Source organism: Desmodus rotundus, chromosome 9 (genome assembly GCF_022682495.2).
Source record: "Desmodus rotundus isolate HL8 chromosome 9, HLdesRot8A.1, whole genome shotgun sequence".
Taxonomy (NCBI): domain Eukaryota; kingdom Metazoa; phylum Chordata; class Mammalia; order Chiroptera; family Phyllostomidae; genus Desmodus; species Desmodus rotundus.
In genome coordinates this window covers 105,701,253-105,958,494 of record NC_071395.1, presented here as the reverse complement: position 1 = coordinate 105,958,494, position 257,242 = coordinate 105,701,253, and the positions used below count along the sequence as shown (strand labels likewise).

Below are 257,242 nucleotides of genomic sequence, written 5' to 3'. Positions count from 1 at the left end.
GGATAAAAAAAAGTCAAAGTAATTTTTGAAAATCTTATGGGACCACATTCCCTCAAAGAAGACTGACCATATTTTACCAGGAATAATGATTCCCGGCCTGACCTGTGGTTGGCACAGTAGGTACTTATCCTGAGTGGGGTCGTGGCACATCTGTGTACACACACGTTTGCACTCTCCAACCCAACTCATCCCTGTGATAGCCGTGAAGGTGGGCAGGCCCAGAATCGTCCCCTCGATAGGTTCAGGATAGACACCTGTCCTCAGCTGTCTGGCCCGTAGGTGCACCACTGGCTCCAGGATCCACGTTGCCTGGCCCTGCGGGCGGGGTTCTCAGTACACCCTTTCTTGACTTCCCCCAACCCCAGCACCTGTCCGCAGAGTGAAGACGTCTCCTTCAACTGGGCTAGCCCATGGTGGCTCGGTGTTGCTTCGTGTGGCACGTCCACCTCCAGGTCCATCCGGGCCCCTTCTCTGTGGGATGAGGCAGTGTGACCTGTGTGTTGGTTTGCATTTGGGAAGGAAGGGAAGAATTTGCCCAAGTCCCATTTCTGCCCTGCCCTTGGAGACCAGCAGACAAGGCCCCGCTGATGCCACTACCCAGGGAAGAGCAGCTGGGGGGCACCTTGACCCAACCTTCCCTGGGGAGGGCAGAGGGACATGGCACAGAGATGCCTTTGTCTCCTCTGCTGCCAGTCCCTTCTTCAAGGTGAGTTCCTGTTGTGTAGGAGCCAGAGGGGACGCGGGGTGGAGGTGAAGAGCCTTCCCAAGAAAGCTGGAGGCATTCCAGGAAGGATCTCTGTGTCCAGCAGAGAGAGGAGAGCTGAAGCCCTTGGGCTCCGAAACGTCCTGTTTCACCCCCGCCCCCAGCCTTGCCTCTGCTGGCACTGTCCACCTCTACACCAGCTCCCACCCCCAAGGAGACTGGACCGGGCCTCGGCCCTATCCCCAGCATCTACCGCATCCCCAAGGCCAATGTCCCTGCCTCTCCCTGAGTCTCCTCACCCTTGTGCCTCCCGGTCGGGAGAAATGCTGCCACCATTCCTGTTCGTTGAGACAGGGCCGGACCAGGGCTGGTGTGTGTGACTGCACACGGTGAGGAGTTCTGTGTGAATTTGGGACAGGGGAAGGAGCTGCTGGGTCCTGGGTGAGGCCTGTTCCCCCTTCCTGCCTCTGTCCCCTTTCCTCTGCCACTCTTCAGGGAAGTCAGTTTACAGTGAAGTCACCAAGAGAACACAAGGCCATCCCGCCTGAGGCATAGCAACTGTCCTCTGTTTCTGGGAATAGAGAGGAGGGGTGTGGGGCTGACCGGTGGGTGGGAGGGGAAGTCCTGCCTTCCTTTGCCAGGTGGGCCTGACCACCTGCGTCGGGAGAGGTGCTGGCAGGACCTGGGGTGAGGTGAGGGCCGTGTGCAGCATCTGGACTGAGCACTGAGCTCCTGGCCAGTAGGAGCTCAGGGGGGAACCTTGCTGTCCTGAGGAGGCCTGGGTCTGATCTTGCTCCTGTCCTCAACCACAATGACTACCTGGCCCCTCTTCTGGCTGAGCTAGTTTCTCCTCTAACAGGAAAGCGTTTGTGGCTCCGCCAGCCCAGTATCCAACTTCAAGCCCTCTGGGGGTTGTGTGGGAGAGGGCTGTGCATCTCCTTCCCTGCTGTCCCCCACCACTCTGCCACTTTCCTTTGTCATGACGGGGGGGGGGGGGGGGTCCTTTCTCCTGGCCTCTGTTTCTCATTGTCCCCTGGTTTCTTACTGCATAAACCCACCCGTGTCCTCCCTGCCCTCTCCCCCACTCCAAAACTCAAAAATAGGCTCCCCAGCCCCAGAAGCAAGTGGAGAATATGAAGCCAAAATGAAGAATGGGCCAATGACCGGTCCCCTCCCCACTGGCTACCGGCCTAGTCTTCATTGGCTGCTGCCATCCCCCACAAAGCCTGCTCCTTCCAGGCACTGCAGACTTCAGCCACACAGCTCCCCCAGTGCACTGGCTTCTTTCAACTCCAAGCCTTTGCCCCCTCCATTCCACCTACTTGGAATGCCATCCTTCCCTTAGCCACCTGGAGACATCCTCCTTGTCTTTGATAGTGTCAGTGTGGCACAGAGAAACACACAAAGGCTCTGAAGACCTTAGGACCCGGTGAAAACCCTGGCTGTGCTGGGTGACCCTGGGCACTTAAGTCTGCCTCTCTGAGCTGAGCAAGCCCCTTTACAAAGGGAGGAGAGCGAGGCCAATCCAGTCCCAGGATAGCTGTGAAGACTCACTCCAGTACCTAGTGCATGGTGGGTGCTCAGAGCCCTTGGCCAGGAGAGCCAGGCGTTTTCTTTACAGCGCTCCTGTAGCCTCTCCGTTCCACTTGTACTGCGGGCCTCTTTATGTGGCTCTAACCAGTAGCCTACAGGGATATGTCTCAATGCCTGGTTCAGCTTAGGAGCTTCAGAGATATTTGGTGGGCTAGTGAAGATCTCTCAAACAGCGCAGGGCTGCCACAATCTGACAGTTCAGAGTCCCTTGCACTCTGCAGACCTCTGTCTCCCTCTCATGCCTCCTGACCCACAGCACCCAGAAGGCTCTTTCCTCTGTGGCCGTGGCCTCTGCCCGCTCTAGTCCTACTGACCTGCTTTTCTGCTCAGGGCAACAGCAGCGGTGGCCTCATCTTTGCCTAGTGCTGGGCTGACTTTTGAGTTCTGAAACCACTAAGCAAGCCAGCAAGATAGTGGCTGGGGTGATACCCGGCTGCCTCCTCTGGGTCAGCCCCGCCCTCTCTGGATATCGCCCCAGGACTCTGGGAGACGAGGGCACAGTGACCCTGTCCCAGAAGGTGGGGAGTGGGGGGAGGCTGGGGCTTTCCAGGGAGCCACCCCCTTGGCTCTGGCTGGAAGGGAGCCCAGACAGGTAAGGCATACAGGGATCAGCGGGAGAGCAGCGTGTGAGAATCTCCAGGTGGCAGCGTCCTACAGGAGCCTGCATATCCGCCACTCAAATCCGGTCCCCCATCCTGGCCCAGCAAACTGCTTGGGGGCTGGGCTGAGGTTAAAAAGAGAAAAAAATGTTCGTTTATCAAGTACCTTCTGCAAACCACGCACGATGCTTAGTCACTTTCATAATCACTCTCTCTCCCTTTTCCTTTTAAAACATGTTCAATTTTCCTGATGTTTTAATAGGTAGTACAGCACCATTCAAAAGAGTCGAAAGGGCAGCTGGTAAAAAGTTAGTCTCTCTCCTCTCCTGTCCCCCAGGTTCCCTCTGCAGGGGCAACCACAGTTACCAAAGTCTTGTGCGTTCTCCCAGAGAGATTCTAGGCATTGGCACTCATATCCAAGACTTTAGCTCCTATGACTCACCCCGAGGGAAACTGAGGCCCTCCGAGGTGTGGAGTATTTTGACTAGGGTAACACACCTGGTAAGTTGGCAGAGCTGGGATTTGGAACCAGACCTAACTGTAAAATTCAGCTGTCTTCACCGCCGCCGCCCCCCCACCCCCACCCCCGGCCCCGGCAGAAACAAACCCTGGCACCGATGGAGCGCCTTCGGAACCACCAGTGGTAACACACCTCTAGTCTGAGGCCCTGGGGACCTGGGTCTCTGCTTTCTCGTCTGCTAAGTATCCATTGCCTCCCCCTTGTGGCTCCAGGGGCCTGTGCCAACTTAATAGGGAAGAATCATACCCCTATGGAAGAAGGGAAGTTCCTAGGTGTCCTTCCTTGGCTACTGTGTGTCCAGTGGCCCTCCAGGGCCCCCCTGAGTCCTGGGGTCCAGAGAGGTCTGGAGAGGGAAGCTAGATGAGTGTAGGTCTCTGGTTAGAGAGGATTGTGGTTGTGGTTTCAATTACATTTCCAGAAAATGGCTTCATGACCTCCCTGTGACTGGGCAGGGCTGGGGAGAATGCGAAGAGGGGGACCTGTTCTCTGTGGCAGCCACATGCTTGTCCATGAGAGCAAGGGAGGGAGGCTGGAGTCAAACCCTGGTTGGGAATAAGTCAGAGTTCCGGGCGAGGCTGCCCACCCGACGTACAGGCTGTCCCTGAAGCCTCTCTCGCTTCTGGGTCAGGCTAGCGCGGGCTAGGAGATGACGTCAACTCTGTCCCGTAGACATCTCTTCCACTGCAGGTATGCCTCTGGGAACTTTAAAAAAATGTTTTTTAACTTATATTTTTTAAAAAGATGTTATTTATTTTTTAGAGAGAGGGGAAGGGAGGGAGAAAGAGAGGGAGAGAAACATCAATCAGTTGCCTCTCATGTGCACCCCAACCAGGGACCCCCAAACCCACAACCCAGGAGTGTGTCCTGACCAGGAATCGAACTGGTGACCTTTTGCTTTGCCAGACAACACTCAACCAATTGAGCCACACCGATCAGAGTGCCCCTGGGACCTTTCTGCGAGGGCTCGCCGCAGGATCTTTCTGGATTCTAGCTTCCTGTTCAGTGTCTTTCTTTCTAGGACTCCTTAGGTGTCATGTCTCAGCCTGGTGTCCCCTCCACTCAGGGGATTGTATCCCTGAGGCCCAGGAGAAGAGACTTGTACCTCGTCTGAGCTGGCAGGTAGGTAGAGATAGATGTTGCACCTTCTTTCCTGTCTCAGGTTGACAATATCCTTGTTTTGCTGAGGCAGTGACCCAGAACATTCTGTTCCTGTCTGTGCACACAGCCAGCCAGCTCTGTCTGGTACCTAGTGGTCAGTCAGATATGTGCTAGGAGGTGAAGGACAGAGTCTTCCCTGCCCCACCCTCCAGAGCACTCAAACTAGCAGCCTGCGGCACAGCAGCTGCGGCAACTGGACGGAGTCCTAACCCTGACCAGTCCTAGGAAGGGGGGTACAAATCTTAGCGGTCACTGAAAACAGTTATGATAGTTAACAGCTCCATAGTGCTTTATAGCAGTGGAAGCATTTCATGTGCATTAACTCCCCAGAAGGAGATGAGGTAGGTCCTATTACCATAACTGTATTACAGTGAGGAAATCGAGGCAGGAAACCTGCTCCAGGTCACACAGCTCAGGGAGTTCACAGTGAGCCTGGTTTTGGAGTCTGTGCTCTTAGCTACTACACAGTCCTCCTGGTTTCCATTTCTATTCCTAGAGCACAGAGTTTGTTCCTCAAATATTCACTGGGTGTCTGCTCTGGGCTGGGCACGGGGTGGGAGTTTTAGCGGGGGCGGGGGAATGGGATCTTATGTCTGCTGTTGGGGGTAGAGAAACATGTAAACAAATTGCCTTTCAACATGAGAGGTGCCAGAATAGAGGCATGAATGTGTGGTGGGGAACAGGAAGGGCGAGGCTCTTACTGCCTGGAAGAAGTGTCACCAAGGGGCAGACATCAAGAGCGCACGCAGGAGGACATTCCAGGCAGAGGGAACAGCATGTGTGTGGGTTTGAAAGCTTTCAAGAAAGAGAAATGTGGTGTGCCCTGGTGTCGAAACCTCATGGGCAGTGACTGTCACAGGTGTTGCCAGGCAGCTCAGGGCTGGAGCTTCCGTCCAGCTTCCTGCTCAGGCCTGTCCTGCTCCAGCCTCCAAGCTCCCCGCACCTCTTCTGTGCAAAGCACTGTGCCAGGTGTTGGCCCAGAGTGTGGGATAGAATCGGGAGCCTGGGTCAGGGAGAAGGACTTTGTGATCAGCTACAGACACAAGGATCTTTGTGGCTGGTGTTATTCTGGAGGTGAAGGGGAGGCTGTTGGGAAGAGCTGCCAAAGGAGGATTATGGGAGAACTTGGGGACTTGCTGATCCGAGTCATCCCTGAACAAGAAGATTTTCAGACTGTGGAGAAGGGACCTCTGTGTGTATGTGTGGGGTCCTTCTCCTCCTTCTGCCTCTGCAGCTGGGGCTCTGGAGATCTGACATGCCTTGCTATGGTACTGGCCCTTGGAGGGTTGCCAGGGAAACCGTTGGCCAGCTCCAGAGATGTACCCAGAGGAGAGGAGAGGAGAGGAGAGTGGGTGATTCAGGCTGTCTTCTCAGACACTGCACCCCTCCCCATTGCATGGAAAAGGGTCTCAAAGACCTCTTTTCCCTGGATCCTACAGCAGTGATCCAGCTTATGCTCCCTTTTTTGGATAGAGTAGTCAGCCCCTCCCGCAGCGCTGACTGGTGGGAGCTAGCAAGATTCCCCAGGGAGCGAAATGGTCTCAGACGCCCTTGTCCCCCACAGATTCACTCTGGAACAGTGGACGGATCCAGTTGGCCTCAGTGAATGTAAAGTGCTGTGTCCATCCAGGCTTTCCGCCGTCTGGGTGGTAAGCAGCAGACGCCGTGGCTGAAACTCCCCCCTGGGAGCAAACCCGGGATAATTATTGATGGGACAGCGGCGGACTTCTGACCTCGGCCTGGGAGGGACAGGACCCAGGACGCGGGCCTCAGCCAGGGGGAAGAGAGGTGGGCGGGCAGCTGAGGGGGGCCAATCCACGCGACACACAGTGACCGCAACAGTGCGGCCAGAGCCCTGCTAGTGGTGGTCGACACTAAGCAAAGCGGCATGTGCTCGTGGCCGGTGGGACCTGGCTGGGGAGCCAAATGGGGAAGCCACTCTCGCTCCACCACGAGGGGCTGCGCGCGGCGCAGGCCCCCCGGAGCGTGCAGCCACCTCGGGTGCGCGGAGCGGGATCCCGATCCCTCCAGGGCGGCCGCGGAGGGGGTGCTAGAGACCGCGGAGCTCGCGAGCGCGCTCCAGGCGGAACCAGGAAGCGGCGCGCGCCGGCGCGGGGCGCGCTCGGGGTGGCCGGCGGCGCGCGCGGCCGGTGTCGGCGCGCGAGCGGCGCGCGCGCCCCCGTGGGCCCCGGCGCTGGGAGAGTCGGCGCCCCGAGCCGTCACCCGGGCGAGGATCCTGCGCAGGCGACTCCGTGCGGCGGCCCGGCCGAGAGAGGGAGCGAGCGAGAGGCGGGCGGGAGGCTGCCGCTGGCGCCCGAGGGACCGAGCGAGGTAGGAGCTGCGGGACCAGTCCTGGGCTCGGGGCCCGGGGGAGAGACCGGGGAGTCCTCCCGGGCGGGGCCCCGCGCCCCGGCCGCCGAGACGCCCGGCAGGGCCGCGCGCCGCCATCGCTCCCGGGCAGGGAGGCGGCCGCGGTGGCTCGGCGCCGGGCGCGGGGCGGTGGGGGCGGTGGGGGCGCGGGGCCGGGGCGCGCGAGGGGCGGCGTGTGGAGGCCGCGGCGGGCGGAAGGTGTACAGCAGGGGCGGTGCGTGCGCGCGTGTCTGGGGAGGGGGTGTGAGGCACCCCGGCGCACACCCCTGAGATCCCGGGGGACTGCTGCCTGCCGCTCGCACTTCGGCGGTGCAGTTCCGCCGACGACTTCTTGCTTTTGCTCCTTTCAAAAGAGGTAACTGCGACTCCCGGGGGTGGGGTGAGCCCGGGGGTGCCCGGTGGGGTGGGGGTTATTCGCAAAGCTTCAGGGAACAGTGCCTTATAAGGAGTCAAGGCAACAAATACGAGCAGTTCGATAAGGCTCTGGGTGCGGGACCCCACGGCAGGACCCGCCAGGCCTGGGCTCGTGCGTGTGGCAGTGGGATGCAGCGTGTTCTTTTTTCCTAGCTCAGGATAAAGAGCGAAAAAGTGCTCCTAGTGCCGGGGTAGTTCTAGAGAGTCGGAGGAAGGGGAGTCGTGTGTCACAATAGCTGGTCTGAGGCTAAAGGAATCTGGCAGGACGGTAAGGCGGATCACAGAGGAAAGAACTTGTGAGGAGCGAGAGGCGACTGCAAACACTTGTAGCCAGCCAGCAGTGATGGAAAATGCAAAGAAGAAAAACAAGCACCAGCTTTCAGGAAGATGAGCTTAATGAAAACCACAAGAATTTTACAGACAAAAAGAGATCGCAGTCCTCTCTTTCCCAAAGAGCCATGCCCAGGTTTTTTGGGGTGTTTTTTTTTTTTTCCTTCTTCGTGTCCCCTGTGACCCTGTCATAGCTTTGTATCAAATAAACAGTGCTAAAAGCAGGTCACAGAAGGGTAGATCCGGGAAGGACCCCGGCGATTGTGCTGCATTCTTGGCTGGTACGAAGGAGGAAACTGAGGCCCAGGGAGGTGGAGTAAGGGCCTGCTCAGGTCACATAGCTCAGGACCTGAAATGTCCTGCGAGGATTCTCAGACAAGCGTTCTTCCCAAAGCACAGTGAAGTAGAAGATCTTTGCCTACGTACAATTTCATGAGTTGGCTCTGGAATGTTTGGGGGGAATGCCCTTTGAAAGGCTAGTGTGTCACCGAAGTATTAAACTGATCTTATGTCTTTTTTTTTTTTTTTAAGTCTTCGAATGGTGTTTATCGCCTGCTTGTATCTTAGGTTTCCAAAGTGGTTGGGTAGCCGCCTAGGTCATAATAAGCTTTCAGCTGTTGGGTATATTATCTCAAATAATTTTATCATTCAATGAAGGTAATAGGACTTTGCCTCTTTTCGCAAGGTTCTCCTATTCCTGTACATTTGTTTATATTGGTTATAGTCATTTGCTGTAGTTTTAAGAAGAGAATATATTTCACTTAGTGTGCCTTTCATTTTTTTAAATTTTATTTTGTTATACTGCGAACATCGGAGTGGCTCTGATCATTTCAAATGGATTCCACCATTTGAAGGTTGATTTTCAAGGCTCCGATGTTTTCGTTTGTTTTGGTACCAATTTCCAGCTGACGGAAGATCACACCTGTAAGAATTGAGAGGGTAGATGGGAAAGGGGGCTGCTGGTTTTCAGAAAAATGTACTGTGTGACAATTTGTGATGTCTGTCGTGTTTGATTCAAAGAGCACCGCACCTTTGGTCAGGTAAGTGTTATCCAGTAGATTACTTGTTTTTTGTTGCCCTTGGAAGATGAAAATTTCAAGCACCTGGTTGAGACGTAAAGGAAAGAATGAAGAGACCTTTCTTTAAAAACATCAGGAAAAAAAAAAAAAGAGTTGATTTCTATCACCAGCAGTTTGGTTATTGCATAACTTGGTGCAAAAGTCTGCATTCACATCTTTGCCGTACGTCCCGCTAAGGAACTTATCCCACTTCCTCACTACTTCTTCTTGGCTTTTTGGGGATTCACATTTTCGCCAACGGGATATGCCTATGGATTGTGCTGAGAAACGTTTGGCGGACGTGTTTCTCGAATGGGCCTTCGGGATCTATGTGGTGGAGGAGAAAACAGTGCTGTCATTGTTTGCAGCGTTACAACATAAATGTTTTGGTCAGCACTTCCTATGGTGCACCCACTTCTCATTTCATCTTCACTTTCTTGCTCTCCATTGACTTTTTAAAATAGTAATTATATTGGCAAAAAAGCCACATCCAGACTAGGAGGAGGTGTCATTTATTGCTCTTTTGGTACTTGCGTCCGTCTTTTAAAAGTTATATTCGAATGATTTCAAGTTATATTCAAAATACTTGTGACTTGTGGTAGGTGTATGTTTACAAAGGTTTCTGTGGAGGTTTATCTGGCTTATATTTGTGTAGGGAGGTAGTACAGGTAGTCTTATGAGAGGATGAAGTTGTAAGTAGATAAATTATATGTTCGACATTCGATGGCAGGTTGAAGATAGAATTAAAAAAAAAAAAGGTTACGTATTCTAGTGCCCTACAAACATGTATGTATTCATAAGATACTTGTAGGTTTCTGGACCTCATAATTACCGATGACACATTTTTCCTTTCTATAGAGTACAGATTACCACATTATGCCTAAAAAAGGAAGCAAAAACCTCCCATTTTTATTAATCTGTTTTGAGCCTTTGAAACTTATTCTTTTAAAAAGTTGTCTGATAATCCCAGGGGACTGAGCTCTTCAGAAAAATATCCCTTTACTACATGATAAAGTGTCAAAATAGTTAGACTCTGGAACTTAATAAAAATAATGTGATGTTAACTCTAACGTGTCACTGTCCCCAGTTTTGTGTGGTGTTCAAAGGAAAAAACTTTTCTTTGACTCTGAGCCTTGTTAATAGAACTGTTCTAAAATCAGAAGTATTTTTTCCCCTGCAATATTGGAAACACAAGTTTTGTGCTTATTTGTGGGAATAGAAAGTCAGATTGACCAACCTAGTTTCCATTGATCAGACCGGTTTTTTGTACATTTCAATTGTGAGCATCACAGTACTAAAAAGGTGTTTTTAAAAAAATTGTATTTACTCTTCAGTAGCATGTCCTTATTTTAAGTAGAGTATTGAGGTTGGAATTTTTAAAAAATTAGTGATGATTCTTTACTGAAAAACCTAAGCCGGTTTGGAGAAGATTTTGTACATCTAAGTCTGTGTTGTTTTCACTGGTCACAGGAAGGAATAATGTACAGCTGCTAGGTTTGTAGTTGACTGAACGAGACCCTCGCTTTCGGTGGTTTCAGAGTTTTAGACGGCGCTTTATTACTGTTGTTAGTTTTGGTCGCACCCATGACTTCCTTGGAAGGTATCTTTGAGGTTTGGTTTCCTTTTTTTTTTTTTAAAAATGGTAATATTGGGGTGGGGGTGCTTCCTGTTTGTATTTTCAAAATTAGGTCCACATCATTAACCTTCTCGGAGCGTCACATTTTAATTTCAAACAAAGACAAGCATCAGATGCCATGTGGTTCGTCTTTTACCTGTCGGCTCCAAGACACTGTTACTAAGCTCAGCCGGAACACCCGGTTGGGAAGACGAGGCATTTCTCAGTCCTTCCCCAGTTCTCTTCAAGGTTGAGCAGCCTGGGAGGAAATCTTAGTGACAACAAGAACGTAATTAACCAAAAAAAAAAAAAAAGGCCGGGGGGGGGGGGGGGGCTGCTGCCATCTGTTTCCTCCCAGGCACCCAGAAAATGCACAACGCCAAGGTAGCGTTGAACCCAGCATCGGTGCCCTGGATGCCAGCCTTTAAAGGTGGGTTGCCCCAGCGTTCTATAATCCAGAACCCCAGGGATCAAGCAGAGACAATAGCAGTTCTTCTGACTCCACCTGGAAGCCACGCAGAATATCATGGAGGAGCTAAATAGGAGAGCAAAGAGAAATGTAGGGGATGGTGGAACAACTTTGGAGAAATCACCCTGAGCCATAGCACTTGTCCTTCACCTTCCTGAGTAATTTTCACGTGGTAGGTCACAGTGTACATACACGTTGGAGGATGAGTTGAGGAGAAGTACTTTCGTGGAAGGGGTGTGTAATAATATTGTTCCAGGTGTTGAAGCAGGTGGTCTTTTCTGGGCCGTTTAGGGGCTGCTTAGCTCCCCTAAATTTTCTTTTGGATCACATTACTAAGAGCAGTACTGCTTTAGGCGTGTGCATTATGCAGTTTGCAAATAAGTTTAATACAGCGAGTATCTTAACCCCCAGTACCAGGAAAGGGGAGGTTATAGTTTGTCATATACTGGATATTAACTTCTTTGGGTTTATTCATAACAATGATATCCATTCCCACGTAGTACAATACTGCTAAGGTGAAAAAATACATGTACTGATTAATAAAGAACATTTATTTATCTTTTGGAAGCCGGCTTGCGAAATCTACTCCAACGCTCCCTGTCCATCTGTTCTTACCTTGCCTTTGGCGCTCTGAGTAACCCTTTCTATCTTCCCAGGTTTCTACTGTGAAGAGAAATATTTCCATATTCTGTGCACTGCTAGGGTTTTGAAGTGCTTGTGCTGACTCATTTTTTTAATTGTACTAAGATACAGAGTATGGTTTGAGAGCAGTAATGAGATTCTCAGAAAATATGAAAACTTTCCTTTCTGACTCGTTAGAGAAAGGTTGGGGAAGACAAGGGGAAATACATCAACGAGCCGATCAATTATTGTTATTTGTTGGGATTAATTTGGTGACTAATATTTTCGGTGCCCGTCAGGCTAGTAAAAGTGAATTTGGCTTCACTCTTCAATGATAACAGGACCAACCCAAGAGCTTCTCCTATGCTTGCTTTGCCCCGTAGGAGGTCTTTTGTTTGTTCTGGGGTGGGGGGCAGATGGGAAATGGGGCCGAAGTTAACAGTAATAACCACTTCATGACTTGTATAAAAGCAGTGATTTACCACTCTAGGTAGGCTACTGCTCCTCTGAGAAGATAATGCTGATTCTCTGTATAGTCATTATTATGCCATCTGTCAAAAAGCGATCAGAAAACTCATTAAAAAGTAGTGCAGATAATGTCCAAAGCCTAAAACATACAAAGATAATAAAAATAGTACCTAACACTGTCCATTTACCGAGCCAAGCAGACACTGTCGTAAGCTCTTGCCTCAAGCTCTTGCCTCGTTTTAACTCATGATCCTCCCGGGGAGGGCGGGGGGTATTATCCTCAGCTGAAAGATGAAGAAATGACCACAGAGAAGTTAAGTAAGTTGCCCAAGGTCACATTGCTGGCCGTGACAGGGCTGGATTCAGCTCCAGGCCAGCTGATTGGAGGCTGCATTCCTGACCCTGCCCTGCACCTTTGCAAGAAGACAGTGGCTTCTTTAAGGCTTATGTTTCTTTATTTGTCTTCCAAAATGGACTCTTCGGTTTTTTTTTTTTTAATGAAAAATTTTTATGTACACGTAGAATTCTTTAAAGGTATGCAGATGATAAGTATTGAAACAGAGAGAGTCTTAATTTTCACCGTGAGCGGTGCTGTGCCGCTTTCCACTAGCCTCGCCATACACGCATCGTAGGAGAGGAGCTATATGCTGTCTTCCTGGCCTCTGTTGACAAACAGAAGGAACTCTGGTGCCACTGTAGCATGTGACATAGTGTTTGTTGGCTGAGGACACAAGTGTATCCATTTTATGTACTTACTTTGCTTTGAAAGGATTTATGGTCCTGATGTTGTTTCATTGAAGCTTTTGAGAGCCACTGATTGTGATTTCTGAGAGAGAAGGGCTTAAGAATTTCAGTTTGGGCGAGGGGGAAAGGCAACTGAATGAATTACTGTGTCGAGAGCTATACAAAAGGTCAGTAGAAACTAGTCTCAGACATGTGTTCCTTTTCATATCTGGTGCTTACTTTCTCTCAGCGCTTTGCCTTGGAGGTGAATTGTGAAGTTAAATCTTGGAAATATAATTCACAGCCCCTAAAGTCTAGTGATTTGAATCTGAGAGATCAAGTCAGGGACAACAAAAACTTCAGGTCCCTGAGCAGAGAGTATGAACCAGTTCAGATAAACAGAGGATGTTAGCTTCCAGGATTGTCAAACTGTCACCTTTGCCCAGGGTTGAATTTTCTTTGAATGTTGACAAAAGTTACAGTGTCAGTGGAAAAAGCTTAATGTGAAGTATCTATAACTCAGAATTTCCTCATGTTTGTGTCAGTGAGATCCTACAATTAAAGCTTTTTTTTTTTTTTTAATGTCTGTTGAGTTTTAAGAGCCTTCAGTGGGGTTTTCCAGTCTTTAGGTGAGAGTAAATTAAAAAGTTTGTGAAAAACTATTTTGTGTAGTCTAACATTCAGAGCCCGTAGTTGGTGACAAATCATTATGTTTTTTTGTAAAGAATGGGATTTAGAAATCCACCCTGGGGGGAAACAGTGTAACTGAGCCACATTCACAAAGGCCATTGTGGTGTTTATAAAAAGAAGCTGTTGAGCAGCTTCTGTTGAAGTACTAAAAAACTGGAATTTATCAGCTTTATTATAGAGCATTCTTCAAGAGAGTATCCATAGTTTAGGTAAAATGATCTCTCAGAAATAATGCTACTTGCATTGTTTTGTTTTGTTTCACGTCCTAAAGATCTCTTGCTCATCTTTTAGGCTTGAGAAAAGTGGAGACCTACAGAAATATACAGCTCTTTACAAAATGTAACGGTTGGTTTTCCCTGTGGGCTTAGGTGTGTAGGATTTGTGGTCTGTTTCTGGTAGAAAGTGAGGGAGAAGTATGGGGGGAATCGGCCATCGTAGAGCCTCCCTCCAAAGGTATGGAAAGCCTAATGTATAGAGATTGAGTGCACATGTCCCTTCTTTTCATGTTGTTGTTACTGTCTCAGTTATGTAACGGTAAGTGGGAACCCTGAAGCTTATCCTAAGCATATTTTTTGGATGAGTTTATCTCGCAATAAGTTTAAATATCAGGTAACAATACTGACTTCATTGTAATGTGAATTCACGGATTGGCCTTCCTCTTTAACTGTGGAAGGTACCAAAACAAAATGGAAAACATTTGGCTTCCTCAATGACATGACCACAGTTAACATGCGGAGCTGGTGATGAAGTCTGAGCCCTTGATTTTGCAACACCAGAGCAGAGCACGTAAGTGTAAAGGAATGGGTCCTTAAGTAAGACAGCTTCTCACCTGAAGCACACATTTAAATTTGTGCCCTAGAAATGGGACATTGTCAAAATTGATGGGTTTGAATTTTTATTACCCAAGTGTGAACAGTCTAGCTTGGGCAGAACTTAGCATTGTGTTCCTGTTGTATTTATAGGTAAATTTGAACAGGACACACTTAAAACAGTGGCTTTATGGAATAACTCATAAAAGAATGTATTGAGGTACACACACACAAATATAAACTTCTTTATGCTCAAAATGTCAGAAACCAAAGGTAAGTGACAACGTGAGAAGACTTTTTAATATACAGGACAAAGTGTTATGAGTTAATATTCTTAATATACAAAGAATATATGTAAATAAGAAAAAGGTGGTTCTCCCAATGGGAAAATGAACAAAAGAAGAAATACAAATGGTCCATAATTATACAAAATTATGTTCAGCTGCACTAGAAATCAAGAAATGCAAATAAAAACAATGACATAATTTTTCCAGTTAGCAGAGTTACAAAAAACGAACAATACTGAAAAAAGAAAAACAGTGTTGCTTAGGGATGTGAAGGAAACTGACACCTTCGTTACTCATTGGTTGAAATGTACATTGGTACTTTTTTGAACTTTGATACATGCATTGAGAGCCTTAAAAATGTGCCTTCCCTTTGACCTAACAGTTCCATTTAGATGACGTAATCTGAACTACGTTCAGAGATGTATGTGGTGCAGGGAGAGCCCTTGCAGTGGTGATTCAAATAGCAAGGAATCAGCGGCTTCGTGTTCAGCGTTGGAGGGTTAATGACTACATTGACAGTTTGCCGTACGATGGATTATTATTCAGCCATTTCAAATCATGTTATAAACAGTATTTAATGACTTAGATAAGGTTTATAACATATTACTGAACGAAAAAAACAAATTACAAGAAAATCACAGACGGCCGTGCTTAGAGGAAAAGAACAGGCTCTGAGAAGAGATTTCTGCTGGGCTGTGAGAGTCTGGAGGTGCATGCACACTTCCCAGTATTTCCTGCTCATTGTTACCTGTTCAATGAACAGGAAATACTTCTGATCAAGAAAACAGTTATTTTCAGTGAATGAATAAAGAAAACGTCGTACGTATCTTCCTTCTTTATATCGTATCTATGATGGAATATTACTCAGCCATAAAAAAGAAGGAAGTCCTGCCATTTGTGACATCGATGAACCTTGAGGGCATTATGCTGAGCGAGATAAGTCAGACAGAGATGAATATGGTACCATCTCCCTGAAATGTAAACCTAAAAAAACCCGAACTGTTCACAAACAGAGCAGATTGGTGGTTGCCATGGGCCGGGGGTGGGGGAATGGGGGAAAGTGGTCAGAGGGCATGAACTTCTGGGGTAAGTTCTGGGGGTGTAGTTAACAGGCCTGTATTGTGCATTTATTTTAAAGTTGCTAAGAGAGTAGATCTTCAAAGTTCTCACCTCCCCGCCAGCCCACACACAAATAGTAACTACGTGATGGGTGTACTAACTAACCTTATTGTGGTAACCATCTTGCAGTGTATACATGTATCAGATCACATTGCATATCTTAAACTCTCACAATGTTACATATCAGTTACTCCTCCATAAAGCTGGGGCAGGGAGTGTAACTTTTAAAGTAACATTTGTGTGTTGATGTAGAGTAAGAAACCTGTTATGTTTGTTTGTTTGTTTGTTTCCAGTTTGAGATTCCTTTTTAGGAGCAGAAAAATGAGTAGTTTATGATGTTTGTGTTAAATATTTGGCATGATGTACTTATTTGGTATGGTTATATGACATATTTTGTTGAAGAGCTACATTAAAATCATTGTCATTTTATTCAACATTTGCAGAGTTAAAATAATTTGAACTTGAGCACTGAGTTATTTCCTACATTGGGTGGAAAGCTCCATAAGTTGATGGAGAATTATATTGTTTTCTAAATACAATAAAGAAATTACATCATTTTACTCGGGTATGTGCTCTGCTAGGCTACCATTCTTTTCATGTTGAAGGTGTGTGTTTTTTTTCAACTTTTGAAAAAATGTTGGCTTAGTTTATTTTAACTTCATACTATCCTGAACATTATATTATTTCAAAATATTTTCTGTATTTACTTTTGTACTGCTTTCTCTTTCACGGTGATGCCTATGAAGGTGGCCGGGTTTCTTTTTCTTGTAATTCTGTTAGTCATGCGTAATGACGTCTCTAGTGTTTGTTATGGTATTCATCTGGGAATATCTGGTAAAGGAGATCTCTAGTGAATATACTTTCTCTTGGGTATATGCCATTGTTAATACCAAAGACTTGTCTTCTGATTTAATTACACTTCCGTTAAGTAATTTCTTTGTAACCAGATTTAGTGTTTAAAAGCATTTGAACATTTTAAGGAGTTTAAAGAAGAAAAACGAAAATAAATTATAAGTTGATATTCTGGACGAATCCTGGAACACAGCTATAATATGTAGGTCTTATCACTTTACAGCAAATAAAATTATAGTTTTAAAAAATATGTATTTTTGAGCCCAGCAGAAGACCTACTTATTTTATGTAAAATTCATCTTTGTAAAATCTACCTTAACTTAGATTATGCCTTGTAAATTATTGTAATACAATTTGCTGTAACAGAATTTTAAGTCAGTTTTGAGACTCCTAGAACATGAAAGAAGTCATATAGTACCTTTTAATGCTTTTTAAACCTGAGTCCATAAGTAGTTAATTCAAATTCATGAAGGTAAATATTTTCACATGTTAAAAATAAAACCATATACACATATTGCTCGATATGCCTTCATTAATAAATCTGATTGATTTTATGGTTCTTTTGCTTATCACTTCTTACCTCTGCCTCCTGAAAATGTGATAATCTTATTTAATCCAAAAATGTGTTTAACTTTGGTTCCAGCTTATTCGTTGCTGATTTTCCCTGTAATCTGTTTTATCACTGCGATGTTGTTGTGGCCAGTTAGACCAGTTTCTTCTGTCGTGTATCATCTGGGTCATTTTCACCAAACCATGCGACATTATATAAATCATGTAAATTCGGGGCCTCACATTAGCATCATATGTTTTACAATAATGGCATCAGTCAATTATTTAAGATATTTTGAAGTTAATATATAAAGTGATGTATTGCTTTTCTCATTAGAACTGGTACTTGTTTGTGTTACTGGTCTTTATCCGATTTTGAGAACTTGGCTGTCCTCTCAGAGATAAGTCTTTCCAGCCCACAAACCTGAGGCCATCTCTTTAAAGAGTTCAAATGTATGTAAGAGTCGAAAGATGAAAACACAATTTTGCTTGAAACTCTTTAACCTCCTTTTTGTCTCTTAGCCTGGAAAATTTTTTGAAGTTTTGTGTGAGGAAGGGGGTGGGGGCGGTGTTTAAAATACTTCCAAAGTGAATAAAGAAATGTGTTCCAAAATTTTATGGTAATTTGGCTACCAATTAAGATAAGACTTAATAAGTACTGAGTAAATATTTGTTGACTAGTGAATGAATGGGCTGTACAGTCACATTTGCTTTTTTTTTTTTTTACTAAGAGTGAGTGAACTTTTTTCTATTTTTTTATTGTTATTCAATTACAGTTGTCTGCATTTTCTCCCCATCCCTCCACCCCACCCCAGCCAACATTTGCTTTTTAAGGCAATGTTAGACAACACCTTGACCCATTAAACTGGATCTGCCAGTGGTTCTTAACTCTTTGGGGATTAGGCGCCATTTAGAGGTTCCAGTGAAACCACGAACCCTCTTCCCAGTGAAATGCACGTGCGCGTAAACTTCTGCTTACACTTCAAGAGGTCCACGGACTCCGGGTGCAAGCACCTAACACTGCCAGCTCCCCATTGCCACAGGCAATGAATGGGCTTAGAAACTATGGGGAAGAGAGAAATCATCTAAATGTATGATTCAAGCAAACCTCTAGTCTGATCTTTTCATTCAGGGACTCAGGAGGGACTTGTTTCCTCAGAAACTTAGTAAATAGCAGTCAACTTTAACATCGAAGGCGCTCCGCTGTGTAACCCTGCCACGGCTTAGTCCGTCTGTGAGTGGGTATTTAGGCTGCTTCCAGGTTTTCACGTTCATTGACGACACCGTGGTGCGTATGCTTGGACTGAGTGCATTTTTTCTATACTTATCAGACCATCTCCTGCGCGTAAGTTCTAGAAGTGGAGCGGCCGAGTCATCTGCGTAGATAGTGCCGGCTGCCCTCCAGAAAGGCTGCCCCGGCTGATGTGCCCACCAACAGCTAGTGCCTGAACCAGAATTATAAAGGGTAACTAGGTTTCATAAGACTGTCGCTCAGCTGAGGTTCGGGTGTTTTCCTAGTGACTTTTCGTCTCTTCATAACTTTGTTTCTCTGAGAAAATACTCTCTGTTCCAAACGACAAGCATGCACATGGATTTTGGAGTGTAATTTTATCTGTAAGGTGGTCAGAAAGAGGGTGCAGGGAAGAGGGTGGACGCTGCTCGTTGTTTTATTGCAGAAGGTTGTAAGGGCCTGAGTACTGAACTGGGATGTGTCAGCCTAAATCGTCCCTTGTCACCTATATGACCTTGCTTACTTACAACTCTTAAGACTAAAGCAGCCCATTCTGTTTTAGATATGACTCAACTATCAAATTACCTTTAGACAGTTTCTATTTTGTCTTGCTTTGGGGGGTGTTTGAAACAGAGTTTGCCGAGAAAATAATCGTGTTTTGTTGGTCCTAGCTACTATTCATTTTTATGGTGTACTTAAAGTTGAAGCTTGGAATTTGGGATCTTTTAGTTACAGATGAAATTTCTCCTTTCAAAGGTGATTTTTGTCCTTCCTAATGTTAGCCTAGTCTTAGGAGGTACCTAAGGGAGGGGAGTAATTTTTAATTCTCTGCGCATGAGGTGATGATAACTCAGCATTCAAGACTGAACAAACAGGGCTTTAGAGTCCCGTCTTGGTAAAGAGGTTCTGGAATCCCCGGTGGTGCTTAAGCCCCAATGCCCTTGGCTCTTCAGGCCTTCCTGATGGTCCTGTTAGAGATCCGATTCTAGAAGGAACCTTTGAAGAAATGAATGGAACTTCTGTGTTGCTTTGAATATTGGCTGATATCTAAGCCAAACTCGTTGGCTTTTTAATGTCAAATAAAACATCCAATATCTTTTAGTAAGGAGGGCTTTAGGAACCCCTTTATTTTAGTGTGGTGCCAAAAGTAGGGTAGTTGTAACACTTAAAACATTCTGATATAGCCCTGGCTGGGATGGCTCAGTGGACTGAGTGCCAGTCTGCGAACCAAACGGTCGCCGGTTCGATTCCCAGTCAGGGCACATGCCTGGATTGTGGGCCAATTCCCTGGTGGGGGGCATGTGAAAGGCAACCACACATCGATGTTTCTCTCCCTCTCTTCCTCCCTTCCTTCCCCTCTCTCTAAAAGTAAATAAATAAAGTCTTTTAAAAAACATTCTGTTATACTTTACTGAATGTCATTCATTTCTCAGTAAAATTGAGGATGATTTCCATAGAGGAAAAATATTTTTCCCACTATAATATGGCAACTTATTTTAGAATATTTAAAATATATTCTTAGATGAAAATTTAAGAGCCTATACAAAAGTTATTATACTCCAAGGAGTGTGATTCTTTTGTTTTAAAATTTGTTATATGTTCATTATATTGAATAAAAGATCATTGTGTTGACCTGAGAAGCAGGTGGCATATTTTCAAGTATTTCAAAATATTTTTGCTACATGTAGGTTTTCAGTGTGTCGGCATCCGTTGTTTTAGTAGGATCTGACCTACATTTTATTCCATGGGAAAAAGAGGAAATTAAGTGTTTGCTAGCCGCCTGCCACCTTGCGCTTCTGTGCGCTGGTGGGCGAAACTTGAGTCCCATAGTGAATTTTTAACTCCATGCTCTCCATGTTTAGTACCTTGTAGACACTGAATCTGCAAATCATCTTTGAGAGATACGTGATTTGACTGTGGCGAGGACGAAAGTTATCCTCTAAGTAAAACTGTGTGTGCGGGGGGAAAAGCTGGGCTAATGCCACATTGAAATGGTCTTACCCGTGGAATCCCTGGTGAGACCCGGTTTGCTTTGCACGCACTACAGCTCCGTAAACGTGACCACCTTTCAGCGGGGCTGAACAGCTGTCCTGGTGGCATTGGGAATTGCTTTCACGTTGTCGAGCCTTTAACAAAAGCTAGTCATCACCCTCGTTACTCGGATTTTGTTGAGATCCTTTGAAAACCTTTTTCCAGTCATTGGTTCGAATGCACAGACTTCGTGGTTTACTTGTAAGGTTCTGCAGTAGTCGAGTGGTATCCTATTCCCCCGCAACAGAAATAAAAAGAACATTGAAAACAAAAATGAGAAAGTATAGTATAGACTGTATTGTTTTAAACTCTCAGGTACTTAATAGTAGATGCTAGAGTGTAAGTTCCATAAAAGACACCTCTGTGTTGGTCCCCGCCAGGTCGTCAGTACCTGGAGCAGAGCCTGCCGTGTAACAGGTGCTCAGTTAGGTCTTGGTCAAACAAATCCTTGCTGCTCGGCGAGAGGGCCCGCCACACCCGTTTGTTTGTGGTCGGCAGAGGCGCGTCTCTGATTGGAAGCTCTGGCTGGTGTTGGAGATACCTTCATTCCGTTTGCTCCCCTCTACTCTCAAGAGAGGGTGTACTCAGCGACCACCTCACCCACAGAAGGGCTGAAAGCTCGCCCTTTACTGGAGAAAAGAGAAAAGAGAAGGGAGAGCCAATTCTGTTTCCTTTGGAACTGACTTTTTTCCCCATGACATTTTTTTTTTACCATTTTACCCATTTGTAGGTGGCACTAAGTATATTCTGCGGCATTGAGTGTATTTATATTGTCATGCGACCATCACCCGCATCCAGCTCCAGAAGTTTCTCATCATCCCCGCCTGGAGCTGTACCCACTGAACACTGACTCCGGTTCCCTTCCGCCCGTCCTTGCGAGCGAACGCGCTCTGTGCGTAAATTTGACTGCTCCGGGTACCTCATTTACGTGGGATCGTGTAATACGTGTCCCTTTGTGTCTGGCTTTTTTTTTTTTTTTTAATGTGCGTCTTTTGCTTGGAGACTTGACAGTTTTTCTTCCCCCGGATTTCTAGTTTTTGCTTTGTACCCAGACCTAGCCAGTGATGCGTACACAATGCGGACCCCAAAACAAGTCGGTTCAACAGCTTGTCGCCCACCACTAGGGAGAGAGTAAAGCTTTGGAAATGTGATTCCCAGTCTGTGGGCCCACCTCCTCCAAGTCTTGCTGATAAACCCGCACTGACAGTAATATCACAGACTAGTCTCTCTCCCCGTTTCATAAAGCAAATTGTTTTCCTTGTTATAGCCAGATTCGGAACTGGGAAATTACCGGCACGTCGTCGTAATTGTTTATATAGTCATCAAGACAAACTACATAAAGGGCAGCAGCTACTAAAGAGGTTTTGGTTGCAGCTTCTTTAAGAAATTATATGCTAGTACTGATTTTTTTTCTCCATTTTTCTATCTTCTTTGTATTTTTCTTCCTCCCTTCCTTCCTCCCTCCCCTCCTTCCTCCTCACCTCTCTCCCTCTTTCCCTTCCCTTTCTGTCTGTCTCTCCCAGTCTGTCCCTCCCTGCCTGCCTGCCTTCCCTTCTTCCTTTTTTCTTTCTTTTTCATTCTCATTTTTTGAGTAGTGGCTGCAGAGACAACCTGACCCTATTATCCAAATATAAATAACATAGTAGTGGCTGGCTGTCAGTCTGACTGGAGGGAAGAGGGGAAAGAGTAAGAGAACTAAAACTAAGGAGGAAATACCCTTAAAAAAAAAAAAGATAGAAACTAACTTATTGAGGAGAAAGAAATATACTGGGGGATCTGATTGGTAAAGAAACAGAGAGAGTGAGGGAGAGCCTTGGAGGATGATTTGAAAAGCAGCCTGTGCGCTATGATTTCAAGCAGGATCTTATCAACTGTGGGCGATTGTAGAGCCTCTTACACTGAATTGAACACAGGGCTAGAAAAGTGATTTTTCTGCCACTGTATCCACTGCTCGTTTGCCCTGGGCAGATCACTTCTGCTTTCCTGGACTTCATGTTCTCAACCTGTACAGTGGCGGGTCAGTAACTAGATTCAACCATAAGAGTTTAGGCCGAAGCCATGGGAATATGAAAGGCATTTTTTTAAATTCAGGTTTTGGTGATGTCTACAACCACAGGTGTTACTGTGCCAGAGACAGAAGTACCGACTATGAGAAGCTGCCCCTCACCAAAGTTGTGCCCGTCAGAGAAGGGGAGGTGGTCCTGACGGAATTCGGTCAGCTCTGTGTCCTGGGATTGCTGTGACTTTCGGGATGCTAGGAGACTCTTCCGACCTTCCTGCTCAAATATGAATGGACGTCTATTGCCATTATTGCCCCGCCCCCAGGTCTCCCACATTTAGATCGCCAGCATTTTGAAAGTTTACTAGTCACAAATAGATTCTTGCATTTTCCATTCCTTGCCACAGGGCCAGTTCCGTACGCTTTCCTTGGCACCGGGCTTGGTTTTCTTTATAGCAGCAGCTGCTAATTAGTGACAGCTTTTGAGCAAGCAGCTTGTCATTTTTGGCAGGGGTAGGGGACATCCATAGCAATTCAAGACTGTATTTTCATTTGCAGAGTTTACTTTGCTCCATGGAAATACGTCTCGATTAAAACACAGTCTGCAGGCAAACATGGCCGCACTTCCTGAAATAGCTGCATGAGTTGGCTTTCGGTCCCGTAGCTGAAGAACCCGGAGGAGATAAATAACAGGCTCAGGGTCTGTCAGACCGATGCCATTAGCCCTGAGTCATCCTTCCAACGTTGATTAATCTACATTCTGGATGCAGCGCTTTATCTTCTTGTTTTGGCACAATAATAAGCCATTCTGGATTGCATTCGGTAGTGTACATGGCGACCGAAGAAGGAATTGTCGCCAAACATTGTGCTTTTCATTTATACTCAGCTTCTTTTTTTGAGACATAATTAGGAGAAACAGTTTAGTTTGCATGAAGAAAAAGCTTTCTTTGGAATTTCTGCTCACATTAGCATCATCCTATTTCATGTAATTCTCTCTGTTGAAATTGCCGCAATGAGGTGTTAGCTCTGTTTTACAAACTTGTCACGATAGTTATGGAATGGTACTGCTGGCAATTATATTTACCTTGATTAGCACCAACGATGAGTCAAAACCTCCGTCACAGTTTCTATAAAGTGTGATTCAGTCCCATTATTCCTGTAATAAGGACCCAAGTTAATGAGCTCCACAGCGTTAAAAATAACATCTTGAAGGAAATAACTGACCTACCAGCCATTTCCCCCAATTTTGGTTCTTTTTATGACTCGAAGGTCTACCAAAATTGGACTTAACACGCGGTGTTTGAACATCTGCGGTGCACTGAGTGCTGTGTTGAAGGAATCACAATCAGTGAGCAGTGGTTCCTAGCCTGGGGTAACGCGCAGGGTAGTTAAGCAACAGGTGAGTCAAAATTGCTTTCGTTCTTATGCCCAGAGGGGAAGGCACATTCTCATTGTCGAGAGGGAAACCATTTCAGCTTTTAAACCTGGAATGATCAAAATGATCAAAGGCATAGGATGCAAGCATTGTGTTGATTCTTTTTAAAGGTAAAGGTGTTAAAGATCCCGCACGTACAGAGATTAGACTATAGATGTTCAGGTTCCTTGTCTCTCATTTGCCCTTGACGTGTCACCCAGCACTTAAATTCAGACGTCTTCCACGGGAGAGTAACTGCTGCTCAGTGGCGTGAACCCAGGCGATCTTCTAACGTTCAGCCAGTTATTTAGTGTGGACTGTGCATAGTAACGCGGTTATTTCCACCTTTGCCATAGTGGCGTCCATTGTTTATGTCGGGGCTGTGCCTTCATACCCACATCAGCATTAAGCCGACGTTTAATTATTGGTAGGATGCGGCCAGTTACCCAGATGACAGCTGACTTCAGTGTCTTCTACTGTCCTGTCTCACCCACCAGGACACCCCGCCAGCTGTTTGCTCGTTTGTATGAGTGATTGCTGTCGCTTTAACGAGAAAACCAGAGGTCAGGATATCCCCTGGTAACTGTTGGGAATGGATAATAACGTACTTAACGGAAAACCAGTGAGGAATTTGGGGACGAATACAACAAGTATGACCAACCACTCTGCTTCTTACAGGAAATGCCAGAGTGTTCATTCTGCCCACAGGTGGTCAAGATCGAGGTTTTGGCCTCTTTGGAAAGTCACCCACCGTCAGACCTGTTCTCGCTCTTCTCCTCCCACTCCCTTTACGTTCTAATGCCTTTCGCTGGCTTCTGGTTGATTTGGAGGAGCGCAGGTGAACCACCCAACCCCTAACGTGGCTCCCTCTGGTTGTCTGAAGATACCTCCTCTCGATGTGCTCTCGCCTTTAGGAAAGGGAATCCCATACACAGCGTTTTGGGAGTGTCAGATGATTTTTTGTGTCTGTCTGTGAGTGGCGCATGTGTTAGTTTGCTCTGTAGCTTTTATCATAAAGTAGCCCCAGACCACAGGTGTCGTTGTCAGGAAGAACTCATTTGGATGGGCAGGGGCCTTGGGTAAGTGACATGCAGGTGGACGGCCCAGGTGCCAATCCCAGCTCCTTCGCGCTCTTGCTGCAGAACTCTGGGCAGGTTTCTCAACTCCGAAGCCTGTTTTCTCATCGGTAGAATGAGAAGAACAATCGTGCTGCCTTACAGCGTTTTCCCGAGGGTTAAGTCAGCGTGCGTGTAAAGGGCATGGAGCGGTGCCTGAGCTCACGACATAGGAAAAGCCCCTTGAATGTTTCTCACTAGAACGGTTACTGTTACTACTGTTACTTCTTGTGCTCCCTTTGGTGTATTTCCAGTTTGGTGATTAAGTATAGGAAAGGCTTGGGAATGTAATTGTTTTGTTTTCAACACGAAAAAGTTTATAGTGTTTATAGCAGTAGTTAACTTAGCATGTCCAACAAACTATCAAGTTTTTCCTTGAGCCCCACACTCTGTTCCTTTCGAAGGCGGTAGTCTCAGAATGGGTTACCTACGCCCCACCATCAAAGCCTAAAATCTTTAGAACACAAGCAGGTCTCGCAAAAAGTCTGGTGTCTGTGTTGCCACCACGACCTGAAACCAGTGAGTTTGACACCACACAGAGCCCTGCAACGCGCTGCAGGGGGCCTTCCGAGGGCCTCGCCGCATTTTCTCGTAAGTCGTATGTAGATGGCTGAGCCAGGAGCCAGTATGGTTGAGAAAACTTAAAAAGTCATTTTTCCTTCCTCCTCCACCTTTTTTGGAGAGAAGGGAAGGAAAGGAGAAAGGGAGAGAGACATCCATGTGTGGTTGCCTCTCACGTGCCCCCAACTGGGGACCTGGCCTGCAACCCAGGCATGTGCCCTGACTAGGAATCAAACCAGTGACCCTTTGGTTCGCAGGTCGGCACTCAATCCACTGAACCACACCAGCCAGGGCTCCCTTCACCTTTATACTCAAAAGGATCTAATTTGTTGCCTCTAAGAAGATTGAATACATAGATGCTGTCTTAATTTTAAAAAGCCTATGCAAGAATGTGTTGTTTGTTTGGGGGTGGGTGGGTTTTTAATATTATTTCATAACTATTCGGGGTTACTACCTAAAGAAGATTTAAAATCATCTTTTCTGTCCTCTTCCCCTTGTGTCGGTAATTGTGCAGTCTTTCCCCCGTGTCTAGTCTAAGAAACTGTGTAGTCCTTGTGTACCTGCTTCTACTGACTGTCAGCATGGAACGCGGCCAGGGCCTCCGTGTGTTGGATGACAGTCTGGCTTTAGTTTGAGAAGAGGAGAGCTAAAGATTTATTTTTATATCAATCAGCTAGGGACCTAGCATGTTGTCACATTTACTGTAGCCCGAATACCATTTTATTTTTAGGTAGTGGCTTCTGGAGCGTTAGTGTAAACTCCAGGAGGGTTCCAGCCCGTCCTTCTCAGGGTTCAGTCCGCTGTTAACTCTGGTGGTTGCTCACAGCCCCACTGCTGTTTACCAGTGCTGCTCCCTGTGGTCCTGGCGTCTTTAATGTCATCCAGTGAGACACTGCAAGGTTGCGGGTCTCGCATTTGCTTTGTTTTTCTTTGGAGCTTTACGGGAAACCAAACGCTATTGCGTACAAGCTGCAGAAGCAGGAGGGGAAGTTGGCGAGAATTAACTGCTCTCTGTTTGGTCTGTCTGAGGCAGCTGACCTTTTGGAAGGAAATCGCTGCTCTTTGCTTCTTCCTGTAACAGTGCAGCCCGAGAAAGAACATAGACACAGAAGCCGTTATCCTGGCTGATGGCTTGGTGCAAAAGCTGTTAGTTAAGAGGTGGGAGTTTTTTGGTGCACCTGCTGTGTGTTGCAGGAACACTCACTCAAGTTCACGGTGCAGAGATATCGCAGTAGACACATAGTGAGAGAGAGTGAATCTGTTTCCAGAAAAACTCCTTTGTTTTAGCAAAAGTAATTGTATTTTACTGCAGAGTGCCAGTGTTAATGCTGTGGGAAAGGTAACTTTGTGCACAGTTTTAATTCATCTTCCTGTCGAATGTTCTGATATTATTATTACTTCTTGTACTGGATAACTTTTCTCACCGAGAAGCCAAACAGTTAGACTTTCTTAAGACATGGGGAACCCTTATTTAAATGTCATTTCATCTCAGCATTAGAAGTAGCTTCTTAACACCTGCTGCCAGTTGTGGGACCCACCTTTTCCGCAGGTGTTGCACCCCGCATGTTGGTGTCGCCTCAGAAAGCTGCAGTTGGTCGGGCTTCACAAATGGAGCATCATCCCCTGAGCAGACAAAGGAATTAGCTGATGAGGCATTTCTCTGTGAAAAGACAAGGTTTTAGTTTTCCATTTATTTTAACCAAAACATACTTAGGTTCATTTTCCATTTTGTTTTTTTAAGGATTTACATTCAAGTAGCTGTTAGCAACAATGAAGTAGATTGTGATTATGGTAAATGCAGAGAAAACAGCCACCTGAGAAGAGGTGGGAGATGCGGGAAACTGTCGTCCTCTGCATGTCGTTCGGGTTTGGTGGCCAGGTGTGCTGTCCCGTTGTAGTGCCGTCTCTTCCCAAGTGTGCTGTTGGTAGTCGAGACTGTTGGGTGAGTGCTGGTGTAGAGGTACGTGCAAGTGTGCAGTGCAGCTTAGGGAGAACTGTCTCAGGGCTTCCTTAGCAAGACTGCCCTTCAGTACTGCCTTTCTGTTCTCGGAGAGCGGCCGGAGCTGTTCCACCCGACTGAGTGAGGTAGGGAGGAATCCAAGAGGAAGCACACACCTTGGTGTGGTTATAAATGTAGGTTTTGGGTGCAGAATAAGTTGCAGTCAACAGAAAAGGAAGATTGCCCCCCAGTTCTGTTGGCCTTTGGATAGGGGCAGGTTTAGGGACCGATGGCTACGGCTTTCTGGGGTCTGATATTATAACTGTAGCCTTCTAGAGGCCTTGAATGTTGCCCTTGAACTGTCAAGGGCCTTCTCGTAGGCCAGTTGTGTTCAGGTGTGTCCCTAGGAGCAAGGGGAACGTCATTTTGAAAAAGGTGTTTTTTCACTGCCGTGAGTGGTTTTCTCTGTACTTCATTCGATTAACAATTAGTACAAGTTTGCAGAGATAGTTGCTTAGTCATATCAAAGGTGAAAAAAGAGCCAAAGATGAATCTAAGAATATATTACTTCTTGCCTTGAAATACGACCTTCCCAAATATTCTTTGTTTTCCTTTCTTATTTTCCACATTTCTTTCAGAAATCACAATTAGACCCACTAAGTTCAAACTCCATTACCTCGGAGACCGCTCATCTCATCTCCAGTCTGGTCTCGCGTCCCACCCACCTCTCCTCCCCTTTCGGTACCCCGGACGTGGGTACCAACAGTTCCAAACACGCGCGGAGTAAGGGAGAGTGCACGTGACGCCTTTCTGTAGCGTCATCGCTCCAGTTCAACGTGACCCAAGTTACCAAACTTTGGTTTATCTTTTTTATCGACTGTGTGTATACATGCTTTTTTGTTTCTTCGAGACTTCAAAAAATATTTCAAAATGTATTTTGTGTCATTTACTTCTACACTATTTCTAGAAGACGATGTTTATTAAGCAAAAGAATAAAGGCTTTAAATAAAATGTTACATAGATGCCGGAGTTACAAGGTAATCTTAGCTATTAACGATCTTGAACCACTACTTGGAAACATGGTAAATTGCTATATATTTGAAAATGATAGGCTCGCATTTCTTTTTTAAACATTTTTATAATTCTGAATTTTTACTATTTCATGCCCTACTTAAATCAAGATAACCTGATTTGCAAGACAGGGCCATAACCTGGATACTACCGTGTCGGGAGATGTTTTTTCCTGTGTCTTTTGCACGTCCCTTTGTCCTTGGTTCCTGTGGGACAGTGAGTTGTACCAATTGCCCAAGATTATTAAATTTACATTTCAAGTTTTACATTCGAACCAAAATTTAATACATACTTTACAAAATTGGACCAAAACTCCTTCACCTAAATGTAGTAAGTCACCTAAACATAACAATTGTTTAGTTCTTGTTGACCTTCCTCTGATATTTATCCTCCAGCATATATACTGTGTACATTTAACATTCTTTTAGTTGTACTTTAAAGAATGTGTCTCTCTGGCCTTATATTTCAACATAGCCTTTCTATTTCATTTCATTTTTATTTTTTATTGTGTTTTTCCACTACCGCTTATCCCCCTTGTCTCCTTTCCCTCCCCCCATCCCGACACTGGTTGGTCCACGTCCACGAGCCCTTTTTCTTAGTGTCGTGTGACATGTTATCAGACTAAAGTGTTACCGTTTAACTGTTCTCCTACTTTGGCCACTTAGGTTATTTGTAGTTTCTCACTGTTGTGTATTATACTAATAACTGAGGCTGTCCCTGGGAGTTGACCTAGTGCGAGGTGCTCTCCAAAGCAAACTTTGCTAGGTGAAAACTTCATACTGTAATTCTCAACGGTAATAAGAGGGAAGGGGTTCTCTCTCATGGCCCAGAAGCCCAGTGTGTTGTAGAGGCTGAGGGGTTTTTACTCCCTGAACTAAGGGACGCATGCTGTGCAGGAGACACGGTCTAAGGTGAGCTGGTCGTAATGATGGGCAGTGTAAAGTGGGTAGAGGTACAGGTCTCCACTAGAAATTCTGCGGCTGACCAAGGGCTGCTCAGCAGCCTGAAATCATTTCTTTCTTTTCCATAATGCAGATGGCCGTTACCCGTGGGATACAGCCAATGTTTTTAGTGATCTGGGAGATGGTAGTGATGTAGCTTCTTCCCAGATGGGTTGTTCACGTTGCTAAATGGATTTCAACGTAGAGAGAATGAAAACGCATGCGCATTCAAGCTGCAGGCCGCTGTGGCGGGAGGGGACCTGGCTCGTTCGGCGGCATCCTACCAGCTTCAGCAGCGTCTCAGCCCTGGTTTTTATGTGCTGCCAGAGACAGTTCCCAGATGAGAGTCGATTCCCTGTTCTCATTGCCTTTTTAAATAGATTTTTACCCCTGTGATTTTGAAAAAAATTTAAATTACTGTAAAATTGAAAGAATTAGAACAAAGAACACTCACATATACTCTGCCTAGACTGACCAACTGTTAACAGTTGTCACATTTAGGTGACACCTCCTTCTCCCTTTCTCCTTTGAAAGTAAGCCACAGACCTCACAACTTTACCCGTAACTATTTGAGTATGTTCTTGACACATATTTGGATAGGTTCTTGATACATATTTGAATATCGATACATACTTGAGTACTTACCAAGTATGTATCAAGAACAAGGTCATTCCATTTAACCTCAATGCCATCGTCATTCTCAAAAACTGTAACACTGATAGAGTGATATCCAATATATAGGCCATTTTAAAATTTGATTTAAATTTTTTAATTTTTAATTGTCCCAGTAACATCCTTTAGAGCTGTGGGTTTTCTTTTTTAAATTATGCTCTCAGTAGTTGTCATGTACTTTGAGTCTCCTTCACCCTAGAACAGTCCCACACTCTTCTGTATTTTCCCGCAGAGTCTCACGGTTTGTATCTGCTGATTGTTCCTTCATCAGCAGAGTCAGACATTTAGTTCACGTGGTCTTCGCAGTGCATCACGTCTGGAGGCACAAGATGTCGCTTTGTCCCATGATTGGGGATGTCCGATGACTTGGTTAAGGTGTCGTCTGCCAGCTTTTTCCACTGAAAATACGCCTTTCCCCCTTTGTGAATAACTGGTACTCGAGGCAGAACCCCGACAGTGTGTGGACACCCCGCACTCCGACAGATACAGCCTCTGATGGCCCTGACCGGGTCTGTTCTCTGCATTTCTGAGGTTGTGTGTTGGGCCAGGATATATTTGGGTGAGCATTTTAAATAGATGATAACCCACTGATTAAGACTTGATCGTTATATTTAGCTGCCCTTCCTCTTCCCTCATGCCCTCCCCCAACCCCCTCCCCCCACACTTTTTCTCCTCGTCCCAAATTAATATGTAATGATTTGGCTGTGACGTAAAGATTTATGACTGATTGTCTTCCCAGAATTATATCATCTCTGTGTTGCCTGGGCAAATTTTTCCTTGTTTATTTCTTTGTGAGCCAAATACTTTTATTCTTTCTGTTCTTGTCCCATCTGTTTAATAATCTGATTTTGTCAGAGAATTATCTTCCTGATTGCTTATAAAGTAGTGTTTAGAATTTTTTTTTTTTTAAGAGCAGATGGCTCTGATATTGACCTACTTCTGCATGGGAAAGTTTTACTCTAACCTTCTTACTTGATGTTAGGCCAATTTTAATATGAACAAAAGTCTTAATCCGTTATTACTATTCAGTATTTTTCTGTCCATCCAAGTTCCTACTACTGGGTAACCACCACTGAATACATGTAACCATATTCATATTGACACAAACGGGGAACTTGCTGTTTTTAGTTTCTCCAAAGTCCTCTAGTCTTTAAGTGGAGCTAATGTGGTTCATAGTTTTGAATCCTGATTCCTTGCCTTATACTTTTCAGCTTGGAAGCAATGTTTATGCACCTTCTGTTTCATCTGCCAGCTAGCCCAAGCCTTTGCCCAAATCAGAGCCTCGCAATATTAGGTTTCTTATTCTAATCTCTTACTCTTTTTAATTATGAAATACAGCAAACATACCGAAAAGCACAAAACATAATATGACCAGGCCCCACACGTCCTCAAGAAAAGGGAGCACGGAGCGGGGTAGAAGTACAGGCTCTGGGGCCAGACTGCCCGCTTCTAGCCCCCGGGGTGCCCTGCAGTCGTGTGGGGCGTGGAGCAAATATTCCATCTGCAGAAGAAACCCGTACCCATTACACGTCAGCCCCTGTTACCCCAGCCCTTGGCGACCACTGGTCTACTTCGTCCCTGTGGGTTTGCCTGTCCTGGACGTTCATGTAAGTGGAATTTATACTGTGTGGCCTTTCTGTTGGGCTTCTTTCGCTGTAGCATGTTTTCAAGGTTCATCCATGTTATAGCGTGTACCAGCACCTTATTCCTTTTTGTATCTGAATAACATTCCGCTTCATCCATTTTAGGGTTCCATTTACATCCGTAGCATTCATGCACCGATGGACATTTGGGTCACTTCTCCTCTTTGGCTGTTTGAGTAATGCTGCCGCGAGCATTTGTGTACACGGCTTTGGGGACACGTGTGTCCAGTCCTCTTGGGCACACCTCTGGGAGTGGAACTGCTGGGCCGCATGGAAATTCCACGCTTAACCTTCTGAAGAATTGCCAGACTGCTTTCCAAAGATGTCACACCATTTCACGATCCCGGTTAATGTGCCGAGTCTCGAGTCTGTCCTCTATATAATAGGGATAATGAGCGTGCCTACCTCCTAGGGTTTTGTGAGGATTAAATGGCAGATTCATAGAAGCACTTACAGTAATAAATAACACAGTAAGTGTTCAGTGTATGAGAGTAAATGGTAGATCTGATGGATAAAACACTAATGAATGTTATTTTAATTCATTTTTCAGTCTTATTTCTGAAATTATTTATTAGATGAATCAAAATGTTTGTTGCTAATAATTCATGCTTTAACCAGTTGGTTGGGCTTCATCCTGCAAACCGAAAGTTTGGCGGTTCAATTCCTGGTCAGGGCGTATGCCTGGGTTGCAGGTTCAGTCCCCAGTCCAGGCACATGCAGACAGCAGCCAATCAGTGTTTCTCTCTCACATTGATGTTTCTCTCCCGCTCTTTCTCCCTCCCTTCCTTTCTCTAAAATCAAAAATATTTTTTAAAAAATTTAAGAGGTTTAAATCCTTTGCAGAACTCTATTTGGGTGAGTTTCGCATCATCTCCAGAACTTTAACCATATTTTAGAGACTGGGATGGAGGATAGAATTGATAAAATGCTTTAAATTGGACACATGAACCCAGCAAACCGCACCCCTGCATGCATTGCAAAGCCCACCCCCACCAGAAGCTAGAATCCACTCGCTTAGTCGTCCCGTCTGCATCGGGGCCCCTCTGTTATCAGGCGCTCAGTACCTCTTCCCCCACAGGTGGGCTGCGGCATGCCTTTGGAGCCTTTACAGAAAGTGGTATGTTTCTTTACAAAGGTTTATATTTTACTTTAAAAGGGAAAGCATCTCATAAAAAGGTATTTACTGTTGAAACAAGATTATCCCTAAATCCCAGCCACTCATGATTTATTCGTTAGTGGACATTTATTTTTATGGTGTTTAATAAGCCTGTAACGTTATGAGCTATTAGACTTTGAAACCTTTTTAACCCAGTGCCCGAGGGTCCACTTTATTTGGGACTCCTAGGATACATCCAGATATGGAGCGTCCATGTAGATACCTTGTACTTTCAGAAAGCACAGTGTTCTGCATCCAGAGCTGTTTTGGGTTGTTTGAACGCTTCTGAGCACTAAGGGCAACTAAGTAGCACTCAAATAGTTCCCATCGTTGGCTAAAAATAAGGTGGTGAATCCATTTCCCAGTCTTTAGAGAAGCCCCTGTGACGATTTACCGAAGATGCAAACCACTTCCCTTGTCAGAACGTCACGTACTGAAGAGGGAGCTGCCCCTAAGCCAGCAGAAGGGAGCGTGTGTTGAGGACCCGGTTGCAGTGGCTGCAGAGGTGGAGTAGCGGTCCCGGGCAGGAGAGGGACTGGTGAGAAAGGGACGGGACTCCGCTAACACCAGGTGTGGGTGCAGCCTGGCAATGGGCGTGAAGAGTTCTGGCAGGTATGAGGGAAAGCACTGCTTAGAGTCCAGGTTTTACAGACACAATGGGAGAACGGGTGGTTTTTTTCCCCTAAACCACATGTTTTAAATTGTTACATGATGATCTCAGTATGTCACCTCATATTCCATGTGTATGAGTATATAATTTTTAGTACAAATGGCCCTGGCTGGTGTGGCTCAGTGGGTTGAGCACCGGCCTGTGAACCGAAGGTCATTGGTTCGATTCCTGGTCAGGGCACATGCCTACATTGTGGGTCAGGTCCCCAGCTGGGGACACACAAGAGGCAACTGATCAGTGTTTCTCTCCCTCTCTTTCTCCCTCCCTTCTCCTTTCTCTAAAAATAAATAAATAAGATCTTTTTAAAAAAGTAAAAGTGGTTCTTTATTACTTATTATACTTTTATTTTACATTTTTGACTACTTGTATGCAAAACCTACTTTCCAGCTCTATCAAAGCATTTTTATGTAGTAGAATTAAAGTATATTGTAGTTATCAAAATAAGGTGGTTACCACCTTATATTTACCAGCTATTATTCTTCAAATGTCATTTTAGGCCCTGGCTGGTGTAGCTCAGTGGATTGAGTGTGGGCCTATGAACCAAAAGGTCACAGGTTCAATTCCCAGTCAGGGCACATGCCTGGGTTGCAGGCCAGATCCCCACTGGGGGACATGTGAGTGGCAATCACACATTGATATTTCTCTCCCTCTCTTTCTCCTTCCGTTCCCCTCTCTCTAAAAATAAATAAATAAAATCTTTAAAAAAAAAAAAAAAAAAAAAAAAAACAAATGTCATTTTAGAAAATAACTATTATGACACGTTAATCTTTAGAGCCATAAAAACTACTCTGACAAATGCTAAGAGCTCAGCATTCCACTCTCTGATAAAAACGAAGAACTAATAGAAAGCACAAGACAGAATAAGTGGTGTGACATTGGTATAGTGCCCCTGTATACATGGCATATTACCATAGTCATACCCTGGGATATGCTCAGCCAGCAGGACATGTGGAATAGTTACCAAACATTTGGTGTGTATTTTATCACTCAGCAGCATTACTGACTACTCAGCGTGGCGAGCCACTGCGCTAGGCGCTGGGGACGTAGGAGTGAGTAAAGGTGTTCTCTCCACCTACCGTTCTTAAGAGTTCAGTGGGGAAGATGGGCAAAAACAGATTAATTAAAGCTAAAAGGGAAAATTACAAATTGTGGTATATGTTACTAAGGAACAAATAGACCATCGCAGGTATAGACTTACCAAATTATAAGATTCCAGTTTCAGTTTCTTGCCTCGGTATTTCATACTTTTATTTTGTTCCATAATGACTTAGGAAAGAGCTTATGGATTTGATCAAATTGTGTGCATACATTTATTTATGCAACAAAAAAAGTGCTGATTGCTTGTATGCCGGGCACTGTTCTGGGCCCAAGAAAAGGGGCAGCGAACACAGCAAAGTCCTTGTGTTTGTGGTGACTTCGCCCGCGTGGGAAGACAGTAAACAGACATGTGCTAAATGTCAGGACGTGATCAATGACATGCAGAAAGACAAAGGAGATGGAGGATAGTGACCAGAACGCTATTTTACCTGGGTGGATTGAGAAGGAGTCTGTAAGGAGAGAAAAGTTTTCCTGCAATTTTCCTTCTTTTGTCTCTTGGGTCCATTCAGTTAAGGAATGCAGAATGCGAGATAATTTTTCTGTCTGTTGGTATCGTTCACGTTCGTGAAGAGAGCTCTGAGGAGGTCTTCCTTCTTTCCAGTTCCTACGTCTACACGAGATTAATGCCTGCTTTCTTTTCCTCATTCCATTTCCATCCACCCGTATGTGTACACGCCTAAGCGCCTTCACCCACCCACCATCCATCCCTTTTACTTTTTATCCAAAAAAACATGCTTTGGTATCTGTTCCAAGTTTCCAAAATCTTGGGATATGATTTATCTGATTAAAAATCATATGGTGCAATTAAATGTCTTCCAGATGTTTTATTATAATGTGGCAAAAGCTCTTCTATCCAAATTTTTCTCCTAGCAAACTCTCGGCCATTGACATCTGATGCCTTGGGTGATCTTAGTGATCCCAGCCTCCCTGCCCCAAAGCCCGGAATCAAATTAAACACCGCTCGAGGGTTCTGTAGCATGGCACAAGTCTAAAATAGGTAACTGGCGCCCACCCCGCACCGCGCTGGTGGCTGACGGATGGGTCCCATAAATAGCTCAGTGCTACGCGATCGGACAACGACTAACAGAGATGGGATTTCTGTTTCCTAACACATACGTGTAGTTTCTGGTATTCAACAGAATCAGGGTCTAGTCCACTGGACCCCACCTGTGGCATAGCTCTTGGGAGGATTGTGCAAATGAGTAGGCAAATTGTTTTGGATGGAATTCAAGGTAGCCCGGTCTTACACCGAATTCTACACCGCGGATCAGAGTGTCAGAGCAAGGTTCGCTTTTGGTCCCTCCCGTGTACGTGTGTAGGATTGCCGCTGCAGTCGGTGACGTCCAGGAGTTCCTGCCAAGTGGATTAAAAATGCTCAGGCAGGCCCGAGAAGACACCTTGGTAGTTTTATAAAACCATTTATCTGGAATCAAGAGTGTGTTTTAAAAACCTTCCCACTGTTGGAATATAACAGTTCTTATTTCTGACTCTTCGCTGGAATGTATTGTTTTTATGTCAGATTTTTAAAGCCTGTAAGTTAACAGAGCATTACTTCCTAAACCCCTTAGCAGTAACTCAGAAGGTGCACCTCGGGGTATTTATCCAGAGGAGTCCGCACCCTTCTTTGTGCAAAGCGTTGTTGGGTAGGTGTCTAGTGATGACGCGTAGGGCTCAGTGCACGCTTTAGCTGTTTTCGCTTTTACTGGGTCTTTTCCTGAGTGGCGGTGCATTTATTGTATTTCCTGGAAGTCAAAATACCAAATCTGAAATAAGCGAATTTTAAAAATTCCCTGTGCTGATTATTGACCGTTGCTGTTCCAAATGCTGCGTCAGGTTTGGGACAAAAGTACAGGAAGCGTCTCTGGTGTCCCAGCTACAGGCAGCCCTTCCCCTAATGCTAGTTTCGCGCTTTTGCTTACAGGACTTCAGCTCAGGCTGTAGTAGGAGCTTCACAGACCCAGGTACATAGCTTTCCATGGCACACTGAGGATCTGCATCGATAAGACATTGTAAAGCCAAAATTCCGTTCAAGAGCCCTGATCTTCAGTCTACCAGAGAGGGATGAAAAAAGCATTTATCTGTAGCTTTTACAACTGTGTGCGTATTTGTGCTGGGGGACTTAAAAGGGGAAGGAAAAAAACCCACCCAAACCACTGGTTGTTTGTTTAGCAGATTGCAAACATGGCTGTGTGGATCCAGGCGCAGCAGCTGCAAGGAGACGCCCTCCGTCAGATGCAAGCCCTGTACGGCCAGCATTTCCCCATTGAGGTGCGCCATTACTTATCCCAGTGGATTGAAAGCCAGGCGTGGTGAGTGAACAAAGTCTCCTCCATCATCTTCCGTGAAGCGCAAGCATGGAAGTTTGGAAAGATAGCATTATGGACACTCCAAAACTTGTACGTTAAAAAAAAAAAGTCATGAGCCACAAAAAGGCGTTTGACCTCCCCTGGGATTTTAGGAAGACGGAATAACTCTTGGGACTTTTAAAATAGGATATCTTCCCTTTAATAGTAAATTCTGGCTAAAAACATTTGAGCACCAAAGCTAATAAAAGAAACAATTAACAAATATGTTTTGAGTGCCCATAGGGTGTCTGGCAGAGTCGTAGGTAGTAGAGTTCCTGTGAAAAAAGTTAAAACCTTTGTCCACATGGAATTTAGTGCCGAATGGAGAGATCAGGTATGTCACATAATTTAATAAAATGTATTCTTAACAAATTTAACAGTGGAGACATTGGCGTTTTTAAATTTATGAGTAATTTATATGTACACATTAAAGACTGAAAGACAATACATCAGAACGTTAGCTATAATTATATCTTGGTGGCAGATTTAATGAGCATGTTTATTTTTCTTATTTTCCAAATTACCTTTATATATTCAGGGGGGAAATTGTTTTAAAACACTTTCAGAGTTAGTACCATGCAGCAAACTGATAACAAAGCTGTTTGATGGACAACATTGCACCCCAGGCAGCTGGCTGTCCCCTGCTCCGCTCAGGGCCTGGCGCCTGTCGTCTGGTTGCCAGCCCGTTAGTCTGACACGTTCATCCTGTACTTCAGTCCGCCACCTCTGCGGGTGGCGGGTCCCCTTTGACCACCTGGGCAGAGACACCCTTTGCGCTGCTGTTTGCGGAGGGCTGGACACCCGGCAGAAACGCTGTCTCGGAACAATTGCAACTGTGTGTTAGTGGCAGAGTGCGCTCCAGAAACTAGAGAGCACCAGGAAGGCAGTTTTCTAGGCAATTAAAAGAAATCTCAGCCTCATGTAATTCCGTGAGAAAAAAGAGAGCTAACTGTGAGCACGTCGACGGCACCTTGCTCGGTGCTTTTCCATTTCCTTCTCTGTTGTAACAGTTCGGAGAGCTCAGAAACACCTTAATAGAAAGTGTCTGTTGATTTAAAATTTCACTTAGTAGATTTCCCATGTCGTCTTCTCTTCTTTTCTTATTATTTAAAGATTTTATTTATTTATTTTTAGAACGAGAGGAAGGAAGGGAGAAAGAGAGGGAGAGAAACATCGATCGGTGGCTCCTCCAAACCAGTGACCTTCCATTTGAGGGACGGCGCCCAACCGACTGAGCCACCCCGGTCAGGGCCCACGTTTCTTACTGAACGAATGTTACACGACTGGTGTTGACATTAAGGGAAATCTGAGTTTTAGTTCATTAAAATATTTTTTAATTACAGTGACATACAATATTATATCAGTTTCAGGTGTACAATATAGTGATTAGACATTTACTTAACTTATGGAATGACCACCCCAATAAGGCTAGAATTTTCCTTAGTTTTGGTTTCCTTAAGAATATAAAGATTTTAAATATTTATTTGTTTGAGAGAGAGGGGATGGGAGGGAGAAAGAGAGGGAGAGGGGTGTCGATGTGAGAGAGAAACATCCATCGGTTGCCTCTCGCACACACCCGACCAGGGACCAAACCGAAACCAGGACCATGCCCTGCCTGAGAATCAAACCGGTGACATTTTGCTTTGCAGGATGATGCCCAACTACCCGAGCAACATCAGTCCGGGCACAAATGTAAAGATTTTAATAAAATTCTTCAGTTCTTCACGTTTATGCTAAGAAGAAGAATTTTTTGGCTGAGGATTAAGTACAAGAATCAGCACTTGGTTTCCATGAGTTTTGCTCTGGGACAGGATCTTTTCGAGAGTAGCTTCCTCAGACGAGGAGCACGATTGCCAGTCGCCACGGGCACGCAGGGCTGTCGCGCGTCCCAGCCAGGCTTTTCTTTAACATTTATTTCATGTAGCCCGTAGGGCACGCACATTCAGAATTTGCCGTTCTCTACTGCCCCCCAAATGCAGATGTGAGCGTATTGTTTGATGAAGTCCCATCGGTGTGCGGGTACGCTTGTTTGTGCCTCTGTTTGAAATTAGTTGCTGTGCCCATAGGGTTAGAGATAACAGCACTTTTTAAAAAAAAATCATCACCCAAGGATATATTTATTGACTTTAGAGAGAGAAAGAGAGGCAGAGAAGAAGAGAGAGAAACAGATACAGAAACATGGATGTCAGAGAGAAACATCAATTGTTGCCTCCCACACATGCCCTGACTAGGAATCGAACTTGCAGCCTAGCTTTGCGCCCTGACTGGGGATTGAACCCACAACCCTTTGGTGCATGGGACGGCGCTCCAACCAACTGAGCCACCCACCAGGGCGAGATGATGGCACTTCTTAGCCACCACCAGATCCTCTTGTTGGCCTCCGACCTGGGCAGCAGGAACTGAATGTTACTTCAGTCTGGTAACTGTTCTGACTAATTTAGTCCCACCAAAGAGCCAATTGTTGCCTAAGTTGTTTAAAAAAGAAAACAAAGAGTTGTTGAGGGGATTGAGAATGGGGGAGAGTAGGAGGGAGGAAGGAAGGAAGGAAGGACCCACCATCCTAACTCTGTCACCAGTTAAATGGCTCTGAATTAACACAAAGCCCACAGAATGGTTTCTCTGATGCCTGCAGGTCCCAAATCTGTGTCTGATGTAAAGACTAACGAGAATATTCTGTCTTAATATCTCTTTTCCAAGGCTTCTTAGAAGTAGCAATAAATGTTCCACCTGTCTTAAGAAGCACTCTGTGTGAAGTTAGCAACATTGCCGAGGGTGGAAAAGCAATGTAAAACGTTCCTAACCTTGTGGCCCGGGCACCCTCGAAGGGGCAGCTATAAACAGCGATTGTCAGAGGCCTTATTTCCTTCGGTGTCCACACAGCCCTTTCCCTCTCCCTTCTTTCCTAACGGATAGTGTAAGCGCCAGAGCACGTCGGTAGGAGGAAGGACAAAGGACAGTACATTGTAAAGAAGAAAATAAACTACTGTGCCATCCACGGAGGTAGTTAGTGGATTCGGAATGGGTGAATGTAGGCATCTAGTCAATTTAAATCAAACTCTCCTAAAATTTGCAGAGTGTATTCTGTAGAAATCACTTTAGCCAAAGAAAGGTATGATGTGTTGAGGATGCATTTACATAGGCCATGTGCATGTATGTATACATATGTATGTAATTTCTTTCCCCTAGGGACTCAATAGATATTGATAATCCACAGGAGAACATTAAGGCCACCCAGCTCCTGGAGGGCCTGGTGCAGGAGCTGCAGAAGAAGGCCGAGCACCAAGTGGGGGAAGATGGGTTCTTACTGAAGATCAAGCTGGGGCACTACGCCACGCAGCTCCAGGTGGGTGTGAAGGCTGGGTCACCTGCAGGCAAGCAGTGGCCGCCTTCTCTTTCCAGCATCAGCGCCCCTGGGCTTTTCCTGGCCTGGCCTCTGACTCACCCCGGGAACCTGAGCTTATCGGCAACTTTTTGGTGCTTCGATTTCCCCCACCCCCTCTTTCTAAATCAGATGTGTTGGATTCCTCTAGCATATGACAAAGCAAAAGGGCAGAGTGGGTCTGTTCCCGAGAGAAGGGAGTGGCTGAAATGGCACTCTGGGCTGGTTGAGCAGAAGGGATGGAGGCAGACTGAGAGATTCTAGAAGTGAGGGAATGAGGCGCCCAGACATCCCTCTTGGGGCTCTTTGCAGGGTGGGAGAGCTCTTGAAGGGGGGCAGGAGAGGGCAGGGTTCACCTGGAGGCAGGACTGGATAAAAGAGCCTTGAATTGGGGTTTAGATGTCAGATGTAGCTTCTTCTTCCCAAGGGGGTGGAGGGAGGGGTGGAGGGGGGAGAGGGAGTTTTTGTGAAGCAGGAAAGGGGTGTGGGTGGTAATCATAGTGAAGCATTTATTAGACCTCATGAGTATTTCTCCAAGAACCATTATTCTTGAATATGAGCAGCAGGTGCCAGGAAAACGAAAAGCCCATCCCCAAAGAGGGAGGAAGCAGGAGAAACCTGGGGTGAAGAGGGGAGCAGAACAGGAACCCAGAGCTGGAGGATGGTGGGAAGTACCTTGACCTTGGCATTGGGTGCTCAGAGTGTTGAGTCATCTGCTCACTCGTTTGTCTCTGGACACGTACTTAACCTCTCTGAGCATCAGTTTTGTCCCCTTTGAAATGGGGACAGTCATTTCTGCTGTGTCATAGGGTTGCTACGTCACAGGAGATGGTCAATTGGAAGTGCTTTGTAAACGGGGGGCTTCTGAGGCGCTGCAAATGAAATGAAGATGTGGGGGGTGGGGGAATCGAGTCCAGGAGAGAGAGAGGTGTCTGGCGAGAGTTCCTGAGGCTTCTGGGGAAGCTGAGGCCAGGGCTGGGGGAGAGGAAGGCGTGGACGTAGCCCTGCAATAGGCGTGGTGGGCACGGAGGATGGCCCCTGGTAGCTGCTCTTGGGCCCTTTCAGAACACGTACGACCGCTGCCCCATGGACCTGGTCCGCTGCATCCGGCACATTCTGTACAACGAACAGAGGCTGGTCCGAGAAGCCAACAACGTGAGTGTCCCGTGGGCCTGGGGAGTGGAGTCGGGAAGTCCCCGTGTGCAGACTCACCTGCGATTTATAAATACTGGTGTGCGAGGGCGCCAAAGAGGTCAGGGCATGGGCAGGTGTGAGGGGCAGTTTGATTTGCAGGCTCAGAGTGAGCCCCAGCCTCGGGCCCTGGCCCTGCCACTTACTCGCCATGAAACTTGAGCAGGTGACTGCGCTTCTCTGAGCCTGAGCGTCTTCAGTTAGAAGTAGGGACAGTAGAAGCACCTCCCCTGCAGGGTGTTGTGAAGGTTAAGTGAGATACTGTGTGGGCCAGGGATAGACCAGCAGACCAATGACACAGAAGAGGAAGCCCTGAACACACCCCCCACACTCACACACGCCTGGCAACTCCGTCCAAGTGAGCGGTGGCGTACAGATGACCAGGGAAAGGCTCTGTCACTCAATAAACGGGGTTGGGGCCAATGAGAAATACCGGGTGGTGCGGTCTGTGTCAGAGAAACAAAGACGGGCACGCCGAGAGCAGTGAGGCCCCGGGAGGTGGGCCAGGGACTCGTCCCCCAGGTTCTGGAGTGGCAGAGGCGTGAACTGTGCTAGGAGGCCGGTGCAGACCTCACACTATCCGAGTAAAACAAGAGGGACCTCACTGAGGGACGCCAGGCAGGTGAAGGCCACAGAGCGCTGCCTGGAGCACAGGCCCTCCTTCTACCCCTAGTCGTCGTGAACACGGATGTCGGGGATTCGGCCGTTCGCTCAGTAAGCATGTCTAGAGGTCCTGTGGTGTGTGTGGCCCTGGGCTACGCCTGGAGAAGCACAGAGAGACCTGGTCCCCTGAAGGGAATTCAAGCGGTCATGGGTCCTTCTGGGTGCACAGGACAGGCGCGGTCCCACACTGACAAGGCTCACATGCCAGTGCCCGCAGCAGACAAGAGGGGAACACAAGAACTAGACGCTCTCGGATGAGGGCGGTGCTGTTTCACTTGGGCCCGCAGGGAGGGCCACTCTGAAAAGGTGCCAGTGGGAGTCCCGCATCAGGAGGGTGGGTGGGGCCGGAGGGTTCCAGAGAGATGGACCCACCACTGCAGAGGCCCTGAGGCTGGAACGAGATGTGTGTTGAAGGAATGGACAGTAACTGGCGTGCTGGGCGGCAGTGGGCTGGGGGCGGAGGGGGGCTGCCATGGGCTGCAGAGGGGTTTGGAATGTCCCCCGAGAACAGTTCGTTGGAAAGGCCTGAAGACTCAGTTGGGGAAAAGCTCAGACCAGGTCACTTAAGTGTGTGGATCCCCAAAGCCCTTGCTGATGCCTCCCCTTGGCACTTATGACTTCTCCTCGGGGTCTTCAGACACCCCCTGTGAGAGGTTGACCTCATTCCCTCTTCCCTCAGCCACAGTGGGCCTGGAGAGAGGCAGAGATGGTGTGAGTTTACCTGGCCTCGTCCTCCACTCTGTCCCCCACGCCCAGCACAGCCCCCGGCACTGGGGGGGGGGTGCAAGAGTGTGGGCCGAGGGCTGTTGTCATCATCAGCAGGAGAACCCAGGAGCTCTTGGGGCGTGTTCAGTTGTCGTGTCTTCTGAGAGAATTTAGGTGGACCGTGCTGGGGGTACTCTGGCGGAGGCCAGAACTGCAGCAGAAGTGTCTGCCATGCCTTGTGAAGATGCCACAGTCTGCCAGCTCACACGCCCCTCCTCCTCCTTTGGCCCCTGCACCCCAGTTGTGACAGATGACTGTCCTTCGACTCAGATTGCCCTCCCTTCTTACTCCAGATTTGGAGTCTGGGGCCTGTCGTATTGGGGTCCCCCAGGCCTGAGGTTTCTCCCACCCTTACTGCCCAGCTCACTGCTGCCGCCCCTCTGACATGTCTCCAGGGTGCCTCTCCTGCTGGGACCCTGGTGGACGCCATGTCCCAGAAACACCTCCAGATCAACCAGACGTTTGAGGAGCTGAGACTGGTCACGCAGGACACCGAGAATGAGCTGAAGAAGCTGCAGCAGGCCCAGGAGTTTTTCATCATCCAGTACCAGGAGAGCCTGAGGATCCAGGGTGAGGCTGCCGTGCCGCGGGCGCCGTGTGTGGGGGACGGGAGTGAGGGCCACTTCGTGAGCTCCTGCGGGGTTGGGGCTGGGTCCACGTCTGTTTCCGGGGAGCCTTCCCCAGAGCCTGGGCGGAGTAATGGCTGCAGGTGACGGCCCCCTGCTGGGCCATCCATCCCGCTTTGCATGTGTGATTCGATCGAACCCTACACCAGATGCAGGGTGTAGACAGTGGTATTATCCCCACTTTGCACATGGTAACACTGAGGTTCACAGAGAACAGGTGACTTGGCCTGTGTTGCTTGAAAGTGGCAGAGATGTGTCATAAAATCCCTGTGCTTCATTAACTAATGTTCTCTCTCTAGTGTAGGTAGTGAAGTGAATATCTCAGTGGATGAATAAATGAATGAGTGAGTGAGTGAGTGAATGAATATGGGCAAAGTGTTCCCCAATGAGAGGGAGAATTTAGGCTGAGAGTCCCGAGGCTGAGCCAGGCGGGGAGCGGTGGAACTCGGGAATGCACTTCCTGTAGCCTCCCTTTGAGGAGACAGAGCTGGCAGGAGGAGGTGACAGTGGAAAGTTCTCCTGTCCCCTAGGTCTGTCCCCGTGACTGCCACGATGAGGGTGTGGGGACAGAAAAATCAGCCCTGGGGAGTGAGCCCTGGGCACAGTCTGAGCAGCGTGAAACGGGGCCGTTCCCTCCCCGCAGACTGACCGGGGCTGCACCTGCCTGGTCCAGTGAGAGCAGGGCGTGCCTGCGGCCTCTCCCTCTGCTCCTCTCTTTCTTGTCTCTTCAGGGGGAATCTTAGGTCCCTGATTTTCAGACCTTTCTTCTTCTGTGACTTCTTCTTCTTCTCAGAGCCATGAATTTCCCACTAAGCAAATTTCAGCCGCATCTCATGGTTTTGCATGTGCTGTGTATCCCTGTCATTCAGTTTGAGGTGTTTTCTAAGTTCTGGTACTTTTTCCCGTGCACTTAGAAGGATATCGTTAGTTTTCAAGTTTTTGTTCTTTTCTAGATGTGCTGTCATCTTTGATTTTATTTTCATTTCGTTATTGAATTCCATTGTTGTCAGAGAACATGCTATGTATAGTCTCAGTTCTTTTTTTTTTTTTTGAAAAAAATTTTTAAAGATTTTATTTATTTATTTTCAAGAGAGGGGAAGGAGGGAGAAAGAGTAGGAGAGAAACCTGTGTGGTTGCCTCTGGCTTGCCCCCTCCTGGAGACCTGGCCCGCAAGCCAGGCACGTGCCCTGACTGGGAATGGAACCCACGCCCCTTTCCTTCGGAGTCCGGCGTTCAGTCCACTGAGCCAGGCCATCCAGGGCTGATCTCAGTTCTTTTAAATGTGTTGAGACTTGTTCTCTGGCCCGGCCTGTGTTCCGTCTTGGTGAATGTATCTGGTGGGCTTGGAAAGGATGTATTTTCTACAATGTTTCTTTAAAAAGCAGCACTAATAAATTCAATAATGTTAACAAATACAGCAGTAATATTTATTTTTAAATCTATATTTAAGTATAGGGCTAATATATTTACATGTATGTTTTGGTCTCGATATTTATAGAATATCATATTATGCATGAGGTGTATAATATAACCATAATCATGTGTACTATACTATATACGATATAAAACACATTATAAATATTTATGTATATTTACTATGTTAACATAATAAAGTTTCACCAAAAAAAGTAAAAACAGAAGAGTAACAACACCTGTATTTCCCCAAACAACGTTTGGTGAGCACAGTGGCCCCGCCCTCCGTTCCTACCAGTCTCTGGAAGCACAGGGCGAATCAGGGAGCGGCCCTTCCTGTCCATTGCTGCAGTGTCCCGTGTCCTGCAGCCTCGAGAAAAGCCCAGGGTGTAATTACGAGATTAACAAAGGAAAGGGCAGAAGGACCTTTGAAGACAGTTTTGGCTCTGTGGGCCTCCCGCAGGGTCTTAGGTACCCCCCGGAATCCCTGCAGCAGTCAGAGACCCTCAGGTCTCTGTCTGTCTGAGTTTATTTATTTACGTTTAGCCTAATGGTTCCATTAGAGGCACCCAAGTCTCCTGTTGTTCTGTGGGACTGTGCACTTCTCCAGTTGTTTCTGTAGATATTTCCGTTCTGTATTTTGAAGCTTTGTGAGTAGATTCATGTATGTTTATGATCATTCTCTTTCTGACGGATGCTTTAATAATCATGAAATATCTTTCTTGAGCTCTGGTTGTGCTCTTTGTCTTCAAGTCTGCTTCGCGAGTGGTCGATAGACCTTCTCCACCTTCCTGTTCCGCGTGGGCTCAGCATGTCTGCATCCACCTTTCCTCATCTAAAGTGCAGGCAGCAGACAGTGGTCTTGCTTCTGTTTGTGTCCGACCATCTCTGCTTGTGATTAAGGTGTTCAGTCCATGAACGTTTACTGTCATGTAACACACTGGTACTGAGGTCTCTACTCCACTGTCTACTCCCAGTTGTGCCCCGTCTCAGCTTTGTTTCTCTCTCTGCTTTTTTGTTACTTAATGTTTTTAGGGTTCTCCTTTCCTTTGCCTCTTCGAGCCTCCCCCTCAGCGGCCGGTCAGTGTTTCCTGTGCCCAAGGCCAGCGCGAGCCCCGGACCGCCACAGGCGTCGAGTCAACAGTGGTGGGATGGTTCCAGCATGTCTGCCTCCCATCGGAGTCCATCCAGACTGGCCCAGAGAGGCTGCCCCCTTCCTAGCTTAGGGAACAGGAGAGGCAGGCTCACTTCCGCCCAGGCCCTGGACTGGTGGGCAGCCCTTACGACCCTGTTCCTGGGTTTCTGCCTCCTCCGCCTGGGTTTGAGCTGGGCTCTGGCTGGGTCGGTGCCCACTGTGCCAGTCAGTTCAGTCCGAGCTGCCACCTCCCGTCAGAAATGCAGACCATGTATCCGTGTGTGCAAGGGGGGTCTCGGTTCCCTGCAGTGGGGCGGACAGGCGCCCCACGTGCCCTGGCGTCCATCCCAGAAAGTTCTGCAACTTGCCGGGAGACGCCTAACTGGGTCACTTGCATAGGGAGGCTGGGCACAGATGCCGGTGGTGATGCCACCACCCTGTGGGTAGTGGGCCAGACCCCTCTGCTGTGTTCTCAGCTGGACACCCCTCCTCCCGCTCAGGCCCTGCACTGAGATGGAGCCGCATTTCCGAATTCTGCTCTCATTCCGGCTCTTCCTGGCCATTTGGAGTTCTTCGGCCTGTCACAGCTTGTGCGGCCGTGGGGCCTAGGTCAGTGAGGCATGGCCCACCAAGGCCTGCCAGGAACTTGACCGCGACATGCTGATGCTCACATCTTCTTGACTCTGCCCGAGTCAGAACACCAGGGTGTTCCCAAAGGCTATTGGCAGGGCGCAGTCACCCCGGTTTGTAGGAGAGCAGTTCCCTCGGTGGCGGGAGGGATGGGCTTGCAGGCTAGAGGGTGTGGCCAGGTGGCGCTCACTGTGGAAATGTTTCATTTCTTAAGCTGGGTTATGGATTCACAGGTGTTTTCTGTATCATTCTTTCTATCTTCCTAATGTCTTAAGCAATTCATAACTTTTTTTTTTAAGTTTTATTTATTTATTTTTAGAGAGAGGGCAAGGGAGGGGGAGAATCAGCGATGAGGGAGAGAAACATCCATCAGTTGCCTCTAACAGGCCCCCAACCCAGGACCTCGCCTGCCACCCAAGCGTGTGCTGTGACAGGCATTGAACTGGTGACCCCACCTACTGAACCACACCAGTCAGGCTCATGGCTTCTGTTTTAAATAAGGGTGATCAGGCCTCACTGAGTCCCTATTCCTACCATTGAGACGAGCTCCCTAAAGCTGGTAGGAGGAGGGCTGCCTCCTTTTCCCGAGGGCATCTTGCTGCCTTTGTGTGGGCCCTGGATTCCCATTCTCTCTCTCCCTCTCTCCCTCTCTCTCTCTGTCGGATTCTCTCCCTCTCTCCTTTCTTCTCTGTCTTCTCTCTTTTCTCTTCCTGCTGGTCAGCTGAGCTCACAGTGACCTGACCTGGTCAGACTTGTGAGGCCCCTTCAGCACAGGCAGACACTCCTTCCTCCCTGAGGGCAGGCTCCTGTGCCCCCGGCTGTGGCCCAAGGCCGTGCGGCAGGCCTCCCTGACCAGGCTCTGTAGGTGAGGGTGGGGCCGAGACCTGCTGGTGTCCGTCACCCTCTCACCCTGTCCTGTAAGCCAGTAACCAACAAGGACCCACTCTCACCGAGAGCTTCCATGGGCCAGGCATCTTCTCGAGCATTTGCTGTATCGTCCTTTTGTAATCCCCGTGGCAACCCACTGAGGCCAGAAACAGGACTCTCCCGTTTCTCCGATGGGGAGACTGAGCCCCAGGGGACAGAAGTGATTTGCCGGAGTCCACTGAGGCAGTAACCGGCCAGGGCCGACTTCAAACTGGGCAGTGTGGCACTGAGCTGGACCCCTGTGGGTGTGAGGAAGGTGGGCAGCCAGCCGTGTGGGCCAGGATGGTGGGATCCTCCTCAGCGGGACACACAAGCTTCTGTGTCCCCATCTCTAGAGGGGAGCTCAGAGTTGGGGGACCAGGGAGTGGGGCCGGCTCAACATGGGTGCCCTTGGCTTCCAGAGCCCTGACTTACCATTGGTAGGATGTGTCACCTTGAGGGTCTTGTGGGCTGGAAGCTGGGAGATGATGGTCGTAGCCATCCCGTCCCCTCCTCTAGCTCAGTTTGCCCAGCTGGCCCAGCTGAACCCCCAGGAGCGTCTGAGCCGGGAGACGGCACTCCAGCAGAAGCAGGTGTCCCTGGAGGCCTGGCTGCAGCGAGAAGCCCAGACTCTGCAGCAGTACCGTGGGGTGAGTGCGGCCCTCGTCCCTCTCCTCCAGGCGCACGGTGGACATCCTGAGTGTCGGGGCACCTGAGAGAGGGGTAGAGCCAGCAAGACAGCAGGGCCCAGGGGAGCAGGAGGCCTGTGGGGTCTGGGAGGCAGAGCAGGTCGGGGAGAGGGGTGGCCCTGCCTCCCGCGTGAGGCCCTGCAGGGTGGTTGTCCTGGAGCCCAGAAGGGCCTGCTGTCCCCTGTCTCAGGAGCTGGCCGAGAAGCACCAGAAGACCCTGCAGCTGCTGAGGAAGCAGCAGACCATCATTCTGGATGACGAGCTGATCCAGTGGAAGCGGCGGCAGCAGCTGGCCGGGAACGGAGGGCCCCCTGAGGGCAGCCTGGACGTGCTGCAGTCCTGGTAATGGTATGGGGACGCGGGCAGGGCGCAGGCAGGCAGGCAGGGGTGTGCAGGGGCCCGGGATGGAGCTTCCAGCTGCTCACTCTGCTCCTGTGTTTCCATGGGCGGATGGCTTGCCCGGTCCTGTGGCCGGGCTTATTTCCCCGTGGTTTTGGCTCCCGACACAGACTTGGTGCCCCCAGCCCTGCCTCCTCCCTGGGACGGGAGTCACTGTTTTGGGGAGTGGAGCAGGGCCAGGGTGCAGAGTGAGGCTTGGGCTGGTGGGGTCGTTCAGGGTCACGCCTCTTGTGTGTGTCTGTGTTTCTGGAAGGCAGGGCGCCTCTGCTCTGCTCAGAGCACAGGAGGGGTGGCTGGGGTGTGACGCCTTCTTGGGTGGGGGCGGGGCCCGGTCTTGGGGGTCTGGCCCCAGGCTGGGAGCCTTTCCACCTGTGTCCTGGGGGATGGGGTGAAACTGTTGTCCTTCCCTTTGGCCTCGGCTCTGGGGCAGGTGTGAGAAGTTAGCTGAGATCATCTGGCAGAACAGGCAGCAGATCCGCAGAGCTGAGCACCTCTGCCAGCAGCTGCCCATCCCAGGCCCAGTGGAGGAGATGCTGGCTGAGGTCAATGCCACCATCACAGACATCATCTCAGCCCTGGTGACTAGGTGACTGCTGCCCCTCAGCCCGGCCCAGCCCTGCATGTGGTTGGCAAGGGGGGCGGTCGGAGGCTGGGGTGGGCTGCAGGGGTGCTTTGCTGATAGGGAGCTCTTGCTTGAATCTGTGTCTCCTCAGTAGCCATGACTGCTTGGTGTTGACCTTTCCCAGTTCCTCTTGGGTATGCCGCAGGGGCTGCCCTGGTTTCCTGCATCCCGAGCCCACTGCCAAGTTCATTTCACTGCCTTCCCCCCGATTCTCAGTGGCCTCCCTGGAACAGGGTCTCTGTCTGCCACGTGCTCTTCCTTTGCCTGCTGAGCCCTGTGCAAGGCCCCCCCCCCCACAGGGAGGGGCCAGAGCCCCGTCCCTGAGGCCGCACCTCTCTGTGTCCCTGCAGCACATTCATCATCGAGAAGCAGCCCCCGCAGGTCCTGAAGACCCAGACCAAGTTTGCGGCCACGGTACGGCTGCTGGTGGGTGGGAAGCTGAACGTGCACATGAACCCCCCCCAGGTGAAGGCCACCATCATCAGTGAGCAGCAGGCCAAGTCGCTGCTCAAGAACGAGAACACCCGCAAGTACGCATGTCCTTCACATGTGCCCCTCCCCTTAGTCCTCAAAATAGGTACAGTTCATCCCCTTAAGGAAGCTTCTGGGATCAGCTGGTCTCTGCCGGAATCCTGTTCACCCCTCTGGCCTGTTCTGGCTGTCAGAGAAAGAATATAGGGGCGAAGTTCTGCAAAGATAGTGTGATTTTGTTTCCCTTTTCGGAATATGTTCAAGAAAATTTTTTTAATATTTTATGTATATCTATTTTTTGTATGTCTCCTAGAGGTGATGTTTCCTCTAAATGACAGAAGGGTTTAAATGCCTTGTGAATTTCCTCCTCCCCCAAGCGTGTTTGTGCCCCAATGGGCTGAGGCCCGTGTGGGTTTCGAGCCGCGTCTCTCTGATCCGCAGCGACTACAGCGGCGAGATCCTGAACAACTGCTGTGTGATGGAGTACCACCAGGCCACCGGCACGCTCAGCGCCCACTTCCGCAACATGGTAGGGTGGAGGGGAGGAGGGATGGAGTGTCCCCAGTGCCCGAGGTCTTTGTCACATTAATTTTCTCCTTTTCAGTCCCTGAAAAGGATTAAGAGGTCTGATCGTCGCGGAGCAGAGTCGGTGACAGAAGAAAAATTTACAATCCTGTTTGAATCACAGTTCAGTGTTGGTGGAAACGAGCTGGTTTTTCAAGTCAAGGTAAAGCCCTCAGCTGCGTGCGTGTGTGTGCGTGTGTGTGCGTGTGTGTGCGTGCGAGGACTTTACATCGCAGAAGAATCGTTCTGGTCCCAGTTAGTGTCCTCTCTCCGGTTGTTGACGAACAGAAAGTGAGACGGCCTCATCCTTAGAACTGTGTCTTTTAGCTTCTCTTACGAAGGAGCAAACAATAATGAGCTGAAATAGCTGGAAATGTAGGTAGAAAATGAATGAGGAGAAACGTCACTCAGGAGGAATCTGCGTAACAGTTGTAGTAAGTTTTAGACATTTGTTACTTGTTGGTTTTTTCCCTCTTGGAAATGTCTCCCTGCTCCCTTTCCTCTGTCTCGTGCTCCATGTAATTTAGAGAACTTACCCCATCCTTCAGAGATATTTAGTAAAGTCTCTCTTACTATACCCAAAATGCCTGAGATTGTGCCGATGTGGAAAAGTCGTAGTGGTCCTGGAGCCGTCCTCACTCTGGGCCCCAGGGTGACATGCACGGAAACTGGAAGAGCGAACACGCTGTGATGGGAACAGAGAAGAGCAGGGGAAGAACATGCCGCCACGGGTGCTCAGCCCGTGTCCTGTGTCTTTGTAGACCCTGTCCCTCCCGGTGGTGGTCATCGTCCACGGCAGCCAGGACAACAACGCAACGGCCACTGTTCTGTGGGACAACGCTTTTGCAGAGCCTGTGAGTGATCCCTTGGGCCTGTGGGCTCGAGATCTCAATGCTGATGTCATGGATCGCTTTCCTGCGTTATCCCCCACGAGAGCACAGGAAAACCCGTATCTCTGGGTGGGAGGCAGAGCAGAGCGCGTGCAGAAAGTGAGAAGGGGACGGGCTTGAGGGCAGGCCAGTACTCCAACTCCCGCTCCAGCATTTCCTCCTCTGTGGCTTTGGGACATTCACTCTGCCTCTCTGAGCTTAAGGGTCCCCTAAGCGTCTGCAGCGCGGGGATGACATGCTCCGTGGTTGTTAGGAAGGTCACAGTAGATAACAAACAAAGTGCCAGTCACATACTCAGTACTCAGCAAGTGTTGTTTTGAATCCCTGGGTGAAACCATAAATAGAAATTGGGACCCTCGCGTTCCTCAGCAGGGGTCCCCACCCTCTCTGCTCCCTGTCCATGGACGTTGCTCTAATTACTGCTCTAGCTCCGCCTCCTGTCTCTCCCCTCCCACACCCCGTCTGTGGAAAAATTGGCTTCCACAAAACCCATCTCTGGTGCCAAAAATGTTGGGGACCGCTGTTCTAGGGGTTAGACCTCTCAAGAGGTTACTTCAGCTTAGAAGTTGCTTCCTGGCATCTTCCTTCTAATAAACGAGGGTGTCTGTTCCAAATTTTGGATTCTGTGATTCATGCCAGCTCTCTCCTGAAGAATGAGATGCTTTGGCTAAGGGCGAACACTGGATTTTCTGGGTTTATGCGCACAGATGCTGTCTGCATACCGCTGGGGGCTGCTTGATGAGTGTTTTCTGACGTCACGGCAGCGTGGTTGTGCGTGGCGCACATTCCCAGTAGGGACCAGTCCGTAAAGGTGTGATGTAGGGGTTGTGCTTGTTACGTGGAACGCAGACGTATGTTCTTCCCTAACATGAACAGTCTGACATTCTCAACAGTTTTTTTGGAGAATGTTTTTGCTGCAGAGGCAGGATTTTTATCAGAAATTCTACTACGCTTAGGCTACAAACCCTTGGTTTGGGGCTCCTTTTAAAAACTGCCTGCCTGCAGCATGTCCTGATGAGCCTCCTGGATAGGGTTGCCCCATCGCCCCCTCCCGCCCTGCCTGTCCGCAGCTCTCTCGGCTCCGGCAGCCTTGCATCTCCTGCAGCATGCGTTGCTCAAGTGTCTTGTCTAAATAAGCATAAGTGTTTCTGACATTTTCGGTATGTCAGTAACTAGTGTACATCTTACGCTGTTTTAAAATAAATACACACTCGTAGGAATCTACAGGTGTGTTTGTACATATGTCACGGTATAACGCAGTGCAGCACTGCTTAGCTAAGAGCGAAGGCCGACACATAGATGTCCATCTGTGGGGGTCTGGCTAAATGTAAAGGGAAAAGTCACGTACATTTGCTGGCCGGCATAGAATACTTATGGAGGTATAAACAAGAAGCTAGGTCACACACCTTTGGGGAGAGGAACTGGGTTGCTAAGGGACAGGAATAGGAAAGTCACCTCTCACTGTGTTACCTGTGCGTTTATTTTTTAAAAATTTTTAAAGAATTTATTTACTAATTTTTAGAGAGGGGGAAGGGAGGGAGAAAGAGAGGGAGAGAAACATCAGTGTGAAAAACATCCATCGGTTGCCTCTTGCACACGCCCCAACCAGGGTCTGAACCCCCAGCCCAGACACACACCCGACCAGGGTCTGAACCCCCAGCCCAGACACACGCCCCGACCAGGGTCTGAACCCCCAGCCCAGACACACGCCCTAACCAGGGGCGGAACCAGCGGCCTCTCACCGTGACACCCACCCAACCAAGCCACACTGGTCAGAGCAGACCTTCCGTACTTTTAAATTTTTGTATCATGTGCAAGATTTCGTATTCAAAAGTATTTTTTAAAAATAGTTTTATAATAATAAGTACGACGGCTGAATGGGTGAAAAGCAGTTGATTAAAAATACATAGTCTAACCTGTTTTTAGGAAAGCTGTCGAACTCACAGTGACTCTTCTTCCTTAAGTTGTTGCATTTTGAGCCAGAGTTCTGTCTCGGCAGAAGGTGTCAAAGGCGAGAGTTACACTTGTGCGCACACCTGCATGAACACACCCACTCGCACACACACACCCCTCTCTCTGTACCTAGAGAACCAGTGTTTCGGATTGCTGTTCCCACTGAGTTCCCAGTGTGAGGGGCGCACCACGGTCATGTTTGGCTTTTTGTGGCTGTGAGAACATAGGCTTGGACCAGTCGCTCACCAGCTCATTGCAGAAGCCCGTAGACAGCATGAAGTTACGCTCTGCATTGGGTGCAAAGAAGGTAAAACGAACCTTCTGAGTTTCCCGGAGCTGCACGTCCCAGGAAGGTTTGAATTTTATCCTCAGGCTCAGTTAAGACAAACGTTTGTAACTGTGTCCAGCCATCAATTTTTTTTTTTTTTTTTGGCGGGTTAAGGGAATAAATCATGCAACTGTTTTCTTATAAGGCTCTGGCTTCTGTCCCGCTCAGGGCAGGGTGCCATTCGCTGTGCCTGACAAAGTGCTGTGGCCGCAGCTGTGCGAGGCACTCAACATGAAATTCAAGGCCGAAGTGCAGAGCAACCGGGGCCTCACCAAGGAGAACCTCGTGTTCCTGGCGCAGAAGCTGTTCAACAGCAGCAGCAACCACCTGGAGGACTACAGCAGCATGTCCGTGTCCTGGTCCCAGTTCAACAGGGTGAGGGACTGCCCTGGGACCAGTCCCTCCCAGCCCGACGCCTTCGGGAGTCACCCCTCCCCAGCCCCTGTGCTTTCTGTCTCCAATAAAACGCACCCAAAGTAACGGGAAGCTGCTGAGTAGATAGACGACCACGTGTCTTTATGTAGAAAGCTACATCTTTGAATACTTCAGGAAATGAGGCTTTATGTGCAGCTAGTGTATTTCATAAAGGAAAAGGCACACAAAGCAAACGTCCACTTAGCTCACGAGAAGTGGAGCTTTGGTGGCAACCGGAGCGTTGGGCGCTGTCCCACGGACTCGGTGCTCCCCGATGTGCGATGCAAAGCCAGCCTCCTGTGGGCCCCTCGGCCCACCTGAGGGGGTGCTGATAAAGGAAACTTTTCCTTGAGCATCTGCTAACTCAGATGCCACCTGTCACATCTTTGATTTTAAATTTAACTTTTGTTTCTCTTCTTATACCACCCCCGCAGCCAGTGTTTTTAAAGCCCTAACTCAGAGATCTCATCGTCCCTGAGGGTAACCCTTGTAAATGGTTGTGTGTCGACCAGTTGGCCGACTTGTTTGCTGGCAGCCGGAGGCGTTTTGATAGGGGCGCAGGAATTCCACCAGAATCAGATAACTGCGTTTTTCTGATGATGATTGGTAACCGCTCTGTGTTGGGGCAGTCTCTGTGGCCTGCCAGTGGGTTCTAATCCAGGTCACATTTACAACCCCCTGGGCGTCTTGTTAAGATGCAGGCTCTGATTAAGTAGATCTGAGATGAGGCCTGAAAATTTGCATTTCTCAGGAGCTCTTGGGTGATGCTGCCCCCGCTGGTCTCTGGTCACAGACCCCACACCCCGAGACAGCAAAGGCCAGGGGGAAGGTGCGCAGAGCAGGGTCCGTGGGGGTTGGTGATGGCTCTGGGCTGCATTCCTCTGCTTGCTTCTTTTCCTGTCTGTTTTTCGGTTGCAGGACCATTCATTTGGGGAAACTGAGACGCGTCTTTATATTTGTGTGATTCTGGCAGTGTAGATGTTTGTTTCCTACTCGACTTTTTTCGGTTAAAGTATATGTAGGTTGCTTCCGAGTGTTGCTTTCGCCTTACTCGTGTTTGCTGTTGTATCTCCAACCAGGAAAATTTACCGGGACGGAATTACACTTTCTGGCAGTGGTTTGATGGGGTGATGGAAGTGTTAAAAAAACATCTCAAGCCCCATTGGAATGATGGGTAAGAACTGTCATTTCTTAAGCCAGCAATCGAGTAGGAAGGTCGTCTTTCTGGTGTTTAAAAAAAATCACACTCTGCTTCTGCTCTTTGACCTTTGTGACCCAGGGCTATTTTGGGTTTCGTGAATAAGCAACAAGCCCACGACCTGCTCATCAACAAGCCCGACGGGACCTTCCTGCTGAGATTCAGCGACTCTGAAATTGGCGGTATCACCATCGCTTGGAAGTTTGATTCCCGTGAGTGCTCCTCCCTTTTCAAGAGTAAAGCCGAGATGGCCCCAGTTCACTGCTTTTGTTGCAAAATTGCTTTAACGTACAATTTATTGAGTACTTATTATTCGCGGGGCCCCATGCTAATTATGGAACACAGACGCAGAACCACGACAAAGCTGCAGATAACGTGGGGGCCTATGTAAAACCTGATTGTGGGGAACACAAGTCCTAATTTTGAGAAACACAAATGTATAGCCCTGATGTAGCGACCTGGGGTACAGTGTCCTGTCCCGAATCTCAGCTGCTTCGCTGTTGAAATGTTCACCTTCATGTTGCTCGACCTTGAGCTTATCTCGGTGAGGAATTACGTTGATAAATTGGAGTCGTTAGCCTAGAAATAACATGCTATTTTACTTACTCGCTGTACTAACTAACACAAGGATACCGTCCTTGACGGTTTTCATGCAGGAGTGTTAGTTCTTTCCTCTGACCCTCACAGGAAGATGAGTAGCTTTTGAGTTTCGTAGTGTTTTGTTGTTGTGACTTACAGGCTTAGTACCGTTTCGTAGTGCTCACGGGTCCTCTGGCTGTGGACATGCTTTCTCTCTCACAGACGTTTGTACAGGAATCAGGGAGTCAATGGGACGTGTCCTCTAGAAAGAGGCAGAACACCATTTGAACTTGAAGCGCCCTAAGGGAGATCACTGGGTCTCCCGGGAAGCGGTGTGTGCATTACCAGCCATCTGCCCGTGACTTTTATAACACTCCTTGATCTCTAGCCTGTGGTTATTTTAAAATGGAGATTTTTATTGGTGCAACTTTAATGGAGATCTTTAACTTGTAGTGTATTTGGGTATTAAGATTTCCTGTTCAGAAATCCCATTTAGAATATAACTGTTGTATTTATTGATCTAGAGGAAAGAATGTTTTGGAACCTGATGCCTTTTACCACTAGAGACTTCTCCATCCGGTCCCTGGCCGACCGCCTGGGGGACCTGAATTACCTCATCTACGTGTTTCCCGACCGGCCGAAGGACGAGGTGTACTCCAAATACTACACGCCGGTTCAGTGCGAGCCTGCCACTGGTAACAGTGTTCGCATTCTGCTTTGGTTTTGTTGGGTTTTGGTTACGTTTTAGCTTTTTGTGTCTGTCTGTCTGTCTGTCTTGCATGAAAATCTACGCGGTTGGCACATAGCTACTGCTGTGTGACCATTGTCCAGGGCAGGTGTAAATCCCGGGCTGTGTCCTTCAGCCACACCGAAAACACACCTGCCGCTAGCCCCAAATAGCGAATTGAAGGGAACGAGTGGCTTTTAACACAAGCGTAGATCACACAAAATGAGGAAGGTAAAATTTTGTTTTTCAAAACATAGATGGTTTTGTTTTCTGAGTGTTAGAAGTATTATGAGTTTATTGTAAAGTTTCCAGAAAAGTATAGAAAACTATATATCACCCAACACCTCTCAAGTAGATTAACCACTGTAAATAATTTGGTGAGTATTTTTCCAGTCCGTGTAGATACATATTCTTCATTCAGTCAGTCAGTCACCAGGTGCCTATGAAGCACTTCCTGTGTGGAGGTTAAAACCTTCCAGCGGAAGGAAGACAATAACGAAGCAAAGAAGTCAGTCCATGTGCGCAGTGACAGATGCCGGGAAGACACATAAGCACGGGCAGAGGAATAGAGGAGGGACGGAAGGGAGCTGGGGGGCATCTCACTGCTGCTCCGCCTCAGCCTCCACCTTGTTTCCCTGCTCACCCAGCTCTGGACCCCTGGGCCCTGCCGGGGGTTCCCAAAGGCACCAGCCATGTTTCCATCTCAGGGATGGTCAGGGGGGTTCCCCTGAGGGGCGGCATCAGAACCGACCTGAAGGAAGTGAGGAAGATGTTTGTGAAGATCTAGAGAGAGAACGTTCTAGGCTGGGAGAACAAGTGCAGGAACTCTGAGAGGGAAATGAGGTTGCCATGTTTGAAAACCCTCCAGAGGGTCGGGAGGCCAGAGCGGGCTCAGCAGGGCGAGTGGCCAGAGCGCGGGGCATCATACCATTCCGCAGCTGCTGGGATCCGGTTTTTCCCCAACAAGCATTTGTTAGTTAGGCCATGATTCCGGACCCTAGGGTGGGAGGTACCCAGGCCCCCTTTCACCTCCCTGGAAGGAGGACGGAAGACAGAGGACAGGTGGGGGCAGCCAGTTCAGATCTTCCCAGGAAACGTGCCTTCTGGCCAGCGGTCATCCCAGGCCGACACCCCGGATGAGGGGCAAGGGGACCGTTTGCACGTGGAGACACCCCCCCCCAGCAGTCACTGCCGTCTCACAGCGGGGAGGGTTACCAGACAGCTCCCGGTCTGGTTCCGGCTGGGGGAGCGGCTGTCGAAAGGGGCAGTCTCGTGGCTCTTGATTTTGGCCGTGATGTCTTCTGCCATGTTGCTGCCTGCTACAGACGCCCCTGAAGCCGCTCGCAGCTCAGTGTGACCCTCAGCCAACACCCTATTTTTTTTATTATTATTATTTTTTTACTTAAAAGTGTATCATAGGCAGAATTACAGGTCAGTGCATACAGTCTTACAGCATCATTTTAATGACTGCATGGAGTTCCATTGTATGGCGATTCCACGTGACAAAGTCCATTGTTTATTTGAAGTACTTACAATTTAAGTTGCAGCTACTCGTTATGATTAATGTTGAGATAACCTTGTACGTGCCTCTTGTTCAACTTCCTTAGGATAAATTCCTAAAGTACAGTTTGTGTCAAAGGGCACACACTTTTTAAACACGTAGACACGCCTTGGCAGAGCTCCCCTCCAGAAAGCGGCATCCATTTGCGCCCCACAGAGGCCTGCTGGAGTCCGCTCCCCCTTCCTCCTGCCAACAGACTCTGGTCGTCCGTTCCAGCCTTGGCGTCTGATTGGCACAAAATGATATCTCAGTTCTTGTTTTCATTTCCTTGATTCTAGGTGAGGCCAAAACACCTTTTCACCTAACGCCGATAGTGGTGATGATAAATAGGATAATAAGAGCAGCTGACACCGTTGAGTGCCCACTATGTGCCAGGTCCTTTCCTGAGCATATTTTTATGTAGTATCTCATGTGCTCCTCAAAACAGGTCTGTGAAATAGGTGCTATTAATGTCCCCCTTTTACATAGGACGAACCGAGGCACAGAGAAGTGAGTAATTTGCCAAAGGTCACACAGCTAGGAAGAGGCCAAGCCAGGATTTGAGCTCAGAGGGTCCAGCACCAGACCTGTATTTTTTTAACCTCTACGTTATGGGCCATGTGTATTTTTTCCTGCGAAGTGCGTTCATGTTCCTGTGTCCTCCTTTTGCAGTTTCTTTTCTTCTTACTGATGTGTAGATAGTTTTTATAGTAAATAAACCCTTTCTTATACGTAGCAAGTATTTTTCTCAGTGTGTTAGTGTTCCTTTAACATGTAAATTTTATGTTGCTGAAGGTTTATTTTGTGAAGACTTGCAATTGGGCCGCATGGCCCAGTCTGCCCCCCTGTTTCCTGTGTACCATGCCTTCCCACCCGAATGGGGCGGTTAGATTTCTAGGTGGGAAAATAAGCCAAAATGTTTTTAGATTTATATGCTGTTTTGGATTATATCTGTCACTGCTTCTTCTTGTTAGCACAGCTCATCTAGATTTTTAAATCCTATTTTTCTACAGCATTTCTTTGGTTTTTATCTTTTCTGCCAATCTGCAAAATGCTCTGTAGACCGTAAAGCACAAAAAGCATGCGATATCATGAAAAGGTAGCCGCTGACGTTCGAAGCCAAAGAGAAGCAGGTCAGGATACCACGCAGTCCGTGAAGCACGCAGCATTTCACAATCTCGGGCTGTTCCACCCTGTTGACCGTGACGTGGTCTTCACAAGTCTCACAGGGTCGGGACTAACCTCACTCCCATACCCACAGTCCCAGGAAACAAGACTTCACTCGCTGGCCTCACACGATCACATTCCTGCCGCTCCCTTAACTGGATTTCCATAGTCAGCCCTTTAAAAAGCTGTACCTATGGCTGACCAGGTCACCGTCGGGTTCCTCCCCTGGCCTGCCACGCCGCAGCGGGATGCTGCGGTGCGTGGAAGGGAGACCCATGCCAGCTTTTTAACCAGCCACAAGGCACAGGCCATACTCACTGGAATCAGGTTACCCCAGATGCAGAGACTGCAGGGACCTAAGCGAGCTTGTGGGGACCTGAGTGGCAGTCCCTCTCCTAAGAGTAGACACTCAGAGTAACTTCTGGGATCGGCAAGTCCAATTACTTCCTCTCTAATGCTCAGATTTTTCTGGGCAATCCCTGACAAGTGTTTGTACACCTTCCACTTAAAAACCTCCAGCGATGAGGAACCAGTTCTTCCCAAGACAGCCCGTTTCTTTTGGGGGATGTTCTGTCACGGCAGCTTTCTCCCTTGTGTGACTGGGAATTTGTCCTCTTCTCACCCCTCCTGTTGCTCCTCATCTTGTCCCATGGGACACAGAGCAGGTACTGCCCTCCTCCTGCATCTGTGACTTCGAGCTTTTTAAAGATCTTTTTTCTTTTCACAGTTCGTATGCAGTTAGTGCTTGGTTTCTGTTTGTATTGAAGTACGTATTTTCCATGGTTTGAAGAATTCGTAAGCACATCCAAGCCAGTGGGAATTCTCTCTTCGCCTGCAGTTTTAGTATTGAGACTTTTCTCTGCCAGGTCGTCCTGACAGGTTGGAAGTGAAGTGCTTGCATCAGATCCTAAGATAAAATTAGGTGGTTGCGTCCTATCCTAAGGAAAGATGTGATTCATAAGGGAGATTTCATTTTTATTTCATCTGAGAGCTTTGGTTCTCATCACTGCTCCCCCTTCGGCAGCTAAAGCAGTGGACGGGTACGTGAAGCCACAGATCAAGCAAGTGGTCCCTGAGTAAGTGTCTGGGGTCCAGCCCAGGTCTCTTGCCGCCTCTCTCCTCCCCTGGCTATCCTCGCCCCTAACCACCACCCCCTCCCATTCAAGGGCCCAGCGTTCCCTTCCCCCTAAAACCTGGCTCAGCCCCGGGGATGGAACTGGGCTTGGTCACCAGGAGGCCAGTCCCCAGGACCCCACTCCTGCAGCAGGAGCCCCAGGCCCCGTGGGTGCTTGGTCCTCCCACACCTGAAAAAGACACACAGATGCCCCCGGGGCCCCTCCCCAACTCGGCTGCTGCCCCCAGGCTGCTGAGGCTCTGCTCTGCTTCCTCCTACAGGTTCGTGACATCTGCAGACTCTGCTGGGGGCAGTGCCACCTACATGGACCAGGCTCCCTCCCCCGCTGTGTGCCCCCAGGCTCATTATAACATGTACCCACAGAAGTAGGTCATGTTCTTACCAGGCTTCAGAGGGTGGAGGAGGGGGGAAGGAACTGGGCAGTTGGCCTTAGGCTGGACCCCAGGAGGGCTGGTGGGCCAGGGAATGCAGAGCCCCTCTAGGTCTGAGACCACCCAGCCCAGGCCGGGCTCTGGCATGTGCCCAGGTGGGAGGGAGAGATTTGATCAGAAGATGTTTGTTAGTTGGGGTGGGGGGGAGAGTTACATTCAATACTATTTTGTATTAGTTTCAGGTGTGCAAGATAGTGGTTAGTGGAGGGTGGGTATTTCAGTCTGAGTCTCTGTCCAGCCAGTGAAGGACTCTACTCCCAAGTGTTGAGATCAGAAGTGGTTCTTTTCCCACGAAGCCTAGGCCGAGAGTGCAGGCAGTCTTGGGCTGCTCACCTGGCAGGGCATAGGGCTTGCGCTGGTCTCTGCTCCTCATCATTGGCCTCTGACAACTGTTCCCTTTCCCTTCATCTCCTCTTTTTTCTTTTTTGAAGATTTTATTTATTTTTAAAGAGAGGGGAATGGAGGGAGAAAGAGAGGGAAAGAAGCCTCAATGTGTGGTTGCCTCTCCTGCGCCCCCTACTGGAGACCTGGCCTGCAACCCTTTGGTTCTCAGGTCAGTGCTCAGTCCACTGAGCCACACCAGCCAGGGCCCTTCATCTCTTTTCTTTCCCTCCCAAGCCCTGACCCTGTCCTTGACACCGATGGAGACTTCGATCTGGACGACACAATGGACGTGGCGCGCCGCGTGGAGGAACTCTTAGGCCGACCCATGGACACTCAGTGGATCCCTCATGCCCAATCGTGACCTTGCATCTCTGCCTTCAGCCTCTCCATCCTTGCCAGAGGAGTTACTCTTGTGGATGTTTTAATTCCATGAATCACTTCTCTTTGGAAACAATACTCATAATGTGAAGTGTTAATACTAGTTGTGACTTTAGTGTTTCTGTGCATGGTGACACCAGTGAAGGGAGTGTTCGTGTTTGTGCGTTTGTGCGTGTGCGTTTGTACATTGTGGTGTCCCTCCCCCTTGCTGTCCGGGCTCAGCTGCAGCATCGGGGCCACAGACGAAGGCTGTGGTTGTTTTAACCTTGTACGAAAAGGCAGTTAGTTCCACGAACCCTGGGACCTGGCCATGTGTCCTGAGGGTGGCTGAACTTTGAGATGTGGCTGTTCAAGTCAGAGAAGGACAAAGGGAGGAGAAAGCGCCTCCTCTCTAGTGAGTCTTTGTCACTGTGTCTGCCAAGCAGTTGTTACATAACCATGATTGTCTCTGCTTTTCTGCTGAAATGTAGAAACTGCCTTTTGACAAGGAAAGTCAGTCCTCCCTGCCCCTTCCCGCCGACCCCGCTTTCCTGGGTAGGGATGGGAAAGGGGGCAGCCTGGGAGGATTGTTGGGGCAAGGAGAATCAGGGGTCTTCGGATGGGTAGTGGCTTTTTCAATAACACTTAGCCCGTCTTAATGTTCTCTCCGCCCCTCCTTCCCTCCCGTGCTGCCCCCCCCCCCGCCCCCGCTCAGCTCCTCTGTGCGCACACATGTGCGGGCACGTTTGGTGAACTAGAGGAAAGAAGAGAGGGTCACGTGACCGAAGCTTACGGTGCTGAAGTCCTTTGTGTTGCGGCCGGAGTGGAATGCCCAGCCCTGACTTGCAGCCACTGAGAATGTTCCCCGGTCACCCAGGGAAGCTGCCGTCCTGTCTGCCCAGCCTTCCTCTGCGTTGGAAGGCTTACTGATAACAGCTTTTTGCAAATGTTGACTGGTGTTTTGTTTCTAAATTGAGACTTCTTGTTTTCCCCTTCCCACCCTAATTGGACATCCAAATTCTTTCTTCCTGTGTCAGGTCCTGTGCCACTCATACCCAGGTCACCTCGTGTCCCTTCACTGCTCACCCACGCGGTCTCGGGGTGTGGGCGGCAGGGGTGTGGTCTGAACCCAGGGCAGGCGGGTGAGCGGGCAGGGTCGGCAGGTGTCGTCGCCCACCTGGTGCAGGGTGCTGGGTATCAGGCATCGGTGGTTGGGGGATGCAGTCGGCAGGTTTGCTGGAAGTGTGGTAAGCTGCAAAAAGACAACTAAAAGCCTCAGCATAATTGTGTCCACAGTTTCTTCTGTAGCTTCATACCAGAAGGAAGGAATGGGCTGTGGCAAGCAGGTGGGAAAAAAGGGGAACAGGTGTAGCTTTGGGTTAGGCCTACAAGGTCATCCCTAGCCCCCCTTTCCAAAGGAGGGCATGACCACACCCAGGAGAGAATGGCCCTAAAAACCTTATTTTTATACATGTGAGTAAATAAACATATTTTTTTTACAAAAATAACTTCTGAACTTATCAGTGTTTTGATGTTAAAGGAGAATATTCTTCTGTAGTAAATTATTTATTGGAAGATAACTTTTTAAAAGCTGCTGTTTGCCCTGGCTTGGTTTCATACACTGATTTATTTTTCTATGCCAGGCAGTAGACTCTCTCTGCCTCTGAGGAGCCGGCTGATCCTTCATGGACACCAGCGTTGATGCAGGATGCTGCTAAGCCCCTTACGTGCCCCTCAATGTTAGATTAAAGCACCACCTGCGAGGATAGGCATGCGGGGGAAAGGAGGCCTAGCTGTGCTCGGACCCAGGCCAAAGGAACCCTCACCTGCCCGCTCACTCAGGCTTCCCAACACCTGCCTCTGAGCGGTGCCCTGGTTGGCCCAGCGGGGGGGCCGGGGGGGGCGAGCCTAGCGCATGCTGAGGTTGGGGCTCTGCCTGGACCGTTGGCTGTGGGGCGGGGGGAACAGGTGCTGCATGTGTGGTTCCCGTGTTTGTACAGTTGCTGATTTGTCCTCAGTTTTCCTGAGGCTGTGCCTACCAATGGGAGAGATCTCAGACCGAAACGTGTGCTCGCTGTCTGCATTCTACTTTCTCGCTTCTCCCTGTTCGTGCGAACCAGGAGAGGCCATGGGAAGCCGCCGCCGCCCCACCTCTCACCTGCCCCCAGACACACACACAAGTCATCCGAGTGTCCCACTCCTCGTGTGCTCTGTGCAGGGTTTCGTGGGAGGCCGGGGCGGGGGGACAAAGTGGAAGTATACTTTTATAATTTTTCTTCTTAAAACTTTGTGAAATTATTTCAGATACATATTTTAGTGTCAAGGCAGATTAGTCTATAGCTACCAGAAAAGTATTGTGTACAGTTTTACTTGGGGAAATCATGAAATAGTGTATTTTATGTTACAATAAAGGTTTCCTCTGAAGGAAACAACCTTGAGTCCTGTTGCATTTTTTATTTTTTCCCACAGGTGGCGAGAGAGGGTGGCTGGGTCAGGGAAGTTGGAAGTCACCAGTGCGAGTCTGAAAGGGGAGCTGGGTGGGGGTTGGCTGCTCCCGGCGCGGTCGCCAGCTTTGATGGCGGGCGGCGGCACTGCTTACCTTCCTGCTCATCTGATGCTCTGAGAATCAGAACGATAGTCTTCATCTCCTAGTCTCCCAGCTGCACTCTCTTCCTGTGAGGAAGCTCACCTTTGAAACTCAGCGCATCTGGAGTGCCTGGCCTGCAGCTGCCTGTGGGACAAGACACGTGGTTCCCGCCCGCAGGAGCACTGCAGTCTGGAAGAGGCGGCGGACACCACCAGCTACAATGAGACACTGGGTCTCGCTGCGGTGAATAAAGGCATCCCAAGGCCGCTGTCAAGTACAAAAAGACACGGAGGAAGGGCACTGAACAGCTTGAGCTGGCTCTAAAGGATCAAGTAGGAGGTGAGAAAGGAGAAGGCATTCATTCATCTTCGGAAATGGGCACACCGCCCAGAAGTGTACGTCTCCGGCCCCAACACCAGGGCCGGAGCCAGGGCTCCGAGTTTTGGCCCCAGAGGGGAGCGAAAGGCCACAGACCACAGAACTTTGGAAATCTCACAGGAACTGGCTTCATTTGCAAGGGAAGTTCAAGCATAAGGGTGCTGAGACAGTAGAGGTTGTGGTGAGAGACAGTTGGCAGGGGAACGATGGCTTCGTTAGAAATACAGACTGAACTGGGGTAGTTTTCTAGAGAGAAATGGGGGAAGAGACAGCTAGGAGGAGCTCTCTTGGGGTCAGAAGGAAACTATCCCTTCAAAGAAGCCTGAGTTTGATGGGATCAGTTTGTGGAGCAATTTATTCCCCAGGACATTGTTGAACTATAAATATAAATATAAATATAAATACATATAAGCAGCCAATAATTAGTGTGGTTTGAGAGTTGGGTGTGGCCAGAGAAGACACCTGTGAAAGTCACTGTCACACTAGGGTCCCTATAGGCACACTCAAATCTGCAGCCCCCTGAAGAACGGTAACAGACTTCACACTGTGTGGGGCTGGTGCTGGGGAATAGATAAACTCACTTAGATGATCCAGCCGCTCACTAAACAAACAATGCCATGCCCTGGAAAATTTACAAATATGTGGAAATAATATGCTCGTAAGTAACAGGTCATAGAAGAGATCACAAGGGAAATTAGAAAATACTTGGAGATGAATGAAAATGAATATACAACAAAACTTACGGGATGCAGCTAAAGCAGTGCTTAGAAAAAAATCACAGCTGAAAAGACACTAAAAAGGAAGGGATGGGGGTATAAGGGGACTGAATGGTAATGGAAAAAATACAATAAAGATTAAAAAATAAGGAAAAATGTCAAGTCAACCTTTTACCTTAAGACACTGAAAAAATAAAAACACAAGCTAAATCTAGAGCAAGTGGAAGGAAAGAAATAACAGAGCAGAAAGTAATGAAACAGGGAATAGAAAACAATAGAGAAAATCAGGGAAACCAAAAACTAGTTAGTTCTTTGACAAGATCAACAACATTGACAACCTTTCACTAAATTGCCCGAGAAAAAGAATCAGAAACGAAAGTGGAGACAGTACTACAGATCCTACGGAAGTAAAAGAGTTACTATGAACAAATATATGCCTACGTATTGGATAATTTAGAGTAAATGGACAAATTTCTAGAAAGACAAACCACTGAAACTGACTCGAGAAATAGATCATCCGAATAGACTTATAACGAAGTGATTTTTTTTGTAGGTACTATTAAAAACTACCTACAAAGAAAAACCCAGGCCCAGATGGCTTCACCACTGAATTGCACCAAGCAGTTAAAGGATACCAATTATTTATTCTTCTATAAAAAAAAAAAACAAAAAAAACCCTTTTATTTTTCCACATCAGAGGTAGAGGACACACCTGTCCTTAAGAGTTTAGCATTTTCACAGAGAAAATTGCACCTGTGTCACCTGAAAGGAATGTTCTTACATAGATAAGCAGGCTCATCAAGCTGTTTCGGTGACTTGAAACATACAGCTCACAGCAAGCAGGTACTGCTTGGCTACTAGCCACCTGTATTCCTGAAAGCTATATATTTCAAGCTCCCATCCTCTTTCAGATACGGAGCTCCATCATCTGGCTGCTGTCCGAGACTGCTTCTGTCAGTAAGTTCTCTTAATAAAGTCTCTGTGTAGTTCTTTGTCAGCCTCTTTCTTTGGTCTCTCAGCCTTATCCGCCTTTGAAGGTCAGTTTCAGTACACAAAGGGCCCTATCAAGATAACGAAACAATAACCCACAGAGGGGGAGGGAATATTTGCAAATCATAGGGGACTTGTTTGTAAAATATATAAAGAACTCTTACAACCTAATAAAAAGATATGTAAAGCATCTGAAAAGATGTTTCTCCAAAGAAGACATACAAATGGCCACTAGACACATAAAAAGATGCTTAACCTCATTAGTCATCAGGGAAATTAAAATAGACTCAAGTCACTTCACGCCCCACTAGGATGGCTAAATCAAAAGTTCAGATAATAACAAGTGTTACCAAGGATGTAGAGAAATCAGAACCCTCGTATACTGCTATTGGGGATATAGAATGATGCAGCTACTTTGGAAGCCAGATTAGTCATTCCTTAAAGAGTTAAAAAAAAAAAAAAAGTTGCTATACAACCCAGCTAGTTCATGCACTCCTGGGTCTCTATACAAGAAAAATTAAAATATATGTAAAACAGAAAAATGTGTACATAAATGTTCACAACAGCATTGTACATAATAGGCAAAGAGCAGAAATGAGCCCATCAGTGGATGAATGGGTAAACACATGTGGCGGGGGCGTGTTTTACACAAGGGTTTGGATGGCGTTACCTCCGATGGAATACCATTCGGTAATAAAACGGACTGAACTGTTGATCCGTGGCACACTACCACATAGAAGAACCTGAAAACATTGTGCTAAGTGGAAGAAGCCAAACACACAGACCGTGTGTTCTGTGATTCCGTTTATGTGAAATGTCCAGAACAGGCAAATCTGTAGAGACAGAAAGCAGATTTGTGGTTGCTTAGGGCTGGGGTGGGGAAAGATGGGAAGGGACTGGGGGATAGAGCTAAAGGGTTTGGGGTCACTTTTGAGGCGATGAAGATGTTATAAACTGATTTTGGGGGTTGCACGTAACTGAATGAGATCTGTCCAGAAAGTAGTCAGCTGTGTATTATGTAAAACAGAGACATTTACTGAAGAAGATACAAGATACAAGAAACATTGTACATAGGACAATGACACCTCAGTCCCCTTCAAAGTAGGCACCTTGGGACCTCACACAGTCCCAATCGCCATGAGCTGCACTGTGGTATTTTTGCTGAATCTCATCAATGGTCTGAAATCTCTTCCCTTTCAAAGATGACTTTGGCCATCGTGTCATGTATGTTGAGAGCACACATGTGCTATCAGCTTGGCTATAAATGGGAGTGAGATTCTTTTATTGTCTTTGCCATCTCCCAGCAGATTGCCTAGGGTGCACCTCACATTCTGGCGTAATGTTTGTTCAATAATAAAAGTGTATTCTTTCTCTCCCACCTTGGTGGAGAGGATTTCTGGATTGAGAGAAAATGTTGGTTTTTAACAGTTCTCCAGCTTGAGTCTGCTCCAGGATGGGGTGTGCCCCGCCCCAGCTGAAGCTGCTTAGCTGCTTCCTGGCGCTCTTTTCCACAGTCAGCTTTCTCTCCCTCCATCTGCACAAGTGTGAGGACCACGCTATTCCAGCCCTAGCTCCCCACTTCTGCCAGCTGCGGCCAGCGCCCAGCTTGTCTTCCTTCGGCAACCTGCTCCTTTAAGAGCACCCCCCACCTCAGCTCCGCCCTCAGGCCCAGTGGCCGGATTTCCCTGTGGTGAGGCCCAGCCCTTTAAAGCCACGGCTTCATCTTTCTGGCCGGCCTGTATATTGAGATCTAAGTGCTGAGGGGGGCCTGGATGCTGGGAGTAGCCATCAGTGGGCTGTGACAGGTGCATGTGGGACATGAACCACCGCCCAGGGCTCAGGAGGGACACAGGGCAGGACAGGGCGGACCCTAGGACGAAGCAGAGCCACTAGGAAGTGGGCAAGATCTCGTTCGATAAGCAGCCTCTGTGTGCCAGGCACCGTGCCAAGCCCTTTCTGCGCCTTCTGAGGGGTATTATATTCCCATTTGACAGATAGGGGGACGGAGCTCAGAGCAGCCACTCGAATTACATACAGACAGCAAGTGGCAGAGCCAGGATCCGAACTCAGGTCAGTGTGACGCTAAAGCCTGATGTTCTCTCTCTGCCTCACCTGCCTGACAGGGGTCCTGGCTTCTCCCCAAACTTCCTGTGTCCTTGGTTTTCCTGCACCGGTAGAATGGGGGGCGGCTGTAAGAAATGAGTTATCCCCTGGGCCCCCAAAACCAGCACTCTTGTCCCTGCCTCCGCCCAGGGGCTGCCTGGAGATGCTGCTGCTGTTCCTGCTGCTGCTGCTGCTGTTCCTGCTGCTGCTGCCACTGGCCAGGCTCCGGCAGCAGCAGTCCCTGGGGCCCCGGCCATCCTGGCTTGCCTGCCTCCAGCACCGTGTGGCATGGGGCACCCTGTGGTGGGCAGCCGCCTGGCAGCAGTGGAGACTGGAGCAGAGCACGCTGCATGCGGGCCGGAGCCAGCAGCAGGCCCTGATGTGGTGTCTGAAGGGAGCCCCCGGCCCCCGCTGTCCCCTCAGGGGGAGCACAGGTGTGTTTTCCAGGGTCTGGGGAGGTGGTCCAGAGAGAAGGAAACCACATGGGACAGTCAGATTCCAGAACCTGAAGACCCCCCCTTCCCACCCTCTGCTGCCAACACAGAGAGGCCTGCCCCAGAGACCCTCCCCAGGCTCAGGGTGGGTTTTCCCATCCTGGACCCTGGTAGCCCCTCCCCCCAGGCCTATTCCCTGTCACTCCTCGTCCCTTCCTCAACAGTCTCACCAATCTTGCCTGAAGCTCCTGGGAAACTCTGTGGCTTCCTGACCAGTTTATGGTGTCTTTGGGGCTCCAGATATGAGCGCCTTCCGGAATCATCTCCCTCTGACCAAGGCCAGCCAGGCCCAGGAGGAAGAAAGTGGGGAGCAGCTCCTGCCCCCTACCTCAAAGCAGCACCTCGGGAAGGCCTCTCTGCAGGTAAACAGCCCTCCCATGGACCCCAGCTTGCGGCCACACCCTTCCCTCAGGGTGGGCAAAGAACCCCCGGACTGGGGGCTGGGGGCCGGCTCAGGCTGGGGGCCAACACCCTGTCCCGTCTCCCTCCAGGCCACCTTGCTGGGTCTGGCAGCACTGAATAAGGCCTACCCAGAGGTGCTGGCCCCGGGAGGCACAGCCTGTTTGACTCCTACATCCCCCTGGCCCAGCCCCCTCCCCTGGCCTTGGCGTGTCCCCAGCCAGCGGAGCCCCCCTGGAGCCAAGGACCCTGGGGCCCTGCTGCTAGAAGCACTGAGGTCCCCGGGGCTGCGGGCACTGGAAGCTGGGACGGCAGTCGAACTCCTGGACATCTTCTTGGGCCTGGGGGCCAATGGCAAAGAGCTGGCTGAGGCACTAGCTGCTGGGGGCCCAGGAGCGCCTCTCCCCTGGCGGGCAACTGAGCTGCAGGAAGCCCTGGAACAGGGACCCCGAGGACTGGCCCTACGGCTCTGGCCAAAGCTGCAGGTGGTGGTGACTCTGGACGCAGGAGGCCAGGCCGAAGCTCTGGCTGCCCTGGGGGCCTTGTGGTGCCAAGGGCTCGCCTTCTTCTCGCCTGCTTATGCTGCCTCTGGAGGTCAGCAGGACTCGAGGGTGGCGAGCTGGGGGCCGGGGGCAGAGGGCACCCCGCTGGTTGCCACATAGTGAGCCCTTCATTATCTCATCTAATCCTCCCCAACACCCTGTATATCCTCCCCAATGCCGGCAGCTCCATTTCACAGAGGAAGAAACCGAGGCTCATAGAGGTTGCACAAGTTGACAGAGCACCAGCCTTTACCCCCAGGCGTGCCACATCCAGAAGCGCTGCCTCTTCCCAGTTAGAGCCCTAGAGGCCGTGTGCTGAGCCTGGGGGAGCCAGGAAGGAGCGGGTGGAAGGGCAGTGGTGGGATCAGGTGCCCAGAGGATTAAGGCGCGGGGTGTGGAGTAAGGGCCTTGCGAAAGCCCCAGCACCGCCAGATGAAGAGGCTGCTTGCTCCCCGCAGGGGTGGTGGGCCTGAACCTGTGGCCAGAGCGGGCTGGTGGGCTCTACCTCCTGCCCCCTGGCGCTCCCTTGATTGAGCTGCTCCCAGTCCAAGAAGGAGGCCAGGAAGAGGCTGCCGCCACCATCCTGCTGGCTGAGGCCCAGAGGGGCAAGGAGTATGAGCTGGTGCTGACTGACCACGCCAGCCTTACCAGGTGATGACTGGCCTACCCCGCAGCCGCCACAGGCCCTCCAGGACCCTATTTAGGGCCAGGGGTGTGAGCTAATGGGTCCCTGGAGCTGACTCACCCCTCCTGCCATCCTGTCAGGTGCCGTCTGGGTGATGTGGTGCGGGTGGTTGGCGCCTACAATCAGTGCCCAGCCGTCAGGTTCATCCGCAGGTAGGTGACTCCCCGGGAATCTGAGGGGCTGTCCTTGTGCCCTGGGCCCCTCTGCCTCCCCCTCCCTTCTCTCCAGGCGGAGCCAGACCCTGAGTGTGCGAGGAGAAGACATTGGCGAGGATGTGTTTTCTGAGGCCCTGGGCCAGGCGGTGGGACAGTGGCCAGGGGCCAAGCTGTTGGACTATGGCTGTGTGGAGAGCAGCATTCTGGGTAAGCTTCTCCATCAGCTCCTGCTCCGCATTCCTGGGTTGGCTGCCCCTCAACCCATACCCATCCTGCTGAGAGACCTCTAGGAAGAAGGGAAGACCCAGCCTCCTTTGCTGCTCCTATCTAAAGTCCTTCCCCAGGTCTAACTCCCATCCCTCCTGCTGCAGTCTCTCCCCATTTCCTTTCCTGTCCTGTTTCATACTCAGAACTAGGCCTGGGTTCCTCTCCATTTCCCCGCCTCCACTCCAAGAAACCCTTATTTTCCCAGGAACCTCAGAGTGGGGAAGCACAGGGTGCGGGGTGGGGGTGGGGGGGAGGTAGTGGGTGTGGCTTTGGAAGCCACCTCATTCACAGGAGCGCATGTGTACTGGGGTTTGTCTGCAGATTCCTCTGGGGGCTCCGCTCCCCACTACGAAGTGTTTGTGGCCCTGAGGGGGCTGAGAAACCTGTCCGAGGAAAATCGAGACAAGGTAAATGAGATGGGGACAGGATCTGACTGCATGTCCCCTTCACTCTGCATGCCCCCAGGTGCAGTGGACACAGCAGAGAGATGGGGAGGTGGGGCAAGGAGGAGAACTTTCCTGAGGGTCGGGAAAGGGAGGGGTGAATCCCACAGACACACATGTGTACACGTGAAACTCCTAATCACACGTACACTAGGCCCAGTCGTGCACGCCTCATCCACATGCCACACAGCTGCATACCAGCCTCACTCTGCCGTTCTGTTCTCAGCTTGACCACTGCCTCCAGGAAGCCTCTCCCTGCTACAAGTCCCTGCGCTTCCGGGGCAGCGTGGGCCCGGCCAGAGTCCACCTGGTGGGGCCCGAGGCCTTCCGAGCACTCCGGGCGGCCCTGGCTGCCTCTCCCTCTTCTCCCTTCCCTCCTGAGATGCCCCGGGTCCTCAGGCACTGGCACCTGGCCCAGCTCCTGCAAAGGAGAGTGTTGTCCTGAGCCAAAGCCCGCCCACTGTCCCCCAACCCCCAGAAGCTGCCTCTCTCTTTCCTCTGGGGCTTCTCTAGATGGGGGGCCCTCGGCCAGGATCTCTGACTCTGTGCCACCTGTCAGCGGCTCGTCAGAGCTGCTGGGCCTTAGGGAGGTCCAACCTAGTCAGCCAGGTCTGAAGAGGTGACTTCGGGGTCTGCCTGGAGCCTCCTTCGCCCACTCTGGAGGAAACTGCTGGAGAGTTCCCACACACGCCGGGGGCTCCTGTGCCTCTCAGCCCAGTGCTCTGGGCAAGCTGCCAGTGTCAGGAGTTAATGTTCCCAGGAGCGACCCTCAGTCAGCAAGGAACAGGAGTTGCGAATACCGACCTCAGCTTCATTGTCCTGCAGTGTGACGATTCTGAAGTGTAGCCTGAACCGTTACCAGGGGTAACAGTTAACACGGTTCTTACAGCTTTCCTCCCGTCCTTCCCATCCCCACTGCCTTATGTGTTTTCTGGGATCACCTCCCAAATAAACCTCTTGCACCCAGATTCTTGACTCAGGGTCTACTTTTGGGGAAACTGTAGCTGTCCCTTTTGCTCTGCTCCTGCTGCAGCCTATCACCTCCCTTCAGCTCTGATCCCCAAGCTTTCCCCCTCTCTCCACTGGGGCAGGCCCTGCGTGTGTGCCCCCAGGAGCTGCCATGGCGTAGAGCAACCTAGAAGTCACAGACCCCCCTCCTCCTACCTCTGCCCATCCCAACCTTAAATGTGAGGGGCCTTGCTTGCCTGTCCAGCCACCTCTCTTCTCTGAGGGAAGCCACAGCCATGAGGACCACACCTCACTACCCCACATGGGTTAAGCACTGTCACCTCTAGGTTTTTGCTCAAGGTGTCCCTTCAGCAGCATGCCTCCTCCCCTGCACTTACTGGGTAGAAATCTTTTCATAGAAGGCCTTTCCAGAGTCCTTTCTCCCACTGAGCTACCATACAGGCCAGGTCACACCCCCACCTGGACTTTGGACCTTGAAAACTGAGCAGGTCCCATGCACACCATGGCTCCATAGCCCAGTGCAGGCCTGACGCAGAGCAGGGGCTCGGTAGACAGTGCCCTGAATAAGAGAGACTGCAGCATGGTGGCCCCCTCCCTGCTGACAGTGGGATGGACCCCACCTGTCCCCTCCGGCAAGAAAGCTAGTGAGGTCCAAGGATAACTACACCAGGCACTTGTCACCCCACTGCCCAGGATGGGTTGTCAAGGTTTTCCATCTTGGAGGTTAGTGGAAGGAAGGGGCTGAGGGAAGGGAAGGCCAGCTGAGAAGCCTTTTTCCATAGAGGAAGGCGGCCCTGGAGCCTGACAGACCCCAGGGGCAGAGACGAGGAGCGGAGGGAAGGAGGCCCGCTGCCTGGGTGCCCTCCCTGCCCCTGCACACCCTGTGGATAGGTTCATGACTGCCTCCTCTCCTGGCCCTCATTAGCAGCCGACCCTCCCCACATTGTCCCCAGCCAGCACCCCAGTCAAGGCCTCTTTTGTGCTCCCAGATTCCTGGGTGCAAGGTGGCCTCATTAGTGCTCGGAAACCGCCCCATCTCCAAGGAGCAGGCAGACAGACAAGGGGGGCACCAGAGGCACAGCGATCCAGCTCCAGCCTCTGGGTGCCTTGGCGGCCATTCCTTGGGCCCAGCCTGGAGACGGCCCCCGGCGTGAGGCTAATCTTAGACTTGCCTTTGTCTGGCCCCAGAGTGGATGCGAGTGCCTGTCTCTCCCCCGCCACCTCAGAGCACTATAAACCCCAGGCCTCCAGGAGCAGGTAACAGTTGACAGCCTCAGAGTTCCTAGCTATCCGGACCACTGCAGACGACACCATTCCCTGCTACTCCATTCTGAGCTCCAGACACCATGAGCTCTCCCTCCACAAAGGTAAAGGCCTCCTCCAGGGGTGGAGGGGACGCATCATACCAGGGGGCAATGAGAGTGCTTGCTCAGGGGCTGGGAGAGAGGCTGGAGGTGTCTCCTGTCTTGGTCTTCTCCTGTGTAGGCTCTGAGGTAAGGAGGGGACTGGGTGGACCCTTGGCGGAGAACCTGCCTTGGTTAACATTTGATTGTACCCTGTTCTGCTAAGAGCTCCTGTTTATTGAGCACTTACTATTCACCAGGTGCTGTGTTTGCACCTGTCATCTCTTTTTATCCTCCCAGCAGCTCTGCACAGCAGGAATTGGTTAACACCCAATTCACAAGTGAGGAGGCTGTACCTCTGAGGGTAGGGAACTGGCCCAAAGCCCAGTTCGGTGTCCCCTGCAAAGGAGCAGGCACACAGGCAGCTTGGGTCCTGCTAGTCCTTGATTTGCACGGGTTTGCCACTGTGGGTAGGAGGAGAGGGACTAAATAGGGCCTGTTTCCCTGAGCGTCCGAACTTCCGGTGCAGACAGACTCAGACACACCTGTTTTTATGTGGAGTGGTAAGCGCTCTAAAGGGGGTACAGCGAATTAAGGACACGCAGAGGAAACAGGGATTCCTTCTGCTCAGGGGGTCTCGAAAGGCCTCCTGGAGGAGATGTTGTGCTGAGACTTGAAGGATGAGCAGGTAAAAGGCCAGCTGAGATCCTCTCCAACCCTCACACACATTGCCAAGAAGCAGGAAAAACGGAGGGACAGCGAGGGAGGGGCGCAGGCCAGGAGGGGGCGCGCAACCATCAGGGCAGGGCCTGGGTGGAATGACTGGAAGCGGGCGCGGCAGGAAGACCCACAGCGTCGGGTCTCCACCTCCCTAGGTCTCCTGGGTCGCCGTGACGCTGCTGCTGCTGCTACTGTTACCGCCCGCGCTGCTGTCGCCGGGGGCAGCGGCGCAGCCCCTGCCCGACTGCTGCCGCCAGAAGACGTGCTCCTGCCGCCTCTATGAGCTGCTGCACGGCGCGGGCAATCACGCGGCCGGCATCCTCACGCTGGGCAAGCGGCGGCCTGGTGCCCCAGGCCTACAGGGCCGGCTGCAGCGCCTCCTGCAAGCCAACGGCAACCACGCAGCCGGCATCCTGACCATGGGCCGCCGCGCCGGCGCAGAGCCAGCGCCGCGCCCCTGCCCCGGGCACCGCTGTCCCGCGGCGGCCGTCTCCTCTGTTGCTCCTGGGGGACGGTCTGGGGTCTGAGCCCGTGCCTAGGCTATGACCTGGCCCTGCCCTCTCCCCTCCGCTCTCCCGGTGTCAACCCCCAGAAAAAAAGCCTAATAAAGACGAGTTTCCGTTAATGTGGCTGGTCTCTCTGAGGTTCCTGTGTTGTGGAGTCCCGCCCTCCAGGGGGCGTAAGAGTCTTGCGAACTATAAAGAGCCCGAGAGCCTAGAAGCCCGGCTCTGGGACACCTCAGCTTGGGCGTCGTTGAATACGGAACACTCCTGCATGGGGAGCCCCGAGAGCAAGGATACATGCAAGGTCTTGGGGTGCGGAAAAAATCGCAGGTGTGCATGCTTGGATGGGAGGATGCGGGACACGTCTCTCGCTCGATGCTCTGCTGTAGCCGGCCTTTACGGTCAGACAGGAGAGGGAGGGGAGTGAGAAAGGCTGCCCAGAGGAGTCCCCGTGGGAAGGGTTGGGGGTAGAGCCTGTGGAGAAGGTAGGGAATATGAGGTTCAACATGAATCATCCAGAGTGGCTGCAGCGTGGGGTAGAGAGTGTGGGGAGAGGTGAGGCACGGGAGGGGAGGCGGTTAGGTCGTGCAGCCCGGATTGTGAACACCTTTACAAGTCATCAGACTTTGCACTTTATTCTGTAGGTAGCTGGAAGTCACGGAGTTCTTATGCAGAGATGGGGCAAGGTTTTCCTGCAACTTTAGTGGAACACGCCAGTTACGGGTTGAATTGTGCCCCCTCCCCAAATTCATATGTTGATGTTCTAATCCCCGGCACTTCTGAATGTGACCTTATGTGGAGGGTCATTGCAGCTATAATTAGTTAAGATGAGGTCACATTGGAGTGGAGGCAGAGTTCTTATACAAGGGGGGAATTTAGTCACAGAAATGCACATAGGGAGAATCCATGTGAACATAAAGGCAGAGGTGGGTGATGCGTCTACAAGCCAAAGATTGCAGCAACCCACCAGGAGCTGGAACAGAGGGATGGAACAGGTTCTCCCTCACAGCTTTCAAAAGGAACCAACCCTGCCATTACCTTGAGCTTGCTAGCCTCCGGAACTGTGAGACAATACATTTTTGTTGTTTAAGTACCCAGTCTGCGGCACTCTGTTACAGGAGCCCTAGAAGCTAATATAGCACCCCAAAGTAGAGCCACAGAAAGATGTGACACTTTAAAGCAATCTAACATCCCAGATATGCTGGGTTCAAACTCTCTTGCCCGTGCCCTCTCCGAGACCATCTTTCCGCTCTCACTGGCTTTCACTGTTTTGTTCCCAGAAGCAGTCACCTAAGCCTCCAGGCTCAGCTGCCCCAGTAATTTTCTGCTTCTGTGGTGAAAAAGTCCTTTGTCTGTTCTCACCTGGGTCCTTCTTACTGATGTACTGGTTAAGTCTCAGAGAAGATGGAATTCAAAGTCCACCAGCGCACGGGAGATTTGCAAACTGATTCTGTCCACCTTGAAACTATCTTTCTCTGCCCCAGAGTTGCTGCCAGCCTCTCCTCCACCTGCATGGCAGCAGAGAGAAGGAGGGTTAAATCAAGACAGTAGGAAGAGTGAGAATAGAGAGAAAATTGCTCTCCAACACACTTATTTTGTGCCAATGACATGCATTATGATATTAAATTCTCACAACCACATGAGGTAAAAATTATTCGCTCCATTTTACAGATGAGAAAAGTGAGGCTTGGAGAGGCCAATCCACACATTTTGTAAATGGCAGAGCTAGGATTCTACCCGGTGGACTCCAAAGCTCTTTTCATCCACCCTGCTAGATTCACAGACAGAATTTGCCAGTGTGCCCACCGCAAGCTGAAGTATAGGTGTTACCTATGAGGGTTAAGCAGTGTATTCTAGAAGTTGAGTTCCCAGCCTCGTCTATCCCCAACCAGCAAAACCAGCCTCTTTAACCCTTACTGTCTTACAATGGAACGCAGGGTTCTGAGGATGCTGCAAAACGGTCCAACTCCAGAGGGCAGGCAGCACTGTGAACCAGATACCATTCCCAGCGTGGGCGGAGAGTAGGGAAGCCCGTGGGGCGGAGCCACAAAAGGAGCCAAGGAACCACGCTTGGGGGCGTGGCCACCCGGGAAGAGGCGTACCTGGCACTCAAGCCCCGCCCCACCTCTTCGAACCTCTTCTCCCGGTAGGCGTGTCCCGAATTCTCTCCGCCAGAGACTCGCGTGGGCCGCTCCCCTTCCCAAGGAGGACCGCAGAGAGAGGTGCGGGTGTCGCTGGTGGCCCCTCCCCGTGTGGGGCCACGTGGCGGGCGCGGGCCGACCCCGGGGGAAAGAATCTGGCCCGTGGGGAAAAGAACCACCGAGGCGGCGCCGAGCCCAGGCGAAAGCTGCGGGGTTCGGAGCAGAGAGGCGGCGGCGGTTAGAGAGAGGGTAGGAGGCAGGCGGGCGCATGGGGCGCCCCGGCCCCGCCGGCAGCGCGCCCCCTTGGGCCCCGCCGAGCTGAACGCCCCCCACCGCCGAGCCTCGAACTCGCGCCCCGAGGCCATGCCGGTCATGAAGGGGTTGCTGGCCCCACAAAACACCTTCCTGGACACGATCGCCACCCGCTTCGACGGCACGCGTGAGTGGGGCCGAGGCTGGGGCCGGGGGTTCGAGCTGGGCGCCAAGAACGGGCCAGCTTGGGTCTTCCGGATGTGGTGAGACCGGAGGCGAGAAGGAGAGTGGAGCTGAGGGTCTAGGAACTTCCGAAGCCGCGGTAAAGGAACAGCGCTGGCAGCGCTCTGCGAGGCGAGGCGGGGAGAGAGCCCAGAGTGCCGGGGGCCTAGATAACAGGTGTGACTGGAGGCGTGGAAGTCTCTTTGTGCGGCAAAACGGAACGAGAGGCCTCGGGAGCGTCCCACTCCGGGGCAGAGCTCGGCCAGGGGCGTGTGGGGCGGTATCCGAGACGCCGAGGTCGGACGTTGCAGTCCCACGCTCCGGAGTCCACGCCCAGACGGCTCCAGCATCCCCTTCCCCCAGGAAAAGATAGAGGGAGGGAGGCAGAGAAGATCGACTTCGGCAGGACCTGGTTTAGATTCAGGTCATGCACCCCAAGATCGTGGCGCGGCTGTGTCTGAGGGAGATGAGGCAGGAGAGGAGGGGTGGTCTGCGTGAGGAAGGGAACTCCCTGCTCGCCCACCCCAGCTTGGGTTCCAGGTTCAGCACCTTGGACAGCCACACTCCTCCCTCCCCGCCTCTTCTCCCTCCCATCCCTTTTCCTACTTTGCAGCCTAGAGATCGCTGCCTGCCCCTCTCGGGCACCCTCTCTGTGAGGGGCGTGGGGGGGGGGGTGCCACCCTGCGCGGGGGCGGGGGAAGCGGTACCCGAGGGCGGAAACTGAGCTGCGGGGGGGACCTACCCTCCTCCCCACCCTTCCTCCACACCCGCCTCCCTTGTTTCCATAGCGCCCATCACCGGGGCAACGGGCTCTGGGACTGAAGAAGGAAGCTGCTGCTGCCCAGGACCCAGCACCTCCCAGGCACCCTCCGTGTCCCCATCAGCCACCCCATCCTCATACAGTCACCCTTCCTAGCGTCCCGGGCCTGGTTCTGTCTCGGGCCCCTTCCCTCAGCTGAGACTGTCCCTGGGTGTCCCATAGAGTCCCCCTGTGGCCTCCCACCCATTGGAACTGGAGGGAGCTAACTTGGGTCTTGCTGCTAGGGTTGCTGGAGCCACAACTTCACTGCCTGGTCCTGCCAGACTTTGAGCACTGGGGACAGGCTACCTGAAATTAGCTAAAGAGATGCTAAAAAGACCTTTCTTGGAAGTCAGGGAATGAGGACACTACTCATTACTCTATCCCTCCTCCCACAAAGGAGATTAATGAGTTTGGGTCATCTCTGTCTTTTAGCTTCCTATCAGCAAAATGGGTGTGATATCAACAGAATCTCTGCCCTGTCCACTCTCGAATAGGATGACAGGGCAGGGGCTATGCTTTGAAAACTGTGCCGGTGTGGGGGTCTCATTTCACCTTCTCAGTGCAGCACTGACTGTGTTACCAGATGTTCTCCCCAGGTAACTCCTCTAGCCCTCAAAACCACTGTGTGAGGAAGATATATTACCCCCCACTTTGCAGCTGAGGAAGCTGAGCCACAGAGGAGTTCGTTACCTGCCCAAGGTCACACCGTCAGTAAGCAGCAGAGGTGGGGTGCTGAGTCCATGCCCTAACTCCCTGTGCTATGCTGCCTCCCACAGCAAGGGCTCACTAGCTTGAAGGCAGGTGAATCAACCACATGAATTCTTAGGGTTCCTTCTCCGATCCCCTAGTAGTCCCTTGTCCCAGTTCCAGGCCACCCTTAGGTCCTTTTCCTTTGCTCTATCTCTTCTTAACTCTGAGAATATTCCAAAAGGAGATCCAGGAATCACATGGAAGCCTGAGAAGCTTCTGACTCTGTCGCCTCTCACCACAGCTTGGGGGAGGTACAACTCTCCTAGAAGCTGAGACCCCTCCTGGCCTTGACCTGATCTTGACCTCTTCTTCCCACAGACAGCAACTTCCTGCTGGCCAATGCACAGGGCCCAAGGGGCTTTCCCATCGTCTACTGCTCGGACGGCTTCTGCGAGCTCACAGGTTACGGCCGCACCGAGGTCATGCAGAAAACGTGCAGCTGCCGTTTCCTCTATGGTCCAGAGACCAGTGAGCCAGCCCTGCAGAGGCTTCACAAGGCCCTGGAGGGCCAGCAGGAGCACAGGGCTGAAATCTGCTTCTACCGGAAGGATGGTGAGGGGCCTGGCCTGCCTGCAGCCCTGCCCAGACCCCAGGCTTTACCCAGAGTCCACTTGGCACAGTGGAAGCCTGGGTGCTGGTCCTCACACTGCCACAAGCTGACTGTGTGACACTGAGTGCATCCCTGACCCTCTCTGGGCCTTGGTTCTCCCATCTGGAAGGTGAAGGAGTTGGCTGACATATCTGGAGTTCTTTCCAGCTCTGAACTTTTGCCAAACCCTTAAACGATGCCCAGGAACCAGAGGGGTTAGGGATGCCATGGGCTGCTCACCCTCCCCCTCCATCTCTCCATACCTACAGGCTCGGCCTTTTGGTGCCTCCTGGACATGATGCCCATCAAGAATGAGATGGGGGAAGTTGTGCTTTTCCTCTTTTCCTTCAAGGACATCACTCAGAGTGGAGGCCCAGGTCTTGGCCCCTCAGGAAGCCATGGGGACAGTAATCATGGTAACTGCAAGTCTGGGGAGAAGACGAGAATGGTCAGAGGCCCTAGCCCAAGGTCACACAAGACCTCTCCCTACCCAGCCTTATAGGTTGTGCTCCCACTTATCTCCATACCTTCTTCCCAATAGAAAACTCCCTTGGCAGGAGGGGAGCCAGATCAAGACTTCGATTCGCCAAGAGACAGAGCCGTACTGCCCTACACAGACTGACCGGCCACTTTGGCCGCCGGGGCCAGGGAAGCCTGAAAACCAATAATGTGAGTCCTGTCTCCACCCCAGCATCTCCCAGCTGTGATGCTGAGGCACCCTGCTACTGTCCCCCTGTTTCCCTGTCTGTCTGGTCTCCCTCCAGTGACTCGTTTGCCCATTTCTCACGTCCAGTTTGGCTCTGTCCCAGGTCCCCCCACGTCTCCTTCCATCCCCATCTCCCTTGCATCCCTGTGATTCACATTACTCTGCTCAGGAGTTATCACAGGCTGGGGCTCTAGCAGCAACTATAGCATCTACCTCTGGCTGATAAGGTTACCCTGTTGGAAGGGGGATGAAATCACAAGCTGTTTCCTAGGGAGAAAGCCCCCACGGGGGGCCTCACACCTCACCCTGTGCACTACTCCTAGGACCCTGATAAAGCTACAGGATTGAGTTCCAACCCTCTGTGCAGTCCCCTAGGGCTATAGGGAAAGGGGTGTTGTGCCAGCCTCCCCTCACTCCTAGACACACTGATCCTCCACTGGGCCCCCAGAACCCAAGAGGAACTTGAGGGAGAAGTTAGTGACCCCTCAAGCCAGGGCATGTGCCTGATTTGTCATCATATCCTCAGGCAGGGTGAAGGTCATGCCTTAAAACACCCCCCAGAAAACAGGACTGATTCGAAAGGAGCCCTGAGCAGTAGGTTGGCAGAGGAAGGGTCAGGTGCCAGACCTCGGAACCCTCTCCTGCACTTTCTGCTCTCCTCGTGGCTGTGTTTGCAGTGCCCACTCTCCCTTTCCCCCATTCCCTGCCTCTCCCTCCCCCAGCCTTGGCTCTGCTTGCCTCCAAGTGTCCCCAGCCACCACCTCTCTCCCCCTTAGAACGTGTTTGAGCCAAAGCCATCGGTGCCCGAGTACAAGGTGGCCTCCGTGGAGGGGTCCCGCTGCCTCCTCCTCCACTACAGCGTCCCCAAGGCCGTCTGGGATGGCCTCATCCTCCTCGCCACCTTCTACGTTGCAGTCACCGTCCCCTACAACGTCTGCTTCTCGGGCGATGACGACACCCCCATCACTTCCCGGCACACCCTTGTCAGCGACATCACCGTGGAGATGCTCTTCATCCTGGGTTAGAGCCTCTGCCCCACATACCCTGGTGCGGGGGCTGAAGGGACCCACTCAGTCCAGCCTCGCCCTATTCTGGGCTGCAGGACCCAGTCACTCAGAGCCCATTGATTTCTGGGTTTTTAAGTCATAACGGTCCATGTGCCCTGATTCATGATCCCTGCAGCCTTCTGCCTCTAGGCCTCGCCTCCTTAAGGGCCAGCCAAAAGCCCAATTGGTCCTCCCCATTCCTGCCTCTACGTCCATCCGGGTTTCTAAGGCTTGCTCCCAGCTTACCCAGTTCCTTGGCCCCGTGGCCTGAGTTTCTAGGCCAAGACACCCTAGTAACAGCCTCCTGCATCCCCAGACATCATCCTGAACTTCCGCACGACCTACGTGTCCCAGTCAGGCCAAGTGGTCTCTGCCCCTCGTTCCATCGGCCTCCACTACCTGGCCACCTGGTTCTTCGTCGACCTTATCGCTGCTCTGCCTTTTGACTTGCTTTACGTCTTCAACATCACCGTGGTGAGTGACCCCCGTCCCACCAGGCAGCCTAACCTCCCAGCTTCAGCAGAGCTTCTCCTATTAAGGGAGTGACTCCAGACTCACACTCAGTCCTTCCTATCCCTTCATCGCGAATACTTGTCAGAAATCTGCTATGGGTAGAGCCCTGCGTTAGGAGCTGAGAAGGTTCTGAGAGGGTCCATGCTCTTGGGGAGCTGAGCTCGCAGACTCTGAGGGAAGCCGAGACAAATGAAAAGCTAAGTAGGGCTACCGAGGCGGCGTTGGCCTGATGCCGAGTGAGTGGTACTTTGTATTTTTATTCAACAAATAACGGATGAGCATTGTGCTGTCTGCGAAGCACTGTGTAGGGCATGGTCAGTGCGGGGGAAAGGAACAAGGATGCAGCCTCCAAGCAGCCGAGCTGCTGAGAGTCAGGACCGCTGACGGGGACAATAGGCACAGAAGAGGCGACTGAAATGGAAGACTGGGCCCAGTTATTGTGTGTGGGGGCCGCGCACGGGGCTAGCTGACCTTGGAGTTCCAGGCTGGAACATGGGCATGCATAGAAATGATCACAAATCTAGCCAGTGCCGGGGAGGCCAGAGCACCCCTGTTGGGCAGAGGCGAGGGTGGCCTGGGAAGGGTTCATGAGAGGTGAGAGTAGAGCTAGACTGTAGAGAAAGAGTAGGATTTGGCTGGCAGGAGAGAGAGCATTTGTGGGGGGGAGCGTGCAAACCCAGACCAGGAGGGAGAGGATGTCGGGTGGGTTTGGAGGTAGGGCGGTAAGACCTGTGTCCTCGCAGATCCCTAGGGACTGCATAGAAGTGCCCTTGAGTGGTCAGCTCTGCACCCGGCCAGTAGATAGTAGGTCTTCTTGGGTCCAGGGGGAGGGAATCCCACCCTTGGTCCCCAGACCCCCTTGGTTTTGGTTGGGGAAGTGGAGAGCAGTTTCCTCGTGCGCGCCTCTCTCTGCCACACTTAGCTATAGCAGGAAACCACCTACACGCAGCCAGATTTAACTAGCCGCCAACGAGCTGTGGGCCTCTTCTCCTGGCTGTGTACAAGTGTGTGCATGCTCCCACACACATGCGTGTGTGTGTCTGCCCCGAGGCCCTGGCCCTTCCAGGCATAGCTCCCAACCCTTCCCCATCCCCTGTGCCCACCAGGCTGTGTCCGCTGGGCAGACCGCTGTCCCTGGGGAGAGGGAGAACTGCAGAGAGCCCCTTCTCCCCGCTCCCAGGCAGTGCCCCCTCCTCTGGTCCCTTCAGGAGCACCTTACAGTTTACTAAGTTTTTACACACATTGTCACTCAGGAACCTTGCAATAACCCTTCAGGGCAGATTCTCTGGTCCCTCTTTTTCAGAGGTGGATACTGAGGTTCAGAGATGTTAAGTGGCTTGCCAAAGGTCACACAGCTAGCAGTGTCATGCAGAAGACTGGGACGAGGTCTCCAGTCTCCTAGTCTAGTATTCTTTCCAACACAGTACCCCGCTTCCCAGGAAACCAGGGCACCTGAGTGGATGGTCTGGTATATGGGGAGGCGAGGGGCAGTGCTGGGGCTGGAAGGAAGTGGGGCCAGGAGGCAGGGCCAGGAGGCACCGGCAGAGCTGTGGGATTGAAGGAGCTGGGCCTGGGGCAATCTGGTCAGAGGAGAGGAGGGCCCCAAAGGAATAGAGCCCAGGGACAGGTGACTGAGGGAAGCCCTGAAGGACTAGGAAGGTCAGGAACTCTGGGAACTGGAGGCAGGCATTAAGCCCTGGAGAAGGTCCATATGGGGGACTCAGGGCCATCTCCTTCACCTAAAATGAGATAAAATGGCAAGAGGTGGCTCAGGAGCTGTGTAGGGCCAGGGATATCAAGGATGCTCTTGGAGACCCCAGGAAGGACAGTGAAGGGCCTTCATACCAGGTTATCCACACTGCCCCAGAGCGCCCAGCCCCGGTAGTGAGAAGGTAAACCCTCACCTGCTCCTCCTCCCCGAGCCCGGAAGAGCTAACCCAAGCTTTAATAACCACAATGAAAACAGTTGTGGTGGCAATGACAGCTAACGTTTACAGGACCCTTACTAGGCGCCACACTAGCTCCATCAGCCCCCATGCACCCCACGAGTGCTGAGATCTCGAAGCCCCCTTAGTCCCTGCTGTCCCTCCTTAACATGTCGGCATGACCCTCTCGTCTGCAGCTGGCCCACAAAGGAAAAGGTCCCTAAGCCTTCCCTAGTCCTTGCCTGTCCCCACTCTACCATGTGTCTCTCCATTGTGAGGGTGACTCCCACCACAATTGCCGTTGTCACTAATGACCAACTCTTGTCCACAGTTGATTGTGCCTAGGACACTAGGGACCTCGTGCATGGGCCAGAGGTCGTTCTGTCTATTCCCCTGCTTTCAGCCAGGACTTACTCTTTCACAGCCCACGGTGCTAAAAGGCCGCATGCCACCAAACGGACTTTGGGTGTCAGCCTACTTGGGCTGACTTTGGTGTCAGCTCTATGGTTTCCTTGGTCTGTGTCCTTGAGCAAGCCACTAATCTCTTTTAGTTTACTCATCTGTAAATTGGGAGCAATGATGATAATTGGGCTGAAGGCATAATTGTTTTATGAGGATTACAACTACCTAGCCCAGTCCCAACACATAGGAAGTACTTACTGTTAGCCATTATTAGTTTTAGTTGTATTCTCCCTCCCCACCTGCCCCCTGCATTTCCTGGCCACTTTCTGAGGACAACGGAGATGTTCTTCCTGCTGTAGCTCCCCCTGGCTCCAGGATGTGGGATGGCAAGGTGCTGGGGAGGGACATGGAAGGGGCTCGGAGGCTCTGGGGCGCTGTGCCTCTGACAGCCTCCCCCGCCACACTGCTGCAGACATCGCTGGTGCAGCTGCTGAAGACAGTGCGGCTGCTGCGGCTGCTGCGGCTGCTGCAGAAGCTGGAGCGGTACTCGCAGTGCAGCGCCGTGGTGCTCACACTGCTCATGTCCGTCTTCGCGCTCCTCGCCCACTGGATGGCCTGTGTCTGGTATGTCATCGGGCGCCGGGAGATGGAGGCCAAGGACCCGCTGCTATGGGACATCGGTGAGCCACTGACCCCAGGCTTTCACTGACCACCCACCCACCTGCCCTGCCACTCAGGCACCCAAGCCGATGCCTCCGCCAGCACCCACACCCCCACCCACATTCCTCTATTAATCCAATCAACATGCATTGAGCTCCTTCCAGATCAATCACCAGAATACTGATTTGAAGACAAGGACTTTGCCTTGGGGGAACCTCAAAGCCTAGTAGAGGAGCAAGACTGGTGATAGAAAATCAAAATACAGTGTGAGACACACTCTAGTGGTAGGGAGGGTGTTTGGGGCAAAGGGACCAGTACCCCTCCCTGGCCCCTTCTGGTGGCTCCTACTGCCGTCAAAATAGAGTCCACACTCAGTGCACACCCTGTGTACGGCGGCAGCCCGCTCTATCGCCTGCCAGCTTCTCTGCATCCCATGCCCCCTGTGCTGCAGCCGCGCTGGCCTCCCTCCAGCTCCCAAGTTGTACTACTTTCTCACTGTGGGCCTTGAACATGCCTTCCCTCTGGAGTCCTTTCCCTTTTGTCTTCCCTCCCTTCATCTAGTGACTTGTCTATTCCTTGCAGGCTCAGCTAAAACACTCTGTCCTAAGAGAGTCTTTCAGGAGCCATATTCCTCTCTCCCATCCCGTTGTGTTGGGCCTCCCTAACCCAGTGTGACTCCTAAGATACCCTCTAGTTCCCTGTTAACAGCCTACCTCCCACCTGTAATGATTTATTTCATGTCTCTTTTTGCCTCCAGACTGTAATTTCCACCAGGGCTGGGTCAAGTTCCAGCACCCCATACACAGGAGGTACTCAACAAACTATGAGAGAGTGCCAGAGACCCCTAAACAGGCAGCAGTGTAGGGCGTTGGTAGCCTTGGACTGCAGCTATAACCGATTCACAGGAGGGAGGCCCAGGCCAAAGCTGCCCCTCACATTTCCTGTGCCAGCCCATGCAAACTTCCCCTTACCTCTATAAATACTTGACCAAAGTCAAGCACAAGCAGGTCAGGGAAACCCAGTTCTCCACCACTGGTGCAGCTAGGGCTCCTTGCATCCCTTCCCCCTCCCCCCAGGCTGGTTGCATGAGCTGGGCAAGCGGCTGGAGATGCCCTATGTCAACGGCTCCACGGGCGGTCCGTCGCGGCGCAGTGCCTACATTGCGGCGCTTTACTTCACGCTAAGCAGCCTCACCAGCGTGGGCTTTGGCAACGTGTGCGCCAACACGGACGCCGAGAAGATCTTCTCCATCTGCACGATGCTCATAGGCGGTGAGACCAGGCCTACCAAGCCCCGGGGTGGCCCTGCTAAGCCCAGCGTGCAGATAGGGAAATCAGGGCCCAGAGAAGGCCATCCAGACAGCCAGCCCTGCATTCATTCATAGAGCTGTCCTCTGCACCTACTACGTGCTGGCCCCCTGGGATGCCACTGACAGGCGTGCCTCTCGCTAAGGGCATGGGAAACGCCCATTCATGACCTATTTGGGGAGAGGGGCATGAGAAAAGCATCAGGTCTGACCCCTCTCAGGGGACCACTTTCTATTCCTCTCCCCAAGCCAGCACGTGGCAGTCCATTGGCTCTCCTGCCCTTCCCCAGGAACCCAGAACCCCGTCCAGGGCTGGGTGGGTTTGGGAGCTGGTGCCCACCCTAACCTGCTGCCCGCCGCCCACGCTGCAGCACTGATGCACGCGGTGGTGTTCGGCAACGTGACGGCCATCATCCAGCGCATGTACTCGCGCCGCTCGCTCTACCACAGCCGCATGAAGGACCTCAAGGACTTCATCCGCGTGCATCGCCTGCCGCGGCCGCTCAAGCAGCGCATGCTGGAGTACTTCCAGACCACGTGGGCCGTCAACGGCGGCATCGACGCCAACGAGGTAGGGTGCTGGGGTTCCTGGTCTGCACCCCGTGGCGGTGCAATGAGGCAGGGGGCCCAGGCTCTCTGGGTTTGCAATGGAGGCACAGGGGGTCCTAGGCGGTGAGGTGGTGTTCGTAAGGGCACACACCCATCCAAATCCACATCCCTGTCCTGTGCGCTAGAATTTGGGAGCCAAAAGGGAGCTCAGGCCTTAGCTAATGCCACACTCCCTTAAGGCAACTTTTCCCCCAGCACCTGCTGTGGACCAGCCTCTGTGCTGGACACAGGGAGCTCCGAAGTGATCCCACTCAGCTCTTTTCCCCCAGGGAGATGCCAGTCTGGCAAATAAACCACACAGTGAACAGGACTCTGCTGTAGGGGCGCATGTGCCACTTGGCATCCTCACTGTGTCTGGGCCTAGAGGGGTCAGGGAAAGTGGCATAGGAGACGGGTCACCGTGAAAGACAATCAGGAAATTGGCCTTCTATCAGAAGGCCCGTCCTGACAGAAAGAGCAATACGAACTCAGGCCTGACAATGCTGACGCAAAAGAACAGGGTGACTTCAGGGAACCAAAAGGGTTCCAGGAGCCTTCAGGACCTGAGGTGGAAGCACTGGGGGCGGGGGGCTGGGGGTGGAGAGGGAGAGAGTGCAAGAGGCTGGGGGGCTGGCCCAGCTCATAGATGGCCTTGACTTTAGACTTTATACTCCAAAATGTTCAGGCTGGGGAGTGGCCTGGGGATCTGGGAGGTATTCCTGAGAGCAGGCACCATGGGACTCGGAGGTCCTGGGTGCAGGAGAGGGGCTGAGTGACCCCCAGGGCTCCAGCCTGGGGGAGGGGGTGTGGTTGGGACAGGACAGGAGGAAGGCTGTACTTCAGGGTGAAAATGAGGGTCCAAAGTGGGGCCGTGATGAGGGCATGGTGCCCATGGGAGGTCCAGGCACAGTGTGCCCCACAGTTAGTTGAAAATATGGGTCTGGACCCTGGGGTGCAGCTCCGGGCCCACAGGGAGTGTGGAAGTCATGGAGCTGGGTGCCGTGACGCAGGGAGAGCGTGGCAAGTTAGAAGAGAGCCAAGAGGTAGGCTGAGGATGAGGAGGCTGGGGAGGCAATGGGGACAAGAGAGAGGTCAGCAAGCCACAGTGGCCAAAGGGCTCCATAACATGAGGATGGAACAGTGCATAGTAAGTTTGGCTCCTAGGGGGTTGCTGGTAATATTCAAGGTCTAGTGTGACCCTGCCACGTACAGACAGCCCAGGGAGAGGAAGTGGTTTGCTCAAGGTCCACAGGGATTTAGGAGCAGAGCTGACTTCCAGTTTTAGGCTGACCCACGAGGGATGGTCCTTGCATTTGCGGGGTTGAGTGACCAGGACGTGTGTGAGTGACCAGTGTGTGTAACCACGGTCCGTGGGCAGACAGGACAAAATCTAGTCTCCACCCCAGCAGTAGGGGCCACACACAAGTAAAATGGAGGTTAGACAAAAGAAGTCTTCTGGAAAGTCAGGAATGGGTAACTTCAAAGCAAAGGGCAAGTTCCAGCTATCTCCTTGGTCACAGCTCAGCACATTTGCAGAAATCAAGTAGCAGCTGCAGCGGGGGTGGCCAGAATGACCTATGGCCCTTGTGCAGTTGCTGCGTGACTTCCCCGATGAGCTGCGAGCCGACATCGCTATGCACCTGAACCGGGAGATCCTGCAGCTGCCGCTGTTTGGAGCAGCGAGCAGGGGCTGCCTGCGGGCCCTCTCCCTGCACATCAAGACCTCATTCTGCGCTCCGGGCGAGTACCTGCTGCGCCGCGGGGACGCCCTGCAGGCCCACTACTATGTCTGCTCAGGCTCACTTGAGGTGCTGCGTGACAACATGGTGCTGGCCATCCTGGGTGAGGATCGCACCGCCACCGACCACTTACGATGGACCCTTCCCCCAGAGGCCCTGGGAGCAGCAAGAATCTAGGGACTGGGACACTCCCCATGTTTAGCTGGAATTCCTGCTGAGGAGCACTCTTTCTTGGTCCCTTCTCCCTACTACTGCCCCCTTTTGACTTTCCCCTCAAGCTCGCCCCTAATCCCTTGGCCATCCCTTAACCCATCGACCCTTCCTCAGTTGGCTCTTCACCGTTGACCTTCAACTCCATCAACCTTTACCCTTTCACTGACCCCTCGGGCCATTCTTTATTGATCGTTCCTCCAACCTACTGACATCCCTCATTGACCGTCTCCCAACTTCACCAGTCATTCGGCACTGACCTTTTCCCAATTCCACTGATCGCGTCCATCAGTTCCATTGATTGGACGCCTCTGGCCATCCTTCGAACAAACACACTGACCACCCCTCAAATCCATTGACTAGGTATATCCTCTTGGTCCCTCAGCCCCAGCTGGCTGGCCCCAGCTCACTGTCCCCTCCCTTACCCACAGGGAAGGGAGACTTGATCGGGGCAGATACCACTGAGCCAGGGCAGGAGCCTGGGTCAGGAGCGGGCCCAACCTGCGTGCTGAAGACCAGCGCTGACGTGAAGGCACTGACCTACTGCGGCCTGCAGCGGCTGAGCAGCCGAGGGCTGGCTGAGGTCCTGAAGCTCTATCCTGAGTACGGGGCTGCCTTCCGCGCTGGCCTGCCCCGGGACCTGACCTTCAACCTGCGCCAGGGCTCCGACACTAATGTATGTAAACACCCTCTGGCCTCCGTCTCCTCTGAGGTTCCTTCCTTTAAAGCAGACCTCCCCCAGCCCCAGAGAGACCCTCAGGCATTGCCTTACACCCTGAAAACATCCTCTCTCAACCCCAGGCAACCCCATGCATTGCCCCTTCCATCTTAGCACCTTCCTACCCCACTGGCCCTCCTCCTCTGGCCGTCACCCCACCCATGGACCGTCTCTCACCGCCTTTACTGCTGACTCTGCTGACCCATCATCTCCTGTTGGCCATCCCTCTCCTTCACTTCAGACTCCCCAAAGTGCCTGCACTTTGGAAACAATCCCCCTCACATCCAGTCCCTCTCTGGCCTGGGTGCCATCCCCCGGGGCTTCCTCACTCACCAAAGGTTTCCTGAGCCTGTTTTGGTTTAAGTCTATAGGTTACACCTTAGGCCTTTGTCTTTTGCTTACTTCCCCTCAGGATTTCTCTGAGTCGGAGTTAGAAGTACCTCTGACTCAAATCCACAAAAAGACCCCATATTCTCAAACCCCAAAGCAGTGATGGGTGGGACTAGGAGGTGTTGTACTAATGGAGTGGGAAGGGGTGAGTAAGCTGAACCCCCTCTGTCCCCAGCAGGGCCTCAGCCGCTTTTCACGATCCCCTCGGCTCTCTCAGGTAACAGTCCCTTCCTGGGTGGAGTTGAGGTTGCATGGCAGAGAAGTTGGGGGGGGGGGCACCTTTCCTTTGCTCCTCTGCTGCAGGAAGAAGGGAGAGGGAATGGGGAGCATCATCTGCCAGTAAAGACTGTTGCTTAGTGATGAGGCCTGTTGTTCACCGTCCTGCCACATCAGCTGCCCCTCTGCCCACAGCCCCACTCGGAAAGCCTCGGCTCCTCCTCAGACAAGACCCTGCCATCCGTCACAGAGGCCGACGCCGGGGCTGAGCCTGGAGGTGGTCCCAGGCCCCGCAGGCCCCTCCTGCTGCCCAACCTTAGCCCAGCCCGGCCCCGCGGCTCCCTGGTCAGCCTTTTGGGTGACGAGCTGCCCCCATTCTCCTCGGCCCTTATCTCTTCCCCTTCCCTGTCCCCATCTCCATCTCCTGCCCTGGCTGGCCGGGGCCACAGCCCGTCCTCTCATGGCCCCACCAGGGGCTCTGCTGCCAGGAAGCACCCCCAGCTTCTTATCCCCCCACTGGGAACATGTGGACCTTCGGACCTCAGTCCCCGGTGAGACACCAGCCGCCCCTGCCTTCCCCACACCACTGCTGGCTTCCAGAACCTTCTCTGGGCTCTCTCTCCCCAGTGCTCCTCTCCGTCTCTGCCCCATGTGCCCACCGTGCCCTTCCTGATCCACCACAGCTTGCAACCCCATGCCGCCCCCGACTGTTGCTCCTCCCCAGCTCCCTGGCACTGCTGCCCATTCACCCTCTGCTTGCTGTGCTCTGGCCCTTACCCTGTCCCCGTGGGATTGATGGCCACTGCCCCTGTCCCAGGATAGTGGATGGCATTGAGGACTCTGGCAGCTCAGCTGAGGTCCCGACATTCCAGTTCAGCAGGAGGCCTGAGCATCCTACACCCTGCTCTCAGGCCCCTCCTACAGGTAAGGGCCAGCAATGGACTCAACTCATAGTCAGCCATTCATCTGCCATTCACTCATTCATTCAGCCACGTATGCATCCCACGTGTAGTAAGCGCCTGTCACGTGCCGGGTGCTGTGCTCAGAATGCACAGATAGACCAGAGCCGGCCCACATTCCTAGTGATCTCCCAGTCTAAAGGGGGGGACACCTGTGTACTCAGATAAACGATTCCGGAACAGCGTGCTGAGTACCACAACTGAGACCAGAACAGGGCTCTGAGGTAGGAAAGGAGAGCTCCCCTAGCTGTCCCCTCCTAGAGGAGGGGACTCTTGAGTTGGGTCTTAAAACCCAGGGAGGAGTTTGAGGGGTGGAGTAAGACAGGCGTTGAAATGCAAAAAGGCACGACAAGAGCGTGTTACGTTCCGATATCAAAAAGAAGATCCATGCCTAGAAGCCAGAGGGATGGGCGGCCTACGGAAACCATAGGGCCTCAAAACCAGCCTGAGAGTTTGGTTTCCCCATCATGCTGACCCCAGAGCTTCCTCTCCTCTTGTCCTCTGCCTCCCCAGCGACAGGAAGGGGCTCAGCGCAAGCTCTAGACTTATGCCGCCTGCGCTCACTGCATCCCTTCACCCCACTCTGTCTGCAGGGACCAGGCGCAGCCAGGAACTGGCCACAGGGGCTGAGGAAGTGAAGGAAAAGGTCTGCAGGCTGAACCAGGAGGTGGGTTGGGGCTGGCTCCTCCTCTCCCACCTTGGAGAGTGTCATTTTGGGATCAGAGGCATGCCTTATACAAAAGCATTTCAGGATTTGAAAGCCAGAGTCCTGAATTTAAATATTCACACCAGCTAGTTGAGCTTAGGCAAGTCCCACAACCTGTCTGAGCTTCAATTCCTTCATCAAAAAAGGGGGGAAATGATCTATCTTCCAGAGTCCTTGTGAGGATGCTGTGATAGTGCGTGCATGCCCGGGCTGGGCCCTGCACACATGAAGTGCTCAGCGATCACTGCTTCCTCTCTTTCCCAGCTGGCCTAGGCTGTGCAGCCTGGAAAGGGGGCCTCCTCCCTGCCCCACTGTGGGATGCTCTCCTGCACCCAATGCCCCCAACCAAGTCACAGTGCTCCAGGCCTTTCCCTTACTTCAGCCCTGGGAAGTGAGTGCTAAGCAAATGTGGGGGCAGAGGACAGAGAGGCCGAGAGGCCTTGAGCCTTGGGCCCCCATGTCTGAATCCTGGTCAGGAAGAGCCCAGATGCTGTATGCGGAGACTCTGCCTCTGCCTCTGCCTCCTCCCAAGGGATCTCAGAGCTGTCACCACTGCGAAGCAGGGCCCAGCCCTTGGGATCAGCCTTCCCTCCAGATAAACATCAAGCTTCCCAAGGGAGCACCTAGGGGGAGGGGCAAGGCCTGGGGCTGGGGGCGGGGCCCTGCCCAAGTTCTGCAGGATTGAGGGCCAGTCCTGCCTCTGCTCACAGTTCTAGGCCAGCGGCTCCACGCCTGAGTGTCTACCGGCATCTGGAAAGGCTGGTAAAATGTAGCCTCCTGGGTCTCTCTCAATTTGGAGTGTCTGGAGTCCAGAAATCTGCATTTTTATAAGCTTCTCAGTTGCTTCTGTACTCCCTGAAATTTGAACACTTGACCTTGTGTGATGGGATCACCCGGCAGTGAGGCTACATCTGTTGTTTCAAAGCCACGCAACCTCCTTAAGCACATTTTTGTGCATCTTGTAAAAGTGGGGTGTCGGGGAGGATGGCAATGGCTGTGGTCACTAACCTTTTTTTGGAAAGGTCTGGGGTATTTACATGTAGACCAAATAGCCCCTTCCTTGCTTTCCTCTCAGGGTGGCCACGAGCAGAGAGTGGTTATGAAAGGACTTCGTAAGCTGCGGGGGCTGGAGGGGAGGGGTGCACCCAGGAGGGTAGTAGTGACACCTGGGAAACAACTCCCTGTGTTTCCAACAGATCTCCCGCCTCAACCAGGAAGTGTCTCAGCTCAGCCAGGAGCTCCGGCACATGATGGGCCTGCTGCAGGCCAGGCTGGGTCCTCCAGGCCACCCATCAGCCTCGGCATGGCCCTCGGATCCTCCGTGCCTCCAGCCGAGGCCTCCATGCATCTCTCCTCATCTATGGGGACCACCGCCTCGCCTCCAGGATACTACTCTCGCTGAGGTCCACTGCCCAGCCACCACGGGGAAAGCACAGATGAGGGCTGCCCCCCACAACCTGAGACCCTGCGTGTTGTCCCCCTACCCCTCAGAGCCTGACCCTCTGGGACCCTCCCCAATGCCAGAGGCCGCACTCCAGACCCCAAGTCTCATGAGACAAAGCTTCCGGTCCAGGTCAGACACATTCCACTGACCCTGGCCCCGGGCCCAGGCCTGTCTGGGGTGGGCATTGCCACCTGCCATCAGGGAAAGGCTGGGCCCGTGGCCTCCCGCCTCGGGTCAGCAGCCACCAGCTGGTCTGGTTGGCTCTGGATTCTAAGAACTTTTTCACAAAGCCTGGTCACTTCTGACCCTCTTTCCTTTTCCAAACCTCCTATCCTCTCTGGGAGGGGAGCCACCTGAGGCCATGGAACCCGACAGGCATGACAGTGAACGCAGTGCCCACTGGGCTGGGCAAATGAGACGTCCTGCCTTCTCCCCAGGACCTGGAGGCAGGTAGAGATGGGGAAGCAGGAGGGGCGGGCGGTGGCCGGAGGTGGGGGGGAGGACCCCAGATGCAGCCCGGGAAGAGTGAGGCAACAGCAGGCAGGATCTTGGTGTCTAGAGCCGGAGGGATATACAGCAGGTTCCAGGGCAGAGATAGCGTAGTGATATTGTGAGGTCTTCTGTCCCAGCCCCTGCAGCTCTGCTGGAAACCTTGAGAGTAATGTTGCTCATTACTCTGTAGAGTAACCTATTCTCCAAATCTAGAGGGCTAGATTTGAGATCCTGGCTGGCATTTGAGCAACCCAAGACTCCTTAGGCCTCCTATGAGCCCAAGCTGGAGGGGCTCTCAGCATCCCACAGCCCACACAGGAAATAAACTGATAACCCCCAGATAGGTATTCCTGGGCTCTCAGCATTTCTTTAAAATAGAAATGAGTTGCCAACATCAAAAATCAGGGGAGGACACATAAAAACCCAGATATCCCAGGCTCTCTAAAAACTTGTGGGAGATCTGGTGATCCTGAGCCAATATTCCACCTGGCGATAATCAGCTGGTGTTGGGTGCCCCGTCCTCTTTAGATGGGACTGAACTCTCCCCTCTTCACAGCCCCAGTGTTTCTTGACCATCTCCTGATAGCCCGCTGCCTTCCCTCATTTGAGTTGTTTGGTCTGTGTGGGGTTTTGAGTTTGCACTCCTTGCCTTAGAGTGTGCTCCCAGGCTCCTATGTCCCAGGGGGAGCTTTGGGGGCCGGCAATGTCTATTTCTATGGGCCTGTCAACATCTTTATCTCTCTCTGCAGGCCGCCACCGAAGGTGGTCTCTTCTGTTGTCAGCAACTTGAAACAGTTCCAGCAGCACTCCCCGTCCCTCCCCTGCCTCCAGACATCAGCCAAGCCTGTTCTGCCCTTTTCCAACACGGTCTTACTCAGGGCCCTGCCTTCTCACAAACTCACCCCAGTCTCCAGCTCTCCTTTACCACTCAACACCCTGGGCTCACTTTTGGATAGGAAATAAACTATTTATTTTTGTAGTTGTTGTCTCTGGCTGTTTCTAGAGGTTGGCTGGAGAGCCCCAGGGCTTTGGAGGAGCCCGCACTGCAGCCACTCCCCCACCATACCCCAGGGCCCTGTTGCTGTCTCTAGAAAGGGGAGAAGCGCCAGCCAATTCACTTGGCACCACATTCACGCCAGCAGAGGCCCCAAGGATGAGGCAGAAACCTTAATGAGTCACTATGGGCCATTATACCCCCTCCTCTCTCTGCCCCAGTCACAACCATAGATTCAGACCCAGTATGTGGGGGGAAGGGGGATAGAGTCCTGGCTCAGTCTCACCTCCAGGCCTGGAAAGGTAGCTCATGGGACTCCCCACTGATCCTGTACCTGCTGCAGGCCAGGTACAGCAGGATCTGGGGGAAGAGCTTGTCACCAGCCAAGAACCTGGTAGGAATCTCACTCTTTGCTCTCCTAAGCCCTGCTTTCCCTCTTAGCTTTCGCTTCTCTGATGACCATTGCAGGGATGGATGGGGTGAATGTTATGGCTGCTGTTAGAAAGAGGCCCCCCTGGAAACCAGCAGGAAGTAAGTGTGAGCAGTTTTGTGGCAGGTCTTCCCAGAGAGTGCAATTCTCCAGTTCAGGCCCCAGAGTACGAGTGGTGTTGGCTGGTGTCACAGGAGCCATGCCTACAGCTGTCTCTGGGGCGAGGTTTGAGTCCCTACAGGTTTTGAGTAGTGTCCCTGGAGGTGAGATGCAGAAGCAGAAGTATGGTCTCTGTGAGCGCGTAGGGGGTGGGCAGACGCATAAGTGGTCCTAATCCTTATTAAGGGGAGCAGAAAAAATAGAAACAGCCCTGATCCTTATGGAGGGCAAGGTGGAAGCAAGCAGACGTGGTTCTACTCTGCATTTATGGGTGGGGAGAGACAAGGCAGAAGTGGTCAGGCTCTGCAGTTGGCATCAGAGACGAGAGCTAGCTCTGGCTGGGCGTGGGGCAGGCAGAGGCAGCGGCAGAGGCAGTCCTGGTGTATTCTGGAGTCCAGCCAAAGGAGGAGGACCCTGGTTGACCGCCGAGCAGTGGCAGGGGCTCTCCCTTTGATCTCACCCGGTAACCTCCAGAGAACCCTTCCTTCAGCGCTTCCAACACCTTCTCCAAAACCGAACGTCCCCAACAATCGGGCTGCCAAGGGCTGACCTGACCCGAAAGGGCCGCCAGGGGCTTCTCCGGGTTAGCGACAGCTCAGGACTGCTCTCCACGGCCTCACGTGCCTGTTCATTCACATCATGGTTTTCCTTTCCCAATTCTGCACACACCGCCTTCCGCCCTCTTCCAACGCTCCACCACCCGCTTCTCCTCGGGGCACCCGGACCCGCGGGGACGCGGGTGGCAGGCCGGACCTTTAAAAAGTTCACGGCCAGGCTCCGCCTCGCCGGGAGTGGGCTCCACCCTGCGCTGGAGTCCCAGGCAGCCACCGGCTCCTCCCAGCCCTGCGAACTACAAGACCAGCCGGCCTCCGCGCGCGCTCTCCCGCCTCTCCCGCGCCCTCCCCGGGCGACGCCCGCGAGCCGGCCCCGGGGGTTCAAGAGTGCCTCTCATTGGTCTCTTCGTCCTGTCAGTCACCTGGGAGGATTGGGGGCGGGGCGGACGTGCAGATCCGGATCCGGAGCGGCTGAAAGGCGGAAGTGGAGGCCGGAGACACCGCCGGGGGGGAGAGGAGCGGAGCCTGTCGAGCCCCGATCCCAAGTAACGCCGCCGCCCCGGAGCCGCCGTGAGTGCCCCTGTCCCGGGACCCAGTGTCTCGCTCGCGTGGAGGTGTCTTCGGGGTAGTCTTTCCTTCCGCCCATCCCGGCTTAGAGAGAGACTGACCCCTCCTCCGATCCGTAGCCCCCTTTTAAGGAGTTCCCCAGGCGTCGGGCCAGGAGGGGAGCCCTTCTCGCCTTCCCTTCCCTGCCTTTCGTGATCCTTGGGAGACTCTCGCGGCCCCTCTCTGGCCTGTCCAGTCCAGCTGTGGGAGGGAGAGACCTTAAGTTCCGCTCCCTCTGCTCCCAGATTTGGAGGGATCTTTGCAAGGTGTGAAGGAAGGAGCCTGTCCCCCTTCTGTTTTAGACATGGTGAGGAGTGCTCTCGGTCATGGTTTCCCTGCCCTTGTCCCACAAAAACAGTTGTCTCTCCAACCGTAGAGGGATTTAATGTCGATTTCCTGGAAGGAGGGGGCGGGGGTCCTGGGGGAGACCATTCCACACGCACACGCTCCCACAACTCCTTTACTTCCTCTCTTTCCTGAAGCCAGAGAGCCAGCCGGGATCTCGGCAGAGTTTAAGTAGGAATGGGCTGTCTTCTCCTTGTCTTGTCCCCTCCGCCCCCCAGCCCTGCTCTCTAGTTATGTTGTTCTCTAGTTGTGCATCTCCCTTCCTGCCTCTAAAAATTTTAGCTGAGGTTTGCCCAATTCCAGCTGCAGATCGGGGTGGATCTGCCCATTCATTATCTTCTCACTCCTCCCCCCCACCCCCCTTGCTCCAGGCTCAGGGATGTCCTCCCAGAGCAGGGGAGTGGTTTCCAAGCTGCCTCAGAGGGACTGCTCCTCCTGAGACCGCTGTCTGCTGGTCTCTAGGGAGGAGAAAAAGGACCCAAAATGAGGAGCTTGGAATTGAAAGGTCCTGGGCTATCTCTTTCACACTCCCAAACACGCGCGTGCCCAAGCACACACACCACACACCCCCTCCCTTATCAACAGGTAGACACCACTTCTAGTTCCAGCGTCTATCTCTGGTCCCTTCCGGGCTTGAACAAATCGTAGATTACAGAAGAATACTTCGAGGTCACAGTGGCACCTCTGGGCCCTCTGGGTTCTTACTGTGCTCATTTTTGTAGCCCAGAGAATTCTCATACGTGCCAGAAAGCACCGATTCCCCCAGCCTTTCCGAGAGACGGCCTGTGCTGACATCTGATCCTTGTCTGTTGCTTGGGACTTAGTTGTGTGAAATGGCTGCTCTCACAGATCAAGCTGGGAGGTTGTTTGTTAGGGGGCCAAAGTACAGGACAGGGACTGTACCTTAATGAGAGCAGGCTGACTCCCTGAGGCCTTGGCTGACCCCAGCTATCTACAGCAGAGGAAGGGAAGGAAGGCCCTGCGATCTTTGGGAGTTTCTGCAGCTCGTCAGTGTGCTGGGCCGCCTTCGCTGCCCTCGGATGCCCTTACAAGCGCCAGTCTTTTTGCCTTGAGATCTTTGTAGTCACTTCTGGACCGTCACAGCGCCTGGCTCCTCCAACTTCTGAGCTAGACCTGGGGTGCACTTATTTCATTTTTCATTGGACAGACGAAAACACCTTTCTTACTAGAATCGATAGGCAGATCATGGGCTCTCTGTGTGTGGGCTTCTCCAGAGGGTCCCTGGAGACTTGACGGGGGACCTCGTTTCTCTCAGCTGGTTCCCTGTGCCTCTGAGGGGCAGAGCCAGAGAGGCCTGACTGCCCACCGAACTTACCTCCTCAGTAGTAGGCGGTGGTTTCCAGAACGCTTCTGAAGTCCCAGGACGAGGCTGGCCAGTCTTCCAAGGGGACCTTCTCTACGTGGACGTGCTCTCCCAGCTCTGCTTCTGAAATCGGCTTTTGAAGGAGAAGCTCTCCCTTCCAGAGAGACAAGGAAAGCACCAGCGCTCTGCGTGTTCGGGCAGCCACTCCTGGCATCCAGAAATCTCGAGATCTGACACTGCTTGGCCGAGAGAGAGGGTTCTGCGGGGGATAGAAGCCCCTTTCTGATGTCCTTCCTCTCCTCTCTTTCCTCTTAGAACTAGCAGGCCTTTCTCTGTCTTTATGCTATAGAGTAGTGGTAACCATTAATTTTCAGAAATCATTTTCAAGTTGCAAAGCTCTTTTCACTCATGTCCCTCACAAGAGTCCAGGGAGACTGTGGGACTGGTACGTCCACTTTAGAGATGATGCTGAAGGAATTTGTGTGGTTTGCCTTAGAGCATACAGTTAGAAAGTGGTAGGGCTGGGGTCTGGGATTAAATGTGCCCTCTTCTTCCCTAATTGTGGGCCCTCCCTTGGTCTGTTTAGTAAAGGAATGGACGTGCAAGGTGAGCAGGCAGCGGCCCAAGTACAGACCCCCTAGCATTCCTCATTGCTGCTGCTCCTCTGCTGTTTTTCTTCCCCACACCTACCTCACCCTCCTAACCTCCTTCTTGACCACCTTTTCCTCCACCTGTGGAGGCCATGGCAGTTAGGAGTCCCAAGTCAGTAATCTTCAGGGACCAAGAGTTTGCTGACATCTGCATGCCATTAATTTCTTAGGAACCTAAAAGTCACGATGGCTAGAAATTGAAAGTAAAAGCGAGTGGACTCAGGGGTCTCTCTGGGCAGGGTTAAGGGCATGGGGAACCAGCAAAGCTGGCCTCTGCTTGGGCCCCTTATTCCGATTTGGGGCTGCCTCCTGCTTGCACGTGGGAAGAAGGTGGCTGTCCACCGAGAGCTCTTTTTCACTAGCATTTACATGGAAACAGAACAAGGTCATAAATTTAAATTCAGCCCCACCAAGCAAGTACTTCTTAGACAGAACTTTCTTCGTCTAACCCTTGCCCTGTAAACAGAGAGGCGGTGTGATGTGGTGGAAGGCAGGAGAGCTTCAGAGCAGCCAGACCCGGTTGTCATCTGGATGCCGCCATCCACCGGTTGCATGGTCTTGGGCTTTTACTTGACCTTGCTGAGCCTTTGTTTCTTCCGGTGTCGTGGGGATACAAAATATCGTGTGGAGTAAGTAACAAGGGGGAAGGGAGCTAGTTTCCTGGCTACAGAATAGAGACTCAACAAAATAACAATTTTGTGGGTCCATGGGGTTTCGAAGGTGCATCATAATTCATCCCTGTGATTCTGATCCAGCATTTGTGCCAGGTGTTGCGGTGACGCCCGGTGCCTTGCTGGATGGTGTCGCCTATTTTCTTGTTTCGTAGATATTAAACAGAGTTGACGTGGGTTGTGATCCCATTTTACAGAACAGAATGCTAACTAAGGCCATGATTGTGCCCCTCCCACTGGGGCTCCCAGACCCTGCAGGGCCTTGCACTGTGGCCACTCAGAGCCACAGACCAGATGAGGTCTTTGCATCTTCTAAGCACTTCAGTCTTACTTGGTTTTAAACGTTTTCATGTTAAAACAGTCCTGGATCTCTTATAAATTGGAATGCAAAGTTTGCATGGATTTAAGCTAAAGCAGGAAAGTTTAGGACAATATCTTGGTTGCAGCAGACTGCTTTGGATTCAGTTTCTGGGTTTTGGGGGTTTTTCATTCCCCACCCCCCACCTTGAGCCAGGGTTACTTTTGTGTGAGGCTATTTGAGAAATACTGCTTCAGGTAGGATTTGTCAACTAGGATGTCCCCAAGTCCAGGTGAGAGTGCCTTGGGGATTCTTGGCAGAGGAGAATTAGAGTATTTCGTAGGGTACCTCTGCATTCATAGTCTGGGACACCAAAAGATGAGTTTTCAAAGTAAGGGCCCTCGTCTCCTGCACATGGAAACAATACTTCAGGTAAAAGCCGCACTTTCTGAGCTTTGTCTCATGTGTGCCAGGTACCCCAGAGTGTCCTGTGCCTGAGTCCTGCAGAAGCACCGGTCACGGCCGGTTTTGACCACGTGTCTGGTCCCACCGTGGCGCCCGGCGTGGTGGTCCCCACTGTGGCCGTTCAGGGGCAGCCATTCACTCCTCTTGCAGCAAGGGTCTGCCCATTTCCTTTAACACGCTTCCTCAGCTCCTGCTTCTTGGATGTGGTGACCTGGGATTCACACTCACACCCATCCCATCCTAAAGCCGGTGCATTTCTGCAGTCCGTCCACCAGAAGGTTGCTCACGGATAGGAGAGCAGACAGGTAAATAGGATGACTGTTAAGGGTCGACGACAGAGGAGGCGGGGACAGATCACGCACTAAATTCCAGAGGGTGGAGCTCTCCGAGCCTCCGTTTGCAGGGAAGGGATCCCCAGGAAAAGGCTGGCTTGGCTTTGCCGTCCACAGTCGTGTGGGTGAACTTCTAGGCGCGTGTGGATCTGGTCGCTGTGCTTCTGCGGCTGTGTGTGGGAGGCAGCGGGGACCCCGCACCAGGACTTAGCAGGGGTCAGTGGAAGTGAGTTTAACTCTAGTTGGAGGGTGCTACTCTCACACCCACACCGGCTCGTTCTGGAGAGGGTGGGCTCCAGGAAGTGGCACCAGCAGGTGTTTGGGTGGGCGGTGGTGACAGCGGCCCTCCTTGTGTCACCCGCAGGCGTGGCCTTTAAACTCCTCGGCCCTCTGCCTGCAGGATTGGGGTATTTTCCTCTGCTCACCTCAAGACTTTTTACTTCCCCAAAATATATTTTTTAAGGTTTTATTTATTTATTTTTAGAGAGAAAGGAAGGGAGGGAGAGAGAGGGAGAGGAGCGTCAATGTGAGAGAGAAGCATCAGTCAGTTGCCTTTTGTACACGCCCCGACTGGGAATCGAACCTGCAACCCAGGCCTGTGCCCCAACAGTGGACTGAACCCGTGACCTTCCATCTTGCAGGACGACGCCAACCACCTGAGCCACACGGGTCAGGGCGACCTCAGGGCTGTCGATAGGGCTCCCACCATGCCCCTTCCCACTCACCCCTTGGCCCAGCTCCCTGTAAAGTCCCCTCGTCTTTGCGAACATGAGTTTATGGTGACCGGAGTCTCTGGGTCTCTTTCTGTCACAAGATGAACTGCTGCCTTTTTTAAAAAAAAAATACACTTATTTTAGAATAGTTTTAGAAAAATTGTGAAGGTCATACAGATAGTCTCACAAACCCCTGCACCCGGCTTCCACTGTTACTAACATCTTACGTCAGTATTGTGCATTTGTCACAATTAACGCACCGATGTCGATCGTTATTAAGTAAATCCCAGCTTTATTCCCATCTTCTTAGTTTTTACCTACTGCCTTTTTCTATTCCAGGACCTGTAACATTAGCTGCCGTGTCTCCTTAGGCTCCTCTTGGCTGAGAGAGCTTCTTAGACTTCCATGGCTTTTCACGACCTTGACAGTTGTGAGGAGGACTGGTCGGGTGTTTTATAGTGTCTTTCATTTGGGGTTTGTCTGGCGTTTTCCTTGGGATCACACTGGGGTCACGAGTGTGAGTTTCGGGGAGGAAGACCAGGTGGAGTGCCGTTCTCATCACGTCACATCAAGGGCAAAGCTGTCAGTGTGCCTTGTCACCGTGGGTTGGGTGTCAGCCATGGTCCCCTGGCGAAGGTGGTGGCTGGCACGTCTCTGCTCTGTAAAGTTGTTGCGTCTCCTCCCCCACTTCCTGTCCTCCTTGGATGGAGATCACCCTGTGTGGCCCACAGTTGAGGAGTGGGGGGTTATGCTCTTCTCCCTGAAGGCAGAGAGTATCTGTGAGTTACTGGGAATTCTTACACGCCGGAAGTTTGTCCAGTTTCCCCCTTCACTCGGTTATTTAGATCAGTGTGGACTCACGAATGTTTATTTTATGCTTTAGTTTGTAATCCAATGCTCCTTTGTTTTATTTTTTAAATTGTCCCAGCTTTAGTCATTGGGAGGTCTTTTGGCTCCCTTGGACTGACCCCATCATTGTGGTGTTTTTGGTTTTCGTTTTTTCAGCACTTCACTTTTTGGGGGACTGTGAGATGCTCCAGACTCACCTTGTGTGTTTCTGGTCCAGGGCTAGAGTCAGCTGTCTCTCCAAGGCCACTGCCTTTTTAGCAAACATTTCCTCCAGGTCTGTTACTGTGGAGTTACGTGCATGGACTCAAGTTGCTGCTTCTCCCGATGGTGAGTCTCAGTGACTGAGACTCCGGAGTTGGGCAGGGTGGGGGTGCGCCTGGGAAACCCAGCCTGTGAGGATCCTGGAAATTGAGCCCAGTAGCAGTGTGGTGCTTCTCTGCTCGCCCGTTGGAACTGCTCATGCCCCTGCATGCTGCTTTGGCTGGTCCAAGAGTGGTCACAGCCCGTGTTTACTTTCAAGCCCACTCTCCAGTTGGGAAAATGAAGTAATAGTTGATCTCTGTTTCAGGTGCCAAGTTGTCCAGCCAAACCCTTGAGGACTCTGGGTCTCGTAAGAGAGTCCACCTGGTCTGGGCCAGCGTGTTTTTGCTGCCATTCAAAAACGGACCACCCCGGGGGGTGGGGGGGCAGGCTTGCGGCTCTAGGCAGCTCAGGGCAGGCTGTCACTCTGGGCTGTAATCCTGACTCACTGACCAGCGCAAACCCTTCGCTGGCTCTGTCATCCCACTGTCATCCCTCTGGAGGTGGGCGTGTAACTTGACCCCTGCTGGAAACACTAACAGGATATTGACAGGAGTTGGTTTATAAGCCGCTTGCCTTCCCTTCATGACTCTGCCTGTCCCCTTCAGGTGGCTCTGTCAGGAGCATCCCAGGCATGGGGGAGGGCGTGGGTGGCCTCCCTAACCCTGGCCGATTTCCTAGTCATCAGATCGCTCTTTGAGCTGCTCGGAGGCTGTGGTGATTAATGATGCGATTTCCAAACCTCTAGTATTTTCAGCCTGGTTTTTAAAAGGAACTCTGGTTTCTTTGTCAGCTGTCCTAGTCTTGTCCCCTCCCCCTCTCCACAACTGAACTACTTCTTCCCTTTCCTGAAAGAGGCTTTGAGATGGAAGGGAGGCCTTTGGGCTTTAAGATGGTTTGTGTTGCCGGGCTATTTTTTTTAAAGGGGCTATAGTTTGCCTGGTTGGGGGTTTCGGCTCAATGCTGATTTGTTTTTTTGGATGGTGGTAGCCTCTCCCTCCATTTCTGTGGCTGTGGAAGCCGGTCTTCAGAGCATACAAGGTTAGGGTTGTTGGTAGGACACCTCAGCTGCAAGCTGCCCCTTGCCCTAGGACACTGTGAAAGCTGTTTCAGACGGCTCAGGCCGACATCCCACAGACCGGGTGCCGTACAAACAAGGAAATTTGTTTCTCACAGTTCTGGAGGCTGGAAGTCCAGGACCAGGGTGCCGGCGTGGTCAGATTCTGATGAAAGCCCTCCTCTGGCTTGCAGGAGCTCCCCAGAGCCCCTTCTAAAAGGCGCCGACCCTAATCGGGAGGGCTCTGCCCTCACAGCCTAATCATCAACCACAGGCACCACCTCCCGATTCCAGCCCGTGGGATTAGGATGTCGACGTGGGTTTTGGGTGGGCACGGCCACTCAGACTGGAGCGCTTGTCCGATTCAGCATTCTCCCCAAATGGGGGGCAGTGAAGAATGGAGCTCGGGGAAGCGTGAATAGTACTGAAGTTTCGATCGAGGAATCCACTTCCTTCATAGGGGCTTCAAGGGGCAGCGGCTGCCCTGGCCTGTGGACATTCACTGAGTCTGCTCTGAACCAGGCCCTTTGCTAAGAGTCCCGCCTGCATCCTCTTCCCCACGGCCCTGGGAGATGGGCACGCTTCTCTCCAGTTCACACGTGAGGAAGTGAGTTCGGCGGCACCACGCAAGGCCACCCTAGTAAGAGGTGGCTCCAGGACTTGAACTGAAGTTTGCCCGACTCCAGCTCTGGTTCCCTTCGCCCCCGTGCAGAAGGACCTGTCTGGGGTGAGGGGTCTTCTCTGCTGGGCCGGGGCTCCGAGCCGTCTGGTGTGAATTTAAGCCTTCGACTGCCCCATTGACTCGCCTGACTTAGCCAGGCCTGTATTTCAGGCTTGCTTCGCCACATGTATGAGCACCTACTGTGTGTCAGACTTGATGTTATGTGCTGTTAAAACAGAGGAAACCCACATAGTCCAGCCTCCAAGAATTCCTTTTGCGAGCCCTTCATCTGCAACAATGCCCTTAGTTCCTCTCACCTTCTCACTCCCAATCCTTGAGCCCCCGAGTTCTCCAGCCCCTCCACCCACAGCAGACTTTGGAGAAATTGGGGCCATGTAAGTAGAGTGTGATTCATTCGTGAAATGTGTTCAGACCCATTCATGGCCTGATGTCTTCACCTGGCACCATTGTACATTTTGTTCAACAAAAAATTAAGGAAGAAAAAGTCGACCTAAAATGTTGTCCTTTGGCGCCCAGGCTCCCGCGAGCAGCCATAGTCCCTCAGATTTCGTTTGTTGTTGGTTGGGTGTCCTCTGACCCCCCGTGTGTGTGGCAGCTGAGCAAGAGGAGTTTGGTTTGCTGGTATCTGATGCCCAATTCTCTTTTCCCTGCTCTCCTCTCAAACGTGACCTGTGTCCTCTGCTGTCTGCTTAGGAGCTGAGGGCAACACAAAGAGGGTAGCGAAGTAAATCGGCTTTCTTGTGATTTTTGGTTTTTGTAAAGATGGGAAAGGTCTACGAGAGGTGTCTGTTGCAGTTGCTGGCGTGAATGAACCAGTGCTGCTGGTGACCCTGACCTTCGGCAGAGATTCTTGGAATCTCTCTGGGCCTGGGGCAGCAGCAGAAGTAGCAGCTGTGCTGGCCAGTACTTCTGGCCCCTACAGAGATCTCCCAAAACAGAGGGGACGGTGGGCCCTGCATGGATGAGATTCCAGTTAGAAGTGTCCTAATGAAGTAGGACCTGCATGAGTAGAGCAAATACAGGGTTGTTGTGAGGCCTGTGGATCAGGCCTCCTACGTCCACCCAGCTGGCTTTCACATAACTCTGCTCCATCGTGGGGCCGAGGCAGGTGCAGGCTGGGCCAGGGAACAGTCTGCGCCTTGGCGGGCTCTCTTCACATCCCACCTGGCACTGGCAGGGAAGAGTTGGGTGGGGTGTGAGCATCACACGGCTTCACTCCCACCCCTCCATGCCCTGTAGCTGGACGTGTGTGTGTATTTGTGCTGCAGAAAGTGCCAGGCTTCAGACTGAGCTTTTGCTTGACGTGTCTTACAGAGCTGCCCCAGATGGGACCAGAAAATCTGCCACAGCCTTGCTGACTGAGCCGTGCTGAGTTGGAGGCCAGGCCCTGTGAGGGAGAACAATCTCTTGGGAATGTCATTGTTAGGACCTAGGGCCCCTGGTGCTTCTTTGAATCACTAGGCAGGACAAGCCTTGCTGGTAGAACTGCAAGCTGTCCCCTCTCCAGGTGACCTTCCTCCCTAACCTGTCACCCAAATGCGTGGCTCCTCTTCTGGCCACCGGATTAGTGAGTGGGAATCCTAGAGCTGCCCGTGAACCCTGGGGCCCTTGTGTGGACAGGATGGGCAGATCACCCTGCCCAAGCTGTGTTAGTAGCTACATGGAGATGCCCCCCACCCCCAGCAGCCTTCCTCCCTGTGGGTGCAGGAAGAGAGGGAGCAGGGGCTGGAGGTTTCCATCCTTGCCCTGAAGTTAGTGCTGACTCCGCTCCTCTCAGCCTCCCTGGGGAACCCATCTGTTGTCGAGAGCTGAGAAAGCATCCTGGAGCTCCAGGAAGGATTTCTTGGTGTTCTTGCTACGGCAGGGCTCTGGGAAGCTGGCGGTCAGGCCCTTGGGGCCTCCACCTAACCCAGCCTAGCACCTGTCCAGAGTGACACATCAGGACTTCCCGCACAAGGGAAAGGGCTGCAGAGGCAGCTGCACTCTGTCCGGCTGACTCCCGGCAGAGCTCCAGCTTCAGCCTGCACAGTGTGGGGGAGGACCCCCTGGCCATGGGTACGCAGGCTTTGAGCTCCTTGATGTGCCTGCACACTGGCCGCTTTTGCAGGAGTTGGTGGCCTCAGCTAGAGCCCTTGGGGACACTCCATCGTGCCTGTGCTGTGTTGCGCAGGTCCAGGCACTCAGTCCCAGAAGAGCCTTATCAGTGGACGGGGAGTGAGGTGAGACTGATCTCGGTTAATACAGTTGGGACAGGGTGGCCCGTCCCAGTGGTGTGGGATGCAGCTCACCCCTAGTCCCCCAAAAGGGAGTCACCTGGCCGTGGCTGCGTGAGGGCAGCACCCTCTTCCTCTCCCGCTGACATTTCCCCTAAGCCTACTTACTGGTGGTGGGACGAGGAGCCCAGACCTGGCCTGACACCCCCCCTCAGAGTGCTTTCTAAGTGTCACCCTGGCTTCCAGGCCCAGGCTTCCTCTGTTACCCTCTCCAGGGGAGGCATGGGCCTATGGAAAAACCCTCACTTTTCCATAATTAAAACGGTGTTTTATCAAAGCACACGTGGAAGGTGGCAGCCCCCATCATTCTTAGTTGATGTAATGGTATTGGTAATATTCTTGGGTTTTCTATCTCTTATGGGGGAGCCTTGCTGGAGTTAAGAGTCCCCTGCTCAGGCTCTGCCACCATCTGCCTGTGACCCCGGGTAGGTCACCTTGCCTGGCCTTCATCTCCTCTGTCATTGGGAAGAGGAGGATCAGGTCTACAAGGACCTTTTGAGCCCTGACTGTTGCGGTTCATTGGATTGGACATCGTCCTGGAAACCGAAAGGTCAATGGTTTGATTCCCAGTGAGGGCACATGCCTGCCTTGGAGGCAGGTCCCAGTTGGGGGCACGCAAGAGGCAGCCAATGGATGTTTCTCTCGCACATCAATGTTTCTCCTTCTCTTTCTCCCCCCTTTCCCTCTCTCTAAAAATGAATAAATAAAATCTTTTTAAAAAAGATCTTTTGAGCTTTGACAACCAATGAGTCAAAACTAGTTAGCCTCTTCATATAATAAACTGGCCACTTATTGGAACCTTACCTTCAGCCTAACACTGTGCTGATGTGCCATGCATTGTTTCATTTAAACTTTCCAACAACCCTATGCGATTAGTATTAAATAAAACCATTTTATAGGTAAGAGACTCAAGCCGGCAGTGGTTGCTCATCTGATTTGGCCAAGGTCACTCGGCTAATAAACAGTAGAGCCAGGCTTTAACCAAACCTGGTTCAGTCTCCCAGGTCCTAACCTACTAGTTGTGCTGAAATGGCGAGTGGGCGCCTCCTGTGGCTCGTGTTGCTTCAGAGTCTCTGCCCTCTGGGTCTGCAACCAGCCAGAGGCCCAGGTAGTCCTGCTGCGAGTCTGCCCTCCGGTCCTGTGTGCAGTAGTGGTGATTTTCTTCTTTGAGGGAGAGCTGTGTTCTTGAGTGTATGGGTAAACCATCCCTGAGCTAATCTGAGATTTTTGTTTTATTTTTTAAAGATTTATTTATTTATTATTTTTAGAGAGGGGGGGGAGAGAGAGAAACATCAATGTGTGGTTGCCTCTTGAGTGCCCCTCACCGGGGACCTGGCCTACAACCCAGGCATGTGCCCTGACTGGGAATCGAACCAGCGACCCTTTGGTTTGCAGGCTGGCACTCAATCCACTGAGCCACACCAGCCAGGGCTGATCTGAGATTTTGGGTGTCTTCCACCGTAGCCTTTGAACCTAATTCCCTCTCCTCCTGTGCCCCACGTTTCCTTCTCTTTAAACTAACAGGTTGCTTCTGCTGTTGTCTTCTGTAGCTCAACTCTTGTGATGTTAAATATTCAGGAATGCTTATTCTCCAGAGTACAGTGTAGCTAAAGAGTCGCTGGCCAGAGCCACCTCCAGGGGGAACTGGGCAAGGTCACTTGGTTCTCACCACCGCTGTGCCCCCCCCTCCCCCTTTCTGGCTAACCTTGACTGAGCCTTGAGTGAGTGAGTCTCCAGCCCAGTCTCTGGTCAACAGACTGTGATTGGTTTCCCTAATCAGCTCACTATCCAAGCTGTGCTGGGACAGTCAGCTAGAGGAAGTCACTGAAGCAAACAGGAAGCGTGAGAGACACCCATCAGCTGGAATTGTTCACCCTTTTACCAGGAAGGACACAAAGCATGAAGTGGGTGACTTCATGGATTAGAGAAGAGACTCTGCTTCTAGAGATTCTAACTCAGTTGACCAGGGTTATTTTCTGAATGCCTAGGGTGATTCTGATGAAAAAAACTTTGAGACCCACTGCAGCATCCAGAGCAGAGGAGCCCAAAGCAAGGAAGAGCAGTGTTCTGCTTTTTCTTTCTCTTTCTCTCCCGCCCTTGGCCCCAGAGCTGGCTGGGCACATGCCCATTATGCCAGTTCACAGGGCCGAGTGTTCAGGAACTTGGATCCCTTCTGCCCATTCGTCTGCGTTGTGGTGAAGGGCGGGGCGTGCCCCCCAGTGCTTGCATTCGTTTCCTCGCCTGGCTGCACCCCGATGATTCTCGCAACTGGCTCAGGAGGAAGGATTCCCACAGTAAGATTCCCTCCCCTAGGCGGCAGTCCAGCTCTGTGCGAGAGTCACCTTTACCACCTGCCGGGGAGGGGAGGGCAGAGGGAAAGCTTCCCAGGGCCTGGGTGTGGCCCCCTCCTGTCTTAGACACCGCCCCCCCCCCCCCCCACATCTGGGTGTGCCCTTCTTGGCACAATCAGCTTCCTCTGTACTTGCTTGTCCGGGAAGGTTCTCCAGCTCTGTTCACGTGATCACCGTGTGGAACTGGGAAAATCACAAGTCAGCAGGCTGCAAAGAGTGCTGGGTGTGCCTGCTCAGGTGTCTCTGGCAGGCGGGACCAGCAGCCAGGTAGAATGTGTCATCAGCCGGTATGTGCCAGGTGGAGGACCCACAGTACTTTAAAAAAAAATGCAGATACTGGGCACTCCTCCAGAGCTGCATCGGCACCTCCGGGACCGGCTGCACACGCAATTCCGATGTGCTGACAGAGTCGGGAACCACTGCGTGAGAGTGACTTGTCTCTCCTTCGGACTTGTTAAAAAGTCAGATTCTGTGTGGGCAGGTTTGGAAACCTCTGGTTTGATAGGGACAAGACTCAGATATTACCTCTGTTTTTCTTGTAGGTGCTGGTAGCCACAGTCCCAGCTGCTTTCTTTATTTTTCAGTTGGGAACTTCACCATCTGTTCCCTTCTCCCCACTCGCTCATGCCTCCTCTAGTGCCCCGGCCACGCTCTGTTGCTCGGTCAAGATTCTGTGTCGTGTGGATTTGTGCTCATAACCAGCCTGTGACTCCACTGTGGTTTCCCCTGTCGCTATGGTCCTGCCTGGCGCTGGGCAGCTCCCCACACCGGCAGGAGCAGGCAGGCACAGCAGGGGTCACAGTGACTGTCGGTTGTAGGCTGGAGCCAGACCTCACTGGGCCAGCATAGCTGCTGCCACAAGAGTCTCATTCACCCAGCAACCCAAAACCGAACACGGGGTGGCCGTTGTCTCTACCCTTCTTCCACAGCAGGGAGAATGGCGGGGAGACACCCGAGCGTGCGGACTGCCCAAGTTTGTGGACCAGGCTCTGTCACCCGTGTACTGGGTGGCCCGGAGCAGGGCATTAGTACCTGGATGTCAGGCTTTGTCTGAAAGGTTGAAGGAGTAACGACTGTGCGATGGTGCGGCGAATGCTAGCCGTCCCTGAGAGTCATCTCGTTCAGTAAGCTCTCTTTGGATTCCCGTGTGTACGTGCGCACGGTGGGGAGGCATCCGGAAAAAGCCAGAAGCACAACAGACCTTGTCTCAAGGGCCACAGGGTCTTGTAAAACCACTGATGGGGATGAAAAGAGAGGGCATCTTAAACGATAAACTGTTTCAAAGCTGGCATTTCTTTTCACTAATCGAGATTCCCGCCCCCCCCATTCTTCCTTCCTTGTACTCGTGGGGAAGAGGCGGCCCTGTTTCAACGCTCTTCCCTTTAGCGCCGCCCAGAAGGAAACTCTTGTTCCTGGTTCGCGAGCCATTCTTACTGAAGCCGGACTTTCTGAACACATTGCGGGGAGAACATGGGTGTGAAAGCCGATTTGAGGTTGCACACCCAGAGCCCTGTGCCGTCAGCCCCTCTCTCAGTGCAGGTCGTTGCTCCCTACAGACCGCCCCCTTTTCACTTACACCCCGGGCTGTCCTGACTGCAGGGGGTGCGTCCCCGGCCGGGGGGCAGGTCAGGGCTGTCCTTGGGGCCCTGCTCCAGAGCCCCGTCCTGCCGAGACTCCATTCTGCAGAGGGCAGTCCGACCCGAGTCTCCCCTCTCCACCTTGAGCTCAGACTCTGCAGTGTTCACATGGTTCCTCCTCACGGTACTCGTTCGTAAAACACTCCGTGTATGTCCGGACGCCTTTTAACGTGTCTTCTAGAGGCTTCTGAAGGTGGGCTACTCATCTTTGCAGTTCCAAAACTTAAAAAAAAAAAAAAAAGAAAATTGGCACCCAAAAGCTATCACTAGCTGAGGGACTAAGATGTCAGTGCTGGACGCCCAGCTGCGGGGGTGCAGGTCTTGGTGCCCCATGTTTGTCCCCTCCTCCCCACCCCCCGCTTGTCCCTCCTCCGGGTCACCCTCTGCCTCTGCCAGTAGAGAATGGAACTGAAGTCTCCATTGAAGAGGGAAACTTGGCAGCCTCTGGTGCGTGTTTGGTTTTGTGTGTGTGTTTTGCTTTTCAATGCGTGTGAGACTTCTGGCCCATAAAAATGAGAGAACGCGGGGGAAGTGGCCCCGGGTGCGGCTTTGATCCTGGTGCCCAGTCCAGCCTCAGACTGAGAAAATCGGTCAGTCCTTCTGGAGACGGAGGACAAAATGGCAGTCCTGACAACCCCTGGCGCTGGCCCCACGTGCCCGCGAGGTTGGCCGGGCACCTTGTCGAAGAGCTTTCTCCCGGGACTCCCGTGCTTCATGCCGAGGTGGGCTGGAGCGCAGCTGCCGGGCTGCAAGTTCACTGCCTGCTGACCTAGATCCTGCTGTCTTCCTGGGCGGCTGTTCGGTGCCCCAAGGAGCCTGCGGACTCCACTGTCACCAGGCTGGCACATGCCCTCTCCTGTCCTGTGCGTGTTTATCTGTGTGTGCATGCACACATCTGGGTTTGCTCAGAGCCAGAGCCTGAAGTTGGGAGACCACTTTTCTCTTTGCCTCACTTCCTTGGGGGGGAGGGCAGGGCGTTGGGGTGAGGGGAGGCTGTCAGCCAGGTCGTCAGGGAGGGCAGAGGGGGGAGACCTGTGATTTAAGAAGGACTCGCTGCGCAGCAGTCTCTGGATTAACCCAGTACTTCTGGTTTCTCACTTGCAGTTGGAGGCCCCCTCCCCACTAAGTGCCTCTTTGCCTAGCGCCGGCCCCTGCCCTCGCGCTCACTGGTAGCACTGCAGCGGGACAGGCCATGGCGGGTCGGGGAGGTACAGCGCGACCCAATGGACCAGCTGCCGGGAACAAGATCTGCCAATTTAAACTGGTCCTGCTAGGGGAGTCTGCGGTAGGCAAATCCAGCCTCGTCCTCCGCTTTGTCAAGGGACAGTTCCACGAGTACCAGGAGAGCACAATCGGAGGTGAGTGGGCACAAGGGAGCAGGGGCGGCCTCGGGAAGGCCAGAGGCATGCCTTGGCATTGAGTAGAAGGGAGCTGCCTGCCCGGAGAGACTGAACCCACCCAGAGCAGCAGCCCCTCTCCTCATCTGGTCCCTGGAATCAGATCCCACAGCTGCTCTCCATGCCAGAGTCCCAAGGAGCTTCTAGTGAGAACCAGCGGGGAGTCAGAGCGGGCTTCCCCTCCCGGTTCTGCCTCTTCATTATTTGTGCAATCTCGGTGAAGAACCTTCCACTGACCCAGCCTCTGGGAAGGGAGAGCTGGCTCGGGACTCCTGCGGGTCCTTCTTACAGTGTCAAGCCACACGTCTGCCCTGCCCTCTCCCACTTCCCAAAATGGGGAAATGGCTGGTGAGTGAGCTGGCACTTCTGAAGCTGACCTTTACCCTTTCTTGAGCTCAGAGCCTGTCATTGATTTCCCAGGGGTCAGCATTTAGGATGGAAAGGTCTGGACTCAGCCTCCCACCTTCGTAGCCAGTACGAACCTTGAGGGGCCAGGGCCGACCTTGGGTTTGAGTCATCTTTTCTCTGCCCTCTTGGTTGGTGGGAGGTTTCCAGGCAGCTGGAACCAGAACGGGCACGTCAGCAATCTGCTGCTGCCTCCTCAGCACCCGGGTCGGGAGCGAGGGAGGGGAAGTAGGCAGTGCCCCGTGTCCTCAGGCTTTCACAAACGGAGCTCTCCGCGACCCTCTGCTGGGTCCTGGGGCAAAGGGGACCCCCAGCCCCCCCTGCCCAGCTCTGGGCCCCGTCCGTGCAGCACACACACAGGCGCTGCCTGTTCCCTCGCCTCCTCGGGCCAAAGATAGGGTTACTGCGTTTCCTGAAGGTCAGGCCACAGGGTGGCCAATCAGAAATGGGCCGATTGTGGCTGGCCGGTGTGCCTGGAGGTGGCGGGGCGGTTGGGAAGCTGGCCACCCAGCCTCCGCCTGGCAGTGGAACAGGGTGTACTTCTGGCGTCCCCGCATAGCTAAGTATGTGAGAGTGTCCTCAGGAAACAGAAGGCCAGCAACACCCCTGCGCTGGAGCTAACTGGGGGACCGGGGAGGCTTCCAGCTGGACTGTTCTTCCTGAGGGGAGGGAGGAGGAGGAAGAGGGCAGGTGGGCCCACCCTTCTGAGCTCAGAGTCAGGGTTCCCTGGGCTCTTCTTCTCCGGCCCCTCGTTGTATTCCTCTTCAGAGAGGGCACCTGAGATGGCTCAGGCGCAAGCAGGCATCCCTTCCCGACCCTTGCGGAGCATGGGCCTGCAAAGCGTGTGCACTCCGCAGCCCCCTGGACACACACACACTAAAATACGGACTTCGCCTGTCCTGCTTGGGCCTGCTTTGCTTGCCATGTTGGGGCTTCCCTGTGCCCGTCTCAGGAGAAGGCTTCTGAGTGCCAGAGCCCAGATACAGCAGTGGAGATACGTGGGGGCAGCTTCTTGAGCCCCTCCTTGCCTGGTAACACCACCTTCCCCCTTACAGCGGCCTTCCTCACACAGACCGTCTGCTTGGACGACACGACAGTCAAGTTTGAGATCTGGGACACGGCTGGCCAGGAGCGGTATCACAGCCTGGCCCCCATGTACTACCGGGGGGCGCAGGCTGCCATCGTGGTCTATGACATCACCAACACAGTAAAGATTTTCCCTTACTTCTCGACCCTTGTCCCTGGATGGGGTGTGGGCACATTTTCTCTGTTGTGTGGGGGTGTCTCACCAGAATACTCCGGCTGGTGACACCTTAGACACCTTGGCCCTGCCGGCTGGAGCTTCTCTAGTGAGCAGCCTTGGGCAGGATGCCTCCTCTGTCCCTTTGACATTCCGGCCCTGTCTCCCCAGGACACGTTTGCACGGGCCAAGAACTGGGTGAAGGAGTTACAGAGGCAGGCCAGCCCCAACATTGTCATCGCGCTTGCGGGTAACAAGGCAGACCTGGCCAGCAAGAGAGTCGTGGAGTTCCAGGTGTGGGGAATGGATAGGATGGGGAGAGGACTAGGCCGGCCGCCCTAGGCCTCCTTCAGGCTGCTCGGGGACTTCAGGAAGGGCCGCCTGGGGAGGCAGCAGGGGCGCTTGTATCTTCTGTCCTCTCCTGACCTGAGCCTGGGCTGGAAGGAATTGCCTCTCCGTGTCTCGTGGCAGGAGGGGGTGCGTGCACACAGATGGCTGAAGTTTCTGCTTATTGTTTCTGTAAACCTTTTAATGAGACTTACTGAAAAAGAGATACTTCTTTTCACGTAATACATACACACAGTGAAATTTAAATGGTACGAGGAGGTTATAGAATTAAGTCTCTAACCCTAGAAAGTCAATCTCTCTTCCCCCAAGTTCCTTAGCTTCTCATCTTTCTGGAAATATATGCCTGTGAATCCCTTTCTTTGAATAGAAGGGAGTGTGTTTTACATACCATATATTTAATTTTTTTTCCCATCCCTAACTGATGGACTTTAAGGTGGCTTGTAATAGCAAAAGACTGGAAACAGTGTTGCAGTTATAAGCACACACTTTTGTGCTTTTGTTCAACGTGCAGCTGTATTCGTAGGCTGGCTTTCTAGAAATAACTCCTAGCTTAGTGATTTTGGAGAGCAAGAAGGCAGAATGAACATAGGGGCACCTGCTTAAAACCTCTGCCAATGTCCATGAGCTGAGAGGGGCTGCACCTGAAGTGGGGAGCAGGGCGCATAGGTGTCTCGGAGGAACCCCAAGGGGAGAGCTGTAGGCCTGGAAACCCCTGAATTGTCTCTGCTGTGAATAAGGCACTGTTATCAGGGGAGATTTTGTTATTCTGGGCCCCAGCCCCTGCCAACTGCCAACATTTCCCTCCCACCCACTTTCTCACCTCCATCCCGATCAGGAAGCACAAGCCTATGCAGACGACAACAGTTTGCTGTTCATGGAGACTTCAGCAAAGACTGCGATGAACGTGAATGAAATTTTCATGGCAATAGGTGAGCCGCCTCTCCTCCCCTTCCCCCGGCAGGGCCTGGCTCTTGCCTGCCGCTCTGTGGTATGTCTGTGGGGTCCCTTCACGAACAGATCTTTCAGCCTTTTCAATATTCTGACAAAATCGCTCTCTTCTTTATCTGACTCCCAGATGTAGATAGTTCGCCCCGGAAGTTCTAAAGCCTGGGTCAAAGTCTCAACGTTCCACTTCCTGACCTCCACCTGACTTAGCTTGCCATCCACCTAAAACCTGACATCACCATCCTACCCGTTTCTTAGGACTTTTTAGCCCATTTGGTTCTGAAGCCGTCCTGCCTTATTAACGCTGATCTTGAGTAGGTCATTCAACCTCTTTGCCTCAGTTTCCCGGAACACTCAGAATGCACCTGGCACATAGACGTGAAGCCCTCGGTATTACTGATTGGGTGGTAAAGGCCAGATTCTCTTCACGTGGACTTGGGAGACAGTACTGGAGTATCCCCACAAACACATCTTTCCCTCCTCTCCCAAACAGCTAAGAAGCTCCCCAAGAATGAGCCCCAGAATGCAGCTGGCGCTCCGGGCCGGAACCGAGGCGTGGACCTCCAGGAGAGCAACCCAGCCAGCAGGGGCCAGTGCTGCAGCAACTGAGCCCCCCGCCTGCCCACTGCCCCCACCTCCTCCGCCTGAACAACCTGACTGGAGTCCACTCTAACCAATCGCACTTAACTACTCGGCTGCCACTGGGGGGAGGGGGGCAGGGGGAGGGGTCCACCGTGATTTCTCCATCTAATTTTGTTCATAGGCCGGAGCGAGTTATTCCACCTGCACCTTTCTGTACAAATACTAATGCAATTTTAAGTCTTAAGTCACTTTTTTAATATATATGATCATCTCTTCCCACTTCCTGCCCTTTCTACTGCTCTCCTACTCTCCCTTTGCTGGTTGTAGCCACGTGCCCCTGTTGCCCCCACCCTTGTAACCGGGGAGGCAGGGGTCGGAGCAGTTACCCTCTTTTCCTCTTGCTGATGAGCAGACTCAGCAAGAGCATCCATATCCTTACCGTGTTTGAAGTGTGCTTGGTTCTGGGCCATGGGGCAGGCCCTAGGGACTAGGGAAGGGAGAGACAGCTCTTCCCTTGGCCGGCTGGCTGGCTGGCACCAGGCTGCAGTCCCCCCTCACCCCCAACTCTCAGCGTGGAGAGCGACCACAGCATTATTGTGACAGCCACGAACCCATTGCCCACAGTCCACCCCACGCCCCTCATCCTTGGTCACCCTGACCTCTGGCTCTGAGCCCTGTTCTGACCAAATCACGATGATGAGTATTTGGGGGTGGGTGGGTGAGGGGGGGAGTGGGAGGGAATGGAACCAACTTTTTCTGTATTTTGTATTGTATGTTTTCTTCAACATGTAACCAATCAGTATCTTGTCAATATAGTCAGCCAATGGATCGACCTCCTGCTTGTCTGTCTTGTCTTTCTCTGGCAGACTGTATCCTCTCTAGCTTAAAGTTAATTCAGAGCCGGCCATTCAATCTTGTTAGACAGAAGCTGCCCACCCCCTGGGGGGAGGGGATGCTGGTGGTCATGGTAACGAGGGAGAGGGAGAGGCCCTTACCCCTGCAGGGCTGATGGCACAGGGTTTGGGCGTTAGAACTGACTCTCACCAATTTTGAAGTTGGGGGTCCTGCTCCCCACCACCTCTAGGTCATATTGGGGTGATGTGCAGTCTGGATTTGAAAATAGCTGGTCTCAAAATCAAAACACGAAAGGAAAGGTTGGTCTCTGAAACACCAGAAACACGCTCTTTGGGGCTTTCGGCTAATCTGTATCAGGACTGTGAGGGGCTGGATCCTCTCACCCTCTTCCCTGAAGAGGAAGAAGCACCAATGAGCAGCCTCACACCAGGACCAAGCCATCCGATCTCGGGCCCTTCCGGCTCTCTGCTGCACCCTGCTGGCGCCGCTGCTCTCAGCTGCCAGGGCTGGCACTGTGGGGCCCAGCGGAGCCGAGCTGAGTAGCGCCGCGCTGCTATTTCTCTAACCCCCCACCCCCCGGCCCCAGCTTCTCCCAAGACCACAGAGGCCTGGTTTTTAGTTGACCCCAACCTTGGCATGCCTTTCCAGCTCTGATCCCAATTCTGAGAAAAGACCACAGACCCTAAGGCTTGTGCTCACTACGGTGGTTTATTGGGTCAGGCTGGGTTGGAACCCTTCTTAGAGCCACGACTCCTGAGTCTGGAGGACTGTCCTGTTGGGGCTTCAGGGGGAGGCAGCGGCCGGCACTGGCCCCGGACACACAGATGGCCCGAGGGGGTCAGGCAGCAGGTCATGGCGGCGGGATCCAGGTCCGGCGGGAGGAGCATTTGGCGGTGCACCTTATGTGCCAAACGGTAGGAACCTCCATCCGGGCTGTAGCTCTCCGTTTGCCGCTGGCCGGTCACCTTCAGGCATTGGCCGTCCACTTGCACCACCAACTCCTCGGGGCTGAAGCCGTGGGCATTCACCTTCATCTGGAAACCACTCTCCGCGTGGACATTGTCCCGCACAGCTGCCACATCATCTCTGAGCAGCCGCACCGGCAGCGTGGCCACCTGGTTCTGTTCTGCGAGGGCTGCGCTGGGACACCGGGACGCCACCTGGCTCCCGTTGGAGAGACCGCTACCGACCCGCTGCATCCAAGTGAGCAACTGCTGTCCTAGAGCACGAGGCTCTTAGTATAGCGTTCAGCGCTCGCGCCCAGGGGCGGGACACGAGAAAGGAGGGTCCTCCTGTGCCCCGCCCGGCCCCGCTCCTGCTCAGCAGCTCTGCCCAGTTCAGCGAGGCTCCCTTTGCTTTGGCAGAATCAGAGTTCACGGTCAGCTACGCACGTCCTACCCCCATGGATCAGGTTGTCATTTGCCCTGGCTCGCCCGTGACTGCCTTCACCCTGGGTCCTGCCCCTTTGTTGGGCCCCTCCCCGACTCCACCAGAAGGCCCGCTGGATATGCTAAAGGCCAGAGGTTAACCGGCGCAGCGTGGAAATGACACTGAGCCGTCCCTGCTCTTCCCCTTCCGAGAATCGGGCCTGGGGGCAAGAAGGATTGTACCCTGGACAGAGACGTTGGAGTCTGAACACAGGATCACCCATGTTCAGAACGTCCTTTTCTCTGAGAGGGCACAAGCCTGTGACCCATTGGGGACCAGAAGGTGGACACATCTTCCTGGCCTCACTCACCCTTCCTGGGCTTACTGTGCTGCAGGCGCAGGCTGAGCTCAGGGACCACGAAGAATACGACGCCGGCCCAGCCCTCCAGGTGCCCGTGGTGTTGAGGGGAGAGTCGTTCGCACACACAGGCAAAGGCTTCCGCCCTCCTCTGCCTCTACTTCGTCCCCCCTTCGGTAGCCTTGTTCGTGACCACGGTCCAGCCTCTAGTGCTCAGCACTCTTATAATAAACTCTTTTTGTGGAGGTATAAGCGGACATACAGAAAAGTGCACAAGAAGGGTACGATTGAATTATCCGAAAGAAAACACCTGTGTAACCACTTCACCGGTCAAGAACTAGAACTGTTGCTGCTTAATCTCTGTAGCTGTAATTCTGTATCCCGAGACGTGTAGGACAGGGACAGGGTGAGGGTGGGAGCGAGATGTGCCAGGAAGCCAGCTCTGCCCCAGGCCTATACTTCCACGCTCGAGGTTTGGCAGGATGGCACAGCCCTCGAGTCCCACAATCAGACGCCTGTTATCTAGGATGCTTCTCCTTATCCCCAAGAGGACAGGAATCTCGACTATCCTGGGAACCTTCAAGTGAGAGTAAAAGTGAGGAGGAATCAATCCGAGGTGTTGGCTCGGGCCCTGTTCACATGTCGGGGACCAAGAGCCAGTATAGAAAAGTCTGGAAGGCATAGGCAAAGGGAGCAGCGTTGGAAGACTACAACTCCCATCACGCTCCAGGGCAGTGACGCCTGCGCAATGAGCGCCCGTTGCCCATGCGGCCCTAGGGCAGGGAGCGCTGCGCCGCGCTCCGCTGCGGGGGAGGCCATGGCGGAGCCTTCCCAGGCCTCGACCCCAGCCACGGCCGCGCAACTCCGTCCCCTTCAGTCCCCAGCCCCTGCCCCAACTCCGACTCCTACCCCTAGCCCGGCCTCGGTGCCGACCCCGGCTCCCACTCCGGCACCAGCCCCCGCCCAAGCTGCAGCCCCAGCCGGGAGCACCGGGACGGGGGGACCCGGGGTAGGAAGTGGGGGCACCGGGAGCGGGGGGGATCCGGCTCGACCTGGCCTGAGCCAGCAGCAGCGCGCCAGCCAGAGGAAGGCGCAAGTCCGGGGACTGCCGCGCGCCAAGAAGCTTGAGAAGCTAGGGGTCTTCTCGGCTTGCAAGGTGGGGGCGGGGCCTGGGGTGAGAGGGGGCGGGGCTTGGGACATCCTAGGGCTCGGGTGGCAATGGGAGCAAAGCTCCAGCTGGGGAACATCGCTCCCCGTCCCTGGGGTAGGTACAGGGTTTTTGACTGATCCTTCTGCCTCCAGGCTAATGAAACCTGCAAGTGCAATGGCTGGAAAAACCCCAAGCCCCCCACTGCCCCTCGCATGGACCTGCAGCAGCCAGCTGCCAACCTCAGTGAGCTGTGCCGCAGCTGTGAGCACCCCTTGGGTAAGGCAGGTCACTAGTGCCCTTGGAGCTGGGGGCAGGGGAGAAGCAGGTGCTGGCTCCTCCTTGGACAGGATGACTTTAAGGGCCGCAGAGCTGCTTAAAAACCAAAGATGCCTTCTCTGTTTGGAGGGTACCCCAATCCCTCCTTAGAAGGCTGCCTACAAGATGTGCCCCAAGGGAGGAGAAAGGAAGTCTGCTGATACAGAAGATACAAGGGGCCACCCAAGGGCTGACAAAGGAGCAGTCAGCCTTGTTGCTGGTCACAGTGGCTGGAGGGGCTGAGGGTGGGTCATGGCTGGTGATGAAGAGGGGCAGGAAGTCTTGTTGACCTCTTCTGTCCATTCTTCCCAACTCTACCACCTGGTCTTTGTGCAGCTGACCACGTGTCCCACCTGGAGAATGTGTCAGAGGATGAAATTAACCGGCTCTTGGGGATGGTGGTGGATGTGGAGAATCTGTTCATGTCTGTTCACAAGGAGGAGGACACGGACACTAAGCAGGTCTATTTCTACCTCTTCAAGGTGAGCTTCCTGGGAGTAAAAGTGAGTGAGCAAAGAAGTTGAGACTGGTGGCGGCAGCTCTGTTCTCTGCTGACCTGTACCCCTCCCTGTCCCTGTCCCTCTCCCTCTCCCTCTCCCTCCAGCTCCTTCGGAAATGCATCCTGCAGATGACCCGGCCCGTGGTAGAGGGGTCTCTTGGCAGCCCTCCATTTGAGAAGCCTAATATTGAGCAGGTGGGATGAAGAAGGGGACAGGGGAACTGGGAGTATCTTGGAGGAATGAGGAGCTCGTCTTCTCCATCCTCCTCAAGCTGGAACAGGGGAGAGGTTCCAGAAGGGAGGGTGTTTTGTGCTAACCTCCAGGTGTGCACAGAGTTAGAGAGTGGGCATAGTTTGTCTTCACAGAGAGCCTCAGAATGAGAGGAGAGCCTTGCCCCTGCCTTCAGGAAGCCCCTAGTTTTGGGTAAGAAGCCCATGCTGTCTGCCCATACTTCCTTCCTGGTTTTGTCCCCCACCCACCCCTTCGCAGGGCGTGCTAAACTTTGTGCAATACAAGTTCAGTCATCTGGCTCCCCGGGAGCGGCAGACAATGTTTGAGCTCTCAAAGATGTTCTTGCTCTGCCTTAACTACTGGAAGCTTGAAACACCTGCCCAATTTCGGCAGAGGTCTCAGGCTGAGGACGTGGCTACCTACAAGGTCAATTACACCAGGTAGGCCCAGCCAGGGACAGCATGGGGAGAAGCTTGTGGGCTCAGCCTGGGCTCAGTGGTTTCCACTCTCACCACCTCCTCGCTCTCCACAGATGGCTCTGTTACTGCCATGTGCCCCAGAGCTGCGATAGCCTCCCCCGCTACGAGACCACTCACGTCTTTGGGCGAAGCCTTCTCCGCTCCATCTTTACTGTCACCCGGCGGCAGCTGCTAGAGAAGTTCCGGGTGGAGAAGGATAAGCTGGTGCCCGAAAAGAGGACCCTCATCCTCACCCACTTCCCCAAGTAAGGCTCCTTCTGGCCTATTGGGATTTTGCCCCAAGTTCACATCATCCGTGTTATTTCCCTTTTGCCAGGAAGGCTTCCTGGGTTGGTCCCGCCCCTCCCTCCATGAGCCTTCTGGGATCTGAGCATCTACCTGGCAGACTTGCCCATAGCCCAGATGCAACTTGCTTGCATTTGCTTTTTGTAGTAGTCAGAGGAAGGCAGGTGCAAGGCCCCAGCACTAGCACTGCCACTGCCCACAGCCTCGGTAAACATTACCCATGTGTTTCCACGGGGCCTGGACACAACCTCAGGACCCTTCCGACCACAGCATTCCAAAAGAAACCAGAGCTTACACTTGAGATGAAACCAGTTTCTGCTCCTCTTGTAGTTCTTTCTGAGAGATGTTCCTCTCTCCTGCCTCACCCTCCTCTGTAAACCCGCTCACAGCTGTCCATTCCAGGAAGCCTTTACTGACTAATCCAGGCCCTCCAGGGCCCCTTCTGCCACCATCTGGGAATCAGGCGGCAGGAGGGGGTTGAATTCTGAGCCCCATTTGGATACTGAGGCCCAGGGTGACTTGGCGCCCTGCCTGGCCACACAGGACAGCGCGACATCAGTTCGGACCGTGCCTCCCCGTTCTGTACACTACGGCAAACTGGGCCCCTGGCTATGTCCTGTCCTCCTACCTTCAGCTGGGGTCTCCCAGGAGGTGGAGGGCTGTACCTCCCCCTAGTCTGAAGAGACGGGTGGTCTCTGTTTTAGGCTCCTGGTTCCCTGAGAGGAGGAGGCTCTGTCTCTTTGGCCTACCCCAGCCCCCTGGTGTCTGGCCCAGGCTGCTCCCTTGGTTGGGCAGAGCTGTGGACAGACTGTACCCTCCCACAGGTTCCTATCCATGCTGGAGGAGGAGATCTACGGGGCAAACTCTCCAATCTGGGAGTCAGGCTTCACCATGCCACCCGCAGAGGGGACCCAGCTGGTGCCCCGGCCAGGTATGTGCCGCAGCAGGTTCTGCAGGATCTCTGCTCGGCCTTCCCAGCAGAGCTCCGGCCCCCCGCCCCGTGGAAGAGGGGCTGCGAGTGGCTGCAGTGGACAAATGCCTGAGGGCTCAGCTGGGGCTTAGAGGGTCTGGGTCCCTTTTTGGGACCCACCAACACCTTTGACCCCTGCCACCCTGGTCCCGATCCTTCTGTCTCTCTCAGCTACAGTCAGCGCAGCCGTTGTTCCCAGCGCCCCCATCTTTAGCCCCACCGTGGGTGGGGCCAGCAGCAACTCCTTGAGTCTGGATTCCGGAGGTGCTGAGCCCATGCCAGGTGGGTACTTGACCCCTGACCCTCACTCACCCCTCCCCCAACCTCTCTGACTGCCCCTGGAAGAAGACCTTTGCCCACTTCCCCAGCAGGCGAGAAGAGGAAGCTCCCAGAGAACCTGACCCTGGAGGATGCCAAGCGGCTCCGTGTGATGGGCGACATCCCCATGGAGCTAGTCAATGAGGTCATGCTCACCATCACCGACCCTGCTGCCATGCTGGGGCCTGAGGTAGGCAGCCTGGCCTGCTGGCCTGCAGGAGTAGGGCGCCCTCGTGGGCCTGCCACCCTGGCTCACCACCCCTTCTCTGGTGCGCAGACCAGCCTGCTGTCGGCCAACGCAGCTCGGGACGAGACAGCCCGCCTGGAGGAGCGCCGCGGCATCATCGAGTTCCACGTCATCGGCAACTCTCTGACCCCCAAGGCCAACCGGCGGGTGTTGCTCTGGCTCGTGGGGCTGCAGAATGTCTTCTCCCATCAGCTACCGCGCATGCCCAAGGAGTATATTGCCCGCCTCGTCTTTGACCCGTGCGTCCCGGGAGAACCCCCAGCCCCAAGGCACCACATCTGGTGCCTGTCCTCCTCAGCCTCCACACCCCTCCCTAGGTTTTTTCCTTCAACCTCTGGGAATTCTTTCTCCTCAGTTCCCAGCCCTGAATGCAACTTAGGCCTCCAGGGCTGTGGGGACCTGGAGAGCACTTGGGGGACAGGTAGGGACTGTGACCTGTCCCCTCTCCCCTCAGGAAGCACAAGACTCTGGCCTTGATCAAGGACGGGCGGGTCATTGGTGGGATCTGCTTCCGCATGTTCCCCACCCAGGGCTTCACAGAGATTGTCTTCTGTGCTGTCACCTCAAACGAGCAGGTCAAGGTGAGCACATGCCCCAGCCCCTGCCCCATTCCACCTCCCCCTACGGCTCAGAGCAGAAGTCCTGCTGATGCCGCACCTCCCAGCTCCTTTCAGTGGCCAGGCAGTTCCTCACTCCCCCACAAGGTGGCACTGGTATTCTGATAGCAGTGGATTAAGGAAACACCTGTTGACAAATGGACTCCGAGAATCAGTAACACATTTAAATGAAACTGAATTTCTTTCATCACAAGAACCTTCGCATACATTGGGGCATCAGTAGTTTTTACGGTAGCCCCGCGCTAGGCGATAGTCGTGGTTTCCATCCTTGTGTTGTCACAGCAGACCCACCAGTAGGCCCCTGGTTCTCCTTTTCTGGACCCCGGTTCTCCGTGGTGCCTCCTTGGTCCTGACGGTGGGGAGTGTCTCTTCAGGGCTCAAACGCTGCCACAGGCCGGGCCCTTGGCATTCCCCTTCCCAGTTCTGAGGCCCGAGGCCCAAGGCCCAGGAACTAGTGGCCTGTGGACAGCTGCTTCCTGGTTGGGTTTGGATCCTAGCCCTGCCATGACTGACCCCCTGACCTGGGACACGTTTCCTCGCGTAGCTGAGTTTTGGTTTTACCTTCTGCAAGTTGGCAGCAGTACCTGCCTCAGGACTTGACCTAAGACTCGGTCTGTAAAGTGTCAAGCACCGCACCTGACTCAGAGCAAGTGCTTAGAAATCCAGGGTCCTTCAGTTTCCTCCTTGTGAACCCTGCTCCCCGCTCCTCTCTATGTGCTGCCTCCTCCCGGGGCTCCTGAGACCCGCCCAGCGCCAAGCCTGCCCCTCCCCTGCAGGGCTATGGGACTCACCTGATGAACCACTTGAAGGAGTATCACATCAAACACAACATCCTCTACTTCCTCACCTACGCTGACGAGTACGCTATTGGCTACTTCAAAAAGCAGGTGACCGTCGCCTCACCCCACCCCACCCTGCACGTGCCTGCTGCTTGAGGAGGAGTCATTCTGTCTAGCGCCCTGGTGTGGATGGACTGGGAGTCCCTTCTGGTCCCTTGTTCCATTCAATGTCTGCAGGGGCATCCTGTCTCCCTGTCTTTCTCCCTCTTTCTGCTGCCCCAGTAAATAGGGTCCTGCGGGGCAAAAGGCAGCCAGCAGAATCGGGGGACTCTTAGGGGTGAGTCAGAGGGGCAGCTGGCCTAGGATCTTCGCAGGGACATACACAGCCTTCAAAGTGCAGAGCAGCATGCTGGGCACTGCCGGAGGGGTCCAGGACCCGGGGAGAGGACAGACGCCACACAAGCCCCTCAGGCGCTCCTGGGGAGGAGCTGTTACAGTGGGAAGAGTCTCACTGATGGAATGGCTCATGACTCCCACTCCCTAGGGCTTCTCCAAGGACATCAAGGTGCCCAAGAGTCGCTACCTGGGCTACATCAAGGACTACGAGGGGGCAACGCTGATGGAGTGCGAGCTGAACCCCCGCATCCCCTACACGGAGCTCTCCCACATCATCAAGAAGCAGAAGGAGGTTGTGTGTGTGCACTCTTCCACGGGGCTTTCTGTGCAGTGTGCATGTGGGGTATGCGCGTGTGTGCGGAGGAGCACGTGTGTGGATGTGTGCTGTGTGTCCATGCGTGTGCGTATGGGAGGTAGGGCCAGGGCCTTGGTTCTTGCTCTGCCTTGTGGGAATGTTAGGAGGAGCAGCACCTGGATTCAGGGGCAGGGGCTCTAACTGCGCTTCTGGGAGGGCAGTTTTGGGGGCTGGGGTTGGCCCCTCACACCCTTCCTTCCTCAGATCATCAAGAAGCTGATCGAGCGCAAACAGGCCCAGATCCGAAAGGTCTATCCTGGGCTCAGCTGCTTCAAGGAGGGTGTCAGGCAGATCCCTGTGGAGAGTGTCCCAGGCATTCGTGAGCAGGGGTCTTGGGGGGCAGGGAGGGGGGCGGCACGCTGCTTGGAGTGTGGACAGGCATTCTTAGGGATGGTTTTTGCACTCCCGTTTCGCAGGAGAGACGGGCTGGAAACCACTGGGGAAAGAGAAGGGGTGAGTGTTGTTAGGCGGGAGAGGGTGTGGGGGGGAGCAGAGGGACAGGGAGCCTCAGACTTGGCATCTGTCGCCCCAGGAAGGAGCTGAAGGACCCTGACCAGCTCTACACAACCCTCAAAAACCTGCTGGCCCAGATCAAGGTGGGGAGACCAGGCTCCCTTCTGGGGGTCCCTGTGCCAGTGGCTGTGGCTTTACGACCCGGTTTGGGGTGGGTGGCCATCACAAGCTGGGCGTGGGGCACAGCGGGCCTGGCCTCAGCTCGTCTCTTCCCTCCAGTCACACCCCAGTGCCTGGCCCTTCATGGAGCCTGTGAAGAAGTCAGAGGCCCCGGACTACTATGAGGTCATCCGCTTCCCCATCGGTGAGGATGCCCATTGCGACCCTTCCTTCCACTTTCGCCCACATGTCTACTCCTGCTTCTGCCTCACTGGGCCACACGGCCCCGTGACCCACTCTCCTCGGGCTCCCAAAGACATGCCCTGTGTCCCGCTGCCCCAGACCTGAAGACCATGACAGAGCGGCTGCGGAGCCGTTACTACGTGACTCGAAAGCTCTTTGTGGCTGACCTGCAGCGGGTCATCGCCAACTGCCGCGAGTACAACCCCCCGGACAGCGAGTACTGCCGCTGTGCCAGCGCCCTGGAGAAGTTCTTCTACTTCAAGCTCAAGGAGGGAGGGCTCATCGACAAGTAGTCCCCAGTCTGGGGCCTCAGCCTCAGCCTCGAACGCCTCCACCTCAGGTTCTGCTCTGATTCCAGGGGAGACCCTGGTGCCCAGGCCCCTCTCAGCTTGAGACACTCCAGCCCCTGATCCTGCAGCCCTTTCTGGGCCCTTGGGTGCCCCGAGCCTACAGCCCTGCCCCACCCTTCACTGCATCTGACCCGGGACGTGGGGTGCTCCTGGGGCTGCTGTTCAGCCCCTCCACCGGGACTGGTGGCCGGAGGATAGACCTTACCTGCTCTGGTGGCTCTCAGCCCTGGTCCCTGCAGAGCTGTGGTGTCTCAGAGTCCTGGGCCTGGCCCAGGTCACTGTTTCCTCAAGGACGGGACCACCAATTTTAGTTTGAGTGCAGGGGCTCCAGGGGTTGGAAGTTCAACGAACTGGAGGGGCCATGCCTTGCCCTGCACTGTTCTGTCTGTCCCCCAGGGGTGGGGGACATGGGGACCATTCGTTTCTTGGCATTAATCCCTTGGAGGGATCAATAAAGCTCTTTTTTTTTTTCTCTGTGTGGTTGTTTCTTCAGTGGCGTCCCAGGCCTCAGCAGGCTGACCCTGTTCCTACCAGTACCTCCTACAAGTTGGAGACTGTTAAGCTGAGGTTGTGCTGAGCAGCCCTCCCCTTGGCCCTGGGACTAGGACCTTTCTGGCTGTTCAGGTCCAGGTACCTGGACGGCAGGTGTTCGAATCCCCTGGCTGCCTTTGCTAGGTGACATGGTTACAGCTGACTCCAAAAGGAGTGGGGGTAGCGTAGGCAGGGTGGGGTGGGGTGGTGGAGACTGCTCTTGGGGACGGGTAGCTGGCAGGACCCAGAAGTTATGCAAAGGTGCTTTCCAGTCAGCGTTTCTGTCCTCTTGAGGCCGATGGGTGGCAGCAAGAGGGATTCTTGGGGCTGAGCTCCAGCTCAGCTGGGCTGGCTCCTCCCCTCAGTTTCAGTTTCCATTTACAATCTTAGCAGAGCTCAGTAGCCGGCTTCCCGGCTAAGCCCAGCCAAACAGGGCTGCCCTTAGCAGGTGGTACAGGTGAGGCTGGGCAGGGGTCCAGTCTGCCTTACTCCTTCCTGTCTCCCCTCGGCCCCAATCAGGTTCCTGGTGGGTGCCCTGTTCCACCTCCCTCAAGCAGGGTGGAGTCTTGGGCGAAGGGAGTTCTCTGCACCAGACTAGGCTGGCTGGCGGGGAGCAGGAAGAGGGCAGAGCTGAGGGGGGCCGGGTCTAGGAGTGCGACAGGAGGATCAGGGGTCCGAGTTCCCTGCTATTCTCAGAATGGAGCTGCGACCCTACCAGTGGGAGGTGATCATGCCTGCCCTGGAGGGCAAGAATATCATCATTTGGCTGCCCACGGGTGCTGGGAAGACCCGGGCGGCTGCTTACGTAGCCAAAAGGCATCTTGAGACTGTGGAAGGAGCCAAGGTGGTCGTATTGGTCAACAGGGTAAGTGGCCTCCCCTCAGCGGACTCTCAGACCCTCGGGTGCTTCTCAGGGCCCTCCAGAACGCCAGAGCTGCTGGGATCATCTCTGAGCTCACCTTTCACCCACCCCAGTCACTGCCTGGCCCCCGAGCCCTGCACCCAGCTCCAGCTTCCTCTCCCCTTCTCATCCGCCCTCCCAGGTCCACCTGGTGTCCCAGCACTGTGAGGAGTTCAGACGCATGCTGGATGGGCGCTGGGCCATTACAACCCTGAGTGGGGACATGGGGCCCCGACCCGGCTTTGGCCATGTGGCCCGGAGGAATGACCTGCTCATCTGCACAGCTGAGCTGCTGCAGATGGCACTGACCAGCTCTGAGGAGGAGGAGCATGTAGAGCTCAATGGTGAGGGCTGTGGGCACCCTGCCTGCCATCCTCAGGGCCCCTCCTCTAGTAAAGACGTGGAGGGATGTTGTGGGAGTGAGGGTGCCCCCATTCGCCAAACCCCAGCCTCCACCCCAGTGGAGAAAGACCTGGCTACCGTGTAGGGTCTTGGGCAAGTCCCTTCCCCTGCTTGAGACTCAGTTTATTAATCCGTTAAATGGTAAGTCATCCCTGACTGGCTGTCCTCTGGGGTCTGGCTGCAAGTTGTGAAGGGAGGAAGGAAGTCTCAGATGAGTTGTAAGGACCACGCCAAACAAAGCTTATGGGGGGAATGGCTTTGCAACATGGGCTCACAGCCTTGCCCCTGTGCCCCCAGCCTTCTCCCTCCTCGTGGTGGACGAGTGCCACCACACGCACAAAGGCACCGTCTACAACAGTATCCTGAGCCGGTACCTGGAGCATAAATTCTGGAGGACACGGCCCCTGCCCCAGGTGCTGGGCCTCACAGCCTCCCCAGGCACTGGCAGGGCCACCAAACTCGATGGAGCCATTGACCACATCCTGCAGGTCAGCTTGGCCCCTGTGACCCTCCCACCACCTGACCCCCCGGGGACCTCCCTGGCCTGCCCTACCCTATGCCCACCCAGGTGGGGTCCAGATCCCTCCCTTACCTAAGTGCCAGCCTCCAAGGCTTCTTCATGCCCTAGAGTCGACACCCACTCTCTACTCCAGCTCACAAAGTTCCCCGTGACCTGGCCCCTGCTCAGGTCTCCCACCTCATTTCCTCTGCCTGCCAGGACTCCTGCCCCACTGGCCTTCTCTCCGTATCTTGAACATGTCGGGCTCGTTCCCATCTCAGGACTCTTGGGCTTGCCATTCCTTCCGCCCTGAATGCCCTTCCCCCTGCACTTGACCTGCCTGGCTCCTTCTGATCATTCTGGGAACCGCTTCAACATCACCCCCCAAAGCCTTCCCGGTCACCCCCGCTGTGCTCCATCACGTCATCCGATTTCACTCTCTGAAGCTCTCTCACTCTCTTGTTCTTTACCAGTTCAGCACCCGTCTTCCCAACTCCGACGTAAGATGCTCTGTGTCACCAGTGCCCAGAACGGCACCTGGCACAGAGGGCAAGCAATACAATCAATATGTACTGAATAAGGGAATCCCTGCCACGATGGCCCTGCCTCAGCTGGGGCCCATCCCACCCCAAAGCTCTGCCCGTTGTCCCCAAGGACCCCCTTCCCTTCCAGTGAACCCCTCTCTGTTGCCCCAGCTCTGTGCCAACCTGGACACATGGCGCATCATGTCACCGCAGACCTACCTCCCCCAGCTGCAGGAGCACACCCGCCAGCCCTGCAAACAGTACGACCTCTGCCACCGGCGCAGCCAGGTGTGTGGAGGGAGGGACATGGGGCGGGGCTGGGGCTGGGGTGAAATTCGGGTCCCTGGGGTTGAGTCTTGACTTCATCCTCATGAGCTCTGTGACTTCCGCTTCTTTGCTTATGTATCTGAGCCCCTGTTTCCTCTTTCTGTGAAATGGGGCAGATCCTCCTGTTTAGTGTCGCTCAGATGCCACCGTGGACATCTGTCAAATCCCTGGACACACAGCAGAGTGCCTTTCAAGCCATAAAGCTGGGGCACTTTGTGCTGAGTCTGTGCCAAGCTCTCTCCTGTGGTGTGGATACTGCCTGGTGTCTGCTATGACAGGCTGGACAAGGGTTGACATCACTGGGCACAGGGCAGAGGTCAAGGGCACATGTCGGATAGAGACAGAATAGGAGTCAGGTGCAGGAACCCGACCCCTGCCTCCAGCCACACCAGAGCCGTGTAAGAATTTCCTCATTCCTTCACTCTTCTGGTCTAGGACCCGTTTGGGGATATGCTGAAGGAGCTCATGGAACAAGTACATGACCACCTGGAGATGCCTGAGTTGAACCAGAACTTCGGGACGCAAACATATGAGCAGCAGGTGGTGGAGCTGAGCCAGGCTGGTGAGAGAGGCATCCTGACGGAGGGAGGGCGTGGGGCAGTGCAGCACCTGGTTGCCTGGGCCGAGCCTCTAGGGGGTGGGGCTCAGCCTCTAGGGACAGGGCCTAGGCAGCAACGGATCCTGGGGGCGTGGCCGCTCTGACCCTCTGCTCCGTGCGGGTCCACAGCCGCTGAGGCCGGGCTTCAGGAGCGGCGGGTGTACGCGCTTCACCTGCGACGCTACAACGACGCACTGCTCATCCATGACACGGTCCGCGCTGTGGACGCCATGGCTGCGCTGCGGGATTTCTATGACAGGGAGCGTGCCACCAAGACCCAATTCCTGCATGCTGAGCGCTGGCTGCTGACACTGTTCGATGGTGAGGCTCCCCCGGAGAGAGGGGGGGCTCAGAGGCGACTAGAGGTCAGAGGCCAGGCCTACCCGCAGATGCAAGTTGGGAAGATGCCAGCAAGAGTCGTGGGGCCCTATTTTTCTAACCCAAAGTTAAGGCCGTGGATATGACAAAGGATGTATACCCTCATTTGGGAAGGTTTGCGTAGATCTAAAACCTAATTTACGTTGTTAACGAAGATTTTTTGAAAACCATTTAATTGGGACCGTCCCGGAGAATCTAGGATATGTGGTGCCTTTAAACTGGGCGAGTGACGTGGTCGGAGGGTGAAATTTAAGGCTAGAGCCTTAGCACAGGCTGAAGGGGCAAGGATCTTTCTGCACAGACCTGAGGTTGAATCAGTCCTGGGTTGCAGAGGTCAGCATGAAGAGGTCAAAGGTCGTCCTGGTAGCAGGGTTGAGGAGGGCTACTGGGTAAGGCATGTGACAACGAGTTCTAGACTGTAGTTCCCTGGTATAAGGCTGGCTGGCCTGGAGGCTGCTCAGGCAGAGGGTGTCCCTGCACCTGTTCTTGGTGCTGCTGTGCAGGGGAAATAAGCAGGAGCAGCCCTCCTCAGGCCCCCTCTGGACAGGAGTCTTGTCCCTGTGAGCCACCCCCCCCCTCACATCCTGCCCACCTCCAGGCCTGAGTCCTGTGCTTCTGTTTTTGGGCTTTGCTGGCAGACCACAAGAACAAGCTGGCCCTCCTGGCCACTCATGGCCCAGAGAACCCGAAACTGGAGATGCTGGAGCAGATCCTGCAGGAGCAGTTTAGCAGCCCTGGCAGCCCCCGGGGCATCATCTTCACCTGCACCCGCCAGAGTGCTCACTCCCTCCTGCTCTGGCTCCAGCAGCAGCCCGGTCTGCAGACAGTGGACATCAGGGCTGAGCTGCTGATCGGGGCTGGGCACAGCAGCCAGGGCATCCATATGACCCAGGTGAGGGCTCTGGGGAGAGGAGCTGAGGCTAGGGAGTTCCCTGGAGGAGAAGTGTAGGGGAGAGAGTATTAAGCACAGAGATTGGGGGGGCGGATGCTGGTTATCCCCAGGCAGAGGACAGAGTTGGGGAGAGAGATGGGTGCTGAGATCCCCAGGGCTGAAGATTCCTCAGTCTTAGGGTCTCTGGGGGCAGACACTTGGGGATCTGCAGGGAAAGAGGTGACGGATGTCCTCAGGACAGAGGATCAGGGGTCTATGGTGCTGTGTGGAAGAACGGTACCCCGGAGCTCCTAGAGTACAGGGGCAGGGACCCTTAGGAGTTAGGTGTTCACTGGGGGTACCTGGAGATAGAGAAGGAGACTTAAGTTCCCTCAGAAAAGGAGCCAAGATTTTGAGTAAAAGGGATGAACCAGGAGAAACTGGGCTGGCGGGAGGGCTGGCAGGGGGAAGTCACCCCATGTACCGTCCTGTTTCTCTTCCCCCACCCCTAGAGGGAACAGCAAGATGTGATTCGCAAGTTCCGGGATGGCACCCTGAACCTCCTGGTGGCCACAAGTGTGGCGGAAGAGGGACTGGACATCCCCCAGTGCAATGTGATCGTGCGCTATGGGCTCCTGACTAATGAGATCTCCATGGTCCAGGTGCCCAAACCACCCCCTCAGCCATCCTCGGAGGATCTGTGTGGGAACCCAGCCCCACTCAGGCCCCTCCGTATCTCCCTCCCCAGGCAAGGGGTCGAGCTCGGGCGGATAAGAGTGTCTACTCATTCGTGGCAATCCAGGGCAGTCGGGAAGTGCAGCGGGAACAGACCAATGAGGCACTAGAGACTCTGATGGAACGCGCTGTGGCTGCTGTGCAGGAGATGGACCCGGCTGCGTACCAGGCCAAGGTCTGTGGGCAGCCTGTGCACCCACAGACTGGGGAGGAGGGCTGTGGACGTTCTGCCTGGAAGGGCTCTGATATGGACACACACACACCCCTTCCTCTGGGGGCTAACCCGGCCCACGTAGTGATGGTGTGAATCTAGGGCAAGGGACAGGCCAGGGATGGGGTTGCCAGAAAGACGGTGGCTGTTTCTCCAAAATGCCTTGGGAACAGGCCTTGGCCAGGGCTTTTAATTTATCCTCATCACCAAATACTCCATGTATCTGTGAGAGCCTCCTTCCAGCCCTTCTGGAAGCAAGCAGAGGGGAAGCAAACAAAGGCACAAAATAAGCCCAGAACCAGGACTGAAATCAGTCCCCTGAGGCAGAGTCTCCATTGCGGAGCCTCATGCAAGGTGGTCCCTATGTACTCTATGTACTCCTGTTGTCCCAGCGTAATTATTAATGGTGCCCCATGTTATATTCAAAGAAGCAACGTGGCCTCCACAGTGGGGGCAAAGGTTCGGTGAGGAAGCTTGCCTTGCCCTTGTTTTTCCTGCCAACCCAGTATTAGTTTTCTCCATTGAGCCGCTTCCGAAAGCTCCAGGGAGGGCTGAGGAAAGTCCCTCTGGGGACTCAGGGACGTAAGTCTTTGGGAGCCCTTTGTTCCCCTGGGAGGGTGTCTTTGGTCAGGTCTCGTGCCTGGTGTCTCCTCCCACCCCAGATCCGGGACCTACAGAGGGAAGCGCTGGTCACGCGGGCGGCCCGGGCGGCCCGGCAGGACACTCGGCGGCAGCAGTTCCTGGCCGAGCACGTGAAGATCCTCTGTATCAACTGCACGGTGGCCGTGGGCTACGGAAGTGACCTGCGGAAGGTGGAGGGTGCCCACCACGTCAATGTGAACCCCAACTTCTCGTGAGACCTGTGGAAGGGGATGTTCAGATGAGAGGAAAGGCGGGGTGCACTAAGAGGTTAAAGAGCATTTGAACGAGCACCAAGGTGACAATAATCTGGTGGGAGAGGTGAGGAAGTGGAGGCTCAGAGAGGCTCAGCAACTTGCCCGGCCTCCCACAGCCACTATGTGGTGGAGCAGGGTTTGGAATTCAGGATGCCAAATGCTGAGGGGCCAGAAACTGGCCCCCTCGTCCTGCATATGTACACTCCAAAGACATCTAGAGGGGTTGGTTGTCTCTGAGCCATCCCCTTACATACCCTCTGCCCACCTCAGGGTAGCCTTTCCCTGTCCTCTGTTCACTTATTCATTAAGTATTCATCAGGTACCTACTGTGTGCCAGGCCACTGTGCCAAGGGTCTTCACACCTTTTCTCTCATTTGAGGAAGTAGCAGCCAGGTCTTGAAGGAAAGGCTGGGTTTGACTGGGTTTGACCATGAGTGCAGATGGGGATGTGGCGGGAGGAAGGCTGGTTGACTTGATTGGAAGCGATGGTGAAGGGTGAGGTTCTAAAGGAAGACAGACTAGCCTGTGGAGGAATTTGAAGTCAGACCTGAAAGTTTAGCCTTTATTCTGTAGGCAGGGGGGAGTCTTGGTGGGTTTGGAGTGAGGGAATGTCAGGGTCAGCTTTACCTCTTTGGAAGATCACTCTGGCAGTTGGTGGAAGGGTAGTGTACGGGCAGGAGTAAGGATGGAATGTTGTGGGAGGGTGGGGCAAGGAGATCCACTGGGAGACGGTGAGATCGTCCAGGTGGACAGTACTGAGGCCTGAACTTGGGCAGAAGGGAGCGGAGTGGAGGCAGCACAGGCCGATTTTATTGAAGTCTCTTGAGAGGTAGGGAGTTCCAAGGCCCAGGGGAAGGCTCAGCAAGTAGGATGGCACATGGTCTGGGGCTGGGGGTCCATGAGGGCTGTGGTCACTCCCCTTTCCTTCCAGGATCTACTACAATGTCTCCACCAAGCCGGTGGCCATAGACAGAGTCTTCAAGGACTGGATGCCTGGGGGTGCCATCAGCTGCAAGAATTGTGGGCAAGTAAGTGCCGGTGCCCTGGCCCTCAGCTCCAGCCTTTACAAGTCCTCACTCTGAAGAGGAGGTCCAGACTCTGCCACCAGGGGGAGCTCACTGGGGTGGAGGAGACAGGCCTGCCCCGGGAGTCCCCAGTCTGAGTCCCTGATTTAGGGAGCCCACAGTGGGAGGAGGGAGATAGCTCTGCCCGAGGTACACACATAGCCCCACATTCAGAGGCCCTAACTTGAGGAGAGAAGCCCCGCCTGAGGGTAGACACCCAGACCCACGGTCTCTGTCCCACCCCCCAGCCCTGGGGTCTACAGATGATCTACAAGTCAGTGAAGCTGCCGGCGCTCAAAGTGTGCAGCGTCCTGCTGGAAACGCCGCGAGGGCGGGTCCAGGCCAAGAAGTGGTCTCGCGTGCCCTTCCCGGTGCCTGACTTCAACTACATTCAGCACCTGTCGGAACTCTCTCTGGACTGACCATCTTGTCACTGCAGTATCCAGCTCAGGCTGTAGGGGGCGCGAGAATCCGCAGCAGCCACCAGCCTGCCCGGAGCAAAGTCTAAGTCACCAGCTCGGGGCTTCTTGCTGACCAGCCACAAAGGAACCCCAGGTGCCCAGGCTGGCTTAGCCTCCCACACTGAGGAAGCAGCTGAAGGGCCACAGCCCAGCCCCTGACCCCGCTTACACCCACCCAGGCGCTTTCCTACACACTGGAGGGAGTGTGGTTGGGCGCGGGGCTGGGGGGTGTAGAACTGAGTCAGAAGATGGCCACACTGTACAGTAGACCCCCCCCCTTATCCGTGGTCTCACTTTTGCAGTTTCTTACAATTAACTGTGGTCCAAAAAATATTAAGTGGAAAATTCCAGAAATAAACAATTTATAAGTTTTAAATTGCACACCATTTCGAGTAGCATGATGAGACCTCGCGCCATCCCGCTCCGGCTCTGTCCCACCTGGAGCACGAGTCATCCCTCTGTCCAGAACGTCTACGCTGAGTGTGCTGTCCGCCGGGCAGGCACTTAGCGGCTATCTGGGTATCAGAGCGCCTGTGCAGGCTTCGCAGGGCTGTGTTCAAGGAACCCTCAGAGTAGCCTCACATTGCGTCGTGATTCCTACGTCACCTCCCTTCACCTCCCCTCATCTCGCGTGGGCACTGGATCAGCTCACGTCACCAGAGGTCGAGTACAGGACAATAAGATATTTTCAGAGAGGCCACATTTACAAAACTTTTATTACAGTATATTTTATAATTGTTCTATTTTTTTAAAGATTTTATTTATTTATTTTTAGAGAGGGGAAAGGAGGGAGAAAGAGAGGGAGAGAAACATCAATGTGCGTTTGCCTCTCACGCACCCGCTACTGGGGACCTGGCCCACAACCCAGGCATGTGCCCTGACTGGGAATCAAACTGGCTACCCTTTGGTTTGCAGGCCAACACTCAATCCACTGAGCCACACCAGCTAGGGCTCTTTTTTTTTTTTTTAAGACAATTGTTTAATTTTTTTAGTTGTTAATTTCTTACTGTGCCTAATTTATACATTAAACTTTATCCAGTATGTATGTATAGGAAAAAACAGTATATGAAAGGTTTGCCTGTGGTTCCAGGCATCCCCTGGGGGTCCTGGAACATACCCCCAGGGATAAGGGGACTACTGGGCTAGGAATCACTGCGGTTGCCCTTGGCCCTTTGACACTCCTTCCCTGCGAAGCCAGGTTTATTTTCTGAGGCTCCCCATAAATTAAAAGTAAAGAAATGGGAAAATGGTGTAGAAAGTGTGTAGTATTTTAAAAACAGATTTGCTGAGGCGTAACTGACGAAATAAACTACATATTTATAGTGTTTAATTTGATAGGTTGTGACGTATGTATGCACCTCCACAATCAAGATAACGAGCACAGATAGCCACCACCCTCAAAACTCTCCTTGCACCCTTAATAATCCCCTTCCTTCCCTCCCCATCCATGGATCTGCTCTGTCGTGTATTTGAGGGTTAAAAGTTTTGTTTTTTAACACCCCTCTTTTTTGGCTATCATGTAACCTTATTTGGAGAGACCATCAGAAGTCTACATTTGAGAGCCATTAAGATCCATCATACCTGTCCCCTCCCCCTCATAACAGGCTCCACCCCCAATGACCCCCCCCCACACCTTCCCCTAACCCCCAGGTCATTTCCCCTGGACTTGGGAGAGGCTGAGGGGATCTGAGGGGTAGGCATGGAGGCGGGGGAGGTTATAAAGGCCTAAATTTTCTGTTCTCATTTTAACAAGAAAGAAAGAAAGAAAAAGAAAGGCAAGATCTAGGTTGATTCTTCAGGGAAAGGTCTATTTCTGTAGTAGGAGGCCCAGCAGGCAGGAGTCACCTTCAGGAGGAAGGGAGGGGGCTAGGGCAGCGATTCGAGAGCAGGATGGCAGTCCTTCCCGCCGTCTAACCTCATCTCCCGCTCGTCCTTGGGCCTGTTTCAGGGTGGAAGAGAAAAAACACGCTCTCCCCTGCCCAGTACCTTCTTTCTTCAATCTGCCTCTTCCCTGATTGAGAGCTAAAATTCCAGTTCTAGGCTTTTGGGTTTGCATCCCGCCGAAAGAGTGTACCCTTCTTTGCCAAAGGCTCCTCTTCCAACTAATCACCTCTTTTTTCCCTTCTGTCCCATCGTCACCTCTTGGGGTCCCTTCTGCATCCGCTCCCACTTCAACTTCAGTTGTTATCACCTCTGCCAGCAACGTGCCTCTTACAGGTCAATAAAATTAGCGACAGGGGGCAGAGGGAGGGGCGGGGGCCCAGGGGTGCTAAGCCCAATGGCCTTGAATGCGGCTGGACGCACGGAGTCCAGAAGCCTGTCATTCCAGGGCTAAACTGTGACAGCTGAGGGACCTGAGCGGCGTCGGGGGCCGAGGGGGGTTGTGCTGCAGGGAGAGAGATGCACCGAGGAAAAAGACGACCAGGGCACCTAATGCTCCCCTCAGTGGTCTGAGCACCTGGGTGGTGGACCCTGACTTTAGAGGGGGTGTCCTATCGTGCACCCACCTAACCAAGCTGGGAGAGTTTTCTTGAGTTCAGATGGGAAGGGGAACTCAGGCAAAGAGGGGTTCCCACGCTTTCTTCCTCGTGTGAGGGGTCTTCACATGGAGCCACAGCCTCCAGGGCAAGGTTGCCTGAAGGAGGGGGTTTCATGAGGTCCTCAGGACCCAAGCATCCTAACTTCCCAGCCCTCAGAAAAGCCAGAGCCCCAGACCTGCCTAGTGGCTCCCCCCTTCCTCCCCACCTGAATCATCCGGTCCACCCACCCGAGGGAGACTCAGGGTGGGGCTAGGCCGCAGCTCCCCTTCCCAGGCCCCGCCCCCGGCCCGCCCCGCCCCTACCCTGGCCAGCCCAAAGCTGCCGTGCTCCGGAGCGCAGCGAGAGCAGGTGGCCACGGCGGGCTCGGTCTCTGCCCCGCAGGTAAGTCAGCGACGCGGTCTGGTCCACGCGGAGGACCTCGAGGGCAGGATGGGAGAACAAGGCAGCCCCTTATACCTGTCCTGTGCCCTCGTCTCGAAACTGGGGGACTCTAAGGAACTGTGAGGATATCTCTCAGCTCTGAGTGCCGACGCCCAGCATCCAGCGGGTGGGACTAAACTCTGGGCAAGTTCCGAGGATCCTGGCTGGTTATCCCTGATGCCAGGTCGGCTCCGATGGATGGGAAAGGGCAGAAAGCACAGCTTTCTGCAGGAGAGCCGGTTGGGCTTGGTGGCTGCAGGGCTCGGCGGCGTAAGGATCCTCACTGACTAGCGTGCCCCAGGCCTCACCCAAGGGCAGCACCCTACCCGCCCCCTCGTAGAGAGTGGTGGGGTGGTCCCAACAGCTTCTGTTCTGTGTGCACAGGAGGTGAGGGCCAGTGTCCAGCTGAGCTGGGGCCTGGGCTTTCTGATGAGCTGCGGGGCACCTGCAGCACTTATTTACACCTGGGTACAGGTGTGCAAGGGTGAGGGGATGAGGGAGAGAGGTTGTCCAGATGGCCTGGGGGACCTAGAGGCCCGGGAAACAATTAGATTTTTTCTGTGTCCGAGTCTCAGAGTCAGATGGGGGAGGAGATCACAGAGGTAGCCATGGGGTGGACTTGTACCTTCTGTGTTGGTATTTGGGCTGCAGAAGAGGGGTCCTGCTTCCCAGAACTTCAAGGAAGTCTTCCTGGAAAAGGAGGTCCTGCTTAGAGCTCTGAGTCACAAAGGAGAGTCAGATGTCAGGCCTCCGTGCAGGGCTGGGGTGGAGCAGAGGACCCACTGGACTGCAGAACAGAGGAAAGTCAGCATACTGCCACGGATCCAGCCAGGACGCCCTTGACCTTCTAGGTCATCGCAAACCTACAGACAGACCATGTCCAAGCTCAGGTGGGAGGGCTTCCTGGCGTCTAATTTCCCTGTCCCATTGTTTCTTCCCAGCACACACTGTCATTGTCAGGAAGTTCTTTCTTATACTTGACCTTCATCCCTTCTGCTTCCGTGCCAGCTTCTTGCTTCTGGGAGGCAATGTGCTATAGTGGAAACAGTGGGGGCTTGGGAGTCAGTTTGACTTCAGTTCCATCACCTCCACCCACTGTGTGACCTTGGACGAGTTACTTAACCTCTTTGAGTTCACTTCCCCACCTGTAAAATGGGGATAATAATAGAACCCAGCTCATAGGGTGGCTTCAAGGATTAAGTGAGAACGCGCCTGTAGAGCACTGAGCACAGTGCCTGGCGCCTGGTGAGGGCTCAACAAGTATAAGTGTCCCCTCGTGTGTGGGACAGCAAAGCCGAACTGCAGGGGGTGGAGGGTGGAAGTTTTTTTTAACTTGGCCGGAGAGAGCCATGCTGTTCACCCCCACCATTCCCTCAGCGCCCACCCTCTGCCAGTCCCGGATCTCTGCTGGGCCTGTCTGGGTTGCCTAGGGCCCCTCACCACCTCCTCTCTTCATCACCGTTTTTGTCTCCAGGGTGAGGAGAGGGGCCCCAGCAGGGCAGGGGCCAGTGGAAGCGGGAGCCCACTTGGGACTGTGCCGCGGAGGAGCACACTGGCTCAGACACCCCTCTGAAAAGATGTTCCCTTGTCATCGCCTCCCTGCCCTCCCCACCGCCAGAAAGCCACAAGGTGGGGTCAAGCCACACTTTTTCCAGGAAGATAAATAACATAAGAGACTGAAAGTCCCGTTTGGGGACCGTCCAAGCAGCCCTCTGACAGAAAGGCAGCCCCAGTCCCTCGCCTGCGGTCTGCAGGCTGCTGGGGAAGGCGAGGCCCCGGTAAACCTGGGCAGGGGAGGGTGCCTGTGCTCTGCCGGGGTGCTGCTCTGGCCACCGCCCTCCCTGTGGGGTGCACAGTCAGCAGGGCCAAGGGGGAGACCCTCCTCATCCCCTTCCAGACCACATTCTCCATGCCTGTGGCTCTGGAGGCCCCTGCCCAGATGGCCACCAGCTTGTTCCCAGATCGCGCAAGCCTGTCCCTTGGGCCTGTCCTTCCCCGGGCGGGTTATGCACGAGGTGTGCACCAGAGGGGCAACTGGAGACCGCTAAGGGCAGCTGTTTGCAGGGCATGCAGATGCAACTAGGATGTGAGGCTGGGCGTCCACATGCGTGCAAGCGAGTCCCTTGTCATGCAGAAAGAAGCGGGCAGTAGGAAGGGGCGGGATGGCAGGGGTCAGGGTGGAAGTGGGGCCGTTTCTCCCTCCATAGCATTGTCCTCCCGCAACACTCCCCAGAGTCAGAGATGTCTAGGTTGGAACCTGGGCTTCCAGGTCGTTAGGAAAGTATATTTTAATTAACGGTTGGTTTGTTCCATTTATAACTTTTAAATATTGAGATATGTGTATGTGGGCCCCCATTTGTCCTCTTGTCCCAGGCGCTACAAATGTCAGGGTGGGCCTGGCAGCGCCTGGGACCACCCCCGCTATTTGGCGAACCCCCTTCCTGCCAGCCACCCCCAGTATGGCAGTGCTCCTGTAACCCAGGGCGTAGGACACCTCCCTGGGACCAGGAAGGAGTGTCAAGGTGAAATGAAGACTGTCAGCTGTCACCAACGAGCAGTCCCCCCTTGGGCCTCCTGACCTCATTCTCCACCCAAAATTGGGACAATTTTTAAAAATGTCCTGTGATGCTTAAGAGGGAAAGGATGAGCAGGAGAGAGGTTGCTTATCCCCTCAGCGTGCGGAGGGTATGGGCAGTCACTGGACCCCAGGAGCAGGGAGGGAGCTGAGTGGGGCTACGGCAGCAGGAAAGATGGAAGTTAGACTGGGGGAAGGACTGGGGGCCAGGCCGCACTGCCCCTCCAGTTGCCCTTCTCAAAGAGCCGTGTGCCCGTGGCCAGGACGGAAGCCACGTGTCTGCAGTGTGGGTCCTCCTGAAAGTTTGCGTTTGGGCTTTGGATGGGGACGGTGAGGGCAAGCCGGCCAGGCGGTGGGAGTCATCCCCCGTGGGAATGAACGGCATGTCGCTCTTGACTATAATTGGATGCCCTGTGGCCCCTGGACACTCTGTCTGTCCAGAAGAGAGGGCTGTGTGGCCTTTCCGTGGCCATCTCTGACTCACTCCGGTCCACCTGGGCTGTTCGAGGATCCTACCTGCCACCTGGGCCTCCTCAGTGCTGCGAGGTGCTTGATGGAACTTGACACACACACACACACACAGTCACACTTGGACACTCACACACCCAGGCATGCATGCCCCGTACACTGACACACAGATGCTGCTGCACACAGCTGCACACCCCTAAAACTGCTTCAAGCGCAATCGTGGGAACAGACCCCCCAGACCCTCCCTGCACATGACTTGCATACCCCCGAGCCTTCACCAAGGTCTCAGTCTCACTCTCCCCCATCGCTGACTTTTCATTCACCTTGGGTGACCCGGCAGCTCCGTGGCCAGGGGCCAGATGCCTGCAGTGGTTCAGTGTGGGGGACAGAAGGCAGCAGCGCCAACCTGCTGGGACTCCTCGCGAACCCCACCAGGCTTGATGTCTGGCACCTCTGCTGCCCCAGGTCTCACAGGGGCTGTCTCCAGGTCCTGAGTCCCTCTTAGTGCCTCTGTCCCTGTGTTGTTTTGGGAGCCTCTTTCGCCTCAGCCCGTAAGTGTGTCCGCCCCGCACCTCCTGCGTGCTCTCTGCCCGGCCCGGCCCCTGCTCCTGTGTCTGTCCAGTTCTGTGGGTCTCTCCTCTCTCCCTGTCTCTGACGCTTTTTTATTCCGGGGGTCTTCCTGTCTTCGTGTAACCCAGACTCTGTATGTGTGTCTCTGTCTGTCTGTCTCTCTGGTTTTCTCTGTGTGTTTCTGCCCTTCTAGCTGTCTGTCTGTCTCTCTCTCTCTCTCACACACACACATCCCCACTCTCTCCTGTCTCACAGCGCTGTCTCTGATAGTGAGGCATCTCGCAAGTCTGCCTTTCTGTGTCTATATTCCCGTCTTTTCCTCTCTCCATTGCTGCCTTTGAGTCTGGGCGTGTGTCTCTTCGTTCTCTCCCTGTCTTATTCTCGCGAGGTGTCCCAGGGGAACAGGACAGCCAGATGTCTCAGAGTGTAGAAGAAGGTGGCAAAGCCTCCGGGGTAGGGGGCCGCCATCATTTCTGGGCCCCTGCAGTGCCAGGCAGAGAGTCAGCGGGGATATCAGGCTCCAGAGAGGACAGAGCTCGGCCCGTCTCCCCCAGCTCCTCTGCTGAGAACTTAAGACCTTGGGGTCTTTGGCTCCAGACTCTGGAAGGTTGATCATCAGCGACAAGGCCTGGGAGCAGGGCTGGGGGTTCAGGGTGATGAAGGAGAGAGCCCCTGTCTTTCTGGTTGATCTGATTGACTGAGCTGAGGGAAGGGTGAAAAGGACTTGGAGTCCCCCTCAGAAGAGGCGTAGACCTGAGTGGGGCTGAATTGACACTTTTCTTTTTCCTTGAAGCAGTCAAGCCCAGCGCACCCACCCCAGCCCCAGCTTCCTGCTCCAAACCACCACCGCACTCCCCACCCTGTTCCAGAAATTTCCGCCAACTGCCCCTGGGCCCTGGGGCCTGTTCAAACAGCCTCCCTGCCTCACTCCCAAGCCCCCCCACCCCCACAGGACTCTCCTTGCTGCCACGGCTTCTCGCACAGCAGCGGCTGTGTTGGCTGTTTGTTTGACTAAGGTTTCCTCGGGTGGGGTGAAGACCAGCTCCACAGATGCTTCTCTCCACCTCGGATGCCCCCCCGGCAGGAAGCCAGGCCCCCCCTCCCACGCTCCCTGTGCCTGCGCTGCCCTCCCAGGGCCCCCACAGGCCTCTCCCACATCCCCAGGCCCCAGACTCCTCTGCGCTCCTGACCCCAGGTCTGTCCATCCCTACATCCGACGCCAGACACCCCCCTTTCACTGGACAGGCAGGGTAGGGAGGTCCAAGACACCCCCACCTCACCCCTGGTGGAGGGGAGGGAACATGCCCAGGGAAGGCACTGGGACCTGGCACACTTAGGTTCTCTGCGGGATCCCAAAAGGGAACACGCGGGGTGTGGTCTTCGGAATGTGGGAGAGGTCTGCCCACCTCTCATTTGACAGGCTTGACCCAGCGAGAGGGAGACTTCAGCAGAGGGACAATTCCGTAATGAGTGTGGTGCCCCTCCCAGGACCCCTCCCAGGATCCATCCCAGAAGACCTCCCTGGATCCCAAGGGCCTTTTCATCCCTGGGTTTTCTGTGGTGCCGTACTGTATACAGAGCTGTCCCATCCCGCCCTGTGAGCACCCAGAAAGGTAACAGATCCCCGTTCAGACGGAGTCTGACTCTAGCCCAGGTCTCCTCGCTCCCCACAGCTGGGCCTCCTCCCCACACCAAGCTAGCTGCCCTTGGGCAAAAAGAACCCCGGGGTGTAGCCATGTCTTGTCTCTCCCTGCATCTCCCCCTCGCCCATGTCTCCTCCGTCTCCATCGGCCTGCAAAGGAGGTTCCCGTCCCCACCTGTGTTTCTGGCTGGGAAAGGAGTGTAGGAACAGGTAGCATTCTGTGACCTCGTTCTGAGATCTGTTGTCCTAGTTAGCAGCTTCCTGAGGGGAGAGGGACACGAGAAGCTTTTAGAGATGGTTTCAACCATTCGGGTGCTAACTGGGAATGAGACTGTCCCCAGGTTGAGTCTGGGGACAGCTATTCCCAGGCTGCAGGATGAGATGTGGGGGCAGAGAGGCCAGAGAGGGGATCAGGAAGTTTCCCCAAATAGCCTGGCCAGCAGCCAGCCCGGCCCAGGGTGGAGGGGCAGCTCAGCTGGGGGGGCAGCTGGCCAGTTGGCACATGGGCCTGGACCTTGGGAAGCTGGGCAAGGGGCAGAAATGAAGCGGGACTAGTCCCGTCTCCTCTTCTCTCTCCTGCTGAAATGCGCTTCTCCGGAATGTGGTGTCATGAGTGAGGGCGAGATGGAAGTGGAAGAGTATTGTCTATACCCTGTTCCTTTTCTCTCTCAGGGGCCCTTGTGAGCCCCTGCCCCTTCTCCTGCCCCCCACCCCAGTGACACTGATTTATTGATTCATTCGACAAATACGTACTGAGCACCCAGTACGTGTTATACTTGCTAGGCCCAGCCCTGGGAACTCAAGGAGGAATAGATAGGGTGAATAAGACAGAATACAAGGAGGCGGGAAGGAAATCTACCTTAAGGAGGGCAACGAGGGAAGGCCTCTCAGGGAGGCACTATTTCAGCATCAGCCCTGAGAGGGGAGAGAGGAGCCAGGAGGGCAAGGGTGCTCCAGCCGGAGGGAACAGTCTCAAGAACCAGAAAGCTCTGAGGTGAGGCGGGGCTTGCTGTGCTCGGGGACAGAAAGAGCCGAGTGTGGCTGGAGTGTCAGGAGCTAGGGAGGGAAGGACACGAAAACAGATCAGAATATTCTGACCTGGATTTTTTGACCCCAAGGATGTTTTGAACGCAAACATTTTAAACCAAAACATACCAACACTAGAGAATTTTTTAGAAAGTGTTTTCCAGTTTGAATGCTATTCATTTAATTTAATTCCTTAATCAGATTTTCCCTTTTTTTTTCTCTATGGCACAGTTAAACAAATTTCCATTTTTTCATTCCATTTTAATTTTACTGATATTATTTTCACTGGCATCAATTCTGTATAAATTTTTTTAGAAGACATTTTATTTATTTTTTTAGACAGAGGGGAAGGAAGGGAAGGAGAGAGGGACAGAAACATCAATGTGTGGTTGCCTCTCATGTACCCCCTACTGGGGACCTGGCCTGCAACCCAGGCCTGTGCCCTGACTGGGAATTGAACTGGTGACCCTTTGGTTCACAGGTTGGCGCTCAATCCACTGAGCCACACAAGCCAGGGCCAATTCTGTATAAATTCTGATGCCAAAATTCATTGATCAATTTGGCATTTGATCAACCTTTCCTGACACTGGTCTCTGTCGTTGTGCCACTAACTGGGTAAACTCTCCAATTGTATAAAGTTTAAATTAAAAAAAAAGATTTGTGGTCAAGATTGGATTCTTCTGTCCATCACAGTCAATAACAAATCTTCTCGTATCCAGTTCTAACCATCTTCTATCCAGTTCTAGCCCGTATCCTCAGGTGAAGAGTTGTAGTGATACCTCAGTTCATCTGTAGGAGGGATCTAGTCGAAGGGGTGGGTTGGGAGAAAAGAATGACAGGGTAGGATTCTCTTCCAGCAAAGGAGAAGGCTTTTGAGCACCCATTATGTGTTATGCTTGTGGTTTCGAGGTTTTCAGCAGGAGAGTGACACAATCAGATTTCCCTTTTTAAAAGGCTCCTCTGCCCTGGTTGGTGTGGCTCCATGGGTTGGGCGCTGGCCTGCGAACTGAAGGGTTCCAGGTTCGATTCCCTGTCAGGGCACCTGCCTGGGTTATGGGCCGGCCAGGTCCCCAGTGCAGGGGGGGAGGAGGGCAGCCTGTGGGAGGCAACTGATCAATGTATCTCTCACACATTGATATTTCTCTCCCTCTCTTTCTCCCTCCTTTCTCCTCTCTCTAAAAAATAAATAAATATTCCTCTGGTCATGTGAAGAACAGCCTGGCCAGGGAGGGCAGTCAGGGGACTCAGGGTTGTTGTGTCAATGCAGCCAGTGAAGAAAAGTGAATGGATTGAAGAAAGATGAGGGAGGTAGAAAGGGCAGCGTACCATATTTTTTGGACTATAAGATGCACTTTCCCCGCCAAAAATTTGGGAGGAAAATGGGGGTGCATCTTATAGTCCAAATGTAGCTTACCTGGCTCACTGGGGGGGAGGTGGTATTTATGTTATTAAATATTTTACCACATTTTTTGCTTCAAAATTCTTTTTCCTATTTTCCTCCTCTAAAACCTTGGTGCATCTTATGGTCCGAAAAATATGGTAATTTCTGTCCCACTCCCCAGGACCCCAGCACAGCCCTCCCCATGTGCCCAGAGTGACCTCCGTGTCATTCCCCACACCCTCAGCTCCTGCCCCACCCTTCCTCAGAGTCTGGCCCCTGGAGTTTGCACAGGGCGGAGACCAAGAACTGAGCTGTTTTCCTTGGGGCTCCCTCCGAGTCTCTCTCCTGACTGAATGCCGCTAAGGGTCAGGGTCAGGGTCAGGGATGCCCTGCTGAAGTTTGGCTGGGGGTGGCTTGGCTGGAGCAGCCAGGGCGGCTGCAGAGCTGGCAGTGAAACAGACCCAGACACAGGGCGCTTGTGCGGCCCCTGGCTCCAAGCTCAGGGTGTGACCCTGGGCAGGGGTACAAAGAGGCCTCTGTCAATCCGTGCAGGGCACAGAGCCCACCTGGGCCAGTCCCAGCGCCAGAGAAGAAGGGAGGTGGGCCTGGGGGTATTTGAAGAGAGAAGGCTTGAAGTGCACAGACCTGAGGTTTGGGTGTCAGCTGGGGCAGATCACTTCCTCAGGCTCATCACCTGGAAATGGAACCATAATCCTAGCCTCCCAGACCCAGTGCATCCCGGTGCAACATCAGGACCCCTTGGTTGACCAACGAAAGCATCACCTTCCTAGAATCATGTATTTTTAAACATTATTTAATGAACACAGTTATTACCTTGTGCCTGTTTGTGAAACAGTTTACAATTATTGATTCATTTCATCCCCGTAACGACCCCCTAAGGTACTCTTTATCCTTATTTTACAGATGGGGAAACTGAGGCATGGAAGTGGCCAAGGTGACACAGGAAGTGGCAGAGGTAGGATTTGAACCCAGGCAGTATGGGTGCGCTACTGTGCTTCCGGAAAGGAGGAGGTGGACGAACCTTAGGCCAGGCACCTGATTGGGGGCCTGGGTTCTTCAGTGGGGATGGAGCGTATGCCGGAGCGCCTCTGCACTGGGGAGCATAACTGCGATGACTCCCACCCCCAGTCCCGGCCCCCAGGGCAGGGCTTAGGGGTGCAGTGGGAGGGAGAGAAGCCAGGCTCCGGGAGAGGAGTTCGGGGCCCAGAGACCCAGGGCAGGAGAAGGGGCTGCCCCAGGGATCCCGAGGAGCAGGCTGCAAGCCCGGCATCTTTGGAGCAGGGGCAGCTGTGTGCAGGGGAGGCTGGGGCAGATGTGGTATTCCTTCAACACTAACGAGGCATACCCTGTGGGGTGCCAGGCTTTGTGCCACATACCTGACCCCTGGGAGCCCAGGTCTGGCCAGACTTGGTGCATGGACATGGGACAGAATGGCAGGGGGACTCAGCCCAGGGGCTGAGGGTACCGGGGTGGGGGGGCGGGGAGCGTCCACGCTCACAGCGGTGGGGACCTTCAGGCTTCACGATACTGGACTGGCTGAGAAAGGAGGCGGGGCCTCCCACTGAGGGGGAGGAGGTGGAACAGTGAGCACTGAAGCTGTAGAAGGTCCCAGTGGGCGTGGCCAGAATCCGCCTGCGGAGTTGTCTGGGTTGGGATGTGCTCTGCTACACGTGCCTCTACACCTGTCCGCTCTTCACAATGTCCTGCGCGCTTGTTAAAAAGGCAGACGCTGGGCCACACCCCTCCACTGAACCCTAACCCCTGGGACTGGGGCCCAGCCCAAGAGGCCTGACAGGCTCCACAGGTGATGCTCTGAAGGGCCAGGCACTTAGGAGTCCTGCAGGGCCCCGGGGGTTCTCACCCTTTGCAAATCAGAATCACCTGGGCAGAATTAAAAAACCCCAGCCACCCGGCCACAGCCCAGTCTAATCCTGTCGGAATCCCTGAGGAGGGGCTCAGGCCTCAGAAGTTTTCCAAGTTGCCCAGGCGATTCCAGAGAGCAGCCCTGGTTGAGGACCCGCAGGTAGGCCTGTCCTTCCTATCAGCCAAGACTGAGCTGAACTGTCTGCTTCCCAGAGAGGCCTTCTCTGGCTCCTTGTCCTCCTTGACCTTGTGTGCTAATCTGCTTGTTAGTGTGCTTGCAGGCTCTGCGGGCCCCCCCGCCCCCCCAGGGCCTTCGTTCACTGCTGGATCCCCAGGCATAGAATGGAGGGCCTGGCACAAAGTAGGTGTTTCAACAAATGTTTACTCAGTGAGTTTACTGAGCCCCTACTGTGTGCCAGCCACAAAGGGAGACACTCTCCCTACAGTGTCTCAATGCTTCTAACAACTCTATGAGGTAGACTATCGGGCCTGTTTTACAGATCAGAGAGGAGAAGCAACTTGCCCAAGGTCTGCCAGCTCCAGAGTCTGTCCTGGGCCTGAGCCGCTTCCCTGCCAAGGCCCGGAGCAGCCCTGCTGTGGGAAGCAGCCCAGCAGCCTGGGGGCTGGGCGGAGGGCCCGAGGGGGGCATGGGCCATGTTGAAACAGCCTGTCTTTGGGGCCTTTCTTGGAATCTCTTAGTTGATTTTGAAAGGCGTCCTTCATGGCCTGCAAGGGCCGTGTGCTTCTGCCTGCTGGACCTGTTTGAGAGGAGAACTCCTTGATGTGGTCAGCAGCTGCTCCTTGGCCAGGGGGACCGTGGCCACCCCACCATCTTCCTCAGCCAATAGGCTTGGAGGCTTTCCTCTCCCTCCGGCCCCAGGGGACCCTGGATTCTCAGGGTCATCCTCAGTCTCCCCCTGCCTCCATCCTTCTAAGGTTAGGATGGAGTAGGTTCCGTTTCTCACACTGAGGAAGGGGAAAGGACCCAAAGATCTGGTGGGGAGGCGGGGCTGGGAGGATTCTGCTGGACACACTAACTAAATAAAAGCATCAGGAAATGAAGGGTGGGTCAGGGAGGCTCAAAGATCTTAATTTCCACAGGGTTGATCCTGGCTGGTAGTCAGGGCCTCTCCCAGCCTCTTCTGAATGCAGCTCTTTAAGTAAAAGGGAAGGTAGCCAAGGTCCCGGTGAGGACCCCTGGGCTGTCAACCTTTCCTGTCCCTTCTGTGGAACAGTATGGGGAAGTCCCCCCAGTAAGCTGACTACCTTCTAGACTGCTGTTATTGCAGCTAATCTTCTATAGAGGGGGCCCTCCTTGCTGTGGGTGCCCCCATTCCTAGCCTTGTGTTCTCTCGCTCCAGCCTCTCCTACACAACCCAGGCAGTTCTGCCGAGCTGGGGAGGTTGAAATAATTTCTGTTGCATTGGCAATAAACACAAACTGAATGCAGCTCTGAGCTGGGAACGTTGGGGATGGGCTGGCAGCATTGAGGCAAGATGGTGGGCAGGAGGGGAGGGGTTTAGTCGGGGCATGGGGTGGACACCCTGGGTTGGGAGAGGGGATCACTGGCAAGGTTTTGGGGGTTCCATCCAGGCCCATTTCTCTTCTCCCCCACCCCTTTAGTTTGCAATGCACAGCTGAGAGGAAGTCCTTTCTGCAGTCTTACCTCTGTCCCTCCTGCTGTAACTAACAATGCCACACCTCACGACGCCATGGCTCTTTATAGCTTGCAGGGTATTTTCTATATATATTATCTTATTTAATCTTCTCAGCTGTCAGCTTGGGGTCAGGAGAGTTATTGGTTATTAGTATCGTTATCCCCCTTTCACTGGCTGGGAAGGAGGTGTGGAGGAAAGGGGGGTGTTCCAGTCACAGGTAAGTGGCAGAGCTGTGGCTGTGACCAGGATCCTGAGGTCATCTGGCCAAGGCCCAGGAGAGGGTGACAATGGCAAAGTCCGGGGAGTCCAGGGTGTCAAGGGTGTCAGCTGCCACTGTTTCTTTTTGGGCAAAGACTTTTAAAGTTTAATGTGATAATCTCATCCTGATTACTGCAAACTGAGGACGTCGGGTCCATCCAAGAATCCATTACCAGCCTCACATGAGGAGCGGGAGACTGCCGGGCCCTCCCAGCATCGCCGCCCCCTCTCATGCACGCTGGGGAGGGCTGAGCCTGGGTTTGTGTTTGTTTTTGTTTTGTTCCATTTTTAGTGGAAAGAAGGTGTTTCTAGATCACGGCAGAGACGATAAAGCAGGGACCCCCTACTTCAAGACCTGGACTGGGGGGCCCCAAACTTCCCTTTTACACCTGAGAAGTTCTTGTTCTAGAAAGGGGGTGCTGCAGAGTCTGGGCATGAGTCCCATCCGCAGGCATAGAAAGTCAGTCCAGGCAGGGGCGCAGGAAGTCATCACATCCCCCACCCCATTTTCCTAGCTGGGGAAGCCGAGCCTGTTGCTGCTGTCTCCACATCATGCCTGCTCAGAGCAAGCCAATTAGCACTGTGTCTGGTGCTGTGTTCCGAGTGCCTGTCTCATTATTTGGGGATTTATGTCTGGGTCACTGTGAAGGACAACTGTCACGGTTTCCATTGGGAGGAGCCTGGCCAGCCCGGGAGCCCAGGCAGCAGGAGGTGGTGCCACCCTGCTTGGGACAGGATGGGGATTTAATTTCAGGGGGATTTGCAATAGATGGGGAGCCGCCCTGGGCACATGGTGGCTCTGGGCTATTTTAGGAGGCCAAAGGCGGTGGGGGGGAGGGAGCACCGTGGACTTTTCAAGCCATAGGTGATTCTGCCCTTTCAGTGGCAATGGAAAGGACCCGTGATGGACCGGGCAGGCCAACCCAGCCCTGGGGCTTCTCCCCCCTGCCTGGATCCCAGCAGTCCAGCGTTATGATGCCATCCACCTCGGTCCAGGCAATGAGGACAGCAGAAGCTACTGGCCAGTCAGGGGTCTGTGGCTTCTTGCCTGAGCTCCTTGGCTACAAGGCTTTGCCCCAGCTTAGCCCTTGGTATTATTAGTATGAACAATTAGTATAACCATCTCATATCTTTGCAGTTGAAATTGCACTCAGGAAAGGCGCCATGAGGCAGGGGAAAGGGCACGGCCCTACGGCCAGGCACACCCAGGTTCTTTTCCCCACAGGCCACTTCCAAGCTGGTAATGTGGATTGCAAAGTCCCTCCACTTCTCTGAGCTCCAGTGTCCATCTTCAAAGCAGGGACAATAACACCTCGTTAACGATGCCCATTTATTCATCGGGCACATTCTGTCAGGGATGATCTCCTGTCTCCACCAGTGGTGGTGTTGTTTTACAGATAAAGAAGCCGAAGCTCAGAGAGGGACAGTAACTTGCCTAAGCCCATACAGCCCGTTCCATTGTTCACGCCCACACTCCACTCCTCAGACCCCGCAGGATGTATCGTTCGCTCATCTTCGGTGTGCCGGGCTGCGGGTTTATCACAGACAAAGCAGAGGGAGAGGTGATAACGGGATGGGACTGGGCAGCAGTGAGAACAGAGTGGCCCAACTAGAAACTCAGCGGCTTTATTTAGACTCAGGGTCATTTTCTGGCCTGAGGTGGGCAATAACCAGGGGCCTGAACCCTTCCTTGAACAAGGGGTAGGTGTGCAAAGGGGCACCAGCACTACCTGGCACCTCCAGCTGTCCTTACGAAGAAGAGGTTTTTCTGTTTTCTTCCTCCTCACCCCACCTTTATAGCAAATAAATAAATAAACAAATAAATCAATCAATCACAGGGCATAGGGCACATTGGAATAAGGTCTTTAGAGGCACTATGGCGTAGAAGAAAGAGAGACTAGAGTTTGGAGTCAACCAAACAGGATTTGCCTCTACCCCTTTCTGGCTGTGTGTCCTTGGGCAAGTAAGATAACCTCTCTGAGCTTCCCTTTCCTTATCTTCAACGTGAGGAGAAGAACGTGGCTTTTCAGGGCTATTAGGAGGATAAAATGGATCCAGAAAGTATGGGGAGGGCCTGGAATGGCCCCACAGCGAGGGCAGGGCTTTGTCTGTGTGGGGGCTGGAGTGTAGGAGAGTGTCTCTGTGGCCGCATAAGCTGGCACCTGTGGTTCTGGTCCACAAGCTGGTCCTGCTGAGTGATTCGGACAGGCTGGGCGGGCAGGGCAGCCAGCAGGCCTGAACCTAAGGTCTGGTGCTCAGAGTTCAAGAAATCGCTCTATTGGAAGAAATCAATCAATCGGTCAATCAGTCACTCTATTGGCAACTAGATGGGACGCTGAACTTGTCAGCGTATTACGTGAACATAGCCCTGGGGGGTGTCGTGGACCTCCAGCTCCACATAGAGCTGGCTCGGTGATGCAGAAAAGCTACGGGATGGGCAGCATTAACAGAGGACCGTGCTGAGGAGGGGACCAGGTGAGTCTCTCCCTTTCTCTGTTCTAAGGGGGACATCGAAAGCTTGAATACGTTTAGAAAGATAGGACTGGAATAATAAAACACCTAGAAACCATGTAATCAACACATTTTCATTAAGTTGCTTTAGTACAGGTCACTTGGCCTCCATGTGAGGTACTGGGCAGAAGGGAACAAGTAAAGGCCTGGAGTTAACCCACTCAGTGCAGTGGGGTGTCCAGAGCGGGGTTTGGAAGAGACAGTTCCATACACAGTGATAAGTGCAGTGTTAGGGACCCACACAAGGCACCCTGGGAGCACCTAGGAGGGGCTTCCTCCTGGGGATGGGAATGGGGAAGGGGAAGAATAGCTGAGGGAACTGGGTTTCTTCAGCTGGGAGAAGAGATCTCTGAGAAAGAAGCTGCCATACGCTTTTAGCTGGCTGTGGAAAGTGGAGTGTACTTTTTTCCAAAGGACCAGGGAGTAGATCTAGAGCCAGTGCATGGCATTATGGGAAATCAGCTTTCAGCCCCCTGCACCAACCCCGTAGCGATGCAGTTTCTATCACTGACAGCTATCCAACAATGAAGTGGGCTGTCACGGGCGGCCGTGACCTCCCCGTCATTCACATGTTCATGCAGAGGCCAGGGGATAGCTTGTGAGGGACGAGTCACAAAAAGGACAGTATGAGCTCTAAGGCCCTTTCCAAGTCTCCAGCTCTCTGTGGACAGTCAGGATGTGGACTGTGAGGGGCACCGTGATGGGATCAAGTTCGAGGACGTGTGCGCTGCGGGATGGCAAGTTGCACGCGGCGTGCTACGACTGCCATCCTCACCCTGGACGCGTTATTATTACTTTTTTTAGTAACTGCTTCGTTAAGATTTGTCACATACCATACAACTCCCCTATTTATAGTGTACAGTGTAATGTGGATTTATGTTTAGAGAGGAAATGAGTTCTTGGATTCATTCAGCAAGTGTTTGTCGAGCATCTCAGGTACGCACCCAGCTTTGTGCTAGTGCTTTGGGTACCCAGGAAGTAAAAGCCCTGCCCTCCTGAGGGAGACAGGTGAGTCTCCAAGCAAACGGACTATGTCTCAGGAGACCTGCTCAAAGAGAAATTAACCAGGGCCTGGGACAAAGAATAAGGGGGCTGGGGACACCAGGCCTGGGAAGGCGACTTTGGAGCTGAGGCTTGAGCAACAAGTAAACAGCCCTCTGAAGCTCAGGGAGGGGCTCCAGGCTGAGGACACAGCAGGGGCAGAGGCCTCAAGGTGCGGGGAGTGAGCTGCTTTCTGGGTGTGAGGACCAGAAAGGGGTGCTGGAATGCTGGGCAGCAGAGGTGGGGGCATTGCCAGGGCCCCCCGCCCCAACAGGGGGGCCTCCTCTCCAGATGGTGTGGCCCACACGAGGCCTGCCAGAGCATGAGGTGGGTGGGCAGTGCTGATACATCTTGTGGCATACAAGAGCCATTTCTGTCCCCTTTCTTGGGGACTTGCTTTCTTCCCATTACTGCCTCCCCCATACGGAAAGATGCCCCCAGCTCCTGCCTCCCGCCCTCCCCTGCTTGGCCCTGTGCTCCCGTGTGGTGCCCAGGACCCACACACTGATTCCCTGGGAGGACGCAGAAACGAACCCCAGCCTGAGGCGGGGTGAGGTTTCCCCAGCAGGCCCCCTCTCGCTGTCTCCCCGGACCTCCAGAAACGCTTCCTAGGACCGGCCTGGAGTCTCCCATTTGGTGCTCGTTTCCTGTGTGACTTGAATCAGTCACTTAATGTCCCCAAATCTTTCACTTCCTGCTCTGCAAAATGGGGATCAAACCAATCCCAGCAGAGTAGTTATGAGGATTGACTGCGATCCCTCCTGGCACCCCGTAGGTGCTCCACGAATGTCAGCTTCCTCCTTCTCTCTGAGCTTCCCCCCAACAAGAGGGCCAATTTGCAGGGGGTCAGGGAGATGACAGGAGGCCAGTGGGAGATGGCCACTTTGGGGTCCCCTTCCCCGAATCTGGGACGCCTGGGAAAGCCGAAGGGCACTCAGACCTGGCCCGCCAGCTGTAAGGAAGAAACTCCGCAGCCCTTCTGCGGGAGAGCCCCGCGTGCCTCCTTTCCAGGGAGCGCGCAGCCCCTCCGTGGCCCGCTTGCCCGGCTCGCCTGGGCTCCGCTTGGGGCGGCGCGGTTCTTGGCACCTGCTCTGCCTGGGCCGCCCAGGGGCGGGCTTGGGAGACTCGGCGGCAGCTCAGGGACGCAGCGGCCCAGGACTCACCCGCCGCACACCTCTGTATCGCCCTGGGTGGCCACGAGCGGCTAGATGCAGCCCTGCCCGGGTCGAGAGTACCCTTAAGGTAGGTGCCAGCGCACCCCATCCCGGACCCACATGCCGCTGGGGCTGAGCGCCCGCGGGGGGCCGGCCGTGCACTGGGAGGGGGTGTAGGTGGCTCTGTGGAGCTGCGGGCAGTGGCAAGGACCTTGCCCCACCTGGAGTTGGGGGAAGATGGGAGACAAGAACCCCAGCTTAGCGAGAAACCGAACTTGAGAGAGGGGACGATGAAGGTGATGGTAAGAAGGACTTCTAGCTCCTGGTAGGGGAAGGGTGGCTGGGGACCACCGGGCAAGGAGGGTGAGACCTCCACCTTAAGGAGGGGACCATTCTCTGGAGTTGGGCTTGACTCACTGCCTTGTTTTCCTGTGGAGTTTAGAGAACCCCCAAAATCAATCCACCCGTATCAGTCTCTGGGGTAGAGTTGAATGGAAGGGTTGAGGGAAGGGAGGTATATCCTCTTTTGGGGGGTGCAGAGATCACACTTTCTGGCTCCTCCACCTTCCTCCATCACAGCCATTGGAGGCCTTCGTTCCGCCCCTCCCCCTTCAAGCAGACTGCCTCCTCTTCAGCAATGGGCGTAGTGTGGGCCCTACTGGCCTGCTTCCTACCTACAGCTCTTTTATACCTTCAGGGGGCCTCCCCAACTCTCCTCCCTCTGGCTCCCGGGACTCATTCCCCCAGCACGATTTGACGTGCTGATGGTGTGGCCACCATGCACGGGGGGGAGTGGGGTTTGGGGGAGCTGTGCCAGGAGCCTGGGCCCTGCTGTCCATAGGAGGTGGCCAGGGGGCCTGGGGTATCTCCTGTACAAGTCAGGTTTCCCAGGCCTTGCCTGGCAGCCACAGGCTAGAAAAGGTGGCACTGAGGCTAATACGCCCGTCCCACCCCCCGCCCCCACCCCCCAAACCCACCACCTTAGAGGCAGCTCTGTGGACCCTGCAGGGAGAAATGCAAGTTACAGAGCAAGAAGGACTTCCTTTCTGAGTGTGTGTGACTTGAGGGTCTTGGGGGGAGTCTCCCTGCCCAGGAGAGCCAGCCCCTGTCTTTGGGGGTGTCAGGAGGGCCTCTGGAACCCCCAACTACTAGAAGGTAAGAACAGAGCAGGCTGGGGGAGGGGAAACAGTAAGGGACAGTGACTTCATTCCTGGACCATTATTCTCCTTCACCTCCCATGCCCTCCCTCTCTCCCTTCCTTGGAGCCCGAGTGTTGACTTTCAGCACCTCTTAGCCAGCTCACTCCTGAATTCCCCAGCACCCAGAAGTCCAAGGGAAAGGTGACAGGCTTCCTCTGTCACCACTTTGGATGGAAAGACAGCCACGGCTGCCTTGGTTTGCCCAGTGGAACACCCACACACACACCTGGCCCCTGACACCTGGATCAGTTGTTGTCCAGCCCCTAGGACCCCCTGCTCCAGCAAAGCAGGGATGTGTGGGCTGCAGGTGGGCACGGCTGGCCCCACTCAAGCCATCCTACCCTCTAGGTGGGAGTCTCTGCCTCCTCTGGGGAGTTTTGGGTGTGGCTCTAGGCGACGCCAGCTCTCTCTGGGCCCACAGGATGGCTGAGGCGGTACCATTCGGTGGTGACCACACAGTGAAGTGGGTGTTCCCCTTTCCTTACCCTAGGAAGGTGTCAGACTTGGGGGAGGGGCGGGGGAGGGAAGAGAGACCAAAGTGCTCCGTGGTAACCCCTCAGGGACACTGAAGCGGCAGCCAGACCCAGGAGGGCCCATACTTTACTCGGACAAGAACAGACAAGGCCTCTCTTCTTCCAGACGCTTCTCTCTGCAGCTGGGTCAGTGGGGACGGGAGATGCCACACTCCTGCTCATGACCTGTGAGTGACTGGGATGGGGGCCACCGGTGTCTGCCCCCCCCCCCCCCCCCGTGCTGATCATAGGATGGGAAGGAACTGGCCCTACTCACCTGCCTCTTTTCAGCCCCGAGCCGAAGTTCCCTCGTTAGTAAAGCCTCACAGGGTAGTTATGAGGGTGAATGGAGGCGGTGTTCCTACAGTGCCCAGAAGGCAGCAGGAACTCACTACTGGGCAGTTCTTTCTCCATGTCCACCCCATCAGCCCCCCCGCCGCCCCCGCCCACCTCCTTAGAGGCAGCTGCTCTGTGCTGCCGCTGCCACACCGCCTGCAAAGGACCTAAGAGATTAGCTCAGCCCATCCCCCTCTCTTTAAAGACAGAAACCAAAGCCCAGGGGGGCAGGGACTGGCCCAAGGCTGGACGGACAGCCAGGCTCCCTTCTCAAAGGCAGGTCCCAGGACCTGGCTGGAGGAAGTGGGAGGGTAAATGTTGGCAGATGTGGGGGAAAAATACCAGAATGTAATTGGGTTCATTAAAGGTTTGGTGAGGGAGCCCTTCATGCCTGGCCAAAGGCTGGGGACAGGCCGAAAACCTTCCTCTCCAGTTAACCCTTTGGCAAAGGCAGCACTTTGCTGAGGACCCACTTCCCCAGGCTGCAGCTGAATCAACTCTGGGTCCGCATTTGTTGGCTTCTAAAGTTCTTTCTATGCAACCCTCTTTGGGTGGGCAGACGGAGAATTCTGCCTCCCTGAAAAAGCCCTGAGGTCCATTGTCACTCAGCAAGAAGTGGTGGGGATTGGGCCCTGGGCTCTGCCTGGGTGCTCCCTCCATGCCCCAGTCCCGGTGGCTCCCGGTGGATGGACACACAGACAGACAGGCAGGCAGGCAGCAACCCAGGCCTCCATTGGCTCTCCAGCCCTGGTGTGAGCCAGCCTCCAACTGGGTGGCTCCCTCCCCAGTCCAGCTCCGGCTCCCTCCCCAGTCCAGCTCCGCCTCCCCAGCTGCAGCCTCAGTCCAGCCCCCAGGGAAGGGGACAGAACACAGGTTTACCTCCTACCTTGTGTAAATCCCAGACATATCGGCACCCAGACACACCCATGCTCTTTTACTCTGCTTTCACCGGGTCTTCTCTCGAGTTCAGCTCAGTTCTCCCCCTTCCCTCACACCCCTTCCTCTCAGCCTCTCTGGCTCTGACTCTTTCTGACCAGGGTGTGGCACCTCCCTGCCTGGCACCCTGGCCTGCTAGGTTCTGGGCTTCCCCAGGCCTCCCCAGGAGCCCCACTCTGACTTGGTAACCCCTCCCCACCCAGCAGTTCCCATCGGGGCTTGACAGGCTTTAGGGCGAAGTGGGGCAGGGCAGGAGTCAAGGACTTGGGCTCCGGAGTCAGACCAGTGCAGGTGCAGGTGCGGCCCTGACCCGCTCGGAGCCTGCTCACTCATCTACGGCGTGGGGTAATAGGTTAATAATAGTGCCCACCTCATGGTGTTGTCGTGAAGTTTAGGAGAGGTCCTGTGTGTGAAGCTCCTGGCGCACAGTAAGCTCTCGATAAAGTGGTTGTCGTTCTAAAGGAGACTTGGCCCAGCGGCCGGGTGGTAGAGAGGGAGGCAGGGAAGTGTGTAGAAGGAGTTCTTGCACTGTCTTTCCAAGCCCTTTGAAGAGTCCACTCTCCTGCTCTGGGACTCAATTTCCTCTTCTGTTAAAGAGAGCATGTGGACCAGGTGCCGCCCAAGTGCAGGCCCGCTGGGGTGAGTCATGCTGGCTCTGAATAGGGGCCAGCGCAGGGAGTGCTGAGATAGATGTTTGTGTGCCCTAAAAATTGCCCACCCCTCCAAATCCGGGTGGGAGCCCTAGCTTAGCTGGAGCAGTGTACCTCCTGAGGGGACAGCTGGGAAGGCTGGGGCAGGCTGGGGCAGGCCCAGCAGCCTGGCTGTGGGGGACACAGTTATCCCCGGAATCCAGGAGGGCCCTGTGAGCCCAGAAGCTGTATATCATGGAGGTTTAGTCGGCCCCATGGCAGATATTTGTCTGCTCGCTTGGACCATGTCCTCAGCATGCCTGTCCTAAGTTGCACTGATATTTCAAACTCCCTCCCCCCTTCCGTCCCTTTTCTGGAGGGGCCAGGCAGCTCCCTTGGCATGGCCAGGAACACCTCTTACCCCTGGCCAGTTGGACGCCCCTCCAACACGTGCACCTGGTACTTTCTGCCTGCTGGGAGAACGGGAGAAGACTTGTGAAAGGCAGGAGAACAGCTAGGATGACGTCCATCAGAGGTGCGAGGGTGCGGAGTGTTGGCGAGTGCTGGCCGGAGCTCAGTGGAGCCTCGGGGGGGTGGTTCTCACAAAGTGATGGGAGTGACTTTCCAGTGCGGCAAAGCTGTGCCGTGGACGCAAGACACGTTGCCCAGGAGTTTGGCATGGCTGGGTGGGGCAGCCTAGTTGCCCCAGGAGTGTGTAGGAGCGGGGTCCTCCCTGCCTTGGAGGGGTACTGAGCTCCACCTCCCATCTTCCCGCTGGGTGCTCGCTGCGCCACCTGGAGGCTCTCTCTGGTACTGCATCCCAGCCACACCACCCTGCAGAGTGGAGGGGCAGCCCTCAATCACCTCTGACCTTCACGAGAGTCAGGCCCACAGTGGGTTAGTTAGTAGTGATCGAGGGCTGCTGTAACAATGTACTGAAAACCAGGTGGTCTAAACAACAGACACTTGTTGTGTTGTCTCATAGTTCTGGAGGCTAGAAGTCCAAGATCAAGGTGTCATCTGGGTTAGTTAGTTCCTTCTGAGGGTGGTGAGGCGGTCTATTCCATGCCTCCCCCCTAGTTTCTGGTGGTTTGCCGGCAGCCCTTGGTGTTCCTTGGCCTGGAGAGGCATCACCTCCATCTCTGCTCTCACCTTTGCATGGCATCCTCCCTGTGTGAGTGACAGCGCCTGAATTCCCCCCTTTGTAAGAACACGGGTCATGTCATGTCGGATTCGGGGGCCACGCTGCTCAGGTTTGGCCTCATCCTAACCCAACGAGTAATGACATCTGCCGCGGCTCTATTTCCAAACGAGGTTGCATTTCATGTGCTTAAGTGGTGCCGGGGTCTGGGATTTCAACATACAGAGCTGGGAGGGCACATGGCAAGTCTTGGGTGTTCAGGGACAGTCTCATTCCACGATCGGGGCACAGTGACACTCACAGTGTGACACAGCCACACTGTGACATGCACACAGACTGAGCAACCCGGATTCACCTCAGTCAACGACGGGGCAGCAGAGACGTTCACAGGGACCCTCGTCTGCCAAGACAGACACGCAAGGGGACAGATCGGGCGGCTCCCCTGACAAGCTATAAAACAGCCACACTGTGGATTAGTAATGGCTGACTTTTATAGGACACCGAGAAGTGTTTTATATAGATCGGCTCATCTGATCCTGTACTTGTGACTTAGGAACTGTTAGTCATCGCCCCCATTTTATACGCAGATGAGGGGACCGAGGCTGAGGTCACACAGCCACTAAGTGGCTGAGTGAGATGTGAACCCAGGTGTGAGTCAATATAGAGCTTGTACTCTTAGTGGCTGTGCCTCTCAGCTCCATTCACACTCAGTCCCCACACTTGGCACGACAGACCTGCTATGTGGGAGCACTGCCCACAAAAATGGTAAGAGGCTTCCTGAGAGCAGGGGGCGGGCTCAGGGGCTCCTGGCTCTTGGCTGTGGACTTGAGAAATTAATTTTCATTGTTCAGATGTGGGCTTCACCATTGGATGTGTGGCCTTATGAGAATATCAGGGCCTTACTTCACTTCACTTGGTCTAATTTGCAAAATGAGCATGAGCTTAGGGAAAAGGAAATGCTCTTTAGGGGGATATATTGGTTTGCTTGGGCTGCGTAACAAAGTACCACAGCCTGGGTGGCTTAAACACCAGAAATGTATTTTCTCACTATCCTGGAGGCTGGAAGCCTGAGATGCAGGTGTCGGCAGGGCTGGTTTCCTCTGAGGCCTCTCTCTTTGGCTTATAGACAGCTGCCTTCCCCCTGTGTCTTCACATGCTCCTCCCTCTGCAACTGTCCGTGTCTAATTTCCTCCTCTTATGAAGTCACCAGTCATATTGAATTAGGACCTATCCTAATGACCTCATCTTGCCTTATTACCTCTTTAAAGACCCCCTCTCTCTAAACACAACCGCAGTTTGAGGTACTGGGATTTAGGACTCCAACACATGAATTTTTGGTGGATGCCCTTCAGCCCGTAAGAGAGAGAGGCTCAGTTACGCCTCATTGAGGCCCTAGCCTTGGGGACCCCTCAATCTGAGAAAAAGACACAGTCCCTGCCCTCAGGAATTCTGTCCTGGTGAGGGGCTCACAGGCCCTGGCCTCAGGAAGTCCCCAGTCTAAAGCAGAGGCAGGAAGCACGCACACAGATTCAGAAAGGAAGTGAAAATTGACACCGTTCAGTCCGAGAAAGGTCATTGAGCAGCCGGAGAATAAAGCCCATTACAGGCAGGGGGGTCTGGAGGGAACGTTTCTGAGAAGTGAGTTGGAAAGGAAAGACTGTGGAAGATGAGGGGCCTGGAGGAGTGATGTGTGGGCTCTGTGGGACCCAGGGTGTGTGTGTGTGTGTGTGTGTTTCTGCGTTCAGCAGACCCAGACCTGGGCTGTAGGACCCAGGTCTCTACTAAAAACACCAACTGTTGCCACAGGCTGGGCGGCCAAGACAGCAGGGAGCATCTGGAGCCACATGGGGCAAGGGTGGGGATGGCTTCACACGCTGCCACCATTTGTGACTGTCAGCTGGCCAGGCCCTGGATGCGGGGAGGTTGGGTTTCTGCAATCACCACCCTGGCCAGTGGCTGCTGCGTCTCCAGCAAGCGCCACATGCCTGCCTGTCACAGGATTGTCAGCGCCTGCCATGGGGCTGAGAACAGGGCTCTGGCTTCCCAAAATGTGACCCCAGCCACCTCACTGCTGCCTGTCCCTAAACGCCCGCCTGCTCTCCAAGCTCCGCCACGTCCCCAGAGGTAGGCTGCCCTGCCTTTTCACGCAAACTGCTGGGTCCCATGGTGCTCCCTTTGCCATCCTCAGGTTGGGGGTCTCTGAAAGCTGGGGACTTTCAGCTGGGATAAAAGGCCCAGGCATCTCCGGATCTTTTTATTTTTAAAGATATTTCATTTATTTTTTTAGACAGTGGGGGGGAAGGGAGGGAGAGAGAGAGGGAGAGAAACATCAGTGTGTGGTTGCCTCTCACGCACCCCCTACTGGGGACCTGGCCTAAAACCCAGGCATGTGCTCTGGACTGGGAACTAAACCTGCGACCCTTTGGTTCACAGGCCGGTGCTCAAGCCACTGAGCCACACCAGCCAGGTCTGGATCTTGAACCCATCTTGCTCTTTCTATGTATTCGCACCACTCAGCCTTTATTTGTCTCCCTCTCCATCTGCTCAGGTATGAAGCGGCCACTGAGCCCATCTCCTCCTGCTGAGAAGGAGCCCCCCATACCTGGAGATGCTGAGTGCCCCCCTCCGCCCCCAGAACCACCTAAGCCCAAGCGTGAGAAAAAACGGCCATCGTACACGCTGTGTGACGTTTGCAACATCCAGCTGAACTCGGCAGCCCAGGCTCAGGTGCACTGTGAGGGGCGGGCCCACCAGAGGCGGCTGCGGCAGCTCAGCCTGGGAAAGGCCCCCCCAGGGCCAGGTCAGTGCAGAGGGTCCCTGTACCCACAGACTGGGCTCTGGGTCTGTGGCTTCTCTCTGGGGGTCTTTGGGTCTGGAGTGCCCTCAGTGAGTTTCAGGGTCTGGAGTCTTCCAGATGCTGGCAAGTTTTGTTTTGTATCTGGACAGCCCTCTTGGGGATTTCTCGGGATCAGAGGGTCTTCAGGTCTGAGGCTTCCTCGTGAGGTCATTCTGGGTCTGGGGGGTATCCCTATGGAGTCTCACAGGATCAGCACCCCAGTCTGGAGTGCCCTGGCAGGGAGGGTCTTTTGGACAAAGGCCTCACCTGCAGGGTATCCCGGGCTCCTGCTCTGGTGTCTGCAGGCCAGGCCCAGCTGGTGCCTGACATTGCAGCGGGGGGGGGTGGGGGGGGATGGACTAGGGAAGCCCCTCTTCCTCTGGCCACTGTACTCCTGGCCAGGATTTCTGCTTCTCCCTAGCTGGGGTGACTTTTCTGAGGTTTGGCTTCAAGCACCAAGGGGAAGCTGGCTTCAGGACAGATTTCTGGGGGAATGGGTGAATGCATTCGTGAGGGTGATTCCAGCTGACAGGCACATAGGGGCCGTGGGGAAAATAAGGAGAGGCGGGCTGCTGGCTGGCAGGGGAAACAAGTTCAGAGTCAGGCCCAGTGTAGGGGAGGTGGGAAGGGCCGGGACTTCCGCCTGGCTCTTGGGGGCAGCTGCTGGAAACCTATCTTGCAGCCCAGGTTTGGTAGCTTTGCCAGAGGGCTACACTCTGAACTCTGAACAAGGCTGCCTGTTCTTTCTGTAATATTTGGGCACTCACTGTGTTCTCTGTACCAACTGCCTGAGGCCTAGGGGCAAAAAGTTCCAGTCTCCTCTTCAAACCCCCCTCCCAGCCTCCAGGGCCAAAACTGAACCTGTCTTTTGGGCTGAGACAGAGATGAAAAAGAGTAGATATCGTGGGTGCTTCATGGGACATATCCCCAGGGACTCAAAGGAGAAAGTCAATTATACCTGAGGACAACAGGCAAGGCCCCCAAAGGGACCGGGGCGGACTGAGCTCTAGAACAGGGATAAGGGAAGAAGGGACGCTATAGGCAGAGGTCACTGCATAAGCAAAACAGGGAACACCCTGATGGCTGGTACCAGCTCCTCTACCCTGGCACTTGGGGACTGCAGGGGTGTGAGTCTACGTACGAGGGTATCTGATTATATGGGTGCTTCTGGAGTGTGTGTGCGTAAGTTCAGAAGACCCGCATTAATTCCTGAAATACCCGCAGACAGCCCTCTATGTCCAAGCCACTGTTTGGAGGATTTGACTTTCCCCCAGCGTTCTTGCGATATTACTGACATAGAACATATTCAAGTTTAAGATGTACGATGTGATGATTAGATACACATATGTATTATGACATAGTCACCACAATACAAGTTAGTTAGCACCCCCAGCCCCTTGGATACTTACCATTTTGCACGGGGGCGGTGATAACAGTTGAGATCTACTCTCTTAGTGACTTTCAATTGTGTAATGCAGTATTGTTAATACAGTCACCCTGCTGGGCGTTACATCGCAGACCGTATTCATCTTAGAGCTGGAAGTCTCTACCCTCTGGCCAGTATCTCCCTATGTCCCCAGCTCTCCAGCCCCCAGCAACCACCTTTCTACTCTACTTTGATGAGTTTGGCTTTTTAAGATTCTGCACATGAGTGCAAACATACAGTGTTTGTCTGGGAATCCATGTTTTTAAGAGGCAGCATACCCAGCCACTAGGGAAGCACTGTCTAAACAACCCCGCAGGCAGAGGAGTTTGTCCAAGATGGCGACAGGCTTCCTAGGGTCACCCCGGGGCTTCGAGGAGCCAGAGGAGGGAGAGGTGAATGGACTGGCGTCAAGGAAAGCTTCAGAGGACTGATACTGAGGCTGGATCCTGGGGACCGAACAGGGACACCAGGCAGGGGGACAGCTAGAGCAAATGCCCTGGGGCCTGAGGCCCTTGGCCTTCCAGGAGCAGCGGGCAGTGCTGGGCACATAGCGAGAGAGGAGCAGGAGCCGCCTGCGAGGGCCTCCCAAGCAGGCTGCGCATTTGGCCTTGAAACTGAAGGTGGTGGGTGTCCCTGAATGGTTTTGAGCAGGAGTGATTAGTGTTTTGAGAGGTCTCTGGCAAGGGGGGTGAGACTCGGGGGTACATAAGGAAAAAGGGGGTGGGATGGAGGAAACAGGTTCTGGGACCTTTTCTGTAGCAGAACCGTTAGGGGGCTGATGGAATGCGGGGACCTCAGAGGGGAGGGAGGTGCCAAGGATGAGTCCAGCTCAGGCGATGTTGTGATGGATCACTCTGTTATGGGAGGGAGGGCCACCAGAAGGGATGTAGGTCTGAAGGACAGGGTCGGATGGGGACAGCCAGTCCTGTGGCTCGGGAACTCTGTCCCGCCCTAGCTCCCCTCTCACACAGCCTCTTCAGGCCCTGCTTCTGGGCGGTGGTCCCTTTCCCCACCCACCATGCCAGTGGGGGACAGCAGGAGGGGTGTGAAGAGAAAAACCACAGCGCCAGATACCCAGGGCCAGAGTCAGGCTGCCTGGAGGGGTGGGGGTGGGGACCCCCTTCACCTGGTTTCCCTCTTCCCACCCACAGTCCTTGTCCCCTGAGCACTGGGTAGGTGTGGGGACACCAGGGGACATAATGCCTGGTATTCTTCTCCGGATTGTTAAGTGGGACCTGGTGAGTCACTGCCCCCCTCTCCCGCCCTGCAGCCCTGTGCAGTCCCACACCAGCTCTCTGCCCTGCGTAGTGCTTGGTGCCTGCCCACGGGGCCCTCACCCTCTGGAGGGGGGTCAGCCATGGAGCCAGACCTCCCTCCCAACTGCCAGGCTCAGAGGAGTGAGCGGCCCTGTGGGAGCCCAGGGTGTGTGACAGCTGTATGTAGGACAGGGGTGAAGGGTCCTCAGATTTCTGGGAACCCTGGAATTCTGGGGTGCCAGCAAGAGAAGCTATTCTCCATTGGCCTGGTTACCCCTGAGCCTACTCTGGGCCATGACCCCCCAACATTCACTCCTCTCCCACGAATTTCTCCTGTCTCCTCGACTCTGTGAGAGCTGGGGGTGGGAGAGGCAGCCCTCAGCAAGCAGACGTTGGCAACCCCCCCTGAGGTTGTGGGTGCAGGGAAGTACAGGGGACCCAAAGACTGGGCCACAGCTGAGAGCCCAGAGGGTGTGGCCGACTACTTGGAGAGAGCCACGCCTGCTTTCAGGGAGGCTTGAGGGGCCCTTAATACGCTGCTTTGTTCCTAGACCGTCCTTGTTCCCAGGGACGGGGAGGGAGGTGTGGGGGTGGGACGTCCTAGTCAGGCCCGAGAGGCTCCCTCCCTGGGAAGCCTCCTGCAGCCGTCACTTTGATTAGTGGTCTGTGGGGCTGGCGGCTTGCATGGTGACAGGCCGTCACAGGCTGTGAGGTGGGGGCCCTCTCCTGCTTGTGCCCCTGAGGCTGTCCATGGGAGGGAGACATTGGGGTTTTGGGGGGCTCTTCCCTCTCTGAGCTTCCTCCACAATGCCTGGGTCAGAGGCCTCCTACTCAGCCACACCCAGCTCCCAGTTCAGAATGTGTGTGAAACAGGTGGGAGGGGGCCCAGAATGGGGAAACAGCAGGCCCCCCACTCTGACGCTCCCCTCCTCCAGGGACTTCCCCAGCTGTCCCAGCCCGCCCCCGACCCCGTCTGTCTCCCTCGCAGCAGACCCTTTCATTCTCTGGGAACGTGTCTTTAGCCACCTTGCACCACAGTGACTGCGGACACCAGAAAGCCCTGCCCCAGTATGGCTGCACCCAGGGACCCCAGTGACCACCACACACACACACACACACACACACACACACACACACACACACACCCCTGAACAATTTTAGGGGTTCTTGATAATCTGCAGGAAAGAGGTTCCCTCCTAAATCCAACCCCTAGTGTGGTTGTTGGGCCAGCATGGGGCACAGGGGACACCTGGACAAGCAGCTGTGACCTACCTCCTGGGCCACGCTGAGCACTTCCAAGTGTAGCATGGCCTGCGCCCTCACCCAGCCATCCCAGGTGTGGATGATGACATTTAGCCCTCACGTTAGGCACTGGGATATTGGAGCTCAGAGCTCAAGCAGCGCACCCAGCGTCACACGGCTGGGTTCAGACCCCAGGGTTTTCTGACTCTAAATGCGGTCTCACGTGCCCTCTGCCCCTGCTGCAGAGGCAGAGCCTGGATGTCTCAGGCGAGGGGAGGAACGAAGGCCCAGAGAAGGCAGCCCCCCTCCCAGGAGATGATTCCTCGGGTGCTCGGGGGCCCCCCCGGTTTCTGCTCTTGCTGTGTGCTTTAGTGTCCTCAACTGGGAAATGGGGAGATGCCAGCCGGTTCCCACTCTGCCGAGGCTGGCTAGGGAAAGAGAGAGGCTCCTCCCAAATCCAGTTGGTCCCTCCCCTCATCTCTTGGAAGGACGGACCCAGCCATCCAATCCAGGGCCTACCCCTGCCCCCTATTATCCATTGCAACCTGGCACCTGAGGGGAGAGAAGGGGCTTTCAGAAATGACTTACTGAAATGGCCAGACAAGCCTTGGGTGTGAGTGCAGGGTAGACACTAAGGGGGACAGGAAAACAGAAATGGAGTCAGACTGTGGATATCAGGGCGAAGACGGCTGCACCAGACATCCCTGGGCATTTGGCGGCGGGAAGGGATCCCAGCGGCAGGTGGAAGGCGTCCCTTGACCTGCACCCTCAGACCTCCCCGAGCTCCTGTTCTGATCTGTCCCTCCATCTCCTTTCCAAGTCTTAGACTGCAGGAGCCTCTGGCTGCATTCTGAGCCCTAGAGATCAAAGACCTTGAGCTGGGTCATGCCTGAGTCACTGGCTTGATGAGCTCCTCACCCCCCCACCTCCTGCAGATAGATTAATTTCAGTCCCATCAGGAGGCCCCGGAAGCCCTCCAGCCTGTCCCCCACCTCTACGGCATCTCCCTGGGTTGCTGGTTCCTCCTCAGTCCCTCCCCCCCAGCCCATCCTGAGGCCTTTGGGTGCGTATCTCAGAGCTCCCCCACGGCCTCTGAGAAGTTCTTGCAGTCTCACTGTTGCCTCCTCTGCAGTTCTTCTTAAGTGGCAGGTGATAGAAGCCCGTCTCACTCTGCCTGGACGGCCATCACACCCCCTCTGCCACGTGTGAACCTGACCATCAGCACCTCCCCCAGGGACCACCAGGCAAGGCCAGGCCATCTGGGTGGAGAATTAGGGGGCTTAGCTCAGAACCCTGCCCCGGCAGAAGACAAAGGTTCCGTCTGTGTCTCTCGGTGGGTTAATTAGCTCTGGGCTTGAGTTTCCTTTTCTCCCCGCACCGGCAAGTCCCCCAGAGCCTCTTCCCAACAAACCTGTTTTCAGGAGCTGCCGCTGCCAACCCCTCCCCAGACCTCCTTTGCAGCTCAGGTACTGGCTGCCCCAGAGATTACAGGTTATTGTCTGGTGGAGACAGGATGCTGAGGGGGTGGGGGGCTAGAGCTGGGACCCAGGCTTGGAATGCGAGGCTGGATCCAGCTGTGGGTTGGCTGTCTCCTCTCCCCCGTCCACCCCCTCCCCGCCAGCCACCAGGTGCTCAGGTGAATAGAGAGACAGCCTGTTTTCAGGAACAGGAGGCAAGAAAGGGGCACAGGAGGGGAGAAAAGACGGGGGTTAGGTGGTGGAGAGGAAGGGGTGAAGGCAGGGGAGAGGTGTCGGGAGTTCTAGCTGCGCAGATGACTGCCGCCACCCCTTCCTGTCATTGCTCAGGTAGCGGGCCCAACAGTCCGGACGAAGAGGGGGACAAGCCACCTGGGCCCCCTTTCCCCACGGCCACATTGGGCCAACATGGGACAGTTTGAAACTGAGCCTCAGTTTCCCCTTCCTCAAAGAGGGTAAACTTAAGGGAATGGTGGGCTGAGGATTAGTCAGGCGGCACAGGAGAAGTGGGCTTTTGAAGCAGCGAGCCCTGAGGTGGGGCCTCAGAATTTAGCGGCAAGGACTGGCTGGCAGGCAGAGAGGGGCTGGCAGCACCTTTGTGAGGGGTCTGGGCAGGGTCAACTATTTGCTTCCGTGTAAGAGGCACGCTAGGCAGGGACTCTCCGGGAGTGGGGGCAGTGGATGCTCCCTGACACTCTCCCCCTGTCCCTAGTCTCCGTATTTGCCCCCTACTCTGCCCTCGGGGAAGGAAGTGCCTGGTTCTTTCTACCCCTGGTAGGGATGAAGGGAACCAGGGACTAGGCGGCTCACTCCTGGCGAGGGGAGACGGAGTCTGGTAACCACTGCTTTCCAGGCAGGAGCAGGAGTCCCTCCCTCGTTCCCTCCCCTCCTGTCCCTCGCATCCCCCACCCCCTCCCCTCTGTCACTCTCTGGCTGGGTTTCATTTGCTCTTCACTCTGTGCTCAGCAGTGCCTACAAAGAGAATGCTCTTGGGTAAGTACTGAGGGCACAGGAACCGGGGTGCAGAGGGGGCTTGGAGACCAGAATGGGCCTCTTCCCTCTCCCAGCCCCATCCTTTTCTTGCTGTTCTTGGCCCCCCAAAGTTGTCTGTTGAGAGATTCCCATATCCAGTTGACTCTTGGTACCTTTTCCTAGGTCCAGGGCTAGGCAGAGGAGTCCCCACCCTGGCTGGGGACAAAGCTGGGGGTGGGAGTGGCAGGAAGAGTCGGGGAGTTACAGGACCACCCCGCAGGAATGAAGTGCACCTCACGTTGGGGCGGTCACAGCTCCAGGAGCCTGTGTCAGAAGTTCCTTGTATCAAATCTCACCTTCAACTGCCTCTAAGGGCTGCCTGGAGCCTCCAAGGAGGGGTAGGGGAGGGGGCTGAAGAGGGAGCTGTTACTGCAGCAGAGAGAGACAAGCAGACTGAGGGAGACAGGCAGACATCCAGGGGCCCCTACCTGAGATCCAGCCTCTGTGCTGGAATCAGCTGATGCCCCGCCTTATCCCTGGTCTGCCGGCTCACTTCTCCACACTGGGGTTGTCCGATCCTCTTTGGGGGAGACAGCCATTACCTATTAAGGGGCCCTTTTGGGAACCCCTTCCATGGGGGCAAGGGCTAGAGGTTGTGGGGCTAGGGCAGGGTTCCTCTTGCGACTGGGCTCCGGGTCTCTTCCTCCAGTGCAGGAAGGAGCGGGTCTGGAACGTCACTGCCTCCTGAGTGCTGACTGGTCCAGAAGTGGGTTGGGGGCTCTGGAGGATGTGGGGGGGGACCCCCCTGGACTTGGTGGGAGTAGGCAAGCAGCAGGTCTTGGTTCAATCTCCTATTCCTTGCCTTTGGCTCTCTCTCTCCTTCCTAGATTTTTCACTTTCTTTGCAGAGTTTCGGTTTTATCTGTGGTAGAAACAGTAACTTTTCTATTTGAGGTGTGTGTGTATGCCTGGGGTGGGCAGGGGGACCCCACCATCTGCCCCTGTGACCTGAGGGAGAGAGAAAGGGACTCTGGGTGTGGCCACAGAAGCTCGTGGGTCTGTCGTATGTACCTAGTTTTGCAAGTGAGCAGCACACACGCACCTACCTCTGAGGAACGTGTCTGCATGTGGACCTTTGTGTCTGCGCCCCTCTTTGTGCGAGAGATGGTGTGTGCCACTGCGTGCCTGCTGTTTTGAATCTTTTTAGGGGTCTGTGCGTCCTCGCGTGTCTATCCCTCTGGGAATATCCAGTCTGAGTGCATCGTTGTCGAGCTTGCCTGGGTGTGTACGTGCACGCTCGAGCGTGGCCTCTGTGCCTGACTTTGCCCCCAGCCAGCGTGGGTACCACCTCTGCGTGTGAATGCTTCTGTGTGCGTAGAGGGTGTCACCTTGGGGAGATGAGTGTGCCCGGGAGTCTGTGCCTGCAGCCATGTGTGTGGGCCTGGGGACCTCACAGTGTACGTCCCTGTGCTCTTGCGTGTGTCTCTGCTAATGGTGGCACAACAGCAGAATGTGGTCTTCCCAGAGCCTCTCCCTTGGGGGCCAGCCAGGGCGATGTTATTTCAGGAGACCTCCGTCCTTCCCTCCTGCCCCAGCCTCAGCTGGACCCCTGGGGGTGGCCTCTTTTCTGCCACATAGTCTGATTTGTTCGTGTTTGACCAAAGCAAAAACCCACCCTCTTGAGGCAGCCATCCAATGAGCTGTGACCCCTGGCCCCGGGTTGGGAGGGACTGCTGTGAGTCACTCAGCCAAGGCAGCCGTTCTGCTGCAAAACGCACTCAGAAAAGACCCTCTACACCTAACCCGCTCGTGGGTAGAGAACTGTAGACCTATCAGGTTGTGCGGTGCCATCCTGGGGCTGGCGTGGGGGCTGTGGTGTCTCCCTTCAAGCAGTCACACATGTGTGTGCACCTGCCACGACTCACACACCATCCCAGTGGCCCTGGGGGCCGGGTTCACGGTGAATGTCAGAGGCAGGCAGGGGGCGGCACAGAGCAGGTGGGGTGAAGGGGGCTCCGGAAAGTCCCCCACAGCCTCCAGAGAATCCCGGACCTCAAATCCATGTGTGCCCCAGGCCTCGTGTGGGAGAGTAGTGGACCCAGTTGTGAGGGGCTAAAAGGCACTTCTGAGTGCCTTTGTGCTGACTGGAGGGGAGACTGAGTCACCAAGTGCCCCCGCAGCCCCCCTTCAAGTGACCTCCACACCCAGCAACTCAATTGGTCCTCAGACCCATTCGGGTCCTGCCCTTTCCTCCTCACTGGGGTGCAAATCCCTCCCCCTCAGCACGGGTGAGGAAACTGAGGCTCTTGGCCACGCGTCCAGCCCAAGTCCACCTCTGAGCTCCTCTGCAGGTCTCTAGATTCCAGGTTGGGAAAGGTTGGGGCACCACAAACCCACAGCCCTCCTGCAGGGAACTCACACAGTGGGGAGGGGCCCCGGTGCACCTGAGCGTTCCAGGAAGAGGTCCCTCCTCCCTCTCCCTGACACATCCGTCATTTCCATCATCCCCACTACAAATAATTCATTGGATTAAAACTTTGAGCTCCTAGCTCAAACACCTCCTAAGGTTCCCCACCAGGCCGAAAGTCAAAATCCCCAGCATTCCCTTGGAGCCTCCCAGCAGCAGGGACTGGCCAGGGCACACTCACCCCATCCCCCACCTCCACTCCACCTGGACCTTTGTGAGCCTGCACGGCACTGTCAAACCAGGTGCTCTGCCAGTGCCCCTGCCTGGAATGCCCTTCCTCTGGTAGCATTTCCCTGACCCTGCTGTGAAAACTAATTGACTCTCCGGGAGAACCCTGGGCTTACTGCCCGCTCCTCTGTGATCCCAAAGCATTTCGTTCACAACCTCAGAGCACTTGCTAGACTGTAGCCTCCCATCCGTGTCGCTCTACCTGATGTGGCACTCCACCTGTGAGCTCTCACCTGTAAGCTCCTCCAGAAATGCACAGGTAGCTGTGATGAATGAATGCCTCCTTCCTGCAGTCTAATCTCAGTAGCTCCTGCTGCAGTGCACACAGCGGGGGAAGGATGCAGGGGACCCTGGGCTACGTGTGCCGCTGCTGGGACACTGCGGGCAGCAGACAGGCGCTGCTGGGTGAGCTGCAGGGTGGGGGTCGCCACCACCAGACCTGTGACCCCTGCCCGCGCTGGCTGCTGGCGCCTCTTCGCCACGGTTACCACTAGTGGCTGCTGTCGCTCGGTGAAGCCCAAGGAGACCACGGCCAGAGCGTCCACCGAGCAAGATGGTGGCTCCAGTGTTTCTGTGAGTCTGTGCGGGCGGGACTGGGGCTGGGCTAGGCGGGCGCCCCCTCCCAGAGCTGCCTGGCAGGGGGCGGATAACAGAGACTGTGGGCCCTGCGGGCATAGGCAACCGCCAGCGGGGCACCAGTACCTCGGAGAGACCCATCTGAGGGATCCTCCCCCACGCGCCCCCCAGAAGTTCCCCAGCCCTCCGACTCCCCACCCCCGGAGGACAGGCCAGGCAGGCTGGGGGCCCTAGCCTCACCCGGGCTGCCAGGGAAGGGGTCTCCCACCTCTTCTCTTCCCAGACTCTTTCAGTGGGGTCCCAAAAGGATGGGGCCCAAAGGAGCTTGGGGCAGAGGCTGGGGGCTACCATCCCGGGGCTAAATAAACTCTACGTTTGAGGCTTACATGCTGGGTGAAGTGGGGGTGGCAGAGCTAGACGCTATGCCCCAGGGCCCGTCAAGTTGTGCCCACTCCCACCCAGCTGACCAGGGTGTGGAGAGACGTGGGGGACCTGGGACACCTCGCCTTGGACCACACTCCACCCAGCCTGCTTCCCTCAGGTTGGGGGGGGGGGATTTCAAAGACCTTTGTCCATTTGTTTTTCTTTTTTCTTTTTTGAGTAGCACTGTCCAACAAAAGTTTCTGGGATGTTGTAAACGTTCTCTGCAAACGAGCTGTGTAATGCAATAGCCACTAGTCACGACCCACATGTTGCTGTTGAGAATTTGAACTGTGGCTAGCACGACTGAGAAACTAAATTTTAAATTTTTAAATTTAATTCTGATTACTTTTATTTATTTATTTTTAGAGAGAGCAGGAGGGAGGGAGAAAGAAAGGGAGAGAAACATCAATGTGTGGTTGCTCCTCGTGCGCCCTCTAGCAGGGACCTGGTCCACAACCCAGACATGTGTCCTGACTGGGAATCAAACCGGTGACCCTTTGATTCGCAGGCCAGCGCTCAATCTACTGAGCCACACCAGCCAGGGCGATTCTGGTTAATTTTAAACAGCCACATTTGGCTAGCAGCTACCATATCGGACAGTGCAATTATAGAATCTCCATCTTTCCATGCCTCCTTCCTACCTACTCCTTTGACCTTTTATCAGAAACATTCTAGGCCTGATAGTTATTTTACCCCCCCTCTGCAGAATGGGGCAGGAGAGCCAGTTTCTAGGTGCATGGTAAGAATCTGACAAACTTGGCCTTGCACCTCCTCCCCATTCTAAGACCCTTTGGGTGATGGGCTGGACAAGGTCACTGAATTGAAGGATTTTAGGAGGAAAGGATGTCAAAAGGCAACTGTTTTAACCACCCGATGGGCCCCCAAGGGCCCATTCCACTGCTCTTCCTGCCTGAGAGCCCACAAGTCCTTACTCATTCACTCCCCAAATCTTGTGGCATACATGCTGGGTTCCCTTCTCTTGGGTTCAGGGAGAGAGAGAGAGAGAGAGAGAGAGAGAGAGAGAGAGAGAACACCAAAACACCAAGCAATAGAACTGCACAGAAATAAGTAGATTTGTAATCTGTGGGAGTGCAATGGAGGGAACAAATGGGTTAGTGACAGAAAAGGAGAGGACTTCCTAGGAAAGGATAATTAGAGAAGCTTCTAAAAAGGGGACGACAATTAAGCTATGACCAGAGGGGAAGTGGAGGGTGGGAACACTCTGGAAGAAAGCACAGAATGTGCATGGGCCCCAAGGATGGGAACCTGGTACTTTGGAGCAACCAAGAAAAGGCAGGTATAGCTGGAAGGCGAGGGACGGACACGTGGCTGCCAGCGAGGACCGCCAATGCCCGGGCATTTGGCAGACCTGGAGCGGGATTCTGGCGCTGGTCTCTGAGCCACAGGCTGCAGTGGAGGGTTTCAAGCAGTGTTTTAAAAGCCTCCTCTGGCTGCTAGGGTTTGAATGGCTCAGAGACAGGTAAGAGTAGAAACCCAGAGAGCCATCAGGAAGCAACTGGCATAGTCCAGGCAAGGGATGAAGGCGGCCCAGACGAGGAGGGTGGCAGCAGTGGCGAGAGAAGGTATGAGTGAGAGGTAGACTGTGGAGGTGGAATCCAACAGGACCTGCTGATAGACCAGGTGCTGGATGTGAAGAGTGTGCAGCTTAAAGGGGCACGATTCTGCCCAGAATGCCTGCGTGGGAGGATGGGCCATTTCCTGGACTGGGGACACCTGGGAGAGGAGCGTATTTTGTAGGGACACGTGGAGAATTCTGTTAGACAAGCCAGGAGGGTGGTTGGGTGGAGAGGTGAGATGCCCAGACAGGTTGTATAGTTCAGAGTGGCCAGCAGAGATGCTTTTGAACTCTTTGGACAGGCTGAGGTTGGGAACAGGAGGAGGAGATGACAGAACATGCCAAGGGGTGGCGGACGTGAAGGAAAATCAGGGAATGTAGAATCTTAGAAGCTAAGGAAAAAAATGGGTTTCAAGGACAGCGTGGCGAGCAGTGCCAAATGCCGCTTAAGAGTCCGAGGGAAGAGGACCAACGAGGTTCACCCACATCTGGGAACACGGAGTGCCTCTCCTTACTCTAAACAGCTGTGCCTGGAATTCTACTCATCTGCCCTTATGTTACCCACCCACTAAGTGCCGGGTGCCACACTGGGTGCTGGGTGTAATGTCAGGTGGACACGACAGTCGCTGCTTTCTCAGAGCTAGACTCATCTAGCCAATAGCCTCAGAAACAGGAAGTTCTCTCACATAGCCAAAATAAATCCTTTCATTCTTGGAAACGACCATCTTTTGCCGAGAGGCATCTGCATGTCCAGCCCTGTACAGAGACCTAGAGATCCGAAAATGAACAAATGTGATTTTGACCTTCCAGGAACCCAGTGTAGAGATGCACAGAGAACTCTGGCACTCGCCACACTGTACTATGAAGAATCACCCACGGGGGATTATGGGAGACAGGAGGGCAGGTACCAGCCTAGGGGATGTCTGAGCTGCTCTCCAAGAATGAATAGGAATTAGCCAGGGAACGAGGAGGGGCAGGGGGGATGAAGGCAGCAGCTAAAGTAACAGTCCTAAGTGTGGGGATGGAAAGCATTTGGAGTTGGCCCAGCAGACAGGACTGATGGATAGGAGGCTCTGCAGGTGTCCAGAGGCTTGGGAGGGGACGGACATGCTGAGGAGTGTAGACTTAGGCAACAGGACACCACTGAAGAGGTAGAGGCAAGGGAGTGACATAGGTGAATTTGTAGGTGGCCTTGCTCTCTGGCTGCTGTGAGACAGATGAACTTGGGGGAACAGCTGCAGAGGTGGAGGCAGCTGCATAACCCAGGCGAGACGGCGCAGGCCAGAGTCTCAGTGTGGCCTGTGGGGTCAGGAGGACCTGGGATCTCATGCTGCCTCAGGCAGTTACTGCTTGTGGACCTTGGGCGAGTCACATGAGGTCTGAGCCTGTCTCCTCCTGTTCAAAATGAGGACAGTGCCACCCTCCGAGTCTCTGCAGGAGGAATCTTGGTCTCCTCTTGGAGTCACTGCAGAGTGCATAGCACAGGGCCTGAGCTTGTCCATGCTCAATACGTGGTAGTTACTGCCGTTATCAGTAGGCATGGAGAGGAGGGGACAGACGGGTTTGAGGGATAATCAGGAAGTAGGGTTGGCAGGTTTTGGCCATCAGCTGGACTTGGCCTTCTGTCCTGAACTGCTCCTTCTGGCCTTGCACCCTGTGGGGGGGAGGGAGGTAGAGTGAGGGAAATACAGGCAACCAGCTAGGTGTCTTTAGTCTGGCTCAGCCCCCATTTCTGGGCTACACTTCCCCAAACCATACTACCTGTGTGTGTGTGTGTGTGTGTGTGTGAGAGAGAGAGAGAGAGAGCGAGCACCAGAGAAAAACAAATCCAGTTCCTCAGTCCTGTGGCTCCAGAAGCTCAGCTTGGTGCTCACTTCCTTCTGTTGAAATAAATGGCTGTGGACTGGAGGAAATCAGTCATCTTTTGGGTGACCACTCAGGAGGTCTGAATTGTTGCTCTGGCTCAGAAATGACCCCTGAGTCCTGAGAACCACCCTGTCTCCGGGACTCAGTCCCCCCACTTACAAAATGTGGCTGCATAGACGGTGCTGGTCTTTCCAGCTCTGAGTTCTGGCTGCTTCAGCCTTTAGCACGGATCACTGCCTTTCCTGGATGCAGGGAGAACCTCGGGTGGGGCTTGGGCCCCCATCCCTCCCCACTTTGGATACCTGCTCTATGGCCCTTTGTGTAACCCCACCCACTCTCAGTAGCCCTGCCCCATTGGGTCCCGTCCACCCCTCAGCTGGGGAGAGCTCTGTGGGCAGTGTAAGCCCATGGTGGACCCCCTAACAACCTCCTTTGTCTGCTTTACCTCCAGTCTCCCACCGGTGGAGCAGGAATAGACTTTCCCAGCTAAGTTAGATGGATGGTCCACGTTAGCCTGGCAAGCTGCCCCTCTCCTGCCTCCACACCAACTACCCTTGTCAAGGGAGGTGCCTCTGTGTGGGAGGAAGCTGGGGGGGTCAGAGCACTTGGGTGGGAGTCGGGGGTGCCCTGCCGCTTGAGCAGGAATGGTGCCCCCGGGGAAGAAACCAGCCAAAGAGGCCTCCAACTCCAACAAGAAGTGCAAGCGTTACTTCAACGAGCACTGGAAAGAGGAGTTTCCCTGGCTGGACTTCGACTACGGGAGGAAGCTGATGTTCTGCCTCGAGTGCCGCCAGGCTCTGGTACGGAACAAGCACGGCAAAGCTGAGAATTCCCTCACCGTGGGCACCGACAACTTCCAGTTCCCCGCTCTGCTGCACCACGTGACCTCGGGGGCCCACCGCCAGGCTCTGGCTGTCAACTGGGGCCAGCCTACCTTGGAGGCCGAGGGAGGAGAGGCCTACCCAGGCCTGGCAACCACCCCTACCTCCAGGGGCATCGAGGTGGAGGTGGACCCGGCCAAAGTGGCTGTGCTGACCACCGTGTACTGCATGGCCAAGGAGGATGTGCCTGATGACCACTGCTCTGCCCTGCTGGAACTACAGAGGTCCAACCTGTGCCAGGCGCTGCTGGGCACGGAGCGAGGCGATTACTACAGCCCCAGGAGGGGGAGGGACATGCAGGTGGGTGGCAGCCAAAGGTAGGGGGGAGGGCTTGAGGAGGGAGGACATTGAGCCATCTGGCACAGTGCCAGCATGCCAGGCCCCTGGGCAGCAGCCAGAGCGCTTCATTCATACCTTCACTGGTCAGAGCCTTCACAGAGAGCGCTCTGTGTGCCAGGCCCTGGGCCAGCTGCAGGGAGCACAGTGGTGAAGCGGCCAGACCAGGTCCTGTCCTCGGGGGCACAGTGGCACTCCCCTCGCTGCCTAGGCCAGAGAGAGCAAACTGGTGGCCCTGGGGGCTTGACTGGCCCACAGAAGTGTTTTGTTGGTTTTCACAGTTTTTTGAAAAACTTAAATTAGCTTCCAAGTCTAACAAAATGAAAGATTACATGTAAAATTCTGGATTTGTTACTTGTACTGAAAAACTAGGTCCCGGTGCTCTCGGGGCATGAAATGGTAGAGTTGGGGAGCAGGCATGGACTTCCCTGTTCCCTCTGCTGTATCCCTGGCCCACTTCAAGCTCTGTATTACCCATGTGGCCTCGGGCGGCATGCAAACTGTAGCTCTGTCCTAGGTACTAGCTGTGTGAGTCCTAGGGGCTGGGAGGTGCGGGAGGCGATCTCATCTTACAGAGAGATGAGAGACAAACAGAACACACAGCTGGGGCCCTGTGTCGCTGGCCAGGAGTTGGGACTGAGAACGTCTATCGGTTAATCCCTGAGGCGCAGAGAGGAGGGAGACCCCCGGGAACAAGGCAGATGAGTGATGCCATATACACGCACATACCAAACTTTGTAGAGCCTTTATGGCTCATAAAGCATTTTACATTTCTTTTATTATTTTTTAAAAGATGTTATTTATTTTTAGAGAGAGAGGGAGGGATGGAGAAAGAGAAACATCAATGTGTGGTTGCCTCTCGTGCGCCCCCAGATGGGGACCTGACCTGCAACCCAGGCATGTGCCCTGACTGGGAATCGAACCGGTAACCCTTTGGTTCACAGGCTGGCGCTCAATCCACTGAGCCACACCAGCTAGGGCGCGCTTAGAATTTTACATTTCTAAATGCAACAACAAAAAGTTACACTTATAACTCACAACAACCTTTTGAGGAGATTGGGAGCACCTATTAGCCTGATTGTAGAGCTGAAGAAACGGAAGCTCAGAGAGGTTAAATGACTTGCCCAAGGTCACACACTCAGTAAGTGGTGAAGCTAGGATTAGTTCCTGAATCTGCCTGACCCTAAGGCCTGTGCTCTTCCTGTCACCCTTCCTGTCTGCCTCCCCTTCTCAGGACAAGCCTAACCGCCCTGCCCCCTCTCTCTCTCTGGCTGTCCCAGGTGGCCATTGCCGGCGTCTTGCACACGGAGGCCTGCCAGTGCCTGCAGGCGTCCCCATACGTGGGGCTGGTGTTGGACAAGACCATGGACTGGCCTGAGTCCCCCAGTCTGGCCCTCTTTGCCACTTCAGTGTCCCCCTGCGATGGCCAGCCTGCTGCCACCTTCCTGGGAAGTGTGGAACTACAGGAGGGCAAGGCCACCGCTGGCCAACTCCTGGATGTCCTTCAGGCCTTCGGTGTGTCCACACCCAAGCTAACCTGGCTCAGCTCCAGCCTCCCCAGGGATCACCTGGGAGGTGTGGGCCTGCAGCTTCAGGCGGCCTGCCCATTGCTGCTGGAGCTCCATGGCCTCCCCGGCCAGCCGGATCCCGAGCCTCCTGCCTACCTAGGTGAATATGAAAGTGTCCTGGATGCCCTGTTCCACCTCCACGGTGGCCCCAGTTGCCACACAGTCCCTGTGCTCCGGGCGGCACTGGACCTTGCAGCCATTGACCTGGCAGGACCCCGGCCAGTGCCCTGGGCCTCCTTGCTGCCTGTGGTGGAAGCAGTGGCCGAGGCTTGGCCTTGCCTGGTGCCCACACTGGAGGCCTCTGCCCCCGCCTCGCCAACAGCTAGGGCACTGGCCCTCGCCCTGCGCCAGTTCACCTTCGTGGCCTTCACCCACCTGCTCCTGGACACTCTGCCCTGCATGCAGAAGCTCGCCCTTGTCCTGCAGCCAGAAGACCCAGACTTGGCCTTGTTGCAGCCCCTGGTGATGGCAGCTGCAGCTTCCTTCCAAGCGCAGCGAAGCTCCGGTGGCGCGCACCTCTAGGGCTTCCTGCAGGAACTGGCATCCTCCAGCCCCGACATGGGCAGTGGGCGCTGTACCTACTGCGGCTTGGAGCTGGTTGGCTACTCCGAGGCTGCAGTCCGGGGCTTGGAGCAGCTGCGAGGGGCCTTCTTGGACTCCATGCGGAGCAGGCTGCGGGACTCCTACCCTGCGCCCTAGCTGGACGCCGTGGCTGCATTCTCAGCGATCTTCGATCCCCGCCGCTACCCGCAGGCACCTGAGGAGTTGGGCGCGCACGGCGAAGGGGCGCTGCGGCTCCTGCTGCGCGTCTATGAGCCGCTTTGGTGCGCCAGCGCAGGTTGGGCGACTCTATGCTCTTCAAGCGTGTGGTCTGCAGCCTGGGGCAGCTGGGCCCACGGGCTCTGTGCTCCAAGCTGGTGTGCGCACACTCCGAGCTGCACGAGCTCTTCCCCGATTTCGCAGCCCTTGCCACCCTGGCCTTGGCATTGCCCATGGGCGCTGGCTTCCTGGACAAGATCTGCCACAGCCAGGAGCTGTGGGGGGGGGGGGGGGCAGGGCGGGGCAGGGGAAGGCGGAGGTGACCCTGCGGTCAAGATCGCTGTGGATGGTCCCCCACTGCATGAATTTGACTTTGTGATGGCGGTGGAATTATTAGAGTGGGTGGGGGGTGGGGCTGCTGAGGTCGAAGTTCATGTGACCGTGGCCTCCTTCTCTGTAGCCAGCCAGTCTGGGTCCCTGGTCACTCTAACGGCCAAGCTGGATTTGACCATGCTGCATCCCAGCTGACTTACTAACTGTGGCCTTGGACCCACCTTCCCCATGCTTCCTCTGCTCCAGGCTGAGTACTAACCCAGCCCCCTGGGCTGTGGAGGAGGGGTGGGTCAGGGGGATCTGGCAAGTGGGCAGAGATGCTAGGGTCTGGGGTACCCTAAATATTTTTCCTGACCATTCTAGAGTTTGGTGAGGAGTAGCTCACCCTTTTCTCTCTGGACTCATCTCAAGTTTTGGCCCTAAAAACTTGGGGGTGGGGGTTCTTCGTGTGGGGGAGGAAGACTGGGTCTCCAGAATGAAGGAATCAAGGGAAAGAAGAATGGATGGGTCCTTGACTGCTTCTCAGCTCCCTGCTGGCAGCATCTCTTCAGATATGACTGGGGAGCAGATGGCCATCCTTGTTTCTGACGCAGCGCGCGGCACAAGCTAACAGTTCAGGGCATCCTTGTTTCTGATGCAGCGCGCGGCACAAGCTAACAGTTCAGGGCATCCTTGTTTCTGACGCAGCGCGCGGCACAAGCTAACAGTTCAGGGCATCCTTGTTTCTGACGCAGCGCGCGGCACAAGCTAACAGTTCAGGGCATCCTTGTTTCTGACGCAGCGCGCGGCACAAGCTAACAGTTCAGGGCATCCTTGTTTCTGACGCAGCGCGCGGCACAAGCTAACAGTTCAGGGCAGGGAGTGGTGCCCTCGCTCCCCTCCCCACCACTAGGCCACCTGAGGCTTTTCTGTGTATGACCATAGCATATAGAGACATCAATCTATAGATGTGAAATAAATCTATTTTTCACAGTGATCACATATAAATCTAAAAGGACTTCTTTTCATTTTGACAGGATCCAAAAAAGTCCCAAATGAACTGGATTCGTTTCTTTTTTTTTTTTTTTTCTTTCTTGAAGTCTGGTTGTTCCCCCAAGTTCCTTGCCTCAGACCTGTAAGACCAAAGACTGTAAAACCACAGTGCTCTAACCCCCCACTAAACCCTGCCCCCCCATCCCTGCCCCAGGCCAGACCCAGGCCAGACCCAGGGACACCGTTGGAGGGCTTTTTGCCTCCTGCGAGAAGCAGTTGGGGCCTCACCAGAGCTGGGGGACACATTCATTCAGCTTCCAAGGGTTTCCCATCCCCCGAGGCAGCCCTTGCCGGGAATGATGTGAGGGTCTGGAATAGGGGAGTTAGTGAGAAGGAGGGGGTTCTGACATTTCCCCTGGCCTCCTGGGTTTGGGTTTAATTTGCAATAAAGAGGAAAATCAGCTCACATGCAGTCTCCTTGGTGGTGTGTGTGTGTCAGAGGCCCTCCCTGACACCCCTGTCCCCTCCCTTGGCCTGACTCCCCTTGGGAGTTCAATTGGACTTCTGTGGGGGCGGGATGGTCACCCTCCTGGGCCGGAGCCTTATGCTGTGGATTCCCCGCTTCTACTTCCCCAGTAGTGGAGGGGAGAGGCACAGAGGTGGGCTGTAACCACCCTGGGCTTGGCCAGTGCTACTTGGTGAAGAGGGAGATAGGAGCTCTGCCCTGGCTCCATACCCAAGAAGCCCATCAGCCTCTTCTGGCTGTGGAGGTGTGGTTGCCCTGTGGCTCCCATTTCAGACCCTGCCCTTCTCCCTCCTGCAGCAGGCCCAGCATCCAGTGCCCCCAGCCCTCTGCTGGCCTCCCTGCCCCTGCCCGCCAGGCCTCTGCAGCCCCCGCTGGACTTCAAGCACTTGCTGGCCTTCCACTTCAATGGTGCCGCCCCGCTCAGTCTCTTCCCCAACTTCAGCACGGTAGGGGCTGGGCTGGTGGGCGGGAGCATGCAGCCAAGCTGGGGGTGGGCAGGGAAGGTGGGCTCAGAGGGGCTGCCTCTCAGAAGCTGGGTCTAACCAGAAGCTCATTCTCCTCCAACATCCAACATAGTCACTCCCCCAAGTGACGAGGTGCTCCCAAAATAGAGACCGCCTGGGCCCAGCTCTCTGGGCCAAGGAAGCAGGAGGTGCCATCAGCTCCCCCCATTGCTGGGACTATAGGGACTGTGCTGGAGTTTTGGTTTAGGGACTTCTGAGGATGATTTGTATATGCCTGTGTGCAACTGGGTTTAGTTTGTGTTTCCACAGGTCTTGGTTTGTTATTTGTGGGTGTGAATGTGTGTTGGTGTCCTCTGTGTGTGTGTTTGTAAACAACTCTTGGTTTCTCAGTATGTAATATGTGTGCTGGTTACGGGAGAGGTGTTCTGTGTCTTCGTGTGGACTGTGCATGTGTTTGGTGTGTGCCTGACCCTCTGAGTGTGTTTTGCGTGGGTTGGGGTGAGTGTGCCTTTGCCTGTGTGCCATTTGTGTGTGTGAGAGTGTATTACTCTGCATGTCTCTGTAACCTGTAGCTCAGTGCTCTCTGTTTTCTAAAGATTTTATTGATCTATTTTTAGAGATAGGGGAAGGGAGGGAGAAAGAGAGAGAGAAACATCGATATGCTAGAGATGCATTGCTGGGTTGCCTCTCGCACACCCCCTACCGGGGGCCTGGCCCGCAACCCAGGCATGTGCCCCTGACTGGGAATCCAACCAGGGACCTTTGGGTTTGCAGGTTGGCACTCAACCCACTGAGCCACACCAGCCAGGGCTCAGGTGCTCTCTGTTTGAATACTGGTCTGTGTATTTCCGGTCTGTGTATATGTGTGAAAAACAAGTGTAGTGAGCATGAATTAGACTTCACTACAGGAGCTGTAAGGCATGCTTTTTAAAAAACACTTTTTAATCAAATGTCATCATCAACAAGCCCCGCCCCTCTGCCTCAGTCACCCTGAGGAATCCCAGTCTCCAGGGTTGCACAGAGGTCCTCAGGAGCCTGAGCCATTGGGGGAGGTCCCCTGGTCTTAGGTTTCTGCTGTCACTTGCTGACATGCTTGCTGTTCAAGTGCGAGGTCCCTCAGGAGCAGGCGACGCCTCTGTTGTCCTGATCGCCGGGGGTCCCTGCAGGTCGTTCTCTGAGGCCCTGTTCTCTTCTCTCGGGAAGGCTTGGAAAGTTCTTCTTGACACGCAAACCCAGATAGCTTCTGCTTTTGGCCTGACAGTCTAGGCCCTGAGAAAAGGGAACATAAAGACTTGGTTTGAGAGAAGAAAAAATTATTTAAAATAAGACAAAGACAAAGACACACAGGTTAATATTCCAAAGAAATGATTCTACTACTCAGGAAACCCTCTAGCTTCTGCTGGCCGGGGTGGTTCAGTTGGCTGGAGCGTTGTCCAGTAACCAAAAGTTTGCAGGTTCAATTCCCGGTCAGGGCACATACCTAAGTTGTAGGTTTGATCCCCAGTCCAGGCACGTAAGATGCCCAGCACAGGCACGTATGGGAGGGAGGCAACCCATCAATGCTTCTCTCTCGCATCAGTGTGTCTCTCTCTCCCTTACTCTCTCTCTAAAAGCATGTCCTCAGGTGAGAATAAATAAACAAGTAAGTAGATCCTGGAGGTCACCCTGCCCATCCCCCTGCCTCCAAGCAGAAGTCCAGGCTGACAGAGAAAGTCTGCCGGGGAAGAGGCTCTTTCTTTTCCTGTGTCTAACATCACAAGGATGGGAAAAGTTCTTCCTAGGGGCTGCCCACTGCCCTCCTTGATAGTCTTTAGTTTTTTGCATTTTGTACTGCCACCCCCCCCATTCTGAGGCTGACCCCAGAGTTATTGTGCCCTCCCACTCCCTTCACAGATGGACCCGGTCCAGAAAGCTGTCATCAGCCACACGTTTGGGGTCCCCTCCCCTCTGAAGAAGAAGCTCTTCATTTCCTGTAACATCTGTCACCTGAGGTTCAACTCAGCGGTGAGAGGGAGTAGTGGAAACAAGTCCAGGAGGTGGCTGGGCAGGGAGAGGGCTGGAGACTGGGCTTTCTGGGGCCTCCCCTGCGGGAAAAAGGGTAGCAAAGGGGCTGCGGGTGCTGTGTTCCATCCCTGGCTGCAGAAGAGGCACTCAGAGTCCTTTATCCATCCGTCCTCTTCTCTACCCAAAGTCCTCTGCCCCTTCCTTCCCTAGTCCCCCTGGGACTCCATTTCCCTTCCCTATACTTCTCTCCTGTGATCTGGACCCTTCCGAAGGAGAGAAGACTGCCCCTCCCCACTCTGGGTCGCAGGGGCCACCCCGCAGCTTCTAGTTTGGAGCTGAGTTCTTAAAGCACCTGAGAGTCTGTAGAATATGTTCATGCCTATCATCTTAATTAGTTCTCACAATACATCTGTGAGGTGGATAGAGGTGCAATGACCATCCCCACTTTTCAGAGGAGGAAACTGAGCCTCAGAGAGGTTAAGTAACCTGCCTGAGGTGACACAGCTGGTGAGTAGCAAAAATGGGATCTGAACCCAGGCCTGGCTGACCCCAAGGCCCTGCATATTTTCTACTATAGCCTGCACCTCAATAGTGAAAGAGCCTCGTTCTGGCCTCCCAGGGGAGGTTTGCCTTCTGTCCAGGCAACTCCGGGGCTCAAGCAGACATTCTCAGCTGACCTGCTCTGGTGAGAGTGTCCAGGGAGGGGCCTGTCTTTACTGCATTTGCGGGCAACAAGCAGAGACCCCTGGTTGAAGGAGGGAGGACACTGTCAGGCCAGATATGGGGGTTCCCTCCAGGCTTTCAGGTTGCAAGTTGTGAACGAGCTGGAGAGAGAGACTTCACTCCAAGACAGGGACTGTGTCTTCGCAGTGCCTGGCGAATGGCCAGTGCTCGATCACAGTTTGTTGAAAAAACTGAACAAATGGACGAATGTTCTGGGATGCCCACACCCCAAAGGGGGAGGAAGTCTGTTTTCTCCATTTGTGCATTTGTAAGCTAGGTTACTAACATTCATTGAGCACCTACAGGATGGACTAGGCGCTTGTGCAGGTTTTCATTCAATTCTCAGAGTCCCGTGAGGTCAGTGTGAGCACAAGGGGTGTGAGTGAGGAAACCGAACCTCACACAGGTGAAGTGACTTGCCCACAGAGGAACAGCTACTAAATGGCTGAGCCAGAATTTAAAGCCAGAGGCCGCTGGCCTGGGAGCTCATGGATGAGAATGTGTTCTGTAGACTTCAGGGCCATGCGCATACTGTGATGATGATGATGGCGATGACCAGGATCCCCCCCGTGTGACCTGCCCCCTGCCCAGGGCCAGCTCGTGGATGGGACGTGTAGACTCGGAGAATGAATGGTGACCCTATGCCCTCCCCACCCCAGAACCAGGCCGAAGCACATTATAAAGGCCACAAACATGCCAGAAAACTCAAGGCCATTGAAGCCGCCAAGAGCAAGCAGAGGCCCCAAACCCTGGCCCAGGATGGGATGCTGGTGTCCCCAACCCTATCTGTAGCCAGCGGAGCCCCCAAAGAGCCACAGAGCAAAGGTCAGTCTTGAATTCTTCCCATCTCCCCACTCTAAGTCTAGTTTCTGACGAGGAGTTGAGAGATTTTTTTTTTTTTAATTGTATTTACTTATTTTTAGAGAGAGGGGAAGGGAGGGAGAAAGAGAGGAAGAGAAACATGATTCTTCTCACGCCCCCAACTGGGGACCAGGTCCACAACCCAGGCAAGTGCCCTGACTGGGAATCAAACCAGCGGCCCTTTGATTCTCAGGCTGGCACTCAATCCACTGAGCCACACCAGCTCGGGCAAGAGATTTCTTCCTATTTTTGCTTATGTGGGATATTCCTATGTGGAAAAAAAGGGCACACATCACAAGTGGGGGACCCAATGAATTCTCCCGTCTGAATATATCAAGATCAAGAAACATCTCTCGAGCACCCAGAAGCCCCCCTTGGCCCCCTTCCAGTCACCCCATTTTCTTGGGTGGCTGTAATGAAAGACCACTAACTGGGTGGCTGAAAGCAATCGAAATTTATTTTCTCAAAGTTCGGGAGGTCAGACGTTTGAAAGCAGCCTGTCAACAGGGTTGGTTCCTTCCCGGGAACTGAGAGGGAGAATCTGTTTCTTGCCTCTCTCCCAGCTTCTGGTGTTGGCCGGCAGTTGGTGGCATGCTTTGGCTTATGGCCAAGTACCCCCCCCATCTCTGCCTCCATCCTCACATCTCGTCCTCCCGTGTGTCTGTCTCCTCGCATGGTGTCCTGTAAGGACTCCAGTCCCTGGGTCAGGGCCCACCCTAATCCAGCATGGCTTCATCTTACCTAATTTACTCTGCAAAGACGCTTTTTCCAAAATAAGGTTGCATTCTGAGGTTCCAGCCAGACATGAATTGGGGGGCGGCACTCTGCAACCACCTACACCCTTCTGCCCAGGGTACCTACGACTCCTGCTTTTCCCAGCATACACCAGTTTCGCTTGGTTTCGGTAAAGCGCATAGAACGTGGGCTTCTGCATCAGGGCTTAGTCCGCCTTCCCTGGACGGTCAGGCCCTGCACTGAAAGGTCCTCCCGTGCGGTTGCGGTGGCAGCTCTGGTTTGTCCGTCTCCGTTGCCGTGTAGTATGCCGTTGCATGGCCACACACTGGGTTTTTAAAAACCTTTTCTCCTATTGATGGAGTTTCCAGTTTTTGCTCTTATGAATACTGCTCAGTGAACATTCTGGTACACTTTTTGATTTCCTTTTATTTAACTGCTGATAACTCGACTATCAGGGCAGGGAGGGCTTTCTGAGATTACTCTGTGCGACCTTATAATTTCAAATGGGAAAACTGAGACCCAAAGAGGCCCAAGTCTGCCCAGTGAGTTGGATGGTAGAGCAGCGTCTGGAGCCCAGTGCTGGTCGTGCCTGCACTAGTGACCCGAGCAGTCTGCCGTGCCGCCCCTGCTTCACCAGTGTTTCAAATGGCGGTCTCCAGAACCGGCACCGGCCTCACCCTCGAACCCGATGCCTTCCGTTTCCCCAGCAGTTCCTGCAGAGCCCCCACCTGGCCCCCCACTCAAGCCACGACTGACCCCAGACCCGATGCCCCAGGAGCCAGCCCACTCAGACCTCTTGGATGCTGCCTCCTCTTCCTCTTCTTCCTCCTGTCCACCCTGCTCCCCAGAGCCTGGGAGAGAGGCACCAGGGCCTGAACCAGCGGCGGCTGCTGTGGGAAGCGGTGTGAGTGGGGAAAGTGGGAGTGAGAAGGGGCGCCTCTACTGCCCCACGTGTAAGGTGACTGTGAACTCCGCCTCCCAGCTTCAGGCTCACAACACAGGTCAGTGAGCTCCACCAATTGCAGATGGGGGAAGGGGAGGGGCAGGGAGGCTGCCCCTTAGCAGAGGTGGGCAGACTGGAGTTTCTGGGCACTTTGCGGAAGGGCTTACTAACTGGGCATTGTGCTGAGTTGTTACTGGGTGGGGCATCTCAGGTCATTCTACTAATGCTTGAGGAGGGGCAGTTGGGAAGAGAAGCAAGAACTGGAGGGTCACTCCAGATGATAGGAGACACCTCATGTATCTCTCTTTAGGCCAGACCCAGAGGGAGGGGCTGAGATGAGAGAAGGCAAGCTGACCGGTTACACTGCAAGGCCTTCCTTGGGGCAGGTTGGCTTGAAATGAGAGAAACTGTGGGAGGACCTGGTGGAGATGGGAAAGAGAAATCTCATGTGGTGGCAGGGGGTATATATGCTGAGCAGCCTTACGGCTAAAGGGACAACCAAGCTGATCTAGTTTGGAGGGGTCTCCGCCTCATTGCAGCCTCTCTTCAGTGCTGATAGGCCGTCTTCTTTCCTTCGACCAGGAGCCAAGCACCGGTGGATGGTGGAAGGTCAGCGAGGGGCTCCCCGTAGGGGCCGGGGCCGCCCAGTGCCCCGGGGAGGAGCTGGACACAAGGCCAAGAGAGTGACTGGGGCCCGCGGGGGCAGGCAGGGGCCTAGCCCCCCTTTTCATTGTGCGGTCTGTCAGCTCCAGGTCAATTCAGAGACTCAACTCAAGCAGGTGGGAGAAGGGAGGCCGGGACTAGGGTTGGCGTGAGGGAGTGGGACCCATACCAGGGGGAGAGGAAGGAGGTAGGCTGAGGAGAGGAGGTGGGTAGAGCAGGGCCAGGTGGAGGAAGAGGAGCCAGGCTAGTAGGTCAGTGGGCTCCTGGAGGGCAAAAGCCAGTTCTTATCTCCCCTTCCCAGGGCCACTCCAGCGGGTGTCCAGTATATGTAGGTTTGTTGTGTGAATCATGGGTAGAGAAGGATGAGCTAGTCATGGATGGTGGGGTAGTTGGGGGTCCTTGGGCTTCCTCATCTTGTTCCCAGTCTGTCTGTCTGTCCATTAGCACCTGAGCAGCAGGAGACACAAGGACCGCCTGGCCGGGAAGCCCCCCAAGCCCTCCAGCCAGCACAGCAAGCTGCAGAAGCACGCAGCGCTGGCTGTGAGTATCCTCAAGGTATCTGTCTCCAAGCAACAGGGCTGGGAGCCCAGTCTAGTGGGGGCGGGGAGGGGGGAGCTGGAAGTGGGGGCCAGCTGGGGAGCTAAGGCAGGAATAAAGCCGCTCCCCACCTCTTCTGAGGGTGTCCAGGCAGAGAAAGAGCTGGGGTTGGGTTTTTAGCTATCTTGGGATCTGCCCGGAGGAATTTCCGGGGAGGTGGGCCTGGGTAGGAATCTCAGGGGCAAGAGCAAGGGGTGGGCGTGCCATCTCCTAGAAACCATCTCTGCCTCCACCCAGCACAGCCTCCTCCAGTGGCCCATCGTGATTCTCCTCCTTCTGGGCAGGAAGACAGGTGGTGGAGAAAGCCTTTTGGAATGAGTGTCTGGGGGTGGGAAGGGAGGGGGGTTTAGGTTTGCAACCCTAACAGACATGTTTATCCTGCTGCAAAAGGCCCAGGGACGGAGCTCAGGACAGGGGGGTTTTCCAGGGTCAGGCTGTGTCTAGTCCTCTCTCTCTCCCCTTTGCAGTCTAAACTGGCCTTGCAGAAGCAACTCACCAAGACACTGGCAGCCCGCTTCCTGCCCAGCCCGATCCCTGCCACAGCCGCGGCCATCTGTGCCCTGCCAGGCCCCCTGGCCCTCCGGCCTGCCCCCACTGCAGCCACCACCCTCTTCCCTGCTCCCATCTTGGGCCCAGCTCTATTTCGCACCCCAGCAGGGGCTGTCCGCCCTGCCACGGGACCCATCCTCTTCGCCCCCTATTAGCCCTTTGAGGGAGGCCAGGGCTGCCTTCCCAGCAGTCACTCTCCCCAAGATGCCTTGGTTCCTCCATCCTCCGGGGCATGTTCTACAGCCTAGGGGCTCCTGACCAATTGAGGTGGAGCTGGGCTAGTTCCAAGGGCAGCTGCCCCTCATTCCATCTGGACTGGGGATTCAACTAATAACCCCTGGCCCAAGGGCCACCCCCTCCCTCAGCTCTCTAGCCTTCTCCTGCTAGTCCTGGGCTCCCCTGCATTTCCCAGACTGACTTAAAGGGAGCAAACTGAGAAATCCCAAAGGTCTATGCAAAATCCTAGCCCCAGCCCCACGGTGCTCTCATTTCACCCACTCAAAACCCATAGCCACCTGGCCAAAGGCCCTAGAAACCTTAACTTCTGGCCTGGGGACAACTCTGTGACTGACTTCTACTCCTATGCTCTGGGGAGGCCCCCCCACTCACTGGATTCTCTGGAGAAGGACTGGAGATGAGGGGTGGGCTGTCAGGCTGGAGTGGGTTCAACACTGCCCAGACGAGAGGACCCTGGGGGCATGGTAAAGACTGGAGGGAAAGGGTGCTGAGGTGGGGTTCACCGTGGCAGGGGATGGTGCTGAAAGCTCTCGGGTGTCTTCATCGCTTGAAAGGAATGGGGTTAGGCCAGGGGTGGTAAAGATGATGTTCTGCCTGGGCCCAGTTCTAACAGTGAAAGTAATCAACCCCCTCTTAGCCTTTTCCTGATTTTTCCTGAACCCCAGCTCTGGGGTGGGGAGCACTGGGTCTTCCCCAGACTATGGATCCAGCCTGAGCCCCCCAGGTGTCCCAGACAAAGAGCCTTCCTCTCTAGCTCTTTACCCCAAACTGGTCCCCAGCACTAAGTTCAGCGTTCCCTCCTCCCAGCCAGCACCCCAAGCCTCCCTCACTGTGAAGCTGAGTGTTGGGGTCCAGCCTGACCACCCTACAGACCCAGTAGCCTGCTGTCAAAATCAATGTCACATCCCCTGTCCTGCCCCAGCACCGCTCCCCTCACCCCACAATACGGGACTTTGCCAGTATCCAACTGTATATTTTTAAAAAGATATTTGCAACCAGAGATAAGGGGGGAGTGGGAGGGAAACTTTTTGATAACAGTTGTGGTTTTATTGTGTCCAATGCATTAATAAATGAACATTAAGCCCAAGCCTGTATATGCCCCAACTTCACTCGCCCAGCCTTGGGCCGCCCGCCCCCGCTCACCCCTCCTGCTTTGAGAAGGTGCATGCATTGGAGGTGACTTGGCTGTGTCCATTAGAAGCACAAAGTGGCCACAGGAAAGTTGTGGGTCATAAGCTCACTTTATAGCATGTGGAGAGAGTAACCACCCTTCCGAGCCCCAACAGATCTATCAGCTCCTGAGAAGCTGCTACTTGTATGCCTTGTTCTGTTGAGGCATCTGAGGTAAGAAGGGCAAGAGGAGCACCTTGTCCAGCCTTCACCATGGCAGCATATTCACTTATAACAGGAAATTTATAAAGTCCAGCTTTTCGCTGAAAACAACCATAGGAGGGGGGTGAAGACCAGTGGCCATGGGTGTGAGGTTCCCCATTGGGCACTAAGCAGCCATTCTGGCAACTAGAGTGGAGAGTGCACTCCTGTCCCCTGGCGGTTGTCAGAGGGCAGTGTCCCAGCCTCCAGGGCGGGTGGGCATAGCACCTTGAAGAAGGAGAAGCAAAGGATACGTACACACAGTCAGATGGCCCGAAGCCATGGGCGTTATAAAATCACAGGGCTGGAGTGGATCTAGGTCACCTAAGAAACTCCTGTCACCCTACAGATGAGAAAACTGAAGCCCAGGGAGGGGAAAAAGCCTTGCTGTGTCACAAAGCCAGTTGGTGACTCAGCCCTGTCATCATCCCATTCCAACTCAACCCATGAGGCCCACCTGCTCTGTAAGTAGGAAGAGGAGGCAAAATGAGGGCGGGAAGAGGTCAAGTGGAATAATCACACTGCCCGGGAGGCTGGCTTCTTCCAGCCAAGGTACAGACAGGAGGAAGGTCAGGGTGCTGGCGGAGGAGGCACCCCTAACACCAGAATGCACACACACTCGATACCTGGATGCCCTCTCCCTGGAGTCCAGGCTGGTGCCGCGCGCACGTGTGTGTGTGTGTGTGTGTGGCAGAAGCCTAGAGGCATGGGACCCGTGATCAGAACCAGACCCCAGACTGGGCACTTTTGCATGGAAGCTCTGCTTCCCATCCAGAACAGGTGGAAGGGGCACTGACCCACAACTGCCCTAGGTCAGAGAGCGGCAGATGTGATCAAAGCTGGGGTGGAGGAAGAGGTTAGGGGCACTAACCTAGATTCTTTGCATTTCCTGGAGTTGGGAGGGAGCCAAAGTGGCCTGAGCCTAGAACAGCCTGGCTGCCTGTGCTAGTGGGGAGTTCCCCTTTCCCCTCAACCCATCTTCTAAAGCCCCAGAAGCTGGACTGGGGCTGGGAAGGTGAAGGAGGGATGACAGCTCTTCAGCCATCCAAGGAGCCGCTGCCCTTGTTCTTGCGGCTGAGGGGGAAGGCGGACTTGCTCTGGGGCTGGGTCATCTTGCTGGCCAGGTAGATGAAGGGCTCCAGCAGGGAGCGGCGGTCGGCCACAGAGACCTCCCACAGCTTCACCTTCTCCGACTTGGCCCAGTGCTGAGCCACATCTGGGTCCACACGCCGCTGCTCTTGCAGGTCACACTTGTTGCCAAGGACCACGATGGTGACCTGGGGGAGAAGGACAGAGTAGAGACTTGCGGACATACCACGGACCTTAGGAATGGTTGTGAGGGCTGGCCACCACCTAAGAGTCCTAGAAGGAAAGTCTCAAAGGCTGGTGTCTCATCTCTTCCTCTATTAGAAACCAGAGCATGTGTGTGTGTTAGGGGGACTTGTTGCTTTTTCCTCTCCTTCCTCTGTTCAGATTCTGACCTCCTCCTGGCCCTCTCTCCAGGAGTCCCACTACAAGCTCCGAGTCACCTATACCTGCTCGTTACTAGCTGTCAGTTCACTTCTGGCTAAGTAACTGGCGAGGAAGCCCCCCCCCACAATGCCTGCAGCTTGAAGAGGGACTCGAGAAAAGAAGGGCTTTCACAACTGAGAGTATGGAACCATTATAAAAACACTACCGGGGACTTCGCATGCTAGGTCAGGGACTGCTTAAACTTAGAAGCCTGTCCGGTTGAGCTGTCTCAGCATGGGGCCACCCCCATGGGTGAAGGCACCCTCTAGTGGCCTCCATCCCTCCTCCAGCTCCTAACCCAACTCCTGGAAAATGAGTGAAAAAATGGGAGGCCATGCCAAGCCTCCCAAAGCCAGCCCAGGGCTCCCTCCACTGGTACTCCCATCCACACCTCCTTCTTGTCCTTGGATTTGTCGATTTCCTTCTTGAGCAGCTCCACTCGCTGGAAGGACTCCCGGCTGTCTGTGCTGTAGACCAGGACGTAGCCGTCGGTGCAGGAGAAGCAGTGCCGGGGCAGCTCCGCCCCGTCCCGGAGCCCCCGGGTGTCGTAGAAGCGCACCTGCTCCCGCACGCCCCGGTCGGTCTCGATGGAGCCCACGTAGATGTCCTCCTGTGTCTCGATCATCTCAGAACCTGGGATCAAGTGAGAGAGCTTGTGTGTAGGGAGGAAGCAGACGGGAAACATGAGTGACTGAGTGTACCCTGACAGGTCGACCAGACAGGGAGGGAAAGAAACGTGGGGGCTGAGGAGAGGGGGCCAGACAGAGCCTGGCAGGCCTGGAACGATTCAGGGGAACCAAACATGAATCTCACGCTGTCATCGTGCTGAGCAAAAGTGAAACTTTGGAGCTTTTCCTCTTTATCTCAGATAGTGGGCTTCCTTCCCCCAGACCTCAGTGTCGTGGGGCTGGAGGGCGCGATGCACACACTTTACTCCACGGGCAGATTTTTAGCTTCTCTGTGTTATCAACTCCTACTCCTTATTCTTTAACTTCTTCCACCATTCCCCCACGCCCCACCCCCACCCCCCAACACTCACCCACTACATGGTTCCCGTACAGAAGCTGCTCCAGGATTGACGTTTTGCCCACAGATGCCTGGCCACACACGACCACCTTGCAACTCTTCCCCATGCTTAGCCTTCAACCTTGAAGAACAGAAGCACACTGGGTGAGGTGGGATCGACACAGAGGGCAGACCTGAGAGCCCGAGTCCTGAACTGAGTGTACGGTCTCAGCGGTTCACACTGTCCCCTGCACTAGTCAGGGTGCGTGTCAGAAAATACGTGTCTACGTCCACTACTGCACGGGGAGCTGTTTTACTCATCTTCATTATCCCCCGCGCCTGGCCAGTAACTGCTGGTACGCAGTAAACAACGTCATACAAGTGGGAAGAAAGATGCTGGTTTAAGTGAAACACGGGCGAGGTTCCTCTCTGTGCACAGGACTGAGGGGATCAGCTCCTGAAGGGAGCTTGTGCTCAGCTTCCTCTTTTTAACCGTGACCCCACGGAGAAATAAACAGAAATACTATTTTGCGTGGATATGTCTTAAGGTATTCTTCCTGGTGAACAAATAACGAGTATTTTGCTTTCCTGTGTGACTTATCTACACAACAATGAATCCCCTCTGATTCCTAGTCAAGTTCATGGCTAAGATGAAGACCATCTTAGCCATGGACTTGAAAGGAGTGAAGGAATCTAAGGGAAAAAAGGGGCTCCGGAAAGGAGACAATTTCTGCCGCCCTTGGATTGACAGACCCGGATGAGAAGGCTGAGACACAGAAAGCCCTTTCCAAAGAGGTCCCAGAAATCCCGAAGGCATCCCAAAACGCAGGTTTCCCAGAAGCACCCCAGACAGACTCCTCCCGAGAGCAAAGAGGTCACCCCCCACAAAGGTTCCAAATAGAAATCTCTCCGGAGGAAACTCCTCATCACCGACCCTCCTAACCCCGGCCAAAGGGCCCCATGTAGTGAGTCCCACGATTAACAGATACCCCAAGACAGACAGACAGCGGGGCTTTGGCTCTGCCACGTAAAGCGGCCCCGACGCGGTGGCCGATCCCGGCCTTACAGCTCCGAACTCCCAGGGCCCTGGCAGCACCCGGGCCGGGACCCCGGAGGCACGCGGGGACCGGGGGAGCGGCAGCACAGCCACAGGACTCCGGGCTTCCGGGTCGACCGGGCTCGGCCCCGCCACGCCCCCCCTCCCCCGGCAAGACGAATTCCTGCGGCAAAGAGCGGGCGCCGTCCGCCCAGCGCCCCCAGTGGCCGGCGGGGAAAATGACGGTCGAGACCCCGACTGGTGGTGCGCCGGGCACGGTACTAGGTTGTTTGGACGTGGGGTGCCTTTGTTGTTGTCTAGATGTTCTTTTTCTAAAGGCTACGATAGTACAGTAATAATTTATCCGATCGTTTAGTCATCAAGTGTATTGTGAGCGACCATTCTGTGCCAGGTACAGGACCACGTAGCTGGAAAAGCAATTGGATTAGACAGACACGGTAGCTGCCTGTTAGAATGCCACTGTCCAGAGGATCTAGGCATCTAATCCAAAAATTACAGAACAGCATGGTGGGAACTATTACGGAGGTGCTGTGGGAGCACAGAAGAGGGGAATTTGACCGGGGGAGGGGGCAGTGGACATCACGGAGAACTTCCGGGAGTAGGTCGTGTCTGTGTTAAGTTTGAAGGGCTTGGGAGGGAGGGTGGAGGAAGCATGGTGAAAGATTCACGGCATTTTCCTGGAACGACAAGTGCTTGGCTTCAATACTGATGGTAGAAAGGAACCGAACAGTCCAAGGCCTTCTAACTGTACCCTACCAGCAGTGGAAAGCCATTGGTAATTTTTAGTGAGATAACATGATCGATTTTTGCTTTTCAAAAGGTCAGTCTGGCAGAAGACTGAAGATTGGAGAGAGATGAGACTGGGGTACTGGTTAGGAGACTTGGTAGTATTCCAGGTTTTTTTAAAAAAGTGACGAGAGCCTGAATTGGGATGGAAAGGAGATAGATTTGGGAGACTTTTGGTAGGAGAATCAACAAGACTTGGCGATAAATTGGGAGTCCGGAGTGAGAAAGAGGGAGGAGTTCATGTTGTCTCCCATCTGTCTCATTCGATGACCAGGAGGAGAATGGTGAACCCATTCAACAAGATAAGGGGTTCAGCAGAAGAGAATCAAGTACAGCATCGGTTTTTTCTGTTGTTGAGGGGTGGGGAGAGCATAACGAGAGTTCAATTTAAATATGTTAAGCTTTAGGGACTTGTGAAACATCCAAAAGATACCAGTAGAGAGCTGGATATACAGATCTGAGCTCAGAAGAGTGGTCTAGCTGGGGACGCCGACGGAGTTGAGAGTCACCAACAAAGTTAAAGCTGTGGGTGTAGATGACGTGGCTCTGAGGCAGAGAACACAAGGGGGGAAGGCGGGGAAAGAACGCCTCCCGCGCTGGACTGTGGACTGAGCTATTGGCAGGCCCGGCAGGCGGTGAGTCTGTGCCCTCCCGACTTGGAATAGGGAGAGTAGGCACCTTGGGGAGGGCTGGACATGGCCTCTCTCTTCCAGCCCACTCGGCCGCTCCCATTCTCCCCTAAACTAAGGGTGAGTTTGGTTTCAGCTTCCTTGGCACTCTGATAGGCAGGGATCATGCAAGCAGCTTTGGACAATGGCACATAATTGAGGGAAGAGGATAAGATCCCTTTGAAACCCCTTGCCCCCTTATTATTTTAGTTCCCCATGGCTTTAAACTCAAAATCCCTCAATTTAACCTCAGAAAGCCCCAAGTTAATTCAAGTCTACACATATTTTTGGTTTGGGTGAGGTACCATAAGGATGATTAGGCGGTGTCCCTGCCCTCTCTAAGTTCCCAATTCAGACTGCATTCAGCAAGACGAGCGTGCTGAGCAGGGCGTTTTATGAGGGGTGGGAATACTGGGGCACTGGGGCAGGGACCTCACCCCAGGAGCTGCCTTATAAACTTTAGGGCAGGGTCTGGGGCGCTGTGCCACTCTTCCCAGGCCTAATGCTGAGATGGCACTCCCAGGCGGCTGACTTGAAAGCAGCATCATAAAAGGGTCAGCATCATTAGGGTGATGAACCAGTTGGTGCTTGGAGATCCAGAGGGGGATGAAAGGCGCGGAGTGAAGCCGTCCTGCGTTCCCCTGGCTTGGTTGGGCAGGGCTACCAGGGGCCGATGAAAACTAGGGTCACCGGACTCAAAGTGTCTCTTCTCGTTTTTCTCGGGAGGAGGCTGTGGACACACTCCAAGGTCGGGAAGGTAGTACTGGGGGGTTCTTTCCCTCCAAAGGCCTGGGTGACCGGGTCCCCACCCAACTCAGTCTCCCCTGAACCTTACAGAAGACGCTCTCGGATTGGAAGTCGCTATGGCAACGAAGCTCTCGGAATACTGAGGAAAGCCAAGGCAGAGAGAGGAGATACCCTCCTGGACCCCCTTTCGACCCATAGTTAAAGTGGCGCCTCCCACGTCCAGGAACCGTCCCTGGGGTCCCGCCGCGGCGCGGAGACCGCTGTGGACCTCCGGGGACGGGAGGCCACTCTGGCCCCAGGCGGAGCCTCTCGCTGGTAGACGGGCCCGAGGGAGCCACTCTGGGCGCGGCGCCGCGGCGCTGCTCGATGCTCCGGCCGGAAGTGCTCCGCACCGCCGGCCTCCCACCCGGCTCTCTGGTCTCGGCGGTAAGATGGCGGCTGCCGCGGAGTGCGATGTGGTAATGGCGGCGGCCGAGCCGGAGCTGCAGGACGACGAAGGGGCGAAGAGGTAACCAGGTAGCAGGGGAGTGGAAGGGGCGAGCTTCGGCTCCGTGGCTCCGGGTAACCCGTCCCCGCCAGGATGCAGCTCCTAGCTAGGGGCGATGCCCCGCCCTCCGCGGACCCCCCCCCCCCCCACACCGTCCCACCCCACGCTCGCGAACCAGTCCGGATGGACCCCCTGAAGGGGCGCTCTCGGAGGTCGGACCTCCCCTCCTGCTTCCGCTTGGCCAGGGAGCTGAGGCGTCGCGCCCTTCTCCTGCAGTGAGAAATGTCGTCCCTACGGTGGACTTGGTCTTTGAGGGAATTGGAGGTCTGTAGCGGGGTGGGGGAGGCGGCCCGGCGGCAATGACACCTTCCTGACGTCATCCCCGACCCCCGCCTTCACTTCTGTGCATTGTTGTCGATCAGCACTTGGCATCTGCATAGCCCTGCTCTCCTGGTTCTTTTCTGCACTAATCATATCCCAGCGTGCACTAGTCTGGGTCCGAGGCGACCATTATTGACCTGGTCGCCTCCTACCCCCCGCCCCCGGTTACCCCAGATCCAAAACGAGAGAAGGAAGGAAGAGTGAGGGGCTTGTTTCATGCTTCTACACGTCAAACTCTTCTCCCTCCATTCCCCCCGCACCCCCCCCCCCAAGTAATATCCTCATTCCTCCCAGGCCTGCTGTGCCTCCTTAAGTTAAGCAGGAAGGAAGAAGGCAGCTGCTTGGGCGCTGTTGACACTGCTGGGCAGCTGCAGTGGCTCAAGATTGCCAGGCGGGACTAGCCAGGGGAGCTGCTGCTGAGTGCGTGTTTTTCGAGAACACTCTGGATTCTGGCTACAGCGAAGGCAGGTTGTTGGAAGTGGGTTTGGAACACAGTCCTGGGTAGTCGTGCTCGTCCTATTCCTGAAGCAAGATGAACGAAAAGGTTCTGGAAGTGTAGAGCCTCTTTCGTATCCCCTGCAGATTGCTTGATTACAGGCCTCTCAGGCTCCTTCCCACGTGTTTCCTAGCTTTGTACCAAGCCCGTTGGGTCTTCAGTCTGGGCGACTTGAGGTGGTGATGTAGAATTAGTGCGTGAGATCTGAACTTGGGATCCTGAGGGGTTTTGCCATCGAACTTGGAAACGGAAGAAGTGTTCGGTGAGGGAGGAGGAGTCGACGTGGAGCGTAAGGGTGGTCGCTGTGGCCAGTGTTCCCAGTTCCTGACCTGGTGGGAGTGAGAGACGAGGGGTAGCAGGCCCCTGGGATGTCGGAGGAGTCCGGATTCCAGCGTGCAGGCTCGTCTCGTGTTGGCGGCCGAGTGGCACCAGAATGTTCGCGAGATAGGACCTTGGTGCAGCAGCCTCCGCACTGGAGTTCTTGCTAAGAAAGAATTCAGAGCCAAGACTCGAATACAAGTAAAAGTGTGTTTAGAACGTCATGGAGGTGGAAGTGAGCTGTGGAGGAAGTGAGCCAGCTGAGCGGTGTGGACTCAGGGAACAAGTTACAGGTGCAGAAGGGCGGCCCCTGGAGCTTAGGGGGGAGAGAGGCAAGGAACGCACCCGGGGAAGGAGGCAGGGAAAGGCACGGGCCTGCTCCAGAGAGAGCTGCTCCGGGTCCTCCCTCTTGAGGTCGAGGATGGATCGCAGTGGAGTATTCGTCAGTTTTCCAGGTGTGTCCTAGTCATGGTCTCCGCTGACTAGGACGGGGTCATGAGTCAGTGCAGCTGGTCCCGATGTCAGCCGTGGCTTCCCTTGTCTGGTTTTGCCGCTTTTCTGGTCCTGGCGCTGAAGGACAACTGAGGCCTAGATCCAGTTGATATAGGTCAGAGCCTCGTGGTCTTGGGGGCGTAATGCTTAAGGGCCATTCACCAGCACCCAGGGGGAGGAAAGGTTACCCTGGGGGCAAGGTTCTTATTTTCCCAGTTTTGCCTATAGGCACCCAGGGCTCTTTGCCCTGGTGACCTCCTGTACTTGGCCCATCACCTGTGCTTGGTTCGTGTCTGTCCAACTGCCTACCACGCTTGGTTTTGAGTTTTCACATCGGCCTTAGTTCTTTCCAGGTAGAGTTGAGCATCATCTGCATCACTAAGGAACTGTAAAATGGGACATAAAGCCGCCGCCAACACAGAGCTTAAAGTAGTTGTAAGGGTTAACTTCACGTGAAGAGCCCTGTGGTTCCTTGCACTATAAATAGGGTCTTGGCTGTACGTAACTTAAACTCATTCTACTCAGGGTAAGTATCTGATGTAGGGACTATCCCTACTTTGGGTTCCTCTTCAGAGCCCCCTATTTAAAGCAAGTCCTTTTCCTTAAAAAAAAAAAAAAAAAACAGCCTTAGAGAATATTTTATCGTAAAATTACAGTAAGTGAACCTGAAATATTAAGAAACATAGAACTGGCGATGCTGTAATGTGCCTGCATCACCCCAGACGTGACGTTTGGTAGCAGCACAGCCAAATTAGGGAGGGTGTTGGCTTCTGTTAGCCGCCTTGTTTCATGGAATTTAGGGTGTCGTTGGCTGTGAACACACAGTACAGCAGACAGATGATGTATTACAGAATTGTACACCTGAATATAATTTTATTGACTGGTGTCACCCCAATAAATTAGAGGGAACAAATTAAAAATAAGTAAAATTAAAAATTTTAAAAAGATGTCATTGATTGTAAAATGCACAATTGTTTCATCTACCACTAAGAAAAAATAACTACAAATTTAATTATGAAAAATGCATTCTTATTAAATAGACTTACAGTTACACATATTTATGTAGATCTCTTTTAAACATAATAAAACATAGATGTTTATTATATTCCACTTGGGTGAACAAATCACCAAGAAAATAGAGAAAGAAACAACAAAAGTCACAGTTTGACTTTCTGCCATCCTTAGGAAGGATCTGTTGGGAAGAAGCAGCCTTGCTTATGTGTGGTTTTCCAGTGCTGAAAATGGAGTGGGGAATTGAGAAGTTTTGGAGAAAGGTTGTTTACGTTTTTTCATGTATCTGGGAGTCTTCCTATGAGGCCGTAGCAGAGGGCAGGGACAGGAACATCCCTATCACTGCCCTTTCCTACCTGGCTCGACGTGCCAGTTGGCCAAGTTCACATCTCTAGTGACAGTCCTGCTACCAGTTCACTTGGGGACGTGAGAGTTGGTGGGTGTCTCGGGTTGATTTCTGTGAAGCCCAGCGAGGACTTCCTTGCATCTTGGCTTACGGGCCTCCTGCTGCTGCTGAATTGTTTCCGTTCCACGGCTGGGGCAGCATGAGATGAGCTTGCAGGGTGCTGGACCTCATGGTTACAGCACTTTGAATGGCTGCAGGTTTTACTTCCTTAGCTTGAGTGTCTCTAGAGAGAACAGAAATGGACTTTATTTTTTTGCCTGTCACTCTTAACAGAGCTTTTTTCCCCCCACAGCAGCTGAGAGGCTAAAATAAAAGATGAGTTACTTGGCACTCCAAAACAGATCAGTGTGCTGGACATGATTATTTATTTTTCTTTGCTCACCAGAACAGATAAAGCAACTCGTGAGCCAGAGGGCTAAATTTCATGCGATTTGCGTTTCAGCTGACTTAAAGCCTTACATTTTCCTGGAAGGTGCTGATTGCTTTACCTAATTTTTGAATACCTGTCTGAATGAAGGCCCTGATCACATTTCCTGTGCTGGGAAGCAGCGTGGTCTCCACAGGTCTTTGTTATGGTAAAATGTGAGGATTTCAAGTTGTTGGCTAATAGAGGAGCCGCTTCTGTGTCTCCTCACGGACCTGGCGGGACTGGACGTTGAGGTTTAAAAAAGCCAATGGGAGCCACAGACTGAGGAGCAAGGACGTCCTTCCCTGATTCCATGAGCTGATAATTCCTCTGTATCTGTTTTCCTCACGGATGCACGCGAGAACAATTATTTTTAGGTCCTTTTTTAGTACCTAGATATAATAAACGCTTTACGGGTTTTGCCTTTTGTTTCTCTGTTCCTGCCGTTGGTGGGAAGCACTGAACCCTGAATCCGTATCCCAGGATTTGCTGTAGTTGCTGTTTACTGTGGCTTCTTGGGACGTTTCAGAGTTCGAGGGGCTGCCTTTCCCGTCCCCCTTCTTCTCACCCTGTTTTCAATCCTTAGGCGTTTGTCCCCCTGATCTTCCTCTGGAAGTTCCAGGGCAGACAGCTAGACATTTCAGTAAGCCTGCAAGTTGAATGGGAATTTATCTTTGACCTTGAACCCAAATCAGTGAGAAACACTGCTCTCACTTTCATTTTTGTTTTGAGGTCAGAGATGAAGAAGTGGGAGATGGGACAAATGAGTCGTGGTTAAGGGAGGGGTAAACCTAGAAATGCAGAATCCTGAATACCAGCAAATTAGTTGAACCCCAATACCAACAAGTGGCAAAATTATTAAATAATCCTAACTGGAGTACAGGAAGGAAGGGTCTCCTTGTTTCTTATTCTCTAATTCGGATCCGCATGCTAACCACAGCCAGGTAAATTGAGAGCTATTTTTTTTTCCAGTTTAAAACCATAGTTTATTTTTAATAGAGCTATTTTAATAAAATGTTAGGCCAGTGAGTGGCAGTTGCTCTAAGGTCTAGTCCATTCCCAACGACCAGAACTCTGATTGGCTTAAAGCCCAGCTGTATTGTACATTCCAGCCAATCAGTGATTAGTGTAGTCATTGAAGCTAGTATTTTAAGTTTTAAAAAGCTGACTGAGTATTGGGCACTTGCCTTTGCTTTCTTTTTCTAGGACTTTAGAAGATTGGAGAACAATGGTCAGCAGCTGCCTAGGTGCCTTGTGGTCTGACGCAGAGTCCCTCTGGGAGCCCATTTCTCCCTTACTCCACTAATGTTTGGTCCCCTTTCTCCAGTGCTGAGTGATGTGGAAGTTACTTAGAGGTCATTCCAGGTATTCTTTTGAACTGTCTGAATTTCAGCAGTAAGGGCAGGAATCAGAGTGTATGTTATCCCAGTTGTCTATTTGTTTTATTTGGTTGGCAATTTTTTTCTCCTCTAACCAGATCAAAATGGCATTTTCCTGTGTTTTACTCCACCATTGGCAGGGGTATGAGTGGTTTGAGAATGATAATATGAGAAGGAATATTTGACTTTTAAAGTCTAATTCTGAGACCTATTCTTTTGGCACGTAACTTAATGTTTGTGTGGGGAGGCCAGACTGCCTGATTAGCAACGCGTTGACCATCTCTTGATTCTAATACTAAACTTTGGGGCAGGGGGTTGAGACACGCAGGAAGGGCCCTCTCTTAATCTTGGAGTTTCTGTCCTGAGAGTTTATTCTCAGTTTGCTCTGAGGCAGTCAACCACCTGTTGAACTAAGGAACCTAGAAAACTTTGGAAGCAAAATACTAGATAATTCAGATTCCCCACATTGGTTCCCATTTCTACCCCCCCCAACCCTCCCACCCTCCCCCAAAAAACCCCACAGAAAGCAGCCTTTTTCTTAGTACCTTAGTTCTGGATTTTTGATGGGTGCTAGTGGTATCTATCTCTTTTGACTCTAATATTAAACTTTGTGGGGGAGATGTCACAGAATGGGGAACCAAGGAATAGGAAATGATGAATTTTGGATTATGTTATGCAAACAAGCCTTTGGCTAGTTCTATAAGGCTAGTACCTGGTATCCTCAGAGTGGCTCAGGGAAGCTGGTTTCTCTGAAGCAGCTTCTGGTCCTGTGTTCTTTCCCCAGGGGTAATTGAAGGTTCGGTAGACGCCACAGGCTGTCAAACCTCCCACGTAAGGAACTAGCACAACTCACAGCTGAAGCAGCTGTTTCTTTGGCCTGCCCTTCTGCCTGCACTGGTGGGATTTCTGTCCACAACCAGCTGACCGGTTGCTCGCTTTTCCCCTGGTGGAAGGAGGCAGAGCCGACTCCAGCCTGTTGCCTGATGCCCTTCCCTACTTAGGCAGTAGAGAGTGCTGCTGTCTTGTGTAGACTGTGTCTGTGACTCAGCTCCGTGCCCCTTGGTCCCTCTGGCACTGCCTCTCTTGAAGCTTCCACCTGAATATCTAGACAGAAAGATTTGAACTGTGTTTATGAGTTTGTTCATCTTCGTTGTGTTGCCTCTTTTGGCGGAGGGGGATGGCAGGTGTTATAATTGCGTTTTTGTGTTTTAAAATGAAAGCAGAATCTGTATTTTATAGGAAGTTGGATCAAGGAAGCTGGGTAGCTCACCTTTACCAACAGGTAACGGTTGGATGGAGCCCACCCGCCCCCTGTTTCCTCTGGACCACTGTGCAGCCTTTGTTTGCACTCAGTATGCAGGGCCTTTTGCACAAGCTCTCAGTCCGCGGACTTGTCCTAAGACACGTGTGGCTTCTGCCTCCCTTTGTGAAAGTCACATTGCCAAACCATCCCTAAATTAGTCAGAAGATAAGAAAGAGAATAATATATATTTGGTAAGACCGAATCAAAAAGTCTCCTCTTTTACTTTCCTCTCTCAGGAAGGTCAGAGAGGTTGCAGCGTGGAACGGGCCCTGTGACATGCCATTGGGGACAAGAGGTCTCAAGCTGTGGGAAGGAGAAAGGAATTTCTACTCTGACACTGGCCAAGATCCCATGAATTCTGAAGGGTGGAGGGCATTTCTAGATCAGGCAGCTAGTAAATCTGACTGAATAAAAGAAATGGGCTCAACAATCTTAGAGTAAGGGTGGCATTTTGGAAGTAGTAAACATAGTAGGAATGCATAAAGGACACTTGTCTCACTGGCAGTATAAAGTAGTATTGTTAATAGATTGAGGGTAAGAAAAGGAAAGACATGTAAGGCTCTTCTTGCCAACAAAATAGTCTCCAAAATCAAAGGCACCTAAACACTCCTCTGTGCTAAAAAAGAGCATTTGGTCCTCAGTTGTAATTTTAGCAGTGCTAGATTTTTATTCTAAGAAAATGGAGGGGGGAAAAACGAACCAAACTCATTCAAGCTGCTGCGTCTGTTTTGATTTAAACTATTATTCATGCCATTGGAAGAGCTGAACTTTATTAAAAATACATTATTCTAGCCAAATGCTTTTTTAAAAGATTTTCTTTATTTATTTTTAGAGAGAGGGGAAGGGAGGGAGAAAGGGAACAAAACATCAATGTGTGGTTGCCTCTCCAGCGCCCCGTACTGGGGCCCTAGCCCGCAACCCAGGCATGTGCCCTGACTGGGAATTGAGCAGGTGACCTTTGGTTCATAGGCTGGAACTCAATCCACTGAGCTACACCAGCCAGGGCTAGCCAATTATTTTAAGTAAATAAAAGCAGTGTGGTATGTTTTTTGTCGTACAAATTTTTTTTTTTTAAAGATTTTGTTTATTTTTAGAGAGAAGGGAAGGGAGGGAGAAAGAGAGGGAGAGAAACATTGGCCTGCAACCCAGGCATGTGCCCTGACTGGGAACCCAACCCACGACCCTTCGGTTCACAGGCCGGTGCTCAATCCACTGAGCTACACCAGCCAGGGCTTTGTCGTACAAAAATTTAATCAGTATTTCTTAGGTTGGGAATGTCGTGAAGCCATGCTGATCTTTATTTTTCATGCGCTGAGATAGAATACACCTTAAAATGATACTCTGTGAGTGACGAAGCATCTCGTCCCTGTTTATCAACCTACAAATGCTTGTTGTATGAAGCAGTTCCGGAGTGAGCCCAGACATGCTGAGAGTGTTTAAAAACTACCATCCAAAGAATCCTGCGTTAGTGAAAGCTGATTAAAATTTCTGAATACCTCTCTAATTGCTAAAAGATAGACTAGTTGGCCTAAGGCAGGGATCTTAGCTTAAGTGTACAACTCAGAAGTATTTAGAGAGAAAATGGGAAATTTTTATGGGGCGTCTAATTTGGGGCACATTGCAATATCAACTATGGTGTTTTAATGTGTTTTTAATTTAGCTGAGCTGTAAATGTGCAAAGTCGGCTGGTAATCATGAGCCCAGTTGTCTCTTTGATCACACGATGATGCACTGCGCTAAGACCTGTGTGAAATGATTCCCTTGGCAGGGTTTGTGGAGTAATTAGCATCTGTGATAAATGAGTGCTCGGTTGGGAGAGAGAGACTGTACCTGCATGATCCGAGGATATACAGATTTTTAACACACACGTAGTGTAGAAAAGCAGGTTTTAAGAGCTGCTGTTTTCCAATTGATGGGAAGAACGAAGAAAAGATGTTTACATAGCAAAGCGAATGAAGAATGGAATGCAATCTCTCTATATCCATCTGAAGGAAGGCTGGCCCCGGCCCTCCAACCATGATCCTTGTTGTGGGAGGCCATCCCATCACACATCCAAAGAGGATAGAGTTTTGGGGGGGTTTTAAAAGATTTTATTTATTTTTAGACAGAGGGGAAGGGAGGGAGAAAGAGAGGGAGAGAAACATCAATGTGTGGTTGCCTCTTGCGCGCCCGCACTGGGGAACCTGGCCTGCGCATGCCCTGACTGGGAATCGGACCAGCCACTCTTTGGTTCGAAGGCCAGCGCTCAATCCACTGAGCCACACCAGCCGGGGGGAGGTTGGAGTTTTTGAAAACCTTTCTTCAGTATCTGTTTTCATAAGAATTTGTTGCTGGCTATTAAAGTGAAAGGACTGGTTTGGTGGAGGTAAAGGCATTTCCAGCATCTCTTGAAAAATCGGAAAGATGAAGTTTATTCTGCTTAGAATTGACCCAAAGATTGGGCGGGGAACTGGATAAATTAGTTTAAAGCTAAAAACCTTGAAACCAACAGGAACTGGAGGAATACACGTAGGACTCCAGGAGTTAGGAAGCCCCTGCGAGTGTCTCAGTTGCTCGTCCTTTGTTGGAGGACAGGTGGCATTGTCACCATAACCACTTCAGAAGGCCGTTTCTAAGATCCTCGTTGGAGCCACTTTGAAAATCTGAAAAAGAACTAGAGATAAAGGATAGCTGTTAATAGTGGCATCTGGTCAGTGATGGCCAAGTGTATTGTATATTTTGCTGTGGTATTATATTTCAGGGGTTGGTCTCAATTTTATTTTGTGGCCATAGAATATGCTCTATAGTTTAATTTAGTCCCTTTTGGAATTCTCTTCTGTTTTAGATGGTCCCGGCGAAGGCAGTTAATTCCTCCTTTCTGAGTACTGATGTGTTTTAGTAGATACGTATTGTACCTCACTTCACTTGCATATCAAATGAATTGACCTTGGCAGTGAGTGCAGTGACAGATGCCACCGCCAGATTGCCTTCAGTTCCAGTGTTAACCAGTTCTTCTCCTTCTTTTCCAGTCCCACGCCTTTGACATCTCATCCTTCAGCCCTTTGCTATAAGGGCAACTTGAACAAGCTTCAGCCCTTTCTCAGACTCCCAGGGCAGGACTTGAGTGGATTTGACCCTGGAATTGTTCCTGATGCAGCCTTGTTCAGTTCTTGCTGCTGCCATGCTGGATTCCAAAGATCCACTCTTTCCTCCACTGGTCTCGCAGGGTCAGGCCCATTGGTTAAAGCTTGTCGTGTATTTGGTGGGAGGTTCGAAATGGAGGAGGGACTCCACTTTGGGCATTGGACCTGGAGACAAAAAATAAGCATTACTCTAAAAGCACCAAGTGCCTATTGTTTAGGCAGCTGTTAATCAACCATGTTTCTATGAAAATAAGTCCTTTTCATGAGGCAGTTGTGTGGGAATAGCTAATTCTGGCCTGATGCTGTGCAGTGTGAGTTAAAAACATGGTAACTTGTCACAACACAATTCTTCTTGTTCTTTCTGCTGTGGGCTGACTCTACATTACTCGCTTTGTTTGCTCTAGAATGGAGTCTACTCACCATTTACTAAAATGAAATGCATTCCTCGGGGGAGGCAAAGTCCAGTTCACTAGGTCTTGCATCTTAAAGGAGCCCTGCTCTCTCTGTGACTAGGTGTTAGAACGTCATTTAGCTTATTTAAACCCAGGCTGCAGTTCTGGAGTTGGATTTTATACGTTGGGCTATTTGGTGTCTTAGCTGAAAGAAATCTGTCTTCATTGCCCAGGTCTCGTTCCTGGCAGCACAGGTCAGCTTCGAGTCGTAGGCCACAGGGAGAGATGGCTGTCGGAGAGAGAGCATAGTGTGGTGCGAAGTGCAGAGCTTTGGCATCTGACAGGTGTGGCCTGGCCTCCTGGCCTCAGGCCAGTTTTTCACCTCGAAGCCTTCATTTTTTCCTTTGAAAAATAGGAATACTGAAGCTCACGTAGTAAAGAATATGACATGTGGAAAGTACCTGGCCTCAGCGACTATTACTAGTCTTCCACAGACGCCATCCATTGCAGTTTTGCCGGGAGCCAGAGCTGAACCTGCTCTCCTCCGTGGGGTCAGTGTCTCACACAGGGGAGGACACCTCGCAGCGGCTCTACGGACCACTGTCACCAAGGCTGGCGAGCCCAGATCGCCGCCCACACAGCCTTCATGCAGGTGCTAGAGGCCTTTGCCTTTCCGCAAGAATGAGTGTGTGCTTAGCCACTCGCCAGCGGAAGGCATGGCTGGGCCCTCTCGGCTGCCGCTCTGGGCCTGGTGTTTCCTTTGACTTTGCTACTCCCTTTCCTCGCAGGAGTTTGACTCAGCCTCCGAAACCCTGCATTGCGGAAGCCCTTTCTTCAACTCACTCAGCACTGAAAGGACGGGTTCCTCACATTTTCGTATGGTGCCACAGTTCACTTCGAGGGGCAGGATGGTTGGTGTGCGCCGCGTAGAAGGCCATCGGTCCCCTCAGCTTGTAGTTGGGGGACCCTTCTTGAGGGCTTCCAACAGCACGGGGCCTCTTCAGGCATTGTGACAGACCGTCTTTCGGCAGGCAGAGGCCGTTCCCGTTTCCCCTCTCCCTCTATCTTCCAGCACTCTTCATGCTCGTAAGGCTTGCTGGGGCAGTCATGGAGCAGAATGGAAGGGGGCATCGCCTCACTAGAACCAGGGCAGCTTTGCTGGTTTGTATTTCAAAGTAGATACTTAAATAAACCACAAATCTCCCCAGTGCCAGTATCCCTAGAACCAAGCTGTAAACTCCCACGCCATCACCAAGGTTAAGAACAACGCACTTTTGTTTCCACTTCAGGCAGCCCTGAGCTCAGCTCGTCTCTGCCTGTGTGGAGGACAGGGAAAGACACCAAGGCTTCCTTATAACAAAAGTGCTCAGTCCTGTAGTAATGGTGCAGTAATCATTTTGGCAAAGAATTATCGTTGTCACTCAGTAGAATGACAGTAGATCGGTCAGTAGAATGGCTTTGGGTGTCTCTGATAGAGGGTACTGGGTGGTGGTTTCTTTAAAACGTTGGTCGTGTTTGAATTGGTTTTAGTTCCTTGGGCAGGAATATAATTCCCTATGATAAACATTGTTCCTTTTGGAAAGTACAATTTGTCTAATGGCACAGCTTCAAAAAATGTATCTTGGGTTAGGGTAGAAATTCTGATATTACCCAAGGTGCTACAGGGATGATAGAGGGGCAGAAAGTACCCATATAGGTGTGGTGGGCAGGGGGATACCAGTGGATGGGGCTCCTTAGAGCATGGCATGGCAGCCTGCACCTCATATGTCCCTGTCATCCAGGTTCTTGGTCTTTGCTGTCGTTCAACTCTGTTTTCCATCTTAAACACCAGTATGCTCTGCTTTTAACTTCTTTGCCATCTGCTTTTGTTCTGCTTGTCCTTCCAGTGACAAACGCATGAGCCACTTTTCAAGAGAATAAATGATTCAAACTCTAAGGCTGTGACCCACTTTACATTGAGCAGTCATACATTGAGCAGTCAGGTGCCCCTAATGAAAGTATCTGTAGGTCATTTTTTGTGCGTCTGCTGAAGCGGCAGCAGCTGCAGCACACTGGAAAGGAGGTGAATGTGTAAAGACTCAGTCTCTGAGAGAGAGCATCTAAATCTGGCTGTTGTAAGGACAATGACTACAGGTGGGGGTAGCAAGGCAAGGCAGGCGATGTGAGAGAGGTTTTCTCAGTTTAAAAAATAGCCTCTGAAGACCCTGGATTCTTTCATCAGCACCTCCTTTGGGTCCATCAGCCAGTCGAACAAGTCTGTGAATTTCTTCACCAATCACCCTGACTTTGAGCTCCATGTGCCAGGGACTCAGACCAAAATTGCCCCTGTGAGACTGCGGAGGTGGTTGCCCAGGTACGGGGAGTAACGTGATTTTCTTCTCTTTCCTTTTCAGGAAAGCAGAGTCTTTCAAGGAACAAGGAAATGCATACTATGCCAAGAAAGATTACAATGAAGCTTACAACTATTACACAAAAGCCATAGGTGAGACGGACGTAGTGCTTTTGCTGGAGAATAATTGGCCAAATACTGTTATTAATAGCCCTTCTCTAAGAAGTAGCACATCTTCAAGCTTAATGGCTTCATGAGGGAATTCCATTTTTTTAGCTTAGGTGGGTGGTGGTTCTTTTGGTAAATTAAAAAGCAACTCCAGAAATTCTAGATGTTACAGCAATAAGATACCCAACTAAATGGATTTCAGCATTGTCAGTTCATTCACTGTCTTAGAAGATGGCCTTGTGGAGGCTGTCAGGGCTCAGTTACGTCCACGTTCAATTTGCCAACATAGTTTAATCCCACGCCAGCATTTTCCTCACCTGGCTGGATTCACGCCTTCCCGCCCCCAGCTAAACAAATGCAGATACACTCTCGGATCTTATTACATAAAGCGCAGTCCATAAGAAAATAAATATGCTGACCCCATTCCAAAAGATAATTAATGCACTTTAAAGCTAAGTATAAGTGATTTTTAAAGAAAAATAACTTGTTTTCTTTTTAAATTGGGTGCACCGTTGCTGCTGTCCATTGGCACAGGCAGTCAAAAATTTGACGGTGGCTTTTTAAAGAGAATGTCATTGTTCCTATTATACTTTGATATAATTCTGAGGGAGATGGCCCATGAGGGTTTGAAGCAACAACCCATTCTGAACCTTGGTTTACGTCCTTTCCTGTAGATATGTGCCCTAAAAACGCTAGCTACTACGGGAACCGGGCGGCCACCTTGATGATGCTCGGGAGGTTCCGAGAAGCTCTTGCAGATGCGCAGCAGTCGGTGAGGCTGGATGACAGTTTCGTCCGGGTACGTAAGGGGGCTCTTTGGGGAGGATTGGGTTGCTGCAGTTGACTTCCTCTAGCCCAGGGTTTCTCACTCTCAACACTACTGTTGACATTTTGGGCCAGGTAACTCTCTGTTGTGAGGGCTGTCCTGCACAACACTGGAGGGTGTTGAGCAGCATCCCTGCCTTTAAGGTATAAGTAGCACTCCCCCACCCCCGGCCCAGTTGTAACCATCAGAAATGCCTCCAGCATTGCTGAATGTCCCGTGGAAGGCAGAGTCAGCCCTGGCTGAGAACCACTCCTCTGGCCATTTTTATCCCATGTTGGTTTTGTGTGGGTGTGGCTTCTATTGATTTCTGTGTGTCTAGCCACTCATGCTCTTTATCCTTCTTTTTTGTGTTTCTTCTAGGGACATCTGCGGGAGGGCAAGTGCCACCTATCTTTAGGGAATGCCATGGCAGCATGTCGCAGTTTCCAGAGAGCCCTAGAACTGGATCACAAAAACGCTCAGGCACAACAGGAGGTACGGGTCTGATCTCGTCTGTATTGAAAGAGGCGGTGTGGTATATTTGGGTGAATAGTGACTTGAGAGTCAGAACTGAGATCCAGTCTCACTTCTGCTATCAGCCACATCTGGGGGACTGTAGGCAAGTCTCTTAGTCTTTCTGAGCCTCGGCCTTCCTATTTGTCAAGGGAGTATTGAATATGATTTGCAGCTTTCAAGATCTATGAAAATTGGAGGGTTTCCGAGATGGTGGGGGTTGGGCGGGGGGGGGGGGGTAGGCAGATGCATCAAGGAACTGATTTGAGTGAAGCTAAAGAATTTAGTAAATTCAAATCCTGGTTAAAAACATGGCAGCTGAATCTTGCTCAGTTTATTCATGGATATAATTTAGTGAGGATCTCCAAGCTTTTGCTCAGTCCCTGACAATGCCGTGCCTTCATTTTGTGTATAGCAAGGCATGATTCTTGCATTCCTGAGTTTTAAGTTCACACTGAGGGTAAGGCTTGGGCCTTAGCCTTTCTGTTAAGGAGTCTTGGCCGCATCTTTACCAACTTGATTTGCGAAAAGCCTGTGGTTCTGATTTTCTTAAACTAACTCAGTCATCGGCTTTATTGATTTTTGTGGTTGTTGAATTTACAACTTCATTAAAACCTTGCCTTATCTGATTTTCTGGTGTAGTTCAAGAATGCTAACGCAGTCATAGAATACGAGAAAATAGCAGAAATGGATTTTGAGAAGCGGGATTTTCGGAAGGTAAAGTACACCTATGAGGAAATCTCACCTACACTTTCTCACAAAGTCCTGTGTGTGTGTGTGTGTGTGTGTGTGTGTGTGTGAGAGAGAGAGAGAGAGAGAGAGAGAGAGAGAGATAATTAAGAGTAGTAGTATGGTACAGAAATCTAGAAGAGTGTATTTAATTTGACTTTGACTTTTTTTTAAAGACTTTATACTTTTTTTAGAACGGTTTTAGGTTCACAGCAAAATTGAGAGGAGGGTACAGAGATTTCCCACATGCTCCCTGCCCCACTCAAGCACAGCCTCCCCTGTGGTCAGCACCCCCCACAGAAGGTACATTTGTTGCAGCCAGGTTTTTGGCAATTATGAATGAAGCTTCTATAAACATCTACGTGTAGATTTTCATGTGGGCATTTTTCAGTTCCTTTGGGTAAATTCCAAGGAGTGTGATTACTGGATTATATAGTGAGGGTATGTTTAGTTTTACAAGGAACTGCCAAAATGTTTTCCAAATGGCTGCACCATTTTGCTCTCCCACCAGCAATGTGAGTTCCTGTGGCTCCATGCCATCAGCAGCATTTGAAATTACTTTTTACTGAGTTGCTTTTTAAAATTATATTTGGCTTTATAATAAAAGCAAAATGAATTTGTTACTCAAGTGTATTCCTGCTTTTGATATAAGACAGTGGCCTAAAAGTGTGCTTATAGGGAAAAAATAGGAAGGGCCAGTTGGAATTAGATAGGAGTTTGTATAATCCATTTTTATTTGACTGATGAGAGCTAGCTCTAACTCCTGCTTTATGGGAGCTGGGTGGAGCTAGAAATCAAAACTAGAGAGAGGCCCGTTTTACCTGTGGAATAGTGTTGGTAGCCTGCCGTCACTCCCTTTTTGACATTGGGCTTTTCTGCAGAGGCGCTGCTGTCCGTTGTGGAGCCGTGTGACGGTTCACGGAAGTTTAAACCCAGAGGGGTTGGCAAATCTGAAACGTGGGAAAGGTATCAAAGTTCTAGGTATCTTCTTAGGTCTTACAGTGGTTGTGCTTCGTCTGTATGATAATTCCTAGCTCCCTTTTTTAGATGGTGCTCAGAAGTAGCTTTCACTAGTTTCAAAAGGGGAGGTAAATGGTCCCCCAAAAGGTTAAAACCACTGGTCAGGACTGATTTTTAGGACCACCTAGCAGAAGTTAGTGAGTGCCATCCAAGGAATGGAGTTGTCACTTCGTTGGTAGGAACTTGCTTGGTGCTTTCTGCAGCAAGTACTCAATGTTTGATGATAGGGTACAGTTAAGAATTACTCTAAGGAACATGTATGAATGACCCATGGAAATGGACCACAGGGTGGGGATTGACTTGGCGGGGGCGGGGGTGGGCTGGGCAGAGGAGAGCAAAGGGCGAAAAATTGGGACAACTGTAATAGAACAACAATAAAACATTTTTTTTTTTAATTTTAAAAAAGAATTCTTAAATCCCACACTCTTAAGGTCCTTTATTTGGTGATAAATGTATCTGGCTAGCTAATGGAGAGTCCCAGCATTAACTTATTAGCATCCCTCTTCTGCCCTTTGGCTTTTATATCCACAGTGTCTTTGTAGTGTGATTCGTAGGGTTTGCTTGTATTTTGTTTTGTGTGTGTATATTTGGAAAGTGACATTGCCTCTTGTCCTGTTTTCTGAGGTTTACATAGGCAAAAGCTTTGTCTTGAAAGGCCGTCTTTGGGTTTCTTTTCTCTCTTGCTCACTCTGGAATCAGAATCCCCAGTCTGTGACAGAATCCTGTTTGTGACATCCCAGCCCCCCTACTGTAGCTCATGGTGATGTCATAAATGAAGAATTATGATCCTGGCTGGGGAAGCAGATGAAGTTGGAAGAAACAAAGATCTTCTTTGCTTGCAGCTGTCCATAGTCATGGGGAGGAGGGGGTGGGAAGTGAACCACAGAGCCTCTGACGCTCCCCACGATGACCGAACCATCGCCATACAGAACGTTGGGAATGCAGCAGGGTGTGGCTGCTGAGATTTGGACGGACTGCTCCCTCCTTTCTCCCCCGTTCTTTTTCCATTTAAGGGGGGAAGTTAGCCCCGTGACTCTGCCCTACGTACTACCTGAATTTTCATATTGTCCTTCGAACTTCCAGGACACTCAGCTGGGCCACTGAAGGAGCAGCATCCCTGCCAGTGCTCTGCTAACCCTGCAGAGAGCCTTCCCCGTGGAACAGCTCGTGGTGTTTACCCACTTCCCCAGGGTTCATTCAAATTTAATTTTCAAAGGGGCGCTTTTTGTGGTTCAAAAGCTAGAAAGTGCAAGCATGGTTGTTTTTGTTTTTGCGTGAAAGATAATATGCTCTGTGCCTTTATTTCATTTAATAGACCTTGAAAGTCTTTCTACATTAGTAGCTGGAGATTGAATCTTTGTTCTGTGTCAGAGCCACATTGAATTCCATTATATGAAGGGCTATATTATCTAACCAGTCTGCTTTCATGGAATTTGAGTTGTTTCTGACTGTCCAGACTTAATCTCCTCCTGATCCCTGTGGCCAGATGCTTACAGGGAATAGGTATCTCTAAACTCCTTATTTCTCCTTTGGGTCAATTAATCTTGGAGGAGAATGTGATTTAGCAAGGATCTCCCAGGAACAGCAGTAAACCAAAAATGAAACCTCAGAGAAACGAACTTCTGAAAAGAAAAAAATGGACACATATGGAGAACCTTTATGAAGCCGAGAGAACTAATCCCAGCTCTGTGTGTGTGAGAGCGAGGGCCTCTTGGCCTTTCTTCTGTGTAGCACCGGGTTGGACACAGCAATCTGAAACGGTCTATTTTGGGCCATTTAAAAAGAATGTTTACTGGTATGTTTCTGCACTAAAATAAAAGTGGAAGAGCGGCTCTGAGACGTGAGGCCCGTGGCACAGAAAGGAGAGAACTGTGAGCACTTTCAGTAACACAGGGAGCAGTGATTCCATGCCAGGTTATTTTGAGTACTTTTTGTCTTACTAGGCTAAGCTGATGAATTACGCAGAGTAGCAGCTAACAGTTTCTACACTGGAAGAATGAGTTTTGATCGTAGTCCTTGTGGGTATGATTTACTGTGGAGGCAGCTTAGCATGGTGATTAAGGTTATAGGCCCTGTAGTCTTAGTGTCTAAGATTAAATCCTGTTTCTGTTGTTTACTAGCTTTGGCGACCTTGAACAAGTTATATAATCCCTGTGCTTTAGTGTGCTCATCAGTAAAATAAGAATAGTAATATTACCTACTTTATAAAATTATGTGAGCATCAAAGGAGTTAATACACAAAATACTCGTAAACGCTGTCATCTTTATCATCTGGTGCAACTGCTCCCCTCATTTCAGTGGTTTAGTCAAATGAATTAGGTATGTTCTTAAACTCTGATATTGCTCTCCTTCGAATCTGTTATCTGTGACCAAAGTAAAATGAAGACTTTTTTGGAGTTCAGGATGAAGAGCCTTACTTGTTTTCTTCTTCCCCATAGGTAGTTTTCTGCATGGATCGTGCCCTAGAATTTGCCCCTGCTTGCCATCGCTTCAAAATCCTCAAAGCAGAATGTTTAGCAATGCTGGGTCGTTACCCAGAAGCACAGTCTGTGGCCAGGTATGAAGTCAGGCCAATTCTGCATCGAGAAGTCAGATTCCCCTGCACGGGTGCTGTCTGGTTGCTCTGTATAGCAGTACTACCCTGTGTCCTGTAGGTAGACCAGCTAGGGCCAGCTGGACCTCCCTGGGACTTACAGCCAAAGATTAGACTAAATTTGAAAACCCATAGGGAATATAGGAGTATCATAGGTACTTCAGCTGTGCATGAAAGAATAGATGTGTAAATTTGTTTGGTTTTTATTTTTAAATGTCCTTTTCTGTCTACTCCAGGAGTTTGCAAACTCTATAAAGAGCCTTATAATAAATTTCTTTTTTTCTTTTTAAGACTTTATTTATTTTTAGAGAAAGGGAAAGAAAGGGAGAGAAACATTGATGTGCAAGAGAAACATCGATCCATTGCCTCTCTCACACCCCCAACCAGGAACCTGGCCTACAACCCAGGCATGTGCCCTGACCAGGAATGGAACCAGCGACCTTTCAGTTTCGAGGATGGCGCCCAACCCACTGAGCCACAGCAGTCAGGGCAAATATCTTAAGCTTTGCAGGCTAGGTGGTTTCCGTTGCATCTGTTCAGCACTCTGCCATCGTAGTGCAAAATTAGCCGTAGGCAATAGGTAAACAAATGACGTGGCTTGTTTTCAATCAAATTTTGTATACAAAAACTGGTGACAGGCGGGATTTGGCCCAATGGGCTGTAGCCTGCCAACCCATTCCGATAAAGATTGTGAGACATAAGAAGAGTATTAAATTAAAGATCAATGTAGGTGGTTTATTTGGAAAAATTCTTGGGAATCTGCCTACCTTTGGATACTTTACATATTAGACACATGGTCAAGAAAAAAGAAACCCACAGGTGATAGTAATGGTGGGGAGAGCCAACCCACAGCTAAATGCACCTTCTTTCTGGCCGTTGCAGCGACATTTTACGGATGGACTCCACCAATGCGGATGCTCTGTACGTGCGAGGCCTTTGCCTTTATTATGAAGATTGTATTGAGAAGGCGGTTCAGTTTTTCGTGCAGGCGCTCAGGATGGCCCCTGACCATGAGAAGGCCTGTGTTGCTTGCAGAGTAAGTTCTAGGCACTAGATCTGTGTGGGAAAGAAAGCTTCCTTTTTGAGCCTTCAAGAGAGTTGGAATGGAAGGTTTTAGAATCGCGGGAATGTGGTAGCCCCTCTTCCTGCCTTGCTAGGATGCTTGGTCCTTTCAGTAGAAATGATTTCAGGAGAACAATTGAGATCTTGCTCCCCAGCATATGTTGTCAGTTTGGCTCCAATACACTCTTATGAAATTTCTACATATAAAAAAAGCCCAGAAAACAGATTTCAAGACTACTTTATTTTGCCCAGAGGCAAATGTGATCAGTTAGATCGGATCCTTTTAATATACAAGTGCTTTTTTCTTCTGTTCTTCCCTCAGTGAAGAAAAGGTGATACTTGTCCTGGGGAGTGGAGGGAAACCTTGGGAATCGTGGATCTCCTTAGTATTCTTTTGTAAATCTTGGTTTCTTCCTGTCCACTCTGTAGAAAAGCAGAGGGACGAATAACTAGCCCAGGGGGTGGGGCGGAATGGCATTGGGGTCTGTGTGATGCTAAACCACTAGGATCAAGACACTGGAAATAGACACTGGCCTCTCTGTGCAGTGGTCCGAGGCTTTCTGGATGTGAACTGACCTCCCCTGCTTTTCTCTGTAGAATGCCAAAGCACTGAAAGCAAAGAAAGAAGATGGGAATAAAGCCTTTAAAGAAGGAAATTACAAGCTAGCCTATGAACTGTACACAGAAGCCCTGGGCATAGACCCCAACAATATAAAAACAAATGCTAAACTCTACTGTAATCGGGGTACGGTTAATTCCAAGGTAAGCACTTGGTCTGGGGCTTGGGGCCTATGGACATATTTTTAAGGAACGTGGAAGAGGTCTTGGGAAATCTGCCCAGTGAGGGGAAACCCGAGGACAGGAGAGAAAGTTGATTGGATTGTCAGCTCATTAGAACTTACTTCTGAGAGGCAAACTTGTATCTTTTCTCTGGAACTTAGGGGCACTTGGGGGACGGTTTGGAAGGATATTCCTACCCGTTCTTCCTCAAGGTCTTTTTCCCCCCAGAGAATGACTGGAGCTTTGGGATAATTTTTAAAGCAACTATTGCTTCTTTTTGCCTAAGCAAGTGATTGTTTTTCAGGAGTGATGTGGAGGAAATGAGGATATGGGTCTTCAGCATAACTGATGGTCGCCATGCTCAGTTGAGAGTAGCCTGAGTTACTCCCGTGGTCCCACACACCCTGGGAAACGAGCAGGCTCCTTGCACGTTCCCTGTAGTTAAAAATCTCACTAGTTCCGATCCCTCTAGTTGGTCTCTGGAAGAATGGAGGGCAGGAACCACCCTTCTCTTTCCATGTCTCGGTGGGCATTAACCTGGAATGGTAGAGGTGATTTTATCCTTGCAGATAAGTGTGCCTGACTTCCATTCCTAAAAAAAAACAAAACACACCAATTTTGTATTTAGTGTCCGTAGCCCACTGAGATACAGGCTTTCTCAGTGACCAGGAACAAGTGTGACAGGGAGCCAGCATGACTGGTCCTCGTAGAATTTTCCAGCCATGCGTGCTGCTTCTGGGCTCCCTCAGCTCCCGCCGTGTGAAGTGTGACTGCTCTCTCTCTCCTGAAGCTTAGGAAACTAGATGATGCCATAGAAGACTGCACGCACGCAGTGAGGCTCGACGACACTTACATAAAGGCCTATTTGCGAAGAGCTCAGTGGTGAGTGCCTCTGCTGGGTCGGGGGAGGGGGAGCTGCTGCTGGCCTGCCAGGGGAAGTGCGCTGTGGATGGTGAAGCAGACCCGGGGATGTTGTGAGGTCATTTGGTCCTTCCCCCTGCCTCTAGGTGGGATTGTTCCAGCCCTAGACTCTCTTTATAGACCTCCAGCGGAGGAGATTGCACAAGCTCCCTCAGTCTCCCATGCCTGTGTCTTACGCCCCTCACGGTCAGTAAGTTTCCTCTGATGCCTGACCCAAATACCTTTTGTTAAAGTTTAAGTCCATTTCCTTTGGAGATTGTTTGTGTTGTACACTTTTGCTCTAACTTGGCATAGTGCTTGGCACATAGTAAGTGTTCACTCAATAAATGTTTTGTTGAATGAATGTATGGTGCTTGGAGAATAAGAATCTTGGAGACAGAGAGTCTTGCTTATTAGCCTGTTTGTTCTGGGCTTAGGGAAGACAATCTTAAAAGGGATCTAATCTAATCTAACTCGACCTCCCAGCAGTATAAACACCCCCGTTTGGAAATACCTGTCTGGCGCAGTGATTTCTGAGCCAGGACAGGCCTGCCTGTAGTGCCCAGACTTGCTTCCAGAGTTGGGGCGCTGCCCAGCACACTTTGTCACCTTACTCTTGCACCCACCAGCATCTGTCCATGCAGGGACATTAGCAAAGAGCTAGGAGAGACCCCTCTCGGAAATCCCTCTTATCTCAGGTTCCTTCCCAGACAGAGAAGCAGCTCCATCTTTGATGTCTCTGAGTAGAAGTGCTAGCTGTCCTACACCGCCCTCCACGCCCATTCGGTTCCTCGCTGTGAAACGCCAGGTCCAGAGAGCAGGTCCTCAGACTGACGAGGCTGCAGTTCTCTAAGGGCCCAAGTCTCATCAGCGGCGCAGCCTGTGGCCTACTTCCAATGTGGTTTTCCCAAAATCATCCACATTTTTTAAAAGTAGGAAAACTGCTACTGTTGTGTGGGCTGGGGGTTTTGTTTGTTTTCATGAATTTCGAAGTGTTTGGCTGAGTCCGTCAAACAGAAACACACAGAACTGCAGACTCTCCGAGACTACTGCCAGTTGTCACGGTTACAGACCACTGGCAGACAGGCGTGGGAGCTCTGGGAGACGACAGTGCCTCTTGACCCAGCTGAAGACTTACTTTAACAGACACAAAATGCTACCAGTTTTATCCGTAATAGTAGCACAAAAGGAGAATCACCTACGTGCCTAGATACATGATACTGTATCGCATTTGGAATACTCTGCAGTGGTGAAAGAACAGAACACCTTTTTTTAAAAAAATGGTTTTACGGAGAGAGAGGAAAGGAGAGAGAAACATCAGTTTGTTTTTCTACATAGTTATGCATTCATTGGTTGATCTTGTCGGTGCCCGGCCAGGGATCCAACCGGCGATCCCAGTGCATCAGGACAACAGTCTTAACCGACTGAGCGAAGCGGCTGGGGCCAGACCGCGCTTCATTTGTTAGAGGGTGAGGGATGGGGGTTACTTTCTTCATGTGTGTACAATAAATAAGTCAGGACATCGGTCCCTTTGATCAGACATCTCCTTATCTTTGTGGTGGGAATCGAACTGTCCTCTGAGTGGCTCTGCCTTTGAGATCCCACCACAGGGGGCAGGCAGCGTGCACTGTTCGGCACAGTTGGCTAAGAACTGGCAGCAGTCCCCTCAGGCAGCTGTGAACAATAAGAAGAATTGGAGATTAGCCCAGTCCAGAGCCTTACCAGAGGCCTGATTCTTGCCGCAGTCTGCCTCAACTTACCCCTAAAGTTGGGAGATGTCAGATCTTTGCTGTATCTCCCATTATGAGCTAGAGTTTCCCGTTTTCCCTAAGGCTCTACTTCTCTACTTTTTCTTCAACTTTAGAAAAAAAATTCTAGATGTAAGAATGTCCTAGAATTAATTTATTTTTAATCCTCACCCGAGGACACTCTTTTTCATTGGTTTTTAGAGAGAGTGGAAGGGGGAGAGAGAAACATTGATGTGAGAGAGAAGCATTGATTGGTTGCTTCCCACACACAACAGGACTGGTCACTGAACCCACAACCTAGGCATGCACCCCAACTGGCAATCAAACCTGCAACCCTTTGACTACAGGACGATGCTCCAACCAACTGAGCCACATTGGCCAGGGCTGTCCTAGAATTTTTTTTGAAGTGTGAAGTAAAAATGCAAATCACTAATATAATCTTGATGAACATATCACATGGGCCTGTTTGCTTGTTTGTTAGATCATTCTATACCCAGGGCTATCAGTTAGTTACCAAGTTTCTTCTACTTCTCTTTATGTTATGCCTCATCCTACAAATGGGTTCTCTGGGCTCCTAATAGCATTTGTCTCCTGTGTCCAAAGGGCATGGTTTTGTCACCATTTTTTTTAAAGGCGTAAATTAAGATGTCGGAGATGCCTCAGATGTCGGGCTCCTCCTTGGCCAGCTGCACGAGAAACACTCCCTCGGCCATGGCCTCCGGGCCTGGTGGGGCTCGGTGGTGTTTGCGAAGGTGGGCCTGTGGGTTGGGGTACATGAGTCTCTGCTGTGCAGCGGCCTGCCGCACTGCATGGTCACCGCCCGCGCCCCAGCAGATGGAGTCTGTCTCCAGAACTCCTGCCACAGTCTGTATGTCCAAGACTGTAGGCCAGTCTTGGTGCCAGCGATCTTAGCAGGACACGGAAGATGCTCTGCTACGGGCATCTGTGGAGGAAACACTTAAAAGGCCTGGCAGTCAGCCTGTCGAGCTAGAGTCCTCTCACCTCCTTTCTTCTGCACTACTGGAATGGAAGCAAGCCTGTCGAGTTTAGAGGGTCCTTTTCTGTCTCGCCAACATCTCAGGTTGACTGGTCTTAATGGAAGTGGTTGCCGGCAGCCACTTCTACCCTGATCTTCCTAGTGGCTCACTAATCCCACTTCTACCCTGGATCGAAGCTAGCCCTGCATGTCAATGGCACTCTAGGTTTCAAAGCTCTTCCATACCCACTTACCTCACTTGGTAATTTTTCTCATATGTTTCATTCCAAATAATCAAGTAGGTGCTTTCACACCGCCTCCCATGAGGCAGGCCAGGTGCCTCTTGGTGGCTCCGTGAAATGAGAACAAACCCTCTCCTCTCCGTTGCTCTCTGCTCAGAGTCAAACATCACTTTGCTGGTTGAGTGCGAGTGGCATGAGACCTGTCTCTTTTTTTCTCGAGGAAGTGGTAGTTAATTTTTTCACAGCTGGCAGGACTCCTGTTTCATGAAGCATCTCAACCAAACCTCTGTGTCTCTTGCTTGAGCCATGCCTCTTCCTCTAGAGTGATAACGAAGGCCACTAGAATTTATGTCACTGTCCCGCCCTGTATTTCCTTCTCAGTTACATGGACACAGAACAGTACGAAGAGGCAGTGCGGGACTATGAAAAAGTGTATCAGACGGAGAAAACAAAAGGTAAAGACGTTCGGGAGCCTGGTTCTCAGGGGACTGTGGTCTTGCTTGTAGGCCCTGGAGCTGGACACAGGAGTGTCTGATTCGGGGGTCGGGGCTGTAGTGGGAGCTTACCTGATCACCACCGGGAGGAAGTGAGCAGAAATCCTGAGTGCAGGATGGGGCATGTGTTTTCTGGTCCCAAATGAAGTCACTTTCACTTCCTTTTCTGTGTGATGGGACTGTTGTGGGGGAAGCCTAAATATGAGTAGATTTTTTTTGAATCTCTAGTGAGGAAAAACACCATAAAAGCCCCTGATACAGTTAACGAGGCTTCTGACTCTAGGGCATCTGAGCTGGGACTTGGTAAGGGAAGCCGGAATCAGATTTGTCCTTGATGCTCGGTGTCTCCCTCTAGAACACAAACAACTCCTTAAAAATGCACAGCTGGAACTGAAGAAGAGTAAGAGGAAAGATTACTACAAGATTTTGGGAGTGGATAAGAACGCCTCTGAGGATGAGATCAAGAAAGCTTACCGGAAACGGGCCTTGATGCACCATCCAGGTATAGCAGTGGGAGGAGCGGTCTCTGTGGGAAGAGCAAGCCAGGCGGGCCCACTGCCAGACTCAGTCCAGAACGAACGCCTCAGAGGGGCTCTCTACTGGGAGGAGGGTGGGACTGAGGTCAGTGCACTCCACATTTAGGGAAGTACCAAATTCTAAAGTCAGACATAAAGTGGTCTTAAACATTTTTTCTTGAGACTCCAAGACGAGTTCCCTGCACTCCTTCCTTTAGATCGGCACAGTGGAGCCAGTGCCGAAGTTCAGAAGGAGGAGGAGAAAAAGTTCAAGGAAGTCGGGGAAGCCTTCACCATCCTGTCTGATCCCAAGAAGAAGACTCGCTATGACAGTGGACAGGACCTGGATGAGGAGGGCATGAATATGGGTGGTGAGTCGTTAGGGCAGCCCGGGATGGATCTGATAGCTGTGGAGCTTTAGGATTTTGCTAAAGACACTCCAGAGGGAGAGTCTATGTAGTCAGCCAGTGACATGCAGTGATTTGTAAAGTGCACGCCTGAAGAAGACCTGTGACGTGAGGGCACCGTATTGGGTGCTTGCAATGACAAAGGTGAATCAAACAGGTTCCCTGACCTCCATTCTGAAGTTTGCAAACTTCGGTCCCCAGACCACACCAGACCCCTGATCTAATAGACATGGAACCCAATGAGAGTAGTCGAGTGTAGCAGGTGCCCAGGGTGCAAAATAGGCACCAAGGAGTAAACAAGAGCAAGGGAAGGCATGGAAGTGCAGAAAAGCAAAGCACCCTTGGGAGCTGCAAGGGGCCCTGTAGGAGGATAAGAGGGTACACAAGGTGCGCAATGAGGAGAGACAAGGCCAGAAAGTAGCCAGAGCAGACCTCAGAAGGCCTTAGGGGCTGGAACAAGGAATGTGGGCTGGACGTTCTTCTGTCCCCCGCTGCAAAGTGAACGCTGGTGTTTGTGTGCGTCATACGTCCCCGTAAGCCCTCCCAGACACTGATTTCCCCAAGAGACTTCGACAGAAGTAAAGCGCAGCTGTCAGCCTCATCGCCCACTGTGAGTTCGGTCAGAGATAAGAGAGACCTCGAACTTCGCTTACTTCTCAGACTGCAGTCTCTAATGCCAGCAACTTTCTCACCACTAAGAAAACCTGTTGGAATTTAAAATAAGTTGATGATATGCAATCCTGACCTGGTCTCCAGTTCAGAGGGAGAGAGGGAGAGAATTTTAAAAGCCTGGATTTACCGGTAGTAAGTAAACATTGCCCCGAAGCTGCGAAGAGCTGCAATCCATCAAAAGTATCGAAGGGTTTTAGGTAGGGCCGCTACGGACCAGAGTTAGGCTCTAAAAGTACACGTGACAGTGGCGAAGAGAGGTGGTTTGGGAGGAGATGAGGAGGGCAGCAGTGGGGGAGGGCACAGTTGGAAGGCAGTGGTGGACTCCGCAGGATTTGGTTGCCCAGTGTGTTGGGAAAAGGAAAGGACTAAGCTGAGAGTGGCTTTGGCACAGCAGACCCAGGGGGCCGTTCACTGAGTGAGGGGACTCAGGAAGGTCAACAGATATGCTGGGAAAGAATTCACTTCTGGACACAGGGTGCCTGTGGATCCACTGGCGGAGGTGAACCTTTCTGTGCAGCTTGGGGGTCGGGCAGGGCTTGGGGGCGTTAGACCTGCTGGGGCCTAATGATAGGGGCGCAGTGCTGGGGTCAGACAGAAGTTGGAGTTTTCAGTTATTTTGCTTTTACTGTCCAGGTGACCTTAGGCATATTATTTGAACTCCCTACTTATGTTTCATTGATAATGATACAAAATTGGTAATGATATCCTGACAAGTTGTTAGTAAGATTCAGTTATATCATGGATGCAGAGTTCCTGGAGCCATGATTAGCACCTAGTACGTGCTTTAAAACAACCACATGTTTTCTCACATACAGTTTAGACAGCATAGACTCAAACAGATACAATAAATCATAGATCTTACATTTTTTTCTTGGTAGTATACAAGGAATAAAGTTTAGCCTTTTCAGTAGCAGCCCCAGCATTCTAGGGAGAGTGTGGGGAAAGCTCTGTCAGCAAGTGCAGTTGGCATTCCAAGTTGTGGAGAAGGAGGGCCAGTGAAGTGGGTGGAGGAAAAGAACACCTTCCTCTGAGACTGCACTTGGGGAGGGGAGGGAACGTAGCCCAGGAATGGGATCAGGCTTGCGGTAAGCCTTGCACAGGGTAGGGCGAGGCGGCTCTCCGCCGTTCTGTGAGGCTGGGAGCCGAGGGAAGGATACTGTCTGGGAGGGCTCTGGAGTCCCCTTCTCTGTCACGGGCAGTTCCTCCTCAGACCCTTCCGCTTTTCTCACCTGTTTGTTCGTTCCCTGTTTCTCTGCTCCACAGATTTTGATGCCAACAATATCTTCAAGGCATTCTTCGGTGGTCCTGGGGGCTTCAGCTTTGAAGGTGAGTATGCCTGCTGCTCTCGGGAGTGCCCAGATCACAAGCCGACACAGCACTCCCTAGTTGGGTGGCCCTGAGAGTTGGGCGGCTCCTGTGTAGAAGCAGCAGGACTCGTGTCTAGTAGGGCCTCTGCCCACTCAGAGGTTGCCGAGGTGGCAGAAGTGAGCTTCCCGGGCACACCTCGCCTCGGGACCATTATCACCACACCTCCCCTGGGTCAGGGAGGCGCTGCTGAGCTGCTCAGTCCCAGGGCTTGTCTGCACAGGGGACACGCGGTGTTAGACTGTGCAGCTTCTGCACTTGCTCACGTGCTCCCTCACAGCCCGGGGCCCAGGTGGTTTGATGCCCTGGGAGCCTTTTCTCTGGCTTTGAAGCGGCCCTTGGAGACTTTTCCATAATCAGAGCGGTGATGTTTCCTAGAAAACAGAGTCAACTAATGTGCCCTTCTTTTCCCTACAGCATCTGGTCCAGGGAATTTCTTTTTTCAGTTTGGCTAATGAAAGGCAATCATCCAGAACCCAGAAAATGCAGACTTGCTCGATTTAACCTTGAATGTGGACACAATTCACCTCCTCCATCATGTCTCCATGTCCTTAGAGCAGTTTCGTTTTCTCAGTTGGACGCCCTGTGTCTGTGAGTGGGTGAAGGAAAGGGAGCCAGCGCCGAAGACTGCGGGTAGGGGAGGGAGGCGGGGGGTGGACAGGGAGGCAGCTTGTGAATTTTTGTTTTACTGTATAACTTTATTAAAAAAGAAAAAAATGAAGAGGATAAAATGTTTTGACCCTTTTTTGGCACTTTGCCCTGGCAGCTGCTTTGCCGGTGGGCCAGAGCTGAGCCCCCAGCCCAGAGCTGGTGCTGGTGTGCACTATAGGCTCAGCAGGCCACCCCATGGGGCTGTGAGCGCCCAGAGGCTGGTGGCCTGTGGAGTGCCAGGTGCCTCTCCCCGGCCTGCTGAGCGTGTAGGTGCTGAGCAGGTGCTGCCTGTGCTGCTGGGCCCAGTCTGATGCAGTCACAGGGACTGAGTTCAGAAACATGCTTACATTTTGGTGGGGGCCACCGGAAATCACGAGCGGTTGTGTGTCCAAAGCTCACGTAGAGCACAGGGTGGATGCGGAGTGTCAGGCCAGGCTCACCTAGACAGGAGGTTTACACCCAGTTCCTATTGCCAGTGCAGGCCTGCGGCGGGGCACAAGGTAAAAGTCCTGCCTGTTCGGCTGCCCGGCCCCTCCCCAGTGAGACAGGCTGGTCCTGGGCCCAGGGTCTGGTTGCTGGCATTAGCTCACAGCTGGGAACACCGTTCTTAGCAAATGCCCTTGCTATTGCATTGGTGCCCCTTTGTGCATGGGAGGCATGCTGGGGAAGGGAGCAGTGGCCATATGTCGTGCTGGTCAGGTCAGGCTTGGTGTTTGTGGTGAGGAATCTTGTTGGGATTTCCAGGCAGACACTAGAGGCTCTGGGTGAAACTCAGGGTTTTGGTGCTTTGGTGGTAGACATGGTGGGGCAAGACCTTGACCAAACAGATAATCTGATTTCCCTTCCTCCGGAGCTCCTGCCCTTTCCTTTCTAGTCTTCCCCCTTTGGTGCCAGGGCCATGGTGAAGTGATGACTGGTTTAGGCCTTGGAAGTCCCCTGGATAGCATTCCAAGCCCGTCAGCTGGGAGACTCTGCATGTCAGGCTTTCCCTTGGGTTTGAAGCAGCACTGACCTGAGAGTGGCCTTCTCTAGAGAACTGGGGAGACCCACATTAGGAGTCTGGGGTCTTGCGTTTCTAAGAAGTCTGATCAGACCAGGCTGGGCACACGTGTGGGCCTGTTTGAGAATTAACAGGACGAGAGGCTCTGTGCTCTGCGTCCCTCACACGCAGCCAACCCCCACTTTTGTGTGCCTCTGAGACAGCCCCTCTCCTTTCTGCCTCTTCATGAAAGCCAACACTGTTCAGCTGCCCAACCTCGCCACAGCTGTGCCCAGCCAGCAGCGGGGAGACAGGACCGATGGCCCCAAGCTGTAGGACAAAGCCAGTCCTGACACAGCCAGCCCTTGCCCCAGGGAAGATGAGCAGGGTACAGGAGGGTATGAGAGACCGCACACAGCTGAGATTAACATGATTTATTTCATTATCAGTCTTACAAGTTGCTGAGGTTGGGCAAAGGTAGGACTGTCATTCAAATCCCAAGCATTTTGTCAAGTGACAACCTAATGAGCAAGGCCCCACTACTGAGCAGAGGGCAGCCCACCGGTGTAGCCATGTGAAAGCCCCTTCCCAGAGGGTCCAGGTGGGCTGAAGCCCTTAACAGTCAGGAGTCCACTCCATTGGCTCTTAGTGCCCACCAGCCCCCTTTAGAGGAGGCCGAGAGGCCTCCAGGGGCACCAAGGAGGCAAGATGGGCTGGGCAGACTGCAAGACTGGAGCGTCCCCACCAAGCACCGTCTCTGGCCTCAGTCTCCCATCCATGCAACTGAGTCGCACCCCTGGAAAGGATGGCCACCCCATCCCCTTCCTGGGGTGTAGCCAGCAGCCAGTCTGGGCTGTGGCTGCTGCTGCTTACTGTTTTCTTCCCTGGTTATCAAACTGTTACCTAGTTACAGTGTGAAGAAGGAAGGGACAGGCACTTAGGACCAAAGGTGGGAGGCAAACCCCTTTTTCTACCCTGGTAAATAACCCCAGCTGTCCTGGGGCTACAGTGATTAAGAAATGGGATCAAAGCCTAGGGATCCCCGCCCCCCCCCCCCCCCCCCCTCACATCCACCTCCACTACCAGTGTTCTGGGGCTGTAGGAACACGGAGCCCTGGGGCCCCTCCCCCGCTGGCCAGGTGAGGGCAGAGCTGCAGACCTGGGCTCCGGGCCAGCTCAGCCCAGCCTCCTCACCTTTGGTCCCGGTTCCTGAACAGTACCCACCTCCCACCCCTTTGTATTGAGAGCTTGAGTGTTAGACAGGAAGAGGGTCGACAAAAAGAAGGGCAGTTATTTTACAAGTTTTTAAAAAGTTACAGGAAGGTTAACTGAGTAAAAAAATCTTAAAGATCAAGCAGAGGGTGTGCTTCCCTCTCCACCCCTTCCCTTTGAAAGAGCGAGGAGCACGTGGGGGGCTGGTGAGAGCACTCAGTTGATGGTACAGGACTGGAAGGCACCCCCCTTGCGACTGCCGTGTGTGGGCACCGGTTTCCCCTTCCCATAGTAGCCCGTGAAGATGGCCCTGACCTTCATCTTCTTAGCCAGGTTCAGCATCCAGCGCCCATTGCCCAAGGAGAAGAGCTTGCCCCGGGCTAGCTCACCCACCTCCTCTGCTCGGCTGCCCCCCCTCTCCTGCCGCACGATCTCCAGGAGGTCGATGCCCGTCTGCACTGCCTCCACTTCATCTGCGCAGCCTAGGGTGATGTGAGCGCGGCTGCCCCGGGGCAGGCTGTCGGAGGGGGACAGCTTGTCCACGTCACTTGGCCACAGCAGCAGCTCCTGCTCACTGAGCTCCACCTGGGCTCCCGTCGTCTTGGGCGTCACAAAGAGGGCACAGACAGTCAGCGTGAAGGCCTTGGAGTAAGACTTCTTCACCACCTGCAGAGAGTGAGTGAGAACCATGCTAGAGGTGGCGGCCTCCAGGGAGGACAGCTGCGAAGGTGGGGTCTGACAGGTGAGCCCAACAGAGCAGAGCCCTTTGACAGAGGCACGTCACCCTAAACACGCGCGACACAGTTTGTGTGGTGGTGGGGGTGTCTTTCTGCTGACTGTTGGCTGATATGAAAAAACCAAGGTGCAGAGAGGCAAGGGTTAACACCAGACTTCCTGCGTTCAGAGCCTAGTCCCCCTCGCTAGCTGCAGGGCGGAGAGCAAGCTGTTGGACCTCCCCGCCTTGGCTCATTCACCTGCAAAACGTCAGTGACACCCGCACTCACCCGTGTGAGGGTTACAGGAGTGACTGGGTGGTGAGCTTAGAACAGCGTTGGGCACATAACAAGTGCCCTGTCATTACCACTCAGCTTCCCCTGGTGACAGGCACCCTGGTGGCCAGGCCACACCCTGGAGGGCAGGGTGAAGTGAGAAGTCGGCGCCTTTGAGCACAGTCGCTGCCCGGCTCGGCTTCCCTCTGATTCTCCAAGAAAGCCCGTCTCTGCCACCTGGCCCTGCGAGTTCTGTTTTTGCACTCAGTCCTCTGTCTCAACGGTGCCCAGCATATAAAAGGTGCTCAACGCACGTGGCTACATGAATGGGTGGTTAGAGTCGGTAGTGGCACGTGTTCATGCAGCTATGCTAAGAGCGAGGAATACAGGGCTGAACCAAAATTAAAAAGCTTGCCCTCAGGGAGCTTCCATGAGTAGGAAACCAGTGACCACCCAAGTAAACGGCAACATTAACCTAGGCAGAGAAGTGGGCAGATGGCCAAGGAAGGCCTGGTGCTGAGAAGTGACCTGAAGGAGGCTGGAGACCCCTGTGTATATCCAGGCAACAGACCACTATGTCAGAGGCTGGGGCGAGGATTCCGCTGTGACGTGAGGAAGGGGGGCTGGTTACCCCTAGGCTAGGTAAGCCTCACTACCCCTGGACACTCCCTACTCCGGGGCAAGGCCGGTCCTCAGAGCTGCAGACAGAAGCCTCAGACCGCCAGACTCCACAGAATGAGAGACTCCTAGCCCGTGGGACTGAACGAGGCCAGAGCCAAGGCCTGCTCCGAACCAGCACCCCCCATGACGCTACAGAAGAACCAGCACTGGGGGCAGGCCTGGGGACAACCTCAAAGGCTAGTGGCCCTGCCGGCCAGGCCCCAGAGAGGACGCCTGAAGTCTGTGCAACTAAGCCATCCTGAAGGGTGAGCTGGAGCAGGAGATGCCATTTTTCTTGAGCTGCCGCCTGGTTTCTGGACCCTCCCGTACGCCACTGCCCACCCCCGCCTCCGCCGGTGTCACTCACGTCCTGCTGGGCATACTCCTCTGCCCCGGCAGCCTTCCCATAGTCACAGAACTTGGTCGTGCAGTGCAGCATGCCCGGGGGTCTCTTCCCGAAGTAGGTGACCAGGTCAATCTTCTCCCTGGGCTCATCCCCAGATACGACTGCAGGGACAGAGTGGGGTCATCAGGGCAAAGCAGGAGCATCCCACCCTCTCACCAACACCACCAAGGCCCAGAGTAAAAAAACATCAAACATTAAGCATAAATTCTGGAGCAGCCCACTGTAATTCATGTATTCATTAGTTGATCAAAGGAACAGCAACTCCAGAGCTATAAAAAGGTGCTTAAATTCCCCGGGACTTTACATTATGTAGATTTTTACGTCTCTTCCCCAGACCTGACCACTAAGGCACTTGTAAGCCAGAGGTAGGCAACGTACGCCAAAGGAATGAGAGTCGCCAGCATCACATGCAAGGCAGAACCCACAAGTCACGAAAAGGAGGGGAGAAAGAGGGAAAGGTGGTTAGGAACTATGTGCTACAAGGGAAGGAGCCAGAAAGAGCGTAGTTAACATCCACTTCACGGGGGCCAAGTGACTGACCCCTACCTGTCAATGAAGTCCAACAGTCAGGGCGGCCGAATGCCCCAGGTTCCCCACGACCACCCCGGTGACTACACACAGCACCTACTACACTCAGTGGGATGGTTACCTGGCCACCACACTGCGGCCCAGTACCTTGCAGCCCTGTCTGATGTGTGAGGGCCTACACAGGCCTGGGCTATAGTGGGGCTGGGGGTGGAGAGGGATGGCGTCATGTGGCTGGTAGACATGACGAGGTTTGGAGTGTCTGTGATTTCAATTTCCAGACTCCACACCTTCTGGCTAGCTTAGAAGCCACTAGGTTTTTTTCCTCGTTCATCCCCAGAATCAAGTACCCACGAGGACATCACTCACTACCCACGGAGGAGGCCTCTACTCCGAGAGCAAACCGTATTCTAGGGCCCAGTACATTTTTCTCCTGCTGAGTCCCGGCAGAAAAGGGTTGCGGTTTATAAGGGTAAAAGGCAGCTTCAGAGGCAGCCCCTGTCTAGGACAGAGCCACCACCAGCTCTAAGCAGGAGCCCTGCCTCCAGGGTGCTTTTCTTAAAGCTATTCAGGGTTCAGGACTCAAACCCGGCCAGTGTGGCTGCAGGCTCCGCACCACCTGATTTCCCAGCGTCCAAGCTCAGGAGCTGAGCAGAGTTCTTTGAGAACATAGGCACAAATTACCTGCCTCTGAGCAACACCAATATGGGGGGTGGGAGGACATTTCAAATATGAAGATAACCTAAAATTGGGGGGAACTAGAATGGGTTCAAGGAACAGATGGATTAGTGGGTGGCATATCCCCAGCAGGCCACTGCAGAAGGATGAGGGCCACCAGGGCCTTTCCTTACCCAAACCTACCCCGTCACCGGAGCAAACCACCCTTGCCCGGAGAGCGGCCTGGGGAAGCCTGGGCTCTCACTGCTGCTTTGGGCAGACCCCGATCCCTCTGGGCCTGTTTCCCAGCTGCAAAACAAGGGCCTTTGGACTGGGTGGGAGACCATTCTTTGGAACATAGGGTGCTGCAGGGGATGCACTGGGTGCCCCAAGGCCTGGGAAGCATCCCCAGTGGAAGTACAATAGTCCTAGTTATAATGTTTTTGCAGCATAGGATTCCACAGAACATTTTATTTTAGAAAAATGGTTGTTTGCTAAAAATGAGTTTGAAAACACTGGACCTCTAAGGTTACATAACATGCTGACGTATTTTCTGCTATGACAGTACTTTGTTTTTCCCACCTCTAAGACAAGGGTCAGTGGTCTAGATTCCCCCAGAAGAGCGGACCTGCGCAGAAGAGTGAAGTGGGAGGGAGGCAGCTCTCCCCATATCCCACTGCGCTCCCACCCCCCAAGGCTACCTCTTTCTGGTACCAGGCGAGCCTCTGCCTGCTTCCCCACTCGCTCCCAGTGCAGTGAGGATGCCATAGCCCTGTGCACACAGCACCAGGACGAGGCTAACTGTCCCCGCCCCGTTCACCCTGCCACCTACAGTGTCTCAGCTCCTTCTTGAAAGCCTTGTGGTTCCCCAGCTCATCCAAGAAGGTCTGGCCAACTTTTCGGAGGCTCTCAGAACTCTTCTTGGTCAGGAACCAGCCAAAGAAGAGTGGCAGGAAGTCCTTCTCCAGCCCAGGCTTCAGCTTCTTCAGCTCGTCAACCGACAGCGACCACTGGCTCTTCTCCTTGAGTTGGGCACAGTCCAGCCGCCAGGGCGTCTTGGGCTCCACCAGTACCACCTGGTACTGGTACTGGTCGGCTATTTCAAAGAGCTGCTCCAGCCGCTCCCGCTCATGGTTGGTGTCATCCAGCACGAGGATCCGGATGTCCCGGCGGCAGCAGTCAACCAGGTCCTTGTCCAGCCGCTTGTATGCCTCGGAGGAGCCTCCTTGAGCGGGAGTGATCTTGTAAGTGTCGGCAGACACCATCTTGGTGCTGTCACGGTACCTGTCCCTGATGACCCGTGCCAGAGTGGACTTGCCGCTCCCCGGCAGGCCACGAAGGATGAAGAGCGTCTTGCACTCTTGCAGCGTGTCCACCGTCTCCTCATCCTGCAGGAAGGGAAACTGCAGCTCAGGCTTGTCCTTGGCCCCTAAGGATGACATCTTGCGGAAGAAGATCTTGGGCAGGAATGTATGGCTCTTTCGAGAGAAGCCTCTATTCTGTGTGAGGAGAGGAAGAGCAGATGTCAGCCAGGTCACTCGTGACTACCTTGCTCGCTTGTCTCTGGCCTCATTCTAACCAGGAACCCTCCCTGATTGGAGCTCTCCAGCCCTGATTGACAGGTACCCTGGGTGTAGTGGACTTTCTTCTTGTCTTCTGTACCAACTGCTTCTGGTTGTGGAGGATGGAGGGCGCGCTTGTCCGAGCTTTCCTATACTCTCACTTGCCTCTAGTTAGAGCTGTAGCCCCAAGAGTCACCCACCGCTGCCACTTCTAGAGGAAAGTGTGCTGGAAAGGGGTGCAGGGAGGGCCTGAGGCAGGGGTCCTAGAGTGGACCCCCCAACTTTTATATTCTCCGCACCTACTGAGGATGACCTCTTTGGGGGTAAGGCAGCTTACATCTGGGCACAGCCACAGCTGCCCTGGCTCTGAGCATGCAGAGGACGTTGTGGGTGGAGAAGCGTTACCCGAAGACTGCCTCCCTTCCCCCAACAATGGTAGCAACAGATAATACTCTCTTGTCCAGGATTGGGGGGGACAATGGTCCCACAGAAGGGCTGGTGGGGGCAGGGCAGGAGAGTGCTGAACAAAGGGCCTCATTCACCGCGCGTGCCACCTCCTCCGCTGCTCTCGCCCCCCCCACCCCGCCCCCAGTCCTGGTCTTTGTGCCCGCACCAGGACTAGGCGGTACAGGGAACCTGCCTTCAGGGTCTGGTTCTACCCACCACGCTGCAGCGTGTCACAGCACCTCTCTCAGCCACTTGTTTTCCTGCCAGCTAAAAGCCACAAGTGAGAACTTTTTACTGTAAACTGTCTTCTCTGCACCAGCTCCACCTCCTGCCAGCGCCCCCAGCTGAGCTGGCCCACTGGGTTCCCAGACAAGCCCCCAAGGCACGGGAAGCCAGGGAGGGAGGCACACACCATTTGGTCAGCAACCCCACGGTCCCTTCCTCTTCCAGTGCCCGACCCCCCAACCCCACACCGTCCTGCCCCACTGTGTTCGCCTCGCCTCTCCCCTACCTCTGGGATGCACCGGATTGCCAAGAAAGCCTCAACTCAAGCCCGGAACCTCGAGTATTATTTGCATGCCACTTCCTCCCGAAAATCCCCCGATGGTCCCGTTCTCCACTAAGGCGCTAACCTGCGCCCAACCCGCTCTTCGCCTCCCCACCTTCCCGCGCATGCTCACCATGATATCAGAGGACTGGGGAGCCGCCTTCGCAGGCACTAGCTCTCCGGGGCCGCCCGCCAGCGCGCGGAGGGACACGGAGCCCAGCGATAGTGCGACCCCGTGCCGAGCTGCCTTACATAGCCTGGGGGGCGGAGCGCTCTCGGGCGGGCCAGGCGCCTTCTATTCTGCGCAGGCGTAGGAAATCGAAACTGATGGGGCGCAGGGTGGGCGGGGGCGGGGAGGAGGTGAAGTAGGGAGTGTCAGCGCGTGGGGCCGCCTACAGGAGTGCACACCTGCGACGCACCTGGGGCTGCAGCAAGGGGTGTGGGGTAAGGGGTTCTCCCGCCTCTTAGTTCTTGGATTAATAATGAACTCTTTAAAAAGGAAAGGAGTCACCCTTCCCTGGTTCCACCCCGAGATAAGGAGAGAGGAAAGAAAGCAGTGTCGTGCAAGTGCAAGGCCAGATCCTGTCTTTATATGCAATTTTGGTATTTTATTCATCATGGGTTTGCAATCTTTTAAAAATATATTGCATTGAAATAGTTTATCTTGCTGACTGAGTTGGCACCTCTGAAATGGTGCGGCTGACATGCCTCACCCTCGTCCAGGCCCTGTCCCAGCCTAAATTCAGCCTCAACCCAACCCTGCCGGGAATTGCGGGACAGAACCAGGATGGCCGTGGACACAGGGACAGATAAATAACCTTAGTGAAACTCTCATTCATCCTCTGAGGCAGCTGCTCAGCCGCCACTTCCTCTGTGAAGCCACGGAAAGCGCGGGTGGATTTTGGAGAGCAGCCTGTGTACCAAGTGCCGAGCTAAGCACTCATAAAATGCCCACAGCATCCCCTGCCGCGGGCACCCTTTCCACAGAGGAGAGAGGAAACAGGCCTGGGAGCCCGGCTGACTGGACAGGCAGAGGGAACGCACTGGGACCCGCCCTTAGCTCCTCCTCCCAGGCCACTTCCTGCTCTTGGGCAAGAACCCATTTTCTTCCTCTGTTCTCCCAGAGGACAGATCCCCTCCTAGTGCCAGAGTTCACTTCATTCTGCTGTCGGGGCTCAGGGTTTACAGATAGGTCTCCCTCACTGAGGGATGGTTGAGGCTGTCCCGTCAGTTTTTTCTTCCACAGAGCCTTCCACAGTGCACTGCACAACGTAGGTCCTCAGCAAGGTGAGTCAATGGTCCGCCCGACGCCTCTACTCCCAGGCGTCCTTTCTCTTTCCTGCCCCCTTCAAGCTGTCCCGGTTCTTAGAGCTCACCTGTAGCTCACCCTCCTGAAAGTCTTCTTAGCACCTTTCTCTTTCTTCCATAAAGTTCTTGGACAGGGCCTGGGGGAGAGGACCATGCTTCACACCTCGGTCACCCTCTAGGTCAGGCCTTGTTTGGGGGCCTCTGTGGTTCTCACCCAGTCAGGGTCAAGTCAGAGTTCTGCTTGGGAAGTGGTACGTCACGCTAAGTCATTCATTCTCTAAGTCTCTTCTGAAGATGGGTCAGGGTGAGGAGGCAGAATGATAGACTCAGCGCTTGTAAGAGTGAAAGATATATATTTAAAGGGAAAACAGTATCAGAAAGAGGCAGAAGTGACCTGTAGGGCCCAGGCCACATTTTTTCCCATTAAAAAAATCTCAATTCAAAAGCAGTTTCAACAGATCCCCGTGGTCCCTGGGAACACTAGCCTCCTGATTCTAATGTCTACTGAAAACTGCTTTATTCGTCTTTCTTTTTCATTTTTTTCAATTTTTTTCATTTTCTGTTTTCATTTCTCCCAATTCTGCTTTCCCTCGCTCTTCCAACTCTGTTCTGCCAGCTTCTGAAAGACTCTCCTTTTGTCCTCCCGATTCCTTTCCGATCAAGTCTTCCGAGAGGCTTTGCTCCAGATCGGAAGACCTCCTGTAAATTTCTCTTGATTCCCTTCTGTTCAGTTCTGATACTTTCCTGCCTGCTTCTCCTGTACTGACGCCCAGTTCTCCGGACGGTCTCTTGGCAACCTCTCCCGAATCTCTTCCCGTGGCTCCCAGTCCTCTTCTTGAGGAGCTCGTTCTCTCTGCTTCTTTCTGCCTGTCTTCCTCCTGCTCACTCACGGCGGTCAGAATGTCTTCGTAAGACGACTCATCCTCTAGATCTCTCTCGCTGTCAGCCTGCTCTCTGACCCACTGCTTCATCACCTTCTCGGGCTCGTCTCTCCTCCTCCTCGTTCCTTCCTTCTCCTTCGCCATCACTGATGCAGTATCCAATGCAGCAGCCTCTACCGAAAAACAAGAGGATGGAGGAGAGAGAGGTAAAAGTCTGTCCGACTCTGGGCCCGGGTGAACCCCAGCTGAGGGCGGGGAGAGGGGGGGTGCTGCACTTCTAAGAGGACTCCTTTCCGGAAGGAGAGGAAGGGGCTCATGCATTGCTGAGCACCAGCCCTGCCCCGGGCACCATGCGGGCTGCACAGATGACACCCTCTGATTGTCGGGCGTGGTGTCATGAGAATGTGCTCCACCACTGATGTGAGTTTGCAGTCAAGGGACCCAAGATGGGTAGAGAGAAGTCACATACCACGATCACACTGCAAACCTGTACAGTCAGAATTCAAACCCAGGACAGTCTGCCCCCACAGCACTCTCTCTTTCCCTACAGGAAATAGTGTAGGTGCTGGGAAAGGACAGAGGGGGTCTCTTCTCCAGCAGCCTAATTCTGCATTTCTCTTTGTCCCTGGGAAGCACATTTCATCATTTTGGTGGGAGGTTCCCTCTAAAAATATGAGCAGACTGCTTGCAGCAAGTTCAGCTGGAGAGCTGTTTTACAACCAGAGAGATCCTTGCTCCTTGTTTCTACCAGCTACAGAGAAAAGCCACCAGTCTCCTTCTGAGTCACCTCCACATTCTCCTGGAAGCCCCTGGTCTCTAAGGTGCCTGCTGGGGCTCCACCGTCACAGCGTGGAAAAGGCTGCCATTTGGTGGTGAAGGCTATGCAATGCTGCCACCTGCTGTTCTGGGAGGGAAGTGCCCGGCAGCTGCCACTGGGTGCAGGCTACTCCGATAAGGTTTTTTACACCTTCCCCAGCACATGGTCGGTGGAGACTGGCAGGGCATGTGAGGGAGGATGCTTGGAGCATCTGCCATTTCCCACCTGTGTCCCTTCACATCTGTTGCTCTTGTGGCTTTTGACAGCAGCTCCCAGGTCATGTGGGGCAGAGGAAGAGCCCCTCTCTGAGGGGATCCAGCTACCACATGACAGGCACTGGTTAAGGAAGGGCCGCTCAGGTGCCCACAGACTCCACCCCCAGATTCCCACTACCACGCCCGGGTCAGAGAGGGCTTTGGCCTTGGCTCCTGAAGGCAGCTCTGTCCCCTTGGCTGCAGGGTAACTGCGATAAGGCTTAAGCACCGCAGAAGGGCAGGTGGAGGCGGTCTTGTTGCCAGGATGGCATGGAACCATGGAAAGAGCCTGGGTCCTGGAGCCAGGCTGCCCCAGACAGGAAACCACCATGGGACTTCAGCCCTTTTGCCTCTGTGTCATCCGTAAAATCAAGCGACTAGTAATGCTTATTCCATAGTGTTCTCGAGGAATCGGATAAGTCTGAACATAGTGTATGAGGTCCCGAGAAGAGTGCCTGGCACCTTGGAAGCACTGAATGGAGAGCAACTTCTTGCATCACTCATCCCTTCTGGGGTCCGTCCCTAATGACTCAGTGGGGGCCGGGATCCCTGGGTCCCAGCCACCTCCTCTTCCCTCACTTCCTTCAAAGAGCCTGGAGCCAGGGAGCCAAAGGCCTCTCTGCTCTCTGAGGCCTTGGGAGAAAGAATGTGATATGGCAGATCCATCTCTGCACCTCAGCCCACCCTGGTGCCCCTCTGCGCCCTACCCCTGCCCCTTCTCTACCCATGCTGGCCCCAAAGAGCAGCGCCACACAGCAGTGGACAGTGTGGCTCTAATCAGACTGCTGTGTGACCCTAAAGAGCACCCATCTCCTGGGGTGGTGAGGACTGAATGAGATGCCTCACCCAGTGCCTGGCACACAGGAAGAGCCCCAAAGTGTAAGTTATGGTAATTCTGCCTCTGTCTTTGCTCCTGCTAGTCCCTGCCAGAAATGCCCTCCCTCTTCCATCTTGTACCTGGAAAAGCCTCGGGCATCTTGTGGAGCCTGAAAAGGGTGATTCTTCCCCTTTGGAGCCTTCTCTCTGTCTCCCCAGGGAAGACTGAGCGCTTTGCCTGTGCTCCCAGCAGAGCAGGTCTCCCAGCTCAGCACCCACCTGCAGGAGCCCATTTGGGGACAACTCTAAAGGCCTGGCTTACCCAATGAATGGGCAGTGGGCTCCTCAGGGGCAGGGGCTGAGCCTCTGTCTCCCCCAAATGTCACACCTCCCTGACACCTGAGAAGTGCTCAGCAGATACTTGATGACTTAATTGAAGAAACAGAGGAGTGGGCTCTCTGGGCAGACCCCAGCCCGAGGTGGGCTGGATCGCCTCCAGTCTCCCGCCCGGGGGAAAGGCTGGGGCTGCTGCTGGCACTGAAATCAGAATGCCTGGTAGTCAGCGCTGAACCCTGAGACTGCAGAAGCTACTGGACGGTGTGGCTGGGACTGACAGAGGGAATGCAGGGGGAAATTCTGGAGCTGCGGTCTCAGGAGCTCTGGGAACTCGCCTTTCTCTTTCTTTTCTTTGAACAAATCCTTGTAGTTTGTTTTCTTCAGCTCGTTGATGATGCCCTTGTTGGCATCGTCCAAAGCCTGTGGGTCAAAACAAACATAGATTAAAAACAAACAAACAAACAAAGCCTGTGGGTAATAGAGGAACCAATAAACTCTCATAACCCCTATTTGGCCCCTACACTTCCCCTTTCACCCAAGTCCCAACCAACCCCAGGAGGCAGGGCTCTGCACTACCCACCCCCTCATTTGCTCCTGGCTCCTCCAAAGGCTCCTGCCCCGAGGTTAGTTGCTACCAGGGACCTGGAAGTACCCAGGCTAAATGGCATGAGGTACCTGATTGCTGGGAACTCAGACCTCATTTCCCTTGGGCTTAGGCATGTATTTGGGAAGGATATGTATCCACTGATCTCCACATTTTTATCTGAAGCTTCCAGCCAATGCAAAGGCTCAGGGCAAGTCCCTGAGGCCGCAGCAGGGCAGCAAGCCATGGAAGGCACTGAGACACACGCTGCGGGGCACCTGGGCTGGCCTGCCTTCAGAGGGGCTTGCAGGGTGACTGCAGGGCGCCTGGGGGCCTGGATCTCAGCCTGTGCACCTTTGAGACAGGCTCTGCCTTCCTCCTCGTGACTTGCATGGGCGGAGCACCCGTGGGCACTCGGAACCATCTGCTGAGTGACCACCAGGCCTGGACACGCACGTGCAGTGTTGGTCTGCACCCCCTGTACGCCTTCCTGCCTGGAGGTGCCCATCCGGGTGGGAAAAAGGTCAGGCACCGGGTCCCATGAGGAGCCACTTAGGGCTGTGGGGCTGCTTGGCCCCACGGGTACTTCTCTCTGCCTCTCAACCTTTCGGCACCCCACCCAGTGCGCCAGGGGACCACAGACCCTCCTTGATGGGAGAGCCCCACCTTGCCTGCCTGCTGGGGCTCTCTCACTCTGTGTGCCTGGTCCCTAGGGCACTGGTTGTGAGAGAGAGGCTTTTGTTACAACTTTCCTGCTGACATCAAGCTTCCTGAGGGCCAGGACCATGGTTGTCACCTTTGGGCTGGCCAGTCCAGGCTGGCTCATGGTCAGCAAATATTTGCTGAATTTAACTGCCACGATCTCTCCAAGTATTTGCAGGGCGATCGTGTGGAAGCAGATTTAGTGGGAACCGGGGAGCATGCACTCCCAAGTGAAGGGGAGCGCTCCGCCTCTGGAGGCCAGATTTAAAGGCAAAGGTGCACATCCAGGGAGCCGGCCCCTCCTAAGTCGCCCTGGGCCAGGTGAAAACAGGGCACGGACTGCCACATGGTGGGGCCCCTTCAGGAGCGACTTCTCCTCCACGACCAGGAAAACATGGTTTCACGGTGGTCTTCACAAACCATGCTCTCGCTCCCTAAAAGTCCGAGTGGGTCAGGTGGCTTCTTTGCCATTCCTAGACCTTCCAGTCCAGGCTGGTCCACCAACTGTCTCGGGTTCTTTAACTCCTTCTGCCATCATGATCCAGTCCCTGGGTCCAGGCCAGGGTCTCCTTTCCTACCTCCCACACATTCCTCAGCACCCAAGGCCTCCCAGCCTCCCTCACCTTCAGCCCGGCCAGACCCTGCGGTCCTTGTCCTTCAAAGCTAGCATGAGGGTCCCCTCCAGCTGCAGCACATTCCGGATGTCACTTCCCAGGGTCCCTGCTCCCTTTCCTGAATGCCAGCTACACCTCCACCGTGTTTTCTGCAGCCGTGCCCCTCGTCCTGCCCACGAATTACGCAGTCTGGCTTCTGTCAGCCAGGGCAAGAGGATGAGGACCCTGCATCATTCACTTGAGCAGACGCTTGCTGGGGTCCAGCTATGTGCTGGTGGTGGCTCTGGAATTTTGACATGGGACAGCGCAGAGGCAGCAGTCTGGCCAGCAGCGGGAGGGACGTGGGCAGGGGGTGCATGCTCCTACTGAGCTGCCTACTGCCTGGAGTGGCTCTGGGAGCAGCGGCTTTGCCTGTGGTCTCTGCCTCCTGAAGCCGACGGCCTAGGCCAGCACCCTCCAACAGAAATCTCTGCGACGATGGGCCCACTCGGGATCTGTACGATGTAGCACCACAGCCATGTGCGGCTACAGAGCGCTCCTAATGCAGCCAGCGTGACTGAGAAACTGAATTTTAAATTGTATTTGCTTTTAATTCCTTTTCGTTTAAGTAGCCACACGTGGCCAGCAGCTGGCTGCCTTATGGAACAGTGTGGTCTGCTAGGAGGTAGCATTTTTGAAACTGCAAACCTAAATCAGTTCAGAAGGTCTCCACCAGCATGAAATAAAAGAAAATGAAAAATAGAATAGGAAATACCAGCGTCCAGAGTAAAGATGAGTATGTTTCGTAAAGCTTTCCATTTGTGTGTATTTCAAATGAAAATACGTGCACAGAGCTGCTGTGTGGACTGAGGGCAGCGGCCGACATCCAAAAGGCTCGGCCCTACCTGCCGTGTGCCCGGGGGTGGTGGGTAATCAATCTCTGTGGATAGGCCCCCTGGGAAGGCTGAGGGGCTGAGGGCCTGCCCACCCCGAACCCCAGAGAGGCCCAGCTGGGGGAAAGGCTCACGCTGATGATGGCCTGCTGTGCCTCGTTGTTGTGAAGAAGCTTTGCTCTCTCTAGGGCCTTCTCGAAGTTGTTCACGGCCGCCTCGAAGTCTCTCAGCTTCACTGGAAAACAGAGGGGAGGCACAGCACGGGTAGGTGGTGACGTTGTGTGTTGCATGATGCGGCTGCCCTGCAGGTGCCAGGCCCCCTTAGGGGCCCCTGGCCCGCGCAGACCCTGGGAGGGCGACCCTGTGTCATCTGGAGTCAGCCCCAGGTCTCTGGCAGCATCATGAAGATGCTCGGGGCCACCCTTTGATTTCCAGTCCCGGGCCACCTCCCCACTAAGGACAGAAGCTGGGACCCTGGGGCATTCAGAGCAGTAGGTGAGGGAAGGGGGCCTGGGCCCACATCATGTGACTCTAGGCCAGGGGGACAACTCAGTCTTGCCCTATATTTAGATTGTTCCAGAAAGGCAATCCATGTTTTAAAAAAGTTCGCTAAGGTTCTTTAAAAACCCTGTGGAGGCCACAGAAACACAGAAGGGTCGGACTGACTCACGGGCCAGCAGCTGGGAGCCAGGCTCTCGGAGGCCGGCACGCCCAGGGCGTACACTGAACCCAGAGCCGGGGCAGCTCCTCCGGGCTCACCCACTCCACCACTTACCGCTGGAGCTGGGACTGGAATGACTGACTGCCCTTTAAAAGAGCTTAAGTTCGGGAAGGAACGGGAGAAGTTCTCACCAGTCAAGGTGTGGGGACCCCATATCTTAGCTTTTTCACGTACCACAGCTTTCTGGTATAACTGAATACGTGTATGCCCAGACCCACTCCCTCCTGAGAACCACTCTGGGACCCGCGGGGCAAGGGGGCCTTGAGTCTGTAAGGCAAACTGCTCGAGGCTCTTCCATTGGAAGAGCAATTCACTGTAACTCCGAGAGCATACAGAGTCCCAGTAAATGTGGTCAGATGTACAGAGCTACATAAAGGCAGAGTCACAGTATTCACCGAGGCCGCTGTGAATGAAGCTCAGTGTCACTCGGACGCTGCAGGTCCGCAGAGGAGTCAACATTTATGCAAGTAAACACTAGAGGCTATTTTTGTTTGTTTTTAACTGAATCTGTCACCTAAAGTTTTCCGGACCCTGGGGGCTGTTCTCCCCTTCCTCCCCACTCTGCGCAGGCACAAATCCTCACCTTTACACCTCCATTTTTCCTGAGCCGTAAGTAGGCTTTCCCAAAGCCTGCAGCTCTCTCGTCACCGTTAGAGACACTAAGGGACGTCGACGAGAGGGCAGGAGGAAGAGGCGAATAGTCAACGAGTGTTCACTGCCTGCCAGGTCCCGTTCTCACTGCCCACACGCTCTTTATACCAACCCCCTGGGCAGATACGAGAGTCATCCCTACTTACAGCGGACGAAGCTGAGGCACCGAGTGGCACTTGCCAAGGTCCCTGAGCCAGCAGGGCCCAGAGCCCAAGCTCTGCCTGCCCCGTAGGCTGTGCTGCCTCTAGAACCCAGTGGCTCCCAGGCTGCTGCATGTGCTTTTTTTTAACCTCAGAGAGGGGAAACTGAGACGGGCAGCGTGGGGCCCAGCTCTCCAGGGGCCCTGAGGGCCCAATAAGTCTTGAAGAGTGGACGCAAGATAATGTCCACCCGGAGGGATATGTCCCATCTCCGCTTCAGCTTACATAATGCCCTCCTGAGGACAGAAAATAGTTCTAGGAAAAGCCGCAGTAGTCGTGTCCGTGATTTAGGTTTAAAGCTTTCCGTGGTTTTCCCTACACTTTTAGGAAAGCAGCTATGATTTGTAACCGGGCCTGTGAGGCCCTGTGAATCTGGCCCCTCATCAGCCTCCTTCCTCCAAACCTCCCTGGCCCCCGGGAGCTCCAGCTAACATTGGTGTCCTTTGGCTTATGAAATCAGCCCAGTTCCTACCCACCTTCCTAAGTGCTGTTCCCTCAGCTCTTAAAACAGCTGGTGCCTTCTCATCCCTGAAGTTTCTCCTTAAAAATTACCTCTTTAGCCCTAATCAGTGTGGCTCATTTGGTTGGGTATTGCCCCTCAAAGTGAAAGGTCGCTGGTTCGATTCCCAGTCAGGGCACATGCCTGGGTTGTGGGTTTGTTTCCCAGTTGGGGCGCATAAGAGAGGCAACTGATGGATGTTTCTCTCCCTTTCTCCCTCCCTTCTCCTCTCAGTAAAAATAAAATAAAATAAAATCTTTAGCCCTGGCTGGTGTGGCTCAGTGGGTTGAGTGCCAGCCTGTGAGCCAAAGGATCACCAGTTTGATGCCCAGCGTAGGGCGCATGCCTGGGTTGTAGGCCATGTCTCCAGTAGGGGGCGCTCGAGAGGAAACCACAAATTTTTGTTTCTCTCCCTCTCTTTCTCCCTCCATTCCTGAAAAATAAATACAATCTTAAATAAATAAATAACATCCTTTTTAAAAAGTTACCTTTTCAGACAAGAGGGCAGGAAATTGTTATCAGGAAGCTACCAAGTATTTGTAGATGAATGAATGATTATGCCCCTGAGCACAGCATGGGTCACATTTCCTCCCTTAATGGGGGTCAGCTGTGCACCCAGAGCAGGAGGAGCAGCTTAGCACAGCTTGACAAAGCCCGAGCTTTGGAGTCGAATAGAACTGGGTTCTAGTCCCAGCTCCATCACCTATCAGCTTGTGACCTGGAGTCCTTTCCACTTTAACTTCACATTAGGGAAATATTTCAAATATACACGAAAGGAAGAGGAGTATAACGAACCACGGTTACTCATCACTCAGCTTCAACAATTATCCCAATATCGCCCACCTTGTTTTATCTGTTTCTCCTTACCCCTGCCCCTGGCTGGGTTTCTTTTTTAAGATTTTTATGTATTTATTTTCAGAGAAAGGGGAAGGGAGGGAGAAACAGAGGGAGAAAAACACTGATTGGTTGCCTCTGTGCCCCGAATGAGGCCTGAACGCACAACCTAGGCATGTGCTCTTACTAGCAATTGAACCGGCGACCTTTCGGTTTGCAGGCCGGCACTCCACCCACTGAGCCACACCCCCTGGGGCCCTTGCTGTTTTTTTAAAATGATTCCATTGAGATGTAAGTCCTACATTACACAATGCACCCATTTCTAGGTACACAGTTCAGTGGTTTTTGGCACATTTATAGAGTTACGCCACAAGTGCCACAGCCCAGTTCTAGAGCACTTCCATCACTCCAGAAAGTTCTCTCGTGTGACCTGGGGCAATCCGCCGAAACACTCAGCACCTCAGTTTCCACGTCTACAAAATGAGGACAGTGATGCCCACGTCACCGGCTTGCATAGTGATTAGACGCAAGAATGCCAGTGTAAGGGGCACCAAGGCAAGAGGAGGCGGCGCTGTTCTGGTGACCTTCATGGGTGCTCTTCATGGGCAGCGGCAGCTCTCCCCGAGCCCTAACTGAGCTTAGCCCTAACTAGGCACTTACGCTGGTCAGAATGGAGGGGCTGATCCCCACTCTCAGGATCAGAAGTAATCTGGGCAGGGGCGCACTGGGATGTTACGTTTGGCCCACAGAATTCCCAGCCCAGGCGTGGCAGCTGCGCCTGAGGCCTGGGCAAGGCAGGGTGTCCTCTCCGAGCCCATACCTTGTGCCTGGGCCACCAGAACACTGGCGTTCAGCTGCCACTCAATGTCCCCCTCTTCCTCCGCACACTGCTGGGATTTCTCGCCGTAATTCTGGGCCTGCCAGGCCTGGTCCAGCTCCAAGTAGCAGCGGCCAATCTCATGGAACAGCCAGGTCTTCTCCAGAGTGGTCTTTGCCAGAGGGATCTTCTCCTCCCACCTGGGGACAGGAAGAGCCCGGCCAGAGTCCTGATAAGAGCTGTTCTCCAACCACTTCTTTTAGATGAGGGGTGCTGCTCGTAATCACTAACATCTTTCAAAACTTTCAGAACTATGTCGGAACATCTATGGGATGAAACTCGATACAACATTTGCAAATAATGTTTACAAATGGCATTTGAAATACCATAAAAATGCTGTTTAAGCATATTAAGTACATCTGAGAAAAAAATGAACACAGACAAAAGAATGGCATGTGAACCAAAAAAGTTAAGAGTAGGATTAGAATCAGGACTTATCTTTGGGTGGTGGGACTGAATAATTTTTCTTCTACTTTTCTGTATTTTCCAAATTAATATTTAATAATAAGTGCATATTTACTATAAAGCTTTTTATTATAAAAATATGTAGGTGAGTGCCGGCCTATGAACCAAAGGGTCGCCGGCTTGATTCCCAGTCAGGGCATGTGCCTGGGTTGCGGGCCCAGGTTTCTCTCCCTCCCTTTCTCCCGCCCTTCCCCTTTCTCTAAAAATAAATACATAAAATCTTTAAAAATGTAGGTGAGCTCTCATACTCCTGTGTCTTTCACCACACAGACACCAGGTGCCATTCGGGAAACCAAAGGACATGGAGCTGAGATGAACAAGTCTGTTCCAATCCAGTGAGAAGGCCCGAAAGCCTTCTCTCTGCACCAGGCAGGCGGGCCCGAGGAGCAGGCTTGCCCAGCCCAGGCTGGTCTGCAGTTTCTCCCCTGAAGTTTCCTTGGGGCTGACTCACCCACTGCAGGAGGTCACTAGCCCCAGGGTTGGACATCAAAAGTCCAGCAGTGGGGCCACCTGCAGAGCTCAGACTCTGTTACCATTGTCCTCGCATGACCAGAGTCACAGAATAGGGTCAGAAGAAGTCCAAGACTGCATCGGTTCACCAATTCCTGAACAGGTCCAGGGTAACAGTCACCTGGAGCGCTTGTTAAAACAGATCCCTGTGCTCCAACCCAACCCAAGCCGGTGGAATCGAAATTTGCAGGGAAGAGGCCAAGGAGTTCACACACCTAGCAAACGCACGAGGTGATTTGTCACTGGGACGCCCTGAGAAAACCCTGATTCTAGTCTGCTCCTTAATCTAACTGTTGAGCCCCGGAGTTCGCAACGCAGCTCTCCCATGGCCGCCTAGCAGAGCTGGGCCAGACTTGGGTCTTCCCCTGCCTCTTTGCCTGGCATCCCGGCCCCAGGCTGGACACCTGGTGTGAGGGTGGGAAGTCCTGGCCCCAAGATGTGGCAGGGCCGTCCTTGGTCACTCACGTGTCAATGGCTTGCTGGAATTTCCCGACTCGGGCGAAAACCCTGCCAATGTTGTCCAGCGCTCGCGACTTGGCATCAGGAAGGTCGCTGCGGGGAAGAATCATGAGAAGCTGTTCACTAGAAGTCAGTCATTCCAGGCACTGCGCAAACAGAAAAGCAGTCAAGGACAGGGTCCCTGGCTTCAGGGTCCAGCTTGAGGGATGTGCCCAGGCTGGCAGGGATGACACACACAGGGCCTCTCAAGGCCTATAGCCAAGAATGAACATTACTGGGAACTTTCCAGTGGGCCAGCAGTCAACAGTTTGCAAAGGTGTCCATTTGATCTAATAATTCTCCTTCTAGGAATTTACCTCAAGTGGATAATGTGACATTAAGGCACTGTTTATAAGAATAAAGATTGGAGCCCTGGCTGGTGTGGTTCAGTGGACTGATCGCCAGCCTGCAGACCAAGGGGTCACCAGTTCGATTCCCAGTCAGGGCACATGCCTGGGTTGTGCCAGGTTCCCAGTGGAGGGCACATGAGAGGCAACCACATATTGATGTTTCTCTCCCTCTCATCCCCTCTCTAATAATAAATAAATAAAATCTTTTTAAAAATTATTATTTTTTTTAGAAAGAGGGTGAGGGAGAGAAAAAGAGAGGGACAGAAACATCAATGTGTGATTGTCTCTTGTGTACCCAGGTACCCCCCCGCCCCAGGGTCCCTGGCCCAAAACCCAGGCATGTACCCCAACTGAGAATCGAACCAGCAGCCCTTTGCTTTGCAGGCCAGTGCTCAATTCACTGAGCTACACAAGCCAGAAAAATCTTTAAAAAAAAAGAAAAAAGAAAAGGAATAAATATTGGAAACAATCTAAACGTTATCCGTGCCTTAGCACCAGCAATTTTTGTGTCTGGAAAACACCCTTGATACATTAAGTTCATAAGTCAGATGGCAGGAGTATTTTCTATGTCTAGCACACCATTTTTGTTAAAGATAAATATGCGGGCCTGCAGCATGATGCTGCGCTCCTGGCTTTGGCAAGGAACAAGGGGCCGCCCGCCAAGGAGTGCCATGAACCCAACTCCCGAAGCTGGAAGAGGCAAGGAACCAGCCTCCGCTTGAGCCTCTAGAGGGAGTGAGGCCCTACCAACACCTTGATTTTCACCCCGCCCAGAAGCAGAGATTTATAACCTCCAGAACGGTAGGAGAATAAAACTGTGTTGTTTGAAACCACCAAAAGAAAAAAAAAAGCAAATAAATAAAAAGTGGGCCTTTTTAAAGTAGAGAGAATGGAAATCTAACTATTGACAGTGATTATCTAAGGGAAATGAGAGTATGAGGGAAACTGTTAATTTTTCCATATTATTTAAATGTTCACAGTACTCACGTATTCACTGTATACAGTATTCAGTGTTTACAGGAAAGAGAGTAGGACATTTCCATGATGGAAAAGACACGTGCACCCCCTTACCGCGATTGTTTACCATCACCTTGTGGACATTCTGCGCTCTCCGTTCAAAATTACCTCCTTCCTAACAAATACAGCAAGGCCTCCCCCGCCACGCCCGCCCCCCACCCCTCCGCTCACTCTCCCCCTGTCCGGTGCCTCTTCCCCCCTTCAGCGCCTGCAGCCCAGCTGGCTCCCAAGTTCTCCACGACGCCCTCCCCCTCTATCCAGCCTTCCCACTGTGGCCGGCCTGCCTCTCTCAAATGCACATCTGATAAAGACACTCATGTGCGCACAGATCTGGGGAGTGGCCCCGCAGTGCTGCAGGCCATGGCAGAACGGGGCGGCCCAAGTGCCCCCAAAGGGGTAGTCACGCAAATCACTGTGGGAGCGGAAGTGCGAATGAAACGTTTCCCCAGACGCACTTAAAAATACCAAACAAACAGAAGCGAGCTGCTTTTGTTTTAACGATCCTGTGTATGCAGAGTTGTACTTAAATGCGTAGGTAAATGCATTAAAAGGGGCCAGAAGGACCCGTGTCAACTCGTTCCCAGAGAAGTGAGGGGGCGGGTAGCTGGGGGAGGGGAGGGAGAAGACTGTCAGGTTCTGCTGGCAGCACTACGTGGCTGCGAACCAAGTATAACACCGTGCAACTTATGTAAAATCACACTCGTCCGCCTTTAGTACCTTCAGGCTAAGGTCCTTCCTCCTCTCCTCCGGGCAGCTTCCCGACCTCCCACTCCACACGGGGGTCTGGCCCCCAGCCCTGCATGCTACCTGCAGTTCCCCAAATCCTGACACCCCGCCACGCCCCTCAGCCTAGGGGACCCTTCTCCCTCCTTGTCGCCCCTTGCAGACACCCCTGACCTCTCTGAGGTCTCCTTGGCTCCCGGCAGGGCTCCCACCTGCCTCTCTCCTTGGACCCTTGACCATGCTTTGCACCTGCTGCTCCCACACCACCTCTGATGTCTGCTCCCCTTGTCAAGTGGGGGCTCTGTTCCGGTGTGATGAATGAGTAAGTTGTAACACGGTAATTTATCCATAACAATAGTGTCATATGTAATAATAATGAGAAAGCATGCGATCAAATCATCTAGAGAGTATTCAAAGAAAGAAGCGAGGGCTGTGGGCATTGAAGAAACTACTTAGACGAGTTGGGATTTGAGCTGCACCTGGAAGAATGCCAGGCTTTGTGGGGGGGGGCAGGGAGGGGGTGTGTGGCTGACTAGAACAAGGGAGAAGCTGGGGCACACTGAACTCACAAGCAAGACTGGAGGCCCGTTTGCGGATGTTATAAAGGAACTAACTCTGAGGAACACCTCTATTTGTTCAGCCACTCAGCGTACATTTACTGCGGGCCCACGTGTGGCAGGTGCTGGGGGGAGAGGGAATATGCGATAGTCCCATCCAGAGTCCAGAGTCTACAGGACCACGTGAGTGTGGGCAGAGAGCACTGTGGGCAGAGAGGAGGGATTTCCAAATCACCCCTGGGACGCAGGGCGAGCTTTCCAGAAGGAAGATACTTACTTACATTTTGAAGAATGGGTAGGAAGGAGTTGATGAGGAAAAGGTGGCAAAAAAGGAGGTCCCGTTTAGGGACTAGCAGGAGCAGAGCCACAAGGTGTTGGCTGGGACACAGTTGTCCAGGGGCCCGGAGAGAGCTGGGTCAAGAGGGACAAGCCAGGTTAGGGAGAGCAGCAGAACTGGGCACTTGAACTTTGTCTGACCTTCACATTTGTTTGCACCAAGGGCCAGCTGGGCAGCAGGACATCCAGGTCAGAGGAAACAGGCAAGAAGCAAAGGAGGGTCCGGACTGAGCTGTGGGAGGGAAACTGCAGGGGAAGAGGCGGTGTGGGCAGGACCCGGGGGTGCCAAGCAGGGGCAGTGAGGGGAGGGAGGTGTCTGGGAAGCAGCCTGGGCTCCTTCTTGGAAACTTGAGTGGCCACAGTGACATCCTCACGGATAGGGAACCCTGGCACAAGAAGTTTGGGGGAACATAGGGGACTCCACTTTGGACATGTTAAATTTGGGGTCCCTGTGGAACACCTGAGTGGAAACGCCTTGGAATCAATTGGCTATGCAGGTCTGGGGCTTGAGAGAGAGTCTGGTCAGAAGTACAGATTTACATTTCTTTAGGGCTTGGGATATCGTTGGATCCAGATTACTGTGTATACATATCTTCTTTAACTCTCATGACCCCTGCGAGCCGGCATTATTATGCCTTCACTAGGGGTGAGGAAACTGAGGTGAGCAACTTAATCAAATCCACAGCCTCTGAGGGCCGGAGCCAGCCATCAAAGTGAGGTCTGTCTCCAAAGTTGGTTGGCTTTTTAATTTTTTTCTGCTTCCAAAATGGCCAACAAGTGAAACTTCTGCTTGGCACAGCATAGGCAGGTGAGGATCCGACTGGGAATGGGCGGCACGCAGGGCTCAGATGAACGGGAAGGAGAGGGCAGGTGGCAGGAATGTTCAGGAAATCCAGTTCAACCCAAACGCAGGCCTGACAACAGCTTTGCAGAAGTAGGACCAGAGAGGGCCTTGCATGGGAGGCAAAGGCGTTTGGTTAACCTGCAGGCAAAGAGGGGCCAAAGCCTGTCTGTCAACAAGGGAAGCAGGGTTGGCAGATGACAAGCAGTGTGTCTCTAGAGGTGACACGTATGTGAGAGCAGCTGGAGACAGGGACAGCCAAGGGCCGACCTGCGCATAGATACAGGATGATAGGAGGAGAGAGTCACAAATGACTCCAAAGGTTCAGCCCACGTGCCCAGAAAGCCACGGTACCTCCGAGAGCAGGCCATCATGTCTGGGAAGAGCTGGTTCCTGGGAGCATTTATGTTACTCCTACTCTGGACACACAGCAAAGCCCTGAGGTCTTTCTGTGTGCTCTGTGTGCTGTCCTCCTCCCACCCTATCAGGTGGGGCTGTAGTTATGTCCGCCTGACAGAAGGGACACTGAGGCTGAGAGAGGTTAAGTGCCTTGCCTGGGAGACACAGTACCCATGCCCGCTTGGCCGGACTCCAGAGCCCTGGCGCTTAGTCAGCACTGGGTGTGCGAGGCCCTGGCTGGATCTGACCCCTACCCATTTGGTCCAGCCTCCTCTTGGCCACTCTCCCCCTGGCAATGCCCTGTGCTCTCCAGCCTCAAGCTGCCTTCTGCCTGCCTGCCCCAGTGACTTCTCACAGGCCAAGTGTATTCCCCAAAGCCTAATCAAGTCTTCCCTGGACAGGCTGCTCGGGGCACTGGGTCCTGTACTTTTCCCTCACGATATGTCACAAAGGCGATTTATTAGCTATGCCACTTTTTCTTTCACAGCTGCAGGGACATGGCCCTTGCGTCTGGTCGCTGTCGTGTCCCCCATGCCAGCAGTGGCATCTGGCACACCCAGGATGGAGGAAGGCTTGTTGACATGAGCATCTCCCCAAGAGCCAGACCATTGGGAGCTTTTTAGTTTGCCCTCATCCTTGCGGCAAAAAGGCTGACAGTCTCATTCCACCCCTTACCCTCTGCCCCGAGTCCCCGGCAGGTGGCTCCTCCCTCTGCAGGTTCGACCTCAGGCAAGCAGGACAGAAAATAGGAGTTCAGCCTCCAGCAGCCCTGGCAAAAGGCGGAGATACACAGCCCAGCCCCACTCTGCTGCAGGCGCCTGGGCCTCGCCCTCCTGGCCCGAGGAGGCACTCACTATTCCTTGGCGATCTCCAGGTCTTTTCGGTGGCTCTGCAGGGCTGCCACCATTTGCCCCAACTCAATCTGGGCATTCCCTATGCAGCTGTACAAGTTTCCAACCAGTTCGTCCTTGTTGGGCACCTCTTCTTTGTTCCATTCTAGCACCTTCTTCAGCACTTTCTCAGCTTTCTGAAGGCTCCCTTCAGCACTGCCGCTGGTCAGCACTGGGGAGGGAGAGAAGTGATGGGCAGGTGGGAGCAGCCTCTTCCTGTCTGAGGGGAGCACCCACCTCCCCCCACCCCCACCCCACCCCATTCACAGTCCAAGGAAGCGGGTGGCTGAGCCACGCTATTGTTCCCTTCCCACCTGGCCAAGTCCCGCCCCTCTGAGGATACCCCCACCCACGCATGTCAATGTCTTCCAGGCTCTTGAGGATGTAATGGGCTGTCTGTGAGGGGCTGCGTTTGCGGTTCCGCAGCCATTTCTCTTGCATCAGCTTCCGGTCGCGCTCCCTGGCGTAGATGGGCTTCTGCTGCCTCCAGAAGTCACTGCGGGAGTCCAGGTAGTTGATGCCGGTCATGATGAGGTCCTCCACGGTCAGGCCATGCTTGACGGTGCCTTTGATCAGATCTGTGGGAAAGGGTGTGAGGAGGAACCCACCAGAACAGGCATTTAAGAGCCTTGCCTCCTCTTGGCTCCCCGCCCCCTGTGGGGAACTCTGCCTGGAGTTGCAGAAACAGTGAGCAAAGCAAGAGCGCATGGGTGGCAGTGTGGGTCTGTCTGAGCCCAGACGAGGCCAGAGCCCTGCCTCCAGGCATTCTCACGGTACACAGCTTAGTGCATAGGCCCCTTTTGGCAAGGTATGAAGAGATAAAGAAGGGGCAGCTGGTGACTAGCCCCCAGCCTCAGGGCTCCCGCATTTCAGGCTTGTCCTTAAAGAAGACAAAGTCTAAATGCACAACCTGGCCCAGGTAGCCAGCACCCAGCAGTTCCCCGGACGTTAGGTGGTCCAGTTAGGTGCGACCTGGGAGCTGGAGGGGTGTGTCCAGGTCCTGCCCGCCACCTGAGCAGAGGCTGGAGCTGGTAGCAGAGCTGCAAGGCTGGTGGAGGTGATGTTCAGGCCACCCTGCCCGTCCGCAGAAGCTCTCCCAGGGGGAAGCACACAGGCGGGTCTATTATGGAGACATGTCAGTGGTGAGGCTGCCCTGTGACACAGACCTGCAGGGAAGCCTGCAAAGACCTTGGAAGTCAGTTCTGGAGGAAAGCCATTTGATTCAAGGGTGATCCCTGCCCAGGCTGATCAGCGAATGGCAATAGTCCCATTGCACATGTTTATGTAAAGCATGCATTTCAAGGCTCCATCCCGCTTCCTGTCACTGCCTGCACAGTGGAGTAGGAAGAGTGTTGGACCGGAGGTTAAGGGGCCTGGGCTCTGGTGCCCACTCCACCACTAACTAACTTGTCAAGTTACTCCTTGAACAAGTTACTCGCCAATCAGGGTCTCTCTTTCCTTGTCTATAAAAGGAAGGGCTGTCCCAGATAAGCTGTGGGACAGTCTAGTATCACTGTTGTAGGGTTCCCCTCTAGGGCCTCCCAGCTGGATTACCTTGCCCTCTGTCCTTACTGAAGGTCCAGGGGACGCCCCCTTCAGAGACAAGGTGGGAGAAGGACCCAGAGCTTTGGAGTTCCCTCCCAGCGTACCATAGCGCTCAAGAGCACGGGTTCTGAAATTGAACTTCCCGGATTCAAATCTGAAAGCTGCGTCACTGCTTACCTACGTGGGACCTTAGGTGACTTAACCTTTCTGCACCTCACTTTCCTCATCTGTGAAACGAGAGTAGAGCCTGTCCATAGGAACACGATGGCTGATCTTAGAGAACAGGCTCTGCCTCGTGCATGAAGTCCACCCCACGCTCCCTTTGCCTGGTGTCCTGCTGCAAACAGTGTCTGAAACCTTCGTCCAGTAGGAGCTTTTCCAGATACTCCTTGTCCACGTAGAGCTCGCCCAGGAGCTGGCGGACAGTCTTCTCACTCTTAAGGGAGCCCTTCCGCTTGGACTGTCTCGTGGGGGCGCGTAGGAGGTGTCTCACCAGATGTGGCTTCTGCAGGGCTTTCATACTCTGGGAAGACGGAGCAACACCGACAGAGCCTCAACACAGAGCACAGGGAGTCAGGGACCAGGGTCTGTGGTCCCATAGTCTTCCTCCAGGACCTCGGGCCCAGGAACAGCTGGACTCCCAGGGCCCCTCTAGAGCTGGGGCGGAGTCCTATGCTGCCTGCAATGGGAAGGAGTTAGCTGTTCCCACGCAACAGGGCCACTTGGACTTGTGTGCCTCAGGTACATGTGGCCTCTTCCCTTGGGGGGGATGTAGTGTCAGATCCAGGGCCCTTACCTCAGCCTGCTTGCTCAAGAAGGAGAGGTCTCCTTTGTTCTCCAGCTTAATGGAAGAAGGACCTGTAAGAACAGAAGCTGGGGTTCAGGTTGGCCAGGCCTCCAGCATGATCTCTCACATATTTTTAGGTGGAAATAGCTGCCTCGGGCAGGGGGATGGTAGGTATTGTTGCAAAGCTGGCTCTGATACAGCCTGGCAGGCAAGTGGTAGAGATTTGGTGTAATGCTCTTATAGGAGCTAGGCAGCCCTTGCTAGCTCAAGGCCATGGCAGCCAGATTTCCAAACAAAGAGATCTCTCCATCTCATGCCATTTCCACACTCTGAATCCACACTAGCAAGCTCTCACTCTTTCCTCCTCCCCCCTGACCCAAAGCCAGCTCTTGTGTAAGAGAGGACGCCAAAGACTAGGGAAGACTAGGCTCAGGACTCCATTCCACCCTGTGACACCAGGCCAAAAACGGGCATACTCGTCTGACTTGGGATGAAGGAAAGAGCCCTGGCTTTGAGAATAACCAGACTATGCAGTGCTCAGCACTGTGGGCAGGGGATTGGCCCTCCCAGTGAGAGGTTCCTAATCCTCAATGAAATCTGCAGCAGTCAAGTGCACGCATGGGATTCCCTATAGGCCTCTTGGTGGTCACCACCCGAGACACCTCAGGCCTTCCTCCAAACCTAAGAATTCTACGAGACTTCCTGGATAAGGGAAAGGCCCATGGCCACTCACTTCCCACTGAGTTGTTGATGGCTTCCTGGGCTTTCTGAATTCCAACTTTGAATTCCCGATCAGGCCACAACTTGTAGCCCCGATGATAGAACACCAATGCAAACTCAAAGTCTCCCATGGTGTACAGGGTCTCAGCCTTTTGTAAAATCCCCTGAAATGAGAGGAAGTCAAAATCAAGGCGGGCAGACAAGGCCTTACAGGACTCAGGTGTGCTGGAACAGAAGGGTCCTAAGTGGAAGGTCAAGGTTGGGATACAGAGGCAGAAAACAAGGCAAGAGACCTATGAAGACAGAGGAAACGCCATCAAACTCTAGGCAGTCTGGCTGGTTCTTCCACCACTACTCATCAGAGGGCGCTGCAGACAAGGGCAGTGTTAAAGCAAGATGGACTTCTCCACCCATGCGGTCACCTTGCAGAAAGTCGGGTCCCCCTGGAGCGAAGCCTCGGCGTCCTTCAGGGACTTCTCCAACTCTCCCATCTTCAGGAAGCACTTGGAGCGGGCAACCAGGCAGTTCTTGTCTCCATTCTGAAGGTGAAGAGCCTGAGAAGGGAACCACTCAGGTCGACAAGTACCAGGCAGGGCAAGGTAGAAGCTGGACTGGAAATAGCAGCCCAAACCCTTCTGCCAGAGTATCAAGGGACTCCTTGGGGCAGCAAACAGAGCTTTGGGGCTTATCAGATGAAAAGCAGCACATTATCCATCTTTGCTTAGTCAACTCCATTATCTGCAAGAGGCTCATCTTAAACAAGGTCAGATCACAAGCCACTGGTTGAGACGTGAGAATATACTACTCTGTGGATAATATTGAATATCCCTGAGTGTCTACGATTCCCCCACTCCACTCAGACAATAGAATCTTAGGACGTTTGGTGCATACCCAATTCAACCACAAAGCTGAAAGGGGTGCACAACACACTCAAAATACATTCCAAAGGCCAACAAAATGGATTTTAAGACAATCTGCAACTTGAGTTATCCATTCCACCAGCCCTCTTTAGTTGCATAGCTTTTTGAGAATGAATCACTATTTCAGGTGATTAAGATGAAAATGACCCCTGACCTGTATGGCTCCATGGGTTGAGCACCTCCCTACAAACCAAGAGGAACATGTGCCCATGTCAGGGCACGTGCCTGGGTCGTGGGCCGGGGTCCCTGGGCTGGGGGCATGAGAGAGGCAACCAGTCAACGTTTCTCTTGCACATCAATGTTTCTCTCCCTCTTTCTCCCTCCCTTCCCCTTTCTTTAAAAATAAATACAATCTTTTAAGAAAAATAAAAATAAAAAAGATGAGAATGCCAGCAAAAATGAAACTGTGGTTTTGGCCCTAAAGTGGGAACAGAACTCTTTCCCTACTCACCGTGTCCTCTCTTCTTCTGCTTGAAAGATCTTTACCATAGTTCTTCCTGAAAGCATCGACTGTGTCTACCTCTTCCTAAGACCTTCCTACTTTTCCAGGAAGAGGAAGTAGCTATTGTATTTCATGGGGGGGAAAAAAGCCACTTTTCACCCAAAGCTATCTTCCCTCAGGGTGTTGTTTTCTCTGAGGTTCTTCAGGACAAAACATGATCCAAAAAGAGGAAGATGGATGGGGGCAGGGCTCCTGAACTCAGCTGGTGGTCCATCTGGTTGATGATGGACAGGACAAAAGACTCTGGGTAGCAGATGAGAAGCTTGACTTTGGGATGAGTGTATGGACAGGTTTGCCAGAGCTGTTCTGCCACTCCCCTTGGAGTAAGTGGCTATTGTAAAAGAAATGGTCATAAGAGCTAAAAACTTATCTAAATACTTAACTTGCAAGGGAGTTCTTCTGGTGGTTAGCACCTCAGAACTGGAGCCTGAGTGCCTGAGGTTGACTCCTTCTCTGCCTCTTGCTAGTTCAATGATCTTGGGCCTGTTACTCAACTTCCTTATCAGTTTCCTTGTGTATAAAATTGTGTAGTAACAGTACCTCCCCCACAGGCTTCTGCTGCACTTAGCAGTATGCCTGGTATCCTAAAACAGCACTTAATCCCCTTATTTACGGTGGGATGGAACAATTCATACTAAGGTTGTGTATGATAATGTTAGTTATTTACTGATCCCCTTCTATAAGCAACTGAGACTTCACTTCTGCAAGAAGTCTCCCAGCCAATCCCCCGGCCAATGATGGGAAACTGGGGCTGCTCTGTAGGAAGCCAGTCAATCACAAATACTTGAATAAAAAGGAAGAGGTCATTGTGAAACGCACGGAATGATTACCAAGAATCAGGAGGAATGCAGTGGGAATTGGTAGGAAATGGCTCAGCAGGGGATTATCTGTCACAGTGGCGCATTAATCAGGAACAAGTGAACAGAGGTAACACGGTCATCCATGCATCATCAGGACCGCAGTTATCAGGCATCCAAAGTGATGATGAATGATTGATAGGTTCAGAGCTTGACTCACGTTGCTGAAACTACGGGCAGCTTTAGAGAACTCCCCGCAGAGATAGAGCCGCTCGCCCTCCGCCATGTAAGAGGAAAAGGTGCTTCGCAAGCCGTTCGTTTCTGGGTCCTCTATCTCCGACATGATAACGAGATTCGGAGAGACGCTTAAGCACAGAAAGGGAAGAAAAGCAGCCGGAGAACCTCCGTCTAGTTTGTGGAAACCCTGTCTCTTAGCAACCGGGATGCACAGAGCTACTTCCGGCCCCTCCCCTTGCTTGTGCCCCGCCCAAGTCCCGGGGACAACTGCAGCTGGTGGCCAGCCTGCGCTTCGCCCTTGCAGCTGCGCACTGGGTGGAGGTGTGACTGTCGCTTGTGAGGTGGGTGTTCGTTCTTGCACGCTCCACCGGTTCTCTGGTTCTCTCCGTAGTTGAATCGTGTCCAAAATTTACAGCCAGAAAAATAAAATAGGAAGAGGATGGAGCCAGAATTCCGAGTAGGGATAAGGCACGCGTGGTGAGGACATGTTCACCGCGTGGGCCAGGGGTGGGGAAGAGCACTGGGTCTGGAGTCGGATAGTGCTTGCGCAGTCTTCATTCCCTTCATAACCTTGCGACTGTCTGGGAAGGGCTCTAAGCCTTTAATATTCTTCCTGCCAAATGAATGGAAAGATGATAAAACCTTCCATATGTGAGGGTCTGCATGAGACAAAGTGAAAAATAACGCTGGGCCCAACCCTCGGTTGAACACATTTTTTTATTGAACTTCTGCTGGTGGCGGGACTGGATCAAGGCCTTTCCTGACATGCTTCCCTCTTCCCTCCACTCCAGCCCCTTACACAATCGGACTAGGTTCCAACAAACACCCTTGCCTTTCCTGCATTACTTTTAAAATGTCAACTTGCAATATCAATAAGATTGTGACCCATACTAAGGATGCTTGCAGAAGTGGAGTCTCGGTTGCCTATGGAAAGTGGTCAGTAAATAACTAACATTATCACACACAACCTTAGTATACATTGCTCCACCCCACCGTAAGTAAGGGGATTAAGTGCTGTTTTAGGATACCAGGCATACTGTTCAAGCCAATGGGTGAGGGACTGTTATTATTCGATTTTATAGGTGAGGAAACTGATAGGGAAGTTGAGTAACATGCCCAAGATCACTGAACTAGCAAGTGGCAGAGAAGGAGCCAACACCAGGCACTCAGACTCCCATTGGGAGGTGCTAGCCACCAGACTATGCAAAGGCAGGGATCTTGTGTTAACCCTGAATCTCCAGAATTCAACACTCTGGCACATAGTAGCAGCTAAATAAATCATTGTTGAAGTTGAAATAGTAAAATGATACCCTTAACTACACACACACACACACACAATGAGTACATGGAGAAAGTGGGAAATCTGAATAAGCTCAGTGGATTGTGTGTCAATTTCCTGGTTGTGTTTTTGTTCTAAAGTTCTTCAAGGTGTTACCGTTGGGGAAACTGGGTGAAGGGGTACATGGGATGTCTTTGTATTATTTCTTACAACTGCATATGAATTTACGATTATCTCAAAATAAAGGGTTTAATTAAAAGAAGAATGCTTTTTTATTATTTTTTAAAGAATTCTATTTGGTTTTTAGAGAGAGGGGAAGGGAGGGAGAAAGAAAGGGAGAGAAACATCAATGTGTGGTTGCCCCTCGCGCACCCCCAGCTGGAGATCTGGCCCACAACCCAGGCATGTGCCCCGACTGGGAATCAAACTGGTGTCCCTTTGGTTTGTAGTCCGGTGCTCAGTCCACAGAGCCACACCAGCCAGGGCTGAGATTAATTTATGTTTATTGTGTAGCTGCAAGTTATTTACTCTCCCACACCTGCCATGTTTTTCTTTGTGGCAATATAGCACAACCCACGAACCTATTCAACTGCTGAGGGACACCTGGGCTCTGTCCAGTTTTTGGACATTCTCACACATGCCTCCGGGCACATGTGTGTAGGAGATTCTCCAGGGTATGTACCGAGGAGTGGAGCTGCAGAGTCTTAGTGTATGTTACTCTTCAGTTTTACTAGATAATTCTCAAACTGATGGTTGCATCAATTTGCCCTCTCATCTACCTTAAGGTTACCTGTTTGGGCCTCGGTTTCCCCTGCATTTGTTGTTTGTTTGTAAAATAAGAGAATGGGACTAGGGGATTTCTGCACAGATACTGTCTCTGGCTGAGCCTCCCTGGGGCACTTCCCGAGGACACACGGGCCCTGGGCACCATTTGGAGAATGGTCAGTGTGGGGCAAAGGTGAGAGAGAACCTCGTGGCTCTCTGCAGGGTGATGGGTCTCAGCTAGAAGCCCCTGTCCCTGGTTGTCACAAGGAGAGAGGTGGGTTTAGAACTTTACACTCAGGTGGACCCTGCTCCCCTTGCCCTTCCCCTATAATTTATTTCTTTGAGCTACATGTTCGGTCCAGTGTTTATCCAGTCATGCATACAGTGAGGGTCTACCATGTGCCAAGCCCCATGCTAGGCACTGGGGATGCCAAAATGGGCAAGGTACACACTCCTGGGTCTTGAGGAGCTCCACGTCAAATGTAGAGTCCCAGTGGATATAATTTTCTTCCCCTCCTCACCTGCAGCAGGTATCAGTGGACCAGGCAAGGGACCTGGTGGCAGAGGGACAGTTGCTCATCTGCAAAATGATGTTGCTGTGAGGAGTATGTACTAGCACTCATGCTTTTCACATAGTAGGTGCTCAATGAATATTGGCTAAAATGGATTACAATCTAGGGGCAGTCATTAGGCAGTCTAAGGCTTCTGAAATGAAGATAGAATGCCCGAAGCCCAGGGAGAGAAATGGTATCTATATCCTTCTGTGTCTAGTGACATGAACCTGTCCTCCAGCCCATTTTAGAAGATACAAATGGGAAAAGCAAAAGAGTTTAGAGAAGAGAAAAATGAGAAGATGGGGACATGTTGATAGCTTCAGGGCATAGGAATCTCTGCAGGGACATGACGGTGTAATGAGAGTCTTTTCTGGGAAGGTCAGGGGTTGAGGGATGGGAGCAGAGGCCTGGAATGGGACCACTGAGAAAATTGAAAAACCGTGGTGAGTGGGTCATGGATCCTCTCTCTGGCCAGCACCTCTCTTCCCTTACTGTCTGGACAGTTACTTTCTCATTGCCTCTGCTAAGACTCATCAAACTGGGCCCCAGCAACACCTAGAGGGTGACTTAATCACTCAGCAAATATTTACTGAGTGTTTACTAGGTACCAGACCCCATTCAAAGTGCTGGAGACACAGCAGTGAAGAAAACAAAGATCCCTATTTTCATGGACATAGGCAAGTATATCTGAAAGATTTGTTAGAAATGAAACAGCTGGGGCCAAGGGCATGTGCATTTTAAATTTTTATCAATTTATTTATATATATTTTTTATTTTTTAGAGAAAGGGGAAGGGAGGGAGAAAGTGAGGGAGAGAAATATCAATGTGCTAGAGAAACACTGACTGGTTGCCTCTCCCACATCCTCCACCAGGGACCTGGCATGCAACCCAGGCATATGCCCCATCCAGGAATCGAACTTGTGACCCTTCAGTTTGCAGGACAACGCCAATTCACTGAGCCACACCAGCCAAAAACTTTAAAAAAAAATTGTGTTTATTTTTAGAGAGAGGGGAAAGGAGGGAGAAC

The 257,242-nt window shown here is 53.0% G+C and overlaps 14 protein-coding genes across 35 annotated transcripts; 10 read left to right on the top strand and 4 right to left on the bottom strand.

The window, feature by feature from the left end:
- Nucleotides 1–6,732: 6,732 nt before the first annotated feature.
- On the top strand, nucleotides 6,733–63,821 carry STAT5B (signal transducer and activator of transcription 5B). Of its 4 annotated transcripts, none has more exons than XM_053910623.1 (19): nucleotides 6,733–6,904; nucleotides 36,658–36,797; nucleotides 40,020–40,176; nucleotides 41,278–41,367; nucleotides 43,227–43,401; nucleotides 48,061–48,191; nucleotides 48,421–48,572; nucleotides 49,060–49,215; nucleotides 49,602–49,781; nucleotides 50,164–50,251; nucleotides 50,327–50,449; nucleotides 51,048–51,140; nucleotides 53,626–53,832; nucleotides 54,951–55,045; nucleotides 55,151–55,281; nucleotides 56,173–56,343; nucleotides 60,107–60,158; nucleotides 60,478–60,582; nucleotides 61,267–63,821. In XM_053910623.1, exons 2-19 carry the CDS (start codon nucleotides 36,670–36,672, stop codon nucleotides 61,391–61,393), a joined length of 2,361 nt encoding a protein of 786 aa, XP_053766598.1. In that variant the 5' UTR covers nucleotides 6,733–6,904; nucleotides 36,658–36,669; the 3' UTR covers nucleotides 61,394–63,821. The 4 variants fall into 4 exon arrangements, with proteins under 4 accessions (XP_053766598.1, XP_053766599.1, XP_053766600.1 ...); XM_053910624.2 differs by having other exon boundaries at nucleotides 6,734–6,904; nucleotides 36,661–36,797; nucleotides 61,267–63,820; XM_053910625.2 differs by lacking the exon at nucleotides 6,733–6,904 and adding an exon at nucleotides 7,182–7,298 and having other exon boundaries at nucleotides 36,661–36,797.
- Nucleotides 63,822–67,751: 3,930 nt separating this feature from the next.
- Nucleotides 67,752–72,110, top strand: GHDC (GH3 domain containing). 3 transcript variants are annotated; one of them, XM_045190308.2, is made up of 10 exons: nucleotides 67,752–67,865; nucleotides 68,055–68,130; nucleotides 68,314–68,597; nucleotides 68,898–69,019; nucleotides 69,149–69,650; nucleotides 70,057–70,249; nucleotides 70,364–70,435; nucleotides 70,512–70,645; nucleotides 71,027–71,112; nucleotides 71,375–72,110. In XM_045190308.2, the coding sequence occupies exons 3-10, from the start codon at nucleotides 68,327–68,329 to the stop codon at nucleotides 71,591–71,593; spliced, it is 1,599 nt and encodes a 532-aa protein (XP_045046243.2). In that variant the 5' UTR covers nucleotides 67,752–67,865; nucleotides 68,055–68,130; nucleotides 68,314–68,326; the 3' UTR covers nucleotides 71,594–72,110. The 3 variants fall into 3 exon arrangements, with proteins under 3 accessions (XP_045046243.2, XP_045046244.2, XP_024409622.2); XM_045190309.2 differs by lacking the exon at nucleotides 68,055–68,130 and having other exon boundaries at nucleotides 67,762–67,865; XM_024553854.3 differs by lacking the exon at nucleotides 67,752–67,865 and having other exon boundaries at nucleotides 67,872–68,130.
- Nucleotides 72,111–72,431: 321 nt separating this feature from the next.
- Nucleotides 72,432–74,795, top strand: HCRT (hypocretin neuropeptide precursor). Its single transcript, XM_045189924.2, has 3 exons — nucleotides 72,432–72,840; nucleotides 73,306–73,484; nucleotides 74,336–74,795. Exons 2-3 carry the CDS (start codon nucleotides 73,464–73,466, stop codon nucleotides 74,705–74,707), a joined length of 393 nt encoding a protein of 130 aa, XP_045045859.2. The 5' UTR covers nucleotides 72,432–72,840; nucleotides 73,306–73,463; the 3' UTR covers nucleotides 74,708–74,795.
- A 2,212-nt stretch (nucleotides 74,796–77,007) lies between these two features.
- KCNH4 (potassium voltage-gated channel subfamily H member 4) lies at nucleotides 77,008–93,412 on the top strand. The gene is made up of 16 exons (XM_053912079.1): nucleotides 77,008–77,263; nucleotides 79,169–79,402; nucleotides 79,709–79,855; nucleotides 79,981–80,108; nucleotides 80,922–81,165; nucleotides 81,508–81,665; nucleotides 84,504–84,711; nucleotides 85,768–85,962; nucleotides 86,369–86,568; nucleotides 88,178–88,427; nucleotides 88,966–89,210; nucleotides 89,821–89,859; nucleotides 90,054–90,409; nucleotides 90,676–90,782; nucleotides 91,411–91,484; nucleotides 92,720–93,412. Exons 1-16 carry the CDS (start codon nucleotides 77,188–77,190, stop codon nucleotides 93,113–93,115), a joined length of 3,057 nt encoding a protein of 1,018 aa, XP_053768054.1. The 5' UTR covers nucleotides 77,008–77,187; the 3' UTR covers nucleotides 93,116–93,412.
- A 2,606-nt stretch (nucleotides 93,413–96,018) lies between these two features.
- Nucleotides 96,019–115,902, top strand: RAB5C (RAB5C, member RAS oncogene family). Its single transcript, XM_024553503.3, has 6 exons — nucleotides 96,019–96,166; nucleotides 111,254–111,507; nucleotides 113,007–113,158; nucleotides 113,363–113,485; nucleotides 114,375–114,468; nucleotides 114,978–115,902. The coding sequence occupies exons 2-6, from the start codon at nucleotides 111,342–111,344 to the stop codon at nucleotides 115,091–115,093; spliced, it is 651 nt and encodes a 216-aa protein (XP_024409271.1). The 5' UTR covers nucleotides 96,019–96,166; nucleotides 111,254–111,341; the 3' UTR covers nucleotides 115,094–115,902.
- Nucleotides 115,903–116,637: 735 nt separating this feature from the next.
- HSPB9 (heat shock protein family B (small) member 9) lies at nucleotides 116,638–118,215 on the bottom strand. The gene has a single exon (XM_024553831.3). It carries the CDS (start codon nucleotides 117,118–117,120, stop codon nucleotides 116,638–116,640), a length of 483 nt encoding a protein of 160 aa, XP_024409599.1. The 5' UTR covers nucleotides 117,121–118,215.
- Nucleotides 118,216–118,331: 116 nt separating this feature from the next.
- KAT2A (lysine acetyltransferase 2A) lies at nucleotides 118,332–125,972 on the top strand. Of its 2 annotated transcripts, none has more exons than XM_053911803.2 (18): nucleotides 118,332–118,803; nucleotides 118,950–119,073; nucleotides 119,449–119,594; nucleotides 119,717–119,806; nucleotides 120,102–120,283; nucleotides 120,376–120,567; nucleotides 121,432–121,538; nucleotides 121,749–121,859; nucleotides 121,946–122,085; nucleotides 122,173–122,381; nucleotides 122,597–122,723; nucleotides 123,536–123,646; nucleotides 124,083–124,226; nucleotides 124,494–124,608; nucleotides 124,706–124,742; nucleotides 124,822–124,885; nucleotides 125,022–125,106; nucleotides 125,244–125,972. In XM_053911803.2, the coding sequence occupies exons 1-18, from the start codon at nucleotides 118,396–118,398 to the stop codon at nucleotides 125,435–125,437; spliced, it is 2,586 nt and encodes an 861-aa protein (XP_053767778.1). In that variant the 5' UTR covers nucleotides 118,332–118,395; the 3' UTR covers nucleotides 125,438–125,972. The 2 variants fall into 2 exon arrangements, with proteins under 2 accessions (XP_053767778.1, XP_053767779.1); XM_053911804.2 differs by having other exon boundaries at nucleotides 118,333–118,803; nucleotides 121,949–122,085.
- A 428-nt stretch (nucleotides 125,973–126,400) lies between these two features.
- DHX58 (DExH-box helicase 58) lies at nucleotides 126,401–134,268 on the top strand. Its single transcript, XM_024553945.3, has 12 exons — nucleotides 126,401–126,890; nucleotides 127,069–127,270; nucleotides 127,626–127,816; nucleotides 128,523–128,639; nucleotides 129,114–129,240; nucleotides 129,406–129,597; nucleotides 130,293–130,546; nucleotides 131,038–131,187; nucleotides 131,274–131,435; nucleotides 132,134–132,324; nucleotides 133,299–133,395; nucleotides 133,680–134,268. Exons 1-12 carry the CDS (start codon nucleotides 126,723–126,725, stop codon nucleotides 133,851–133,853), a joined length of 2,025 nt encoding a protein of 674 aa, XP_024409713.2. The 5' UTR covers nucleotides 126,401–126,722; the 3' UTR covers nucleotides 133,854–134,268.
- A 2,504-nt stretch (nucleotides 134,269–136,772) lies between these two features.
- Nucleotides 136,773–188,069, top strand: ZNF385C (zinc finger protein 385C). Of its 10 annotated transcripts, none has more exons than XM_053911387.2 (10): nucleotides 136,773–136,813; nucleotides 145,439–145,490; nucleotides 160,322–160,573; nucleotides 179,791–179,936; nucleotides 181,848–181,958; nucleotides 183,341–183,506; nucleotides 184,985–185,278; nucleotides 185,803–185,999; nucleotides 186,328–186,438; nucleotides 186,948–188,069. In XM_053911387.2, the coding sequence occupies exons 2-10, from the start codon at nucleotides 145,439–145,441 to the stop codon at nucleotides 187,182–187,184; spliced, it is 1,566 nt and encodes a 521-aa protein (XP_053767362.1). In that variant the 5' UTR covers nucleotides 136,773–136,813; the 3' UTR covers nucleotides 187,185–188,069. The 10 variants fall into 10 exon arrangements, with proteins under 10 accessions (XP_053767362.1, XP_053767367.1, XP_053767364.1 ...); XM_053911392.2 differs by having other exon boundaries at nucleotides 179,788–179,936; nucleotides 185,126–185,278; XM_053911389.2 differs by having other exon boundaries at nucleotides 179,788–179,936; nucleotides 184,988–185,278; nucleotides 186,328–186,423.
- On the top strand, nucleotides 174,068–178,187 carry C9H17orf113 (chromosome 9 C17orf113 homolog). Its single transcript, XM_071222316.1, is given in 4 exon segments — nucleotides 174,068–175,296; nucleotides 176,613–177,717; nucleotides 177,720–177,946; nucleotides 177,948–178,187. Coding segments are annotated over 4 exon segments (2,109 nt in total). The 5' UTR covers nucleotides 174,068–174,759.
- Nucleotides 188,070–188,244: 175 nt separating the features above from the next.
- Nucleotides 188,245–192,327, bottom strand: NKIRAS2 (NFKB inhibitor interacting Ras like 2). Its single transcript, XM_024553502.4, has 4 exons — nucleotides 192,144–192,327; nucleotides 191,189–191,296; nucleotides 190,541–190,782; nucleotides 188,245–189,914 (listed from the first exon to the last, which is right to left on the bottom strand). Exons 2-4 carry the CDS (start codon nucleotides 191,280–191,282, stop codon nucleotides 189,675–189,677), a joined length of 576 nt encoding a protein of 191 aa, XP_024409270.1. The 5' UTR covers nucleotides 191,283–191,296; nucleotides 192,144–192,327; the 3' UTR covers nucleotides 188,245–189,674.
- Nucleotides 192,328–194,616: 2,289 nt separating this feature from the next.
- DNAJC7 (DnaJ heat shock protein family (Hsp40) member C7) lies at nucleotides 194,617–222,667 on the top strand. Of its 3 annotated transcripts, none has more exons than XM_024553500.3 (14): nucleotides 194,617–194,920; nucleotides 206,999–207,087; nucleotides 207,777–207,901; nucleotides 208,289–208,402; nucleotides 209,063–209,137; nucleotides 212,608–212,726; nucleotides 213,645–213,798; nucleotides 214,422–214,586; nucleotides 215,395–215,486; nucleotides 218,852–218,925; nucleotides 219,320–219,466; nucleotides 219,698–219,850; nucleotides 221,822–221,884; nucleotides 222,341–222,667. In XM_024553500.3, exons 1-14 carry the CDS (start codon nucleotides 194,844–194,846, stop codon nucleotides 222,376–222,378), a joined length of 1,485 nt encoding a protein of 494 aa, XP_024409268.1. In that variant the 5' UTR covers nucleotides 194,617–194,843; the 3' UTR covers nucleotides 222,379–222,667. The 3 variants fall into 3 exon arrangements, with proteins under 3 accessions (XP_024409268.1, XP_024409269.1, XP_045045870.1); XM_024553501.4 differs by having other exon boundaries at nucleotides 194,804–194,928; XM_045189935.3 differs by lacking the exon at nucleotides 194,617–194,920 and adding an exon at nucleotides 199,638–199,774.
- Nucleotides 222,668–224,612: 1,945 nt separating this feature from the next.
- Nucleotides 224,613–230,849, bottom strand: CNP (2',3'-cyclic nucleotide 3' phosphodiesterase). 2 transcript variants are annotated; one of them, XM_024553499.3, is made up of 4 exons: nucleotides 230,692–230,849; nucleotides 228,835–229,501; nucleotides 226,782–226,921; nucleotides 224,613–225,431 (listed from the first exon to the last, which is right to left on the bottom strand). In XM_024553499.3, the coding sequence occupies exons 1-4, from the start codon at nucleotides 230,692–230,694 to the stop codon at nucleotides 224,982–224,984; spliced, it is 1,260 nt and encodes a 419-aa protein (XP_024409267.2). In that variant the 5' UTR covers nucleotides 230,695–230,849; the 3' UTR covers nucleotides 224,613–224,981. The 2 variants fall into 2 exon arrangements, with proteins under 2 accessions (XP_024409267.2, XP_045045869.2); XM_045189934.2 differs by lacking the exon at nucleotides 230,692–230,849 and adding an exon at nucleotides 230,523–230,661.
- Nucleotides 230,850–231,870: 1,021 nt separating this feature from the next.
- ODAD4 (outer dynein arm docking complex subunit 4) lies at nucleotides 231,871–253,791 on the bottom strand. Of its 4 annotated transcripts, none has more exons than XM_024553979.4 (12): nucleotides 253,601–253,791; nucleotides 251,584–251,715; nucleotides 251,175–251,325; nucleotides 250,451–250,512; nucleotides 250,012–250,177; nucleotides 248,463–248,687; nucleotides 248,074–248,281; nucleotides 242,964–243,050; nucleotides 241,467–241,663; nucleotides 237,876–237,976; nucleotides 235,306–235,390; nucleotides 231,871–232,920 (listed from the first exon to the last, which is right to left on the bottom strand). In XM_024553979.4, the coding sequence occupies exons 1-12, from the start codon at nucleotides 253,721–253,723 to the stop codon at nucleotides 232,409–232,411; spliced, it is 2,049 nt and encodes a 682-aa protein (XP_024409747.3). In that variant the 5' UTR covers nucleotides 253,724–253,791; the 3' UTR covers nucleotides 231,871–232,408. The 4 variants fall into 4 exon arrangements, with proteins under 4 accessions (XP_024409747.3, XP_045046101.2, XP_045046102.2 ...); XM_045190166.3 differs by having other exon boundaries at nucleotides 251,584–251,700; XM_045190167.3 differs by having other exon boundaries at nucleotides 253,414–253,689.
- Nucleotides 253,792–257,242: the final 3,451 nt, after the last annotated feature.

Bases quoted from the DNA above. Each gene is read 5' to 3' on its own strand.
- ODAD4 (XM_024553979.4), bottom strand. From the start codon at position 253,723: ATGTCGGAGATAGAGGACCCAGAAACGAACGGCTTGCGAAGCACCTTT. The intron at 250,178-250,450 runs GTAAGGGCCCTG...CCGTCTTCCCAG, and splicing joins TCTTGAGCAAGCAGGCTGAG to AGTATGAAAGCCCTGCAGAA. The intron at 248,688-250,011 runs GTTTCAGACACT...CCTTTCCCACAG, and splicing joins AAAGCTCCTACTGGACGAAG to ATCTGATCAAAGGCACCGTC.
- HCRT (XM_045189924.2), top strand. From the start codon at position 73,464: ATGAGCTCTCCCTCCACAAAG. The intron at 73,485-74,335 runs GTAAAGGCCTCC...CCACCTCCCTAG, and splicing joins TGAGCTCTCCCTCCACAAAG to GTCTCCTGGGTCGCCGTGAC.
- KCNH4 (XM_053912079.1), top strand. From the start codon at position 77,188: ATGCCGGTCATGAAGGGGTTGCTGGCCCCACAAAACACCTTCCTGGAC. The intron at 86,569-88,177 runs GTAGGGTGCTGG...GCCCTTGTGCAG, and splicing joins GCGGCATCGACGCCAACGAG to TTGCTGCGTGACTTCCCCGA. The intron at 91,485-92,719 runs GTGGGTTGGGGC...TGTTTCCAACAG, and splicing joins TCTGCAGGCTGAACCAGGAG to ATCTCCCGCCTCAACCAGGA.
- DNAJC7 (XM_024553500.3), top strand. From the start codon at position 194,844: ATGGCGGCTGCCGCGGAGTGCGATGTGGTAATGGCGGCGGCCGAGCCG. The intron at 213,799-214,421 runs GTAAGTTCTAGG...TTTTCTCTGTAG, and splicing joins AGGCCTGTGTTGCTTGCAGA to AATGCCAAAGCACTGAAAGC. The intron at 219,467-219,697 runs GTATAGCAGTGG...TCCTTCCTTTAG, and splicing joins GGCCTTGATGCACCATCCAG to ATCGGCACAGTGGAGCCAGT.
- DHX58 (XM_024553945.3), top strand. From the start codon at position 126,723: ATGGAGCTGCGACCCTACCAGTGGGAGGTGATCATGCCTGCCCTGGAG. The intron at 127,817-128,522 runs GTCAGCTTGGCC...CTGTTGCCCCAG, and splicing joins CCATTGACCACATCCTGCAG to CTCTGTGCCAACCTGGACAC. The intron at 128,640-129,113 runs GTGTGTGGAGGG...CTTCTGGTCTAG, and splicing joins TCTGCCACCGGCGCAGCCAG to GACCCGTTTGGGGATATGCT.
- HSPB9 (XM_024553831.3), bottom strand. From the start codon at position 117,120: ATGCAGCGGGTCGGTAGCGGTCTCTCCAACGGGAGCCAGGTGGCGTCC.
- KAT2A (XM_053911803.2), top strand. From the start codon at position 118,396: ATGAGCGCCCGTTGCCCATGCGGCCCTAGGGCAGGGAGCGCTGCGCCG. The intron at 122,086-122,172 runs GTAGGCAGCCTG...TCTGGTGCGCAG, and splicing joins CTGCCATGCTGGGGCCTGAG to ACCAGCCTGCTGTCGGCCAA. The intron at 122,382-122,596 runs GTGCGTCCCGGG...CTCTCCCCTCAG, and splicing joins GCCCGCCTCGTCTTTGACCC to GAAGCACAAGACTCTGGCCT.
- NKIRAS2 (XM_024553502.4), bottom strand. From the start codon at position 191,282: ATGGGGAAGAGTTGCAAGGTGGTCGTGTGTGGCCAGGCATCTGTGGGC. The intron at 190,783-191,188 runs GTGAGTGTTGGG...ACTTGATCCCAG, and splicing joins GTACGGGAACCATGTAGTGG to GTTCTGAGATGATCGAGACA. The intron at 189,915-190,540 runs GTGTGGATGGGA...CTTCTCCCCCAG, and splicing joins AATCCAAGGACAAGAAGGAG to GTCACCATCGTGGTCCTTGG.
- ZNF385C (XM_045189941.3), top strand. From the start codon at position 145,439: ATGGGGAAACTGAGGCATGGAAGTGGCCAAGGTGACACAGGAAGTGGC. The intron at 183,507-184,984 runs GTCAGTCTTGAA...CCGTTTCCCCAG, and splicing joins CAAAGAGCCACAGAGCAAAG to CAGTTCCTGCAGAGCCCCCA. The intron at 185,279-185,802 runs GTCAGTGAGCTC...TCCTTCGACCAG, and splicing joins GCTTCAGGCTCACAACACAG to GAGCCAAGCACCGGTGGATG.
- GHDC (XM_045190308.2), top strand. From the start codon at position 68,327: ATGCTGCTGCTGTTCCTGCTGCTGCTGCTGCTGTTCCTGCTGCTGCTG. The intron at 69,020-69,148 runs GTAAACAGCCCT...GTCTCCCTCCAG, and splicing joins TCGGGAAGGCCTCTCTGCAG to GCCACCTTGCTGGGTCTGGC. The intron at 70,250-70,363 runs GTGATGACTGGC...CCATCCTGTCAG, and splicing joins GACCACGCCAGCCTTACCAG to GTGCCGTCTGGGTGATGTGG.
- STAT5B (XM_053910623.1), top strand. From the start codon at position 36,670: ATGGCTGTGTGGATCCAGGCGCAGCAGCTGCAAGGAGACGCCCTCCGT. The intron at 48,192-48,420 runs GTGAGTGCGGCC...CCCCTGTCTCAG, and splicing joins CTCTGCAGCAGTACCGTGGG to GAGCTGGCCGAGAAGCACCA. The intron at 60,159-60,477 runs GTAAGTGTCTGG...TTCCTCCTACAG, and splicing joins ATCAAGCAAGTGGTCCCTGA to GTTCGTGACATCTGCAGACT.
- CNP (XM_024553499.3), bottom strand. The intron at 226,922-228,834 runs GTAGGTGGCAGG...CTGTCCCTGCAG, and splicing joins CAAGAAGGAGCTGAGACACT to TCGTATCTGGGGATGAGCCC. The intron at 225,432-226,781 runs GTGAGTGACACC...CACTCTCTGCAG, and splicing joins AGGAGTATGCCCAGCAGGAC to GTGGTGAAGAAGTCTTACTC.
- RAB5C (XM_024553503.3), top strand. From the start codon at position 111,342: ATGGCGGGTCGGGGAGGTACAGCGCGACCCAATGGACCAGCTGCCGGG. The intron at 113,159-113,362 runs GTAAAGATTTTC...CTGTCTCCCCAG, and splicing joins TCTATGACATCACCAACACA to GACACGTTTGCACGGGCCAA. The intron at 113,486-114,374 runs GTGTGGGGAATG...CATCCCGATCAG, and splicing joins AGAGAGTCGTGGAGTTCCAG to GAAGCACAAGCCTATGCAGA.